Source organism: Parus major, chromosome 2, assembly GCF_001522545.3.
Source record: "Parus major isolate Abel chromosome 2, Parus_major1.1, whole genome shotgun sequence".
NCBI lineage: Eukaryota > Metazoa > Chordata > Aves > Passeriformes > Paridae > Parus > Parus major.
The window spans coordinates 41,476,885-41,765,242 of NC_031769.1; the positions used below are offsets into that span (position 1 = coordinate 41,476,885).

The 288,358-nt window shown below is 39.7% G+C and overlaps 3 protein-coding genes and 1 long non-coding RNA gene across 9 annotated transcripts; 1 reads left to right on the forward strand and 3 right to left on the reverse strand.

The window, feature by feature from the left end:
* Positions 1 to 33,257: 33,257 nt before the first annotated feature.
* On the reverse strand, positions 33,258 to 35,364 carry LOC117245442. Its single transcript, XR_004500141.1, has 2 exons — positions 35,253 to 35,364; positions 33,258 to 34,337 (listed from the first exon to the last, which is right to left on the reverse strand). It is a non-coding gene; the product is annotated as an uncharacterized LOC117245442 (long non-coding RNA).
* Positions 35,365 to 60,468: 25,104 nt separating this feature from the next.
* On the reverse strand, positions 60,469 to 88,743 carry ABHD5 (abhydrolase domain containing 5, lysophosphatidic acid acyltransferase). The gene is made up of 7 exons (XM_015619109.3): positions 88,596 to 88,743; positions 74,855 to 74,940; positions 74,212 to 74,584; positions 70,677 to 70,831; positions 66,392 to 66,503; positions 65,675 to 65,861; positions 60,469 to 63,685 (listed from the first exon to the last, which is right to left on the reverse strand). The coding sequence occupies exons 1-7, from the start codon at positions 88,724 to 88,726 to the stop codon at positions 63,596 to 63,598; spliced, it is 1,134 nt and encodes a 377-aa protein (XP_015474595.1). The 5' UTR covers positions 88,727 to 88,743; the 3' UTR covers positions 60,469 to 63,595.
* A 20,734-nt stretch (positions 88,744 to 109,477) lies between these two features.
* ANO10 (anoctamin 10) lies at positions 109,478 to 230,464 on the forward strand. Of its 5 annotated transcripts, none has more exons than XM_015618237.3 (15): positions 109,478 to 109,580; positions 112,662 to 112,835; positions 113,888 to 114,070; positions 115,486 to 115,620; positions 117,156 to 117,275; positions 119,208 to 119,777; positions 122,168 to 122,223; positions 123,724 to 123,798; positions 124,761 to 124,943; positions 128,260 to 128,451; positions 130,543 to 130,671; positions 185,013 to 185,073; positions 185,466 to 185,658; positions 186,495 to 186,618; positions 189,303 to 189,402. In XM_015618237.3, exons 2-14 carry the CDS (start codon positions 112,676 to 112,678, stop codon positions 186,541 to 186,543), a joined length of 2,106 nt encoding a protein of 701 aa, XP_015473723.1. In that variant the 5' UTR covers positions 109,478 to 109,580; positions 112,662 to 112,675; the 3' UTR covers positions 186,544 to 186,618; positions 189,303 to 189,402. The 5 variants fall into 5 exon arrangements, with proteins under 5 accessions (XP_015473723.1, XP_033367807.1, XP_015473725.1 ...); XM_015618238.3 differs by lacking the exon at positions 109,478 to 109,580 and adding an exon at positions 109,950 to 110,302; XM_033511916.1 differs by lacking the exons at positions 185,466 to 185,658; positions 186,495 to 186,618 and adding an exon at positions 229,602 to 230,464 and having other exon boundaries at positions 189,303 to 189,419.
* A 4,148-nt stretch (positions 230,465 to 234,612) lies between these two features.
* Positions 234,613 to 274,660, reverse strand: SNRK (SNF related kinase). Of its 2 annotated transcripts, none has more exons than XM_015618236.3 (7): positions 274,382 to 274,660; positions 264,000 to 264,097; positions 261,932 to 262,625; positions 247,238 to 247,379; positions 244,156 to 244,368; positions 242,983 to 243,117; positions 234,613 to 238,453 (listed from the first exon to the last, which is right to left on the reverse strand). In XM_015618236.3, exons 3-7 carry the CDS (start codon positions 262,518 to 262,520, stop codon positions 237,235 to 237,237), a joined length of 2,298 nt encoding a protein of 765 aa, XP_015473722.1. In that variant the 5' UTR covers positions 262,521 to 262,625; positions 264,000 to 264,097; positions 274,382 to 274,660; the 3' UTR covers positions 234,613 to 237,234. The 2 variants fall into 2 exon arrangements, with proteins under 2 accessions (XP_015473722.1, XP_018861224.1); XM_019005679.2 differs by lacking the exon at positions 274,382 to 274,660 and adding an exon at positions 274,202 to 274,216 and having other exon boundaries at positions 236,922 to 238,453.
* Between the last annotated feature and the right edge of the window lie 13,698 nt (positions 274,661 to 288,358).

A 288,358-nucleotide genomic window follows, 5' to 3' on the forward strand; every position in this document is an offset into this window, starting at 1 on the left:
TTGTCAGGCAGTGTGATGAAAAAAGGACCAGACAGACAGGTTGAATTGATACCAAAGATCTGTTATAGCCCTTCAGAAGAACTGGTAGGTCTGTGGATGAGGATGACTCTCTGGACACATTTTGTCTGGCTTCCCCAAAAGGTGATGACAGGTCTGTCACCCAGGTGTCTGCTTATCGTTTAGGCAAGCACACAGATGTGTCTCTGTAGTGGTGGTGTTGATGATATGCACTGAGTTTTGCTCTCACCCTTGTGCATGAGCTGAACTGAGTTCTGCAGGGCCTGAGGAAGAGGAGAGCCACCTGCCCCGTGGCTCATGCCTCACTTGGGCAAACCTCACTGTGTCCTGGAGCTCCTACTAGGGACGTGGAGTCAGTAAATATCATAATCCCCTTCATCACTGACAGAGTGCCTTAGCTTAACACAAACCCCATCGTGCTATGTGATATAAAGAGGCAATAATAATGAAAAAAAATGGGTTCTCACCCATAAATATTGTAGCTACAATATATACAGTAGATGCTTAGAAACAATATCCAAGACTGGATTTGATTCTTCTGTGAGGGATGGTTTCATGTCTCGGCTGTTCCAGAGCACACCACCAGGGCTAATGTTTGGGTCAAAAAGCCCTTTCAAGCCCACATCCTTCCCTGCAGCACTGCTGCCTGACCACCCTTTTGCTTGTACAGTCTATTATTCATATCTTTCTGTTCCTGTATTTATTGGATTGGGTCTGCTGCTGGAGAAAAGATCCTGGGTTATCCAAGTTGGTTTTGAATGCTAATCTCAGCCTGCAGCCTACTTGTAAACCTACTTAGTTTGGTCTTACCTGCAAGTGAAATAAATATCTAAGCTATTCAAAGAAATATAAGGAATTCCCATTTTTGAGCAGACAGCCTGGTTCTTGTGTCTTGATTGGGAACAGGACAATTCCTGTGTCTTGATTGGGATGTACTGGAAAGGAAACTTGGAATGGTTCTTCTTTTTTGGGATTTGTTTGGTCCTTTGTAGATGAAGGACCATTGCTTGAGGTTATAGAATCAGCTGATTATTTGTGGGGCTTAAAAGACTAAATCAAAATGCTGGATGTGCACTTGAAAATAAATTTCTGGTTTTCCTTTGAACAGTAGTGGTATATAATGTGATGATTAAAATGGAGAATGAGGAAATCTGTTGCTTTGAACAATTTAATCAGTCATTTCCAAAGGAGCATGTCAGGGAATCAAGGACACTTGGTTTACCTTCTTTGTTCTGCATAACTGAATATATTTAGGTCATTATATCTGAATAAACAAAATAACATCCTTAAAAACAACAGCAAAAAGAAGATTGTGATAGAAGCAGCAGGTTAAGCGTGGAAAATCAGATTTAACAATTTTCAGAGTCCTTTTTTCCCATTGATGAACTGGGGATTTACATGACTAATGTCTATTAAAACACTTAAATACCCTTTGCCTCAAGGGTCATGGGATCATGGGACCTGACAGTGGGAAAATAATTCCTGCCTGCAGCCCATTCCGTCACATGAATCTATGAGTGCTATGAGTGCTATGGTTCCTTGGTGGGGGATTGGCTGGGGTGGAAAGCACAGCCAATGTTCATAGAATAGGTTTTCATCTCTGAAGGCAAATGTCAACACAAATTTACCTCTGGGATAAGTGAGACCTCCTGAGGGATCTCAGCCATGTGTGGAGGGGTCTGAGCATGAATCCAGTGCCCACATTTTAGCAGATGTGAGATCAGGCTGGCAGCCAGGCAAAGAAAGGCTGAGGAATGTTGTGAGAGTGGGATATGGTCCAAATCAGGATATTTTTTGAAAGTGGAAGGAGGAGGACCAGTGATCAGAAATCAATTTTTCTGTCCTGAACACCAGGGGACAGTTGTAAATAAGTTTCAGCAGTGTTTTCTCTGTTAATAAAACAAAATGTGTAAACACATCCTAGACGGCCATCCATCAGAGACATTTTGCATCACATACGTTTTATGAATATTAGATAATGGAGGAATGTAACAAATAGCCATTTTTGTCTCCCTCTTGAATACCAAATAATGGTTATTAGTATCTGTCAAATAAATAATGTGAATAATTTAACAAGACATCACCATTGTGCAAGAAATGATATCCCATTCTATTAAGCTTTGGAGTCAGTTATTGTGCAAAGATGATAAATACATGCAGTAGCTACAGCAATTATGCCCTAGAAATCTACTTCAAGTGTTGCACTGCTTTAAGAAAAGGAAACCATTTGGGCTCTCTGCACACCACACAAATTACATGCCAAATCTTCTGCTTGTGACAACTGGCATGGCTCCAGCTGTTCCAGCTGTGCTCTGTATACAGTGCCCTTCTGTGACCATATATGCACACATCTTCCTAGCTCCTCAGTAAAAGTGCTTGTGTCAACTTATCATGTCAACTTGCCCTCTCTGCTTAGCTTTCAAACCCTTCCCAGCAAAATGTGCCAGAGGCTTTGCAGGTAGGTTCCACAAACCTGCATGAAAGCAGGGGAACAGGAAGGGAAGACAGATCATGTCAATGAAGCCAGTATGTGTCCATGCCAGGCATTCACAGGAAATCCACCCTAATGCTGTTGGTCAGAGAGCCACAGGCAAAAGGAAGGGTGTAACATGAAATATGAGATTAAAAGGATTTCAGTGATCACTTGGAGATGATGCTCCTGGAAGGCGTTGGCCTCCCCCTCCCAAACAGGGCCACACTCACCTGCTCACATCTCAGGATTGCATACCAAATGGCTTACAACTATTCCAATGATCTTTCTGGATTCCTGCTTGTTGCTCATTATTTAATCAATCAAAATAACTTAGAAAATATTATTATTTAAATAGCCTCTTTAGGACTGTAGAAGCTGTTCTACTTACAGAAGACATTGGAGCCATTACCTTTTGCTGCTGGTATTCTATGTGATAAAACATTTCTTTCTGTACACAGAAAAGTGTTTGCATTATTTTATTATTGCATATTTGCATATTGTTTTCTGTGCCGGATGTTTACTGCTCATTATTTTTTTCTCAGAAAGAAGCTGAGGAAAAACATTTCTCTCAGCTGAATTTGTCCAAGTAAAGATGAAAAAGTACAAGAATATGAAAAACCCCCTCCATTTTGGGATGCATCTGCTTATTAACAGCTTGTCCTGCTGACCACATGGATGTTATCTGATGCTAAATGATGGGATTAATTTTTTAATATCTTTCTCAGAAAAAGGATGCAGAAGACTGCATGAAAAAGTAAATGTCTTAAAGCTAAGAAAGGAAATGCCTCAAAAAATTGAAAGCTGCCAAAACTAAAACAGCCTGGACAACTGTCATTTGATTGTGCTATATCTACAGTGTCTTAGGGCCAAACTGAGTTCTCTAAAGGACAAGTGGGCTGTGCAGTGCAACAGATCAGCACTGTGTACACACCAAGGGTTTGCTTCTGGAATTGATCAGAGCTGCAAAACCTGCTGAGTGGTTCTCTGCATCTCATTTCTCACACCAGTATAACGTGGCTTGCACATGGCAATGCACAGAAAAAGGCCTGATCTACAGCACAGCTGAATCCTCACCTGGAATCTCAGCTCATCCTTATTTTCTGCCACAGAATCCCTTTGTGATGGTGGAAAGGCACACAAACCAAGCTATTCAGAGATGGCAATTTGCATGTTGTGGTACCCAGCTTGAAATCTCAGGATTGGTCTTGCAGGAATACTTGGCACGCACAGTTGCATCTGAAATCAATAGAAGCTGTTTTCTGAGCCTATAAAGTGCTGTAGAAAATATGATGTACAATGAAATGATAAGCCTTAGGCATTTCAAACCCTCCGTCCTGACTTAGTGGGTAGTTTGGAGTGTTTTCTCAGTGTGTCTTGGCTCTCTATGCATAACCATCTCCACTGATAATTCATCTCACCAGAAGCATGGTGAGAGTCAGTTAAATGTTTGTGAAATGCTGCTTTCAGAGCAGGGTGTGAAAAGTGTGCAATAAATAAGACGGCCATGCATTGATGATGAGGACAGGCAGGATTCTGAGGAGCAATTAGTGAGGGAGGGGTCAAGTGGGAAAAAACCTCAGTCGTATAGCGAAATAATTAAAGATGTTTTGTAACCCATGTGCCCATAGGAAGTGGTAACAATTGCTCAGACAACCATGCAAAATTAAACACTCATTTAGGAGATCTTGTGTAATACCATTCACCAGTTGCTTCGGTATTTGCAGAAGTGAGGTCTGAGCATATCCCCTTGGTCTAAGAAAATATGATACATCCATATTGATATTTTTTATATCAGATGAAAAACTGACCCTTGTGTTTCAAAGAGCATCAAGGCACAAATACCACCTCTGCTGGCAATGTTAGATGGCCTCCTGCAACTACTGTTTCTTATGAATTTTAATGATGTGGAAATGGTGGAAACCCGAAAACACACCATAAAAAAACTCTCACGAAAACTCCGTGGAAGGATGTTGCTGTGCTATCAAGATGCTGTCTGCCTACAGATGATTTCATTGTTCAGCTCCTTTTCTTCTCCTTGAACAACCTGGACTTTCATTAAATGTAAATTACAAAAAGGAAAAAAAAAATAGAAAAACTCAAGAGAAAAAGAATAAAAAGGAGCCCTGTATGGATCTCTTTACTGAAATACGGTGGGGCTGAGAAGCTTTCCTCCACAGCAAGAGTTTCTGGTGGATTTGCCCATTCTTTTGTGAACGTGGAAAAATAAGGCACATTTACAAGCCCCATCCAAATTAACATTTTCATCTCAGTTTTCAGGGGATTAAAGTGGTTGCTGGATAAAGTTCTGCTTACAGTAAGATATTTTTTCATCTAGTAAAGGAGGATACAAGCTTGGTAAGGCTGCTGAGACTGCTGATTTCCATTGTTGTATCAGCTCTTGCCCCAAGTAGTGGCACGTTGCAAAAATGTTATTTGAGAAAATTACAATAATGTTTTCTGATATCTGCTCCAAATACACAAAATGCAAATTGTTTTGAAAGAGATGAATAGTGTGTTGTGAAGCACCATGCAATTAAATAATTGGTTGTGAACATCTTTTCTCATTAAAATGAAGCAATTGTAAATAACAGAATGATATTTAAATGAAACGGTATGTAAGGCCAGTAAGAAAGATTTGCAAGAAACATTTTTAATTGCATTATCTCTAAGTAGAAAATTTATAAATTATAATGAATTATACAAATGTATCCTGACATAAAAGGGAAATGTTCGATCAAGAGGCTGAATATGTAAGGATTAAGTTATTTTTATTGAGGAAATTTCTCCTGCCTGTATACAATATTTATAAAATGTATTACAAGTTTATAAACGGAATAGATATTTGTTAAAATATAAATTTACCATAGAAGGTATATTTTAAATATTTAATGAAACAATTGTGCTGTATTAACACTATGTTCTTTATTTCTCGGATTAAAAATTCACAGGGATTTTTATCCCTCGCATCTTTATTTGTCATAGACTTTATGAGAATTATTCTCCATACATTTTCTGAATCAGCTGAGTACTAATAATCTTCACATACATTTTAGAATATCTGTGCTTTGTTCTTCAAGTGTATTATATGATATAAGAAAGTGGACCCCAAGACTGTCTCACTGCACATCTCCTTTGTGCCTTTGGGGCACTTAACTGAGCTTTGCGTTTCAAAGCGGGGGTGGGATGAGGATTCAGTCCCAAATATTTTCCCTGCCTGAACTTCCAGGTGCTGCCCAAGCTGAATCAGTGGTGAGGTGATCCTGAAGTTAAGTTTCTCACCATAGAAGCCACCCAGAAGCCACCAGGAAGCCACTGCACCCTTCTGTGGTACAGACACTGCTTGAAGCAAAGGACACTACCACCAGGTCTGCACCATCCTAACCAGCTAACTGGATTTAAGGTGAACCAGCAAGTGAAGAATAGCAATCCATGCTCAGGCACGGAGGTACAGTCATGGAATAGAAAAGGAATGGTCACAAACTGCTGGCTGTTTACAGCTTGGAGAATGAAATGCTGCTCTGGCTGCTGATCAGAGCTGAAACTCCTCTTCTACAAAGGTAGAGAGCTGCTGTTGTTCAGCCTGGAGAAGAGAAGGCTCCAGGGACACTTTAGAGCATCTTCCAGTACCTAAAGGGGCTACAGGAGAGCTGTAGAGGAATTTCTTACAAGGGCATGTAGCAATAGCACAAGGGGGAATAACTTCAAACTGAGACAGGGTGGAGTTAGATTATTAGGAAGAAATTTTTCTCTACAAGCTTGCTCAGAAAAGCTGTGGATGCCCCATCCCTGGAAGTGTTCAAGGCCATGTTGGATGGGGCTCTGAGCAACCTGGTCCGCTGGGAGATGTCCCTGACCGTGGCAAGGGAGCTGGAAGTAGATGGTCTTTAAGCTCCTTTCCAACCCAAATCATTCTATGATTTTATGACCTCTTTTAACTTGTGGAAAGTTAGGTTGGAAACCTAATGAAGGGCAAGGATTGATACTAACAGGCCTAACATCTTTGTGGCTTCTCCACCAATATCTCAGCTATGCTATCAGAGGAGTTAGAAACCCAGAAGTGCAGTGACATCTTCAAAGAAGCTTTTAGAGAAGGATTTAACACAACATCAGCCAGAACAAGCATTACTGGCAAACTTCATGTAGGATTTATCCGAAGGTGGTGAAAACATCCTGTGAAACCGAGACAGAACTCAGTGTTCCAAGGTCAAATTTACTGATAACTGCACTACATTTTGCTTTGCCCAAGATATCAGTGTAATACTTGCAAGGAAACTGTTTTGGAAAATGGCTCTCTGGAGTGCAACTATGCTGCTCTGTGCTCTGGAGTGTAACAAGGCAGAACTCACATCTCATTTCAGGCAGTGTTTTTCTCATAAGAGAACTGATCCCAGATTAGCTCTGAAGACAACAAAATGCTACCTGTAGCCATTTTATTTTTCTTTGCTGTGGAATAAAAAGAGGATAAAGCTAAGTGGTTTAATTGATGCAAGACCTGCTGCTCAAGCAGCAGGTTTTATTACATGATCAATTTAAATACAAAGAAAGAAAATCCTGCTGTAGCAGACCCTAACCTGGGTACTGATAGAGCACTGTCAGCATTTGCAGTAAAAGACTCTGCATCTGACAACTGAATTTATTAGAAAGAAGGATCTGAGCTCCAATGGATTCAGTCTTGATGAAAAATTCATGGATTTATAAGTCTCCTTTGAGCTTTTTGAAACATTAAAACCTATTTTTATTTGCATTACCTTGATTTTAATGGTTATACTCTTATTTGTGAACTGTGCATAAATACTGACCTTGTCAGATGTCTGCTCCTTCCACTGGTGGAAGGACCCTGGCAGCTCCCTGTGCTCTTCATCTTCTGCTGGACCCAGAAAGGGTGTCAGGCTGATGTGGCTGTATTTTTGCTCCATTCATACAATTAGTTTAAGAATATATTTATAGAATAATTTTCTGAACGTAGTGTAACTTGATGGAGGAGTGCTTTCTAAAATCAGATGAGTTGAGCAAGAAATGTCATTTGTGCTAATCTGTCTGAAACTGGGTAAGTGTGAAACATGCTGTAGGGAGGAATTATCTCTTCTGCAACATTATAGGCCAGGAAAAAAAAATCTGTTTATTACAGAAAATATAATGTATTTATAATAAAACCTTAACTTACTCTCACTCATTTCTAAGTTAATGCATTATTAATTGTGCATTTTTGGATATAATTTGAGGGGGGTAGGACAAACTATCTCTAGCACTGCAGCCACTTAACGGTAACAATCACATTTTCTTTGTAATGGAGCAAGTTAATTTTTGAAGTGATCTACAGAGGAACAGATGGAGGAATGAATTTTCTGTGGGTATCTCCTGCTACACCAACACTCGGAGCACAGAGTGGTGCCTAGTGCCAGGCACATCTACCTTACAGCTCTTCCTTCCCTTGTTCTCCTGTTACCTCATGTCAGATGACCAGAAATGAAAAAGCAGCCTCTGAAGGTAAAAATTCCTCTGGTGCTTGAGCAATCTGCTTCACAAATTCCTTGCGGGGTGGCAGCATCCAGCAGCAGGGTCCCCTCTTAGGGGTTTGTCTGCGTGTCTGTAAGCACAACAGGCCCCCAGCAGCAAGGGAGGAAAGTGGCTGCAAGAGGAAAGATGGGAGGGGAGTCCCTGGGCCAGTGATCACAGTGAAAAACACAAGAATAATTAACTGCTTCCTCATCTTCTATTTTGTCTCACTGCTGACATGTGGACTCCTGCTACACAGGAAGCAAAAACCCCTCTGGCTTCAGTTAAACTGGGATTTCGCTCCAGATTTCATTATGCTATTTTCTCATGAATTATTGCTCCACTAATTTATTTGTAGAAAAAGAGAGCAGCAGCACATCAGCCATAAAGCAGACTTGAACTGTGGGTTTTCCATGTCCTGTGATTTTGGAAGGAGGTCTTGGACCAGGGGGACTTGAAGGCTGGAGACTGTTCCAGTGGGTGACCTGAGCAGCTCCCCATGCTCCTGCAGTCTGCCCTGTCCTCTCTTTCCCATGCACACACCCTGATGCCACCAAAGGGGCTGAATAATAACATCTGGCAGCTCTAATACAAATTTTTGAACAGAAAGTGTGCCTCAGGTTACCAGCAAGAGCATGGTGTCAGTTCAGGTACCTGGTTCAGAGCACTGCAGGAGGAACGGCCATGGGTGTCTCAGGCCCTTCAGGGTGCCAGACCTGCACTAGACAAGAAAGAAGAATCCTACAACATGCAGTTAAAAAATCTTTAATAACAGTAATTACAGCAGAGCAAGTAGGAGACAAACTGATAAAACCCCTACCCTTCTTACTGACTTACATTTTTCTTTAAAATATAAGTCAATTCCCTATGTCTGCTACTAACCTCTGAACCTCAGAGAGCATGAAAAAGCTGAACATTGGTGTGTGAGAGAAATGCACCCTAGCCTATAGAGCATGATGGTGTGAAGCATTTTTAACCCTTCTATTAAAATTATTTACATAACAGCTAGATTTGATTTTGAGAGTTCTGTATGTAAGATACTGAGAGGGGAAAAAAAATCACCTTAGTAAAAGCTAGTTTTTTGAGATTTTAAAAATTTCGTTTTCAAAGAATGAAATTATTGTCTACTGTATTCCTTACTAATGACAATAATGTTGTGTTTATCTGACAAACTTAGTTCCAGGCCTTCAAAACAAGCAATGAGGTGCCCCAGAACTGTGCTGTACTAGCACTGCATCTGCCTGAGCTCGGAGAAGGGAAGGGAGTGCTGGGAGCTGGTGGGAAACAGCACACCCAAAGAAGGAGGTGTCTGCTGCCTGGAGCAATGCCTCCAGTGATACCTGGAGAGCAGGTGGACACACATCAGCCCTCTGCTACTGGACAGGGGTTTGCTACCTGTAGATGCCAGAGGAGAGATGGCAGGATGCTGTGAGGCATCAGTGACGTTTCTGGGAAGATGTCTCAGGAGACAAGAATTGGTGACAGCTGCTGATGGGCCTGGCCCCTGCCTTCGACAATGCCCAGTGACACAGGCACCATGCAGGGCATCTCCTGGCCAGGATGCCAGCCATGCTCCAGCTCCCTGGGCCTCCCACAGGAGCTTTGCCACAAGCAGCAGCATTTCTCCGCGTGGTCAGACCCATCCCAGGCTGCAGAGAGCCACTCCTGATGCTCTACAATGAGGTGTGCAAGCTAACAGGGCATATTTACACATCTGGTCTTTTAGGACTGAAATCTGGGGATGAGTTGAAGCCTCAGCTTTAAAATTAGATGCTCCAAAGGCACCTGTTTCTGTAGGGTTTGATTGAAATGTGCTTTTTTCCCCCTCTAGTGAAAAAAGTTCCATAATGTCTGTTTTGACTCTGAAACCACCAAGTCTAAGCAAAAATGAAACACCCTCTCTGGAAAAAATGCAGTTATCTGAGCATTTTAGAGTTATGGTAAGAATTTTAGACTCATACTGGGAGTCTTTCAATTCCAATTGAACCTACCCCTCCTGACTATCGCCCACCATCCTAAACAGACACCTATGCACTCATGCAAGTTTGATTTTGTAGAATCACAGAACATCCTGAGCAGGAGGGAACCCTCAGAGATCATCTTTTCAAACTTCCTGCCCTGCAAAGGATGCCCTCAGAATCACACCATGTGTCTGACAGTGTTGTCCAAACGCTTTTTGAACTCTGTCAGGTTTGGTGCTGTGACCACTTCCCTGGGGAGCCTGTTCCAGTGCCCAGCCACTCTCTGGGTGAAAAACCTTTTCCTAGTATCCAATCTAAACTTCCCCTGAGGCAGCTTTGGGCCATTTCCACAGGCTGAACAAAGCAAGAGACCTCAGCCACTGCCCATGTGGCTCGTATGGCTTCCCCAGCATGTTATTTCATGGCATGTTATCCATCCATGGCATGTTATGCATGGCCCAGAAATGGCTGGGTCAGACTTCCAAGTAATTGAGATGGGCTACCTCAAAAATTAGCATTCTATTTGAGGAGATGGAGATTTTAAAGCCCAGGTTTACTCCTGGCTGTTTCTGGGCTCCCTGGGCCTTCAGCAGAGCCGGTTTTCCTTCTGGCCAAGCTGAGGAGCACTCTTAAAGGGAAAAGACACTAAATGGCCTGTGTCTATGTGGGTTAGAAATTAATCACTCTGTCAGAAAAGGATCCTTTAAAACAGTTGCAAATTGCTTAGGTGGGCATTGCATTAGATTGTGCTTTATATGTGACCAATCAATATGCATGTGTATATAAGTATGTAAAGCTGCATCAGTTCCTAGCAAATGCAATATTCATGTGGGTATGGTGTCATGGGCATCTCTCCCATTTCACCACAGCCAGAGAAAAGTCTGCAGTAAGTGCAGGACTGACAATCTCATATCCTGGCTGCTCAGCAATGAGGATCCAAGAACAGAACAGGAAAAGACTGATACATTCAAATTCTGATGCCTTTGCATAAAAAGAGAAAAAGGCATCTATTCCAGCTACAACGGTGGTCTGACTCTTATATAAGAGCTTTCTCCAGGTTCACCTGCAGTGGCCTTTAGCAATGGCAAAAGGAGGCTTCTCAAGGAAGGGCTGAGCTCTCAGAATGAATCCTGGATAACTGTGGATAAATTTGGCTCAGTCATTCACTTTACCTCCCTTTTGACCCAAAACTATCGGTTCTTCTAGCAAGAGTTAAGGAATGTCAATTTACACACCAAGACTGATGTGCACAGAGGTAAATAGGAAATAATATACACCCCATCAGGATTTTTTCCTCCATAAATGCAATTTCTGTTTCAGTCATAAATCTCATGACGTGAAGGTCTAGTGTTTTTTTCACCATCTTGGACCACTCCCCCAATGTATCACAAAACCATTTTTAAAATGCAATTTTGTTGGCCTAGTTCCCAACAGAAAAAGAACCTATTTCCAGCTCCTACCAGTTGCATCTTACATATCCTTCAGGAACCAGCCAAGGGGCTTAAAGAGTCAACCCATGTTATGGGTGCCAAATCTCTTAGTTTATCATTAAGTCGATAATACACTTCAATCTCATTACTATTCTATCATTAGGATCTGAGTGGTTTGAGTGTTTGACTAAGTGGGGCTTTTTTTCTCCTCAGAGGTATATGAGATGCTGCCTCTCAGCAAGGTGTCCTGAAAACCTTTTCTTAATGAACAAGTGATTAAAAGGCTTAAGTGCGAGCAAGCATCCAAAACACAAGCTGCATTATCACAGAATGAGCCAGAAAGAGGCTTACCCTCAGTGCCACCGAGAGCTCTGAGGTCCTTCACTCAGATGCTCTCGACACCCTCTTGTTGTCTCTCAGTGGTAGCTGCTGGGCAGCATCCCATGGGCAGGCTGTGCTGTGGCCCAGGATCCATCGTGCATGTCTGGCTTTGCCTCTGCCTTGCACAGCAAAGCCAGCCCAGGGCAGAGCTGCCTTTTCCCTTGTTCCTGTGCAGGTCCCTGTTTCTGGTCCCAGGCAGCTCAGGAACATTCTGTGAGTGTCCTGCTCCTAACCAGGCTGCACCTCCTTGGAGCTGGCTGCCAGGACTAGCCCAGAGAGTGAGACAGAGCCCTCGGGAGTTTGTACTTCTGTGCTATCTTTCACAACATCAGATTTTGGTATTCTGTTTCTTTAGTGTTTCATGTGGAGGTAGAGTGAAATAGCACCCGGACTTCAGCATCCCTTCTCAAGGCGTGGAGACGGCTGTCAAAGAAACACATATGCAAGGAGTGCCAGCCAAGGAATGCAGCTTTCCCAGAGCAGAATCCTGGTCCTTCAGAAATCAGGGGAAGTTAGCCAATAGTTGCAGCAGAGATCAAATGTCACCTCATTTTCTTTGCTAGATGTGAGTGTTGTGCAGGCATACCAAGGGTGCTGCTTCTCTGAGGGATCCTTGGGTGCTGCCAAGGCAGCCTGTGCTTGGTATCTGCTTGCTCCCCAGTTAGGTATGAGAGGAAGAGGAAAGCAATGGTGGCTGTTTAACACACCTCCAGGACCTCAGCATAGAAGCAGACCAATGATGTGTACATGGACATGGTCCTTCTGGTGGCTTATTAATAAGGCTGCTTATTCTCTGAATGGGGAAAGGTGGGGAGATAAAAATATCTTCTCCCTGACCTTTGTTAGAAATTTATCTTCCATTTGTTTCTATTTCTGCCCTTTTCTCATTTTTTACCAGTAACTGAAACAGCAGCCTGAGCTGACACTATCTGTCATTACCCACATCATTTTCTGTGACACTGGTTCAATTAACTGCTCTCACAGATGTCTTCATGTTCCTGAGAAAAAAGGTTTCATTTCCCCTGAAGAACCTATCTGTAGGATCAACTTAGCTGCCTTAGCTGCCTTTGCTGCCCCATGGAGTTGTCTGGCTGATGTGTTCTGTGGTGGCTTCATTCATTTTCTATTTCTTGCTGACCCCAGAAAATGCGGGGTACCAGGTGTCTGCACCATCCCCATCATCATGTCTGAATTTCACCACCACTGAGCAAATTAAGCCTCTGACCTGGCCTTCCCAGCAGCCACTACCCTGTGGCTGTTTTACTCTCGTTAGCACTTGTGGTAAGCTCAGAAGTGGCTTTAAGGGGCTGCCTGAGCAGGGATCCTCACTGATGGCTGAGTCTGCCCAGGGCAGGCACAGTGGCTGAGACCTGAGGAAGAGCCATTCTTCTCTCTGTACCACAACCAGCTGCTCAGTTTGCCTGTTTCTCTGCTGGCCAGTCTGTTCTGGATCATCTTGCAATTCTTTTTAGCGACCTGAAAGTAACACCATTGGCTCTGATTAACTTGTGGTTTCTATATAGATAGCATCTAGGCACTTACTCCTCGTAGGTTGTCATTAAGGACTGTGTATTAATTTCCAGCACTGCCATTTTTCTTCCAGAGGAAGCTCTTCTCCTTCCAGATTTGAGATACTGGCAGAAAAGGAACATTTTGCATTTGCCGACACAGGGTTATAACCTTGCTTCAACTGAAGACTTTTGACAGAGGAGAAGTTAGTACAATCCAGGTTGTAATAGACTTATCTGGTTCCAGACCCTGGTTAACATCTCATTCCTCTTCTCCTGAAGAGAAGAGGCAGTACAACTGATCTAATACACCTCGCCCAGGGCTGGGAGCAGAGTGCTGATTCACTGGAGAGCAGGGAATCCAGGAGAAATTCTTTATTAACTTCTCGCCCTGCTGGTAGTCTAGGTGGAGGGGGGAGTGAAATGGAGGCTTAGAATTAAAAGTCTGATAATTTGCCAGGGAGATGATGACAAAAATCAAAAGGGAAAGCACATTTTATTTGCAAAGTTCAAGAAGGGTATTACAATCAAGAAGAGGAAAGTAAATTGAAGCATTAAAAATAAAGTGCTTGATAGGAGCTCTTTGAAAGGGTGGCTAAAAAGTATTTCACTCAAACTCTCTCATGACACCACCACATTCCCCTGTTCTCTCCCTTTCTCCCCCAAGTCACATCTATTAATTGGATTACAGCTGTTTGTGATGCCAGCCCAGCTGCAGCCATGGTGTGACTGAGCAGGGGCGGTTTCAGGCTGTGCAGGAAGGAGCTGCTCTGGGTAACTCTGAACTCCCCAAAACCAACTTTGCAGCCCCTGACTCTGTGCTGGGCTGGGTGTTGCAATAAGGTTTACATCACAAGACAGGATGATTAAGCCACTAGGGAAGTTCCATTGAATATTGATTTTTAATGCCCTGGTCTGTAAGGAGTTGAGAATTTTGTCTCCTTCCTTTCCTTACAGGATGGGCTGACCCAAAACAGCATCAGCAGGGGCAAGTCAGACCCTCTGCTTAGTCTGGCATGATGATGGATAGTTGGCAGAGAAAAGTACAACTTTAGCTAGAGCCTGGTTTTTGTGCTCACTGTTGTTCACTTGTCCATGCAGGGAGCCCAAGGATGTTCTGCCAGAGCCTGGGAGCAGAGCTGCTGCCAGTGGTGCCAGCATCATTGCCACAATTTCCTTTCTCCTCTTTCCCAGCCCAGGGTCTTCTCTGAACTGGTGACATTGCAGGGGTTGCTGCTTAAAACCTGAAAACTATTTATCAGCTTTAGAGAAGAGGGGGAATGTCCTGAGCGAAAGGTGGGCTCTCTCTACCATGAATGCTTTTATAATCATCCACTACCCTTTGAAGAAGATTGTGATACACACATTATACACATATAATATATAAAATATATTTATTTCCAATCCATCAGGCTGCTTCTTAGGTACCACTACTGTGTACAGCTGTCATGACAGTACCAACACACGACAGAAGTGAACTGCCTGGCACAGTTTTACTTAAATAGTACTCCAGCCTTATCTGTGCTTTAGATCTGAGGACACAGATGCCAGGCCAGGCCAGCCTCTGCTTAGCTTGGTCTTGGAGTGGAGAACAGGAGAAGCTGTAGGAAAGAGGTGGGAACAGGGTACATGCCACTGCTGCTCTCCCATGGCCACAAACCCACCTACACACTTCACCATCAGAGACTTTCCAGGGAGATTGCAATCTCCCTGAAACTTATCCTTTCCCACAGCAGGAAGTCAAAGAAAAGCCAGGACATTAAATAGCCAGAAAAAACCTCAGCCAGACCAGTTCTTAAGTGTAATCTGCTTTTCTTCAAAAGCATAGCATAAATATTTCAGCAATTCTGATATTAGAATTACCCAGATGGGCTGAGATAAAAAAACCATTGCATTGTATCGAATCGCCTCCGCTTGCAGGGTACGCACCAGAACTGCGGGAATGGCAGATTGGATTGCATGGGCGGGTCAAGTTCTTGTGTTATACTAAACATTCCCATTTCTTTCAAAGGCCTACTGTTTCAGTGATGCAAAGAAAGCTGTTGACTTAAGTCTGACCAGTAGTGTTGGGAATGCAAAAGCTGGGAGCAGGGCAGATGGAGATGGCACCGGCTGTGGCCGGAAGAGGAGGTCAGGACAGTGCTTCCCTTTGGGGTCTTCAGCCTCATGGGATGGGCAGTCTGGGACAGTCTGATAGGGGAACAGGGAAAGGGGAACCACACTTCTCTCAGCCTACCACCAAAACAAACACCTATAAAAAGAAGACATTCCTGAACTTCTTGCACAACAGAAGAAAATGTGTGAAGAAAGCAAAGCCCCTGTGCCCAGCAGACACTTATGTCCTTCCCACAATGTTTGTATGCCAGGCTTTGCTGGAGTGAAGGTAAATACAATGCATGGGATTTGGGAGAAACCTGACACAGGAAAATAACAGCAAAGCAAGGGGAAGGAACTGGTACAGTGTGAGATAAAACAAAGAATGGAAGGGCTGTGGGGTGGCAGCAGCCTTATCGTGTTTTTAAGCCTCAATCTAATTAAAAGAGATACATAATTAAAATGAAGTAATTAACCATTTTGTAATTAAATACAAAAATAATTAAGCTGAAATTGAGCACGATAACATCCAATTGTCAGGACAGGATTTATTAGTACTTTAATCTGATGAATTATTTTCATTGTTCTACTGATTGCGTTCCTGCGGAAAGAAATCGGTCGTTTCTGTAAGAAGGGACACAAGTTGTTATTCCATGTCCTCTGGGCTTCTTGAAACCTGAACAATGATACAATGAATATATATAAACCATGATTCCACATTTCCACAGAAAGGGCTCCATTTTTGTCAGTGCCCCTAGAATTTTGTATTTTAATCTACGTTTTCTATCATACTTGTTTGCAGCTATTTGGTCCGTGTAAAATATAAAGCACTTGGCCTAAAAACTGACATTATTGCTGCATAAATGGTGATGTTCTGTATCGAATTTCAGATCAGAAGAAATATGTACATTGACATAAAGTACATTACAGTGTAGCAAGTGAAGGAAAAAAATTACAACCACATTTTGAGAAGCAGACCCTGAGCTATCAATGTTTATCAACCTGCTTCTGTTTCTCTGTGCTCATGCATAAGGTGTTTATGTGCTTTGCTAGATAAGGGCAACAAAAACTGGGGTTACAAATGCCCAGAGTAAGTATAGGCCACTTATGCCTTTGAAGAGGTATGAATACATGGTTTTAGACTTCCCACCTTGATCAGAGGATCAAAAAAGCCTTTTCTTCTTCCTCTGTGCCAAGAGACAACTCAGTATCACTCATCTCAGAACAAGGGCATGTCTTGGTGCCTTGCTTGTCTTCTGTGGAGCTGCAGTGATTTATGAAGTAACTGAAGTCATCTGGGCAAAACACAATGAAGAACAGTTAGAAATAACTGTAAGGATGGAGATCCATCTTTCATTTCGACATTTTCAGCTGACAAATTTCTTGATGGTGTGGGGATTTAGGACATTGGTAGTGTCCTTCATTGCTCTTTACTTGAAGCATATTGCTATTTGTGTAGCTTTTGGTCTTCTGTGCTACAAGTCCTGTGCTTCCAACAGTGATGGAGTGAGCCTTGTCCTGTGTGAATATATATTAGAAGCTTGCTAGACTCTTCCAGACTAAGCATCTATTTCAAGCAGCTGCCTGTAATTGAGGAGAATGGTGACCTGTGGACCTTTTTGCAGTCTCAGTTCTGCACTTGGAAAAAAAAATAATAGAATTGTGTATTTATCTGTGAAAAGAGTCATCGCAGTTAAGATCACGGGAACTGCCAAATTTTTCAGCCTTCTTGGAGATGGGATTCTAGGCAAGCCTGACTTCAGATGCCTCAAAGAAAGGCATAATAAAACCAAGACGAGAAGATGTCTAATGATCTTCTGCTCATATAGTTCTCTACCATACAGACTGGTGTAATGCGAAAAAACCACAAGTAGGACCTATTCCAGAACTTGTTGTCCAATTTAAGGTGTGAAGTCAGGGTGGTGGGTAATAAATGGGAAATCTGTACTGCAAAGAGAAACCCAGCTGTGATAAGTGATATAAGAAGTATGGTACTGGTGAGTTCTATAGCCTAGAAAATACCTATCCTATAGTAAATGTCATCCAATTGTTCAAGAAAATGATGGTCCGCCCCCACAAGGCTGAAAATATGATGCTAAATTATCTTACAGATGCCTCAGTAATACTAGAAAGATGGCAGAGAGGGAAAAACTTTTTTTTTTTTATGAGAAAAACTCATAAATGAGAAACAGAGAGAACGTTGAACAAGCTGATTTATGGGGAAAGATTAAAGTAACTAAACGCACATCACTCAGATAAATGACATCTCAGGGGAACATAATTGCCGACTCCAAGGACTTGAAGGATTGGGCACCTAGGAATGAGAAGATTCCCCAGGGCCACGCAAGGCTGGGAACTATATAATGAGGAGAAATGGGTGAAACTGCACAAATGAAAATTCAGGTGTAGGCATGAGAAATGGTTCCTTGCGGAGGCATTTCATGATCTACGGAATCCTCTCCTAAGGGGACCAGTAAAATCTTGGGTTATTTAGCACTAGGCTAGAAAAGCACTCAAAAATGTACTAAAAGGCAAAAATCTGCATCTGCAGTGTGTTCACTGGGTAAGTTACAGCCCTTTTCCATCTCTCTGTGCTGTTTGTTTGTTTGTTTGTTTGTTTGTTTGTAACAAAGCTGGGATATTTGTACCCCTTGTATAGCACCTGTCTGCAACCCTTTGGTCCTCTGCACTCAGCATCTTTGGTGGCCCAAGCCCTGTTGAGCCCCATGTTCTGGCGCAGCAGATCCCCTGAGCTGAGTCATGCCTCGAGGGGAGCCGATGCCACACCGTGATGAGACGACTCCTCTGCTTTGCACCCTGCCAGAAGGCTTGTCACTTGCTAATTGTATAGCATCTCTTGACTTCCACGTAGTTCTGCTGGCTGCAGCAGCAGAGGTAGAGGTCTGTTGGCACGCGCCGGTGGAGCCAGCCCTGGGTGACAGCCAGTTACACATAGGCAGCAGCAGGAACAAAACTCCTGACCTTCACTTCCAAAGGCATGGACCTCTGTGGAAGGATTGCACCACCCAATTAGCTGGTCCACAGTACTCTGAGGAGTTAATGCATGCAATTCAGTAATGGATAGCAGAGTGAATAAGTAAGTTTTATTGCCTGTGACACCAGATTGCAGAGTCATTTTAGGTACATTGTAATACTCAGAATACAAATTGATCCAGGGCATAAAGTTTTCCAAGAGGCAATGGATTACAAATATTTCAAAATAAAAGCAGAACAAGGATATCAATACTGCCTTTTGCCCCAAAGAACAAATACAGGGGTCTAGACTTTACCCCATTATTATTATTTATTCATATTGCTTCTTTGATGGCAGCCAAGCAGAGCTCAGCTGGTCATCCTTCTCCCAGGCAAGTTGAGATGGCACAGAGACAGCTTCAAGGCTGATACCAGAGGAACAGCCAGTTCCCAAGCTCACCACACGTCCCACTAGCTGGGGGCAGGAGCTGGGGGAGGAGTTACTCTGACAAGTTAGACCGTGCTCACACTGAGATCCATCCCAGCTCTCCTGCTGGGGCTGCACTTTCTGGTACAGGTCAGGTCAGCCCCTACTTTGAGCTGGTCACAAGGCAAAGACAGCTCACTGCTGTAAGTGTGTTCTGTGGGAAGAAACTCTTCATTGCTTTTATCTGTGCTGAGCAATGAAAAACAGCTAGACAGAGATTTTTACCTCTTTGCCCTTTCTGCCTGGTTTTCCTGCTTCTAAATTTTTATATGAAAAGGAGGAGATGGGGCAGAATGAAAACAATGTCAGCATCAAAAAGATGATAGTCTCTGCATGGGTGTCAACATTTTTCATTCTTACAGGGTGATGCTTGCATCACTTGGCATTTGCAATGCCCAAGAGCTTCTGTTTCCAGCAGCCAGCATCCTCTTGACTGGCTGGGAAAAAAGCAGCAGCATAAACGTGTCAATAGAGCACCAGCAATTTGTCAAGCAGTTATAATGCACTAATCAGGGGGGTGGAGGAGAGAAAACTCTGCCAAGACAGCCAGCTCAAAGGGAGCTGCTTGTGCTTGTGCACAGTGCTGGGCCTCTTTCATTTGTGGGCAAGCCCAATAACTTCCCAGGAGCTGATCAGTCCTGGGACTGAGGAGGTAGCCTTGGCTGCCCTGGCTTCACTGGCTGGCTCACGTCTTCTCTGCCTCCCTGGTGCCCACACAGCTACCCTGTGCTGATGAGCAATGCCATGACCCCCGGGTGTCCCAGCGCTGAGCATCAGGACAGCTCTCTAAGCTGTCCTCCGCATGTCTGGGATCAGCTCAGAGACCCAACACTGTCACCTACTTGAAGGTTAAGTGTTTGGCCCACTTAGAGGCAAGTTATTTGTCATGAAGTACCACTTAACACCTGATTTACTGAGCTTGCCAGACATAAGAAAAAAACATTCCAGTCCTTATGTGGTACTCTCCTTGGGTTTTTTTTGTTAATGCAGCAGATTTCAATCGAAAAAGCATTTGAACAGCATTGATGGGCACAAATAAAAATATAACCATGCAGACAGGTAGCAAGGGAAGAAGTGCTGCAGTCTTGAGGAAAACTCGGGGACATTTCTTCAAACCAGCCCCCACAATCCTTAAAGATGCTTAACCCTCCCCTGGGATTACAAAGAAACCTTTGGAAAAAGAGATCCTCTGTGCATCCAGCATTGTCTAGGTTCCTCTCCTCCGTGGTCAGAGCAGATAGGCACAATATCGATTCATTACTCCAGGATTTTTGTGGGTGGAGAGGAGGCTGTACTGCGTATTCCCCGTGCTATCTTATCATTAATGCATTAAGGAGCTGAACAAGCAATAAGGGCAAATGGACTTCAAAACACAGGGAACTGTCTCCACAAGGCTCAGGCTGATTTACAGCAATTACATCTTGGCAGCATCGCCAGAGCCCATTAAGCCCCGCACCTGCCTGTAACTTGAACATCCCCCGGTTTTGAGGGGCCACTCGCCATTAGTCAGCCCGGCACTGCCACGGTCCCTCCTCATCCGTGATGGAAGGCAAGATGTAAAACAGTGTGGGGAGGATTAACAAAAAGTTAATAGGCTGCAGAGCGCACATCGATCTGAACTTTGGAGTCGGATACTGTTTCAGATACCGGGATGCTCTACTGGCCTCCTTCCAAGGTCTGAGGGGAAGGGATTGGAGACAGAGCCTGGAGCCATTGCATTTGACTCAGGTTTTCCTTGTCTCTCCACTTTGTGTTTCATTACCAGTGGCGGACTGGCTGCTCAACTATTAATTTTCTTTCCCTGTTTTTGAATTTTTACTGCTTTTGAAAGGGTGTCTTCGTGTGACACCTTTACTTTGCAGGGCAGCTGTGTACACATCACCAAGTGAAAGTGTAGCACTGCTAGAACCAAGGAGATGGCTTATGCAAACCCCACTGAGGGACGATGCTGCTGAGGTGCAGGAAAGCTGGGTTTGCCATGTGCCTGCTGTTTGCACTGTGGAGGGAAACCAATAGCAGGGAATATCACACCAAAAATACAAAAAGGGGAGATACTTCCGAGCATTGGTGCACTGAGGATGCATAAGAAGTCTCGTGGCAGATCTCAGTGCTCGAAGAGATGAGGATGGGTGAGGTTTGGGGGGAAAAGGCAGAGAAATATTTCATTCCAGATACCACCAGCACAAAAGACCTTCAGAGGAGTTAAAATTTACTCAGTGATCCAGAAGTGTTTATGGCCCACATAAAATTTACCAGAAAAATGTCAGATGTCAGTGGATTGTATTAAATGTAAATATTACACAACTCGCAGCCTCCGTTTCTTATTGCAGCTTGGCACGTAGCTCTCGTGGATCTCCTGTTTGAAGGGGAGTCTCTGGAGGTGCTGCTGCTTGCGGCAGGTCTGGAAAGGTTTCAGTGTGATCTGTGCTAGCCCACACCTCCCCTTGCCCCCGTGAGACACTGCCAGGCCGACTGAATGACAACTCGTACGGTGGCAAACCTGCCTGGTTCATCAGAGAAGCCCACCTTGATGTGTCTGTGACAGGCACTGCTGTGACACAGACGTCCATCACCACCAAAATGCTGTATAATCTGGCAGCACCCTGGCAGAGGGAGGTGAGGCCAGCAGAGGATGCTGTCCTGGGTACTCCGTTTCTGCCTGCAGTCCCAGGTGGGACTGAGGTGGGACTGAGGTGGACGCTGGCTGTGGGCAGTTCCTCCTACAGGTGACTCAGGAAGAGAAGAGAGAGCATATGGGCATTGCTCCTTGCTTGGAAGACCCTCAATGGTGGCAGTGGGATCATGCAATTGTGCTAAATGTGCTTGCATAAAGGGGAAGACACTTCATTAAAGCTGTCCTTGGACTTGGGCAAGTCCCACCAAAGCTGAGTGTGGGCACAATGCAGCTTGCTCCAACAAGCCTGAGAGACATCTGGCTTGCTTACAGTACTGCTGGACCTCCATTCTGTTTTACTGGCTATTTCATTAATTTAACAAATCACTTCTTCTTTGGCCTGGCCTCTGGATCTCAGATGCTGTGTTGTGTGCAGGAAGTGACTCAGGCCCAGTGTATCCTTTCTGTGTTGAGATGCCTTGAGGAGTTGTGATGCTAAGTCACATCAAGGTGTTCCTGCAGCCAGGTCAAGCTGAGGAAAATGAGTCAGTGTAGGGGATTGCAGCTCATAGCCACAGATGCTGGGAAAAGACTCCACACCCTGGAAATGCTGTTTTGTGTTGCCCTGTTGTTCACTGTGTATGTTACTGCCGTGGTACCAATTCTTGAAAAAAAGCCAAAAAACAAAAACCACACAGATTTTTTTTTTTCTTTCTCCTCAGAATGTGCAAAGGCAAAAAAAAAAACCTAAACATTTGTGTTACAACTTATGTCATGTAAAGCAGCAGTGGATTTCAGTGTACCTTCCCCCTAAAGGATTATCTTTGACAATATAGTTCCTGAAAATCCCTCTCCTGCAGTCTTTGGGAAGCTCACTGACACAGCACACACACAAAAAACACAGGAACCTGGCCCATTCCCGCTACAAGATAAAGGAGGTTCAGAGTCATACTTCAACTATTAAAAACATAAATACAAGAGGCTTTAGGAGGATCTCATGACAACTTAAAAGAAAAGTTTCTGAGATCTCTTTTACAAATAGAAAGATTTTTTACTCTGTGATTTAAGCAGTGAGTTGGCTATTTTTAAATCGGGAGAATGTACACTAGTATTATCTGGAAATAGTTTCTGGAAAGCAATTTCAGTTCCTGCAGGCATGTAAACAGGGATGATCCCCAAACACAATTTATATCATGTTTTTCTAACACAAGAGCCAAGACCTATTAGCAGTTCGTTCATGTGTTTTTCAGGAAGCTGAGGAATCCTGTTGATACTTGGAGGAGGGAGAAATTTCCTGAATGAGCAAAATCTTTCTCTCCAGTCATTACTGCAGAGCCACGTTGCAGATTTGGCTTTGAGAACAGATACTTCTTGTGCAGACCAAAGAAACAAACTCGCTAAAACCATAAAATGAGATAAGCACGTGCAATTCCTGCTGATATTCATAACGAGCCGAGTCGCCATGTGCTTATCGGAGACCTTGGCCTTCATGAGAACAGCAAAATGTTTAGTCATCCCCTCACTGTTAAGGAGCTGAAAGATGCCCCAGCAGCTCACTGCTCCTCCTGGCAGGCTCAGGCTCAAGCACATGCTACAGTTCTGCATTTTGACTTCCAGAAGACTATTTGGAAAAGAAAATGCAGATGTCTCCTGCTCAAGAATCCCAACGCTGGCAAAAGTCATTAAAATAATTTGAGGCATTATTCATGTATTTTGACCTGGCTGTATGTAAGTTTGGTTGTTTCTCCCCCAGTAAAAACATCTGGGCATGCACAGGAAAATTTCATACAGGGTTTAGGGCTTTCAGACTCAGAGGTATGAGAAATATGCTGGGAGCCCCCATGGACACTTCCACTTTCCTGGAAGAGAAAGAGCATGTTTTTTCCTGTCTTGTTTGACATACGCAATAAGAACACTTTGCTTTCAATCTGTTAAAGAAAGCAATTGCTGCAGTGGTGAGAAGATCTCCTTGGACGGACACGGTTGAAAGGTTAGCAGTGTTTATTGATTTAATAATTCTCATTCTTTCTCAACAGATTATCTTTCCAGAGACATTAGCAGAGGCAGAGCCCAGAAGTGCAGAAGAGCATCTCTGATATGTTAGGAAGGCAAAGGACAGAGGGGAAAGGTGATAAATTGCTCTGGTCCTGACCTATTAAGCCCCAGGCACAGATTGGAAGACAGAATAGGAAACCCATGCACCTGTTTTCTAAAGGGAACATTTATAAGGATGGTGTTTATGTTGACCTTTCACACCGAGGTTGTCCACCACTTCTTGTTACATGCTGGGTAGTCGATCATTGGTGCAGAGAGCAGGTAGGGAGAGATCTTGGCTCAGGATCCTTCCTTCCCCTGCAAGATGATGACCAGGTGAAGAATCTGAGCCATGGTAAAGTGCTTTCCTAGAGGCAGAAGTGTGGTATTGAAGCTCCAGAGTGTGTTGGTCCTGAGCAGTAGCAACAATCAGACGCCTGCCAAGCTACTGTGGACTTCACCAAACCAGGCTCATTCAGCCCACTGAAGGGATGCACAACCCAGCCCTAATACCCTGCTTTCCACTGCCACCTGGTTACCATTTTTTTCACATTTTCAGAGCATCAAAGGAAATTAATGACAGCCCTTTGTGTTCCCTTTGGCTCCTTCCAGCGAAAAAAGGGGAGGAAGGTTCACCTGGGAGCTGAACAACCTTGTTTGGAGCAGGCTGAATGCCGGCACAAGAAGTATATCCCACCTCCCAGGCAGACCTTGTGTTCTCACCACTGAGATCAGGCCAAATCAATGTGCTGATTTCTGTGACCTCACTGTGTGTACTGAAAACTCCTTTTCTGAGCATCCGACCCCATCTCTTGATGCAGGTTTGTTCTGCACAACAGACTGCAGCCTGTGGGTCTTCTGCATGATTTTTGGAGTCAAAGTGGGCCAGCTCCTGAGTTGCACTCTGTACCCCCACAGATATGGGTGTGCTGAGACCTTTAATGGGTTGCTAATTGCTCTGATTACAAGTCAAGACCGAAGAGGAATTGTTGTATGATGAGCTGCCTGGCAGAAAAGAAGATACCAGTGGAACATTTTTGATGAATAATTCAGCAAGCAGGAATGGAAATGAACAAGTCTTCTGTCTGCTAAAGGGAAGAAAAGAAGACCAAAGAAAAAAAGAAGAAAAGACATGTCCTGCCTGAGCAAGGCAGACCCCTCTGAGCCTGGGTTTCAGCTCACGAAGGGCAGCACAGCCTGGCTTTGTAGGCGGCAGCATAGCCTTTGCATGATTGCACCATATCCAGTTACAAAACACTTTGCATAGTGGAATCCAGCCCACCTCCCTGCAGTGATTGCTGCAACCAAGGGCAAGCTCACAGGGTCAGGTTCTCATGTGGTGTAAATCCCCCAAAGTCTATTCAGCTGAAGGAACATACACTAGTCACAAGCCATAACTCTAGGATAGAGTTTTTACTCTGGGGGAGGGAATAACAGGGATTTTGTAGGTGTTTTTAGCTTTGTGTTAGTAACATTGGAAGGTCTGAGCACAAATTTATTTCTCCAATATGGAGAGGAGCTTTCTTCAAGTATGGATCTTGTTTCCAGACCAGAGGACAATGTATACATACAAGCCTTAGTGCAGGACAGGAGCATTCACAGGGAGGGCTGCTTTTATTTCATTCATCTACTTCAGCATGGTAATAGCATGTGACATTAGCAGCGTGGAACTTTGTCCTCATTTGTGATGCTGGAGTTGTGATCTCTTTTTTTTCTCTCTTTATAGTTTCCAATTACTCCTCTCACTTGCATTCTGCAGATACAAACTAACTTAATCTCTTCACTATTGAAGATCTGCTTTCTTAATCCAATGGTGGCAACAGCAGTAAAGATTTCAATTAAAACTGTGTTCCACAAAATAGATGTATTCATTATATTGTCTCCCTTCCTTTGCAAGAGAAGAACTAATTGGGAATGCAGGTGAAGATGTGCATCCTGAAGTCTGCAAATAGAAATACACTGGTTACTCTTCCAGAAGGAGAGACAATGGCTTGAGCTATCAAATCAAACAGTCAGGGTGGAAAGCAAAGGAAAGGGAAACCAGTGTGCCAGGAGTGAAAATCTTCTACCCAGTTTTTTTCTACAATCCCTGGACTCATCCCAGATAATTTCTCCACCCTTCTGGGAGGTTACAGTGCTCCAGAATGTGGGAGAGATTATTTACTGGGTTGGTACAAAGCTATCTTTGGTAGGTGGATCTGTAAGGACCATCCTGGAACCTTTCTTTGGCACCCAAGCCTCAGGTAATTTCCCACTGTCTGCTTCTAGGGGAAGCCACAAGTGGGAGCAAGGGAGAAACTTGTGCATTAAGCTCCATTTTCTTTACCTGTTCATGTGCTTAACTTCAGCACTTTCTGCAGTTTGCTTCCTCCCTTGGAGTCAAATTCAGGTGCTGGTTCATTTGTACAAAACCAGTATGATCTCATTTGAGACCTGAGTTATTAAACCCAGTACACAGGATTTTGCATCCAACTATTATTTTTCTCTTGGGAAAGTAGCTCATGTGAGGGGATTATATTAGACTCCGTGCAGTTCTTCTCCCAAGCAAGTGCAAAAATAATTCCTCAGCTTCATCCACAGCTATATGTAGAGAAATCAAAAGCTTGCCAAGTGAAGACACCCCTCTCCCCAGCAAAGAAAGACTCATTTTATTTGGGAGCCTATTGAATCAGTGAATCAGACTATGAAATATTTTGTACTGCAAATCAGCTGTTTTTGCCATGGACTACTTTCTTACCAGAAAACAAATGAATGGCTGCCACAAGGTGTGTTGCAATCATTCTTCTCGAGCAGAGCAGGTGGCACAGATCCCCACCCAGATGCCTTGCAGCAGTGCAAAGCATGAACACAGGCATAGCTTGCAAAGTGCAGTCACGGGATTTTCTTTCTCTGCTCCCCATATCCGGAGGCAGATTGGCATCACAAACACCCTGAAAAGCTGTGGCTCAATCTACCCTCTCTATCCAGTTAGTTTTAAGCGGGCTTTTTTAAGATGGTGGTGGATTAGCTGGCAAATGTGTGCAGTTCTTGGTAGAGCTCACCTCTGATGATGTCTGGTGGGATCTAAGAAGCAAGAAGAAGGAATGGATTAAAGTTCAAAGGTTCAGTGTCCATCTACAGTAACCCAGAGTTATTAGGTGATGAAGGACTCTTACATCTGCCTTTCACCACACCAAGCACTTTCACTGTCACCCACTCTCCTTCTGGCACACTTCTTTCTCCCGTTCCTTGTCATTGAAGCTGCTGTGCTGTACTCAGAGGCACTCCTGTGACCAGTCCCCACTGCCTGACCCCTGCGTACTTAGCAATTTGTCCAGCGTGGAAGAACATGACACTTATGAGAGCAAACTTTGCAGCATGGAGCTGCAAAGCAGCTTGGATGCACATCCTTGGCCACTCCAGCATTATTCAGGAAGCTCATTCTGCTGATGCAACCCTAGGAAGAGGTGAAGGATGGAATCAGCAAAATGTTGCAGTGTGGACTTGAAATCTCCTTCCAGATTCTTCTTCATAGTCTTTATCTCCACAACGGTCTTCATCTCCACAATCACAGACTCCGTAACACTTTTCTTTTTGCCAAATCTAATTTTGTATCTTAAACAGGAAATAAAGTTGTTTTTTTCAGTGGAAACAATAGAGACCTCCCCCCTTTCAAATGAAGTGGGACTGAAGCTTCAGGTCCTAGTTTTGCTGAAGGTTTAAAGAAGTTTTGGATAAAAGTTCCCTTATTAATAGAGCCTGCAGGATATGGCTCTATGGCTATGGTAGTCATGATGGAAATGTGCTTGCAAACGCAACCCATCTGCTCCACTTCAATACTTTCCTGACAATTCAGTGTGTTATTTATTTTGTTAAATAATTTTCTGACCTTCCTCTTGCCCTCCTTCCCCAAGGAAATAACCCTGACCTTTTTTTCTTTGCTGGGAAATCCTTAAGAGCAGCCTCTAAATGAAAACACATTGGAATAAGAGCAAACACCAAACATGCCATAAATGAAAGCAATTCCCTGTCAAGAGGCGCCAAAGTCTTGCTTTGTATGATAAAGTATGAAAAAGTATGACAAGTATGAGCACTTCTGCTCCTTAAGGGGAAAGGGAGACTTTGTTCTTGCAGGTGATGCAAACAGTAGTAGGAAGGATCCAGTAACAGGCTGTGCTGGTTTTGGCTGGGGTAGAGCTAATTCTCCTCACAATAGATGCTATGTGGCTCTGTTTCAGACTTGTGCTGAACACAGGGTTGATAATTCAGGGATGTTTTTGTTATTGCTGAGCAGTGCTTGCACAGAGTCAAGGCCTTTTCTGTTTCTCACACCAGCGAGTGGGCTGGAAGTGCATAGGAAGTTGGGAGGGAACACAGCTGGGACAGCTGATCCCCACTGACCGAAAGGATATCCCATACGGAGTCGTGCTCAGCATATAAAGTGGGGGAAGAAGAAGGAAGGGGAGCATGTTTGGAGCGCTTGTCTCCCCAGATAACTGTGAGATGTGGTGGAAACCTGTTTTCCTGGAGGTGGCTGAACACCTGCCTGCCCACGGGAAGCAGTGAACTAGTTCTTTGTTTTGCTTTACTTGGGTGCATGGCTTTTTTTTACCTGTTAAACTGTCTTTGTCTCAACTCACAAGGTTTTCCCTTTCTTTCTAATTCTTTCCCCAACCCTGCTGGTAGGGAGTGAATGCCTGTGTACCTTAGCTGCTGGCTGGGGGTAAACCATCACGCAGTGGTAAATAACACGTGGTTTCAGGCAATTTCCCCCGAATCTCTGATGGGCTTTTTGTGCTAAATCAACCCAGCCACAGCAGAAATGATTCCTAAGGTGCACTGGGTAGTGAGGTATCTGCTATGTGTCCCGGTTTAGGCACATCCCATGGGCTCTTCCAGGCACCCCCATGGCTGGAAGCACCGGGTACTGCGAGCGGCAGGGCCACATGTGCCCTCTGAGCAAGGCAAGGGACAGCCGTGGCAATGCTTAGCTTCCACAGAGGAGGTGAGGGAAGACTTCACCACTCAAGCAGAAACATTTTCAGAATCAAGAGTATAAAAATAAAAGGGAAAAAAAACCACCCCAACCAAACTTTCAGAAGTCTCACAGCTGCTATTGCCGATCATGTGTGTGACTCAGAGGGTAGACTGCACGCTATAAATGGAAATGGGTTACTTATAATTTGACTGATAATGTCTTAGTTTTTGTAAGAAAAATGTCTTTTGAAGAAATACTATAGTGGGGTGGCAAGCTGTACCATATGTTCCTTGCTGCAGCTGACTTTATAATACATCTCAGCTACACTTTAAACTGTATAGCACTGATTGCATTGTAACTCCTATGTCCTCTGCAGATAAAGTTATGGAAATATAATGATTGCGCTTCAGATACATGCCAGTGCTGTCTATACTATTTCAAATCATCAGACAAGAGAAGAACACCTGCTTGCCTAGGCTTTCCCCGCTTGTTTACCGCCTTCTGTACCACAGTGAGGGAGGATTGCAGGTCCCCCAGGGAGAGTAAGCACCAAAAATAAAAATTCATGCTTGCTGCAGCCATGCTTTGACTATGTAGTACTTCATGGCAAAGCCATAGTACATGTGGATGCCTTGCGTCCTGACACAGGGCAAAATTAGTAACTACAAATGCCTGAGCCTTAGAGAGCTAACTGGGGAGTGGACAGCCAGGAGAAAACCTGGAGGTTTGCCTCCTTGAACCTGAAGGAAATGGGTCTAGAAATGATGGCCATTATATCCCAAATTCATCTCAAAATGTCTTGTCTGTTGGGAAATTCCTTGGACAACCTTCTGCTGTACCTCTGGGAAATGCTGATGCCATTTGCCAGAACTGTGGTCTGGCCAGCACCCTGTGATTATTGGCCTATTAAATTTTGCTACTGTGAGAAGGCTGAAGCCACCCAAGAGGCTGTGGTGTGGCCTCCTGGCACTGCCTGGCTGGATCAGACCTAGCAGAGCCCTGCCTTACTCTGCAAGATCTCTCTCTGCACTTGCAGCCTGGCTGTGTGTAGACATTTGCAGGGAAAACAATTTGTCACTGTAAAATGTCTGTGTGAGGGGAGCTGTAGAAAACAGTTGAAAAGTGACTTTCTCTGTGCTAATGAGTTTGATGCAATGTCTTTGGTTGTGATTTTACCAGCAGGCCTCCTTCACCACTGCTTTACTTAAGGTATTTTAATGAAGGGCTGGGCCAAATAGTTGTCACTACAGAAAATTTGTCTGCACCACACAGCTGGTCTCAGTCCTGAGCAGTTCAGTTGCTTCAAGGGCTTTACCATGCCTTATGTCAGGGAAACAGGATAAAGTCCTGGGGGGGAGCAGCAGGTATCACCCCATAAGAAGTCCCTATGTCCCTGTGCCTTACCCTTTGCACACTCTGGCTGCCCCCACTGATGTTGCTCTACCATGTTTTGGTGGTCCTGCCCATTGTGCCAGATGTTGGCAGCCCTTCCCCCAGCTGCCTCCACCCCATCTCCCTGCCTTCCTGAAACACTTTTTTTTTCCATAACACTGCAGCTTAGGGACGGGGCTAACCTACACCAGCCAGGAGTAACCAAAGTCCCAGGCAAGGCAAGTGCTCAGGCTATGTTTTTCCAGAAGTGGCCAAGGCAGGTTTTCCTAATTCCCCATGTGTGTCCAGCCAGGTACTACACTAATGTCCTGTGCACAGCTGGGTATAGCGGCCTTAGGCACACATTACTTCAGGAATTCAAAAAGGGACCATTATAAAGGCAGAGGACTTGATCTTTCAGCACCCTTCTCAGGAAAGTTGCCTTGAAAGGTTATCATTCAACCCACATGCCAACTGCAAATCCTTTCACATAAGGCCACTGGTGAAAAAAGCAGGAAAAAATGCAGCGAGAGATGGCAAGAGGTGATGGTTTATGCATTGCAACATTGCACCCCTCCTTCATATACATATATATATATATACATACATACATACATATATATATTTTTGCCTGAACGCACTGTATCTACTTAATGCTTTATGGGATAAGGAATGCACAGGCTAAAAGTTGAAAGGAAAACTTAATATCAGATTTAAATGGTGACTCAGTGACTTGTAGGGAAATTCTTGATATGCTGGATTGGTCAGCACCAGAGTGAGTATGACTCAGAGGTGTGGGGAAGGGTGGTGATGAGCAGGGAAGGGGCCAAAGCTGGAAGAGGAGGGCTTTGAGGGCAGCAGGGTGGGAGGAGCAAGCCCTTGCAAAGCTCTGTGGGCTGGAAGGATATTGTGGGAAGGAGCTAAAGGGTAGGTGAATGCCAGCAGCCATGGCAGTGGGTGATGAGCAGATACCTTCTGTTGTCAGCTGGTAGAAGCTCTCATGAGCTCCTAAAATCCAGGAGAATGGCTTCAGGAGCAAAACAAAAATTAAATGTGTGTGGGAAGAGCTGGCCTGTGGAAGGAGACTCGAAAAAAATTCCCCGACAAAAGGTATTGTAGCTTGGTTGCATCAACATAATGTATGGGTGGAAATGCCACACGGTGGGAGAAACAGGACAGGAACAGGAGCACCAGAGCCATGCCATGCCTGCAGCCTCACAGTGGCACATCTCTTGAGCAGAGAAATGACTTCACTGCAGCTCACTGCCTTGCCAGCAGTTTGCAGCATGTGTGATTTAGAGAGGGGAAGGTGATGCCTTTCCAGGATTGGACCTCTGTGAACCACAGTGTCCTCAGCGCTGTCTGGATGCTGTCATAAAATGTCACAACAGGAATAAGAAAAAAAGAAGGCAGGAGAGAGTCCAGATCTTGAAATGCCCTTATACATCCTGTGGGGTCAGTTCCTGAGCTCAAAATAAAAATTTCAGTAAAGTTGACCTAGAGATGGGAGTCTGTCAGCAGGCTAGAAGTAAGAGGCTGGTTGGTCCCAAATACTGTTAAAAGATGATCCTTTACCCATCTCAGCCACTCAAGGCTTCCCCAGGAGGCAGACAGGAGACAGATGGGACGTGACCCACATAGTGACCACCCTGAGGGGATATCTACACTGCTGTCAACCATGGGGAGACAGGGACTCGGGGGGGCCCAAAGAAGGAAAATGCCCCTATGCAAGAGAAAGAGATCTGGCAGGAAACTGGGCAACATCCCTCTAATGCTCACATGGTCCATGCATGGCATGGAAAGGAGCGAGTGGGTGGAAATGATGCTGAGGAGGAGCCTTCTGCTGCCAGGAGCATGGGAAACACGAGTGCCAAGGGAAGCCAGACCACTCAGCAGTGGCCAGGAGTGAGCTGTGAGGCTGCTTTTTGAGGACAGAGCTTCACTCTGCAGTGCAGATTGGTAAATATTTAACAATTGCTCTGCAAAAAAAGACAGGACATGGGATCTGAAGAAATGAGCAGCTGTTGGCTACTGAAGAGAAGACAAGTCAGGGATCTGTTTATTGGAGATGTCAGTCCTTTCTGTCTCCTGTGAGGTTATTGGCTCTGATCCACTCCTGACATATAGTAGGCACAATTTTATTGCCATTTGCAACCAATTAATGCCCATTGCTCACTGTTATAAGCAATTAGGTGAACACATTTGCTTTAATGTACCTCAGATGAAGTACGGTAGGGGAAAATAGTCCTTATGTCAGTATTCACCAAATTTCATCAGCTTACTTGTACTCCTATCCTAATTTCTTTGGTAGGCACAGAGGAAGCAGACTGGGAAAAGAAATCCCACATGACTATCAGGCCAGATACCAATGCATTTCCAGACTGCCATTATTACCCAAATACAATTTTTCTCTTTCAGCATTGGTGCCAGCATTGGTGTTGATGGAGCAGCCTATGGAAAGGACTGGTTCAGGTCAGCAGAGAGGTTTTGCAAACATGGTGGCAAAGGTGTTTTCCCTCCTCCTCCTCATGCACAAAACCACAGCTGAGTCTCTAATTGACTCTTTCTGTTGTGTGTATCATCTTAGAGGTACCCAAGAAACCTGGGTAGAAGCCCTGCACTGTTACCCCCGCCCATGAGCTGATCCCTTACAAGTCCTGGTGTCCTGTTCCAGCAGAGCAATAGGCAGAGGCATGTTTGTTCCCTTCTCTCCCATCATTGAGATATCATTTACTATTAAGACACAGAGGACCAGAGACCTCAAAGGCAGCAAGGGAAGATTTACAGCAGAGTGGCTGTCAGTTGCTTTGGTCTAATTAAATGGCTCCTGCCTCCTTGACTCGGTTCCAGTGCAGCGGAGCTTGACTTGTTAAGCGTTAGGGAAGTGTCCTGGCTGCTCAGAGTTACTTGTGCCTCAGCTCCCAAGCGTGACCATTTGGCTGAAATAAGCTGTAAAACCCTGTTGCTGCCTTCTCACCCCTCTTTGTGGGCAGCTGGATGTCCCTGCTGGTGGGGGCAGCAGCAACAGAGCACACGGAGTACGGGGCACCACACACGGGCAGCTGGACAAGGGGCCCACAGAACCACTGCTGCCCTTGAGCCCTCTCTGGAGGTGAAGGCACTTTTCATCTTCTCTGCTTGCTTTTCAGAGGGGCAGTGGGAAGCTGGCAGTAGAGAGCACTCCGGAGGCGAGGACCAGCCTCAGTGGGGTTCCATGAGGTCCTCCATCTGACCCCAAGACTCTCAGGCTCTTCCCCTCCTTGCCCAGAGTCACCCTGCCTCTCCTGGGGCACTTCCTAGCCTGCCCTGCCATTCTCCAAATTTCTAAATATCTGGAAACTGAGCCAGCTGAGTCCTTCACGAGTAACTCGACTGAGTCCTTCACAAGTAACTTGCCCAACACCCACAGCCCATTTTTTTCACAACGACGAAGTAAGGAACAGGTCACGGTTCAAGTAAGTGTGTCTATTCGCCTCAGTCACTTGAATTATTTTTGATTACGGATTATTATTTGTGTCTCGTTAGCAAATTGGCTGGTGTTAATCGTCAGAGCACATGCTACCCAATTGGCTCTTCACATCATACGTTGTTCCCTCCCTTCCCTGATTGGATGAATCAAATTTTATTAAACAGCAGCCTTCTTTCTCCCTTGCTTGCAGATGATGCATGAGCATTTGGAGCTACTTGGCAATTTTGTTGTGAGACAATAAAAGAGCTTTTCAAAATGCCAGGAGAGGAAATACAGTGTGAATACTCTTGCAAATATTTACTTGTGCTCTTATTTGCAATATTTTATTGTGTAATGGATTTAATGATGCTATTTATCAAATAATGATGATTGCTGTCTTTAATGAATTCAAATTTAGCTAAGCAATTTTCAGAAATATCTGAAATTAAGAGAAAATTCCAGTGCACTAAATGCAAGAGATAGGGGAAACCATTAGAAATAATTACAGCTGTATGGAGCTTAGATATTGCACAAATGTGTGTTTCACAGGCACCTTAGAGGGAAAACAAGTAGAGATTTACCCCAGATGCAATCCCAAATTAGCAAATGCTATATCTTCACACCCTTCAATTTGGCAGCACCCAGTCAGGACACAGTGGACTGGCCTTTTCACTGCAAGCAGGACTGAGCAAAGACAACCACATCCAAAGGTCTGTCACTTCAAGACCAAGCTCTGATAGAAGCTGTAGTTTAGAAACCTGGGATGTTTTCAGGCTTTGGGGTGGTTTCACAAGCAGGGCTGCCTCATTCCAGCAGCCTTCCCAGCTCTGCCCTGGCTCCAATGCCACCTCCTTCTGCCTCACAGGAAAAGAGGAAAGGGCTTCCAGCCATAACAGGAATGTCTAAGAGTCCCTCAGGCTTAATGCACTGGCCAGCTGACGGTCATGGAGCTGTGGCTGATGGTTATTCTGTCCAGAGCAAGGAATTAGATGTGGAGACATTATCCTTCCCTACTTCTTTTCTGCTGTGCATTATATCTCTGAAGCTTCCAGCACCCACACAGATAATTTCTTGCCATCTGACATAACTTTACTGGAAAACAAGAACAAGAGAAAATGTTAAATTTCAGAATTATTAAAGAAAACACAGAAGAATGTAGTGAAACCTTCCTGAAGTGGGCATCAGCTGTGCTTTTCATGCTTTTCTTTGAAGGATCTTCAAGGATGTGTTTCTAAAATAGTTCCTAAAATGTGTTCCTTGAAGACAAAGTCTGTCTTCAAGTCCAGTCCCTTTCCCTGGAAGCTGAGGGCTGGACATCTTCCTGTGGCAATGACTAAAAAAATTACTTCATTAAGCTGAAAGTAATGAGGTGCAAAAGCCTCTCAAAATCTATGGGAACTAGGTTAGGCATTTGAAAAAGAAGCAACAAGGACACATTCTTAGCCTAGTTTGAAGGAACTCCTAGTGAGTGCCAGAGAATGGGACTATCTCCAAAACACCCGAGTTTCACTGAAATCCAGCACGCTCTTTCCTCATCTGATTAAAATGGAGGCACTGCCTTTTTTCACATTGCTATTTTGACTTGTTTGAATATGCAACAGCAGCTTCTATTTCCAAGAAACGCAGTAAATATGGATTCTTAGAGAGCCAAGATCCTCTTTACTAGTTCTGAAGCACCCAAATCTTCAAAGCAAGAAATATTTCCTCCAGCTGTCCATGCACAAAGTTGATTTATGACTAGTTTTCTGTTCAAACCACTGTAATTTTGTGAAATGATAGCAGTATTGATTCCAGCAAGAGTTTCACTTTGCTGAAACTACCAGGCTAGAGGGACTAAATGGAGCCTTGGAGTGAATAATATAGCTTTCCACTTTATCAATTTCATCTGTTTTGCTCTCCACCTTCACTTAACAACCTACATCTCTTCTTTCCTTCCTTCTTTTCCCTTTAAGGCACTGGTCTTTTGCTCTGGTTCACAGCTATAAATGATTGAATGTATTTTCTTACCTGGGAACTCTGAGCAGCATCAAAATACAATCTGAGCAATGAATAGACTGCTTGACATCTCCAAGTGGTTCACGTTGCTGTGTGGGAAGCTGAATTCTGGCTCTGAAATACACTGAACTTTGGAAGTGAAAGAAGAAAATTATTTTTCAATATTTTTCAGTGGAAGAAAATATTTCTACTTTAGTTTTTGTTAAAATAGCAAGCAACAAAATATTTAGGAGAGAAATTAAATTCCTCAGTCTGGGCTAGATTCTGCTGTCAATTACACTGAGATGAGTGAAGATAAACTTTACTGAAGACAATGAAAATATTTTGGTGTAAAACTGGTCCGAAGACCTGTTCCACAGAAAAGACAAATCCTCACCCATGTAGGGTAGGAACAAAGGGGAGTTAGGTGATATTTCTGGACCTGTAACCTCAACAATGATCTAATTTAGAGAACAAGTAAGAATTGCAGATGAATTCCATATACATTCCATCCACACTCCCTGTGTGCAGGTGTGGCTGTGCTTCCATTTCTAATGTCAGAGTGAAAACCCCCAGAAAATACAAATGCTTCGGCGGCACTATTAATTCAGCCATAGGCACAGCGTATATGTCAGCATAAATCTTCAGTAGCCTCGCCAGCTACTGAAACTGCTGCTTCTGCATTTGCTTTCTCTGTACTCACTGACTTAAAGAAAGAAATTTCAGAAAACCAGAGGGCTTTAAAGGTGTTAGGAACAAACACCACTTAGAAAAATTAAGAAAGAAATAAACATTATATTTTTCTTGGCATGCATACAACATAGATTTATTTTTGCAAATGGACCATCCAAGGCTCTGTAGGCTTAAGATTTTGAGACAAGTATTCAGGAAAAAAAACCCAAGAAAATAATATAAACAGGTTCTAGCACAATCAAATAACACTTTGGATTCTATCACGGGAAACATGCTTTAAAGCAAAGCTGAGACATGCTGCATTTCTCCTCTACATCGTACGCAGTGGGGTGGCTCCAGCACGGGGATGTCACCAATCAGCACATGGGGTCAGGTTTGGAGGTGGGTGGCTGCCTCCATGTGGTGCTAAACAACCCCTCAGCAGTCATAAAAACCTACTGTCTGCATCCCATCCCCATGGCCCCAGGGAAGGGAAATGGCTCAGCAGCTCCTGATGTGGAGAAAAAAGTGTATGTCATGATGCAGAAGGGAGAATGCTCCCTTCTTCTGCTCAAGAACCAAGCCAAGCATGAAATTAATATCTCCTCCATAGTAAAAAAAAAAAAAAAAAAACACACAAAAAAAAAACCCCAAAAAACACTGTAACATAGGAAAAAAATGTAAACTTGAAAGCCTGAGGACAGGCTTTGAATCTCTTTGTGGGAAGGGGAATGCTTTCGCTGGTTCACTTCTCTCCCTGTTGAGCAACACAGTGCTGAAGAGATATAGGATGTGCCACAAAGTTAGACTGTGATACTCAACCTGCTGCCTGGTGAAACCCCTGTAGATCTTGTATTCTCAGCTCCCTTGGGAAAACTTCACCCATGAGGCCTAGGCAGGACCTGTGCAAGTCCTCAAACCCCCAGGAATGGATTAGGATGGGACCCTTGCTGGGCTACCATCTGCCAAAAACCACTGCAGAAGGGTGGTGGGGCTTCAGAGGGGCTTTCCCTTGGAGAAAATGGAACATAGTCTTGTGCAGAGCTGTGCATTGGTGGTTATTTTTGCTTCCATAGTGGGGTTTCATTAAATGCATTGCATTTCTTCATCTCTCCATTTCCTTTAAGGAACTGCTCCAAAAGGTCTCATATTTGGATCCACAGCACCGGGACTGACCAAAACTGGCGGCGTGAAAATGAAGCTTGGACAACCTGAGAGGTGTGGAATTTAATCAAAACTGCATCTTAATTTCCTCAGAAGAAAATTGCTCAGGATTTTTGTTTTTAATTTGTGGTTTTGCTCACCCTCCTTTTTTTTTTTTTTTTTTTTTGACAACCTCATCTCAGCACCGCCTTACCCTTCCCTCCTGTCTGGAGTTTCCTGCGGAGGAGCTCTGCATGCCCTGAGCCCAGCAGAGTGTGGCTGGTGCATTTCTCCTGGCTAGCTTGGCACAGAGCCCCAAAGCTTCCCTGGCACTCCCCAGGGCAGGCAAACTCTGAGTGTTGCTGTCACCACCAGGTGCTTGAAGCAAAGCAAATGAGCAGTGGGGACTGGCAAATACCCTGGCTGGCAAGAAGAAGCACAACCTCCCCCAGTGAGGAAGAGCCACATCCACATGGAATGGGCACATTTCGGAGGGCGCTGGGGTGGGTGGTAGGCAGGTGAACACCCAGTATGTCATGCACTTACAGCCTTTACCCCCTGAAAGGAGTGAGGTGAAGGAGGAGAGATGGCTGTTATGCACTGAAAACTAACAACTCAATATTGCCCATTTTGGGCACAACACACAACTGCCTAAAAGGAGGTTGTGGTGAGGTGGGTGTTAGTCTCCTCTTTCAGGTAACAAGGGATAGGACAAAAAGAAATGGCCTGAAGTTGTACCACAGGAGGTTTACATTGGATGTGAGGAAAAATTTCTTCATCCAAAGAGTTGTCAAGGCTTGGAACAGGCTGCCAGGGAAGCAGCTGAGTCACCGTCCCCAGAGGTATTTAAAAGCCATGTAGATGTGGCACTCAGGAACATGATTTAGTGATGGTCTTGGCAATGTCTGGTTAAGAGTTTGACTCAATGGTCTTAAATGCCTCTTCCAACCTAAAGAATTCTATGAAATAGAGCAAAATTATGGAAAAAGTAGCACACTTGGCAGCACAAAGCAAAAAGCAAAATAAATTCCTACGGCATTTCTGGTTTTGAAAAGCCTGTCTTTGGGAAATCTTCTTGAAACTAGGCTTTACCTACTCCATTCTCCTGCTGTGCTGCACTGCCATCGTTTCACAAGGTCTGACATGCAGCAATGCTGCTGCTCAGTGTGTTGTCTTTTCCCTGCCATACGTCCACATTTTTGGTTACTTCAATATACTGAAGGACAGCTCTGCTTTGGAAAACCACAGTCTTCGCTTAAGCCATCAGGCTGCTCCTCCTCTCAGCTAGAAACCCAATATGCCTTTTAGAAAAGGAAAATAATTCCTTTTTTGCCCCACACAACTGCTGTTTCAGAGACAGCCTGGCCAGTGCAGCAGCAGATGGACCCTGGTGGCTCTGCAGGATCTATTTTTCCAAAGGAAAAGGGTCTGATGGGAGGAAGCAGCTGAGGTAAGGAGGCACTTGGTGTGCTTGGGATCCCACCATGCTTTGGTCCTTTTCCCTGGCAGGCCACCACCTCCTCCTCCTGCCCTCGGTGCACCCACAGGCCCTTAAATTCCACGAAAGCTCTTTGGTTCTGAAGAAAACAACAATTAGAACTAAAAAGAGAAAAAGCAGAGCGGAAAAAAAAATAAATAAATAAAAGTCCTCCTTGATTGCTGAGGCGCTGATGGCAGGACCCCTCCTTCCCTGCCGAACCACTTAATCAGGCTGGCCCCGGCAGCAGCAGGTGCCCACCGAGGCGACCTCGGGAAATCTCCTCATCACCGGCAAATGGCCCTGATGATGGCTCAGCAGGGGCCCTGCGAGGCCGGCTCTCAGCGAGCTCAGAGGAGCTTCTCCGGCAGGGCTGGAGCTTTCTCCAGGAGCGCTGGAAGCGGGGAGCCGTCTCCACCCCTTCCCCGGGCAGCTCCCTGGGGCTCCGGCTGCTGCATGCTCGGTGTCACTGAGGCGCTGGCGGCGATAGCACAGCCCAGCTCTCTCGGTTTTGACAAACGCGGTGTCAGGGGGCCACCTGCGACACAAACTGGCTTGACTGACCATTTTCCTGGCGTTGCACCGTTTTGCTTACATGTCTGTGAGCCAGACAGGCACTCTCTGCTCATCCTCTGGGAAGTTGTGCCATCATGTGAGGAGCCTATATGGGGCCTTATTCCTGGTCTGATCCAACCTGTATTAAGAAAGAAAGCACAATTTTGGCATCATTTTAGTGCTTTTCCCTTGGCCTCTGTATCTACCACAAACACCAGTGTCTTCCTATGACCCACAGCTCTCTGCCCTGGGCATTAGCAGTGTTATGTGGCTGCCCTACCACCTTTACTTGAGGTGACGTGATTACAGCCCCTGTCTCCTCTGGATAAATGTCTTCAGTTGCTCAGCAACCTCCACACCAGGATTAAATTAACTTTGATTACAATTACAGACAGCACAAATCAGCCTGCACCATCAGAAGAAAGCAGAGCATGGGTTGGTTTTTTTTTTCTGGAGGATTTTCTCCTCAAATGCTGCTGTTGTGGGGGGAGGGTGGAATTGCATGTCACCTCTTTCCCTCCCTTGCTTTGTGTTGAGCATGGATGCATCCCAATCCTGATGCTTTAAATGCACAGTGGGATTGAGCACAAAAGAGTTAATTTACATGCCTGAAAATATTTGCCTGCCTGGGGAAGAGAAGCAGAGAGGAGGCCCAGGTGCTGAAGGCAGATTTGCTCTTATGTCAAGGCCCCAAAACTTCCTCTGGTGAAACTGATAGGCTTAAATACAGCTACTCATCACCTCCATAAGGCCTTTGCTGTCACCTCCTCCAGGTGCTCAAGTTAATAATAGCAATGTGCAGTTATTATATATGGCTTCAAGCTCCCTGGAAAAGACCTCCTTTCTGGGAGGTGCAGCTCCATAAAATCCCCAGGCGATAAGGATTGCAGGCAACCAGCCCAGCAGGGATCAGACCTATGGCACACAAAGTGGGAAGATTAATCACCTCTATCTGCTGCTTGTGGTCTCCTGTGTCTGCACCTGGAGGAGACTTACCAGGCTGGCAGGATGCTTTCACAGTGCCCAGCATCTTGCTGTGTGGGCTGCAGTGGGGTGACCTGGACTGGCAGGGAAGCCTTTGCCTGGGATCTAGAAAACTGAATGTTGCTTGAAGCACTGCCCATATACTCCTGGCCTTGGGAAGGTCAGACTGTTCTGCTCCCTGTTCTTGCACCTCTTCCTTTCACCACTTCCCTTTAGCCAAAACAGAGCCTCTCTTCCCATGGTTTCCCCCCTTTCCCAGCCTGCAGGTCTGGAGACCTGAGTGCTACTGGCCACCACCAGCCTGCAGGAGACTACTGAACTGTGTTTCTTTGTGGAAGAACCTTCCTCAGGTAGATGGAGAGGAAAATGGTGCAGAGTGGTGAATCAATGTCTGGCAGCACCACTGAGAGTCACAGCGAGCTTGGGTACAGATAAAATTAATGTTTGCCAATTAGATGCCTTAATAGAGGGGCAGTGTTTCTTTTCTCCCTGGGCAAAGAGGAAGAGGAGAAGGAGAAGGCAGGGCAAGGCAGCAGCTTTTGTTGCTCTCTGTGGTTCTCTGGCCAGGAGGCTTCTGCCAATGCAGTAGGTAAGTACATTGGCTGCTGCAGGAATTAGCCAGCAACAAATGACTGTTCCCAAGTGGGAGTGGGGAAGGAAGTGTGGAGGCTCATTACATTTAATGTAATTACTCTGGACTTAGAGCAGGGTATGTGACAAAGGAATTTGGCCTTCTCTTTTTTTCCTCCCTCCTGGCCTCAATATTCAAAGATATAAGAGCTTGGTCACTCCAGTTTGTAATCCAAAGAGGCTCTTTGCAGTTCTCCTTAAACAGGAACGCCCCTGGCCTTGCACAGGTAAAAAAGTAACATGGTAGAACTATTTCTAAATAGGCCTAGAATTTGGCCAAGGCTGCTGCTGTGCATAGGTCTGAAGCAGGTGTTCTTCCCTGGCATCCTTTACCTGCTGCCCTCCTTGCTCCACCAGAGAAAAGCTGAAGCTGCTCCTTGGCCTTCTGCCCATTTCCTGCATGGGAGACACTGGCCAACAGTGAGTTCCCTCTACCTGGTACCCACCACCACAGCTGCACCACCTGCAAATCAGATAGCTGGAGAAGCATTGGTCAGGATGGGTGGGATATGGGGCTTTGATCCACCCACTCCACCCTCCTCAGCTCTCATTTTGCCTTCCTTGTTTAATGTTGGGGGAGATGGAGATGGCCCAAAAGCCATGTGCTGGCAGTGCTGTCCTGCTCCCTCAGGAATGCACCTCTCCTCACCTCACTGGGATTGCACTCCTGTCCTGGCACGGATGCCCTGGGTCCCAGGGACTGACCTTCCCCCTGGGGCTCCCAAAGCTTGTCTATGCAAGCCAGGCTGGGGCCATCTCCTGCTGGATCCTTCATGAATTCCCCAGGCAGGTACCCAGGCTGTGGCAGAGGGTGGCTGGCTACCTGAACTCTGGGAAAGCACCTGATCATGGTCTGTCACTGCTCACTGCTGTCTTTCAGCGTCTGCTTTCTCTCTCTCACGAGTGTCCTGATGTTTCCTGACACTTTCACCTTCCTTTTCCTTGTGTGCAGTCAGGGGAAAGTGTCTTTGACTCACACTCCCGTTTCACCATGACGCATTTCAGCCCCTCTGCAGCCTGCTCTGACCACCTGCCAGAGCACAGCATGTCAGACATGCCAGAGGTTGCTGGGATTTGTCTTTCCAAACCGCATTTCTGATGAGGAACCTTTGCATTGACCAAGTCCACCTTTCACAGACTTGATCAAAAAGATCACTTTGGTCTTGAGATCATCTAGGAGTGGCAGGTCTATGCTCACCTTTTCCTAGTCAGGCTGGACTTTCAAATGACTTTAATGTGGCTCGTGTCTGCCCCTCGCTGTGAATGAGCTATTGCTTGCTATCTTCATCTCAAGGGCTCCTGTGATACCCTCAAGTAGTTGCTTCAGCAGTGGTGATGGAGGCATCCAAAATGAGATGCCCAGGGTGTTCTTACTGCCCCTACTGCTCTTCTCAACACCGTTCCTGGCCATGGAACCTGCACATGGAAACCTACAGCCTCTGGCAAAGGTGCTGCCTGTCCTCTGTTTCCCTTTCAGGAGCAAGTGTCCACAGCATCCATTTCTCCTATGCAGATAAACCCAAGTTTCAGAATATAAAGAATTTTAGGTCCATTTAAATACTTATTTACTAACACAAAAGCAAGCGCTCCCATAATTTAATATGCTTCTGGAAGTAATTGGATAGAAGTCCTTTGTTTCTTTTCCTCCTGTCATCTTGCATTTGTTTAATTTGGCTGTCGTGACATGAAGTGACAGATCCCATGCTCCATTTTTACAGATAGCAAAACTCAGGGATTCTTCTTTCTGCACTGTTAGAAATTTATTATTCTCCCCATTCACTCGTACATCACTATTGTGTCAGATTACTGACCCCCTTAAGAATAAATGCATTTTAATACAGCTGACCCAGAAACCTCCCAGAGGGGAGATAAAGCGTAGCTCTGAGAACCAGCTGAATTTGCTGTAACTTAGAGGGGATTCAGAGAAGGGTCCAAAGTGGGCAATGGCTCAGTGCGATGGTTATTTCCCATTAACATGTCCACATTTCCTGCTGCTCGCAGCATTCTGGTCCCAGGCTTGCATCCGTTCCTCCATCTGGGAAGGAGTTGCTCACACAGACTTTTCAGCAATGTTTTCCCAGAGATGCAGATTCAAGGGAAGATCAGGCTTTATTCCTGAATAAATTCCTATATATTGCACAGAAGGCAACAGGAGTGTCCCAGAGGTGGAACAGGGAACCTGATGCCAGGCACAGCAGGCACCAAGAGCAACATCAAAGGACAGGTATTACTCAGGCACAAGCCCTATAAGGGCAAGAAGACAGGGGACACAGCTGTCTGCAGGGGTTGGAGAGGAGCGTTACAAATAACGTCTTGCAGTACATTTGCCTGGCTGGCAATGTTCCTGGCACTTCTCTTTAGAAATATTTATCAGAAGAAAGGAGAAACAGCAGGAAATTACAGATTCAACCTTGTATGTAAATGCAAAGCTGCAGAGTGCAGGAGTGGAAAATATCATCTTTCTTTACCTAGAAGTTTTTAGACCTTTTTCTCAAATTCCATTCCATGAATCTTGCTCCCTGTCCATTTTAGCAAGTTATTTTAAATAATTTCTGTAAAGTGCATTTAAAGCCTGAAGGACGTGCTCAGTGTGGAAGAGTACAGGCCACTTCCACTCCTCTTGCTCTGAGGTTTCTGAACTGAGTGTTTGGGTCCCTATGGGGGTCTTCAGTTCAAAGGAAATGTCTTCAGATTATAGTCATGGCAAGTAGTTGGGCAGGAATCTTTGTCACCTTGGATGACTCCGGTTACTGATCATATTGTTCTAACAACTTCCCCAAGCACCACAGGCCTCAGGTACTTAATGTCTGTGCCAGTGGCCAAAAATACAAACCTTTATGGCAAAATTTCTTTTTATTTATGAGCTGCATGTTGCATGTTACCCTCAAGCAGCTTAATAAGGCCATGCTGTTATTAGCCCTCAAAGGTGGACTCTGCAGCAGCCCTGGCAAGGACATTGTCCCATGGGAACAGCAGATGTGGGTGGATGCTCCACACAGGAGCCTGCCCAAGCATTCAGTGTGCCACCACAGCCAGCCTGGGTCTGTGTCCATTAAAGAGATGGAACTTCCTGGTGCTGAAATTCCCACCCAGCGCTGCCAAGGCCACGGAGAAGGTACTTCAAGCCAGCAGTGTGTTTTGCACCCTCCCTCGAAAGGACCAAACCCTCCCATTTCCCATACACACAGAAGGAATGAGCCTTGCTGCTGTTTTATTACTGATATTCAGGAGCATAGGCATGAATCAGAAAGTGGCTAAGTTAATTTGCTTAATCAGTCTTTCAGGGTAGCAAAGATTGGGTAGACTCTTCTAATCCTTGTTTCCCTTCCCTGAGAGGGATATAAAAGCCAGGAGGAGAAAACAGCTGAGGTTTCATATCTCAGGTTGATTTTGCAGCACGGACAAAAAAAGAAAGCAAGCTACTCCTCTTGTTTGGAGCTGAAGAACATTTGCTCTGGAAGCCCTTGAAAGAAAATAAACACTGTGCAATATGGTGTTGTTTGTACAATCGGTTTTCTGTGAAAAACTTCAAATAGTTACAAAGATCTGGATAGTGGTGATCACGTATGTGAATTTAGGGACTATGCAGTAGCCAGGGTAATATTTCTACAAATGACTAATTAGAGAACAAAGCAGGTGACACAGAAAGATGGATTTCTGAGAGCTGCTCTCCTTCTCTGCAATACAGACTCACACACATGCATGCATTTACATATATATCTATATAATATATAAATATATATATATGTACTAGAGTTTATTTGGATCTAAGGCCCATTTAACAACTTGGCTTTAAGACTCATGATGAGATTAATTGGGTGTGGTAATTGTATGTGCTTGAAAACTACCTAGCAATTATACTTGAAGTTACCAAGAAATTCTGTGATGAATTACCTTGGATTTTAATTCTGAGAGAGGTGAGGACAAGGTTAACAGAGGTCTAGTTTGAAGAGAGTTGAGCACCATATAATTATCCTGCAGTGCTGTATATTTACAACGTGTACTGTTGCCATGAATCTTCAGACCTGTTGCAAAGTAATTATTTCTGTTTTCCATGATACGATATTAATTCTGTGCCATGGCTTGGGAGTCCCTTCTCAGATCCATGGGTATTTTTTGTCTGTGGTGCAGAGAGGGGATCTGTCTGTGCCTTAGGTCTCTGCAGGTGACTTATCCCATTCGCCTTTCCTTACACACCAAGACATGGATTAAGGTGCCAGGTATCAGGCGCCCATTTTGGAAGTTTTTCATGGAAAAGGATTAAAAAAGTTTGTTTTCAGAAACCAAAGCATTTCAATTTTTAAAAAATATTGTGTAAGGGGCTGTTGCCCTCCTGTGTCAGCTGAACTGACAGGATGACGGAGGATTGGCACACAGAAACACGCTTCTTTCATCTATAAACATCTACTCTGTGCATTAAAACCAAAGAAGACATAAATTTCCTTTACTCTCCTCAACCCCCTCAGGGTGTATGAGTCTGTGGTCCTGGTAGGAGCTGGATTGGGCAGGGGTCTCAGCCCTACAGGGAGCTGGGGATGGTTTCAGCAGCCAGGCTTGGCAGGCTGGGTCTGCAGTGGCTGGGTGGATATCCCCAGGCAGTGTCAGCCCCCTGGTGAGCAGGCAGGGCTGGCATCCTCCTCCCAGCAGATGACAAGCAGAGCTTGGCTAGTCCTCTGCAGCATCACTGGGTCTTCAGCCCAGCTGCCTGAGTTACACAGGCAAGGGGTTTCATCTCCAGAGCCCAGGCAGTGAGTGGAGGAGAGGTGAGGTTGAACGAAATCTCTGCAGCACTTAAGTTCACAAGTAAATATCTGATTAGAGAAATGTTTGACTTCAATAATAAATGAGCAGAATATCAAGAGAGATGAGTACTGGCAAAGCACATCTATGGCAAAGTCTTTACAATGGGGGCATTTTTTGGCCTGCCCCCCTAAAGTCCTCATGTAAGTGGAAAAACCATGTGTGCAGCAGCTAAGGGTAGGGCATGACTTTCCTTGCTCTTGCTCTAACAATTTGGAGGCACCCATCGGCAAACCCACCCTCATCAATTCTGCATCTTCCTGAAAATGTACTTTTAAGCACCTTAATTGCATTTCAGAGATAACCCTGCAGGCAAAGTGACAGGAAGAGAAACCATATGGAGCAGTTTGGCGGTCAGGCTCTTTGTTTTAAATCAATCAAACATCTGCGGCTAATGTAGCTTTGGGCTGCTCCTCAGGAAACATTAGCCCTATTAGTCTGGGCTGGCAGGAACACAAAATAATATATTTATGGACAAAGCACATGTGCATTACTGTTGGAGAGCGAGTGGAGGAGGAGGAGAAGATCTGTGGTCAGCACTTTGCCTTCTCAGGAGGTCAGCTCCAACAAGCAGAGAGGAAGCAGGGGGTCCTGTCTCCTTGCTCCAGCCCCATGCCATCCGCCTCCCTGCCTGGGAGCAGCCTCAAGACCTGCTGCTACAATCCCAGACAGGAAAGACCACCAAAAAAAAGCTGTGTGGCTTCTACATTAAAGGAATGTGAGGCAGGATGGTGGAGTGGGATGTGTTATCGTCTGCAGGGACAGTGATGGGAGTGAAGCACTGGATGGTGGGATGGCCATGGGGCTGTCTGGCTCCCCACAGCACCACATCCCCACAGAGCTGGTGGAAAACAGCAGGGACAGCATGGGTACCCCATCTCAGTCCCCACAAGTGGAGACAAGGACCTGGGAGCTGGGTGTTACAAGGCTGAAACCACCATTTCACACCAAGGGCTACAGCACACAGAGGTGGGTTGCTTCCCTGTCTAGCGTTCCCTCTTCAATCTAGACAGACAGTTCATCCCATTTTCATCTCAGGTGGTGCCTATGTGCGCTTAGGTAATGGAAGCAGTCCCTAGGACAAGGTGGGAGATGGAAAGGCTTTTTCATTTACATGGTCATGCAGACAAATACAGATGCATTTGCAGGTGCATCAATAAGTGAGAGGCTCTAGGACACACGCCCACCTGACAGCACCTCTCTAGTCTGTCCGTCCATACCTCAGTTGCCTGGGAAATGGTGAACCATGACTGAGAGCATGAAGAGTAAGAAGTTTGGGACTGCTTCCTAGCCAGTCATTTCCCCTGCAAGTGAAGGAATTTGCACTAGAGAAACTTTAAAAGGTGTGAAAATAAATCGACTCCCTAAACCCACTTTTAGGTTTCTTCTTTTTTCTATTTACTGCAGGGAAAATCAAAAGTCTGTGGCATTGACAGGGGTAAGCTAGAACAGCCATATTTAAGGAAAAGTGCATAACTGAGATATTTCGATTCAGCCAAAACAAAACATTGAATCAGTGAATCCTGAAAGAACAAATAATTGTTAAATTCAAGAGAAAACCCAAACTTATTCAGAATAAGGAGTTGTATATTTGTTTGGCTGAGACAAACCTTAATGACTGAGACCTGCCCCTTAGTGACACTGTGAAATAATTGCACAACTATGACAGTTGAATTAAGTTTTCATTCCAGCACTAGAAGAACCTGTCTTCTAAAATACAGTCTAACCAGTAATCTTCTATTTTTTCTGATGCTAACAACATTGGGCAGAGTCAGGGATTTGGGGCTGCCTCAACCATGACTTTCCAGATTTTTAGATGTTTTATTCCAGATTTGCACATCTATAGACTACAGTGGCAGTGGCTGTGGAGAGTAGGATAGCAGAATGTACAATTTGGATTTTTTTAAATCATGCAACCAGGTATGTGTTTATTGTTAGTGTGTATGTATCTGTTTGAGGAGCTTCCACTGGTACAGTGACTGTGAATTGCAAAGAGAGCACTTTTACATTCAGGAAATGTAATGACTTAAATCTGGAGAATACCAGCTCTATTTCCATATCTGGGTTTTCATGAGCATGCTCATTTGTAAGCTCTGGCTTTCCTGCAGGGATGCAGTGGAACAAAGCTGGTTTTGTGAAGCAGAGCTTACCCTGCAGACCTCCCTGCTGCCTCTGCAGCTCATGCTCCTCATATGCCCCTCACTGTCCATCTGTCCACATCCTCTCCACATATCCCACAGCCCTTGTGCTTTTCCAAAATGTGTCAGCTCCCAGTGTTTTCAGCTGCACCAAGACCATTCCTGCCCCAGCAAACATCCCCATTTGCAAGCAGATACCTACTTCCACCTTCCTCTTCTCTAAAGGGATGTATGAATTCTGCTAACTCATCAGCCCCATTCTCCCAGAAGGGAGCTCCATCTCCTATGAAATGGGACAACCCCTGGGACACCCACTATTGCCTTTTCCTTTCCCAAAGAGTGACAAAATTTCAGTGCCCAAAGGCAGGAGAAGGACTCACCTAACCTTTCTTTGCAAGCCCATGAAAGCAACACATGTGAAACACTTTGCCCCTGGGGGAAGGCTGGAGAAACACCGACACATTTCCTCTGTCGTCTGCATGAGAAGACACAAGTCTGAAGACTCTTGTTAAATTTGTCAAAGGTTGTATTTTCTAAAGTACTTCTAACTCAGGCAGATTTCCCAATTTATTTGCAAATTATTTGAAAATCCACCTCTACTCAAAAGAGTAAATGTTCTAAGTGCCAGGGACCCGCTGTATCCACACCAGTCACTTACCACCTTCTCCGAGTGCCAAAAAACATCATCATTTTCAGTAGCAGCCCCATCATGCATAACACACCAGGCTGGGTTGAATTTTCCCAGCATCACAAGCAAAATGTTTCCTTGAGTCATCCAGAGCTGAGGGGCTTCGGGAGGAAACCAAGGGATAGCTCAGAGAAACTGCTGCTGGTGGAGCTTCTCATTGTGACCAAGGTTCTTCTGGGAGGGTGGGAAGAATAAGTATAAAAATAAGGTGGGAAGAACAGCAGGTGTTTCTGGGAAGGAAAATGGTAGAGGGGAGTTTGCTTTGAAAATATTGTGTACTGCTGCCCGAAAGCAACATATCATGGCAGGGGAAATACAGGAGGTAGCTGAGGTCTTGCAGCAGACTTGTGAGCATCGGCTGCCCCATGCTCGCCTCGGTGGCTCAGCAGAGCAGGGACCTGTGCTTTGTGGGCCACAGAGCAGGATGGGGCCCCAGGCAGCACATGGAGTCCAAATGGACTGAATTTCCACAGCTTCCACAAAGGATATTACAATTAGGAGTCATCCTAGTCCACACAGTCCATGGCAATTGTTGTAATAATATATTTGTAATTATCAGCTGCAAGAGGAAGGTTTTCCTCTCTTGAGCCATACCTCATGGAAACTCCTTATCCAAGGAAAGGGTGTGCGAGTTTCTCATCAGAAATGACAGGAATTCAAACAAAGGGTGACAGTCCTTCCCGGTGCAACTGAAGGTCTCTTGTGACCCCAAAGAGGTGACACTGCAAAAAAGGATCCAAAGAGTCAGTGAAATTCCAAGTTTACTTTGTGCTGTCACCAGCTGATTGAAAGATTTCCATGCTGGACCAGTGTTGGAAGTGAAGGACATGGAAAGATAATGCTTGAGGGGAAAAGGAAGTTCTTTGGCATAAATGTTGCTGTGGGCTGATGGAGGCTGTGGCCACCCTTGTGGGGAGTGTTCCTCAAAATTAAGAGAGGGGAGAAACAATGTGGTGACCACATGTGGATTTGAAGATGGTCTGATAACACACTGATTTGTGTCCAGGAACAGCTACAAGGGTATGTGACCTTGTGGGAGTTGTCCCACTGCTTTCACATCCCTTCGGATGGGATCTATAGTATCCTCACACCCAAGGAAAAAGGATGTACAGGGCTCTAATAGAACCATAGCAATCATAGAATGGTTTGGGTTGGAAGGGACATTTAGATCATCTAGTCCAAGGTACCTGCAATGAGCCAAGACACCTTCAACTAGATCATGTTGCTCAGAGCCCCTTCCAGCCTGATCTTCAGTCTTTCCAGGGACAGGGCATCTACAACCTCTCTGGGTAGCCTGTTCCAGCATTTTACCACCTTCACTGTAAAAACTTCTTCCTTTTATCTTATGTCAATCAACTGTCTTCTAATTAAATCCCATTCCACCTTGTCCTGTCACTACAGACCCTTGTAAAAAGGTCCCTATCCAGCTCTCTTATAGGTAGTGGAAGGCTGGAAGGTCTCCCCAGAGCCTTCTCTTCTTCAGGCTGAGCAATCCCATCTCTCTCCATAGGAGAGGTGCTCCATACCATTGCCCTCATGGCCTCCTCTGGACTTACTCCTGCAGGTTCATGTCCTTCCTGAGCTGAGGACCCCAGAGTTAGATGCAGCACTCCAGGTGGGGTCTCACCAGAGTGGAGTAAAGGGACAGAATTACCTCCTCAACCTGCTGATCATGCTGCTTTTTGCCTTTTCCCCCATACTTTCCTTGTTCTTTGAGGAGGCTGTATTCAGGTGGGCTGCAGCAGCCTGGTACAAACAGGCAGTGAGGAGCCTTGCCCAGCCCATGCAGGGGGTTACCAGATAAGGTGGGCTGATAATGAATCTTTGCATCTTCACCCTGACCAGCACCGCCTCTGTGAGTTTTGCAAGACCCTTTGTCCAAGAACCATAACCTGTCCCTAATCTTCCCCCTAGGAACCACATTAATCAACATTTGTTTTCTTTTGCTTTCAGCAGATTCTCTAATTATTAACTGAGCAGAGGACTTGTGGTTTAGTGCGTGGGTTACTTCCTCTCACTGGGGGAAGGTGCTCTGCACAAGCTGAGGGCTTGTTTGCTCCTTGGTGCTCCTGAAAGATAAGAAAGACATTGAACAATGGGAGCCAAATCATCTTCCTTTTTCCCCCCATGACCATTAGTTTGATTCATGGTACTTTTTGTTTGTCACTGATGAGTAATGAGCTATTCCATCTTTACTCTAGATCTATGCAGAAATGATAGGTGCACATCAGGCAATGTAAAAGACATGAAGATTTAACCCCTCAGCCAACAATGTGCTGCTAACAACTTGTGCCTTGCAAACAGTGTTGTGGTAGCAGAGGGGGAAAGTATTTTTTTTTTTAATCTACCTTTGATTAGGGACATACATTTTTGGAGTGACAGCCTGCCAGAAATACAGTGTTACACAAGCTCTCATCATCTGAACCAGCATCCTGGACTTGCTCGTTTTTCTTTCTCAAGGTCATACTGTTATTATGCAATTGCACAAGCAAGGCAGGGACTAAAGGTGTAAATAGATAAAGAATGTTTTGACTCACTCCCACAAGCACATTGCCTTTAGGACTGCCCATTTAGGTACATATATCTGAAATATTTCCCATGTTTTCTCTCAATTTGGCCCTTTTTTTTCTGCAGCACCTGTGCAGAATGGGGCTGAGAACTGCCGCTCATCACTGTATGCTGGGTGTCTTGGGGTTCCATTCTCCCTGTGCCATGAGGGTGCTGTGCCAACATCCCAACCACCTTCCCATCCATCTGGAGCACGAGGCATATGCCCAGTCCCACCATGTGCAGCCATAGCCAGAAACCCCCATGTCAGGTCAGCCTGGTAGTCCCTGGAGACCAATCCCCTCCCTCCAGCAATGCCCAGTGCAGTAGAGCATGAGTGCCTTTGGGACCTCGATAGGGGCAGTGGCACCCCAGCTGTCAGGCAGCCCTTGCTCATGCCCCCCTGACTGACCCCAAGTGCCATCAGGAGAATCTGTGTGCAGGTTAATAGCGGTGCTGAAACGGCGATGGCTTTCCAGAGCCTGCCGGAGCTGACTCATATAGAGCAGAGCTTTGCCAGAGATGACAGGGGATAGAAATCAGGGCCCTGATGAGCTTCTCCCTCAATTATTTATTTATTTTGTGCAGCATCTCCTCCTTCTGCCTGTTGGCAATGAGAAGAATTCATAAATGATGGTAATAAATGTGGAATGACAGCTAATCTTAATTGACCAAAGCTTCCCTCAAAAGACTGGGTCATGCTGGATGTAATATGCTCTAAACGTAAAAAATATAAGCCAGCAAATTACACTGGTGGTTTTACATGCCTTTAATCGAATGGGTTTTATGCTGCCAAGCAACAAAATCAAGGTGGGATCCATCTGTGTGGGGGATTATTTTCCCCAAAAGAAGAACTCTGCAATTCAGTGGCCTTGCATTGCTGCTCCATCCTGCTGCCTCTGCTTCCCAAACCTGCTAATTTTGGCTCCAAAGTGGCACCACTCAGTAGGGCTTTATTTTCTTCTGCCTAATCTGTCTTCACCTTTTTGGGCATTCACCACATGCTCAGTGCAGCCACTGTGCTGAGGCACCACCGAGATGTGCCTGAGGGGACCCCCTGTATTCTACTGATGACATTTTACCTTGGCAGGTTACTTATTTTCTCTCCCAATATAATGCACTGTGGACTATTATTTTTTTCCAGAAAACATTTTTCCTCCCAGGAAATGGGTATTGATAGCAAGACGTCCCCTTGTGTTCCATCAACTCCAGCACATTTCTCTTGGAAACTAGTGTGGGAATGTCTGGGGGATCTTTAGGGCTAGGGGGATCTTTAGTGCTTCGGGGAAAGAGGAGGAGGCCAGGCACAGCTATTCCCTTCAGGGCAGGGGGCTCAGTGAAGCCCTAGCAGACCTCTCCTCCAGTCAGAGAGTATCCATTATTTCCCAGTGATCCAGGGAAGCAGGGTTGCGGTGGCCACTCCCGCTCCTGCCTTGGGCTTGCAGCACCATCTCACTCCCCAGATGACTTCTCCGCATGGAGGTGTCTGGAACACTGGGGCTGGGACACGTGAAGGATGAGGGCCAAAGGAGAGGGGAAGGTTAGGAAGGAAACCTGAAGACAGCAGCATTTTTGCGCTCCTGCCAGGATGCTCCTGCTTGGGGTTTCTTTCTGCGCTTCCCGTCTCGGGTAGGTCCCCTCCCCGCCCGTCATGCCAGCTCAGCTGGGCTCGTACTGCGGCACTTTCCTGAGAACATCCCAGAGACTTCAAAACCTCCTCCTCGTCCTGGCAGAATGACTTGCAGCTTTTCCGAAAACTGGCAAGCAGCCTCAGTGCTTTACCATGGGAAGAAGGTTAACTCCTTCCCTTCTTTTCTTCTTCTCTCCCCTTCCCCCCAGCCCAGCGCATCATCCTGCTGGTTTGCCTAGGAACTGGCTGTCAGGAACGACGGAGGAGGAAATAGTTTATTTTTAAGTGCATTTAGCCCTCACAGCTTCTTGGCTCGGGGTGTCGGGAAGGCAGCCTTGCACCGACAGCCAGAGGTTTCATCCATCTGAGGCCGTGAGATAAAATCATTTGCACGTGGTTTGTGAAAAGGGCAATTATTGAGGCTTTGAGGGTCTGTTGTTTGCAGGGTGCACAACATTTAGAAGTGAGGACAAAAGCTTTATCCTTCAGGCACTGCAGGGAGGAGCTGGCAGCGACTCAAAGGGTGCCCAGCCCCGAAGGAATATTTTAAAGTTTTCCTATTTCGTAGCTCTGCACAAGAGCAATCCGCAGCAATCGCGCAGCAGGACTCCTGCCTCCTCTTCCTAGCTTTGCCTTGGGCTTGCAGCGTCACCTTCTTCAAGAATACCTGTTTTCCTCGTTAATTTTCAAAACCATTACTTCTTCTCCCCCCCACCCCTCCCCACCCCACCCCTCCCAGGAAGCTCTGCAGGTACAAGAACCATTGGAGTTCAATGCAGAGCAGCTGCAAACCCAGGCAGGCACCTGGCTCCCTGCTTTGCACCCAGGTAAGGCATCACCCTGGGGTGCTGCCTCCATTCCCTTTTGTCTGTGGGCTCCCCTGTTCCCCACTCCCCAGGGCATCCCTGGTCCCAGACGCTGCTTGGGTGGGAATAACCACCCCTTGCCCCTGGCAGAGAATGGTCAGGATGCATGCTGTGGGAGAGGTGAGGGACGAGGAGAGAGACCAAAAGACTGCCACAGCAAAGGGGTTCAGCCCAGTGAGACAGACCTTAAACTTTTCCCCCTTTTTCAGACTTGATTCTCACTCCTGCAATGTCAAGATTTCAGATTATTGGGAGATAAATTTAGAATAGATCTGAAAAGTGATTTAGAAACCTAAAATTAGCCTGTGAGCCTGTCTATCCAGTGACTGTAAAACCAGAAGGGAGGAAGAAGGAGAAAAATTACTTGGGAGCTAGGGGCAAAAAGGAATAAACAATTATGAGAGTGGGCAGCCATGACGGAGATATCTCTCTTGCTTGTGTTCCTAAACACTGGGATCTGGAGCTGGACAGGAAGCTATCTTAACTTGTCTCTGCACACACTGAGAAAATGTAGCCAGCTATTTTGACATTAGGATCGAGAGATGCCATTTCATGTCACAGTGGGTAGCCCTGTGTGACTGCTCACTGCTTCACCATCTGCACCCTGCCCTGGCTGGGGCACCACCAGTGCCTGTAGCCCAGCAGGATGTGATACCTGATCTTTCTTTCCCTCCTATTGTTGTGGGAAACACCATTAGCCCTGAAAGATTAACCAGATGTGGTACTGGTGGGTATCAAACAACAAAGGGGAATTTTCTTCAGGAGTTTTGGGAAACTGCCTAAATACAGCTTGGCCAGAGATGGGGATTTGCCGTAGCAGGGTTGGACCTGGAGATCACTGACAGCCCCTGGCATGGTGAGCCAGGTCCTGGGTGCCACCAGGAAATCCAGCCAAGAGCAAAAGCAGATGAGGTTGAAGATGAGCAGAAATGTTTAAGCCAGGTGTCTGTGCTGAGGAGAAGCCACCCAGAGCACAGGACTACAGTCCATGCTGCGGGAAGGACCAGAGGCAGGCAACATAATGCAGGCAGGGCTGGCTGCCCCAGCCAGAGCTGGAACAGACTTCCTGGTCCCCCGTGAGAAAGCAGCCCACTGGGACCAGTGTACCCCACTGCCATCCCAGCACCAGAGCCCCCAGGGGGAGTGTGGCAGGCCAGGAGGGCATGAAGAGGGGGCAGTGAGGGCTGCAGATGTTTCCTGCTTGCTGAACGTGAGCTGCAGAGAGGATATAAATGTTGGTGCTGCAAGCTAAGCCTTGCCTCATATCACGCCTTGCTTTTATAACCTCTTCTTTTTAATATCCTGTTGAGACAAACAGCCTGTGCAAATGTGGTGGGGGGATCTGCCGAGCAGCTGAGCGTTTTAGAGGATTTCAGTCTGAAAGGTGCTCTCAGAAATTCAGCATTGCAGGAAGTGCTGGGCCACTAAATTGTTCCTGTCCCAACATTGAGTCCCTCAGGAGCAACCGAGAGATGTGACATAGCCACAGGGTCTGGGTCAGGCACCTGGGTTCAGTGGTAACCGACCATGGAGAGCTGATTGCATCAAGACAGGGAGATGATATGACAAGTGCTGAAATAGTTGGTCCAAGGAGTCATAAGGTGCCATGGACATCTCCCATGTGATCTCCTCGAATGCCACTGGGGCACTCTAACACTTTTGTCTCACATGGTGATGAATGTAGGCATGGGGTAGATCAAACACGGCTTCATGTATGGTGACACTGCTGGCCACCATGAGCCTGTGTCATAAGTGCACTCCTGGCTGCAGCAATGTCACCTCTCCTTCTGTATCTCCCACCAATTAAAGAGGTGACACTGCTGCAGGTATTCTTCCTTCTCTTCTCAGCACACAGCCCTGCTTCCAGAGTGTGTTTTTAGAAGTCCAAAAGCACATGGGGCTGAGGCCCACAAGGAACAAGAGCCTCTGTTTTACTTACAGCCATGTCCCCTGATGACTGATGCCTGGCACAGTTTCCCCCTTGAACTGTGAATCATGCCCTGTTTCTGTAGGAGGTGCTTTTGAGGCAGACACATGATCATCCCTCACACAGTCTGTCACCTTAATCCCACCTCCAGCTGGAAATAGGAATGCAGACAAGGGGGATGGCATGGGCTAAGGTGTCACCTCTTCTTGCACCGTCAGCACCCATACTGGGAAGGCAGGTGCCCAGTAGCACAATGCCCATATGGGCTTTGCCATAAATGCTCTAAACCATGGGGTGAACTTTCAGCCTCACAGGTTTTCCCCAGCACCCCTTGGCATCCCAGTCAGCCCCATGGTCTGGTTGCAGTAGGGCCAAATCCTGCTCCCTGCTATGGGCTGATCACCATTCTGAGTGGGGGAGCTGATGGGGGGAATCTCACCTTGCCCCAGCTCCTACAGTCACCAACCCTACCATCAAGGTCTGGTGAACCATCCCTTCCCCTCAGCAGGAGCTGGTCCAGCCTCAGCTGCCCTGGTGAGGAACTGGGCTGACTGGGAGCGAGCAGCAGGAAGGGCACTCCCTACTCCCGTCCCCAGTTATCCACACCAGGTTCTGCGCTGGTGCCTGTCTCAGAAAAAGCCCCACTCTTTGAATAAAACATTTAATTCTGACTCCTCATTCCTGTCACTTGGGCGACAACCTGTTTTTGCAGGGCACACTAAGCTTTTTGACTGCTTTCACCACGGGGCAGCAGGCCCTGGGTGCTGGATTCCCGCAGCCCATCTCCACAGGGTGGTGCAACCCGGGGGACAGCGGTGTCTGTCCCCACCAGAGCTGCACAGAGCTCAGTTTGGGTCGCTCTGTCCTAACAGTGACATGCAGTGGCGGCAGGCTGCAATGGAGGCTGGAGGTACCCTTGTGCTACAGCCCCTAACAGGCTTCTGTAGCCGTACCTTTATTGTTATTTACTAAAGGGTCAGTGCTTCATCTTGCTGGTGAATTCTACCCTTCTTTCCCACCGCACACACAGACCCACCACAGCCCTGTCTGTGAGAGCTGTCTGACTGAAGCTGCCGCCGCTTTTCCTCGGGCACGGCCAGCCAGGTGCTGCTGCATCTCCCGGAGCGAGAGGCGAGGCTGGCACACACGGGGTGGGGATTTCTGTGGGGTACATGCCCCGTGTCCCACTCAGCCCATTTCTGGGGGTATCAACACCTGCCTGTGATGGAATTCCTGGCAGGAAGGGAGCTTCTCCCCCGCCCTCAGTCCCTGTCCGCAGGCGGGCAGGGCGCAGCACGCACCCAACCCTGGCACATGCTTCTGCACTGCTTACCTGAGGCTGCTGGCAGATCAAGAAGCTCATGTCTAAGCAGTCCCATTTAAACCCACAATCAAATTACAGGAACAAAATTAGAAGCCAGACTGGAGCCACTTTAAAAGTTGCCCCTTATTGAATAATTCTGTCGCAGTTATTTTTTCCTCTTATCACCATTTATTCTCATTCTGGGGCTGATCTGTAATAATAGAGGAGGTTCATTTGTGCTCCCCCTCCTCTTTCAAACGTCTAGTCTTTCTATGTGGATTTAATTTCTGCCTTGTGAAAAGGCATTAGGATAAATAAAACGAAGATGCAGTACTACAGGGATCTACGTTAATGGGATGGCATCGCACTCACCCCTTTCACAACCTGCCCTTTCCTGTATTACAGGGGTGAATCAAACGGCTGGAATCCCTATTTCAGCCCTGCCCCATGCCTTTAGGTATCAGGCTGTCAAGTGTAGAAGAAATTGCAGAGTAGCTCTTTCTTTAAAAGCAACGCCGTGCAAAAGCAGGAGCCCGGAGGATGTGCTGGGGTGGTTTGGGAGCGCCGTGTCCCCTCTAGTGGGGTCTGTGGAGAATTGATGGAGCAAAGGAGAAGAGAGCCTCAGCTTCTCAGCCGATGGGGGAAAAGAGGGGACAGTCTCCCCCTTCCTCCCTGCTCCTGCCATCCCTGCTCCACGAGGCCAACAGTGCAGGCATAGATACGTGGGGTTGCAGGGATGCACAGCCCCAGCTGGGAGCTGGCTTGCACTGAAGCAGCCGGGGGAAATACTGTTGTAATAATTTGCCTATTAATTAAATATGTGACTTGATGAGAGGTTGGATCCATTCACCTGGCTGGATTTTCATCTGTTTCTAGATACTGCTGGGATAAAAATAAATGCATTCATTTTTCTTGCTAACCCTCCAGCATTGTAGCAAAAACTATTTTTAGAACCCTCATAAAATAAATCTATAGCCACTCTACAACAGGCAAACAATACTGTGTGCTTAGCAGCTGCTGTTCCCCAAACTGCTGCTGAAATCTGCCTGTATTCAAAAAACCTCCAAAACAGTTTATGCATCATTTTGGTGACACACCTGAATTCTTGTTTTCTGTGAACATAGCATGACCCCAGCTAATGTACTTAGGCAGACTTTGCTAGACTACTGTACTAGGTTAGACTTATCAGGAACTGTGGCAGGTGTCACACAGCCTAGAAGCTGCTTTGGGGTGGTGCACAAAGTCCCAGCGCAGCCCGATCCTGCATGTGCAGAAGAGTTGGCCATTGGCATGGGGCCGGGACACTGGAGCCCTCCATGAAGGTAATTCAAGTTGGATGCAGCTTTCAGGGTTGGAACTAGATAATCTTAAAAGTTTATTATGACCAAACCCACTCTGTGATTCTACAGTTTTTGGCCAGGAAGACACTTTCCCGACTGGGGAACCTCCTGCATGGCCAGCCCCCTTGCTGAGCAAAGGCAAGGGCTGACAGCTAGGAAGGAGTCAGTGCCAGGGGATGATCCAGATGGCTTCTCACTCTTCCCTGTGCCTTACCTGCACCCAGTATTGCTCTGCCAAGTTCCTTTGTGGAAACAGCCATAGTGGCTTCAGCTGTGAGCAGGCTCACTGCTGGTGGAACGCTTGGACAGAGGTGTTTAAGGTGGCCAAGAGGCTCAAAGGCTTCATCCTGCAGCTCAGGGAGCTGGACACAGGGAAATTGTGAGCTGGGGGTGTGTAGCAAACAAATCTGACAGCAGCATGGTGCTCAGGCCCTGCAAGCCAGGAAACAAACCAGGGTCAAGTGCTGGATGGGGCTCACCATCCCACCACTCTCAGGAATCATTATGTGCTGGTACTTCCCCCATGCATGACCTCACTACCAGAGTCTTCCTGCCACTGTGTTTGCAGGTTATTTTCCTTACCTTTGTACTTATCAAAGCTTCTGCTGGGGGTACTCATGAGGCAGAAGTGGCCATGGCACATGATTGAACACAGGGGCTCAGTGTCCAGCAGGACAAGCAATCTCACTCCTGGGCAGGCACCAAGAACCAAACCTTGGGTAGACATAAGTAATAATCTCCTTTCCAGAGGGGGTCTCGAGCTGGGGGATTTGCATGGACTGAGCTGTTTAGCCTCCATTTTAGGCTTGAGCTCCAAGTGAGTGTGAGATTCCTTAAATAAAGTCAAAGCAGAAAGGCAGGTGGATATCAGGCAAGCATTTAAATATCACAACGCTACAAAGGAAGTGATAGCCGCACCTTGCTCCATTCACAGCTCCAGTCATTTACACATCAAGTAGGTGAATTCGAGAGTGCAGAAATAGACCTGTAAATATATGGAGATCCTGCTTTTGCAGTAGTTCATTTTCAAAGCACATAAACTCCTTAGCATGCATCTGGGGTCACACTCCATTTTACAGCCCTGCCCCACTTCCCAAAACTAACAGTTTCAGTTTGCTAGCTTTCCTTGGCAAATGAAGCATAAAATGCAAGTAAACACCTAACTTGTAATGTTGTCACCACTTTCATCTTGCAGCTAATTACTAATGCAAATTATGTACATATCTAAAAATGTCTTCAGTACATTCCTGCTACTTGTGTTTCTTATTTTTAAAGTATATGTGGCAAATATTTCCATATTTATACTTCTACATTCCACTACCCACATCCAAACTTTAAGATAGGATATCCCTGTGATCAAAGGCAACGAGGCAAACTGGAGCAGAGCCACTCCTCTTGTGAAAGATGAATTTATGATCTTCAGTGACAAGCCTTGTTGTACATCTTGATTTTTCATCTTACCTCAGGCCAGCAACCCCCTATCACATGCTTTGCCATCAGCTCATTTCTGATTTGTGAAATAATTTCTCTTGATTTCTTGAGTGCTGCATGAGAGATAATTCTTTAAGGTTCCTGTCCAAGTACTAATCTGAGGGAATGGTGTCCAGCTTGGAAAAAAAGTACTTGCATTTCAAGGACAAGCTTTAGTCAAAGGAGGGATACCAAAACTTTAAAGTGCCCCATATTGTGTAGATCCAAGCTTTCCAACCAGACTTCCCTCTAGCTGGTTCTGCAGTTCTCCTTACCTTGGTAAGCTGTGTTACTTGCACACTAGACATTCCAACCCTTTCTCTCACCATTTCCCTTTTCCTCTAGAGCTGACCAGCTCTTGAATTTTCCCACCCCAAAGCTCTCGAGCTGAATTTTGCTGTTTTCTAGCTGTGTCATTCTTTTCTAGCTCTTACTGTTCCTTGTGCTGTAGGCTGTCATTCCAGCCATGTGCCCTTGCTCTCCACACTGGTCTGCCCATCATCTCCCTGGAAACCTGAAGGCTCCATCCATTTCCATCTGCTGCCACTAACACCAGAAGGCAGTTGCTACACACATCTATGTCCTGTTCTGATCTTACCAGTCCCACTAAATGTGTGTCTCTTCAGCTCCCGTAGCACCTCATCCTTTCACAAGTTTCATTTGTGTTTCCCACAAAACATAAATCCCTTGATGAAGGCTTCAAGGCAACATGGCTGTGCTGCTCAAAGATTGCAGGATGGGTTGATGGCCAACTGGCCGAAAGAACCCAACAAAATGACAGATATGCCGAGGAGACCCAAGAAATTACCCATTTAAAAGCAGTTGACCCTGAGCCTTAGGATTCTGCAGGCTCAAGTTTTAATGGATGCTAACAAAACAGGTGTTCCTGAAAATCTCTGCCCATACATTAATTCCAGATGCTTTTATTGCATTTAAACTTGTTTTCATCCCACTAAAAAGCTGCTGGGAGGGCTGGGAATTTGAGGAACCACAATGACCACAGGAAGCATTTCAGACAGACTGGCACATCAGTTCAGCACAAACAGTTGCAGCGACCTTAAAAAGGTAACTTTTAGAAAGAAAGGCCAGCATTGGTTTAATCCAAGTGAAACCAGATGATGACATTTCTCTTGTTTGGACCCATTTTTCCAAGATCAACACATATGAATTCACATTTTCCATTTCCATTTCACAATCAGATACAAACAGGGACTTCCTTGTGATTGTTGCAAATATTTTATTATAGAGTCTTATCAACAAATTCTCTGAAAATCAGTTTTTCAGAACTAAAATCTAATCTGGCAGGGTTCAGTAAGTAACAAGATGAACTCAGCCATGGCAAACAAAATATTACTAAGTTACTTTAAATAAATTTTATCACAACAACCTCAGGAAGAGTGTGTCCTGGAGATTTAGGCAGTTTATCTTGGATTTTTATTAATATTTTGGATTCTTTTTGTTATACTTTGGACTCTGGTACACAGCTGTCTTCATTTTTATGTTAGAGTGGGATAGATCTTTGTGTGCCTTTATGCCTGTGATTCTTGTCTTATTTTATAGTGCTGTAATAAAAATAGCATCATCAGCATTCAGTGCTCACCACAGTACATTTAAGCAACTGGTCATTGCACTGAAATAGAACTTCTGGAGAAATTGAGATTATTTCCAGGCAGTAATTGCTCACAAAAGGTCTAGCTCCCAAGTATTTTCAGCCATTCCTTTTCTGTTCATCACCTCCTATGACATTTATTAAAGTAATTTGATCAGCTTATGTTGCACACAGTAGGACATTCAGAATTCCATCTTGACCTTCACAGCAGCACCTAATACTGCCTGGAAGATAATACAAAACCCCTTCCCCTTGTACATACAATCAACATTCTCAGCTTGCAGCTACTTGTTGACAAACACCAGTTTCAGTTAAATACAAGGAAACCTAAGAACACCGAAACATTTGAAAATAAACATTACTGCATTTTTCATGTATTTTGGATTGTTTACCTCATCTTACTAATAACTCTTGATTTCCAGGGCTTAACTGAACATAATTTTTTTAAAAAACAATATAATGTCTTAACATTAATCAAATATAACATTTTAATTTTTTTTTATTGTGCAAAACATAAGCAGTAAGTCTTATTAGTACAGTAAGCAGAAAAAGCAAGAGATATTTAAAACAATATTCACATCCAGCGTGCAATTTTTATTCCTATTTCCAACTTTTGATGCGGAATCTACAATTCCCATCAGTAAGTGCTATCTGAAAGTACCAATAGTTTGTTTCACCTTTTATTATTTGGAGAAGCCTCAAAATTTATTTTGCATTAGGTTTTTATGCACAACTAAAATAGCTGTTTAAGTTGATAAATACAAAATAAGACACTGAAAAGGGTGAAAAATAACCAACATGCTGAAGGCATCCACCTAAATGGTGGCATGACTTATAATTTATAGCTTATATTAAAAAATGGAATTGATAATTCTGATTTTTCATTTTCAACTTACAATTTTAGCAAATAACCCAAAATTTTGTTTTACAGTTCTGGCATCTGCTAATTGAAAAAGTAATTTAATTCAATACTTATTTTTAATTAAAATATTTATCTTGCTAGATATGAAGTGCTACCCGTCAAGGCAGTCACAAAAACTGTCTGATGTTTACATAGCACCATATAGATAAATATCTCCTTCAGTAAGGGAGATTATGTTCTGCTGGGGAACATAATCACATTATCTCCTGAATATTTTAGGTATCTTTGCCTTCCACAAAATAAACATGTTCAATGATTCCTTAATTTGAGAAAAAAATGCACGTAATTCAAGCTTTAAGACGGTGTAGCCATTAATTCAAATTCTTTTTTTATAAAAGTATCAAGAACTCTTCAGTAGTCAATTGAATATTCAAAACCAGATCAATAGTTTTATGTAAACTTGTTAAAAAACAAACCACCCCATTATTTGGCTTTAAAGTGACAAAGTATTTTTCTTAATATCATTTACTAGGCATGTGAAGTACTAACATCAAACTATAATTCAAAAAGTAGCAGAGACTGGACTATCTCTGATATTGAAATACTCAATTAAAATATATTAAAAAAATCTCCAAAAACATGTAATCGTAATTCATTACAGTGGTATTGTTCATTCCAATAGTAATCCTTCCTATAAGGAGGCTGAATGTTAAATAAAATACATTAAGCTGTTGTAGTTCCCAATTAGAGAACATCAATATCCTGCCTCTGCCTCTCCTTCAGCTTGAATTCACTAAAATATGGACTAGGCTTTCTATTGAAAAAAATGGGAAATCTGCTCACTATCCAGGTGGATATCTCCTAGCCCTAATCAAAATCTTACTATCTTATCCACAATTGTTATATTTAGACTAGTAACAAATCTTGCAGTAAAGTGTTAAAAATAGGTGGAGTAACAAGCCATCTTCTGTATTTTAAATCACAGAAATCTACACATCAAAATATTTATGGAAGCATGAGTGCTGGTGACATCATTGACTCTTAGAAACTGAGTCTTCCGTAAAAGTTGCACAGATGGAAAAGGATGCCTTGAAATAAATGGAAATAAAATCTAACAGAAGATAAGATTTCCTAGTATTGAGCCCAAATTTCTTATAAAGTAACAAACATATTTCAGTGACACACACTGCTCATTATTTTGGTCCCATCCCTTTCCCAAAATCAGTTTCATAAACTGTTACCACTCCAATTAAAAAACAAACCTTCTTAAAATATTGTGTATGGAGTTCTGGGTTCCAAAAATAAAAATACATATGCAGTTTCATATTCTTGCTATGAAACATCAGCTAAAAAGTACGAACATCCATAAAGAAACCAAATTGCATTTTGTACATTGTATCTCTACTGATACAGTTCTCCAAGTTGTAAATTTCAGCTTTTTTAGAGAGTTCAACATGTGCAAAGTTCAATTAAATTTTGAAGAAAATTCCAGTTTCAAAAGTTACACGTAATTTTGTATCTGACAGGACAATTAAAAAAAAGCTGTACAAAGTTAGCTTCAAACCTCTTCATTCCCCTCAAAAATAGGCACTCAGTGGTTTAAGTGTGCAAATGGCTTCTTAGAAGAAACAGTGTGCAAACAGAGCCTGTTCCATTAGCTCTGCATTCTTTAGTGATTTCCTAGAGAGTATTGCCATTAAACGCTATCTATGACTTTGTAAAGAACAGAGGACATTCAGTCCACAGAGTCACAGATGTCTTTCACTTTCTCATTGAAGTCTTCAGGCTGATCAGCGTACACATAATGACCTGCACCAAGGATAGCCTGGAGGATAAAGGTGAAGAAGCACATCAGTATCACAAAAAGGTAACAAACAAATAAATACTGGGACAGGTGAAGAACCTGGCCTTTACACATTACCTAAGAGTTGGCATCATACAACCTAAAAAACACTCTATGCATAAGGAATACCAAAATATTCTTATCCTTGTAAACAAACTTTCTTGCACAGGAAAAGAAAGTAAAACTACTGCTTATTCAACTGCTCACCTTGCTGGAAAATACCCACCACTGAAGACTGCACAAGTCACTGCACAACAGATTTAGTAGACATATATACCTTGCATATCAAATTTCTGATGCATCCTGATTCCCTTCACTCCACTGAAATAGCCTACTTCTAGAATTTGCTATTCTCTGTAAAAATGCTACAAAGTAAACTATCACCACAGTGTATAGCAAAGGTATTTGACGTGTTTTCTTTCTATTTTAGTCAGTCCAAGACTGATCTTTATTTAAAACTATTTTCCCCTCCTTAAAGTCCCCTCCCGCCTCTCTTAAGTCTCTAACTGAATCTCCTACAAGTATAGCTATGTTATTGTGTTGAAAACTCCCAGAAACTCAAAAGTAAAAATTACTTAGGAAAAAATGCATGTAACTAAACCACTGAACCTCTGTGCGTTTTACCACGCATGGCACTGCCAGTCCACATCTCAGTCTCATTAGACCCCTTGCCCTCCTATGGGTTCTTGAATGTGCCTGCAATTTTACCACTCCAAATTACCTTTTAGAATCTGTATTTGGCTTGGCAAAATTCTAACCTGGAATACAATACAAATTTCCACAGTCCCTTCTAAAAGTCCCTGACCAGAGTGGAAAAAATCTCCCTGAGTGGTATAAGCTTACCCCAGCAGTATCCTGTATTGTCTTAAACAGTGACTTTGTGTTACAACTCCCTTTCTCTGGTTAAGCAGTTAAGTGACACTTTCACTCTGGATGTCAACATCTATGAAATGTATCTGTGCTCTTTAATGCACTTATAACAGTCAGATAACCATGTCTTTTCTCCGAGTTCCAGCTCTAAATACAGCTGTATCAAGTTATGAAATTTTATTTGGATGACTTGTTATAGTGTACTATCCACATTGCATATTGTACACTTCTGTCCAGATAGCTCCAGACATCAGTAACATCACAGCTGGTGTGTTCAAACATTTTATCACCTCACAGCATTTTAACATGTATGCATATTCAATTATCACAGCTGACTGATGTGAAAATGTGTGAAGAATACTTTTAAATTAGTCTGTTTTTATAGAAATCAACAACAAAAAAATGCAGTGTGCACGTTCACATCAAGTTGTGAGTACACACATTTTAAATAACAATATCATACATCTAAACAAAAATGTCTTGGGTAGTAAGACAACACTAAATATTTTTTTAATTACTTAAAGAAAGACGCTCACAAGAACCTAAGCACCAGGTACAAACTACTCTCTTATCAGAGGAACAAATGCATTATATAGACAGATGAAGAGAGTTTTTGAGAGCCTCCCCACCATAATATATATATATGGAGATAGTAGGACTGATCTGGTTTGAAACACGGTGGCCACAACACCTACTTCTACTAGCACACTGTGCAACAAAATAAAGAATCACCTTGCTCACATATCTACTTTGCCTTCTAGTGCTACAGTAGGTTTTCTTCTTAGACTCAACACTTTTGTCTAGGTTTTCTCTGATGTAACATTTGTTTTCTCTCTCTCTGTTACAGAAAACAGAACTTAGTACTCCAGGCTCTAAATCAAAAGTGACACTGTTTCCACAGCTGGTAGGAAAAAACAAAGTCATAGAATAGTTTGGGTTGGAAAGGACCTTAAAACTAATCTAGTTCCAACCCCCTTGCCGTGGGCAGGGACACCTCCCCATAGACCAGGTTGCTCAGGGCCCCATCCAACCTGGCCACCCAGATATGACTTAAACAAATCCACACAAAAAACAAACAACTGCTTTACAAGTCTCACTTACTATTGTCTTCACATAGGAATTTGGTCTCAGAGACTGGATAGTGCTGCCAGAATTACCATCTATACAGGAACGTGCTCCATACACCACCGTGATAGGAATGTCTCGATCCATTTGTGAAATCCGTTGCAGCATTGGTCTTTTTGCCCATCCATAAGGAATTGTCATGTTCTTGAAAGCTGTTTCACCGCTTCAAGACATTCAAAAGGGCAAAAACAATTTTAATTGCCATTGGATCTGCTTTTTCTTTAAAATGGAATTATCTGTGCCTTTTGGTAGCATAAAGTACATGAGGCTGTGAATTTTTATAATTAAGGAAAGTAAGTTTCCAAGGTTTACATATAATTTTCAACAGAAAGAGCCCATGACTGAATAGCACTTTAAAGAAGGAGCACTTAAAAGAATGAAATGCCTTATTTTTAAAGTTTTTAAATAAATCCTTTACACATTAAAATTCTCCAACAATTATTCAATTAAATGCAGTTTCCAAACTCTCACAGAATTAACTCAAATTGAGAATAAATATATAGAATTAGGATACTTTTTACATTCTGGAAGTCAGAAAAAGTGCAAAGGTACCTGTTTCTTCTAAATAATAAATGCCACAATTAAAAAAAAAATATAGCATGCACACTGCTGCCATGGCCATTGGAGGGAGTAGCAGGCACTCACTAAATGAACAAGTGACTTCAAACCATACACTGGGAAAGTCATGCTCACCTGGGTGACTGTACATTGCAATGATAGATATATTCAGCCACAGTGTTATCATCAAACATTGATGAATATTTTCGCTTGAAATCTGGTCTTAAACGTTGAACAAGGCTTAATCCTGTTAAAACAGAAAACACTATTAGAGGGGGAATGTGTATAAATTACTTTATCAGATTGCCTAATGCTTTTCATTAGAGCCCTCAGAACACATCCCCTTGAAACTTGTGGCTTCTAAACCTGTATTTGGTTTTACCACTTGCAAGTCTTAGGAAACACAATGGAATTACACTTAACAGGAATGAAATATACCGTAAAGAAATAAACTGTAAAGAATTTTATGCTGCTCCCCCCACTGAATACATATAGGGAATGTTTGACTAGGGTCACTACAGCAACAGAAGAAACCTACAATGGGGACCAGCAAAAGGGCTAAGGTGTCTTTTTGTCACCAGTTTAGTCTCACATGATACCAATACATTCTCCTTGCTCTGGCAGCACTGGGTAGGTTAAGTGCACAACACCTTTCAGAACCAGAAGGCACTGTTGAAAAAGCTGCGATGTTTTTCTTGCTTAAGACTGTCTTCTCCTCTTACAGAACAGTGTGCTTCTGAAGCTAGTTCATCTAACTAGTGTGTGGTTGAAAGAACAGAAGTCCATGATGAAAAACAGGTGTAGAAATCTTAACATAAGGCACAAGTACTGGTATAAATGAAGAGATTTAATGCTGAAAACTATTGTCCTCATGCTCTCCTAAGAAGCCAGTAGAGAAGTGGGTCTTGTCAGGGGCCAGTTCAGGCTTTCTAAACTTAAGCGTCTTTTCTGAATAATTTCTTTAAGGAAGAAGCCTCTTCTACATTGACCAGATGGATCTTTGGGACAAGACCCTTGCCACAAGGCTAATCTTAGTTTAAGAGTAATAGCAATCTCTAATATCTGATCTAAACTTTTGAGTTTGAAGCCATTAGCCCCTGTCCTATCAGTACAGACCATTGTAAAAAGTTGCTTTCCAGTTCTCCTGTAGGCCACCTTTAGGTACAGGAAGGCTCCCCCAAAGCCTTCTCTTCTAAATCCCAACTCTTCCATCTTGTCTTCACAGGACAGGTGCTCCAGCCCTCTGATCATCTTCATGTCCCTGCTCTCAACTAGCTCCAGTGGGAATGTCTCCAACATTCTTATACTGGGGCCCCAGAGCTGGAAGCAGTATTCCATGTGGGGTCTCATGAGAGCAGAGTAGAGGGGGAGAATCACCTCCCTCAATCTGCTGGCCAGGTTGCTTTTGATGCAGCCCAGGATGTGGTTGGCTTTCTGGGCTGCAAGTACACACTGCTGGATCATTTTGGGCTTCTCATCAACCAACATCCCAGGTCTTTCTCCTCAGGGCTGCTTTCAATCTATTCTCTGTTCAGAGGTGGTCAGGACTGCCCTGACCCAGGTTCAGGACCTTGCACACGGCCTTGCTTCATGAGGCTGGAATGGGTCCACCTCTCAAGCCTGTCCATGTCCCTCTGGCTGGCATCCCTCCCCTACAGCTTGTTGACCACACAGCTTGGTGCCATCAGCAGACTTGCTGAGGGCACACTTGATCCCACTGTCTGCTGCTGACAAAGACGCGCAACAGCCGAACCCAACACTGAGCCACGAGGAACGACACTCATCACTGGTCTCCACATGGACACCACGCTGACCAAGTGTGACTATTCATGGTTATGTTTCCCCTTTTCCAGACAGTTGGAACTTCATACTGTTGTTAATCTGTGCAATTATGATGATGTCACTTCTTCCCACCCAGTCCTGGGCAAAGACCTGCTATTATTTATGCAGACCTTGTCACAGTGATCTAAGCTTTCGTAACCTTGAGATTATTGCAACACACCCTTATGCATGCTTTAAACAGATTTAGAAAACTAATACAGTGCAAGAGAAAATAATTCCCTTATGAAACAGTGATTTAACTCCCAAAGCAATGAAGATTTTGGAAAAGTATGGCAATTGGCTCTGCTCTATTCTCCCTACATAGGGTACAATTGCTGGACTTCTTTTTCTGTGTGTTTGGAATTTTTGAATACAAGTGAACACAGCTGGCTTGAAATAACAGTACTTGGAAGAAAGAGACTAACTCTGTGTCTTGCCCTGCTGTCAGCACAGGGGCCATGGCATGAAGCACTACCAAATTTGAGCCTTCACTTTCTGTTTTGATAAGGAGTGTGTTGTCTGTGTGTCCAATTCCAAAACATTTTTCCCCTGGGAATTTACAGGGAGGATGAAACAAAGATTCAAGGCACCTTGGAACAAATTTTAGAATGAAATCAGAAAGAAATCTTTGTTGTAATATTTATTGAAGAAATTCTGAATTGTCTGACTGATGTTTTCCACAGTGTCTATGAAAATACTGTAAGGAGTTCTAACAGTGAAGACACCAAGCTCCACAAAAAGGGTGTGGTCACAGTGACATTTCTGTTATTGTGACAAATTTTCAGGCATTCAGCTGTAAGAATGGAATTCAGAAATCCAACCTAAGCACCAAACCCCCACCAAACTGTGAGACTCCTGGGTGACTGTTCTGGGTAAGTGAAGGAAAACATGGCAAACCAACTACCTGGAAACCCCTCAAAGAAAAAAAATCTCTGGATTCTGTCTCTCCCAGTTTTAAGTATTCACCTGTGGGTCTGATTAAATATCCATGTGATACTATTGTGATATGCCAATGAACCTGGCTCACATTTGAACTCATACCTTTGAACAAGAGCAATTTGCTTTACAGTGAGGTTCAAACCACTATGTCTGCCCATCAGCATAAGCACATTTGCATGTGGAACGAAACCTGGGTTCGGTTCAATGCCTTCATCAGGTTAGGTCTGATGCCAACTTGCTGCACAGTGTTTAGACCTACCCTTTTCCAAGAACTATGTTTCACCTGTCAAGAACTTCAGTTGGTGAAGGAAAACTTTTTTTACCAGGGCAGAGAAACAGATGAAAAAATTTTTAAAGGCATTGCCCTCCATGGCAACCTATAAGTGCGGCTAGGTTTGGGGACACCTTGCCAAGACAGAGTCTGCTTCTGCAGCATGGTTTGACAACACTTATTGCTAAGGAAGAAAATTTCAGCTTTGAATTTTCCCATGTGGATTGATTTATGTATGCTTTTGTTATGGGACAGAACACATTAAATCAGTGCATATCACTCAATATTTTCCAGGTTGTTTTGTTAACCAAATTAGCATTTTACTTAAAAAAAAACAAAACTGTTTGTATAAAACATGTTGCTTGTCTGAAAAACTAAATTTGTCACACTTTTGAAAAGAAACAAACAAATCAGCATATGTAGCATATTAAAATATATCTTCTATAGAAATAGATTCAGGAAACAGATGTGGTTTAAATGTAAACAAAGCCTAGAAATCTCACGAGTTTTTTTTCAGACTGAATACCAAAAACGATGAAGAGGTGAGTTAATTACAACTTGTGAGGAGCCTGAAGGATATCTGTTTCGAAGCCTCTCCAGAAGATACTTGTGTAGCACAGAGAGTAACAGATAGATAACCTCTTTCTCCTCTGGAAGGAATACGTAGAATGACTTTCAGATTTTATTACGCTCTTCTCCCCATTCCCATACACACTCTGTATTCCAGACTCCAACACAGCTGAACTAAAACCATAGTATTTTTGGTCAGGCCCACTTAGCCCTAGTATTAGGGTATAGAAAGTTTATTTACCATTCCATCAGTGCTGTTGAAGAAATGGAAACATGAACTGCCACCATAACACAGGACACCAGTGAGGCCCACAAGATTTGCTAGAGTAATAAGCAAATGGCTAATGGAAAAAATTCAGTTTCACCTTTTTTAAACTCAGACCAAAGATTTTTCCATTTATGAGAGACTGACTTATAATGTTAAGGGAATTTGGAAATCCCATTTGTTCATCAAACTGGAATTAGAAGGGAGGCTAAATGGACTGTGATCAGAGGCAATCAGAAAAAAAACTTTCACATTCATGCCTCTTTGTCAGGATTCCCCAACAGACATTTGCATAATCCAACTCAATAAAAGTGAAGCCTGTACAGATCACATAGTATAGCTTGCTGTAAACTATTGTACTAGTATTTTTAATAGCAAGAGTTTGCCTTCTTCCCTAAAGAGTTCAAACTTTCTTCAACCTCTCCCACTTTCCCCTCCAACTTTTTCCTCTGTGGGTGATCCAGACTTAGAAAAAGTTTATCATAATGTGCTGTCTGCTCCATGTTTATGTTTAACCAAAATAGAAACGGCATTCAAGAGTAGCTAAAACTCACCAAAGGGTCCTGCTATTCTTAGCCCAGCTAATGGATTAAATGGACTCAATATAGCTCCTAGTGCTTTGATCCAGATTGGAATTGGTCTTTCGTGTTCAGCATTGTCAGGCCTCTCTGGAAAACCCCATGGCTCCACTAAGATAAGATGCTTGACCCTGTTGGCAAAAAAGGTTCAGTGTTTTAAAGTACAGTAGCTTTTCTTCAACTGAGCATGATGAAAATGTGCTGTTTCACAGATACAAACATATAGCCTACTTTAGTCACTTCTATCACATAGTTTCTGATTCATAAACTGTTTTTATTTCAGTTACTAATTAGAGTGAATTGCACCTGATCATATGAATGAACCAGAAACACGGAAGCATGTGTCACAAAGAGAAACTCAGTATTTTACAGATACTCACCATCACAAACATTTGAAAGAAAGGATAGCCTTGTTTCTGTTTTTAAAAGTAGCCTGATCTAAATGCTCAGTCAACATTATTTGAACATTATTTGCAGGAACAGTTTAATTTGACAGAGGATAATTGCATCTGTTTCATTAAAGTGAAGTTTCTAGAAGTCTAAGATCTCTGTTCAAAGAAGAGACACAATTTAACTGAAAAATCATCTCATCAAAGTAAAATTTGAACTAAAAAAGGCAGAATAAGACTAGAAGTAGTCTTCTAAATTTATTGATTTTAGGTCATGAAAGAAAACATCAGAGAGCCAATTTGTAAAACTGTTACTCAAAGGAATATCAGTAAAGAGAGCATTATAGGAGTTTCCAGCACATGCAACTATTGATCACTTCATGCTGTGGGCCCCCCTCAAGCAAAATTCTAATTCATCCTGGTGGATAAGAATTGTCCCTTTCTCTTTAATTGTCCCTTTTCCGTTTAATCCCTTAATAACACCTACTATTAACTATCCTAGATAGTGGTGATTTCTGAAAGAAAGTGACTCCTAACTGTAGTTTTCCATTTAAAGATGATTTTCCATGTCAGCTTCCTCATTATCATTCTCTACAACTACCTGTCAGGAGGTTGTAGCAAGGTGGGTGTTAGTCTCATATCCCAAGTAGCAGGCAATAGGACATACAGCCTCAAGGAGGTTTAGATTGGATATTAGGAAAAATTTCTTCACTGAAAGGGCTGTCAAGCACTGGAACAGGCTGTCTTGTTCAATCTGGTCTAGTTGGAGGTGTCCCTATCGATGGCAGGGCGATTGGAACTAGATGATAAAAGATAAAGGTCCCTTCTGACCTATACCTGTATTTTATGATACTATGCCCAAGGAAGTGCTTAAGGACACAGGTTACTGGTGGACTCAGAACTGATGGGTTAACAATTGGACTAGATACTAAAAGCCTTATCTAACCTAAATCCACCTATGGTTTTATATTTTTATATTTACTTTTTATCTTTACTTTTTCCTTCATTAACTCCTTCACTGTTAAAGCCACAAGAATATATTAACACAGAGGAGTTAGCAGTACCTAAAATGATGAAGAAGTGATCCCAAAAGTTATTTCTGGATTATGATCAGCTGAGAAACCAAAACCCTGGGCTTGAAATGAAGGGTTGGAAAGGATTAACCTCACAAAGATGTTTCTTGGTTGTTGGCTCATCTATGAGTATACTCACACCCTGCAGCAAACAGCAACAGTAAGAGAGGACAGGGTAGAATCTAACTGTACAAACCAAGCAGGAGAGACCAGAGGCACAGCAGTGCAAGCAATGAGAAGCCATTCAGCCACACATTCTGAGCACAAACTGTGGCATTAAGTATAATACAGCAAACAAATGCATAAAAATAGAGCAAGCTTTTCTTGATGTTTCCTTTCTTAATACTTTCCTTCCTGTTTGGCATTTCTCCTTTTGGTAATCAAGCCTAAAACATAACCCCGGATAATGGGAAGTTGACCATGAGAATCACCCCAAAAGTAAATGTCCAGAAATTACAGTACTTGAAAATCATGGCCCACTTAAACTTGGCAGTATGCTAAATGGGAATCCTTTTTGGATTAGTAGCCTCAGATTTTCCATGAAGGACTCTGGTACAGTGTAGCAAATTAAAGGATCATCTATGCTTGGAGAAACAGATCTACTTTCCTAACAATATGTATCCAGAATCCCTTAAGCCTCTAATGCATTGTTAGATAACCTGGCTGAAAGCTGTGCTATATTTATCACTAGATTCAATGCTCTTTTAAGACTCTAACAGTAAATTTGCTATTTTGGTGGTCTTAGTTCAATTGCAGAGAAACATTAGTAATGGGAGAGCACAAACTGAACTATCTCCAAACTATTTCACCCCAACTTAAGCACAGTGAGGCATGAAAATAAAGCATCACTTTTGATGTAAGTTAGAAGTGGGCAAAACCAATATCCCATCTCATAGGACAGTGCCATTTACAGATATTTTGGGAAAAGAGGCAAGGAACTTAAAAGTGATCCCTACAAAAAGCTAACTAGAGTTAGCCAGAAGTTGGCTTATAACAAAAAGGATAATAGGTTTATACCCCTAAAGCAGAGGACTGCATTTCTTTATTGCAATTCTGGATTTAGAAGCACACCTATTTTCACACATAATTTCCAGCCACTTGTACTAACTGTTGTCCATTTAGAAAGGAAAAGGCAAAGTGTTTTAGGAGAAAATAATGCATGAAATTACTTCAAATATATCCAAGTGAGAAACAAAGGAACAGTAAAACTTGACACAAATAGAAAATAATATGTTTAATATAATACAGAATTTGCTATATGATAAGAGTTCAGCTTATATTCAGTTTTTCATATGAGACCACTATGTTATCCCAACAAAAGCACTGTCCTTTTTTGATACAGAATTGCCTCAGTTGGTGACATCCTAGCTCAGCAGGTGATATATAACCAGACTTAAAACCAGATATATAAAAGAAACAAATTATTACTTTAAGGAGAAAAAAAAACCTATTAACTGTTGGACACAACATGGTGCAGAAAATGCTGATGAAATACAATTAGAGAACTGCTGCAGATGGGTTGTCTTGCAAAGAAATATGAAGTGGCATACAGACAATTTAAATCAAAGAGTCATTAAAATAATTTTTACATTATTCTGCTGGCACCAGGCTGACTGCTAGTGTATAGGCATAAATTACCTAGGGGAATTATATTCATCAGTTTCAATGTTATCCATAAGACTGGGAAGTTTGTCAGGAACAGGCCTATTTTCCCTTCACCAGACAATCTTTGAGACAAAACATTCACCCATAAATATATTCACTGCTATTTCACCTTATAACACAGCAAGGGGATACTGAACTGAAGAGGTATGGAAAAGTACACAGAAAATCATGTTTACCATATCTACCTATTTCATTTACCTGAAAACAAACCATACAATTAATACTTTGGTCTTAAAATTCAGTATCATCTCTTTAAATCACAGTCATCTACATAAAGATTATCTATAAGAGCTTGATGAAAGAAAATCTGTATTAAAATCAATAGTCAAATACTATTTGGAATAGTAAATAAAGGAATCCTTTTATTCCTTTATTTTCACATACCTTGATGGATATTTTAAGGAGTAAGCAGCAGCCAGGAATCCACCTAGGTTGTGTCCAAGCAAAATCATCTTTTCTAGTCCCACCTCCTTTCTCCATTCTTCTATCGATTCCACAAACTGATTTTCAGCTTCCCGAGCATCAGTGTCAAAGTGTGGTCTACTACTACGTCCAAATCCCAAGAGGTCAAACGCATGAACGGTCCTGTTCCCACAGAGATCTTCAAAGTTGAGAGCCCACAGTCCAACACCTCCTCCAAACCCATGCAGGAGAACAAGGGGAGTTTTATTTGAAAGGTCTGGAGAGAACGTCAGAGTCCATATTTTATTTCCATTAGAGATATACACATATCGTTTATTGTATATGCTTGCAATACCTGGAGAAAAAATGGGGAAAAATTATGTTGCTAGACATGCCTGACAAAATATAAAGTACACTATACTGAAACCATTGTTTTAAATAGGAGCTCCTTTCAAAAGAGAGAGCTTCTAATAAAATATCTACTTAAGTGAAAAATGAAAATGTAATTTGAACCTGTTTATTTCAGTGTAAAAGACGTACTGAAAAACTTCTTTCATTATATTTAATGTAAATCTATAGAAAATCTGGTTTTATCTATGAAACTTATTAAAAACCAAAGACTTACATTTTAGCATTTTGTCCTCAGCCTCTTTAAGGTGTAGCAGTGATGTGGGACACCAGGCAGGAAGCCAGCTGAATAACCATCCAAACCTAAAACAGCAACACAGAATAAAAATGTCTTGAGCAGCATGGTAATTTTTGGCACTGAAGCTTTGAAGACATTTATTTTGCTGCTCTTCATAAGAGAGCCCACATTAAGCACATGGTGTGAAGAACATGATTTTGCAGTGTGAGGGAATTAATTTTTTCCTGACTTTTTATAAAGTGGCATCACAAACAGGGACATTCTTCAAAGGGTAAACAGTTTTTCCACCATGCCCTCCTATCACAGCATACTGATCTGGAGACATGAGCCCTCACATTGACCCAACAAGCTTGGCAGGATATGTAACAATCACTGGAGTTTCCAGCCTCCTCTCAAGTTCCTTTGGAAGTCTGCCTGCACAAGCATAACCTTGCATGAACCTATTATTTCCAAAAAAGCAGTAAGCTCTGTGCTCACCAACCTAACCTGAACTGATTTACTCCAAATTTAAAAGTGAAAAATAAGCAGGTTTTTCCAGCAAAGCAAAAACCTAGGACCTTAATTATGAACTTAGAAACAAACTCTCAGAGGAAAACAAACAAGCAATTCCCTCAACAGAAGCTGCTTTTCCAGCTGTCAGTTACTATCTTGGTACTGCCAGCTTGACCATGAGAGGAGGGGGAATGACTCAGCTGGCAGCATTGCCTCACCCAGTGCTGCAAAGGATACGGCAATTTGGTACAGCTCTTCCTGGGTGCTAATTTAGCCCTTGTTTTTAAGATGGAATCTTGTTTTTCTCTCACCTGGTTTAGAAATGGCTTAGACTACCAGTGCAAAGCTGCCACTGCACGACCATTCCTCACAGGGAAGAGGATGTCAGTCACCAAATCAACTTTCTCTAGCACTCCTTTTCTACACTGAACTGCTTTCCAGTTACAGAATTTTTATGACTGAACACTGACAGTATTAGTTACACAACAACCAATACTGAAAGACTATTAGGTTACTAATGTCCAGTTTTTCAGTGTGCACAACACATCAATAAGGTCCCATAGGTTCTTTATCCAAAGGATCTTCCCCACACATTCCAAGGGGCTGACCTACTACAGCTGCATGGCTCCCTAAGTTTATCATATGACATGGAAGGTTTTCTGGGAATGCACAATGCAACTGCAAGCAGCATTATTCAGATTCATAGAAACCTGTGAGGGGACATTAAGACAAAAAAGCCCCAAACCATATGTGACCAGAAAGGATTAATCACCCAATCAAACAGGCCCACTGCTATTTAGTATTATTTACTCCTCTACACTGATACCTGGCTGTTCTGTAAATAACCTTCCTGACCCACCAGATCACTGGAATTGTTATAAGGAGGGACCATGGGAACTGTTATCACCATTTTAATGGAGGGGCTGGGAACAGATGGTTGTCCATCCTTCCATGCCATGAGCTCATGAAAGCTACGAAATGAAGAAATTTAGCACCTTATAGGAAAATGGGCATCCAAGTATTCTGCTTCCATGTTAAATTATGCATTTATTTAAAAGACTTTTAAGAAGTTAAAGCTGGGACAAGCCAAAAGTATTTTTACCCACAAGTCATTGTGAAATCCGAGTTTAACAATAACACTAATTGTGTCCAGTGCTATGAATTACTCTGGTAAATTATTGAACAACAGCTAGGTCACCACTCTTCTGAGTCAAGCTTTCTGCTAGTAATATGCTCAACTAGGCACTTTCATTCTTAACTCTTAGGTCAGAAACAAAACCAGTCACTGTTTCCCCTGAGCTGAAACTCTGTGTACTGTTTCTTCTCAGAAAAACCACTGAATCAACAAATAAAATACTTTAAAGATTTTATTTATTTACAGAAATGTAAAGCTGCAACACATCAACAAGAAAACAGTGCAGGGATATGGCCACAATGAAATAGAAGTGACATCTACATATCACAGTCCCAGAATTGTATTTCCTAGTCCTAGGAAGGCACCTGGATACTTAGGAAAATTATTTAGGAAAAATCAGCAGAATGGGAAAGTTGCCCACTCCTTTGGTTAGTTGTAAGAATTGTTTAGAAATACTTAGATTTTAATTCAGAAGAGATATTGCATACATGTATAGTTTGACAAATACAGTTAGCAAGCTGAAGCTTTTAAAATTAAAGCTATGTTTGCAATTCTGTGCTATTGTACTTGCTGAACTAAAAGAGTAAACAGTGATGGCTATCAGGAAAAAAAAAGTAAGCATTTGCTAGAAATGTTATTTTAGAAAGAAAATATTTAGTTGTCTATATTCAAGACTTAATCCTTTGTTTGCCTCCTTCCAAAAATGATTTACCACATTGCTAGATGTTTTCCACACATGGAGAATAAACATCTATTTAATCTATTTGAATAATTTTTCTGAATAGCTTTGGAAAGCTATAGTTGTAACATTTCTTTTGTACATCTGTGCTAAATGTATCTTCTAAATGCATCCAGGAACATCCATTGCTTACATGGTCTATCATTTTTATTTCTGTTATATAAAGCTCTAAGTGCTACATAATGTCAAAAATGAAGCAATGGACCTTTCAAAACAGTGTGCATACCAGCAATGGAGATGAGTTATGAAAGAAAACAAAAGATTCCAGCAGTAGTTTCACAATGTGAGATACCCACTGCCAGGAGAGGCAGACCCCACACTGCTCGCACCACCCACCACCTCCCCTGCACTCTGTTCCCACCTGTCCTTTTACAGAAAGTCAAGAGCAGAATCTTGTATTTCAAGGAGTTAAAAGTTTCAGGTCCACTGGCCTCAGCTACTTGCTGTTCCAGAAAGTGTGAAATAAATCTGGCAACTGACAGCCCAAATTGTTATAATTTTTTACCAAATATATTTACAGGTGTTACACATCGAATTACCAAGGCACATAACCAGTGGAATTTAACCTGTGTATTTGTTTGTGGCCATGTAGTAACACAAACCAGTGCTCACATCCATGCTAAAATAATCAATAACCAGGAGTAGGGCAAAGCATCGCATAGGGTGATTCCTCGCATCTTCAATTTGGGGTATGTTATGTTTTTCACATCTATCTGAAAATGTCTGGAGTAACAGAGGCTGGAAAAATCAGAGGCTAGCAGGTGGGGTAGAGGGCTGCTGGCCTGCCAGGCATTCAGAGGAGTCACTCTCTTTGCCGACAGACCTCCACACAGACTTCCACACTTCTAACACATCTAGGGAATGAGACCAGAAGGTAAGGGAAAGCCCTGGAAACACCCACTGAACGACCTTAGTGAAAGTCAAAGTGATTAGTGTGAGACTAGAAGATTAGTGGGGACCATTAGTAGCCTATGCTGATGATCAAATACAGTAATAAATAATGCAAACAAAAGGAACACATGCAGAAACATCTGACAAAGCAGAGCTGCAAGCACCACGTGCAGGGGCCAAGCCACCAGGCAGGATCTAACACAGTGGCTGGTTGGAGCAAGTGTTCTGAGATCCTGGTTGCAAGCACAAGAAAGGATAAAAATATGTAATTATTACTATATTTTGACACTTGATGAGTGAATGAATATTGTTATAAGTTTAGCTCAGGACAATACTGCTTGTCCTTAGCTGCTTGAATGTTAATTTGAATCAAGAACTTGCAGTCACAGCACTGCTTGAATTCCCCGGGGGTAACTTTCAAAAGAACTAAGAATCAAGTAGAGGCAGAGGTACCGTGAGCCTGACACAACCATTCACCTCCACTATTCAGATCAAACCAAATGAAGAACGTGGCAAATTGGTTGTACCTTTCTGTCAGCTCCATTAACCCTGCTCAGCTTGGTGAGAATTGATTCCATGCAAGACAATTAATGGATCTGCAGCCAGTTACAAATACAAATTTAGCATATTCACAAAAAGTTTGTAAAAGTTTAGATACTGCTGGAGAGTTGAAAATGTATGTTTTACCAATGAGGCATGTATTGAAACAGCTGAACAGTCTATTTGACTTCTGGATTGTAACGTGGATTTAAAAATTGGAAGCTCTACCACATAAAAATATTCAGCAGAAGTTGCTTGTAACTCTGTCCAGGAGATATAAATGTACAGAAATGGAGTTCATTCTCTCATTTTTCAAGCTTACATTATAAGCTACATTACAGTTATACGAATGCATGGCTTACAAGATGTAAGAAGCTTGACATCATTCAATGGAGGCATCTCCCCAGCACTGCAGACCTAGTTGTCATGATCTGTGGAAAGTCTGTGTGGCAGAATAGCAAATAAAAAAACCCTGGGGTTTGCAAACAGGTTGCAAAAAGGTAAAAGGACTCCACCAAACCAGAGTAAATGAATAGAATACCATTTGCTACATGATCACCTGTCAAAATTTTCTGACCCACCAAGACAGGACATGCAAAAACCTTTCTAAAGTGTTGAATATAAAATCAGCTTTTCACTAAGAATTTTGAAGCTCGTATGGTAATCAAAACTCCCAATACAGACCAAATAACATGCAGCAGTGACAGGAGTGTGGAGAACAGATTTTCCTGTCACAAAGAATTATTTGGACTTAAAAATTACATCAGTAAGGAAGCCAGAGCTCAGGTTATACAACAAATACACAGTAACTTGCAAAGGAAGGATTATGGGAAAGTAACTGAATGCACAAGCAACAGAGCTGCAGATCTGTTTGTCTTGCTCTTAGGAAACAAATGTATTTAATATTTTTAATCAAACTTTTGCAGACAATATTGCAAACTACCAAGATCTTAGCTAGGGAGCAAGTTCAAAAACTTAAAAAGCTTTACCCTTTGCCCTTAAATCTCATTAGAATGAAGCTGAGCTCTCAAAAACCCTAAACCTCTCCTCTCCTGACTCTCAGAATTAATTTCAGCCATTTAGAAGTAAGTAAGGAAAGAAAAAACAAATTAATGCAGAGGATTTGTTAGTTTCTGCCCAGCACCAAGAGGAATGGCATTGGGATTTTCAGGGTCTTTCAGCAGACAATGCAGTTGTAAGCACCCAGAAATTCGAGCTAGCTCCAAACTAAGAGACTCTTGCACTGTAACAGAAAAAACAAAGGTAAGCTATGGGAAGGCAGCTCAGATTTTACCCTCTTGTTTATGCATAATGTATTTTTGCAGTACTGTGCTAGCAAAGGAATTCAAAATTGCCAATATTTTGAAATCTAAATATCAGCAACATAAGGTTCACTCTTCTAAGGTCTTACATAAACCTCGGTCTTACATAAACCTCAGCCCATAAAAACGCCATGATATGTCTTACAACTCATTCAGCCCTTTCAGTGGTTATAGAAATACTAAGAATGGGCAAAAAAATGGAGGAGTGAAAAGAAGCATCAGGTATTTGCAACTGGGGAAGAGGTCAGCATATCAAATTTATGGCCAAGCGTCAATTTAAAAAATAAAACCATTTTCTTATAACGCTTTATAAACACTTTACAGTTAACACAGGATGGATGCTTAACTGAAGTAATACAGATATCCTTTTACCATTTTATCTCCTTTTTACTGGATGCTTTCTGCATTTTCCTCAGCATCAGCAGTAGCTTACACAAAACTAAAGAGGTACATAGGTTGTTTTCTTCCACCACCAACACAACCAAGTTTTCAGACCAAATTCTATATTTGGTTACTAAAATTTCTAGTCTACAGGTAATAACCTGAAACAATGAAAAGCAAAAGAAACAGTCAAGGATGACACAATCAAACAGAACTTTCTGTGTCAAAATGTCAGAGAAAAGTAGCAGGTTTACATCTGGCTCATTTCTATCCATGACAGAACTGAGTTATAATAAACTTTTCCTTTCCCATTTTATTAATTTAATAGCCTGCAATATGAGAATACTGGGTGCTGTTTACATGACTGATTATGGCAAGAATTGATCCTTTTTTGTTAACAGTTACCAGCTACACCACCATGGCAAAACCCCCTAATATGTAAAGAAAAACATTTTAGTAATCACTATATCCAAGGTCTATCTTGGTCACTGTTCTCTGCCAAATTTGTGAAATTCAGGTTTAAAAGGCGCTAGATTTTAAACCAGATAGTTATGGTTTAACCCAGCTACAGAAAAGCCAGAAAGTTAACCAGCAGACCTATAAATTAACATAGTGGTAAGAAAGACTGTGAGTCAAGGTGGGGAACATTCAAGCTTTTAAGGCAGAGCTGCCACTGACAGACAGTAACATATAATCATGACATCAAGTCCACATTTAACTAGGCAGGGATGTTTCTGCAACAAGGCTCAGGATATGATTTCATGAGAATCTTGAGAGCATAAGCAATTTTAGAAGTCCTTGAAGTCCTTCATTCCTGTCCCTGAAGTGCAGCATGTTCTTTAATGTTTCTGTCTTCTGAGAACACTGAATATGCTCAGTCTCATTCAGGCATACACAGTAACTGTTGTTGTGAAGGCTGTATATCCAGGGACAAAGATTCTGCATGTACAAGAGAAGTCAGATGTAGCAACCACAACAATTTGAATGAGATGTTCCTAGGACAAAACACTCTGGCAGTTGCAGACAAAAATCAGGAGAAGAAAAACATTCTATGTTTCACTTTCATTGAACAGACTAAAAATCCTCAGGGAATGACCTTGAAGTGCATACTAAAGAGGCAAGACCCAGAAGCAAGTATTAGGAATACGGTGTGGGAACAAAAAAATCTCCTTGCTTTAAGAAATGTCTGTTTACTGTTTTCATGAGGAGACAATAAATGGACAAAATAATTGCCAACAGGTTAGAAAAGGATAACAACTTTTTTTTCCCAGATGACATTATAACCCTGCCCATAAAGTTCTGTTTAGATGAGTTTTGAGCCAAGATGTTCCATGCAATTAGATGTTGTGAAACTCTTGGATACTTCAGTAACATTAAAACAGAATGTTTTGAAAACCTCTGCATCATATTTCTAGGAAGTGTAACATACATCAGCCCCATTCCAACACAAAACCCATGATAGGTTATTGCAGAACACTGCTCTTCATTAGGGCAGAGGTGAAAACAATGCATTCCTCATGTATTTACTGCATCTTGAACTCTGTGTTCAGAACATTCAACATCAGAATTAATATAAAAATCCAGAAGCAAGTTTTATTGCTGTTTTTATCAAAATTAACTATCACTTATCAAAATTAACTTGAAAATGTACCTCATGGACATGAATCCAGAACCAATGAGATTTTCTGGAAATTTTACAGATATTAAAGTTTACTGTGCTTATTTTAAGTCATTTGAGCAACCTGAGCACTCATGAAGTGGAAAGGACCTACAATTCTGCTCTCTCCCATGCTGGACCTCAGACAGAGGTACATCTTGCAGTATAACTTGCATCATTGCAGCCCCCTCCCCCTTTCTTCTGCGTTTCCCAGCTCTGCCTTTTTTTTTTTTTAACCATATGCATCCTTTTTTCTATGCTTTTGTAATCTTCCACCCTCTTTCTAGCTATACCCAAAGGTCTCCCTTTCAGGGCAAGTGCTTTTTCAGTATGTACCACAAGAATGAAGTTTACCCATAGAGTGTTACCCAAGCCTGCAATGTGCAATGCTCATACTGCTTACAAAAAAGCTGTGATAGCACCCAACTCAGTTTCACATTCCTATTTAAAAGCTAAAAAAAATAAAAATTAGAAAGAATACATATATATTAGCAACTACATACCACGTATGGAATAACAAAGAATACAGAAATAAAGATGCAGAGAAGAAGCAAGGGGCAAGCTGCACAGCCCCACTAAAACTCCTCACCCTTGTGATAGAGACCATGGGTTAGGTACCACAGAGGCCCCATCCACAGTAAACTCTGTGTCTGATAGAACTTGGCAATGCCACACATTTCAAATGTTTTTACAAACAACACACTGCATCTTGCAGTAAGAATGTGCGAAGCGAAGCGTAATTAAAATTTCTTCTTGATGCCCCTCATATGTTATTCAACTTTCTACTGCTTTTGTTTTATTCATACATCAACTGATGTACTCCTGCTGCCCTTCAGATATTGCATGACTTAAACCTGGCTTAATCCTTGTCAACCTTCTCTTACTTACCATGCCAGCAGTCCACATTTCAGCCTGTTTCCAAATTCTATCAAGCTGGACGAGAGCAAAGCATACATGCAACAGGTACCTCTCACTAACCTGTACCATTGCCCACTCACACCCCACCCTGCTTCTCTTTTGGTAAAATTCCATTGTATATCATGCATGCACAATTAAGATTACAAGATTTGGAGGTGAATGCTTTCACTTTTTCATAAGGGCCCATATAAGAACACAGATATAAGACTATATAAAGCATATGATCACTTCCCTCAGACCCAAACATGCTATACACAAACCCCACTTGTACACAAGTATAAATACACACTGAGAGTTGTTTCACTGAAATTCATTGGAGCAGCTTCTATAATGTGTTCCTTTATCATAGTCACCTAAGTTGACAAAGAGTTACCTACGTCAAAATGCAAGAACTGGTAATCAACATTTTGGACTATCTATCCCCATTTCCATTTTCTGGAAAACCTAAGAGGTGTGCAACCCTTTTGACAACAGACTATTTTCTCTACATGCTTATACCACAAATGCTTCAGGTGTCAAGAAGTGCAAGTAGTCTTCAAAATAGTTAAGAAGTTAAATGGGTTTAAAAAGCTATCACATCAGAAGTTCCCAATTAAGAAGACTTTGGTGTCAGTATGACACCAAATTACTAAAGGTAGCCAATTCCACAATGGTCTGCTAGAGCACTAACCCACCCCATTTCTGTTTTGCCTTTTGCCACACCCTTCTCTCCCTCACTTCAATATATGAGCAGACTTTCTCAATGGCAACAGGTGCTCTTGCATCTTCTTTAGAGAATGTGTTTTTTTAATTCCCACATCTTCCCTTCCTTTCTGTAGTCTCCCATCATCTTGAGTTTTCTAGTACAACACACTCAGAGCACTTTCTTTCTCTGCCATTCCTCACCATACCACCATGTGTTCATGCTGCCACTTAAAATCCTCCTTTTACCCTCTTAACCTTATTCCAGATCGACCTCATTCCCTTACACAGCTTTACTGACTCACAAATCTCTCTTCTCTAGTGACCTCTCTCCTGCTGCTCAGCTTCTCATCTGGATCTTTCTGAGCCAATATAAATGCAGACACTCACCTTTCCTCCCATGCCCTCCTCTCCCTGGCTGTCAATGCAAATCATGCACCAAAAAACCCTCCCAAAAGAATGTCAGAATTGCAAGTAAATACTCTGAAGTTATGAAACACAAGAATCAAAATTTCCTCAGCAAAAAATCCTAATAAACCACTATATAAAAGAAAATACATTTTAGTAGTTTATTTAGTATTTATTTAGTAGTTGGAAGAGTTGTTCAGAGTCTCCCACAGAGGTTCAGAACAATCAGAGAACCCCTGGCACAGAGACACTGTCCAATTCAAAGAGGTAAGTCTAACTGGGCCTATAAGCCCCCAGCAGGCTCTAAAACAACTTTTAATACACCCAAATACATGCAATACTGGCTAAAATTTGTGTTCTCCAATGACCCATAGTCACCAGCACTACAGCAGCCCCACATCTAGTTGCACATCTGGATTTATAGCTTCACTGTCATTTCCACTGGGGCTAAGATCTCCCCTAAGTCTACTTCGGCAGCCTCTGAAGAAATGTCTTTGCTTGATACTTGGAAATGGGGTTATGAGCATCTTTCTTCTGCCACCAGAATGAAAAGAAAGCCCTGTTACATTTTGCCATCTTTCCCTCTCTCCCTTTAGTCTGCATTAGGAGAAGATGAGAGATCTTCATGAACACAGATCTTCCCTCCCCAAATTCATACAAGTACCAGAAACCATTAGAAATAATCCCATAAGTGCCTGAAAACCTGCTCATACAAATACTTTCTGATGAGCTCATGCATGTAACACAAAAGGCATTAAGTACTGAGGCTGTGACTGACACAACATTGCCAGCCAAGAAGACAAAATCAGAAAAGAGGAAGGAAATTACCTTTAACCTTCTCCCACATCTGCTTTTCACACTGCACTTACATCTCACTCAGTTTTTTAAAAATGCAAGTTGTAGCAACCGAGCCTGCATTCAGTCATCTTTACCATGGGAAAGAAGAAAAGTAAGCAGGACTCTGCTTTCAGCAGTCTACCCACTCAGTTTGCTTTAAAATCTAGATCGTGTAACCAGCAAAAAATTCTGGCAGAAATTCTGAGGTGAGAGTGTCCCATCACGCTGTAATACAGTGAACCATCCTACTAAGAAGACACAGGCTCTATCAAGGCTAATAAACTATTCCTCTTTTATTAATCAAACAGCTCACTTCAAAATTAAGTTCTGTAATACAAACAAGCTTGAAAGGTAACACAAAAATAATTGTGAACACTGGTGTTAGAGTCTATGTCTTTACCTTTACTCCAACTACTTTATCAGACCAAAGGCCACTTACAAGTAATTTGATGTGGGCTTGTAACTGCAGATGCCCTAAAGTTCTGTTTTAAAGAAAACTATCCCACTTATCTCAGAGGGGGGAAAAAAAACCCAGTATTGCAGTTTGGGGATCTTTTTTCTGTATGTATACACACATATAGCAGCTGTTCTTCCTAGTTATACTACAAGCCAGAAGCAGTCCTGCTGCATCCAGAGTGAATAAGTGAATTGAAAACTGGCAAAAGGCTCACACTAGGCTGTGTGCCTCACAGGCACAAGTCTCCGTCTAAAGCTTACAGAGAGGAGGTCCAAGGCTGTAAACAGGCTTGGAAATCAGTAGCAGGTGACATGTTAACCAAGAAATCACTGTCATTGTGACTACTAAAACATTTGTTTAGTTAATCTTCTAATTCAAAGTTAGGACAGGGCCATGAATATTTTTCATGAATATTTTTCAGCTGAGATCTTCCAGAAAGTAACTGAACTACTGTTATTCTGTTTCCACCATGCTTTGCACAGTTACCAAATTACAACAAAGCAAGCGTTGTTGCATAACAAATTGAGTCACACTACTGTTTTCAAAGCAGATAAACTTTGCATTTATTCGTGTGCACCTGTCACTAGCAATTTAATCTAGGGGTTTGATGGTATATTGTAACTTCCTACCACTGCCATGGCATTCTAAATGAAAAATTATTGAACATGTTTCTCTTGTTTATAAACTTCTCCTGGGTACTGAGCTTTACTTGACTTCAAAAGATGGACAAATGGCGATTTTAATTATTGCTAGAAACCAACCAATAAAAGCACTAACACTTCAACACAAATGTGCTTTCTGAATTCATGGAAAAAGATGATGAGATTTTATTCTTAGAAATCTTTAGTGCGTTGGGAGGCTTACACAGAAAAATATCACATCAACATCTAATCATTCAGAAGTTCTGAAAATCAACACCCCTTAAAAGCCATCCAGCTGTGTAAACCACATGAGAAACTTGCAATAATCCTCTTGAAAATTCAGCCTAACCCTACGTCCAGATCAACGAGTGTTACGATCCCACAATCCTGAAAGGCAACTCGAGTTGAGGGTGGCTGGCACTGTCTCAGCAGCACTCAGCACTCTGTGTGATCAATCCAGACAGCTAATGCAGTTCAGGCTAATGCGCTGAATGAACACACAAACAAAACAGGCTGAGGCAGAGCTATTTTAAGACTTGTACTTAGAAAACCTGTAAACCAGCAACAAGAAGCTTTACAAACTACTTGTATTTAAGACTGTGAAGAGGTCAGAAAGAACACAGAACCAAGAAGGGTTTCACTTGTAGTTTCAAGTGGGTAATGTTGCAGAAGGCAGAGGTTGTGTGAAGGAGAAGATTTTGGAAAGCTATTTTAAGTTTGAGGAAAGGAGGAGAGTGCAGAGTTATAGAGTAGACAAAATTGTTTAGGGCTTTGAAAGGGAAGGTTTTGGAGTTCACATTTGAAATAAGAATGCTGTGTACACACGGTGATAATGGCATAACAGGGAATTTGGAAAAGATGGATAGTCCGGATCTAGTCAGACTCAGCTGGCAGAGCAGGAAAACATGTAAGATGAAAAGCAAAATCACATGCTGCAAAAAGGACTAAACAGAGAACAAGATGGAGGATGCAGGTAGTTTTGACAGGTAACAGAACAGACACAAAACATGACAACATGCAAACAGCAATATCCTTAATTAAGATGTCATGAATGCATGGCATGGTTTTCATGCAAATAGCTGAAGAATTTTAAGTCTGATTTCTCAAAATAACACAGGACTTAGTTATACAAGAAGGGAGATGTAGAAGAGACAGCAAGAAATGAGTTTTTGAGGGCTAGGCAATCAGCAATGGGATACACCACCTGATATTTAAAGCGTACAGAAAGAGGGCAAATTCATGTAAACAATGCATGCAAAGCATACTTACACATCTGACAGAAGGAATAAAGCACATGTATGACTAAAGCAGAGCTAGATATATTCTGATAGAGCAATGTTTGGACTAGAACCATAAAATACGATGGAACAAACTTTGAGATAAGTGACCAGCAAATACATTAAGTATGTTTGGTAAACAAACTCAGAGATAGGATGACTGTATTATTCTACAGAGGCAGACAACATATTTGGGGGCAAGGGAAGGGTATAAAAATGGGTCTGCAATGGAAACTTAAATGTAACAAGACATAAAGCATACACTAAGAAGGCATACTTGAGTAAAGAACATGTGAATTGAAGAACAGCCCACTGATGAGTAATTTGTATACAACCATTTGAATGTACACACACAAGAGATATATGTGGAACTATGTAACTTCAGACAGAAGGATGATTACTAGCTGTAATAAAGTCATATCAGGGGTTTAAGTGGTTACAAACAAGTATTAGAGATATCTGTTAAGAACAGGGACAGGGTAACTTATGCCATATTATTTCAGTAGATGTGAATGCCCTGGGACAGTGCAAGGAAAGAAGTTAGCAGAGACAGCATAAAGCACTGGAAAAGTTACAGCAACAGCGTATGCTTGTAATTTATAGATGTGCTCTCATCTCCTATTTACATAAAGTACAGAATGACTACACAGAGAGGCTGACAAGTGTCCTGTCCGCTCTACATCAAAGTGAACGTACAGAATGGACGGAACGAGAAGACGGGGTATCTGTAGGCACAGATAGAGCCGCAGAGGCACACCGGAGCATGGGCCAGCACTGTATACAGCCCTGTGACGTCTGGGGAGCAAAGGGAAGGATGGCTGACAGTCGGAGTGCGTACCTACGCCAAAGCAAAGCGGCAGAAAACGCGCAGGGACGCGCCTGCAGGCAGGTGTGCAATGACAACAGCCGGCCAGCCACGGCGGGGCTCCAGCACAGAAGGCGAAGCAGCGGGGACACGGGGCTCGCAGGCAGCCGGTGGCAAACCCTGCCGGGAGCCTGCCCTTGCCAGAAGGCGGGAAGCCATGGCAGGAGGGCGGGCTGTGCGGCACGAAAACATGGCAGGCAGTGTGCCCGCACGCCGGGGAGCGCCCGAGCGGCGATGCCGGAGCGCGGCAGGGCCGGAGCGGAGCGCGGAGCCCATGCAGCCCCCGGCACAGGGGCCGGCCGCCGCCGCCCCGCAGCCCATAGGCGCCGCGGGCAGACGGGCCGGCGGCGGGAGGAGGCGGGCGAGCAGCGCCCGCGGCGGCACGGCACGGCACGGCCCGGGCGCCCCGAAAGGTTTCCTGCCGCCGTCCAGGACGGCCGCGGAGAGAACAGGGCTCACCCCGCGGCCGCTCCACTCACCCTTCGCTGGGAGCCTCCTCCTCGGCCATGGCGGCGGCGCGGTGTTCGGGAGCTGACAGCGGCGGAGGGGCGGCGGTGGCGGTGGCCGGCAGCGCAGCGAGGGACAGCGCGACGGCGGCGGCACCGGCCATCACGGGCTCCTCCCTCTCTTACTCCCTCCCTCCTGCCCGCCCGCCGCCTGCGTCAGCCCCGCGGGGCCACCCACAGCCCGGAGCGCCGCCGCGGGCGAGACGAGGGCTGCGTGTGGGCGTCGGGCCCCAGCCGGTCACGGTCCCACGCAAACGGGAGCGGGGCCCGGGCGCTGCCAGCCGCCCGCCAGCGGCATGGCTGGAGCAAGGCCCCCGTCGGTAGGCTCCTGATCCCGGGATGGCGGCACAGATGAGGCCCGTACGGAAGGGCCGCGGCTTCCCGGGCGGGCAGAGGGCCGTCTCTGCCCCGAGAGTGTGGGGCCCTCGGTGCGTGTGTGTGGCTGTGTGTCCTGTGCGCACCGCACACGGTGCGGACATACTGCGTACACACTGGGCATGCTGTGGGGCTGCTTTCCCCGCTGTTTTCCCACCGAGTGGCGCGCAGAGGGGACACAACACCGGGCAGGGGCATTGGAGAGGTGGCGAAGCCCCCTGTGCGAGCACACAGCTGACAAGTAAAGCGGGAGGGGGAGCAGAACCCAAAGTAAAGCGTCAGTTCACCCACAGACCTATCCTTGTCCAGCTCACTCAGCAAGGCCTGCAAAGTGGGCAGCAGGGCTAGCCAGCACTAGATGTTCCAGGTTGTAATGTTGGTTTTTACATATAAGAAGCAAATTAGGAGTTCTGGATGCAAATATTATTTGTCCCTAAGACGATTCCAAGTAGAATACCTATTGCAATTGTAGTTTTCAAGTGTTTTGAAAGACTTAAGTGCAGCCATGCCTATGAGGAGGAGAATGCTGGGATGTGCTTGTTTTAGACAGCATTTGGCCTCATAATATTGGTTGTGTTATTGTTCAGCTGCATAGGAACTACATTTGTATTGGGCAATCAACAAACCCTAATTGAAGCAAAGCAGCAAAGTGCAGCAAGTAGAAGGAGTGGCGAGATTTTAAGTCTTGCATTTCTTCTGAATTTTGTCACTAAGCTCTAAAGCTGTTTTTAGAAAATAAGATGGAATGATGATTATTGTTTCTTTTAGTTTCTGAAATCCTTTGATAAAAGGTATAAGATGAATTTGGTAATAGCTGAAATAATTCTCAGCTAAAACCATTCTGCAATTTAACAACAGCGATTGTTGAGATTACACAATCTCAGCTAAAGTTTGTTTGGCTGTGTTACAATGGTTTGGCAATCTGATATTTTTCTCAGGAGAGTGTATTTATTTTTATTATTGCCCTGAAAGATTTTATTTATGAGAAAAGTGACTATCAATGACTATAAAGTGAAGTATATGATTGCTGGCAAAGGTTTGAAAAGAATGGTCACTGGAGTTTGCAAACAGCCTGAAACAATAGCTCTGAATGCTATGATTTTATTTCTTTCTAATTTCAATTTCAATGGAATAGTAAGTTAAAAACCTCATAAATGAAATTTACATCCTACTCATGGAATGTGCAAGTGTTCAGACACAATTATCTCTGTGATTGTAATTCAGTGGTGCTCACCCGAACAGTAATTGGTTACACTTGTTTAAGAGTATAATTGTAGAAACAGCCCACTCCCACTTAGCAGTCCTTCTTTCTCTTACTGAGGAATGACTCTGTTTCTTCAGAGCTGATTTGATTATGTGGATAAATGAGCTGTATTTCTATGCATGAAGAAGTGACTGCAATAATGCTGATAGAAGAAAGAGAGTTGAGCATCAGTTGGCTAATATTGCAGTGGAGTGTCAATGAATGAAGGACAGCTGTATTAGAATGAGAGGCAAAAAGTTCACATTCATTTTTTCCATATTTGTATTTCAGAAAAAATTCTGGACACTGAAAATGTCTCAAAGGGAATGGTCCCTGCTACTGTTCAATCTCTCACTTTTCTGCATTGATGTTTAGTGGGGCTTGTATCTGGCCCTCATTATTGAATTAGTTCAGTACCATTCTGTTTAATAAGTGGTATATTACCCATGAGTAAGCTACTTCTCCAAACTGCATCAGTTGCAGTTTGCAGCTTGCTAAAATCAGTCTGAGCAACAAACTGCAGAGGGAGTTGGCTTGGCCAAGTACTACAGACTAAGACTCTTTAAGCATGTTTGTATGACAGTAAGGTCATTTATTATGCCTGCTCTTATTTTGATATTTTGTGGGGCCTCGGAATAGCAGGAAGAAAGCAGAATAAATCTGATTTGTTTCTGCAAGTGAACCTGTTTGTGATGACAAGAGGACATTGGAGCTGTTGTAAAATGCCCCTGGGATCTCCTGTCCGTGCATTGCTGTCACTGGAGGTCTGACTTCCTCTGCTGTGCTCCTTGAGGGGGGAAGGCTGTTTGTCAGCTGCCTCAGGGACTGGCGGTGCAGGAATTGGAGTTAGCTGTAGCTAAGCCTGAGCGGAAGCCCAAATAGCACTGCAAGACTGAAGATGTAAATGAGGAACTCTGCCCAGAGTCCTGTTGTCTGTGTTTCTCTGGGGAGGGCTCTTGGTGTTACTGAAGTGTTGGAGGAATCCTGACATCAACTGAGCTGCTTCTGCCTGGTTCTGGACCTCAGTACTATGGCAGCAGGATGTTTCAGCCTTGGCTAAGTCATTAAAGAAACAAAAAAGTCATAAGTGTGTCAGTTTTCAGTGGAGTCTGGACACCCATCCTGTTGGGCCCTCTCAGAGCCCAGTTGTCTACAGGGCACGGCAGATCTGGACAGCTTGTTCAACTTCTGATCTGTTGTAGTCTTTGTGGACTCTGTCTCAGTGCTCCCCTCCAAACTGGAGCGTCAGTTTGAGACCAATGGCAACATGCTTGTTGTGTTCCTAGTGCGCCTGCAACATGTTGTCCTGTTTCCTAGACATACCTGGGCATAGGCAAAAGTTTTAAGTGGCTATAGGTTGACTAAGAATTGTTCAAATAAATACTTGGAGATCCTCCTTCACATTCATTTTGCCAACATCTTCCAACTGACATATATGCCTATGGTGAGCATAAGGAGGCTATTTCTGCAGATTCCCAAACTCCTGGAAGCTGTGAGGGATGTTGGTGACATGGGAGGCCCCCCTTAAAGCAAGGCTGGTGCTTCACTATGCTCCTTGTGCCCAAGGCCTGCCCTGCATGGGAAAGCAGTCTGTCTCAGCCTCTTGTCATTTCACATCCTTGCTATGTAGGAGGGCAAGCTTTCTTGTGTTCCCCTTGCAGGACTCGTGTCTGATCCTGCTCTGGGAGCAGGCTGTCTGAAATCTGGGAAATTGATGACATGGTGGCCAGAAGTGAAAGGGTACAGTGCTAGAGTGAATGTTTGGGACAAACCAGAGTCTCTGTGAATTTTGGCACTTGAACAAAAGAGATGTAGTTGAAGAGAATTGTAAGAAAAGTTTTGCTGGTTACTTCACCATGATCATGTGATGGGAGTAAAGAACACAGCAGTCCTGACTGAGCTGCTGTTCACACTGTCTCAGAGTGGGTTTGCATCCATAGCCTCTATCTGTCCTACAGGCAATATTTTGAAAACGTGCCCGTGGAAGTTGCAGCAGAAAGTTGAGTAACTGTGTACAAGAGTCAGCAATGAGAAGGCCAGAAGTTTAAGTGTTCAAGGAGTGAGTGAACTGCAAAGAGGGGTGCCTAGATACACATTTATTAATATATCAGTATATTCAGCAGCTGAGGCTGTGACAAGCTGTGTTGCTACGCAAAACTTCCATTTTGTCATGCTTGGCTATTCCAGCGTTCATGACTCACATGTGACTAACATAAAATTCCCTCCTAGGCACAGGAGTGGCAGGGAAGAGACAAGGCCTCATGTTTTCAGGTGGGCGAAAGGGTGCTCGCACCAAGGGTGCTGTAACTGTGTCTGTCTGGGTCATACACGGTCCCTGTGAAGAGCTGTTAACGATGAGACGTTTGCTGCATGAGACAGGGTGTGTAATTTAAGCAGTGTCCCTATGCCACAGCCTTCTTGTTTCCTCTCCCTCACCTGTGAATGTGAATACCTACATGAACACAAGGCTGGAGACAATTGAGCCTTCCAGATTTTCTGGAGAAGTCTTCACAGAGCAATAAGGCTATTCTAGTTTTGATTACAGCCAGAAAGAAACAAGTAGCTGAAAAGATCAGGGTAAGCATTAGTTGAGACTTACATGACATGGCAGAGTGATGAGAGGTTAGTGATCTGCAGGACCAGAACAAAGAGTATGATCAACATGAAGCCCACAGGAGTCAGGAAGGCAGTTTTCAATGAACTTGGAGCTAAGAAACCAGCTTGGCTAAATCACTCAAACTGGAAAGACAAACCTACAGGAAAGTAGAAAGTAAGTTAGCTTTTATGTTGGTTGTTAGGGCTGAGAATAAAAGTACAACATGTGAGAATAAAATCAGAAAGACAAGTATGAGATGAAATTAAACTAGCAAGAGAAAAAAAACCCCCACATCACTCCAGAAGTCTTTTTATTGTGTGAAATAGAAAGTGTATTCTAACTGTAAAGTGAGAAGACCAAAAGGTGTCAGGATTCTAGATTTCACTGAGGTAGAAAACTAAGGAAATGAATGCACTAGTAAAATAAGGAAATGAATGCACAGTTAAGAAAAGAGTAGAATGTTTAAGCCATGTATTTTCAAATTGATGTGAATTCTCTCTTTAACTATGTCCTAGAGTATTTAAAGCTCTCGCAAACAGAATCCCAGTGTCAGTCATCAACATATTTCAGAAGTTAGGGATGCTAGGTAGGATAGAGGGGGGCTGTAAAGTGAAAAGCCTGGTGGAGAGAGGAAAGAGAAAAAAAAGGTATGACATTATTAAGCAAATTATTTTTTTTATAAAAATAGTGAAAAATATATTTGTACATCCCTACATAACATAGGGATGAGTAACTGGCAACAAGGACTCACATCTCAAAAATCTGATTGCCCTAAGAACCACATGACTTACCTTATGGATAGAGAAGAGCTCTAGATTCAGTATATCTTTTTATGGAACTTTTTATGTGCTTCCCATATGGAAATTAATAATGTGTGTTCCGTGTTGGTCTGCAGCTAGGTGTGTGCAACACTTGTTGGAAAACCAGAGCTACAGAGTGGTTTTCTATCAAAATAGAAATGTGTATCAAGTTGGATTGCACACATTCAGAATCTGATGACATGGATGCATGCTTATAAAAGGGAGAATGCTTATCAAATTCACATATGTATCAGGCTGGGAGGGAGTAGGTATGATAGAGGGCAGGGACGAAATAAAAAATTATCTTCACTTAGAAATATGAAAAAAATAGAAAGTTATTCAGCCAAAACAGATGCAGCCCTAGGCAAGAATAATCAGTTGGTAGGACAAACTGATTAGGTAGAAATTCTGTACAATAGTAACTCAGGTTTGAGTGGTCACAGACTGGGTGTGAGTCAGCCTTAGCTTGTTATTGCAAAAAATCAAAAGATAAGTGTTCTGCTAGGATGTGTTATGAGGATTAGAGTTTGCAAGACCTGGCAAGGAATTCTGCTTTGCCTAACAGTTGTAAAGCTAGTTTTGAATGCTGCACATGAAAAATTATGTGGACCACATACAGAGCAACCTAGAATGTCAAAGGACCTAGAGGAAATAGTGAATTATTTCAGGTTGGTTAATTAGGGAAGAGTAAGAGTAGGAGAATGATAACAGTCCACAAGTATACGAGAAATTAGAATGAAATGGGAATAACTTCTTTTCTATGCCCACCAAGAGCAGAAATTTCAACCAAGGTATTTTAGGCTAAACATTAGGAAAAAGGTTTTTGAAGGGTAGAGTACTGAAAAAACAGTTTCCAGTGGTACGATCATAGTCTGTTATTGTCAGTTAAGAGCAGGCTGTGTGCATCTCCATCAAAATCAGAAATTTTGTAGGTATAGTGAGGCTGTTAGTATGACTTTCTGAGGACACTTCAGCCCTCTGTTTTGATTGTTTTTAATGCCATAGAATCACAGAATCACAGAAGGGTCTGGGTTGGAAGGGAGCTTTAAAGGTTGTCTATTTCAATCCCACTGCAGTGAGCAGGGATACCTTCTACTAGACCAGGTTACTCTAAGCCCTATTAACCTGAACTTGAGCACCCCTAGAGATGGGGCATCATCAGTTTCTCTGGGAAACCTGTTCCAGTATCTCACTACTCTCATCATAAGAAAGTTCATGCTTATAGCAAATATAAATCTTCCATTTTAAAGTTTTAAAATGTTGCCCCTTTTCCTATCACTGCAGGCTTTGGTAAAAAGTGGATCCTGTCCACCAGTACACCCATTGTCCCATCTCATGGCCTGGAGCCTATGCCATTCCATTTGATACTATTGGAAGGTTTCAAACCTCCTAACAATCCTGCTCCTAGTTAAATTAATTTACCTATGAAACATAGTGCAACTTCTCTGGTGTAATCCTGATCTCATCTTTATCCTGTTGGTTGTAAATAAAAACTTGTGCAATGTTTTGGAGTTTTCTTTATATGTAAAACCACATCTCTTTTTTTTATCCCTAAAGCATATGTGGTAATATTCAACTGGTCAACAATCTCCAAACATCTGCCATGAGTAAATAGAGGAAGCCTCCTATGGGTATTGTACTTGGTGTCTGGTAAACCCTGAACCTGAGAATTTCCAGTCATTTCTCTTGTGAAATAAGTTCTTGTTGCAAGCTTTTTTGTTAAAAATATTTTGATACCTCTTTGCTTGAAATACAATAAGTGTTTTCAACCAGATTAACCAAAATAGCTCAGAGTTTTTCATCCCTGTTAGGTCCTAGTTATTTATGTATACAACATGAGTAAAGAATAATTATCTTTACTAGCAAAATCTGCTTTGTGTGTGTGAGGAGAACACTGAAAGCAATATTTAAAGTCAGTCAACATGTTTTGTTATAATTATTGTTTCTTCTCTTGAGAGAAAATGTCCCCTTTTCATTGTTCTCAATAATAAAGTATTAGGGCTCAAAAAAGGAAATAGTTGCTATTTGTACTCATTCTAGCATGTAGAAAATGGCAATAGTAAGTAGTAGAAGACTGGAAAATACTTTTCTCCTTGGAGTTTGGCCTTTTTAACATAAAGATCATTTTTGTAAGGCAATGTCGAGATGAGTAACTGCTCAAGCTCAGTTTAAAGTACTTTCCCCCCCCTACTTTGTAGCGTCTGCTGCTGGCCAGATTCAGCCTTATAAGTTTGTTTTTGGTTTTTTGTAAATTAGGGAATGCTGTGACAGAGAACCCAGTTATGTCTGTTGTGCACTGTTTCAGTTTACAAAAAAATGTTCACAAAGTCCTATTTCCCTGAAAAGAAAAAGAATCAAACTACACAAAGCATAATGTTTGTTTACAGTTTTGTTCTTTCTGCTTTCTCTTGAAGGCATGTGACTACTGCTTCTTTTCCTCTCCATGGCTTTGTTTCTGTTTGTTTACTGGGTGCTGATGATAGACAGATATGCACTGACCTTCCTAAGTATACTCAACCTTTGCATTCACATTCAAACCATGGTGCTACCCATTATACCACATATCATAGCTTCCCACCCCAGACTTGCCAGGTTTGTCTGGGTTTCAGCCAGTATTTTTGTTATGTCAGTTACTGATAAATAAAGGCAAATTTAGCATCATTAGATAATCCTGTTCTACCCACTATTTTCAGCAGTGCCCACAGAGCAAAGTCAATGGCTACTCCCAGAGACAGCAAAGCTACAGGCTGAATTTATATTAAACATGAAACATGTGTTTCTGTAATCATAATGTTCCAATTGCTGCATTTGTTTGTTGTTTTTTTAACCTCCTGAATGAAAATATGCTATCATTTCTGAGAGAAGTGTACTCTTTGTCCCACAGACCTCAGGGGAGAGCTGGCTTTGAAACTGCTGCTTCCCACAGCAGCAAGAATGGTGCTGAGCTATTGCTGTGGGAAGCAAGCACTCCCAGAGCACAGCTTCTGCTGAGTCTTGAGCTAAGTAGGAGGAAAGGACAAGTGGCTCTGCTGCTCATGAGTCAGCCCTTTCCTTTCCTGGATGCTGTGAGTTTCTGTGTTCTTCCTGAGGTCCTAATTTAGCTACTATCACAGCTGCATGATCTAGCTTTGTGTTGGGCAGGGTCTGCCCATGGAATTCAGACCTTATCCAAAGGTGAGAAAACCTGCCGTTTAACAGTGGAATAAAAGCTGTTGTGAGTGGCAAAGCTGGGGCATCTGAAGTGGCAGGAACTGCCCTATTACAAATAATGCCATCCATGAGTGTTCAAGGATTTAACAAGACAGTCTCTGAAATGGAGTAAAAATCCTTCAGGAAGGACAATTTTTTTTTTTTGTAACAAGATGTGGAACAGAGTGATTCTTTCAGTGTTACCACATCTGTGGCTCAAGACAGCCAGCTGTCACACCTCCATGTAAGCGCCTTGGTGAGCAAGTTCTTCAGCTAAACTGACTAGGCTCAGATGGGATGCCAACAGCAGCTGTGGTCACACCTCTTCATTAAGTCATGTGTGCGATTCTGTGTAATGAAGGAGAGCTCTGTCACCGACCTAATTACAATGAAAAGCAAATTGTAGTGGCTGCCTGCAAGACCCTGTGATTCCAGTAAAGTTTTACCACTGTACTTCTGTACCAGCTTAACATATCATGACTTTAGTCTGCTTGTGCAGAGATCCAATGAACTAGAGCTCTTATCAAGCTTCTGGGGTAAAACTGACCAAAAATAAAATACTGTACCAAAATCTGCTCTGAGTTATTTCATGTTTCGTACACATTTAACTCAGCTATTATGAATTTCTTTTCAGTTGTACAGTGGAAACCAAGTGCATATCTTTTGTCTCATGTGTCTCCCAGCTTTAGAAATCTCTTAATTTCTTTTGTTTTTCTTTATGTTATTTCACTAAAGCATCTTTATCTTTTCTGCTGAATATACATTTGATTACTAAATTTAGTGCTTCTCTTCACATGACCTATTTCTTTTGAGTCTTAGTGTTGTTGCTTGGATACGCTTTTCTACATGAGACACTTGGTTTCATCTTGCTTTTTTTTTGTGCTTTGGGCAATACAAATGGATTGTTATTGAATATTTTTCGGGTTTTTAAATGTAGTAGTTGATTTGCCTGGCACCTTGGTTTCAGCAGAACTTTAGTCTTTGTAGTTCTGTGGGTTTAGGTATAATATACCCTGTGTAACATTGAACAGCTTACTATTCCATTTCTTTACAGTCAGTTACAAATATGGTAGAATTATGCCAAGTAAAGGCCAATCACTGAGTAACTTATGAGAATACTAATATTTAGAGATAAACAGAGAGAGATTCAGTTTCACTTTTGTAGTGCTGTGGCTGCAAGTTATTTCCTGAAACGCCTTACATGAATTCTTCTGTTTTAGTCATGGGATAGGGAAAGAAAGTGTACAGAAGGAATAAATCAAGCATTTTAATTGGGACTGAAGTATTCTTACTCCTGTGTGGAGTTTTGCTTGTGAAAAAAGTGTAGTAGCCTAGGACAATAAGAAGTTGAAGGAAGGGTGGCAGAGGCTTTTAGAGTTAAAGAATAACTACCATGTTATTCTCTCATGTGTGGAGAAGTTAAATAGTTTAGAATTCTTGGCCTAGAAGAGTGATGATGGAAAGTAGTACAAGAAGAATCTTTAAAGCAATGGATGGTGTGGAAAGGTAAACAAGAAGCATTCATTCACAAAACCTCACAATACAAGAATTAGGAGCATCCTGTGAATCATGGTATAGATAAAAAAAAATCATCAGGAAATACTTTTTCATGTGACAGAAATAGTGGAATGTGGTGCTACTGAAGACTGAGACAGAACTGTAGATAAGGGAGTAGCCAATGGGAGGTGTCTCTTGATTGGCATTGAAGATAGTGGCCAGAGACAAATTGCATCTCAACCCTTTGGTCACTGATTGCTGGAAGCCTAAGAAAACAACAAGAAGGTTCAGAGCATGTTATTAGATTTTTGTATGTCTTGTATCCTGATTTACATAATGTATAAATGTATATAATGTCTGGCCTATGTTGCTGCATCTACACTGCTACTTGTAACTATGCTAATTGGATTAAACATAGTACACATTTACCTCCCTGCGCTACAGGCTTATCTTGATTTTGTTCTGTAGGGTTGTCATGTACAGCAATTCTGAGAAGAAAGGGGAAACTTTTAAAGTTTACTCTTGTCAAAACGTTCCATGTGCTTACTGTTGTGTGGCTAAGTAATCATACTGATGTGAGTGTTTATTTAATACTGCATATTTTCTTTGTGGGCACACCCAAAGTTTCATTATGGTTTTTACTGCTGGAGAAATAATAGAAAAATGTATGTATGAAGGTGTTAATGTAGGCTGTGTGAAAGAAAAAAATAATGCTTATGCTTGCTAATCAAAATGAGAAAAATGTATGCAGTCATGTCCTTGATGGGTAGCTTCTTGTGTAGACAGCTGTTGGCTTTTGAAGCTGATGCAAAACACTCATCTCTTTAGAAGACAGATAAAATGCCCACCTAGCTAGAGAAGCTAAAACTTAAATAAGCTGCTTAAACGTGCCTTTCTAGTACCATTTTCACTGCTGTGTATCTCTCCTGTACTCCCACTGTTGCTTCAGAATGGTGCAGGTCTGTCTTCAGTTCTGTGGTGTCTCTGCCAGCCCTCTGCAGATATCTTTGATACCCAAGGGTGTGTCAAGTGACACTAGATCATGCAGATAATCTCTGTGAGTGGCAGCTGAAAGGTCGCCTGGGGAGCTTCGGCTGACACTCCTTCAGGTAACAGGAGTGTGGAGGAACCTATCTGGGGAACCAATTCCTCACCTAGATGTGTCAGAGCACTGATGTGCAGCCCTGAAAATAATAAACATTTATATTTCTGTTACATGGGCTGAACTTGGTGGAGTCAAGACAAATAAATCACATTAAAAATTCAGGGATATGTGAGTTATGTAAGAATGGACTCCTCACTGAATAGTACAGTACTGGATACATTACTTGGATTCAATTTTTAAAGTACTTTCCCCCCCCTACTTTGTAGCGTCTGCTGCTGGCCAGATTCAGCCTTATAAATTTTGATATCTAGTATGGAACAAGTTTTAGTAAAGGTATTAAAGATTAAGGTATTGTTTCTTCTGGACTTTTAAGGAACTATCATTATTTTCAATTTTCTTTCTTATTCAAATATGTGCAAATGTTGTTGAATTTGTCCTATACCACGCATGGACATTTAAAATAATGAATAAATGTATATGGTTTTTGAAATTAAAACCCCCAAACTGGTGAAATACCTTTATTACCCACTGTATCACTCAGAAAATGAATGATGTCACAGTGACTAAAACAATAATTAAATGTAATCATCCCATGACAAACAATAAAAAAATTAACAAAACAACAATTGCAGATCTATATAACATAATCAAAGAAGATAGTAATATATAAAGTAAGCTGCAATATGTCAAAAAAAAAGTTATATTGTGCAAATAATATTACATCTTACTGTAAGAGCTCTATATTTTTAAAAGCAATGTTTACACTTTTGGAAAACTTAAATATATTGTTTTTCTTCATATTTATCATAAACCATTACTTTGGTCATACAACAAAGTCCCATGAGTATTCTGAGGTCTCCTGAAAGACCAATTAACTAAATGGGGCACAAATACTGTCCATTGAAGGCCAAACACCTTTCACCTTTGAATTTAAGGTCCTCCTTTAAAAAGTTGGAGAGGGATGTATATTTGTTTACTTTGCTAATGATCAATTTAAAAATCCAATGTATCTGCTAACACAGTATTGCTTATTAAGTGGTGCCTAAGCAAAAGATAAGGAAAATCCAAGTATATTTACAACATGTCTTTTTTCTGGCTAGATGATGCTGATATCTGTACTATTCCAGCATGCTAGGTCAGTGCTGCCAAGGGGATGATCACCTTCAGCATGGCATACTGTTACTGACACCATCTAATATTGCCAGTACCCACCTTAATTCTGCCATCTACCAATCTCCCTGCTTCTAAGAATGTTAAATGCCCAGAATGTTTTAGATCAGATGTTTTAGATATTTCAAACCTAGGTTAGTGTGAGTTTCCAGTTTCTCTGAATTGGTAAAGCTCTGCAGCTGCACACATTCTCAGCCATTTCAGAGTATACAACCTATTAAGCTGGAACTGGCCCAGAACAGCCTGTTCTACCAGTTGTTGCACAGATCCATATTTCCAGACATACAAAGATCCTCAATTCTGCAGGTCCTGCCTATCTGACATGTGGAAAACCATCTCTCTGAACATATTGTCAAATACCACTAAGGGCAGCTTTTCAACCCTTACCACCAGTCCTTTATAAATGCATGAGGGGGTGCCTGAGGGATTGCAGGTGTTACTTGTGCACTTACACTGGCATGGTGACTGCTTGCGGATGCCTGAAACCACCTCACTTAGTCTGGAGGTGGGATTTCAGTTCAGACAAGCTGGTTCAGCTTGGGGACAGAACCAGCCCTGCTTCTTACTCTTACTTCTGTTAGCAAGATGTCAGCTTCAGAGTGACAACATAAATGGGTGCTGACAGTCACTCAGTATTTCCCAGCATTTCCAGAGCATCCGGAAGAGCAGTCAAGTTCTCTCACAGTTAAGCGAGAAAGAATCATGCTATTGCAGGTGTGGGTTTCATAAAGCAGTCGATGAATCCTCCCACACCTCCACACTGGCCTTCACCAGGTCATTCCCTGCTGTAGCCCAGGGAACTGGTGCTATTAGTGCAGCACTGCAGCTTGTCTCAGAGCCACCAGTCCCAGGCACCTGGGAAGAAGCTGTGGCTGTCTCTAAGAGAGGTACATCTCTGCCTGCACTGCTCTTGTGTGTGCCTGCAGGGCACTGTGTTATTGCCAGACAGCTCAGGGTGTGCACCTGCAGTGCATGGCCCTTCACAGAAGAGAGAAGCCTTCATCTGCTGACCTTGTGCAGAGCCTCCATGCACCCCAGTACTGCAGTCACTTATAAAGCTTTATAAGTTCCCGTGAGTCCTAGGGCCTTACAGGCGGTACTAGTGAGGCTCGCTGTGACTCACGTACAGCTTTAAATACACCCACTCACACCTAGGCTGGACTGCCTGAGATTGTCTGTACCCAGACATCTGACACCCTCGTTAAATCTGAAGTGAACAGACTCCTGATTATATAATGTAATGCCAAAATAAAACATTCTTTTTCCTGAAAAGGGAAGAAACCCCAAATGCAACTTACATTCCGTTTTCTGTTTTTAGTACGTGACTTCAGATCCCCCAGGCAAAAGATTTTTAAGGGCAACATTAATTGTTAATCTTTTTTTGACTTGTATTTGACATTTGACATTATGAATGGAGAATAATTTAATGTTTTGCTTAGATTATTTCACTGTTGTACCAGCACAAGGGAGCACTCCCTTCTGAAACTTAAAACAGGGCAAATACTACACTCTTCTGCCATTCCCTCTTGACAAACACTAGACATCTGCTTCAGAAGGAACTGAGAACAGAAATAGAATTTCTGTTTTCTACCACATTGCATTTCTAATTGCTGATTGGAGATGATTTTTACTAAAATAAATTTTTCCTAAAATTAGGTTTGCTATATCTGAGAGTGCTTCAAATCAGATTATAGAATTAGATACTACAGAAATAAAAGAGAAATTCAAAGACCTTGATAAAATCAAGGTTTTTCTGTACAGAGTTGTAGTACTAGATTTTAAGTGAAACACTTGATACAAAGAAGGATAATATACTAGTCTCTAATAAATACAAATATAAATTTAAATATAAATAATATTATAATAATAAAAATATAAATAATAAAATAACTTTGCCATTACAAATATTTTGTATCTAGTGTTTTTGAATCTATGACTATAGCAGACAAGTCAGGTTAAACATTTTTTCAGATTCACTTTGAGTGCCTTTTGTTCCCCTGAACTGCCAGAAGATATCATATATCTTTATTACCCTGTGCTCTGAACATTTGATGACAGCACTGGGACCCACGTGAACGCAGATGTTGAAAAACTGTACCTGACTTTGCATTCAAGGAACTAGCTGGATACCAAAAGTACATGCTGAACTAGATCAGCACATGCAGTCTGTTAACAATAGCATATGCTCACCTCCTAGTTCTGTCAGTACTTTTCTCATCAGTACACTGTAGAAGAGACCACAGCAAAAGGCTTTCTCTTTTGACTCATACCATTTTTCTTTAATACCTAATCTTACTTCAGTGATTGCTAAAATGTTTCACTGAATATTTCAAATGGTGCTATTTTCATTAGTTTAAGACATTTTTCTTGGTGTTGGTTTCTAAGGGGACAAGGGCCATAATTTTCTTAAGTCAAATGATCACATTTATATTTTGATCAAAAAGTTAAGAGTGATTTATTCAAGGCCTGCAGTTTTTATTTCTGTTTTGAAGTCTTTGATCAGTGAACACCCGTATGCATGAAATTGGGGTCATCTGAAAATGAAGGTAAAGATATGAATCTGAGTATGTAGATGTGGTGTGTAAAACTAGACTGACATCAGTAATAATGATAAGTTTGGGCCCTTAGAAATAGCAATTAATAGCTGTAGGATATCTTTAGTTTTGTATTTTTATAGTTTTGTCATTTTCCAAGCAATGGTGAGAACGGTCAAATAAACAGGTGTACAATTCATACTAGGGGAGAGCATTTAAACAAAGAAATTATATGCAGACTTGGAAATGTATCTTACAGTGCAACATGTATACTGCATGAAATGAAAACAGATCTCAGTGTCTTTAGATTTTTAGATTTAGATTAGCTGTTGAATAGCTGTCAAATCTTTGATTGCCTTGCCAGCAGAATGCCAGTGCTACAGCCCTTGCCTAACTATGTAAGTGAACATATTTCCCTAGAGAAATCAGTTTATGACACTGTCAAGAATCAGCTAGAAGACCTACAGAACCCATCTTTTCGTAATCAAGAGCTCCATAAAAGACCAGTTCCCAAGTTATGCTTCAAGTTACTTAAAAATTAGAGTAAAACAGATTGTATAGAGGTGTGACATTTGCAATCAATATAGGTAACTTCATGAAGTTGTCTGTAAGACCACATTGAATAGTTCACAAAGCATGATAAAAACCACTGTGTACATATCTGATGTCATTTGGAATGGCTGATGGTGTTCCTTCTCTCTGATTTTGGTTTGCCTTAAAGCCTCTTGCTGTGGCTGTCCAACAGCTGAATTCAAGCACAAGAGGTGAAAGACAACTGGAATCATTAACTTCTTCAGCCCTCCTACAGCAATTCCCATTCAAAATTCAGAGCCCTCAGCATAGGACTGTAAGGGGTTTTATCATGTCGTTATCTTCAGTGAGTATTACTTTGAAGGTAGTGGCTGGAAGGACTTTTACTGAATAACAAATCCCTGAACTTGATGTGCCCAAACCTTGCTCAAGCTCTTTCAGCTTTTTAGAATAATCTTCATTCAGTTCCTAAATCCAGGCAGAGATATTATTAAAACAGGTATTTGAAAAGCACAAAAGGCTGCATCAGATAGTACAGTCAGGGACTGTCTCTGTGAGGCACAGCCCCAGGCATGGCATCATGGCTACTGATGAATCCAGACCGCACATTTTATTAGAATGTGTTAAATTATGCTATCCAGTAAATCACATTTATTAACCAATTAACTATGCAGTACTGCTTCTAGCCATGCACTAACAGATAAACCAAACACGTTCTGCCCAGGTGGAATGACACACACCATTCTCTACAACACAAAATATGCAAAGAAATTGAAATTTTAAAATTGAAATATACAAAAAGCATGGCTTTCCCCTTTTTTCCCCCCCCTGTTTTTGCAGAGCATGCTAAATGCAGCCTTTACAATTGATGAAGTCTCCAGATGAGAGAAAAAAAAGGTGTCGTATGCCAGCCACTGAATAGAGGACCAGTATTCATAGAATATAGGATGCTGTTCCATAGCAGGTGGATGGTGAAGGCTAGAAAACTAGGAATGAAGGGGTAGCTAATAGAAACAGAAGGCCATATAGATTCATTAGAAGCACTGTAACCTCAGTAACCTCATGGATCCATTTGTCTAAATGCAGAAAAATTCAGCCTTTTTTCTCATGACACTATCCCAATGATGTTAACTGGATCCCGGTGATTAATTGTGAAGTTTTTACATTAATTCATATATTATTTTCACAAATTCAGGGAGGGTCTGTTGGCCAAGATTCTAGCTTGCCATTTGGAGCATCCTAAATGTTGACACACATGCATCTCAAAAGAAAATCAGAAAGGATGGATTGTTTTCAAAGTTCTGTGATGAAATTTTGAAACACTTCTTCATGTACAGTAAAATTACTGACTTTATTCAATTTCCCAAAACATAAAGATTACTTGGCTTGCTGGATCTCCCTCATCATTGCCCAGCTGTCCAGGTTACTCTAATACTGAGGAAATAAACATAGAATCATTTAGGCTGGAAAGGACCTCTAAGATCATCGAGTCCAACTGTCCAATTTGTCCAGCAATGCAAAGTCCATCACTAAGCCATGTCCTCAAGTGCCACATCTATGGATTTTAAATACCACCAGGGATGGTGACACAACCACTTCCCTGGGCAGTCTGTTCCAAGCTTTGAAAACCCTTTCAATGAAGAAATTCTTCCTCATTTCCAATGTAAACCTTCCCTGGTGCAACTTGAGGCCATTTCCTCTTTTCCTACTGGTTCCCTGTGAGGAAAGGTCAACCCCTACCTTGCTACACACAACTTTCAGTGGTTGCAGAGAGTGATAAGGTCTCCTCTGAGTCTCCTTTTCTCCAGGCCAAACAATCCTTGATCCCTCAGCTGCTCCTTATAGGACTTGTGATCTCATCCTTGCACCAGCTTCATTGCCATTCTCTGGACTTGCTCCAGCATCTCAATGTCATCCTTGGGGTGAGTGGCTTAGAATTGGACATAAGACTTGAGGTGCAGCCTGCCCAGTGCAAGGTCCAGGGGGAGATCATTGCCCTGTTCCTGCTAGTCACAGTATTTCTGATACAGGCTAGGATGCTGGTTGCCTTGATAACTTTAAATTTATTTTTCTTCACATATAAATGATGAATCACATCTTATGCATGTTTTATCTTTTACTTGCTCCTCCTGGGTAATAACCGTTTCATTCACTTCTTCCTGGCTTAGGCAGGTTGATCCTCCTCTTTTTATGTTGTTTCCATTTTGTTTGACAGAACAGGGCTTTTTGTTCCCTGATGATCTTATTTGGAAGTAGATACCTAAGCTAAAACTAAATGTTTCTAATTAGATGGACACAATGTAAAGTGGAAGAGGTGTGTCTTCCTGCACCTTAAAAATTTCAATCAATCAGCTTTGTCGCTCAGTATTTATGAATCAAACCTTTCATACTTTGACACAAACAGTACATGTACTGCCTGAACACACTTATATGAAAATTCCTGTCAGAATGTAAAAACTGTGCCAAGTGTGACTCAAAAATAACTTACCCTCCATTTGCAGGAATACAATATAATAATGTTTATTTCGCTTTTGGAAAGATCCTGTATAATCTAACAAAATATGTCTATGAAAATTGGTAAAATGTCACTGTACTTTACTCTGAGAAACTCATTGATTGAAATTTAATTACTAAAATTTTAATGTAATTATTAATAATAATAAGGTAATTTAATGTCAGCCTTAAACTTTAGGTATCTCATCATCCATTTTTTACCCAATTAATATGTCATTAGCTTGTGAATTATAAAGATATTTTGCTGTTAGTTGCTCCTTACTTTTATGATAGTAAAGTGTTCCAGTATGGCTCAAAACCTAGGTAAAGGTAAATCTTATGAGAATGATTGCTACTATATATGACTTCAGATAAGAGTCAATATTAATCTCATTATGTGTCATTGTAAAGTATGATTGTCGTACTGTACATACATCTACTTGCATTTGACTTAGTGAGGATTGCTGTATGGAAAGGTGCTTTCCTTGTGCCAGCTCTTGAACCTTTGTCTCAGTTTATTTAAATCACTGAAAGAGAGCAAAGCAAAACAAACCAAAAGTGGGTGGGTGGTTTTCTATGGAGCTGGTAGACTGAATGGACTCAGAGATGGATCTGGTGAATGCCAGAGTTGGCTTAAGTGTGGGGCAGAGCCTCAGATCTGACCATGTTGGGTACAGGGAGAAGGAAATGATAATGGTGGACTGGGAGTGAGATCTCACCCTTTTAGTGGCAGTGAGATGCTGTATGGGCTCAGCTAGCCATTGAACTATACCCAAAATGTGGTTGAAGTTTCAACCTGGTGTAAAAGCCAGTTTCACTTCATGCTAAATTAATGGATTCTTAATTTATTTAAGTACTGTGGTAGTCATTAGTCCAGGGAGAAGAGAGTTAACCACAGAATCAAAAATAAATTGTCTGCTCTTGAAATTTTCATGGATTCTTCTTTTGTCTCTCTCTTTTTTCCCTTTTTCTTCTTGCCTTACCACAGCTCATCAATTCTACTATGTCTGCAGTCTGCATGGTGCCTGACAGAGACAGACCATGAAAATGCTATAATCAGCTAGCAGAATCACAAGGCTGGACTACAGTCACTAACAGACACAAGCTTGGGATTTATATTTAGCTGTAGTGCTAGTGCAGTTTGCAATTTAGGATGGGAATACCTGATTCATCTTTAAATTAGATAATCCTCTTAAGAGCAAATTTCTATCCTCTACAATACTGTGATTGGCACAAAGTAATTTACTTTATGCCATAGTGGTGAGACTGTTTCCACTGCGCCAGCAATGTATGTGTGTGTAGATTACTTTGTAGACACATCCACCATCTACTTACGAATCCTATTTTTCTTCTGTGAATACAGCATTATATGCTGTTATGCATGGCTAGCAAAATGTGAACTTTCTAGAGAGAAACTGTGTGTCACAGTAGAGAATTCATTGTGTAGCAAGAATGTGACACCTAGTGGATACACGACACTGAGGAAATGTGACAGTCTCATCAAGCAATATTGCCATAAAGATGACCCTGTCCAACAGAAAGATTAATTTGAAAGCAGAAAAGAGATTGATTTTGAATGATTATTTGCATGGGCCAAAGTAATTGGATAACATCCAGTCCCCACTGAAAACTCCAAACTGTAGGAGGTGTCAGAGATAGTTTTAAAAGAATTGTTTGTAAACTACTAGAAGACTGAAGATGTCAGGCCAAGAAGGCCAGAGGCCCAAAGCCCATGAAGACATTGTGGATATTTGTGAGGTGCATCATAACTGGAGACATCTAACATACAAAACACAAGAATAAGGTCTAAACCCCCCTTTTTGTCAAACCCACCTCTCTGTTACTGCAATGTTACTTCTTCAGGAAGTGAGTTGTCACAGTAGGTGATGCTCAGAGATGAATAACTATATGGTGAGGCCACTGGGAGCTGGACAAGACTGAAAGTCTAAGAATAGCTTAAGAAGCCTGACATTCTGCCCAAACTATCTGATATAGACAATGTCTGTCTTCTACACTCCATTGCAGTCTTTAGTATCTAAATTTCAAGTATTTGCATCTCCCCATTTTCTATGGTGCCCTAGACCTTCACCCCTTCACTGGCTATAAATACTTGAAAAATTCATCACCAAAAGCTATTATTTTATGCTCGCTACCAAGCACAAATCAAAATTTCATCACAAAATGTACATACAAATATCTCTATTTATTTCAAAATAAGCAGAAAAGTCTTCCCCAAGCCCTGGCAGGGGAGCGTGCTTTGCTGGCCACATCCTTTACCTGCCACCACTGCTTTACAGTCACATTTCTCACTTCCTAGCTACAAATGGATGCTTGGAACTATATTCTCTGCAAAAGTCTTGGTATCAGAATGTGAAAATGTTCTCTTTTCCTGTACAAAACAATGTCTGGAAAAGTAACTGACCCATCTGAAGTGCAGAATTTTCATAATTCAAGCTCCAGGAGGAGGTTTGGCCCACATCCAGAGAAGGACAGTGTGTCCAGGTGGTAAGGAAGGCCAATGGCATGCTGACATCTACCAGGAATAGTGTGGCCAGCAGGACTGGGGAACTGATTGTCCCCCTGTACCTAACACAGGTGAGGCCACACCTCGAGTGCTGTGTCCAGTTCTGGACCCCTCAATTCAGGAAGAACATTGAGGTGCTGGTGTGGGTCCAGAGAAGGGCAGAAAATGGAGCTGGTAAAGGACCAGGAACACGAACCCTATGTGGAGCGGCTGAGGGAGCTGGGGTTGTTTTGCCTGCATAAGGGGGGACCTTATCACTCTCTACAACCACCTCAAAGGAGCATGTAGCCAGGTAACGGCTGGTTTCTTGTACCAGGAAACCAGGGCAGGACAAGAGCAGGTAGTCTCAAGCTGCACCAGGGGAGGTTTAGGTTAGAAATCAGGAGGAATTTCTTAACAGACAGGATGAATAAATACTGGAATGGACTACCCTAGGAGGTGGTGGAGTCACCATCCCTGGAGGTGTTTAAGGAAAGACTCAATGTGGCACTCAGTGCCATGGTCTGGTTGACACAGCGCTGCTCAGTCACAGATTGGACTCGATGGTCTTAGCAATCTTTCCCAATCTAATTGATTCTGCAATTCTGTGACAGGAGGCAGCACAGGCAGCAAAAGGTGTAAATAAACAAGAGGATGAAGTGTGAGCTGGCGGTCCATACGAGCGTTGCTGAAACGCTGACACTGGGGAGTTTTTAATTCACTGACATGGGAGCATTTCGGAAGGCCGCAGAGGGGGCGGCCGGGCCCGGTTGGGCCGGGCAGGGCCAAGGCGAGGGGCGTGGCCGGCAGCAGCGGCGGGCGGTGTCACGCTGGGCCGGCCCGGCGCCCATCCTGGCAGCGCCCGGTGCCCGCGGCCCGCCCTGCCCTGCCCTGCCCTGCGGATGTGGAGCCGGCACCGCCGGTGAGTGGGGAGTGGGCGGCCGGGACTCAGCGGGAAGGGGCTCTCGCTGCCTGCGCCGCCGCCAGGGGAGGAGCCTCCGCCCTTCCCGCCCACCCCGCCGCGGCGAGGAGCCAGTGCCGAGCCTGGGCAGCCGTGACACCCCCGGCGCTTCCCCCGCCGCCCCGGCACTGCCCGGGGTGGTGCGAGCGGCGGGCTGCGCGGTGGGCTGCGGGGCGAGCGGCGCAGGGCGGCGGCCGGCGGCGAGCGCGGCCGGGCCGGGGGCAGGCAGTGAGTCACCGGCCGTGCTGGCGGCGGGGCCGGCCGGGCTGCTCTCCTCCCCGCTCTTTGGGTTCCTAAAAAAGGAGAGCCAGGCGCAGCCTGGCAGTGGGAAGGAGCCGCGATGGGCCGCCTTAGAGCGGGCACGGCCCGGACGTGGCCGGGGCCGCTGGGCCGTGAGCCGGGCTCTGACCCGCTTCGCACCGACACGCCCTGGAAAGGGGCTGCAGCTCCTTCTGCCCTGAGCTGACAAGGTGGTCCTTGGTCATGGGTTGGAGTCCGTGGTTCCAGAGGTCTTTTCCAACCTCATTAATTGCGACAGCCACGCAGCCACGCCGTGAGAGCCGAAGCTCGGGGGTTTGAGGGCCTTTCTGGGTTGTTGCCCGTGCTTCTGGGTCAGTCGCTAGTTACACAGTGTGTAGGATGAAAGAAGAGGCCAGATAACCTCCCAAATTACCTTCCACAGGGTATGTGCTGGGCGTTGGACAGCCTCTTAAGAAACTGCATTTGGAAATACACGATTTGGAAGAGTGCTTCAGCTCTGTGGTAGTTTTCAGTAGTAATAAGCCTGAAAATAACAGACTTACTGAAAGCCTGAAAATAAACTGAAAGACAGTAGGCTTAGATTAGATATTAGGAAGAAATTCTTTGCTGTGAGGGTGGTGAGGCACTGGAACAGGTTTCCCAGAGAAGCTGTGGATGCCCCATCCCTGGAGGTGTTCAAGGCCACGATGGATGCAGCTCTGAGCAACCTGGTCTAGTGGAAAGTGTTCCTATATATGGCAGGGGAGCTGGAACTAGATGATCTTTAAAGTATTTCCAAACCAAACCATTCGTTGATTCTGTGATTCTTACACAGTCACCATGCCAAGGACGATGATTCTGAATAAATGACAGGAGCCAAGTTCACTGAGTTCACTGTTTATTAAAAAGGCTGTTTTCAAGAGATAACTGTTCTGCAAAGTGATATTCGCAACCAGTCTGTAATATTTAATAATTATCTAGTGTTTTTCATACTTTGAATTCTTTAGAAATGGCAATATACACAATGTGTCAGGCGTAATTTTAGCAAACCACTGCAAACCCCTGATTATGGATAGTGATGCATTAAGGTGCAGTGACTTGTCAAGACAGTGTAGTTAGTCACTGACAAACTCAGTTACAGTGCCTCATCCCCGATTGTTTTTCTCTGTCTGATTCATTCTGTTTGTGCAGATACACATCTGAAATTTTAAAAAACACTTTATTATTCCAGTGCAATTTTTTAAAAGACATGAATACTTGGGTTCAGAGCTGTAAATCTCTGTTGCAGAATTGTGTGCATGTGAAAAGGCAAGTGAAATTAACCAAAAACCCCATTGAAATTTGGATTGAAAGATTTTCTGCAAGTTGAAATTGACAAGTTGAAAAGACTTATTTATTATGATATGCATATGTTTACAGTATCACTGTATTTTGTAGAATAATTTATAAGAAATACTGGAGACTGATTTGTCCTTGAATCAAGGAAGCATAATCGTCATAAAAGCTGAACTACATCCGTAGAGCAACTTCCTTAGAAATGAAGTATTTTAACAGGAGTGGGGAGACTGCTTAAAGGAAGTGGGTAAATTCCCTTCTTCAGGCAAGTTACCAGCAAAAAATTCGCCAAACCTTCCCCTCACTTTTAAACTTGGTAAATTAAATCTGTCATAGGTTTTTTGCTTGGGTTATTTTTACTTTTTTATTTTTTTAATGGAATAGGTTAGTTATACCAGATTCATTCTTTTTCATCGACATCTCTATGTTGCTTTATGAAGCATGATACAATGATCTCTGTAGAATAATTTGTATAAAATTTGTTAACAATTCAAAAGAGAAGTGCCTGGGGTTGTTCAGCCTGAAGAAAAGAAGGCTTAGAGGAGACCTTATCAGTCTCTACAGCTACCTGAAAAGAGGTTGTTGCAAGGTGGGAGTCTGCCAAGTAACAAGTGATAAGACAAGAGAAAATGGCTTCAAGTTGTGCCATTAAAATTCTGTGAAAAATTTCATCATGGGAAGGGTTTCCAGGCATTGAAGCAGGCTGTCCAGGGAAATGGTTGAGCCAGCATCCCTGAAGGTATTTAAAAGATCTGTAGATGTGACTCTTGGGGACATTGTTTAGTGGTGGACTTAGAAGTTCTGCATTAATGGTTTGGCTCAATCTTGAAGGCCTTTTCCATCCTAAATGGGTCTGCAAGTCTATAAAGGCCTTCTTAGATAATTTGGATTATTTGCACATAAGTTATGCTGCCAGTGCTTTACAGTTGGACTTTGTCACTTGGTTTATAGGTAACAAAAAGTCATTTAAGTGCTTTGAGTTTAATTTACCTGTCAGTTTGATAGGTGTCTTACTCACCTACCCAAGATGGTATAAGTTTCCTTGTTACAGTTAAAGCTTCACAAGATTAAACTGATCATACCAGGACAAGCTTATTGATTTTTAAATAACTGTTTGACTAAGTTTCTGTTAATGTTTTCATTTGCTGACAAATGCACTGTCAGAAGTTGCAGGCTGTTGTTTTTGAGTATAGTTTCACCTTATTAATTTGTTTTAATTTATTTGCTTTTCTCTCATTACTGCTTTGCTATACATAGCAACAACAGTTTTCCCACCTAGAGAGTAGGACTTAAGTGCCTAAAAAATCAGTAGCATCTTCACACCTGGTAGTAGTAAGTGTGTAAAAGTGCACACCTATGCCTTTGATAAGCACAGACTTGTGTAATTCACTACAGTAAAGTTTTGGTTTTTTAGATTTGTACCAGATATTTTTTAGCACTTACATTTTATTTTGGTTTTGTACTTAGCAAGCTCTCAAGAGATGGCAGAAAAAACGAAAGAGATGATGGAAAGCTGGTCTTTCTTGGATACTGTTGAGTCTAACTTCAGGCCCCTGGTAGTAATTGAACTTGCAAAGGGCACCAAGGAAGAAACCATAGAATGGTTCACTAATCGAATTGTGGACAAAAAGGCAAACGGAGGTGAGTACAGTATGATATTCTGTAGCAATGTGAAATTAAATTGGCTCTCACTATCATATTAAGACATACAGAAAATTAGTTTTCAGGGAATTTGTGGTGTAATGATTATTTGCCAGTCTCATTTAGTTTTGCATTTATTGAACCCACGTAACCCTGTTATTAATGAAAACATTGGCTTAAGGTCAAATTCCAGTTGAGCTCTAAAATTCTTCCATTTTTTGCATTTAAACCCTGACAACCTATGTTTCAATGTAGTTCTGATGTCAGTTTTTATAGCAGTTGTCTAGATATGTTTCTCCTGTTGCTTACAGAAACATGGTAAGCCTTGCCTAAATGAAGATGTTTCATATCCTGTCCATAAGCCTTCGTACCATGTTGTAGAACAAAATTAAATTAGCAGAAAGCAATTTAATCTTGGTAACTTCATGTTGGATTTTATTTATATTTTTGTTAGCATGTAGGGTCTTACAAAGACAGTATTTCATTATTCATTTTGGTATGCTTCTGGAAGTTGAAGTTTGTTCATTTCTGGGAATGTGAGGAATTTGTTATTCCTTGGACTTTTTTTTAAACTTTTTTTTAGAAAAGTCATTATTTGTGGCTGTTGTAGCTTATAGCTACATATGGTCAGTAATATTAATGTGGCTGATGGATTTGTGACTACAAACTTGCTTTCAAGGCGCTGTTAGATAAGTTAGGGATGTTTCTGCTTCAAAAATCTAATTTCCTTAAAACCAGTGGGACTGTTTGCAGAAGCACTTCTTGCTTTTATGGTGTGAGCCTTAAGGGAATAGATCCAAACACTCCCCATTGTTCCACTTCATTGTTGAGAGTACTTCAGCAGAAATAGGACTAAATCAGAGGGTGACCCTGCAAGATTCTGAACATCCTATGTCAAGGGCTGTTGAAACCTTAATTCTTTGTGCCCTTAAAAAGAGACATTTTCAGCACTCCTGTTAGCTAGAGACAATATGTTGGATGATAAATGCTAGGGCTTTTAGACATAATTTTAATGTATTTTCTTGCTTGTTTTACCTCTCTTTGCTTTAAAGGTGCACAACTACTGATTAAACCACTGGTTACGGAAAATGGAGTTGAAAATATTTATCTGGTTGGAGCTTCCCACTTAAGACTTTTGCTGGGAGCTGAAGCTGTAGGTTTGGTGAAGGAATGCAATGATAACTCAATGAGAACTTTTACATACAGCAGTAGAAAAACTTTCAAACATTTTGCAGGTAAGCAATTGTAGGAATCTTTGTTGTTGCAAAGTGGTGACTAAAGATTACGAGCAATTACGCTGCTAAATATTTTACAGTTTTTCTATTCCTTTCCATTTCTTGGAATGATAACTGTGAACAGCAAGCAGAAGACCAAGCCATGAAAAAAATACTTGTTTTTAATTACGGAAATTCAGGTCACATCATGAATTTTGGTTTTTTTCACGTCTTTAATTTTTTGTTTGTCTTTTCCTTCATGCTTTTCTATTCACCAGATAGTCTCTAACTTGTATGAAAAATTTTCTTGGAAAATAAGACAGGAAAAAGAGTTGATAAACATGATTTTATGATTAACAATCCATGTTATAAATTAATGTAGCAATTTAATTTCTGTGAGCCAATTTTGAGGCTTATTATCTTGAAATTATAAAAAATAGAAACATTTTTCTCTGTTAAATGTACACATCAAGCAAACAATAATTAACACAGACACATTCAATGGGATTTGGGCATGATTAGTGGAATTGTTTCTTTTCCTCTTTTATTTTGTGGGGATCTCAACATAGGAAATTTTCCTTTTACATGTGCTGCTTATAAGGTTCTTAACACCCCTACAGTGGCAGAACTCATTTTTTGCTCTGCAAGTAAATACTGGAGTTCCAACATAGTCTTGCTAATACTTTTCATGTGCCTGGTTAACTGATGCCTTTCACCACATTTTCAATATAAAGGTTCTTGGGTCTGTCTGAAACAGTTTTTAAGTTTTGTTGTTCAGTGGTAGTTTTGCTCAATACCACTGCTGTGCAATGACTGTTGCAGTGTCTTTACTTTTGTGACCTTGCTTTCCTGAAATTAGGAAGCCTTCAGACGAGCTGTCATTTGCAAAAGTGCCGCTTCAATTTCTTTGATGCCTTTACATTATTAATGCAAATCTGACACAAATTCCACTGCTAACAGAATCTCTAGGATTAGCTGTATTTCCAACTGCTGTAAATATATTTTTGGCTCTATCTCCTGGTATTTTTTCTTTTTAAAAACCCAAATTTAATTTTAGCTTTGTCCAGATGCAATCAGAGAAGTTGTCCCCTAGAAAAGAAAACCTGCAGTCTGTGTTGTCTTGATAGTATTTCTGGTTGCCCAGTTAAACTAATACTATACTGTTATTCTTTATATTAGAGTTTTGTTGATATTTTAGCTTCTTACCTAGTGTATTTAGGGCAATCTCTATAGTTTCTTATTCTGAAGGGGGTTAAAAATTGTTTTTATCCCAGGAAAATCTGACTCTTGTTTCCATGATGATAAATTGATGGGGTTGACATAGGTTTGTTGCTGTAACTTCTTTTTCCCCAATTCTGGTAATTTTTTGCAGTTGTTTGCTGCCAGGATTGTATTCCTGTGCTGCACAATTTCATATAACCTTCCTTTTTATTTAGATGACAATCACAATTTCCTTACAATGGCAGAATGTCAGTACATCATCAAACATGAACTTGAAAATTTGAGAGCCAAAGATGAAAAAATGATCCCTGGATATCCTCAGGCAAAGCTGTACCCAGGAAAATCAATTGGTAAGTAATGTAGTTTGTTGCCTCTAACTCACTGTGTTGATATAGGATAGTGTTCATGGTGAAAAAAAAATAATTTTCCTGTGATGAAGAGAAATCCTTCAGATGTTCAAGTCCTACTGTTTTTAGCCAACTTTTTCACTGCTTCAGTAATAGGACAAAAGGCAATGGATGCAAAATACAGTAAGAGAAATTCTGAACAAGTGTCAAGAAAGTATTTTTCTCAACAGGATAAACAAACATTTGATCAGGGTTTTAAAGAGATTGTTGGTAACTATCCTGGGAGTCTTCTAAATCCTTGCTAGACAAGGCCCTGAGCAGCCCAATTTAAGCCACACCTACCTTGAGCAGGAAGGTGGACCAGGTTCCTTGCAGAGGGCCTTCCATCCTGAATCATTCTGTGAGGCTGAGGCACTGGACTTCAGTTCTCTTCAGCTGGGTAGTTTTTACACATGTTGATTTTATCTGTTATTTTAATTAGTACTAAAAGTATTTATTTATTTAAATTACATGATTATATACTTGGATTCTCTCTGTATAAAAAGACTAAAATGAGTACCAGTGCTCCAGAGTTACAAATTTCATAATTTGTAGGAAGGAATTTTTATTTAATCTATTTGGTTTCACTGATCTTCCTCTTTGCTTCAAGAGATTTTCTTTTTCATGGGAGAAAGAAGAAATGAGAGCTGGTGCTATTTTTATGGTAGCTAGATGATAGAAATGCTACAGATTCTTAGGAAAATGTAACTTAATAATTGTATCTCCTTATAATAACAGTATCTTTATTCATTAGTGTTGGTCATCAGAGAAGGAGATCTGTGCATATTAGTGGTTCAAAAAATGTAAATAAATGTAGATGTCAGATGAGTTTAAATTGGTAATTTTTTTATATAGCCAAGGTATTTTTCTAGTTAAGTCAAACAGGTGATGATGGGAAATAGTAAAATATTGTCACACTTCCAGTGCCTTCCAATTTTGTAATTTATTTTCTTATTTCTATGGTTGTAACTTCAGAGCAGTTTCTTAATTGTTTATCCACACATGCAGTATTGCTTTCCATAACAAAATTAACTATAAATTGTGGAATATGTAGTTTGTTTGCAATGAAGATGTGATGTAATTTATGAATTCGTGTAAACTGATAATTCAAAGGTTTTTTTGTATCTTTCCCATAATTAGTACAAAAATGACTTTGTGGCTATCCCCACAAAGCTACATGTGGCATTTCAGTCCTGACCTGTAGCCCTTTTTGCTGTTGAGGCTGCATTTGGTTATGTTGCAAAGCTGTGGAGTAGTTACTATAGGTAAAAAGGTTTCTCTTTGTATTCCAATGGACAGTGCAGTATTTGCAGGAATAGGTATAACTGCTCTCTATAATTTTTGAATTAACATGAGACAATTCTTTTACGATTTGAGTGCTAGATCTATTTCAAAGGAACTTTAGGCTTGCTGAGTACACAAAATAACCTGTTTACTTATGTCAATTGCACTGTCCTTTGAAGGAGTGCTAGGTATCTGTTTCTCCTTTTCTCTTCTAGTGAGAAGATTATTGACCAGTGGTGTTCTTGTTCAGATTTTCCCTCTGCATGATAGAGAAGAGTTGAAAAAGCTTAGTCACAGCTGGTATGGCCGAGTGAAAGTTGGTTATCAACCTTTAGGTATGTGAACAGCCTTTGTGTTGTGGTCATGCAGTGGAGTTGTGAAATTAGACCATGTCCTTTTACCATTGGGACAAGTTTTTCCTCTTTTAGTCTTTCCTGGGTGACCTGCTAAAATGGTTCTAGACTTGCAAAATTGTTGGTTCCAGAGCCTGCAGATTCAGTGCCTGTGAGTTTCCATGAACCAGCAATCTGCACATCACAAATTCTCCCCACTCATCATGAAAGCAGGAACGGTCCAAGCCAAGACTGTATTTTCAAACTGACTCTTGACAAGCTCCCACGTGTCTGGAACTCTCAAAGCTCATTTGTGTTGTAGGTGTATCAAAAGTATATTTACAACCGTTTGTTTTAAATTCATTGTCTGAATGAAGACTGAATGTTGTTGCATGCCAGTGTCACTTGAGTACATTTTAGACACTGCATAATCTTAAAATGAATATAATTTTTAGTCTGGCAATGTGGACAGTTAAGTTCTAAACTCTAAACCTGTAAACTTTATTTGAAAATAAGAAAATAAGCATTTGTGAGCTTGCCTGATTATAAATCTCTGGGTCTTGCAGTTGTTTGAGGTTCTTTCCTGAGCTGCAGGAAGTTAAAGATCTGGCTTGATAATGCCTGCCTCCAGAGCATTGTGTTTGGAGCCTTATTATGTGCTGGTCTTTTGTTTATATGAGAAAGGAATTTTTTTTGGATTGACACTGAATCCATAAAAAATTTTGAAGTAAATCCCAGGAGCTTGTTAAGCATCTACTAATTTAGGGGTATCTTTCATGTTAGAGTGTGAAATTATGCTAATGACACTTGAATGTATTTGTTAATGAATTTTTGATTGACAGGGATGTTGCAGTGTTGAGCCTTATGTTTGTTTACCTTTCCTTCTTGCTTTCAGAGACTTTTATCTGGTTTGCAGTTGTAAACTTCTGTTCTAGTGTTTTGTAAACCATAATAATATTCTGGTATTGCATGTGAGGGTTTTTTGTGGTAGTGTATTTACAGTGTCAGTTCAGAGGTCATGCTTCTATGGTTGTTTCTTTAAGCTGGTAAATACAAAACAGTGGCAGACAAGCAATCTGATGGTCCAAACAGGTAAAGAAAAGTGATTTCATCATTTAAAACTGTTTAATAGGCATTTCTGTATCTAATTACTTCTAGATTATAAGAAAAATAATCCTGTAATTTTTTTTATTAGTAAGATAAGTGATATGTCTTCATGGAGGTAATACATCTGTCATGAAGTATACCCATTACTGGTGCACTTTATAAGTCTCTGTCGCACCTTAGCAGACAAACCTAGTGAGTACAGCAAGTAATGTATTTCATGTATCAGTTGTCTGCTGAAGACAGTATCTCAAACTGAGTACTCTATCTGATGTGTTTAAGAATTTATTTTTTGATACACCTGTCCACCTCTTCCTTCAGTTCCTTGAGGGTTAGCAAAGCACAACCTATCCCTTGTTGTCTCTGTGCAAGCCAAAACAAATTTGTTTGCCAGGAGTACATATGCCAGGGGGAATTTTCAGAAGCTGAGTGTCACTTGCTGTTAAAGTTTGGTTGTTATTACATCAGATGTCTTCCATGCCATTCATTAATCAATTTCTGTTTTCAAGAATGATAGTATTTTCTCTTTGGTTCGTTTTTTTCTTTTTTCCCATCCCCTTTCTTTGGATATCTGTTTGATTTCCTTGCCATCTGAATGGTATGTTTATGTGGGGGTACATATATGTAACTTTAAATAAGTAATTCAGAAAACCATCTGACTTTTTGTAATAAGGGTGAAGGAAGAAAAAAAAAAAAGCAATTATATTCATTGTGTTATTTAGAAGAAAAGAAATCTGGCCAATGGAAAGTTGTAAGTTCATGCAAGGTCAAGTTTGATATTGTATTGACATCTGTTGAGTGTAGTCTTTATTGATGAATTTCTTTCTGCAGATGACATACGCTGCTACTTTGGCGAAACCATTGCTCTCTACTTTGGCTTCTTAGAGTACTTCACATTTGCTTTGATTCCAATGGCTGTCATTGGGATTCCTTATTACATGTTTGCCTGGGAAGACTACGACAAATACGTGATGTTTGCCACATTCAATTTGCTGTGGTCCACTGTGATACTGGAGGTTTGGAAGCGCATCTGCGCCATCCTGACGTACCGCTGGGGCACGCTGCTGATGAAACGACAGTTTGAAGAACCAAGACCAGGCTTCCATGGTGTGCTGGGGATCAATCCTGTCACTGGGAGGGAGGAGCCAGTGTACTCAAGTATTAAGAGACAGTTACGGATTTACCTGGTGTCCTTACCATTTGTGTGCCTTTGCCTCTACTTCTCATTGTATGTGATGATGATTTACTTTGACTTGGAGCAGTGGGCTCTGGATTATCACAGAGAGAATGAGTCTAACTTCAGCAACTTGATGCTATTCGTGCCCAGTATCATCTATGCCATTGTGATTGAAATTATGAACCGCATCTATCGGTATGCTGCTGAATTCTTAACATCGTGGGGTAAGAAAGTTGTTCATTCTTCTTTCAAGTTAGAATCCCACATACTTAGAATTTGTTTCTTTGTAGAATACACTACTGTGATTTCTTGTTCAACAGAATGCTAAAGAGATTTCCCAAAGTAGGTTCTTGCTGTGGGTAAGAGATGGCCATTTTAAGTTCTTATGTTTTCAGTGTTCTGGGATTGCATTTTCATATTTGGTTTAATTTGGTCTGAGTCTGACATGCCATCAGAAGGGGTGATCCTGCCTTCCTCCTCAGCCTCTCTCTGCCTTTGGTGCAGAAATTCCCCCTGTCTGATTTAGCTCTTTGTCTGGCTATCTCAGCCATAGTGCTGGCAAAAGGGGTGGGGGGAGAGCTTGAGGTTAAGAGCTCAGAGGTGCATGGATGGCAGGAAGGATTGTCCTGGCAAGTTGCACCCACAGCCTAGGTTTGCTTACTATGCTTTAGTCTACTGTACATCAGTTCAGAGGGCAGAGGCACTGAGATAATGGAACCAAATCTAAGCCCACTCTAAATGTCACATAGGAGTGTTTATGTATGCTACATATATAATAAAGACTGGCATTCCACATCCCAATGTGGATGTGGAATTAAACACATCAAAATGTGTTTCTCTGAGCACTCTAAGAAGAGGAGGAATGTTATAATAGATGACCCCTTTTTTCCTCCCCTTGTGTGTGTGATTTATTTAACAGATTGGGCTTCGTGTTTTGTAACCTAACATAAGGATAGTGAAATACTGGTGTTTATTTTGAATTTTAGCACTTCTACAGACATGCAAAATCACTTTCAGACAAAGTTAATAGATTAAGCTAATGAGAATTAACTGCATTGTGTAGCTCCATATGGCATTGATTTGCAGGACAGAATCCAGATTACTAAAGCTGGAGACCCAGAAAATTAACAGAAGAAATATAAGGCAAAAGGGAGATTGATGCAGAAGACAGAATAAAAAGAGGTGTTGAAGTGGGGGTTGGTTATGCTTGCCAAAATTATTTGCTCAGCAAATGCAACCTGGCATCCATCATAGTAAAAGCCATTTCTTTGTTTATGACTGTTCAAGGCTTTTATTTAAATAATAATTTTTAAATTCATATCTAGGGCTCAGTTGGCTGTTTCATTGTTTTGACTATACTGCAAGAAAAGGCATTTCTGTGAAATACTTACGTTGATCTGATAGACTAAAATGTCTTTAACAGGCACCTCAAGGGGTTTTTTAATCCAGACTTTTTGGGTTTTAAACTGATGTTTCATGCTCAGCAGAGGCACTATTTATGTAACCTGCTACACTGGCAGCTTGTGTCTTTTCTGTGCTATCCAATGTGTTTCTGCTGCCATGCTCTGAATAGGCTCAAAAGCTCATCTGGATGTCCTATCTTCTCTCCCACCTGGCATATTTTCAAATAATACCTGACTTTACAGCTAAAGTGTCAAAGCATGGAAAACAATTTGGGGTATTTTAAGCACCCCTCTTTCACCCATTTATCATGAAAGCTGATAGTGTAGCAGAAGCTAAAAGTAAAAAATTACAGTCACTTGAGTGCATTTTCACATGTCAGGCCTAACTTGATGCTCCTGTCAGAATAGTGCTCTGATGTTTTGTCCTGAGCAAGGTCTGTAGGTGTTGGTGTCTCCTTTCATTCTTGTTGAAACAACAGCACATCTAGCATGCTGCCTTCTCAGTTACTGCTTACCCAGGGCTTTAAAGGTACAATCTAACAGAATAGCAGAAAGAAATTGAAAATCTCCCATCCACTTCCCTTTTCTCCCCTCTAGTAAATCAGCCTTCCTGAAACATCAGGTTTTGACTGTTCATCTTGAATGAACTGAAATTCTCAATTTAGAGTGAGTAATGCATCTGTTGAACTTCACGTACTCCCATCTTGCTTTAGAGTGTAGAGACTTACCTAAATTCCTTGTAAAGAGATGGGAATATTTTCGTGTTTACTGGCTTTGAATTAAATTTGGTATTGTTAATTTTCATTATATATTCCTATTAATCTTGCATTAGTTTACAGCCAAAGAACAATCGGTAGCTAGACACATTTTGTTAAGTCTTAAGAACAATGGATGTTTTTTAATTTTATAAAATAGTTCTTCAGAGTAAGAAATACATAAAAGAAGAAATTTTTGCAGTAGAAAAAATACTGGAGTTGTAGTCAAAAATATGTATGATAATACTGTGGATCAGATTACCTTCATAGATTAAGTGAGGTGTTGGTATAAATAGTATAAAATCTTTCTACCATGAAGTGTTTGAATAATATAAACTGTTAGATAAGTAATTTTCATGTGGAATAAAAGTGTCTGTTCAATCTTTGGATAGCAATGTGTAGTACATGGTAGGAGCTTTTGCTGCTTACTAATTAATAACTTTGTTGGTATTTTAGAAAATCACAGGCTGGAATCTTCATATCAGAATCATTTAATTCTGAAGGTTTTAGTGGTAAGTATGTCATAAAAGCAGCTTTTAAGATTTTTTAGAAAGACAGCTTGTGTGACTGTACCACAGTGACCTACAGTTTTACTCAAGGCCAAATAGTAGCACAAATATCAGAGTAAACAAGATTGCTGTTAGGGTTGCAGTAACTGCTAGACTATTTTAGATGCCTCTTTTATAGTGGAGTTAGCTTTTTATTTGTATTGAATTGTTCTTTCATTAGGATGCTGTATATATAAGTTTTTATTAATTGGTGGGATCCTGTCTTCAACTGAGAACTATTCTGTTCAATTTTTGCATGATCTGATGGTAAACCACATTTTGAAAAGTTAATATATGAACTTCCACCTATACTAACATTCAGAGTTAGTTATACCAACTATGTATATATATATATATATATATATATATGTATATATATATAACTGGTTAGTTATAATAACAATTCAGAGGGACCTGAAAATACCTGTCCATCAGTCTACTCCTGTGCAGTTCATAGGACATGTAGATCTGTTTAATTTATCTAATCTTGTTTCCTTTTTGAAAAGATCATTTCAGTTTCTTCCTTGTTTATTTCCTCAGTTTCCTTAGAGTTCCATCTTTATTTCCTTCACCGTGTTTTTGTATGTGTGTATGTTTATTTGGGGTTTGGTTTGTTTGTTTGTTTTGGGGTTCTTTTTTTTGTGTTAAATCTCTGTGTTACCCAACTGTTACTGGTACCCTCTAGAGCTGAAACTCTTTTAGATATCACTTATAGCTTTATCTCCTCCTGTAGCCGTTCTCATAAAACTTAGAACCATTTATGTTTCCCCATAGGGTATTTATACAAAATGATTGTAGAAATAAAGAAATGTCAAGTGTAAGTTTCCCCCAGTTTTCATTCTCAGTCTGTGAATGGCTCTCTGCACTCCCAATATTATCTGTATGGGCCAAGAGCTCCAAAAAAGGAGCTGCAGCACTGACAGCAAGTAGGAAACTTTGGAGTTTGATTAAATACTGTGATTATGTCTCATTTTAGAAGTAGGAAATATTTCACTTGGCCATAAAACCTTTTGAAGTGATTAAACATAAATTGCAACTAACATATATAAAGGAACATTTTTACAGATTGAGAGTAAATGTATTTTGACTAAGTATTTATTTAAAAAAAGGTCACTAAATAAAGATCATTATATCCCTTCTCTAATCTTATCTGGAGAAATTGCCAAAAAATGAAAATTAAGTAAAAGGTGATGTGTTTTTAATGCCTACATTTCATAATTCAGTTGTAGCTCTCTCTGTACACTTTGCTTTAGGCAATCTTTAAGCTTGTTAAGTGAAAAACTGAGTAAGACCAATATTTAAAATATGTTTTTTCTGACCTAAGGTTTAAAAATGGTAAATAAAATTTTGATGGGCTGTGTACATCTTCATGAAAGTCATTTAATCAAGGCAGCTGTTAAGTTAGATGATATTCTGCATCTGAACTTTTGCTCGAGTACTAAAACCAAATATTTTTATTTGCAGTTCAACTTCTTAAATTGTTTTGCATCCCTCTTCTACATTGCCTTTGTATTGTTTGATATGAAGCTTTTGAGGCAGGTGAGTTCCAAGAACATCTTAAGAATGTTGATGAATCTCAGAAGATAAAGTATTGATTTGAACAGACTTCAGTAGTTATTCTAAAACATAAACTTGGCGATTAATATATTTCACCTATATTTTAGAAATCCAGCTTCCATGTTTCAGTTCCCCTAACATTATTGCAGAATCATAATGGAGTAGAGTAATTATTTCTCTCTGTATAAATGAGGAACTGTTTTCAAATAAATTTGATTATTCTCTCACACAGATGAGACTGGGAAATTTTAATTTCCTCTTTATTTCCTTTTATGTTAGAAAATGTTCTTCTCTGTAGTATTCTTAATGAGAGACTCTTGAGAACAGGGTCGTGATTAAGTTCAACTACAGTGAGGATCTGAGAATAAATAAAAGCAAAAATAATTTATAGTTGGTATTTTAAATCAACTTTCACTCTCAAATGCATGAAAAATTGGTATAAGGAAAATATTTTTGCTCTAAACATAATGAGCAGTACAACAAGAACTTCAGCTCAAGACCTCTGTTACTCTGAAGTGATCTCTAGCAAAACACTTGACATATCTATCTATACCAGACATAACATTCGTGACACTTCCTCTATTTTCAGGTAAAATCAAGAAATAAAAAACATAGAAAAAATTTCAGTCTTTAGCTCTGTGATTGTCATTGGCATATATTAAATATGCATTATCCTTCACTGGACTTGGTGTACTGTTTTCAGGATATATCTAGATACACAAAATATTTAGACTACTAACTCCTAATTAGTCCTTTTCAGCACACAGCAAAGGATGGGAACTAGATAATTTACACTTTTCATATGCTATTGCTAGGTTTGTTAGGCTGGCCCATTTTTCATAATATAGTAACTTACAGTGTTACTTGAGCTCACAGAATTGCAAATGATCATAGATTCATCACAATTGTTTTATTTTTTATTTCTTTTTTTTTTTTTTCTTAAGAGTTTGGCCACTTTGCTGATAACTTCACAGATCCTCAACCAGTTTGCAGAATCCTTACTTCCTTACTGGCTCCAGAAGAGATACAACAGGAAGATGAGGAAACGCATGTGTTCCAAGAAAACTAATGCAGACCTGTCATTAGCTGAACAGGTCAACATGGAGAAAGAAATGGGAACCTATTTGGTACGTTGTAGTACTGTAAAAGAGTTAAAACCTTTCTGGGCTCTAGTTGACAGAGGCACCAGCCAAGGCAAACAAGATTATTTTTGGCTTTCTGGCGTGGCTTATTTCCAGCTTCATCAGCTTTGCTGGTAGCTGTTTATGCAGCTGTAGGTTATCCTGGATCAGGAAGTGGATACAGTGTAGTAACACCAGAATGAAGGGGAAGGAATGAACAGTTCTATCTGGAACTACCTAACCTTTATCACTGGAAAGAAGTATTTGTGTAATATGCCTTTAATCTCCAAGGGTAACCCAAACGCTACCAGGATGAGTAGGCTGGCACAGGGAAGAGGGAAATTATTTCTGTTTTGGTTGGATTTTGCAGTGGTACTAGTTTAAATGGTCAATTGAACTAGAGAGAGAACACATCTGGATGTGACCAGAAAAGGAGGACAGAAGAAACCAACTATTCAAAACAATATTCCAGCTGGATCCTCTTGCCTCTTGAAACCAAATAACAAAGCTTTGGTATTCACTGTCTTGGTTCTGTTCCTGTCCACCTTCTATGCAATATAATTTTTAATTATTTTTAGTGGATTTCATGCAATTCATTACTTAAAATTCTGAAGGAATTTACACAGTGGATGTCAGTGTGTATGTTAAGGCCTCACAGACTGGCTGACAACTTGATCAGATGCTGCAAGCACAGTCACAAGAGTCTTAATACTGTATGACTTTTGCTTTTATAAAATAAGAAGTAGGTGTAGATAGTGTATCTTTCATGTAAAGGGTAGACATTAGCAGTTTTAAATTTGATAATAACACCATATCAAATTCCTTTCTTCCTGCATGAAGTGCCATGAAATGGGAAAGAGAAAGAACTATCACCTTCACAATTTAAAAACTGTACAAATAGATTCCTGTGTGAAGGTTGGAGGGAGATAGAATTAGACAGCCTGTCTTGCAGTGCAGAACACAGCAGAAGCTCCCATGTTATTGTCTGAGCTGGTAAATGGGCACAGTCCAGCACTGCACCTGCACATCGGCCAGCACAGCTCCCAGAGTCGTGTGTCAGCATCAGGCCTGACCAAGTAAGCTTTGCCTCTTAGACCTGAGCTGACTCCTGATTCTCAGCTGTCACATACAAAGCCAGAGTGGTGTCTGAGTCACACTGCCCTGTGCTGCTTGTGCAGAGCTGGATCAAGTGAATCTGCACCTGTTGTACTGTTGTATCCTGAATAATTTTTCATGGGGGACCCAAGAGGTCAGTTGTAGAGTTAGGACTTTGCCTTGGATGTGTCCACTGATAGCCTCAGTTTCAGTTCTAAATGCTGTGTACTCAAAGCCTTAATTTTATATTCAGTCTAAAGATTATTGTTTTGCTGTGCTTGTGAATAAATGGTATTAGACCACTGATTTGTTTGCAAGCAGTGAGCCGTCAGCAGGCAAGAATATTTCTAAAATTAAAACTGTCACAAGGGGGAAGCATTTGACTGTTTAGTAACTGAGGAGTCTTGACAAAATTCTGTATTTCAGCCTCCTTTGTTTTGATCTCTTTTTTCGCATGCTCTTCAGCCTTTAATTCTCTATTCTTTTTTGTCCTCATTCTCATTTTTCAAATATCCAGCCCTGTTTAAGATGTAAAGATGTCATGCAGTAATTTCTTAATTTTTATTTTTCTATTTTTTGTTTCACTCCTCTTGTTAATTTTCTCCATAATTTATTCCTTGTTTTTGTTTCCTTGATGCTGTAGCTGATCATGTGGCTGCCGATGGCACAGTTACAAATTTCTTTAACATTGTCTTGGACTCCTGTTTTCTTACACAAAGTTTCATAAATTGAGTAGGAGAAAAACAAATACTTACTTACTTCATAGTCTGCTGTTCTAAAAGCCAGTAGGTATTGGGCAAGGAAATGAGAAGTGTGAAGAAGCAGTGGGAATACTGTGCAGTTACCAGAAGGAGGAGCACAAAGGAAAGCTCTCTCTTTGCCTGCAGTGATTGTCTGAGAAAATGATAGTAGCAGATGTGTGGCTGCCATTCCAGTGAATATTCCTGCAAATGTTCCTAAAGAAGACCTTAGTAAAATTTAAAATTTGTACAAAATGTTTCTGAGGAAAAAATCTTCATGGCTTTAAAAGTTAGGTGGCTGTTCATGGTCCGACCTGCAGGTGGGTTTGTGAGACCGAACTATACTGTGGAACTTCAAAGCAAGCTCAGGTGAGAAATGAAATTAATGAGTACCCTGTCTTGAGTTGTGAGCTTGCAGACTTCTACTGCCTCTCTTTGTTTCCTAGGAATAAAAACCACTAGGTATCAGAGATGGCAGTCAGTTTAACAGCTATAATGGACAAAAAAGAGTAGATAACCATGTGTCTGATGCATGGAACCAAAACCACTTTCATGTGGTTCTTGCAGTAATTTCAGTTACAGTCAAGTCTTCATGATTTCAGTTTTGGGAGAGAGGACAATACATGTGTCTGTGTAAATACAAGATACCTAGATCCCACTTTAACTTCTTTGTGGTATTTCACCATCCTTTGTTTATGAATGCTTTTTCTTTAAAAGTGGTTAGTTTGGTTCTTTCATAACAAAATTGCTGCAATCATAGCAAACTATCATTTATGCTACAAAACTAATATGCAAATAAATAAATGATCACCTGCATGTGAATACTTAATCAGCATTTAAGTACCCCCATTCTTGGTTTAAGGATCAGGTTATAGATCTATTGGGATTTGTTAAATAGGGTTTTTCCCTTCAGATGTCAGTGCTGCCTTTTAGATTTCAATCTTCTATCTTTCAGTCTTCAATCTTCTGTCCTACCCATTTTGAAATAAACAAGCAGAAATACCAGGAAAGAGTTGCCTATCTACCAGCCTACCATTCTGGTTAGGTCTTTCTTGGACAGACTGAAATGCTAGGACTTTTATTGCCACAGTGCTCTCAGGAGAATGTTCTGCCAGTTTAAATGCATAATGCTGTTTTTCTGTTCCTCATTGTTCTTTCTGTTACTGTTTAACTGAGATTTCAGGAACCGGCATAGGTTGAATGTGTTTTTGTACTTACTTCATGTAATAAGGATAGGAAGTGTAACTTGCAGAAAATGCATTAGGCAAAAGGAAAAATCTGGTCCTCCCCTTATAAGAAGTTTTTAGTGATTGAATAATTCCAAATTAATTAGATTTTTAAAAAAAAATCTTGTCTACTCTCAGTAGTCATTTCCAAACAACTGATTTGGGATGAGGAAACACATTTACAACTGTAGTATTAGTTCTGTGTTTCTTCATAGATTTGTTGTAGGTTAAAGTTGTTCTTATATTTCCTCTGTCTTTCAGGGTACTTTTGATGATTACCTGGAGTTGTTCCTGCAGTTTGGCTATGTGAGTCTTTTCTCATGTGTTTATCCACTGGCAGCTGTTTTTGCAGTGTTAAACAACATCACAGAGATATATTCTGATGCCTTAAAGATGTGCAGAGTTTACAAGCGTCCATTTGCAGAACCCACAGCAAATATTGGTGTTTGGCAGGTAATTTTTATGGTTTGTTTTTTTTTTTCCTATTAATTTGTTTAAAAGAAGTTTCATCAACAGTATGAAAGCTTTGTGTTTGTCCCATGAGCCACTTTAAACTTCAGTAGGTACTTTGTTCTTTTCAATGCCCTGAAATATCAGCTATCCAACTATATATCCCAGTAATATTTTTTGGTGGGACTTTTGACCATGACTTTTCAGCTGCCTTGGAAAATAAAGCAAATATTTTCTTTAGTTCTTGTGTTGTATGTATTGTACTTGTGTTGCAACTTCAACAAATCAAAGCTTCCAGATACTCCCCAGTATTCTTTATAGCCAGTGTATTTTAGAAATGGTAACTTCTGATGCAATCTGAGAAGTGTGGAGCTCAGCAGCAGTTTCAAAAGAAATGCAAGAATGGGTAAGTAGTTGGATTCCTAAGCCAGGCTTGTGGCCTATGCACCCATGGTTACTGGTATTCAAGCTTACTAATTTGAAAATAACCTGGAACTGTGAGCAGGAGCTGGAACTTTCTGCACAGCCTGAACACTGCAGTCTATCTAAACAATTTCATGATAATAGTACTGGGTTAAGCATTTTCTGTCCTCAGTTGTTTGTCCATGCAATCATGCTGTCACCAGCTATTTTGGGGCCTGTGGAGTGTGCTGCATCAGTGAACTGATCCAGACCAGAATTTTCTGGAGTGACTAAGTTGCACCCAGAAACTTTAACATTCCATAATAGCAGTGCTTTGTAAGGGAGTGTGATAAGGTTGGGAGACCTTTCTAATGCATGATCCCTATTCTAGTTTTATTTAACAGATTTTCTAGTGCTATGTAATGGAGATAAAGGTCACAATGAGCTAATGGATTATTCAGTTTGGAGGGGTTGTAAATATTACCACATGAAGCAAGTGAGAGGTGAGAAATGAAATCCTTGAACTTCAAGTAAAACACACAGTAAAAACATGCAAACCAAGAATTCTGAGCAATGTTCATTAGACACATACATAGATAATAGTGAAGTGGACTGAGAGGTGAAGTCTTTTAATAATAAGTCATTAAAATGTATGAATTATAATCTGATTTGATTTTAACATGGGATGCACTTTCTCTGTCCAGATCTATGCTGCCAACATCTTAATGGCATAGCTGCATTGACCACTTGTGTAACCACCAGAAAAATCAGGCTGTGGTCATAAATCACAAGTATAGCTGCAGGTGTATTAATAGGTTTTTTTTTGCTAGAATAGTTTGTTTCAATCAAGGCAGTAGGCTGAAAAATTATTACTACAGTACAGTAATTTTGTTTTATGGTGTCATTTTTTAACTAGTAGCAGAAATTAATTTGCTTTGTAAATTAAAAATTATAACTAAATTTTCAACACATCCATTTCACGTGGGAAATAAGAGTATTTACTGAAAGATTTCTGTTAAAGGAATACTGGAATTATTTTATCAGGTGAACTGAGTCACTAGCTTCTTGTCAAGGAGAAAGTTATTTCTGCTAATTCATTGTGACAGTCACTACAATTCTGTGTCAGGCTTTCTCATTCCACACAGGACCTTGGAATAAGTAACCATTCTATTGCAAATGTAATTGTTAAGCTGTATTAATATTTTCAGACATTTTGTGGAAGCTCTGTAGGCAAGAGCTTCATAGACTTGTTATTGCATGTGTTTAAATGTAAATCTTTCAACAAATCTCAAGTGGTTGTGATTTAAAAAAGGTGTTCTGAACCATTCTTATCTTTTCATCTCAACATTCAGACAGAACTTCCAAAACCAATATTAGGACTACTAGTTCCTATTGGGATTTTGCAATTTTTCCTTTATCCTGAAATAAATTTGTTTAGAGGTACAATTGTAGGTGAGTGCTTACTCTTTCATGCATGCAGGTTACAACCTTGTTGTGGTCTTGTCAAGATGGTGAGTTTGGACTGCTTGCCAAACAAGTCCTATGCCACAGAATTCAATAGATGACAAAAAATAAGTTAAAGTAATGGGTCTTCTGAGGCTTTAATGAAGATAGAGGAATGCAGAGCAATTTGGGGACTAGTAAGTTAGAGGTAATGGCCATAACTATAAATATATTTGTGTTTTATTTCAGTTGGCCTTTGAAACTATGAGTGTTATATCAGTTGTTACTAATTGTATACTGATTGGAATGTCTCCAGAAGTGGATGCCCTTTTCCCAGACTCAAAAATGGACCTTGTTCTGACTGTGGCATTCGTAGAGGTAAGTCTGACTTCAAACAATGCATGTTGTAGCAAACAACACAAGCACTTTACCTCACAGCTTATATTAGAAGGAAGTTAAGATTTTCCTATCAGAGAAGTATTTCAAAGTCTTTCTTTTTTGATTTATTTCTCTTCTGTGTTTACATTTACTGTGAATGCTGTTGCCATACTTTCCCAAGCATTCCCAAGATACCATGCATTTGTTGCTTCATGTACTTCAAGTATTTAGTAGCGCTATTTCAAGAAGCAAAATAATCACATTTTTGTGAACTGTTTATTTCTTTACTTGGGTTATGACCCCAGCATATCTTAAAAGACTTCCTACATAATCTTTATGGATATATCCTGTAGGGCTTATCTGAAACAACTATGTGTCATGACTGTAAATATTTGTGATTGTAACAGCATTTGGGTTTAATCTTCTCCTAATTCCATGTAGTAAGCACATCAGTGTCATTCCTTTTCACACATGGAGGGATAACTGGGTATTTTACAGAACTGATATTGAAGGACTTTGCCCTTATAAATCTTTCCTTCGGGGCTTTCTAGTATTGCATTGCCTTGACTTTTACCATTATTCTATTTTAGCTTTAGAAACTGGATTACTTTTCTTACGGCAAAAGGTCTGGATTGTGTATATGTAATTACTAAAGTGCATCACCTTACAGAGATACATCAGGAGCATATATTTTCTTGTTGTTCTTTTTACAGATATTAAGTCTTATGCAATGAATCATCAGCTTGCTTTGAATTTCATTTTCCAAGCCTTAAGGTTTGCAGATTTAGCTGTAAATATGAATCATGTCAACTGAAGTTTGAGTCTACAGGCAGCATGATGCATTCTTGTATGATACATGTATGGACATTTGCATTAACCTCAGTGAGGTGTTCTAATATTAAACTAACTTAGGGAATCAGATGTAACAATATAGCTCATTACTGGAACATACCTAGAGAGGTGATATTGTGAAAACTGGCTGAGTAAATGTAAGCAGTATGGATTCCTGACAGCTTAGAAATGGGGCTGTTTTTGCCTTTGCTTGCTGTGTGTTACCCTTTTATCTGTTTAAATGTGAAGCTGATCTCTAGGCAGACCTCCTTGGTGTAGACTAAAGGAGAATAACAGCACTTTACTTGAAATTTAAATTCTGCTAATATGCAACCCTTTAGGGAATGGGAATTGCAGCATAATAATGAGGTAGCTCTTGGAACTCCTTAATATTATATCTCAAATTATCTATAAATACTGTGGAAAAGGAGATTCAGAAAACAAAAGGAAGAAAGTTTGGTGGGAGAAGGTAAATTAGTACTGAGGGGAGGAGAAGGGAAAATGTGATCTTATATAGAGAAACAACTTTGGTGAAGACCACCAATCTGTAATTAACATAGTATGAAAGGACTATTGAGGGCTAATGTTGGGTGAGCCAGAGGAAATGAAAAGATAATTTGATTAAAGAAAACTCAAGTATTCTCTATTCTGTTTAATTTAAAAAATGCTAAACAACCAAACAATAAAACAATATACCATAATGCATTGGTCAGAAAAGGTCTATTTAAAAAAGTTTTAATCAAAAGTATCCAGTAGGCTTGATGTTTTTAAATATGTTAGTCTGATTTTTTATTTTTTATTTTTGTGATTGTTTTTGTGTTATTACCAGCTATATATTTTCTGAGGAAACAGATGCAAAACCAACATGTGAGTCTTACAGTATGTTTCTGGAGCATTACAAGCCATGTGAATTCTTTGAAATGTTGTTGGTTGGTTATAAACAGTTCCAAAACTACTCAGTGTGAAATATAAAACTTTCACAGTCTCCGTAAAGGCGCTCTTTCAGTAAATTTTAAAAAGTATTTGACAACTTCACAGTTGTAGGACTAGGGGTTTTTTTTGGTTTATTTGTTGTAGTTTTTTAAAGAGACGGAGAATAGCTCAGGTCATACAATATTGCAAAAAGCTTTGTAACACGAATTTTGAACTTTCTAGAGTCCAAGAGTTCTCCTAAGTGAAACACATTATACAGAAATTTAATTTAAAAAAAATATGAAAATGAACACAGCAAACATAAGTTTTATTTCTGTTCAAAATGGTTTCAGTTGTGTTGACCGTTAAATGTTCCTATGTTACATGTTACAGAAATTTTTTAATCAGAGGTTCTGTACATATTTCAGGTTAAAACATTGATTACAAAAGGTTCAAAGAGGAGGATTACAGGATGCTATGGAGCTATGAACAGCAGCAGTATAGATTTATGTCTTTTTCAGGAGATGGGGATGTTTTTGCTTTTGCTTCCTGTGTATTTACTCCCATCTTATCTGTTACACTGGGACTTTCTTTTTATCTGGTGCGTGATGAAACAGATCAGGGAAGTGATGTGGGAGAAGATGTCTGACCCAGTTCACTAGGGAGCAGGGCAGGAGCAGTGGTGTGTGGGAGACATGCAGTAGTGCTGTGGCAGGTTTGTGCTGGATTAAATTTGTAGGACTTCTGCACCACTGAGCCCTTCTACTTTTAGGTATCACTTAATCTACAAGAAAGATCTCTGAACTATGAAAGGAGCACAAATCTCATGTATTGGCAGTATTCCCATGCACCTTTACTCTATTTATTAATGAATAAGCTCTGCATTTCAGTTGTACAGAAATATTCAGGAACAGAATATATTACATGAAACTTCTAGGACAAACCTGATGCATCTAAAGTGCATCAATGCCAGGGTAGACAAAAATTCAGATGTGTCAGTGTTGATAGAAAAGTGTTTTAGATCACCTAGGAGAGATTCAAAAAAATATGATACAGTTGAGTTATTTTATTTTCTGATGTTTGCTGCAGGTAAAGATGAGAACTTTACTGTGTGTTTACGCTATTTTGACAGCATCTTGGCAGGCAGTTTGAAAATGTTAAGAGAGAAATTTCTTTGAGTTGGCTATGTGTATTTTCACATGTACTGTTGATGGGGTAACCTACTTAAATCGTAGCTGTCTTTAAGTATTTTAATCAGTTTTTAGTAACTGAGACTCCAGTTGAGTATTTGGATATCTGTTTGATGCAAAACCAAACAGAAAAGCACTGTTGCTGTCAAAGCCAAGCACAGGTATTAGTGATGTCCTGATTTTTATTTTTTTTTCTTCCAAAAAATGGTAGTGCTTTTTAATAATAATACTAATACTCTTCAAAGGGAAACAGTTTATATGGCAACATTTAACACCACCCACTACTGAAGTAACAAAGAACTGTATGTGATATTCTTGTAAGCATTCTGTACCCAGCCCCTACTGATTTATGCAAAATATTTTTTTTTCCATTAACAACTCTTAACTCTGATGTCTGCATTTTTGGTGGGAATATGTATTCTTTGAGCAAAGTAAATGTTAACTAGAATACTACAGAATAAAATATTACCAATTTCAAAATAATGGCAAGCATTAAAATAATAAAAGATAGTAATATTTTTTAAAGTATTAAACCAGTGATTTTTTTTTTTGAACAGTTGACCTATTTTCATCAATTCAACATCTGCTTCCATGGCAACATGATTTGAACCAGGAGCAGAATGATGAAACTCCCCTCTTTTACTTATGGATGGATGCTGACTGCAGCCAGTGCTGTTTTCAAACAAAAAGAAGTAGCTGAATGTCCTTAAAGCAGGAAACAGTAAATCTTTATTTTAAACAAATTTTAAAATAGTTGTATCACATTGTGTGTTTAGTTATTCAGTCTTCACCATAGACACATAATTCTGGTGTGAATTCAGGTGCAAAGTAGGACATTCCAAGCACACGTCTGTGCTTGTGTGAAACTGTTCCAAATCACTTCTGACTGCCTACACTGATTTAAACCACAAAAAAAGGAAATAACTCTGAAGTAACTTCTGCATAGTTAGGGAAGTAGGTTAAAACAAATGTAACCTTAATTCTGCAGTCCTTTTAAAAAATTTTCTTGGATAAATGGTTGACAAAGAGCTTTGTTCCTGATGACTGTTTCTTTTTTATGTGGACTTTGATAAATTTAAGGAACACTAATTAAATCAGTCTTGGGACTACTCTCAGAGTTGAGTTCAAGAAATCAGTTCTATGTACTACTCTTAAGCAGTGATTTTTGCTTTTAATAGTACATTAGTAGTGGTGTTTTGAAGCAGTAGCTGTGAAGTACAGCTCCTCATGAATGTGTTCTAGCCTCCAAAAGCAACTTGTGTATCCAGCCCTGAAGTGCAGTAAACTAATGGAAAGCTTTTTTGCAGAAGTGCACTTAGCCTGGATATTCTACGTCACATGAGGTATTTGGGAATTAGCTTGGGAATACTAAGCAGTAATGAAGGTCCTTCTTTATAATGGTAATATAAAATCTGACATTACAGTCTAGAAACATGATTTTTGAGAAGAATGTAGATTAGATAGATGAAGTAGAGGACCTTTGCACAGGGACATGGGTGGTGTATTTGTAGTAAACATGGCTTAAACAGTTGGTCTGTGTTGATTTAATTTCATGGTGTCCTCATAAGGACATAGAGCTCTTCATGAGCTTCATAGAAAAACCTGTATTGAAAAGTCAGTTCTGTAAGAAGTGTGGAGTGGAATAAAGGAAGTAGTTCTTTCTTAAGCTTTGGTTTCTCTGGGTGAGAAGGAGCTGATGAACCATTTATAAAAGGCTGGAAAACAGGAATCATAGTGTGTCAATAAAGCTGATCAAAAATCCAAGTGATTGAGAGTTGCCTGGTATACAGCTTTTCTTTAGAATTCCATTTTATTAAGTGTATTTTTCCATCAAAGGCCTCCTGGTGTAGAACTAGAAGCTCCTTGAGCTTCTACTGAGCAGTGTTGATGTAGTAGTCCTAACACTCAGTCAGCTCAACAGTAACCTTGACAGTTGTTTCTGAAATGATGTGCTAGAGAAACTGGGGAAAAAAACAACTACTAGAGCCAAGCAGTTTGAATTCCAGTAGATGACAAGGTATGTATCATTTAGTTCTAGGCATCAGCATTCTTTGCAGTCTTCACAAATTTGAAAATAAGTAAACATTGGATCCTGCATGCAGTTGAAGGTATTTTGAATCTGCTTTCTGGGCAGAAGCAATTCTAGGTGAATTGAGTCAAAATGTATTTTTTCCTTTACAATTTCCTTTAAAACTTCTCAAATATTTTGCAGCAGATTTCAGTGCAATCTATTTTCTCCAGTTAAAGCTGGGTAATTTTAGTTTTTACAAAGCAGTTCTAGTGGAATTATTTCCTGGCAGTAATGTACACAACTCCATTCTGGCCAGGTGGAAGTGGGGCATGGTCCTGCCTGGTACAGCATTCTGTATGTGTGGAGCAAATAGCTTTGTTCATGTAAAACTCATGGGTTTTACATGCTAAATATACATAAATGTAAGGGACAACTTTAGTAGGAAAGGAACTGGCAAAAAATTGTAGAAAAATAGGCTGCATCAGCATACACACAAATATAAATCATTTGACACTAATGGAGTTACAGAAGTGCAAAGGTTGAAGCACAACAGCTGTGCATAAAGTGGTATTTTTGCTAAATTATTTCTGTGTTATTGCCAGATACTAATGTAGCATATAGGAGCTGCAGAGTTTAAGATATAAAGAGCAGAGTAGGTGAAAGGGACTTCTGGAGATTATTTGCCCAAACCTTCTGCTGAATGCAGGACCCTGGATTAAGTTCTCAATGTCCTTATCTTGATAAAGTAAGACTTGAACATTATTGGTGAGGGAAAGTCAACCACTTCTCTGGGCAGCCTGGTCCACTGTTGAATTGTTCTCATGGCAAATAATAGGGTTTTTTCTTATGGGAAGAAAAAAATTTCTCTGGTGCAGCTTAGTAGCTCATGACCTCTTGTTCTTTCACTGTGCATCTTCATGAAGAGGGTAGCTCTGTGTTCTTGAAAACTACCTATTAAGCACTGGAAAAATGTGATTAGATCTTACTTGCCCTCCCAAACCTTCTCTTATCTAAGTGTAACAAACTGAGTTTCTTCAACCTGTGTTCGTATGTCAGGTTTTTCAACCCTTTACATGGCTCTCCAGTGGGCCCCCTCCAAGTTTTCTGTCTCTGCTTTCCAAGTTGTCAGTGCCACTTTAAAAAAAGTGCTTTTAATTCATGCTTATCCCCTTGTGTCTTTCTGCTAATTGCAATGTGTATTCTTTCTTTGTCTTCAACATATTTACTCTTTAATCAGAGAAAAAACTTCCTCAGAGTGTTAGGCGACTCTTAACTTTCTTACTGCTGAGAATTTTTTGGCAGCAGTCTTGAAGTATCTTTCCATGTGTTAATTCTTTTTTGTGGTAATGTGTTTTTTCCATACTGACATGCATGTGTATATACTACACTTATAACCTGACTAGATTGTCAGTTTTCAGATATAACTGTAAGGTAGAGGACTTAGTGGCAAATATTTGATGTGTGGTTTCAATTTCTTCCTAATAGTTAAATGTATAGGCAAAAATATTTCATTGTTTACTTATAATGAGCAAATATTAATGGGGGGGTTAAATATAAATCTGTTTTTCAAAAATGTTTTGTGGTAAGGTGCAAACCTTACTGACAGCTTTATGGTTCATTTTTTGGAAAACACTTGGTAATTTAATTAATCAAGTATTTTATTTCAGTGAAACAGATATCCTAGCTGAGACCTATCTATGCTTGCATGTGGTAAAAATGGGAAAACATAGGAAAATGGAAAAATGCACAAATTGTGTAATTATTTGGTTCATTGCTGTATACATGCATAAAATAATTCTGCAGCATTACTGATGCTGAATATTAAAAAAGGTTAATGCAAAGTACTAGTGATTTCAATTAGCATAATGTTCTGTTCTAGAATACCTCTACCTCAGCTGTGAACATTTACTTAATATATATACGCATAGGAAATCATATCTAAAAGCCCTCTTTTAAAAATCTAATATGTATGTTTTTAGTTTTAATACAATACAAAATAGTAATTTGAATTTTCTATTCTTTCCTAGACAGGTAAGCCACTGCAGTTTGGTTTATTCCTAGAACTGAAATTGTGAGACATAAAAATAGTTCAATATTTTAACTTCAAACTGAAAACTCTGGCAGAAATTTCCAGTAGTTGCTCAATAGCCTAAAGACTTATATAAAGACTATATCTAAAGACTTAACAAATTCTACTGGTTCTTTATTTTACTGCTTGGCAGCATTTTAAGAGTAAAAATGAACTCAAATGTCAGTGCATTTAATATTCATATTACTTTGCAAAAGATTCTTGAAATCGTAGGTTTAGTTTTAATGTAAAGTGAAGAAATATTTCAGATAAGTTATTCTTCTGAGTTACAGCAACAGATTGTTCTCAGGTTTTTTTTTACTCACTTTTCAGATGTGGGGAAAGATTCATGGATTTATCTGTATAAAATTTTATAAATGCTGGCTGCTTCAAGGAGTCTACTGGAACCATATCAATGAGGTTAAAAAAAGTCCCAGTTTTGCTGGTTGTACATTACTACAGATTATATTTATTTACAAAATCAAAATTTATCATAGATCTTTTTATTGCCATCTACTGGTTCTTTTGAGATATTCATTCTGATTTATTGTTCATTTTTTGATCACTGAATAATAAAGCTTAATGCCAAAAGTGTGTCAGAATGAAAACAAACACTAAGAAATTCAAAGATCTAAGTAAGTTGTTCCATAGCTTTCTGTTAGTATAGAAATTAAAATGCACGTTAACATGTCTGCTTAAATAGTCGAATGGATTCTTGAAAGTCTCAGAGGTTAAAACAGTATTTTCTCATTTTCCTATTGGTGAGTAATTTTCATTTGTTCTTCCTTATTTTCTGTTTTTTACTCAAACCCTTTCATTTTCAGGTCCTCAATTTGCTATATTAGAAATTGAAAAATAATCACACAGACGAATGACATGTGCTCTCTTCAAACTATGTAAAAACACTGAAATGTGTTAAATATATGGGCTTATATAGTAGTGTGTAGGACACCAAGAAACCAAAGTACTGCATCAGGGTTTTCAACCCTGATTGCTGGAATACATTGATGTATTTTACTGCTGTGTCTGCTCCAGCTGGAGCATTTAATGTTCATTCCTTGCTGACACAATTCAGAAAGTGATCTTTATCTTTAAAGAAGACAGCATGCAAAGGAGGCTGGGCTAGATCAGATCAGGGGTCTTTACAGGCCAGGATCCTTTCTGCAGCAGAGGCCAAGGGAAGAGTAAAGTAGTACAGCCAAATATGTAGTCATGCTCTTTCAAAATTAATTCCCAGAATCTGGTGATTTGCAGTATAACCTGTCTAATAACTGAAAATGATCTGGCTAGAGTTGCCTGAGAAAGTGTACAATGCTTTTATACAATGATGTGCCTACTTTTTCAAAGTAATTTGAATTATACTCTAGTAAAATGTGACTTAAGCAACTAACGTTGATATACTTTTGGCATCATAAGTAATTACCGTATGTATTGGTTCTACTCTGGATTTTCATAGGCTTTCTCTGTGCTTTTTTTTCAATTGTCTTTTCTGTCTGTGAAGCATTTTTAATTCTTAAGTTGGATCCTGCCAGTGTGTTTGTGACACTGTAGTGAGTGTTAAGAGCACAGGATGCCTTTTCATTGTGAAAAAACCTTGGAGGTGTCTTAGTAGAAACAATGATAGCAAAAAGGGAATAATCTCTTCTTGCTGTCAGCTGGGTAGTGGTAGGAACAGGGAGGCACAAATGTATCAGGTCCTAGTTAGCTAAAAGATCTGAACTTTCCAGAAGGGTTGTGTTCCTTCAGTAAGAATCAGAAATGGATGTGTCTGAGATGGTGCCATTCCTCCTGAATTACCTTTATCTGGTAGATACTGCCAGATTACTGTCTTATTAGGAAGGCTGGGTGGGGGAGATACTTTAGGAAGAGAGCACATTTCTTAACTATGCTAATAAGTGCTTCAGAAGTGTCAGCCTGGAAGAACAGCAGGAGAAGAGAGAGTAAGAATATTTTTTCCTGTTTCTTCTGGGATTGTGCAAGGATGCCAGAATGAAAAAACTTCAAAGGGAGGATGAATAGAGAACAGATCTTTGCAGACAATTACAAGACATTTAAAAAAACTGTATAAGAGTCAGACTTTCAGATCTCTTTAAAACCCACTTAGTTTAATATTTTCCACAAAGAAGTTTCCTTTAATGTGTAAATATTTCCAGCTCAAGCCTGAATGTGCTGAATACACTTCCTTGCTGGCATTTGGAACTTGAACGTCCAGACAAAAGCCAAGTTAATACCTATTAATATTAATTGTTTACTTTCCACTTGATTAGGATTAGTAATTGTTTAATGACAAGACAGAGTATGAACATTCAAAGCCTTCTTGCTTCATAACCATTTCAAGACTGGCTTAGCATTTCATGAAGCTGAATTGTTTTGTTTTGTAAATAATGTATTAGTTTATTCTTTTAAATTATTTAAATAATTCTCTGCAAATGTGCTACACGTAGCTGCCAGCACAAGACTGAAAAAAGGCTTTTCCTAGCAATCTGTGTATAGGTAGAGCTATAGGGGTCCAGTGTATATCCATTTATCTCTGATGCAGTTTGCAGCATCAACTTGGTATTGTTCTTACTAGGAGTGTTCCTTTTTTAGGGAATGCAATGTTTTTTCTGTCTCCAGGAGAAGTTTTTTACGATTTCTTTGTCTAATGTGGTATGTTTTGGTTGGCTTGGTTTTTTTTTTTGAACTGTATGCAGCATTGGACAAGAAATATACTTTGTCATTTGTATTCTCTGATTATTAAGAGTGAAGATGAGTGGCTCTGAGCAGGTAGGCAGAAAATGTGGGGTTTGCACCTGCATCTGGAAAAGACATGGAGAGTAGGACATCAGTAAAACTGACTATAAATAGCAGGAGAAAGACAGTCAAATGCATTGGAGCCTCTGTATTGTTGATTAGATATAAACACCTCTTTACAGAGTCTTAATAATGTAGTATTGTTGCTCACATGTTTCCTAGTTAGAAAATTGCAGAACAATTTACCTTTCTTTTGCTCAAATTCTTTGCAGTTACTTCCAACATTCTGGTTAAACCTTCTGGATCAACTTTGGTAATCACGTTGTTGACTTTTTTACATACCTACTCAGTGTTGTAAACATAATTAGTCATTTATTGGAAGCTTGCAGCATGATTTCTATGGTCTTTTATTTAAAATGACTGAAATTTGTTGCTATAGTTTTTACCCTCCTAACACTTTTTTTAAAAAGCTCTGAAGCATCATGTGCTCTGTGAAATCTGGATTGATGAAAAAACCCTGTTTTTTCCATTTGCTTTGTTTTGTTTTTTAAATGCCACCTGACATACTTAAATGAAAACTGATTTTGGAACTCAAATTATGGAAGAAAATGCAGTACTGGAAAGGCTGTAGCAGAGTTTGTTGGGGGTTTTTAATAGTTTTTCTGAAAACATTTTATTAAATGCAGGCTGAAGATGGTCATGAGTCATGCTGGAAAGTAAATGTCAAAAGAGCTTGGGCTTAATTACTTAATTTGTGCACTGAATTTTTATCTTACAGTGGAATAAAGTGTTAATCCAAATTTTCACTCTTCTGATCAGAAGAAATTAGTGGAATGATATGTAATTTTCAAAAGGATTTTTCATTTATTGTGGCAATGTGGAAGCTGTGAGGTGTGTCCTGCTTTTTTCATGCCTTGAACAGTACTTTTGAAGTCAAGGGAAATTCCTCATGCTTGCCTATAATCAGCTAAATCTCTACAATGAATTACACAAAGGAGATACAGATAGATGCTGCTGAGAATTCATAAACCATAATGTGTTTGATCAAGGTTAGTTTTAGTCAGAGGATTTGTTGTATAATGAAAAGTGTGAGTGTATGTGCCTGGTATAGGGATTATGGATAAACCAATGTCAAATATTAGGCTATCTTTTATTAAACTTGCAATATAGTTTGTGATACTGCAGTTAATCTGCATCTCAACATGTTTTGTATTTTTTCAGAAGTTCATAACCACTGAAAAATCTTGAGACAAACTTGTTTTAGAGTTCACTGAAATGAGAATAAACAGTTTATTGCAGGAAATGTTTAGATTTTTACTCTTATAGCTTAGCAAATAAAGTTATTGAACTGAAATACTTGTTTACTTCTAGCTTCAAAGAGGCTTTGTTTAAGAAAAAAGATGATGTATCAAGAGTGGTTTGTAACAGACAAATTATTAATGCATCTTGAATTATAGTATATTGAAAACACCTGGAAGTATTAGTCCCTGCTAGCATTGGTTCCATTTTGCAGTCCTGCTTCGCTTGCTGTGTAATTTGAAGAATTGCAGGACAAAGCAGAAGAAATGTGATGGGTGTTAGTGTGACATCTTCCCAGTGGTCTTGATGCCAGTTTAACAAAATAATTCTGTAGTAAGTGTATTACATTATTTTAAAAAACATAAAATGTATATATAGGCATGATTTGAGGGTGATCTCCTTACATGTGAATCAGGAGTCCCCAAAACAGATTAGACACTATTCCTGTCAGTCTTCCTGTTTCTGTTTCACTCCCTGTAGTTAGAGTAGACTGTAATGACTTCTAAATTCTGACTGCAGCCTGTCCTTTAAGAGTCAAAAGCACAGCTGGTAGTGAGAATGGCATGTAGCCATATTCCTCCCCAAGGAGACAGCAGGTGGAAAAGGGATACTGGTACCATTATGCTAATAGCTTCATGAACTGGTCTTCTGTAAACTTGGAAGGTCCTGTCACAGCCAAATAAAACTGACTCCGAGTATGTCAGCAGGAATGAGTGGATCTGCCTCTCTAGGATTTCTAGTTATTTTGGTGCTTATCTTGGGAGCTACATGTAGCACAAAACATACTGGTAATTTCCTCAGTAGTAGTGAGACTGCAATTCTTTGCCAGCTGGATGGATTGGTGTGGCTGGAATTGTAAGTTCTGAATTTGCTGAGTATGGGTAGAGCCTTGTGTCATTTTGTTGTTCTGTTTTTATGAGTCTTGCAAGCTGATCGGGCTTTCCAAGCACCCTCAGGTTCTGTGATGGTTACACTAAGACCTCAACTAGCCAGAGAAGTTAACAGTAATGCTGAAGAAGAAATATTAAGAGGGCATCTCCTCATATGGATGCTCTGTTACAGTATTTAAATAATTTTATTCTGGTATAAATCTTTAAAATGAGAAGTTCAAAATGCACTGAGTTTTCAGCCTGTTTTTCATCTCCCCTCCCTTCATAACTGTTCCTGAAGGTGGGGTGAACAACTTGCTCTTCCTACCCACCCTCCATTTACATTAAACTCTGAGGCTGATGGTATCTATAGTTACATAGTTTAAATACAAAATAATTTCTGCAGCAAGGGATCAAAAGCTGTGTGTTGTAAAATGTCTTCTGAAGCTAAAATGTAGGAGTATAAACAGCTGTATGATATATTTCTCAAATTTTAGCTAGGGAAGCTAAATGTAAGAATCACCTTTCTATCAGAAATTGAACAAAAAGGAGGAGGGAATCCAGTTTCCTTTGCAATGTCCCATTGCATTAATAATGGCACCTTCATCTTGCTTTGCTCTGCTTCCCTCTGAAGACGTCTGAGCTGCAGAGATCTAGCGAGTGATAGGATATAGTATCGGAGGCCATAGAAAGAGACAGATGCTTCTTTTTGTCCCACAGAGTAATTGTGGCTGATATGTTAAAAAGCAAAAAAAGCTGTATTGTGGATTCCTTTAAAAGTTTGGGGGAAGATTTAAAACTTCATTGACTCTGTTTCAAACAAAAGATGCCTCCAATCTTGTCACTTTCTCTTAGTGCATGGCCTCAAGACACTGCCCTGGTACAATTATACTGATGGATTCTGCTGGTACGAAAGTGTCCTTATGCATGAGTATGATGCATTGTATAACACAATGTTAGCATAAAATTTTGGCAAAAAGTCAAGATTTACAGATAAATTCATGTTAGAGTCCTTAGGTTGATTGCCATCTGTAGCTATAAAGTGCACTTTTGCCATTGGTATCTTTCTAATGTGCTTTGTATTACAGAATTTAGCTACATTTGGAAAACCAGTGTCAAAACCATTCAGGGCCCGATAGGGTTACCTAGTGTTTCAGTGAGTAACTCAGAAAAAGCTTCACTTTGTCAGGAAAGGGCTCAGGTGTGCATCATTCTTCCTCTGCTCCTGTTTACCCCATTTGTCATCAGGAGAAATCAGTCTGGCTGATTGGGGAATGAAGATTCAAAGTGTTTTGTAGACCTTGCCTTAAGTTCAGTTTATCTAACTTTTCTTCGCCTGCTCTGAACCACAATCATGCAATTTTGACCAGACCCTCAAAATGTGAGATTGCTGACATGAGGGCTTTGAGTCTTGCAAAGTAACCTATTTCTGAGCTTTCTCTTCTTGTGATTCAAGAATTTTTAACCAAAATCTCCCAAGTACAAGTTAAACTGGTTAATACTTTTAGTGTAAAAAAGTATTTAGTCACTGTTCCTTTCATGATCACTTTCCAACTGCTGTTTTCTGAATCACATGAATTTATGTCTTTAAACTTTTTCTCACAGGTCAGTTATTTCAAAATACTTCATTTTGTTCTCACCAGGGTTGTCTCTACTTTTAAAATGATGATACGTGAAACAAGCTATAAGTGCACATTTCTGGGTATAAAAAAGGTTCAGGTACATCCCATGTTGTATGTGATGCTCTTTCTAGCATGTCAAATGTTTTTTTGTCTTTTCTGCAGTAGCCTTGTACTGAATATTTCTTTTTTTTTTCTGAATTAGTACTACACTTCTTTTATTAGGACTGTTTCTTCAGTTTTTCTCTTCAGTAGGACTCTCAGTTTTTCAGGATTGCTGAATTCTATTCATGCTCATCAGAACACTTGGATTTCTCCTTGCTTGATATCATATATGCAGTTCTTAAGCAAATTTTTCTGTTCAATCACTAAATCCGTCAGTGAAACTCTTGAAGTGGAATCTGATTCATTGCAGAGCTTTGTAGGCCCCCACAGAACAGACTTTCCAGCCTGATAATTGCCAGCAGTTACTGTTGGAGGGCATTTTTCTTCCAGTCATTTGTGTGCTTTCCTATTCAGTTGATTTAGAGTGCTTTGAAAGTGATACAACTACTATCAATGTTGTCAGAGTAGTCACATTCACTTTTATTGTTGCTTCTGAACCTGCATTTCAAGTTTATGCATTTTTGCTCTATAGTTTCATTTGTGAATGGTTTTTCAAGGAATTTCAGAAATATATATTAATACTGAGTTTCTAGCTGTCAAATTGCAACAGAACATGTGATTCATCCTCTGACAGTGTTCTCTGAATTATAACCATTTATTGTTATATCAGGGCATGATAGGCAGAAATCACACAAGAAAGGTTTATGGATGTCAAAAAATTAATTTTTTGTTGTGTTGATAGAGTTTTGTTGGCACTTGCATTTCCAAAGAAGTCTTCCATATGAATTCTACCTGGTAGGCTGCAGGCTTGTCAAGTGAGAAAAGATAGGGGTCTGTTCTGTGAACTCATGATGTGCCATGGTTCCCTGAGCTCACCTCTACTCAGAGCAGAAAGGGGGTCTGAGGTGTTCTTAAGCAGGCAGTGGTTTGTGGAAGGTGATCAGTCACCTCTCCTGGCAGAGTCTCCTTCATTATCCCTGCAGTGAGGTTGCAAACACACCATGATACTGTCACTGAGCTCTTGAGTTATTAAAAACATAGTGCAAGCTCTGATTTGGCCAAACACATAATTCTGTTTCATTAGTTCTGCTGCATATGTGGAAATATGTGCCAGTACAGAATCACTCTCCCTTTAGACCCCTTTTCATGTAACAACAATTTGTTTTATTGCTGTGTTAGAGGAGAAGTATATCGATGGGAGGTTTATGCCCATGCTTGCTAATATAACTGTTTTATTTTAAAACTAGATAGCATGTTAGTCTTCTGTTATGAAATGTTAGCATAATATTTAGGAATTTTTGACAGTTGTAAGTCTGGCAGTGTGTGAAGTTGAGTTGCTTCAGATAAATTATCTGATGCCTTGGCAATGCTTGGCTAGTTATAATGCAAATCACTGCCACAAACATGGTCAGTGTTGGTGGTGGTTTCTGTTATCAGGTCACTGACTAGTATTTAGAACTAGAATAAATATTCTTGGGGAAGGGTAAGGAAATACAGTAGCTTAGAATGAAAAGAACACAAGCATTCATTCATGATTTTGGGAATCAAAGGGCTTAATTAAGTGCTAGTGTGTGGTGGAGTTCATTATCTCTGTATTGGCATACTTCTAAATCATAAAATCCGTAGAGTTCTATGACATTATGCTAAATTTGTTCTGTACCTTTGACAGTTCTATTCTGTGATGATAATTATGTTTTTATCTCTGGATTCAATAACAAAGCCTCCACTCCTCCCCAAGATGAAGTTTGTCATCTTCAATGAATAGCTTTCAAAAGAGGTTGTAGATGGACTATTAGTGGCTCACCTTTAGTTAGGAGGGATTATGAGTGTAATATTTGTATCCTAGAGAAAGGGTGTGCAGAAACTCTGAGTATGGTGGATCTCACAGTTATTTTACCACTAGAGGGCTTATTTGTATAGCAGTGAAGATTGTTCTGGAGAAGGGTGCCTTGAGACAACTTTCTGATGCTTCATACGGTCCAAGAAAAACAGATGGAAGTGTGACGTCCAGGGGATGGATATCAGACTACAAAGTCAAGAATATAATGAACTAGCTAGTTCTTCTAAACTCAGAAAATGAAATAAGAGATGGTATCTCAATCTAAAAGTAAACATAGAGGCTGATTAGAAGGAAGAATAAACTGGAGAAAATAAATTCAAATATCCTGTCAAATTGTGTGTTGCTCATTTGACTTCAGCTTAAAGCACCTCTTTGACAGAGCTATGCATTTTTTTGACATCAGTTGCATTGTCTTTGTTTCTACTTTTCTTTTTGATTTTCATCCCAGCTGAACATTTGTTCAGTTTTGCAGTCCACGCTAGCGTGCGTATTTCCTTGGGAATCTGCTTAGTACGGAATGTGCCTGATTCACAGTGCCAATGAGAATCCCAGTACAAGTGTCCTCTCTTTCCTTTTCATAAAGCATGAGTTGTAATAGCAGAATATAACATCTCTTTTGGCACTTTCCAAGAGTCTCTCTTTTGTTTTGAAACATTGCTTGGCAGTTGCTTGGCTTGTCAGTACAGAATCTGTGGAGACAGCTTTCCCAAAAACTGCCACTAGCTTTGGATTTTTGCCTGCATATGCACTTAAATTAATTTTTGCAAAACTGGAGTTCTTGGTCTGAGTCTCTCTTCTTTTGTTTAGATACTGCACATTCTATTTAATGATTCTTGAAATGTGCAGTTGTCATTCTGACTTTTATGTCTGTCATTAGATAGTATGGAATCCCTAATAAAGACAGTGCAGCTTCATATTTTCTCAGTAATTGCTAGATAAACTGTGGAGGTTTTTTTAAAATGTTTTAATTTTAAAATTTTTTTAAAAAATAAAACGTACATACAATTTGTCAACAAAACAGTTTATCATCTATTGGAGCTCTTGCTGGTGCTGGTAGGAGTTACCCAATGGAGAGTTCAAAGGAAAATTTAACAGATTAAATTAAATTTTACTTAAAAAAATAATTAAGGCAGAATTTTGTATTTTGAAACACGTACACAAAAAAGAGTAGATGTCTAGTTTTTATGTCCATCTTGTTCACTGATGTTTCCTTTCCTGAAAAAAATCTCTTTGGAAGTCTGATGTTCAACATCACTACAAAACTGTATTTCTGTGCAGATAATGCTTTTCTATTGGTGTAGTGGTTTGGTATTACAATGCTGTGACAGAACAAGTGGTGGCATGTATCGCGTTTCCGCTCCAGCTTGGCTCGGAATAGTTGTAAATAGATTTGTTGTTTTTTTTTTATTTTTCCTCTTCCTGTTCCCCAACTGTTTTCAAAATCTGTAGACAACAGTGACTTCTCTCATAAGTATCCCTGACAGCTGTAAGACCCAGATGCCAAGTTCTGGCTCACAAGCCTTGACCTGCTTTTGGGCTTCTTTTCTGATCTTTTGGCTGGCTCCTCTGCTTGTTGCTGGGGCAGCTGCAGAATCGTCTCTGGAGCTGATCAATGCAAGACTGGCTCATTCAGAATGTGATTCACTGTTGTTGATGCCACTTCTCTTAGACTTAGCTCAGGGAGAATTGTGTTTATGTTTTTGATATATTCCAAGAGCAAGAGTTCTTAAAATTCTGAAATTACTGTGATTCCAAATACTGATTTTTAAATTTTCTGGCTGTACATAGAAAATTTAGTTCTGCTTTTCTTAGAAGGAAAAGGAGTCTGAATATTAGTGCAAGGCATAGAGAACAGTAATCCTCCATCTCTCCGTGATTTTGTTGGCACTACCTTTCTGCATAAAAAGAGTGACAGTATTTTAATTGTATGAAATATTTCAGTGTCTTTGTAAAGAGCAAGTTTGTCTGAGACGTGTTTAAAATGTCTTAAAAGGAATTTGCTTATAATTTGAAGGCCAGAATATATTGAATGTGTGTTACCTATTCATGGATTCAGTATCAGTAGCTATGCATAAAGCGTGGTTTTTATGCATAATCTGGTTTAGAAGAGGCTCAGTAGATTATTAGAGGGAAGAGGAGAAGCAAATGTGTCAATACAGGATGCAGGGCCAGGTGGTATGTCTAAACCTTGTTTTAGACAACTGAAATTTATGAAAAGGAAACAATTGAATTTGGGGTTTTTTAATATCAGCAAAAAGTGAAGTTTTAGTGCCTAACAGAACTATTGAAATTTAGTATCATTGAAGTTGATCTTAGAATAAGAAAATACAAGTAAATGACCCTTGACATTGGAGGTGAAGCACTATCTGTGTCCTTAGAAAAACTAAAAAGCAGGACCAAAATCAACCCTTCAATGAGGATTACATGGTTGCATATTGGCAGTGTGTGCAGGGTTTTAAGAAAAGCTGCTGTAACTAGATAAACATATGGAGAAGTTATCTCAATGCCTGAGGTTGTATTTCAGAACATGAGACAAATACAAATGGAGGTTACAAAAAAAAGATATTAACTTGCTAAATATTTCCAGAAATATACACTATAATTTACACAACTAAATTAATTCCATGCTGTAGGTAGTTTTTAATTTTTTACTGCATATAGTGTAAACATTAGGAACAAAAAAATTGAATAAACTCAGTATTGTAAATGCAAATGCCAAGGTTTTATTCTAAGTGTAATTCAGAGCTGATTTAGTGCTAGTGATTTGTGTCTCTTAATGAGTATATGGTTTTGCAAGACCTTGAGTGTTAAAATATAGCACACTGACAGTTTTCTTTCTATTAGCCAATTGTAAGTATATGTTCCCAAATTAAAATTCTGTCCAGACCTACCTCCAGTTCTGAGATGTTCCCTTGATAGCCTAAGCCTTCATCCTCTGCCTTCTGGAAATCTACGGAAACCTGAAATGTGGTTTCAGGTTTTGAATCTCTGTGTTGGTGCATATTTGAATCTAGGTTTCAGCTCTGTCTATGAAGACATGTAGCAGAACACTGCCTTTGTTTTGCACAGGAGGAGTCTTTTTACCATTGGATGCTGTGAATGCTGGGCATTCTTTGAAAACTTTGCTGGTGTCTGAGATACGAGGAGAATGTTCCTTTGTTTAAAGGGTTTGTTGTTTTTTTTTTTGTATTTGTGCTTTTTCATCCCAGTGTTATTGCCTCCTGCTGCATACCAAAGAGCATTGGCAGCCATTTCCAAATACGTGCTTTCCTAACTTTATATAAACTTTTCTATCACTCTATGTGCATGTGTGCTTTTTGGAGTTTTTTTTTTTGATCAATGCACATTCAAGCCCCCTGTGAGCTAGAAGCCATCCAGGCTTTGTGCAGATCTATTTTTACCTGATAATTGGTTTTCCTGCTTGAAGGATTCACACACTGTAAATGAAGGTACTGATTTGCCTGGTCCCTGCATGATGTTTTTATTTCCTGGTGAATTACCCTGTTGCTCAATGAAACTGGTTTATTTTAGAATATTAGCTGCAAATACCTCAAATCTACTAGAGTATGTCTAAAAGAGAAAAAAATTAAGCACTTTCTGAATAGGATAATCACAAAGTTTGATAATTACTTACAAAATGCTTCCTTATGTTCCAGCACAGCGGAATGTTCACTGTAAGGGCATCTGTTTTTTATACAGAAATAATCAATTGATACATGATAATGTATTCTTAAAATTGGTTTAAGCCAAAATTAAATTTCAGTATTTGCAAGTTAGGAAACAGAAGTTGAGGGATGGGTTTTTTTTTTACCAGAGCTAAGCAAAAGTCCATGTATCGGTATAAGGAAAATGAAGAATTTAAATTCCTTATTTATGTAATTTAGAGAATGGAACAATTCTAAGTGTCTTATTTGGGATGTGGTCAGTTTTCTTCAGCTAAAAGCTGTCTTCTTCCCTAGAACAGAATACTGCCCACTGTGACCAACATTACTGACTTGTAGCTCTGGCTCACTTTCTCCAGCAATAATTTCTGGTTTTCTGGATCTTGTTGCATCTTTCCTCTCACGTTTTTCCACTTCTTTGTCAGAGGCAACATCCCTGCTGATCTGTTGTGAGAGTACTCCTATATCCATATCAGTCAAAAGGAGTCATTGTAAGTCATGTATACTTACATATTTAATTTGAAATGGATCAGATGTTGGTGACCTTCAAATTCTGTAAAGGTTGTCTCGGATTAACTAGCTGAAAAATATTTTCATATGTTCTTAGAGAGTTGCTGTAAGAAAAAGTTGGAGAAGGCTAGAATGTTTAAATACATAGAAAATGTATAGTTACCATCAAGTGAGGCATATGCAGTGCATGGTCCAGGTAATTTCCATGATGTTAATGACTGGGAGTAGCCAGGCATAAGCAGGACAGAGAATTTGATGTGTCTTCTAGATTAATCCTCAGAGTTGAAGTTTGCTGTTGCATGAAAATAATTTATTACAATGCCTTTTCATATGCACTGTTATTTTGTAACTTTGCATCAGATCTTCATATGCAGCACTTTGACAATGTATTTATTAAAGATGCAGTTTGATCATAGCTTTGAATTGAAACTTCGGTGTGTTCAATGCAAATACTTGAAATATTGGGTCAAGCGAATACACAGTCACTAAAGCCTTCTGCAGTTCCACTTTCAGTATCAGGATGATACTGATTGGTAGAAATCTGTTCATGAAAGGCTCTGTGTAGATAGGTCATGTTTGTGTTGAACAAAAAGAGAGAAAAAAGTTTGTACAGTCTGTATAAGAATGGTTTTTCAACCTGTTTTCCCAAACTGATAATCTTTAATTTCCCATTTAAAATTGTGAGCATTATGTTGAAACTCTTAATTTGGTTGCATAACTATATTATTACAAAGTAGCATACTAATGTTAGTTTAAATAAGCTGCAAAAAAAATCTGTAAGACAAATGTATGTATTTCCAAGCTGATGGTTAATTAGCCAGGTTAATAAAAAGAAGTAGTATGTTTACAGTCTGTTAGCAAAGTGAAAATATACCAAGTGGAATTAAAGAACCACTTTATGGGACAGAGCTAATTATGAAAATGGAGTTTATAATGGGAAAGATAATTTTACAGTCCATGTGTGAGTTATCTCCCTAAAATATAAACTGGAAGGATTCTTTTAAAACTGTATCTTTCATTTTTTTTTCATTTTATGAATGTTTACTCAGTAGATTTTTTTTGTGTTTAAAATTTTCTAAGTGAACAATGCACATCCATTACTGCACTTGTTCTGAGTGGTGTTTGCCTCCACAAATACAGAACATCTTCGCAACAATAGTGTTGGAAGAAAAAGTTAATGCATTGTCATAGAAGTATGCTCTTTTTGAGGGTACTAAAGAAGAGAATTCAAAAGAAGTTAACAAGCTTTTGAAGCATTTGTCTGTTATTTCATATGCTATTTTCTAATGTGTTCTAATATGAAATAAAAAGAGTCTTGTTTTATTTAATATATTTTCATGTATGTTAATTTGTTGTAGCAGTTGTTCTTTAACTATTTCTCTTGCAGGAGTATCTCTGACTCCTTTCTGGAATACCTTTTGGATATTCCTAATTAACTGTATATAACTTACAACTGTGGTCCACATCACATAGCTAGAATATGTACCAACAATATAGTGACTTTGGTTTATGTTACATAGTTTGTGCATCCAGGACTGCAACATAATTATCTTTGCTCATGGTATTACACTGCACAGGATTGTTCGTAATCTTCGGTCAGTAGAGGATTATTAGTTCTTGCAGACAGAGTTACTTCATAGCTCTTTCTCCAAAATAACTTGGAAATAGTTAAGTGAAAGCAGCTTGTAGGATTAAATTTGTTACAGTGCTTCTTTTTAAATGGCTTGAATAAATCAAAATATTACATGTATTTTTACCTCCCAAAAGAATATTGAAATGAGGGAGAGAGAAAATTTTACTGGAGAACTGCCACTACCTCCAAACTTGAGACAGATGTTTCATTTTTATTTTGGATGACCTGTTCAGGGTTTTTTGTCGTTGTTTTGTAAGGGAGTTTCTTTTTGCTTGAGATTTGGGGGTTTTTGTGTGTGTTGTTGGGGTTTTTTTAGTTGTTTGTTTTTGTTTTGGTGTGATTTTTTGTTGTGTTTGAATTTCAGCCTAAAGGAAGTTAAAATGGTACATTATTTGGTTCATTAATTATACCATTATGCTACATGAACTAAAATTCTAGCAGGCCTTCAAAGCAACCTGATCTGTACTTGTACTAGAAATAAAAATATTGGCTAGGAATTGTACTGAAGTAACCCTAGTAATATGAATGTACATATCAAATCATATTGGTGTCACTTCTGGATTAGGCAAGCTCTAAACATTTATGATATTCATTCCGTTGTTTTGGAAGTTGCCCTTTCTCCCTGCTGATTTACCATGATACTCAGAACTCAAAACAGTTTCTGCTTGTTTATCATAGAGCTTTAAATTCTGCCTGTGTTAGCATTTTGAAAGTATTCAGGAACTTGATGGGCTTTAGAAGTTCCTTAGTATTGTTTGAGAGATGGGGATTTTAGTCCAGATCAGCATTCAGTTGTTAAATGTATTTGAATTCTGATAACTTTTGGAGGATTTTATGTAACACGCTAAAAGGAGAAACAATGGCATGAAACAACAACCCCAAACTGTTTCAGTCTAGCAGAGCTGTGAAATCAGTTTTCAGAAATATTTATTTGTAGAAATCTTGAAAAACAAAGGCAGATTATTAATTAATTTTTTTTTGTCCCTCCTTGGATATAATTGATAATTTGCATTCTTGCCCACAGATGTTTCCCCAATGACAGGATGTTTGGGCTGCGGGAAATAAACTCAATGAAAGTTGACTTTAAAATAGCTTTAACAGGTAGCTCTTTATGATCAGTGATAACTTATGGTTATGATGCCAGAATAAGCAAAATAATGATTTTTCTCGATGGAGAAGAATGAATCTGTAATGACTTGAAATAAGAGTCATCTGAGAACTTAAACAGTTTTTCACTCAATACTCACAACTTCTTAAATACTCCACACAGAAAAATACCTGTTTCACTGTTACATAGGCACACTGGCTTGCAGTACAGTAAAACTAAGCTGCTGATCCTTTGAACCAATAATACATTTTAAATGAAGAAAAATGTTTTAAACTTGGGTTGGAGTATGTAGTGATCCTGCACACATTGTGGTATTATCTCAGCAGTTGGGGAAATTGCCTAAGCCCAAATAAATGGTCTGACAAAGGCCAGTGTTCTGCTTCATTTTCCGTTTGCAGGCAGGTTTTCTCCTTTTGAGTTAAAGTATGTGGGAAAATGTGTAATGATGGATTTAGAATTTGGAACAGGGCAAATAATTTATTTCTTCTAATTATCTTGTGGTAAATAATAAAGTTCTTGTGAACTTATAATACTCTGCTTTTATAATGCAGCTAAAGATACTATTTTAAATCCCAACTGTGGGAAGCAAACTTTGGGAAAAAAAATTACATAAGCAGACAGGATGTCATTTGCTCTCCTTTTCCTCTGCTTGACACTGAACTGGCTCTGCAAGTCTCCTGTGTATACTCAGGAGTACTTTGAGCCAAATGTTTCAATATTTATATCACATGCAAGCAAACAAAAACAAAACTGGCAAAACAAGAGATGGGAACCCCAGTGGGGTTAATTTAGCTTCCTCTGCAGTTGAGATTCAATGTATTTATTTATTAAAGCACAGTTTGCTCTTCTTATCTTAACATTTAGAAGACACTTTCAGAACAAAATCATGGTTGTGCAAGTCCATCTATTTTTAAAGGTACCTAATGATGAAACAAGAGTTGCTAGGTTTAGGCAGTGCTATCGAAGTTCTTTTGAAATAGCTGCTAATAGTTGTTACTATCTTTAAGGTTTTTAAGATGCTGTTAGAATGAGTAAGACAGTCAGGGATGCATTTTATGTAAAGAACAATTTTAGGGTTAAAAAAACATTTTTATGTAAACAGTTTATTTGGTCAGTTTCCTTCTAGCAAGGATACTTAGTGATGAGGTTACAAGGAATAATTGATGTGTTTTCAGTTACGTTTTTCGAAATGTTACATTAATGTAAAGACTAAGCCTAAGATACAGATACAAACTCTGGTATGAGTGGTCCTGAAGAAGCAGTTTGCTTAGAGGTATGCCATGGGAAATTATTATTATCCACGTCTTTTCTTCAGCACCTCCTTCCAAGGACAGGATGTTGGCTGTTTCTACACTCTGTTCTCAGTAACACAATAGAATTTATTTTCATAACCTTCTAAAAGCAGCCTTCATATATTTCCATTCTGAAACCACTATCAAAGGGGCAGAGCAAGGGAAGAAGGGGTAGTCTGAGGTGACCCAGAAGGTGAGGGCAAAGATACAGCTTCTCCGCAAGTTTTCTGGATGAGCTGCAGTCTGACGCTGCTGTCAGCACTAACTGCTTCAGTGTGTATTGTCCTAGGCAGGGCCAGGTGGGGTTTTTTCATGGAGAGTTGTGCAGGCAGAATGAAAAAATTGCACCTGTTTCAGTGAGCAGAAAGAGTCAAAAGAGTAACAAACTTGGAGTGAAGAACAAGAAGCCAGGAGGGTCACCACTGTGCTTCTGCAGGAGCAGCTGCCTTTCCCCAGACAGCTGCATTGAGCAGAAACTGAGCACTGTGGGTTTGAGAAAGCCTAAGCACTGGTGCAGACTGCCTGGTGATGAGGGAAGAAGCATAATGTGCACAGTGAGATGCATCTGAGGACAGAAGAGAATTTAGGCTCTCTGGGGAAAGCTGGGGTTGCTTGGAGATGGTAGGATCTGAGTAGGATGCTGTGCAGAAGCATTGGGTAGGAAATCTTTTTGAAAAGTTCTGGAGTTTGCATTTTCTTTCATTTAGTTCTTACTTCCTCCAAATATGCAAGGCTTCTCCCGAGATCTCCTAAAACACACTTTCAAGCCATTTTCTCAGTCTCTGGTGTCTTCTTCTTGACCTTTGAACTTTCTTGGCATGGATCTGTTACGATTTCTTGTCAATGACAAACTTGGCAGTTGTGGTCCAGAGTGTTCATGAAGTCTAAGGGGCTGATTGAAGAATAGGTTGTCACAAAAGCCACACAAAGTGCTTAGAGCAGTTGCTCAAAAAGTGTTTGCATCATTATGTGGATAGGACTATGCATTGACTGCTTCTTTTAGTATGTTTATCTGCATAAGGGAATGGATGCTGAAAAGTTTTAGCGAATGATGCAAATAGTGATTTAAACAGTTACAAATTGCTGTTTGGAAAACCTGTGGTGGTCTCTCCCACTTGTCTATCTGAAGGAATATTAAGCAATAGAAAAAAGTATTCGTGGTTACATGTGATAACTTAATTCCCTTGTACATCTTGAAGTTTTTATTCAGGAAGAGGTGACATGTAAATGTTTGAAAGCATTAAATTGCACTAAATACTGTCAGAAGTCTACCTAACAGTATATATTTCTCCTGTAGTTTGACAATGATCTTAGGGAAGGAGAAACTTCCAGAAATGGTATATAGTGATTAAGAAAACCTGATCCAAACAGAGTGGACAGATGCTTACTGTGGCCATGTTTGGTAGCTTATGTCTGAAAGGACATGAAAGGAGATGATAAATATTACAATACAGTTACTCCTCTTCAGGTATTACTCTGTAATAAATGATGTTCCTGTGATTTTCTCTTGCTACTTGTAAAAACATAAATACATGAGTTAATGAAGAGCCTTGGTTTGGTTTAGAAAGGAAAAATCCACATGTAAATAGTGTTAGAAACAGTGAACTGCCTTTTAGAATGCTTGGTCATTTCTCCTGTAGTCCTGCAGTCTCTGTAGTGTGTAGTGCAGAGTAATGTTGGAAAATACACATGGCTTTCTTGGCCATGCAGTGGGGAGAGAGGTATGTTACTAAGCTTTTGCCTGGGCTGAAGAGAGTGCTATAAAATATTCTTTAGCCAGAAACAGGATGATGTTCTGCAAAGCCTGGAAAGTCAACCGATACTGCTAAAACTTGCACTCTTATAAATACACAGGCATTAATTCCAAAAAGAAATCTTTAACCTCATATTCAGCTGTCTGAAATACATTTTATTTTGGGATAAGTAAAAAATGTTATATAGAAATTTATGGTGCTTTCATATATAAACTGAGAATTTCTACTGAAAGATTGCTGCCTACCTTACAGACAGCCTAAAATTAATTTAATGCTTCTTTTCTTACCAAAACTCTATTTACAATAATTACTCCCTCTAATGTTGTTTCATGATTTTTGTTGGAGTTCTGTGTTTCTGTTCTTCCTTTCATGGTGCAGTTGTACTTTAAACTCTGCTTTACTTCCCTTCCTCCCTAATTGTCCAAGTGACTGTTGCCTTTGTTTTTGTGGCTGTTTCTCTATACAGTGCTTATATGTCTTAGTTCTCAGACCTTATCTGAATTTATTCAAAGAGACAAAACTCTCTCCTTCATATTAAACAGTTTTCACAGGCTGTTGGAATAAATGCTTCATGCCTTTCTGTTCCTTCTGAGTGTCTAGAAAGGCCCCTTGTCTTCATTAAATCCATAGAGACAGATTTTATATACTGCTTTCCTAGCATTTGATTCTTCTGGCTACACTTGCTCTACTCTGCATAGGAGTACTAAAACGAGGGACCTGGTAGTTCTCTAGCAGAGTGTCTAGTGAAAAATAAAGGAGAATGAGCTTTTGGAGTGGTAGCTTATACTGTCCCTGGTGAATAGTGAAAAGTGACAAGGCCTTGTAACAAGTAACAGTGTGGCATCACCTACTGCTTAAGAATGCTTTTTTTTTGGTTTTGGCAAATATACTATTGTGCAGACTTCCCACCTGGTATATTTACAAGTGTGACATAATTCAGACTACTTGTATGTACTTCTTAAAAGCTCAAATTTGTACATGCATGACTTTTTCAGATGATTTTTGTTCCAGAACGTTATTGGATGATTTTTTAAATTTTTTTGCTTTAGAACTGTACTGCCCTTTTCCTTTAGATGCTAAACATTAAGATCTGAGTGATGTATTCATGACATTTGTTGCTGAAGTAAACATGGGCAGGATGTCAGGCAAGACTCTTGCGTGATATTTGGAGGGACAGAGAACAAAATGAATTGTTTGGAGTCTATTTTGTGAACAATGGAGGGCCAGTCTCTTAAAATCACTCACTGTGCAGGTTACCTGTCAAATAGTAGTAGTTTTCAGAAATGTAAAAATGCAAATTTGTCAGTTCATTGTTTCTTTCCTTTCTAAATAGAACAATAACATTTTAATTTCCATATTTGGGGTTTTGTTTTGAAAAAGGAACTAGCCAGAGAGGAAGTTGAACGATAATAAAAATATTTGATTATTTTAAGTTGTGGAAGTGTTTATATGCTTCTTACGTAACACAGCCTGCCCTGTCAGCCTGGAACTTTTCTACTTTTACTATATATTTGGTAGATTTTAACTACTAGGAAACCACTGAACTGACAGATGAGAATTTTTTAGTTTACCAGTTTTTTTACCAAAGCAGCAGTAAAACTTGAGTCTCAGTAATGACAAACACAGTTTAAACTTTGTTTTGTGTGGTGGAATGATGCTTTGCTGGGCTTCACCTGTGTTTTGTCTTCACTGTTTGCTTTAACTGCGTATGCATTAATTCAAGAAAAAAAATATTTTGAGATGTGTATCTATAGCTTTAGGTCAAATGATTCAATTTTCTTATCTAAATATGCTACAGTACTTACTAAAATACAAAATAATTTGTCATAGGAGCTAACTTAGACCTTATTAACAGCTGCATGGTTATTTTATAGTTAAGTATGATTCCTTCATCCTGTTTAAGAAGATTATCTTCTTTTTGTTTTTAAAACTCTATCACCTCTCCTGGCTAAAGATAGAAGGAGGACAATTTAGATTTCTGATGATACTGTAAGGCTGCATGAGAGCTGAGTAGAAATTTAGATGATTTTAATAAAAAGTCAATAGATTCAAGTGCATTTACCCAGTTTAATGTTACTCCTTTACTAAACTGATAATTTACAAATGGGTCTTATTTTGGTAAGAAAAAGTGACTAATGGATGTGACAAGAGCTTAATGGATTTTTTTAAATGGATCGTGCTCTGCTTTCAAAAGTAGATCAGCCTTGAGCCTGTCAGTCTTTGCAAAGATCCAAGTATCTCTGTCCCATGCACACACAAATACAGTTTTAAAATCTGAATTATTATCCTTAGCAGTTCCAAATGTATCAACTTCTGGGGATGAAAATGAGTGCACTGAGTGAACATGCATGGATATCCCTGTTCATGTGTTGCTGTATGCAAGCCTTGTGGCTGAGAGGTGGTAGTCATTGTATCACCCAGCACTGCAGTAAGAATTATATATACTCACCATTTCTGCATGGTGATGCTTATAGTAAGTTCATACCTATTTCAATCTAAAAAAAAACTTGTGCTATAGTTGAACAGGATGTTTAAAGATAGATAATAGGTAAGTTTGGAAAAGGAAAATACGTAAATCAAGGTTATATGTGGAATCATCTACGTCAGGCATCTGTGTTACTATTTATTTATTGTTGCCTATGAATTTAAGGAAGTTATACATAGGAAGGTTCAGCTAAGGTTTTGTGGGAAGCTTTAACAAAGGAATAAGGGGTGTGGACAAATGTATGGATTACCCTACATGAAAACAGGGTTCTTCAACATAAAAGAAAGGCCTAGTTTGATTTCACAAATACAGTTTAGACTGTTGAGATGTATGCATTTTAATTTCTTTACAACTCTGCAGTGCTCAGTGGCATTTAAAGTATAGCTGAACAGCCAAATTAAGTACCCTTGCATGTATTCTCCTTTCTCCTAGACTTTGGTAACTAGTAGAATATAGCAGGTTATGTTTCTTGTAGGGGATGCTGAAAGGCAAGAATTCTTCTTTTTTTTTTTCTCCTAAGACTTGCTTAAGTCAAATCTTAGGAAACCCATACATAAGTTCATGGCTGAAAAGAGAGGATAAATGGTTAATAGAAAGCCCAGGTTACAGACCAAGATTTATGGCCCACAGATGCACTACAGTATAGACAGTAGTTGAATTAGCTAAGAGAAAATAATTAATAAAAAGTTTATCTGAACAAGAGCAGTTCCACATCAGTAGATTGCTTGTTTCTTGAGAGGAAGTTCAACAGAAAATACCAGAGGGTCTTACATTCTGTGACTTCAGTGTATCTTTATGATCCAGGTAGTCCTGTGTAAACTGTTTGGGATCTGCAATGAGTAATTTAGGCATGCATTAGATTAATTTTCTGCATTGCTAGTAGTTACATTTTATGAAATGGTAATAATACAACCTAAAATTGTTCAAGGATAATGAATAAATGGAAAATAGTTGCAAGCAAAAAATTACAGTGTTTACAACTTTTTATGGCTGTATAAGAAAATGAAGACTGAGTTCTAATCCATATGGAGAGGGAATGCTGCTAGTCTATGTACGCAGTGCCTAATGATTACATGGGCCAGCCTCTGTAATTGTGCAATAAAAATATCTCCTGGGATTGAACAGTTCCAGATGTTAAATCATCTAGTGTGTGTCTCCTTTTACAATATTATTACTATGACTGATTTATTCCACAAAGCTGTTCTTGAGTTCTGAGTGAAGTATGGATGAGGACTAGCACAGAATGCCATTAGCCTGAAGGTGCAGTGGTCTGTGGTGCCCAGGGTGAGATACTTACCTCTGTGGCTTAATTCTCTGGGCAATTATCTTTACTTACCTCATGGGGATACTGTGACACTTCATGTATCAAATACTTTTATAATGTATGAATTATTCTTCTTCCACTAAACCAAGAAGAATGGAAGAGGAAGGCTAAAACTGTTATTGTGTTAATTATTTACTCCCATGTAGGTTGTTGCTAGTTACTTTCTTGTTTTCAAAGTAGATATTGCAATCCTTTTTTCAATATATACCTGAATGAGTTATTCAAAGTTATCCCCCACTTCTGAAAGGAAAAGATAGTTCAATTTCTCATAGGCGTTTTAATACGGCTTCATGCAAATTCCAAGTCTTCCATAAAAAATTTCTGTCTACTAAATAAGTTGTTCATGGAAGCAGCAGATTACCATTTTCATTCACATATGCTTTATTTCTTGCTTTTGATTGCTGTCAGAATCAAGTCTGACAGAATCCAATCAGAATCTTCATCTATGAAATCTAAGAGGCAGGTTACTAGAGTTAAAAATAAAATATCTTCAGAAATTATAGCTGCTTGGAATACCACCTGAATTATTGTAGGCAGTTCCTTTTCACCTTTGTTTTTTTCCAGATTTTTCCAAATTCTGATTGCATATCGAAACACATTTCTGTGTGTCTCATGAGTTGTTCTCATTCCAAAGTAGGGAAGTAGTTAAATTTCTATTATATTTCTTCTCACGTCTCCTAGGCAGCTAGCTTGATCTGCTTTCCAGTTAATCCTAGAATAGGAGTATAAAATATCTCATAATTTAGGAACTGACAAAAGAAAGGATGTTGTGTTAATCTCATGCCTTTTAGAGCATCAAAAGTGCATATCCACATTAGAGGTGCTTATCCATTCATATTTTCCACCTCCCTGAAAAGTTCCCTTATTCCATATTTTACTAACTGAAGTTCAGAAGACTGTTAAGAAATGTTGAATCCCTTGGCTTGTTAAAATTACTTCAGGGTACAACTAAATATTTATTATACAGCAGCCTATTAACAGCGTAAAGCTATATGATAAATTAATTAGTTTCTTGTCTTAACCCTCTTAAATCCCATATAAGCAATCCTTTATTTATTTATTCTTTAAAATGAATATTAATGTTATATGAACTAGTAGAATTTTAATTTAGGCCATTTTCTAAGCCCCTCCAAGGTAACTGCATTTTAAAAGGGCTAAATGATATCTGCTGGAGATTGACATCATCTTGAACGGTTTGATAAATTTGTCTTCCTTTGTTGCTTTGTCTTTGTATTGAGCCCTTGAAGTGAAGGTGGGCTACCTGTACTCGAGTTCACAGATCATTATAGGAAGTGTTTTATCTTCTGTGTGAGGGTTTGCTGCAGATTTGATGTCCTTACTTTGAAGTTCTCCTTTTCAAATACATTGAAGAACTTGGTTTCTTTTAGAAGGTGATAAGCAGAAGCAAAAAGGGACAACAAAAAAATCCCGCTACTTTCATTACTCAGGAGCTAGCTGTTTCAAAATAAATCTCTTTGGCCCTGTAAAATTCTGGAGATCTGACTGAAAATGCTCTTCTTGTGAAGAACTGACTTTTTGCAAATTGATACAGCACAGGGTCAGCTTTTTTCCTTCTCTAAACAGAAATAAAATTCTGCATCATCAGGCTACTTTTGTGGTAATAAGATTTCTAGGTCCTGTATCTTACTGAAAAATTGATACAAATCATTAGTGAAATGCTAAACTTATTTTGGAGTATTTTTTGAGGAGAGTCTTTGAATTCTTGGCCTGATTGTTCATTCTGCTCTTATCCCAGTGGTTCATTTCTGCTGCCATTATTTTCAGTCTCTTCTCACTGCTCATGTCAGAGAAAAGACAATTTATTTCAGTGTTAATTAGGTGATTTATGTCTTTAGAAACATAAGGAGTCTGATTTCTAAGACTTTATTATGTTATTATTCTTATATCTTGCCTTTTTTTTTTTTTTTTTACTCTTCACTTTGAAGTAAAGAGAACACAGACTTTATACATTTGGTAATTCTTTAGTTAGTACCAATGTGCTGATCTGTTGAGGCACTTTCAGCTCATCAAATGAAAGAATGTTCCTTTGCTATTACAGTAAAACTACAAAGATTGTGAAATGACATTTGCACTTGTGAAAGTACGACATGTAAGTTTTGAAAATGGATATTTTGCATAGAACACTTTATGCACAGAAAAAAATATTGTTCAGGTAGTAGTACTTTATCTGTATAGAACTTTTCTAAACATGCCAGATTTTAAAGCCAGAAAACCCTTGAAGTTTTCTTAACACAGACAAGAATTCCATTATCTTTTCAGTTCTTGTCTCTTAAAAGTTTGAGCTGGTAGTATAGTCTCTTTAAAAAAAAAGCCCCAAACCCCAAAAACAACTGATGAAAATTATTCTTTTATATTCATAAGTTGCAAAAATGGTGACCCTTAGTACCTTCTGTCAATCATAAATCATGCCATTTGAGAAAAGAAAAATCACCTGTTTTGCATTTCACCATCTTCAGTTTCTCGTCATTCATTGCCTTCCTAAATATAGGGCCCTTCTGTTCCCTCTGAGGTCTCACTTGTATACTTTAATCAAATTACTCTTTGATTTTCTTTCTGGTAAATAAAGGTTTCTTTACTATCACTGTGATTCTTCAGACAAAAAAACCCCAATATGTTGGGTTTTTTTCTGTGAGCATTTCCCATTTTTACAGCCTTGCTCTTGAGGTGGGGAATCCTACATTTACTTTGCTTTTCCAGTTCTAATCTCATCAGTATCAGAACTAAAGTAATTTTGCTTTCTGTCTTCTCCAGATTCCTTTGTTTATCACATTTAAGACAATACTTCCATGCTGTCCAAGGAATAATATCCAAATTATTATTAGTCAGTATCCAGATCTCTTATTTTGAGTTACTGCTTCTGAGGACAGTGGTTCCCCCATTCTGTCACCTCACCTTTGTAACCATTTGTAGGTACAGCCTTTCACTTGGCTGTTCTGAAAGTTTGTCTTGCTTGTATGTGGTCAGTGAAGAGATGTGTTACCTCTGCATCAGCACCTTGGTTTCTTCAGAATTTGTTGTTGCTTAGGTATCACAGGGTTTTTTCCCGAAATTATTTTATTTTTTTTTTTTTAAATCATCAAGATCTGAGTATTCTGATCAACAAGCACTATGTTTTGAGATAGTTCATGTGCTGCTGCAGAAGAGGTACAACATACTAAGACAGTATCCTTGAGCTCTATCATATGTCTCATTTTTAAGCCTTTTTAATTTATATGATGACGTTTAATCAAAACTTTCTGTAAATTCAAGTCACATGTTTTCAGATGCTCTAAGTATTCTACATCAAAATTGTTTATCAATCAAGTTTTATAGTGTTCTCAAAAATCAATTTTATGCTGTTGCAAGTTGATTGGCATTAATTGTTGGTTGCTAGTGGTGACAAGAACTTTTGACTGAGGCAGAAACCAGGTGGTGATGGTGTAAACCTTCTGTATTGTACTCTTTGTATATAAAATTCTTCTTGGGGTACTTCTGTTTGTACATGCATTCTTTCTTATCTTTCCTAGTTAGCGCAGTGTGTCATGAAAACAATCACACTACTCAGGAATGAAGACATTCAGGAAACTTAGTTGTGGTTATAAATACATGAAAAAAAAAAAGGTTTTGTTGCAGTAACAAGACCTGGTTTAATAATAGAGAACACCATAATAGAAACAGTCTTCTTATTGTTCCTTTTGGCATTCATGAGCTTGTAGGCAAGGAGTGCTGAGACTGGGTGGAATTCTTTGTTATCTGTAGGTACTTATTCTTGTGATGGCCATACCAAGTTTACTATTCTAAATATAATATAACTGTGCTCTCCAATGGATGTAGGACACTTAAAAACTTCTGATGTCATTATTGAATGTGGTATACTGTTGACAAGTCCTTGATTTCATTTCAAATAGTTGAGCCTCCTCTAATATGCCATTGTATAAGCTATAGCATTTTTAGTTTTGTAATGTGCTTTTTATCAACTTGGAAAGATGCTAAAAAGAAAGCTACATTGCTATTGAAGTGGATTATTAGAAAGTCCATAGAAATATAACAAAACCTGAAATAGCTGGAAATTGGAAGCTTAAATTTATCCATCATTGGGATCCTCTTATTTTCTTAAGAGCAGTTGAAACAATTTTGCTGGGATGTGTGGCAGGGAGAACTTACCCTGAAGCTTCAGAAAGGAATCAAAAACACCAAACCATTCTAGTTTTTATCACTGTCTAGCTGCCAGAACAGTGCATTGATGCTGTGAACATACTTTTGATACTGTATTTCTGTTTCAGTTACATGTTAAATTTTTTTCAGTTTAGTTCAATGTCAACACAATAGAAGAATATATTCTTTATGGATATGAAACTATATCCTTTGGGTATGAATTAAATAAGTGAGTTGGTAATGCACAGATTTAACTGGAGGTTGGCTTTGAATTGTGTTTAAAAGGAAGGAAAAAACTGATTTTTTTTTTCCTCTCTCTTAGGTAGCTTAAACTCTTTTCCTTTGTTGCATGACAGGGTAGCAGCTATATGTGTCAACATAACCGAACTCCAAATGCCTGTTACATTTCAGCATTGTTCAGAAGGTCTTATATAGTATTTTAGAACTAATGTGCAACTTACCAAGAAAGTTTCTCTTTATATACTGTATGGTAGTTACATGTTCTCTTTCACTACATTTTTTCACTAGGATTTCTTGTTAAAAAGATAACAGATGTGACACTCAATAGTTCAATTTATTCTGTGCACACAAAGCAGGACTGTCTGGAGGTGACTATTCAGCATCCCAGTAGGCTCAGGAACCTTGGACTAGTCTCTTATGACAGTGAGATCAATGCTGCTGCTGAAGCTGTTGAGTGTGCTCAGGCTGTAATAGTGTCTGCACCATTATTTACCAGTGGAGTTCCAGAAGCACATTGTATGAGCTATTTGCTGAGGCTCTGTGTTTGGTGGGTTGCTGGATTTAAGGAAAGGGAAAGGGAGAAGCACTTACTAAATGAAATGTCTAGACTCTTCTGTCTGTGGGAATCAGTTGTCTCTCACCTATTTGTATATTCATAACACATATCTCTAGCATCATCATTTTTCTCAGCTGTCACTTCACAGCAACAAAGCAGCAGCAGCGGTGCCTGAGAAGTGGCATTTATAACTACTGGAGCAGCAAAACAAAAACAGGCAGTCATTCCCAATTGTACCAAGCTTCTTTTGTCTTTGTGAAGGTAGAGAGGGATATTCAGCGTCCTAAATGTTTTTCCAAGATTAAAGTATGTAGGTGTTTCTGTTCTCCTTCAGCTGTGATTTTGAACACACCTCCCTTGCTTTGTTGTTTTCAAACCTGCAGCACTGCATTATCTTCTGAATACAAAGGCTGTCCACACTGTTTGGTTATGCAACTGCTTTCATGACCTGTACAGCTGCTAGTCAGACTTGATTGACAATATTTCCTCTTAGACATGCTAGACAGAGATGCTCAGGAGGCACTCTTAAAATTTAAAGTACTTTCTGACGCCAGCCTAAAGCACTTTGAAAAGATAAAAAAAGTCCCCATAGCATTAGTACTGTTCATGGGAGGGGAAGTAAAATTGATACAGTGTTTTGAAAATTAACTTCTAAAATAGTTCCAGGTAACTGACGCCTGTATGCCCAAATAAATTCCAAAAGAACTTATTAGATTATATCCCATATTTGCATGTCTGTAGTGGTTTGTTCTGCCCTCTTTAATGTTGGAAGGCTTATGTCATAAAGCATCTGTAACTCTTAGTATATAGCTTCATCTTAAAATTAATAAAGACTATTTTCTGTTAATAGCATGTCAAAGATTTATTTTCAGAAAGTCCTATTATGTGTATTTACCTCTCCACCACAGCAAAATGAATAAAAATGGGACTGTAGATGCTAATTCGTGTGAGGAGTATTTTGGTTTTCTGGTAAGCACATGATGATGATGATTCTAATGTAATTCTCCAGTGGAATAAAAGTTCCTTTTGCTGAGTCTTCTCTGAACAAAGCCCAGCCCCTCTTTTCACCCAATGCTATTCCAGCAGATTGTGTCATTCATTAGCTTTTGAACTGGTTTAAAATAATAATATATTTTATAAAGAGAGTATAATACTTTTATGGCCTAAATAATCCATTTGTATGGTTTCACTTTCATGAAAATCTATGAATTTGATTTCATAGAAGACCAAGGTTTTCATTCTGCTACTAAAAATATCAGGGGACTGCTGTGTACATACAGATGTTACTAATTTCAAAGATTAAGTGTGACACAAAGCCTTCAGATGTAGTTTGGGATTAGATCTCAAACACAATACAATGGAAGGATGAGTATAAGTTATTTTTGTAGTTAGGAAAGATATCTTGGAAGGACTGTTTCTTTGGGGTTTTTTAACCTTTCTTCCTATCTTTGAAATACAGAACTTCTTAGTTAATGAACTGTAATGTGGATGTGTCCTGCAGGGCAATATTTTACCTGAAAAGGCTGATGAGCAGTCAGTGGTGTTTAGACTATGAACTAAGCATTTCCCATCTGGTGTATCCTTAACCAGAATATCTGGTCTCCTGAGTGTTGGCCATGAGTCCCTGGTCCCTGACTTCAGATTCATCAGTGCTTCCCTTCTTTAAGGATTTTAAAAAACCCAAAACATAAAATGTAAGTATCGTTAAATAAAAAATAAAAAAAAAAACAATAAAAACCCCCTCATTTCCCCCATTGATGGGATATTAATTTTTGTTTGGCTTTGCTAACCTGTGATTTTTGTGATATAGAACAAATAAATGATAATAATAAGTATCATGTCTAGTAGAGATTATACTTTCAGTTTCTGCTGAAGCGAAATACTGACAGTTTAAATAGCCTGAGAAGACAGTGACTTCTTGAGAGGAAAAGGAGTCAAAGTTGGTAAGGCATATTGCCTAACACAAGGAAGGAAGAAGTGCTACCATTGCTTCAGAAGAGGCCCTGTCCTAGGTTTTAATTAATCCTGTAATAGAGGCGGAAGCAATGAGAGAGGAAATTAATTACAAAAAATAGCATGCAAAGTAATTAGGGGTGTTTGGTCTTCATATTTATCCATATTGAATTGCCATATTAGGCAACTTTTGGAGTCCAGGATTCCCATCTTCCTTGCAGATTATCCATTCCCTGGAAAATGTCACTGGTATGAATTTGCTCTCTGCCTCAGTTCCTTGAACTGAAAGGCACAGATAATGGTTGCAAACCAGCTGAATCAGTACCTGTGGAAGGGAGGTACCCTATTGGTACAATTGTGAGCTTGTGCTGTAATAACTTCTCACTAACTCCTGAAAAGGTTTAAAGATGAATCTCCAGTCTTCACTTAATTCAGATGAGCCCGTTTTTTTTATCCTAAATGATCAAAAGCTATTTTATTTTCCATATGATGTTACCTTGGATTGAGTTGCTTGAGCACAGAGGGGTTTTTATTTGGTTTTTTCTTTCTCCAGTGAACACAAGGTCAAAGTGATTGAAGTAGCTTCCAGCTATTTTATGTAGTTCTATCTTGTGTAATATTCTTTAAAAGAGCTTGCCTTTGTGGCTTTTTTTTTTGATGATAAATCACATCATAAACACCTGCAATTTTTAAAACAAGTAGGAAGAAAAATGCTTCTGTTCTTAGGTCCTCCAGAGTAGAATAAAGAGTCTTCAGAATTCCCTACAGATAGGCAGAATTTAAATAGGGTAAGTCCTTTAACCAAAAAGCATTTGTTTCACTGGTGGAATAACTCAACATTAAAATGAGCAATAGACAAAATTATTCATTCTGTAATACTCAGTCAAATAACCTGAGTAATATACACACTTCTACCCCCCTGACATATTTTTCTTTTTTCAAGGAAGGGAAAAAATATTTAGACTTTATAAGTGTGCTGGTAACCATGTTACAGTGACTTGTATAGCTGGCTTAAGAGGTTTCTTCACTACCCTAAGGTTGTTTTTTTTTTAATTAAGAGTTGTCACTACTGTGGGAACATGTTTATCACTAAAGGGATATACCACATAACAAAATCTTCTAGCTTCTTGTTTGCTATCAAACTGAAAAAAAATCTCAACAGTTTGGATATAATTAAGACTTACAGCTGAATTCAAATGTCAAGTTAATGCTTCAAAAATTTTGTGAGATCTTAAAAGAGTTTATCAAAGAACTAAAATTCTAGAGCCCAGTTGTGTATACTGGACATGTTTGATTTATTATTTTTTTTTAACGCTTTGCTGTACTGCTGCAGTAGGAGGGAGTTGGTTTCTATAAAATTTTACAGTAACATCAATCTGTCAAAACTGTCAAATTTTTTTCTTTTGGATGGTGATATTGATCTTGGTGCATTATTACTAAAATGTGATAAATTTTATTGCAAACACACATTTCCTATGCTCATTAACATTGTCTTAGAAGTTTAATAAGTAAGGGACCTTTTAGTGCAAGCAGTTCAGTACTGAAATCTTGTGTGCATCATTAAATGTAAAACTTTTGTCTTGATTTTTTTAAGCTTCATGAAGCCACAATATTTAAATACTTCATAAGCAGCACAGTGAATAAGACAGAATGTTTCACATTACTGTAATTGTGGTAAACCAGAAGGAATGGTTCAAATCTGCCCAGTTTCAGTCTCCACCTGTGTGTACCCAGGTAATTTATTTACTTTTTTTTTAGCCTTCAGTAGTGTTCAAAATTAGGTATATGTGGTGGATAAAATCGAAATTCTTTTTCAAGATAGAGGTTATGTGTTAGAAACTTGGTATTTAAGCAGTTGTGAGTTTAGACTGGAAAAAAAGCTTTTGTTTACAAAATGGGAACATTCTGGCTTGACCCTATAGAAAAGCTCATGTTAGTAATTTGTTTTCCATCATCTGTTTGTTTTTTTTTTTCTGTCAAAACAATCACATTTATCTTTTCAGAGTTAGGTGTTATATACTGAATGAAGAGGAGAGCCTAGAATTACTGATTGGTGTTTATTGTAGAGATTAGGAGAGACAGAAAGGTGTTTACTCATTAGAAGAGTGTGATGGTTCACTGAGCTCCTTCTGTCTCATAGGAATTCTGTCACACTTGGATAAAGCCATGGTTTGCTTTCATGTATAGTCACTGTAAACAGCAGTACAGCTCTAGATTTCATCATCACCTGATGGTGTGTGCATGTTCCTCTGAGAGACAAACTGAATATGCAGCCACAGTAAAGTGCAAGATCTTAAAGTGACTTTGTACTTTTTCAGAAGCAATGCCTTCTGGATTGTACTGTTCTTGGAGCTTGTGCTGGAGTCTTGGTAAAGTTGTTTGTATGTGTCTGTGACATGAGTGAGGTTACATCTGGTTTTCATATGGTAGGGCATGTAGATCTTAAATAATGTATCTGTTTGGGACAGTGCATGCATGAGAAAATTAGAGGTTTACTTCACTAAGCTTTTCTTTTCTTTTTCTGTGCCTATAATTAAAAATAAAATATTTTCATTAGCTCTTTTCTTTTTTTCCCCGTCACACCAAAAATGCATATTGAAGGCTTAAAGTAACTTCACTAGAATTTATTTCTTTATTCCTTAAAAACTGCAAAGCTTTTTTTCCTCTAACAATTTAGTGTAGAATTGCAGATTTTTTCCTTGAACTCTTCTGAACAATGAAATCTTTAGAATTTTTCCCTCTTGTTTGCAAATTTTCTTCACCATGAATCTTACATTGTAAATGATAAATAATTTTGTCATATCGTACAAACTAGCTTAAGAGCTCTTGTTATGGAAGCCAAGTATGTGTAATATTTCCAGATCTTGTGGAAATGGATAAGCGTGCCTGAGCCCAGACTTGCTCCTTTGTAAGCTGCTTCTTTTCCTCTTTTATCATAGTGTCTGCAACCAGAGCACCTGCCAGAAACTACTCAGAAGGAATTTCCTCTCTGCATTGTACTTGAATGTAGGACACATTTTCACCTGTTACTTTCATTCTGTTCTATATTTCTTTCCATATTTTTAGATATTTTGTTTGAGCTCAAATATAACACTTTTTTGCAGGAAGGGTTTTACTGTCGCTTTCTAATCCAGCATTCATGACCTCAGTTGTCATTATCAGAAACTGAGCTCTGATGGGAGAGAAATTTGGCCTAAACATACAGTCAAAATACTTGCATAAGAAAATAATTAAATGAGAAAATAAAATACTCCTATTTACTCTTTGTATAATGAGCTTTCTGTTTTTAATTTTTCCATGAAAATGAATTTATTTCTAAATTCTAATTATTCCATTCTGCAAACAATAAGATGGCAATGTGGGTAGGAGTTTTATTTTCAATCTGAATCTTTGTTCAGAGTTTTATTTGCATAAAGTCTCCTAGAACACAATGAAATTTTTTTTAATGGGATCTGTGGTGTTAGGTAAGACAAAGAGGATGAAAGGAATAACTTAGTATTTCTGAAGTTATTGGTAAAACCTCATGAGAAATCCTGGCCTCATTTACAGGAGTGCAGTAGTATTGGCTTATTGACCTAAAGCACTTGAAATAACTGTCTTAAACATCTCATGCAGAGGCTGGATTCTCCAGCTGAACTATCTGGGCATGAAGTAATAAAGTTATAGCTAATAATATACAAATGTTAAAAAAGAAAAAAGTCATTTACAGCCTCAAGAACTAGAATAGTCCTAGAATTTTTAGGACGTGAGACTGATGTGCTGGAGTAGCTGTGCATCCAAGTTGTTGAAAAGATAATATAGAATTGTCATGAAATGGGCAACTATAGATTTCAGCATTTTAATGTACCCTGCTCTTCCAATTCACTGCACAGCACTGGGGAAGCGGATTAACCTCAATCTTTTCTTCAACGGGGAGAACAGTTCACTCTTTTATAACAGATGGTATGAATAGTTCCGTTTATGATGCAAGTTCTAAGTGATTTTATAATACTGTAATCCCTCTTCCAGCTTAAGAGATAGAGTAGAATGCAACATCCCAGTAGGTAATCAAGACACTGGCATTTGGGATTGCTGAAGAGTAATGAAGCTTAAAATGTTTGCATTTGACTTGTTGATGGGAAATACTAAAATGGAAATTCTAATGGCCAGAGGGCTTTACCAGTAAATTGACCTAAGTTTTCTAAAAAGGTGTGAGACTCCTAATTTAATGTGTCACTTAAAAGCACATTTGACTGCACTAACCTGCATTGGGAATTAATAGAGTAGGAGAATAGCTGAATGTGTGTGGGTATACTACAGGTTAACTATTTTGATCTGGAATTCCTGGACTACATCTGACAAAAAAACCCCAAAATATCTCTGAACGCCTACTTAGGAATTTCAGAATGCTGCTTTTATCCCAATTGCCTTTGTTTCTTCAATGGTTTTTAATTAGAATTAATTTCTTGTTATCTGGGTCTTGTTCCCAAAAGGTGGGCTTTTCTTTTTGTGTTTGTTTGTCTGTAATTTGAGTGAGTTTTCTTCAGCCATGTAAATGAGGGGCTGCTGGACCAGTAAAACCAAAGTTGCATGTTTTCTGATGGGAGGCACACTGGTGTGATGAAAGTTCAGCAAGAAAAGAAACTGTTGGGAGTGTGTTCAACAGCAGCTGAACATTAACCAGCGGTGTGCCCAGGGTGGCTGGGAAGGACAATGGCATCTTGGCCTGTATCAGCAAAAGTGTGGCCAGCAGGACCAGGGCAGTGTTTGTTCCTCTGTACTTGGCACTGGTGAGGCCAGACCTCAAATCCCAAATCAGTTTTGGGACAGAGAGAGCATTGATGTGCTGGAGTGAGTTCAGGGAGGGGCAGCAAAGCTGGTGAAGGGTCTGGAGTGCGAGTTGAGTGAGGACTGAATGAGGAGTGGCTATGGAGCTGGGATAGTTTAGCCTGGAGAAAAGGAGGCTCAGAGGGAATCTTCTTACTCTATACAACTGATTGAAAGGAGGTTGTAGCAAGGTGGGAGGCAGTGTCTTCTTCCCAATAACAAGCAGTAGAACAAGAGGAAATGGCCTCAAGTTACTTCAGGGGACATTTAGATTGGATATGAGGAAAAATTTCTTCACTGAAAGAGTTGTTTACCATAGGGAAGTGGTTGAATCACCATCTTTGGAGGCATTCAAAAGACCTGTAGGTGTGACATTAAGGGGCACAATTTAGTGATGAACTTTGCTGTGCTAACAGTTGGACTTTAGGATCTTAGAGGTCTTCTTCAACCTTAACAGTTCTATGTGTATTTCTTCAGCTCTAGAGAAATCTGCACAGCTGGATGATGATGATGAGAGAGGCCCAGAAAGCTGAAGCTATCTTTATGTTTTGAGAAAGGAAATGAATTCAGTAATTTTATTATACATGAAGTGTATTATAATCTCATTCTAGAAGCTTGAAAACCATGCATCGTTACTGATTTTCTTCTGATGTGCATGTATGAATGTTTGGGATGTCCCAGATGATGAGTTTGTGAAGATGTAGCATTGTGTGTTTGGGGTTTTTTTTCCAGTAGAAGTCAGAAATTATGAAAAATGTTTATCTCCTGATAATCCAGTGTAAGCATAATACAGTAATTTTAAAATAGTTGAGACTGAACACATCAAAGCATATATGAGACATTTTCTAAAATATTCTCCAGTATTGTAGCCTCAGCACCCTTTGCAAAACCTATGCAAAAATAGTTCTCAAAATTTTCTCTAATATTCTATATTTCATATACAGGTTAAAGGTTTTCTGAAGTATTTCTTATTAAAATACTGAACTTATTACCATTAACACTGTATAGAAGCCCTGGAGAGATCAACATTGTTAAATGTGAGACCTCTGCCTGCACCCATTCATGTAAATGACCCTATTAAGTACACATGTCACAGCCTAAGCAAGATAACTATTTTGGTAGTTAGCTTCAGTAATCACAACAGATTAGGAACTATAATATCTCATATTTCATAAGTTATAGTTTTTAATGTTTCAAAGTGACTTTCCTGCATAAAAAGGTTTTGGAGTGTTTCTTCTACTCAAGCACTGTTGTGCTTATTTCCCTCTGAGTTCAACTGGTAAGGTTTTTATGGCATTTACTCTTAAATTTATACAAATTGGAAAGTCTCCCCTAACCTTTAACAATGTGAAAGGTAGTATCTGTGTGAAGCCAGTTGCCTAGACTACTGTCTGGGCAAGGGGGATGTATAGATACCTGCAGAGAGTCATTCCTGTCTTCATTTGGAATCGAACAATGTGCCATCTGGGAATGTGGAACCTGCTAGCTTTGGCTACGCTTGATTTATTAGATAATTAACTTAGATGAAAGAAAATCTCATACATGATTTTAATTTACTCTTGCTCCACAAAAACATCTTGATTCAACTTTAAGTCTTTAATTTCAGGGTAATTATTATCAGTGCTTGTCTGTTTCAGAGACTCAAGTACTCGGACAAACCATAAATATTGTATAGTAAGACAGAACTTATAAAATACAGGTGTCTGATTTCAAGCATCTGCATGTAGGTACAAAAGTAGCATTGACCTGATTTTCAGAACTAGAGCACTGCTGGTTGCACCAACAAAAATAGAGCATGCTGACACTTTCTCAGAAACTGGTTTTCAGCATATGATCTCCAAACTCGTGCTCTGAGGTATGTGGTGATAGGGGATTGCTTTTAATTTTTTATTTCCAGAGCTATTGTCTGGCTTAATAATATTTGTTACTCTAATCTATGGCGGAAGACGTGTTCATTCCACTTTTATTCTTTCTCTGCCTCTCTGCTATGAGGCATACAGGGCTTTTTGTCATGTGAGCTTCATAGCTAAATGAGCCTTGCAGGAAAAAGGAAAAATTGTAATTAGTGTTAAAATTTTAAGAAGGAGCCAGTAAGATGAGCTTGTGCTTCATCATTCAGCACTAATCTTTAATTTGTAATCATAAATCTGTGCCTTCTTTCTTGTTTTGTCATTGATCAAAACTGTGGTGTTCAGAGCAGGATCTCAGACTGACTCATCAGTGTACATGGAGTGTGTGGGACTGAGGAATACACAGGTATCTAGCTGGACTGGATTAAAATGGACTTGCCCAGAACCTGATTAGGAATTTTATGTCAGTCATGCTGCTTTTATGCTCCCTCCCATCTTCATGCAGCGCACAGCCCACCCCTGCCTGCTGTGTGTGCTTAGGGAGAAGGCTGCTGCTCCCAGCTGGCTTTCCTCTGCACTGAGGGAATGCTTTGCTGATGGACTACAAACAGCAAAGGCTATTTGCACTATTTAAGCTTAAGCAGAGAGTAAGTGAGCAAGGGAAAGCAAGTCTACTCCCTCATGATTGGAAGCTTTGTTGATTCAACATAAAAACAAAGCTAGTATACTTGAAAATGCTTTCAGCCAATTTAAAAACCTTGTTTTCATGATGGAGTGTTGCTCAGTTGTAAGCACTTTCAGATACAAGGATTTACTTTGCAGGTGAATATATAAAAGCAAAATTCATAAAGCGACTTTACTTTGTGTAAAGTAGATCTGTTATTCAGAAGATTATAACAGAAGTTCATACAGGTAATTGAAGAATAGATTGTCCACTGGGAAGCATCTAAGTGCATACAAGGAAGAAATATGATGCACTACAGAGGAGAGTGCAAGTCTGTTCTGTCATTTCTCCTAGACCTATTATTGACTGAGAGTTAGAGCATGTGCATTTTAGATAGCAGACCTGGTTGGCATTTTTCACATGTTAGTTGTGAGCTATTGAACATAAGTCTCATGGCAAGGGAAAAGAAAGAATATTAAAACAAGCCCAAAGCTTTGATTAGCATTGTGCTTTTTAATCATTTCAGTATTCAGTTGGAAGTTTTTATTGGCAAAATTGGATTTTGCAACTCCTTTTTGCCTTATGGAAAAATGCAAGAGAATCCTGATCTTGTTACCAGTTTTTTTTCCCAGTGACACAGTCTAACCAGACTTACTTTCATAAACTGTATATAAATGTTTTATGTCAAGAAAATAAGTATTATATTTGAAGCAAATAATGTCTGTCTCTATTGCTTCTCTGCATTTAAGAGAGACAAGTATACATTCTGAAAAACAGCTCTATGTGTAATGTTACAAGCAGCATTATATATTCAGAAAACTGTATGGTTCTAAATGAATCCTTTTTTAAAATGTGGTTGCTATACAAATATCTGGAAAGAGAATACACAAGACTTGAAAACAACATGTGAGCCATCACCCTAGGTTTTCTATTTATAGCAGTTCCTTAATGATTGAATCTCTACCATTCTTGAAGTAAACCTAAATATGAAATTGTTACCATACCCTGTTTGGAATGGGCCAGGGTTGCTGTGTTGGATGCAAACCATGGATCTTGTGCATCAGTCTTTTGGATTACACATGAGTGGTGTGTTAATTGTGTGGATGGCTATATCCTCATTGTTAATACCAGAGGCAGAACTGAGGGGTCCTGAGACATAGCACCTCAGGAGCTTTGGGCCTCGAGAAGAGTTACTAGAGTGCATTTCTAAAGGGAATATGTTGAGAATTAGCAGTGTGAATTACAGATTGATCAGAGAAGCCCAATTGAATTAATCCTATTAAACATAGCCTGCTGCTGATGGGGCAAAAAGAGACTACTTCTACTGTGCAGCAGCAAGTTCTCTTGAAGAGAACAAGTTTGACAACATTCTAAAAGAATGAAGGAGAATTTAAATTAAAATAAAGGTCAGATGTATGTATTTAAGCTTTAAAAAAATAAAGGACAAAAGAACTGAATTGGCCATGTGAAGATAAGATTACTGGCATGGTGGGGAATAAAAAGAAGGGAAAGAAATGGAGAGGTGAACTTTTAACCCAACCAAAATAAATTAAATCTGTGTCCCTCAAAAGCAGAGCATTGTCAGAAAAATTACCCTTACTAACAACCAAGCATGTCCCTTATGAGATCAAGGACTTAACCTCTGACAGAACAGGGTAACAAAGCACCCCTTCCTCAATCAATACAACTGTTTCTTGTCTCTCTCAGTGTTGCAGGATAATTAAGTAAACCTTCTCTGCAATGGCTTTCTTTCTTTAGAAATGATATTTTATAATTCTAAAGCATGTTTTATATTCACTTCAGGCAACACAATTTGACAAAAACATTCTTGCTGTTTACCTGGTTTCAAAGTCTAAATATTCATCCTGGAAGAGTAATGACTCTGAGGAATGGCTTATATCTTCAGAAGCATCCTGGACATTCATGATCCTCAAATGTTTTTGTTTTGAATTGTATTTCCTAATGCTTTTTGTCTGTGGGAGAGAAGTTAAGCAAAAATTAGTTTAATTAGAAGTTAAGCAAAAATGCAGCGTGGAAAGATGCAACATTATTTAAAAGAATCCCCTTCCTGCCAAACAACAATAGAAAACTCAAATATCTAAAAATCTGGGTCAGGATGAAAGAGGGTGTTACACATTGTGTGTTCAGTCATACAGTGTTTGAAACACAATAACTGATTGTAAAAGATCAGATATGCGGTAAAAAAAATAATAAAATCATTGCTTTCATGATCATGTAAAACAAAAGCAGAAGCAGTATAGTGTTTGGAACTCTTCTAGGTTACATCTGACATCCCTGCAAATTCTGAAAACAATCTAGATACTTTTAGGATTGGAGAGTTAATATGCTTGTTCCCACTGAAAGTGAACAGTGTCTAGTGAACTAGTCTGCTGACTTGTAACGATAATATTTCTGGCTTGAGAGAGTGTCGTATTTGGTATCTGTGGTGCTAAAATACTTCATCATAAAAACAGATTTAAAATTTCTATATATAGGAAAGTCATTTTATCCAACCCAAAACAATTCAATATTATCAAAGAGTAGTCACATTCCTCCGGTTTGTAGGAAAAATATACTCAATTTTATTCTCATAATGATTTTTGTCATGCTGGAAGGTCTTACTTTTGAATACTGCTTGACTAAGAATTTTTTTTCCTGTGTTTGAGACATATGTATGTTTCTTCTCTGAGTAAAAATGCTGGATGAGACATTGGGAAAAAAATCTAAATAGCAAAACTGATTTGTGAGCCTGTTTGTTATCTGACATAACTTTAACCTTTTGATCTGTGTAACAATTTACTAAGTTAGAAGATAATTCCTTAATGCTATTCCACAAAATCCCAGATATCGAGTACTGCCAGATCTCTCAAGCAGTCCTGGACAAGTGCTCCCATTGTATTTTTTTAACCTTTTTGAGAATATGGGAAAAACTTCTTTTGTACACAAAGATGTGTGTGTTGAGATTAACAAACAACACTTGGTCAAGGATATAAAAAAATGAAAAAAAAAAGATAAAATCTAGGCCAGGAGGTTTTAGAGATTTCTACTTTCAAGTAACAGCTCTTAAAGAACTTCTAAGGGAAAAAGGCAGGGTCTCTACAAAGTGAAAATTTTGTTCATATTTTGCCTGTTCACAGTGATGTTGTTTTGTTTGTAGTTCAGATTCATGTCACTTTTGAGGGAGTCTGTTTATAAAAAGATTTGAAATGTTGTGATCTTTCAGTGTTTTCACTTTCATAAACATGTTTCTTTTAAAGACAGTAATTGCATTAATTTACTAGGACTGCCTGTTTTTAGAGGTGAGCACCTGTCTCTGTGCCCCAGGAGTCATCTTGTCCCTTTTGGAGCCAGCAGGGTGTGGAGATGGTAGACTGGCTTACATTGCTGTTTGGGGACAGTGAAGCTGGCAGAGTTCTGGGGCATCACAGTCTACATCACATTCTAAGGCATGCTCTGTTTGCAGCAAGTCTTGCCCTTATGCACGAGCTTTGCTCAGTCCTGTACATTCACATCCTTTTGCCTTTCTCTGTATGCTTCTCCCATGAAGATCTTTCCATACCCACACTTAGCACATAAAAGGAGCAGTAACTTGGTTCATCTACAAGCAGAAGGAAAGACACTGTAGAATACTTTTATTTCCAGTGTTTTCTTAACTCATAGAGGAAAGAGAATTGCTTTTCAATCTCTGGTCATAAGGCAAATCAGTAAGTACAAATGGTCCCCAGATTTAGGGAGTAAATATCTTCTTTTCATCAGTCTCTGTGCACAGACCCAGGACTGGTTCAAAACTCAGTCTGTGCCATACATACTTCTGTAACACCATTGTCCTGGGTCACAGCAAGCCCCAGTCACTGCTGCTAGAAGTTAACTCCTGTGGTGAGGTAATGCCTCTTCACAGGTTTCTCTCATTCCCAGAATGAGTTTTGAAGCTGAGATACTTTTCTTTTTCAATTATTAGTAGCAGGCCTTCTAAAGTCACAGGTAGAGATGATTTCTTCCTTCAGTCTCTGAACTATTCAGAATCTCAAGACAGCATGGATCAGTTCTCTTGAGATTCATGTGTGAAGTGTCTCACCTGTCTCTGCTTGCATGCCTGTTATAAATGCACAAAGACCTGTTCAGATTTAGTTACTAAGGTCCAGGATCTTTTCTGACATCTCAGTGTTAACCAATTTGAGATTCTTGAGGTATGTTTCAGAGCCATGTTCAAAATTCCTACTTAATTAATTTTAAATTGAAAATATCCTTCTCAGCTGAGATAATTTTTGCTATGGAACAAGTCAGCTGCAGGTTTTTATGGCTGATTATTCCTATGTGATAACGTTTCATAGCAACAAAGGGATGCTGAACCCTTGCTGCTAGTTGGTCTTGCTCCAAATGGTCTTAAAATTCTAATTGAATCTGTAAATAGAGCTCTTTTTCTTGCCTTTTTTTTTTATTATTTTTTTAAATTTTTTTTTTGCTTTCAGCCTTGCTATTTGTAGGGAGATGAGAAGTTGTGGTCACTACATGTTGTTGTCAAAGCTCCTACACACTGAGATAAACTGTTGGCTTTCTCTTCTGATTGTAGTTCCAAAGGCCAAACTACCAAGTCTCAGGGAAAAAAAACCATCTTAAATAACTAAGTAAGTAAAGGTATTTGTTGATGTGTTATTGTATTTGCTGATATTCCTTTCTCCTTTTATATTTTAGAATTCAATTAACAACCACTTCTGTTTCAAATGTAGATTTTTTGAGATGTCACAGACACCCACTGAATTTGTCAAGCCATAAGCATTGGGTTATGTTGACATTTTTGGAGACCAGTACTGCACTGGTGGTACTATGTGTATCCCAGTGTATAGGAATTACTACTTTGTAGTCTTCATGTTGGGGTTCTCATTCCAACTCACTTTCTCAGCTGCCAGAAGAACTTAATAGAATCACTGAGTGCCACTGTGTAGAGCATGGCTTGTTCTTTGTCACTTGTGCAGAATACACCTTTCCAATGGCTCTACACTCCTAAAAAACATAAGCAGTTCTGGAAGTGTTTCTTAGGCTGCTTTTACCTGAGTGCGTAAAGCTGGGAGGTGTGTTATTGCTTCAAAACTCCATTACTTGTGTATGACACAAAGAATTCAGCATTAACTGCAGGATTTTGTCTCAAAAGCGAATTTGACTCACAGTTAAAGATTCTCTTTTTGTCAGCTTGAACAGACCAATTATGTTCCCACAAAGCTGAAGCAGGTCAGCAGCTAAGGCTAAACTCTGGGCTGTGTGCTCTGTTGCAGGGATCTGCCATGGCCATAAAAGCTGATGTGAGAATTGCATGGCTAGCTTCCAGCAGCTTTGATGAAGAACTCCTTTTATAGCTAGGGCAGGTAATGGAGTTCCAAAACAGAGAAAATGGCATATAATTTTGTGAATACCTGTCCAGAGAAAAGACAGATAAAGAGGGCTTGAGAAGGATGTATAGGTCTTCATTTTTTTTAAGATACAGTTTTAATGAAAGCTTTTTAGAAGTTGGCAGCATATCCAAACACCTGCTGCAATGTTTAATTAAAATACCCCAGCTGAATGGAAAGCTCTCCTCCTGACCTTTTTAGAAAAGCAAAGGATTATTTGACTTCACATAGTTCTGACAAAAAAAACCCTTAGTTTTTACAGGAAGAAATGCAGATGATGAGTTCCCAATATGAAAAATAATCAGTTCTGATTTTCCCCTACACAGTTGTTTCAGATTAGCTGGTTTTATTGGACCCTTTTCAATTAATTTGTTTTGATTAAAGTTGCACTGGAATAGAGACGACAATTAATCTGCAGATTAGAGTATGATATATTGCAATACCCTTTGTTTATTCTCTGGTGAGTCATGCCTGTGACACTTTGTTTATTATTTAACGTTGCATGATTCACCTTTTGGTCCAGATTAAAGAATGTACCGTGTCCTACAGAATTTACTTACAACTTCAAACAGAAGTAGAGCAAAGCTAGGGTGAATGCAATACAGTAGGAAGAAAGCTTTGCATTACACAAGAATCTTGACTCATTCAAAGAAGATGCATTGGCAGTGTGGTGAAACACTATGTTTTGTTTAAAACATGTTTATTCAGTTATGGTTCTTCATTTATCTTATTGTTGTGAAGAGATTTTTCACTAGGATGAGTGCTGTTGTGAATCAGCTTTGAAAACATCCTAAGAATGTTGCATGTAAAGCAGGGGAGTTGTGAGAGAAATAAGCAAATAGCTGTAAATACAATGCAATATATCTAGTTGGAGAACCTGTTATTCACAGTTAAAGTTAAAAGATGAAGTATGCATCATCTTGAGGAATGACTGGCTGAGACTTCGCTCTTAAAACTAAACACCAGTTACCTTTCTGGTTTCTTGCTGTCAGAGTGATGAAACATCAATTTCAATGTTTAAAATACTTTAAGCTCTAATGGAGATGCAACATGACCTCTTCCATCATCGGTTCATAAACTGGAAAAAAAAAAGTCAGATGAGTCTAATTGTCTTTCAGTCTCCAGAACCACCCCACAGTTTTGGGAAAATCATCTGTAAGGCTTGTTGGATTGCTTCAATTCAGCAATCTTCAAGTACAGATTTGCTTTCATATGTATACATTTTGATATCTGCTGAACCTGTCCACAGCTCAGTTGGAAGTTTTATATCCATTCATTTTGGCTTGGAGTAGGACACATGAGGTTTGGTTGAGGCAGGAACAAAGAGTTCCTAAAATCTGTGATGTTTGCAGTAGGTGACAAATTCTGTTTATCACTGAACTAACAGTAGGTTTAAAACCCTAGCAGAATCATTGCTTCATATCTTCTTGTTAATCACAGGTCATGTAGTCAGATAACCAAGGAGGAATTTCTGAGTTGTGGTGAACAGAATTCCTTATAATGCATAAGGACAGTGACTCATGCCATAATTTCCTTGTATCTATTTGTCACAGAGAAAAAGGTATGACTTAAATATGGAAAGAAGTGTAAGTATTGCAGGTTAATAGAAAATGGCAATTCCCCACCCCCCCTTCCTTAATGTGGAACATTAGGGCATTTTGACAATAAACTGTACCTGTCAGTGTGGAAGCCAATATGTAACATTAGCAATCAGCTAAGAGGCACCTTCATATGGCTTGTATTAATCATACTGTCAATTTTCATTCCATGGGCATCCTTCTTTCCACTTTTCACTTAGAATTTATTTCAGAGCATGATCAAAGCTCTGCTGTTCATTACATTCAGCATTAGCTAATTTGGCTTTTGGCAACTCTCATCCTAGTTCCTATTAAACACTGGCCATAAATTGAAATAAGCGTTGTGCCAAAACATTTCAGGATTACCTAATGGTAACACAGAGATTGAGTGTATTATCATGCTAGTTTGAAGACTGTTGGGTTACTGCAGAATTAACCATTAGCAGATACTTAAAACCTCCAAGACAAATTTACACCTACAGTGATTTTTTTTTTTCATGTCTTCTGAATTGACTACAGGATTAAACAAATGTGAGAAAAATCTTGTTCCTGTAACATGTCTGAAATGCTTGTTTGTGTATGTTGGAGTTTTATAAAGGCCTTTATACAGTTTTGCAAGTGTGCTGTATCATAAAATATTTTGAGTCACAGAATATGCTGTGTTTATACAACAAGATTATTAGGGCAACTGTTTTTTACCAAGCTGCAGTCAATTAGGAGTCTGTGTAGAAGACTGATACCAGAAGATCTTCTACTTAGAATATTTTCTTTCAGCAGGTATTCCTAGGACATGTTGAATCCTTAATTTGTAGTGATAGATAAAATTTCCCTGTAGAGAGGGGGAAATGCTGCTTGGGTATGCAAGTGAAACACCCTCTCTACCAGCACTTGGCTCTTTTTTTTTCATACTTCAGTCTTGAAGAAGTAATCTGAAGGTAGACTTAAAATTCCAGTGTAAAAAAATCTATAAAAAGCCTTGAACAGATATGTAAAAGGCGAGAAATAATGAAATAGTGGCTTTTTTTCTGTGCCAGGTAAGTTGGTGACAAAATTTCTATAGATTTTTGGGCTGCCTTACATCTTAATTGTTATTGGAGAAAATTACAGAGAACAGTTGGGCTTCTAAATCTTTTCAAAAAGTCTAATAAAACCAGATGATGTTTCGGTTCATTACTGGCTGAATAAGATATGTAGCAGCTGTGGTTTAAACAGTAGTAAAAATATGTTATAAATAATTAGAAAATTTGGCTTTTAAAAAAAATATTGAATTGAATGGTGCCATAAAACAGAAAAATAGTCACAGTTATGTAACTGACCAGATTATTGTGCTTTTGAGTTTAGTAGTTTATCTTTTGATAGAATACTCGTTTATTTGACTTCCTCCGATTTAATAAATATTTGTTTATTTAATTGACTTATGTTTAAAATTGTATCTGGTTGAAATACTTTCTAGGGTTTTCCAAGAGCAGGACTAAGTGTCAGAAATAGGACTAGCTTGCTATGCTTGCTTTTCAACCAGTCTTGTAGAATCTTTTTGAAATCAGAAGAAGAGTACAAAAATATATAAGGGCAGAAGAGTCCAGCGTCCTCACTAGGAGATGATGTTTGCAGTATTTCATTTCTTGCTTTGCTTAGCTCATTGCTTCTGCAGTTGCTTCCTGGAAGCATGAACACGGAATCTGTTTCCTTAGAGATTATCTTAACTTTTTCTTTTTTTTTTTAACTTGAAAAAAAAGCCTTTCTTACGTGTTAGTCTCTTTCTCAGTAGTGCTGGTCTGGAAATGTATTCTTTTTTTTTCTTTATTTTTTTTTCTTTTCTCCATTTTGATAGTATATGAAGCAATTGTAGTATTCAGAATAAATTTACTCCTTCAGAGAGAAACCAATTCAGTAGTCTTAAGGCACATGACAGACTTGAAAAAAGGTGTGTTTCTGTGCTTCTAGAGGCAACAGCTTCTAAAATGAGCCTAGATTCTCATGATACAGCTTAATACTTACAGTCTAAATATACCTCGGAACTGCATATTAAAGGCTGGTATCTTTTTTCAGCATAGATTTCTACTTGTGGTGTTTTACAGTTGATATAATAAAATAAAAATACAAATAAAAATACAGATCAGGATTTCTGCACTACCTGTGACAGTTTCTGAAGTGTAAATGCAAGGATATACTGTGCAAGCTGGTGTTCTGCCTTTCAAACTCATGAATTTAGTACATGTCGCATTCAGCCACCTCTAGGAAAAAAAAAAAAAAAGCATTGTGATTCAGCCATTCAGCTTTAAGATCCAGATTCAGCAAATGACTTGGACACTTTCAGGCTTAAATGTTTTTCTGCACCTAAATACATTCATAGATGTGCTTAAAACTAAACATAAGCTTAAGTAGTACTCTCTTGAGTACTACTAGGTTTCAAATGTGCTGGTGCAGTCAAGAGAAGATGGGTGGTCTGTCCTGCCCTTCTGACAGTCTGTGAAACATTGTGGCAGAAATGGAGCTGCCAGGTTTCCTTGGGCAGCCTCTGTGTGTGTGTGTACTCAGGATCTGAGAGGAGGAAACGGATGTTCTGTTACAGATGATAAATGGACCGGATAATGCCGTCTGCTCACGCTCCCCGACACGTTTTGTAATAAGCTTCTGCTCACTTGCATCTACCTCAGCCACATTTTAATGGGACAGGCTGAAACTCTCCCTGCTGGATAGGTTCTTTTAAGTTTGGAGTTTTGAGGTTTTGTATTTAAAATAAATGCCTTCCACTTTTTGTGCAAGTTAAAGATCCATAGGTAAAGTAATAAATATAGGCTATTTATAAATATATAAAAATTAGATTATTGTCATGTTGAGGCTTTGTATCTGTGCTCTGAGATAGCAGTGTGCAGGTTGACAGAAGTTTCACTCTGATCTAAAGAATGTGCTTTAGGATGCTCCTATTAGGAAACTGTCCCAGCTTGGTAAAAATACAGGCTTCTGAAGCATCTCTGGTGTATGTGCTTTGTAGTGTCTTAAAGAAGCGCATGAGGTGTAAGTGCATGAACTTTTCACCTGTACTCCAGTTGAGAACTGAGACACATTTCACTGTGCTGGAGTGGCAAGAGGCATTAGATCTGAGGCAGGAAGGCTGCACTTTAGTCCTAGTGTTTCCCTGGAGTTTCAGCAGGGAGGAGGCTGAAATGAGGGGGAAATGGGCTATGCTGCTTTGGGAATAAATAAATAGGGTAGGTGGAGTTTTCAAATTATGGGATGTGTTAGGATTGTGAGTGTGTGGAAGTTTGTGGAAGAGAAGATTAACAGGAGAGGTGAAGAAGCCATGAAATAGACCCAACATGTAATAACTTTTTTGTCATTTCCCCTTCCTCCCCCAGGATTTTGGACATGTTTGTGGATAAAACGAAATTTTGAAAGAAAAATTCAATCATAATATATAGGATATGTGATTTTAAAAGCAGCATTTATTGGAATAGCAGAAGAAAGGCCCTTTTTAAAGTCCCTCAGCTGTGATAATTCTGTCCCATTAGCAAGATTCTCTATTGAAGGCAGTGCAGTGTACAGGAGGGAAGGAAGATTTACTTTCTTCTTATGTATATTGCATAATTGTTTGTTCATAAAGTTATTGATGTCTATTAAAGACCGTTTAATATAATTGAACTTTCTGAGCTTCATGAAAATTTTTCTTTGCCTGTATTTCTCCCTTGACAGAATTCTTTTTCACTTTCCTCCTGCCTTTTTTCTTCCTCTCAGAAAGATGCGAGACCCACAAAACTAAAAATGGTTGCCACTAAAAGACAGAATTTGGTTTGGTGGTTTTTATTTCATCCATTCTTAGGGTTTGAACTTAGCTTATTTTAGTGTCAGAATACTGTGATCTGGAGTCCTAGCAAGGAAGCTAATGATCTCCCTGCCTTCTGCTCTGACAGCAACACGTTTCTGCAGTGATGCTTTCCTTTGGCAAAGGCCAACAGAGGACAGAGGTTCCAGGTGAGGTGCCATTCTCAAGTGTTGGCTTTTGTGAGGGTTCCTCACTTGTGCAGAGTTACTAACCACAGACCACCTTGCTTCAGAGTATGGACTGGTTCTGGGCTGGACTAGGTCCAGATTTCTGATTTTAATTGAAAGTTTCTATAAATAGTAGATTATAAAGTAGGCTTTTGATGCAAAATTTTATTAATGTTTTCCCAAGCTGATATTTGGCATGCACTTTCATCAGCTAACCAGCAACACAGCTACTGCTTGTGCTCCTTTTTCACTTCCTTTTTTTTTTCAGTTGGGTAGATTTCTGTCAGGAATTGCTGTGGTAAAACCACTATAGAAATTAAATTAGCTGTTCATAATTTCAGGAATTTAACCCTAATTTGCAATTTCTGTTTTAGAAGAGGAGAGGTTGGGGACCCACTGCTGCAAATCACAGCTGCTGCTTCTGCTCTTGTTGGTGGCTTTGCAGAACAGAATAGTTCTTCTGGCTCGCCAAGCACCTGGCACAGGACCACAAGAGTTTGATGGCACTGCATTTATCAGGGGGAAGAAATTCAGTGCTGTTTGTGTGCTCACTTGGCACACTGTAAAGTAAGAGGGGACTTTGCTGTTGGCATTGGAGAGCTTACAGCCTGTGGGAATGTTACCCTGGGTTTTGCTCTCAGTGGAATAGTCCTCTTGTAATCATGAAGGGCATGTTCTTGGAAACAACACTGCTTTTTAATGTTTGCAGCTAGAAATAATGGTTGGATTTGTAACTTGATTTCAACCAAAGAAACAACCCTCCCCCCCAAAAAAAGACAACCAAGAAACCCCAAACCAAAAACGAGCTCTAGGGAGACATTTTTAATATTGAACAAATACATTTACACTAATGTAGCAAAATTAGATAAACTTTAGTGTTTTGTTTTTATAACATATTCATGCTAGTGTTAATGTAGGGAAAGCAAATATTGTCTTCTGATGATTTATACTATACTCCTAAGACATTTCTTTTTTGAAAGCAGATGTCTGCATTTTGTGGATCTGCCTTGCAGGAGTTATACTAAACAAGATTAAGAAATCAGTATGGGAATGTGACTGATATAATGAACTTAACTACTCAACTCTACTTTTTCCTTCAATTTCTCTTGAATAACTACTTACATTTCCTGTGCCAAGTTAGAATTTCAAAATGAAATATAAACTGTTAATAAAACAGATCCATTTATTTTCAAGAGGTTTCATGGATCACATGACCCAAATTCATAATTTCTGCCTTGACAGTTCTATTAATACTGTACCAAATTTGCAAATAAGAACAGCTGGAAAAGTTATCCAAGGGAGGCTGTTTGTTTGCTGTCTTTTTTCAGGTTCATGGGAGTTATGAGGTGGGCATGAACTCAATTTGCAGTCTGTTAAACCCAATGTGTTTTCTGAATTCACAGGTCCTGCACACAAGGACATCCCCCACAGCCTGGGCACTTAATGACTTAAAGTTTTGTTTTCATGGGAGAGAAAAGAACATTAAAGAGCCATTCAGAGGAGTAAACGAAATGTCTACCTAACCCTGTAATTTTTAATTTTTTTAATTTTTTTTTTAAACAATGGCCCTTAGTGGATGCCTAGGAAAGACATGACAGTGGGACAGGCAAAAGTAGTGACTTCCCACATCTGTACTCCCAAGTTTTGATTCTTCTCTGACTTGAAGACTGAGTCAGAGGTTCTGACCTTCATGTTTAAGACTGTGTCCTTGTGTTTGTTGGCTAGGTTGTGCTAGGATGAGAACTAACTTCTGACAAGTAGTTAGTTTATGCTGCAGTAAAACGTGTCACATAGTGGAGCAATTAGAACACATTGCCCTTCTAAATTTATTTGAAAAGATACAATGTTTTATAGGATTAATTGCAGTATTTTTGTTGGGTTTTGTTCCGGTTTCCCTAGATGTCTCTTCTATTTCTTCCTCACCTGTATCAAAAATGGGAAAAACAGTCAGTGTTCCTTGAAATTATTTGTTATATTTTCTTAAAAGCTGTTTGAATTTGGAACTAGTTTGAAGTCAGTGTAAAGTTACTTGTGTGGCTTATGTTTTTAAAACTCCTCAAGAGGCAGTACTTGAATAATTACAGTTGCAAACTTTGATTTTCACTCTTTAATATGATTTAAAAAATACTATTTTATTCTTTTTTTTTTTTGAGAAATGTGAGATGAATCCAGTGCAAAGGACTTTAGGCATCTAGAAGTGACATTGTGTGATGCTGAGTTTCTTTGTAACTGTCCACTGTAACTGTTCAAATAAATATCCTTCTCCAAATGCCTCAATTTTTTGTTAATTGTCTTAAGCATAATATTGAGCCCAATTCTGTTATTTAGTTTTAAGTAATTCCCAATTTGATCTCTTTATTTTTACTTTTACATACCAACATTCTATCTGTGGATTAGTTACTCCCCTTCAACCTGTGATTACTTACAACTGTAGTCTGCATAGGAGTATTGTTTGTCTTGTTCAATTATGGTCTTTGACATTTTACCTTTTTCCATTTAAGAGATTCCTCCAAAGCTGACTCTGATACATGTTTTATTGCTGCGTGTTTCTAGCATGAACAAACATTATTTGCTATCTTTTTTTCTTTTTTTGGAAGAAAAGTTTCTTAGTAGCAGACATTATTAACTTGGGGGGGGAAAAGAAAATCTAAATGAGTGAGAGAATTTTGTGCTGTTGACTTTCTTTTTAAATTACGTGGTATTAACCATTGCATTATACAGCAACCAATGCCAATTGGTTCATTAACTTTTTAGTCTTTGTGTTCTCATTGTATCAATTTTCAGCCTTCCTTTCACCTCTTTAAAGAAAGTATTATTCTTTGTAATGTTTGTTTCCTAAGTCTACTATTTTTCTGCAATACATTTTAAGAAATATATTAACACATGGCTCTTCGTCATTGTTCTCTTGTTACTATAATCTTTTTACTTTAACTCGTATATAGTAGCTTGTTTAGAGTTTCACTGCAGCTCCTGTGAAGTCTGTAGTGTTTTCATTAGCTTCTTGCTTGTGTAATACCAGAATCTGAGGGATTTGGGATCTGAGGGTCTGTTACATTGTTATTCAGATGCCCAAGTTCATCAAGACCATACAGTTCAGCAAAATGGTATTTCAGAGAGGAACACTGCTCTGCTTCATTTTATATGAAAAAATTGGGAATTTGGGAAGTAGCTTGGATGTGCTATCTAAATTTAAGCACCTCTAGGAGTATCATCTTGGCAGTGTAAGCATGTGCTTGAAGTTAAGCACATACATTTGAGTGTTGCCTTATTTTTGTTAGGGTTTTCTCAGCTAGTAGCAAGTTCCTGCTTACAAATGTGCAGCATACTGTCAGCTCAAGCCTTGATAGAAGAAGATTTATTATTTAGATTGCAGTTGACACATATGAAGAAACAAAACTACTGATTTGACAGTCTGGCATTTGTTTTTTGTGAGATAGTACATATTTAAGTGATATTTAAAGACTTCTCAGTGGCTAGGTTCAACTAAACTCCATGACTATTTTCTCTTAAATAAGATTATAAAGTTTTGCAATAAATTATGACTAATTTGATATCTTACACATGGAATGTTTCTCCATTTCCTGAAAAGTTTCTCCTCATGAGTGTGCCACTTCTTTAAGGATTATATTTTACTTAGTTTTGTTCTCTTCTGATGGTCTCAGGAATGTTTTTGATTTTAGTAACTTCTCTAATGCAGAAATTCTGTGTTGTTCATATCTTTTACAAGCTTGTTTAATTTGTATTGTAACATACATATATGTGTACATTCATATATGTATGTTGATATAATTTAATCTGATATGTATTTATATATATATTTATAGACATGTAAAAAATTCACTCTGAAACTGTGTTTACTGAGTGCACTATATAATATATTCAACTCCTATTCACCAATATTACGTTTTAAAAGCTATTATTTTATCAGGCATCACAAATACAAAATTCAGTTAGAATGTTATAGTATACAGTGACAACAAGATTACTATGAAAATAAGGCAGACTATCTGTGTTTGGATTCAAATTATGAATGACTCCTAACAGAAAAAATATGGAGTAGTTGAGGCCTAATGTGGTTATAGTAAGCTGCGTTGTACGTATCACAAGAAATCATTGTTTAAACTTCTATTATTAAAATTTAGAAATATGCTGTTCTCTCCATGCTTCCAACTCTATAAAACAAATTTTTCCTTTTCCCTTTTTTTTCACAGCACTTGCTACTAGCAATAAAGTTTATTATGGCTTTCGTAATTCCTGATAAACCAAGAGATATCCAGATGAAACTTGCCAAATTGGAATTTGAATCTTTAGAGGCTCTCAAACAACAGGTAAGAGCATTTCAGATGCAGCTTCATTTTCTCTTAATCTGTCATTGCTTAAGAAGTGGAGCACAGAGTTTTAACCTATTTATCTGTTCTTGCAACCCACCAATGTATGCAAATCCACACCAGGAAAACGATCTGCCCTTTCAGACAGCTTGAAATTCCTGGTGTGGCTGGTTATGTAGCACCTTATAATGTCTGTTGTCCTTGTGTGTGCAAACATACTTTGTTTTTATATTGTCATTTTTAAAGGATATTGGGCTCCATAAAACCTCATTTCATCCCCTGGAGGTGTCTGTTGTTACAACACCAGAATTTCTTTCATTTCTGAAATACCATCACTAGTAAACAGTTAACTTGGCTCTAGTATTAATCAGAAATTGTAAACAGTCTGAACATGTTTGAAATAATTGTGTTGAGAAGTATATACATGTGAGCAAATAGTAATGTTGCCTTATTTTCCTGTCCATACAGTATTCTCATTTTATTGTGTGAAAGGTATATTCTACAATATATTTAACAAGCATTCCAATGCAATTTAGGAAAGTAAGGAGCTAGATTTTTTTGCTGAAAATTTCTGTGTTAACAAATGATTTTTAAAGCCACTGGTGGAGATCACAAGAGGTAAGGAGTTGCATGGAATTAGTTTCGGTAGGATACAGAGATTCTACAGAGCTGGTTTTGCAGTGGTGGCATTCTTTAGGAGTTTCTGACTTTACAATGCTAGATGGGATTTCTAAGCTATCTTACATATCAGAAAACAAACTAAGAATAAGAACTCCAGCATTGAGCCACAGACACTGGTTTCCCTGTTCATTGTTATTTCAGATATTTTCACACTCCAGAGAATGGTTTTACATGAACATGTTCTTTGTGTGCTCAACATGCACATGTGTAAACTCCTCTATCCTATTTATTATGTGTGTAAAATGGAAGGTTACTTTTGAAACTATCTACTGCAGCTGCATGTGACAAAATGATCTCTTGATTCTGAACAAACTGAGTGTGTAAACAATACACTGCCTTTTGTAGTTAAAATCCCACAGTTTTGTGTGATACTAGAACATCGATATTGAGGTCAGTGCTGTCTTTCTTAATCAGCCATAACAAACAAAATCCAAACTACAGTTGTATCTAATGCCTGATAGTTTGGTTTTGCTTTTCTCTAGTAGGTCAATGTGAAGTTACCAGGAGCTGGTCAGGGATCTCATGGGGGTTTTAGATAATATTAAAAGGAACAGGACTACATTTCTATTTCAGCTGTTCTTTCTCTGTTTTCATTTTGTAGACAGGCAAAACTAGGTCACCCACTGGAACGTTAAGGTCAAGTGAATATAGTCACCTTTAGTCACAATGTTCCAGTCTCTTTCAATATGAGTGTGCATGTCAGCAGTAGGGTCTTCATCTCCTATCCCAGCATCTGTGGATTCCTACAACCATATAGGCCTGACTCCCAGTTTTTCAGGGTTGCTTCATTAATTCAGTAGCAAAAAGTTAGTCTGAATTTCAGCAAAAACCAGAAGCCTGGCCTAGTTCTCACCTATACTTTCAGACTTCCTAAAGGATCTAGGAAGAGTATTGGCTGAGCTTCAAGTGCCTTGATAAGTAGTTTAAACGCAAGTGTATGCCATTGATTTTTTAGATTTCCTCTGATTGATACTGTGCTGTGTATGCCACAGACATGTAGATATTTGGGCTTTTTTCCTTGTTCTTTAGTGGTTTTTTTTGTGTGAAAAATATCTGCATTTAAAAGTAGTACTTTGGCGCTGCAAAAAGGTACCAAAACTTTTGTTTCAGAATCACATTTTCTATTTCTTCCTCTTGTTACTGAGAGTCAACATGGTAGTTTATGCTGTATGCCTTACTTACAAGCAAAAAATAAGAAAAAAATTTCCCAAAACATGTATTTAAAACAACAGGCATAAACATCTGGTGTAGATATGTTGTGGGATCAAATGTTATGGAGAAACTGGTTTGTATACTTCGGTGCAAGTATGCATCACATTGCTTTCACGATGCTATCCAGACAAGCATTCCATTGTGTTTTACCATGTAATCTTTGAGAGTACTGCTGTCTTGAGATATAGCTGCTAGAAGGGTATTAGCAATGCCACACTTAAACCTCTGAGATGCCAAAACAGATTATTAGGCTTTGTATACAGTGCGTGAAGAGAAGCTCTCCTAATACAGCTGCTTTGAACAATTGTATTGATTATGCTTGGCATCCTTAACTTTAGGCAGTGGGAGCACTTTTACATTTTCATTAATGCTAAGCTAATTGGTTTTTAACGTGGTGCAGTGGGACTGTAACTATTCTGTGTTCAAATCCATTTGAAGACTTGAGTGTCTATTTGAAAGGGATTTTAGAAAATAGAGTGTCTTACTGCTCTAACAGAGATGAATGATCATCATTAGAGCTTATTAAAAAAAACCTTCTATATGGTGAAAAACACCATTAAAAAAAAAAGTAATTTTATATTGGAATGTTAGTCTTGTTTTGAAGTTCTCAAACTTCAGGGAACATTTTTAGGAACTCCTGAAATGTTTCTTTGAAAAATTCTTCTTTACATAGTGTGTGTTAAGACTGTTGAATGGGTTGAATAATGTGATTTATTTTTTAAAATATTTTGTTATGATACAGTCCTAGTATCATGACAAAGTTAGTTAATGTTACTCAAAGTATGTTAATCTTTCTGAATCCAGATTGGGGGATATGCTACAGCTGTAGATTTTGCTTCAAATTTCCCTGGTATCCTTCAATGTACAGAATGATAGAGGAGGCTGGTTAGACTCTATTTTTGGGGGGAGCTGGCCCAGAAAATAAATTAATGTGAACTTTATCTTAGAGGAGTAAAGAGATTATGGATCAAAAGTCTTGGAAGAGGAGCAGGGGCAACTCCTTTCACATATCCTGAAGTGTTGTCAGGTTCTTTGTTGCCCAGAAGGAAGTCTGGATAATGGGGTACTAGAAATGGGTAGTGTCTGCTGCCAGAGTGATGAGCCCTTTTCTGGTGAGCATCAGAAAGGAAGGGAAGGAACCACTTGGTAAAGTGGAATGAGGTGCCCGAGACTCTCCTTGCATCTTTGCAGTACTCTGTTGTTGCATGTACTTGCTGCAAGTGCAGAAGCATGCCATGCTCTTTGGTCTAGTTCTTATTTTAGGGAAGACTAAGTATAGATGTGCCTGGAGGCAGCTTGGGAACAGTCAGTTAATTCTCCAGTGGTTCAGGAATTACCACTGCATACATTGTACATGGAAATAATGATATAAAACTTGTGTGTGAGGTCACTATCTTGCGTTTTCAGGGCAGTGACAGTAACAGCTTCTCTGATAAATACTTCAGCTTCTGGATAGATCAAAGCTTAATGAACAGACAAAAAGCCCTCATGGTTGGAGTTGGGTGAGCCATATATCCTTATAAAAGGATAAAAAAATGTGCAGAAACACAAGACAACCACAGATGAATAATTTTAATTTTATGGACTAGATTACAGTCATGTTTTCAGGTATTAGGAGATTTCCCCAGTATTACCTTCTTCCAGCTGAGGCAAACATCAAATAAATACCTTTTTGCTGCACTGAAACTAGACCCAGGCAAAAGACAGTCCAATTGGGAAAAAATAATTATTCATGCAATTATTTTTGGATCATGAAATACAGATAGTAACAATGATGTATAACTAGTAGATATTTTTCAAGGAAGGATAGACTGTTAAATGATGGGGAACAGGCTATCTTTTCACAAAGTGCAACTACTTACACAGCATCAATACAAGCTCTGAGAACACAAGCTCTTTGATACAAAAATGCTCATTTTTTGTGCTACTTTTGCATTAAAATGTCTGAATTATATAAATCGGGTAAAGATGTTTTTCCTTAGAGCCTCTCCTGCATCATTTTCTGAGCAAAGTAAGAACAGCCCTGATGGCAACAATAGAGAAACACATTTTCATGCAAGAATTGGCTTTTTCAGAGTAACTGTAGAGGAGAAAAACTATCCTTAAGCTGGAGCAGAAATGCAGATATAGAGGATTTTTTGCTTTTTGCATCCCTTTCCAATTTCATCCCCATCCCTTACCTCCAAGGGGACCAATCTATAAACATCCTATCATGCCTGTGCTCTTGCTTCCTTCCTTAGTGTTCTAGCCATCAGTGGGCGGTATCTTTTAGCAGGAAAGCCTTTTCTTTCTGATATGTGAAGCCTTTCAGTGCTTCCTCTGAAGAAGTGTGTCCATCTGTTAGGTATCTGGTGTCCATCTGTAAATATTCCACCAGAAAGTGACTCCAGACACACAACAGGCTCGTGAGTAAAGGGCCCAGTCATCTGATTGACAGCTGTCACCTTCCTCAACTGGCAGTAATGAAAAGGGTCAGGCTTAGTGAAAACTAACAGCCATGAAAAGAAGCGTCCTTTATCATAACTCCCTGGTGTATTTCTGTTCAGAGAGTGATAAAGCAATGCAGTTAAGACCTTTTGCTCTTTCATACAGTATCTCCCTTGGCAGTTGTACCATTCATATGCCTTTGCTTAATGGCAGTGGTATAGTCTGGACATCCATAAACAATTGCTTCAGTTGCTTCGGAGTGATGTCCAGGTGTTTGTAAGTCAGCACTGTTCCTTCCTAATGATTTCCAGCAGAATCACAGGGTTTTTTTAAGCAACAGTAGTAGAACAGTAGTTGTACATGTACAACAAATGTAGTAGTACAACAGCAGTAGAACAACATTCACTAGGATTTCTCCAGCAATGTCAACCGTTTCCTGAAAATGGGTCTTGTGTCTCAGTTCCCTCTCAAGGAAATGCAGGAATGCTGTGACTGGTCTCTGCGTCGTCATCACTGACCAGAGGCTTCTTCAAAACATCACAGTGTGTTAACAAGCCTCATTTTGAAAAGAGCAATGAGACAATGACAGAAAGAGACAGGTGTCTGTTCACCTAGGTGCAGTCATAGGGAAAGTTTAAACCCTTCCTCCCTCCTTCTGCAGGTATTTTGGCATGTAAATGTTCCTGTTCTCTCAGTGAAAGCCTTCTGATTCAAGTAATTTCAGTGCCTTATCATTACAATTCACCACACTGCAGCAGCTTTAATAATGGCAAAGCTTTCTGGTTTCTGACTGCAGTTGCTGAAGCTTGCCATTTCCCCTGGGAACAGTACCACTAACACTAATCACATCCTTTCCAGAAGGGATACATTGTGCTGTCCTGTTAGAGTGTGTAGCCTCTCTGAGAACAGCTTTCTTCAGCTCAGATCAAAACAGAAGTATTGGTAACTTAAGGTCTTCTGTACTGTGTGACATTTGTGCATTCTCCTTGCACCTCTTCAAGCTGTTTTTGTTACATTTTCTATGTACTAGCATATCATGTGTCTCAAAATATGACTATGGATGTGATGGGCCAAGAGCTGCTTGACTTATCAGTGACCCTCAGAAATGACCCTTCTCTTTTCGTGGGGGAAGGAAGAGAACAGAATCTTTCTTTTTTAGCTGTCTGACACTGGAAGAGCATAAGTCATTAGTTCTTAACATCCTCTTTATTTATCATGCAAAATGGGAACTGAAGACAGTTTTTTGTGAATTGGAAGCAAACTCAGTGGATTTCTGCCTTATTTGATGCTATAATTACTAGAATTTATAGGGACCTGTGGTTTCAGGACTGCCCTCAAAACACCCCTGAAGCTTATTCCATGCTTGCTGACAATGCTGAATAAACACAAGGCTGCAGTCAGACAGGAGGAAGAGCAAGTAGCTGACATGAAAAGATTTCAATCAAGTAATCTAAGATTTGTAAAACAGCCTGTAAGAAAGGCTGATGAAACTTGAGCTCAAACATTGAATTTAGGTTAAAACAGAATGCAAGCAAATAAACCACTTGCTTTATGTTTTGACACCACCCTCCCCCAAAAAAATCCTTAAAAATAGCATAGTTTCTAAAGAATAAAAAACATTATTTTTAACCAAGTCTCATTTTTTTTTCTGAAGAAATATGTGGCTGCACTTTCCTTCATAGGTTCCACAGGTTTGTGTAATCAGATGTAACTCACAGCTGATGATAAAATAGAACAAATGCTAATCATTGTTGGTTGCTGTAGGTTTTTTTAAAAGGCCAAACCTGTTACTTCACAAATGCAGTTTTTATCCTGGTGAATAGGCAGAACACTTTCAGACATGTCAATTTAACATTTACATATGTTTGGTAGCAGCAGGTAAGATTTATTATATTTTCATAACAGTTTTTTTAAGCACAGAAAGACTTGCACCCAGTCATATAACAGACTGTGCTCAAACATAGTTTTGACAGGGTATTTTAGACATGAATTCCTTTAATCCTGTAGATTGCTTGAGAGTATGTTAATGAAAATTTCTTTCAACAGAAAAGGGTTAGCAAAACAAAAATAAAATGTGGTTCTTTAAGAAAAGAAAAGTAAAATGAAGTTTGGGAAGGAGATTATTGTCATTTGCTACTTTTCAGCTGAAGGTGAGATGACAGCAAGTCTGTCTGGTTGGGAATAAATTAAACATTTAACTATGTGGCCCTTGAGAACTAACAGTATAAATATAAACTTTTAAATAGGTATAATAAGATGGTAGATCATACTTTAGTGTGCTCTTAATGGGAACAGAAACAAATAATGTGCCAGCTTTCTAGCAGGTGTAACTTACTTTTTCAACAACCCATTTGTTCTCTGTGGCTGTTGCTAGGGGTAAAATTGTGCATTGTGTTGTGTTTCCGTAACAGCTGAATCTCTCTGGAAAGATAATTCATTTTACCTTTTTTCAAATCCTGACCTAGAGCCTGGTGGTGGAATGAACATCAGTCAGTTCAGTACTCTCTTTTTGCCTGATGTCCCAGGTCACTGACAAGATGTGATCTTAACAAGAAAAGCTGGAGTAAGGGGACAGGATTAAAACTAGGTTAAAATTGTTCCTACTGTAAGACTGCTGCAGCTATATGAGCCTTTCATGGTTTCAGAACCTAGAGGGGATCCCAATTATGTGTTTGAATGCAAGGCAAGAGGCTATTCCACTTCCCATACAAATGAGGTAAAGTGCACAGCGAGATTTGATTTCAAGAGCTCTGGTAACAGCTTTTTACAGGGGATTCATGTGTCTGTAGTTATAGACTTCTAAATGTGGTTGTAACTGTTATGGAGAAGGTGAAGGACTAGAGTGAGAAGTAAAAATTCAATCTCTTCTTATGTTAAAATTCTTTGAAAATAAATGAATCCCATGGGGTTACACTTACCATGCTTTGATAATAGTATTATATTTATAGAACTGAATAGAATTTGATGATAAAAAATGCAGTAGTTGCAAGCAGCTATGGACTGGTACACACCTATTGCATTTTAAGTATCCTTTTCCCTATGACACCTCAAAAAAAAAAAATTCCAGTGAGAACAATGGACTTTAAGAGGAAATGCTAGTTTACTTGAAATAATTAAACTTGACTCTGGAAAGCTTTCTCTGTGAGCAGGAAGACAATAAGCAGGATACATCTCAACTTTTTGGAGATGATGATTTCAGATAAATTTTGGATGTTTAACTATTACTGATTATAGCACTACCACCCTTCCTCCCAAGAAGATCTCTCTCATCCTGTCTAAAAGAGGAGCTCTTTCTGAGATGTAACTGGAGACCAAAGAGTAGGAACCCACAGAATTCCTGAAAAAGAGGAAAAAATTTAAAAGTGGTTCATGTTTGCATGTTGCTAGTGATAACACTTGTACTATGTCTTTGCACATGCTGCACACCCTGATAATGGTGATTCCTACCCAGCCACTGGGCTTTTGTTCATTTTTGATTTTGAAAAAATCTCTGTGCCTCCTGGTACTGCCTTGAATACTTACACTTTCTGTGGTATGAGAAATAATACTCTGACCTACATCTGCCATTTCAGTAAAACTTGTGGCAAATAGTCAAGTTCTTGCCATATTGATTCATTTTTATTCCAAAATGAGATGTTAATTGCTTGTCTGGATAACATAAAAAGAAAAATAAGTAGTTAATGTGTGTGCATTTTATTTAAATTCAATAGTGTGTATTAATACTTAATTGTGTTATACATAAACACATGCTTTTTGTATGTTAGAGTAGTCCTTGTGCAAATGTTCTTCACTTCCATCACAGAGAACTTCATAAAGGAAGTTTCATGGGCTGCTGCTTCTGGCACTTTCAAATACCTAATTCTTTACCTTCTCCCAGCATCTAAAGAGCTGGTGTAGTTGAAAACATATTGAGAGGGTGATTTAAAAAAGGTAAGAAATTGGTACTTGCCTCCATTGTGCATTGTTTTCTGTGTTTTTCCAATCTATGGTGTTGACCTGAACCTGCAAGTTAGAGGCATTATTTTAATGGGCAGGCCACAGGTTACTTTATAATCACAGGTAGGTACAAGCAAATCAGGTATAAACAGTGTCACCAGTGTATATAAATACAGAACATTTTCACTTGATTCACAATAGACAGCAGAATCCCTTAGTATAGTCAAGGACTGTGCTGCAAAGTAAGAGAGGAGATGCTACTGACACTTTGATCTGTACCTTACTGAATCCATCTTTCCTTACACTTTCTGCTACAGCTATGGCTTGAGCTTTAATCTCATCAGGGATCTCTTACTGCAGAGACCCCTCCGCTTTGACTGTCACAGAGTGAACCCTGTCCTGCTTGGATTGGATTCCTGTCACACAAGCAGTGACAATTTGTGCAGTAGCTCTCCCAAGTACTGCTCTGTACCAGTAATATCTGCTAAGATATTGGGGTTTTTTCCTACAAACCTGTCTTAAAGCATTACCTTTCCTCTCCCTCACCCTCTCATCTAGTTGGAGTTCAGGATGGATGGAATGGTTTCTCTTCCTTCTCCAAAACTAGCAAAGACTGCATTGCATGAGGTTTCAGTCTTTGAATGCCTCTGTCTCTTGAGGTGTCTGTGTGTGGATACCTGCCTGGCAGGTAGTGCAAGTGATGGACTCATAATCAAACTACCGTTCTCTAGGAGTCACTGAGTTCCCACAGGCTGGACAACATATGGCAACATTTGAATTTTGGCTTGGGGTTTTTCTGCCACTCATCATTTTTTAGAACAAATTACCAATTCATATTTCATTTATACTCTTGTAATTTATGCATATTATTTGGCAACCTGATTTTGTCTACTTGTCCTTTTTGCTGCTTCTCAAAATTTGTGATAATTCAAAAATTTGAATGTAGTCAAATTTGTGCTGAGGAAAACCTTCCAAGTGAACAGACGGATATGAAGTGGCTTGGTCCAACAAAGGTGGTTTTATTTATTTTAACTCCCTTGTATTAGAATGCTTCTTCAAACTCTACATATGCTCATCCATATCAGCTAAAAAGTGATTGTCTGATGTAGGTATCTCTGTTGTATCAGAATAGACACCACCCACTTGTTCATAGATAATTAGCAAGTATGTGTTCTGTGTCAGTACCTGTTTTCTAAGACTTGCTGTATCCATGATATAAGGAATTTTGCTATAATGTTGTAGATAATTTTGCCCTTTGCCAGTATCCAGACTGACACCTAGACTATATTAAAACACATTCTTTAAGAGTTTGTGATTTCATAGAATTGTAGATTGGTGTCGTTTTAAAGGGACAGCTAGAAATCATCAAGCCCACATCCCCATGTTGAGCTAGTTGGTATAACTGAAGCTCCTTGTGGACTAGGAAAGGTCATATTTTTAAAATAAACACCTCCTGCAGAGTGACATTTTGTCAGAGAGGTTTTTGGAGTTTTCTCCTATTTGCTTTGGATGATTAAAATAAAATCCATCTTTTTTTTTTTTTCTGGAACACTTTGAACTGTATGAGAGATTTATTTTGTGAAAATGTGCTATGCATGTATCAAAAGAAGTCCAACCTCTGTCACTAGTAGAAATTTAAGCACTCTAACTCCAAATTGAATATGTATATGTGGCAGGACAGCACCAGCAAAATTTAGTGTATGTGTTTCACAGATACGGTGAGGAAACTAGTATTTTCATTAATGATTGTGCAGTTGTGATGGAGATACACTGTTCAGTGGTAGACACAGCTTGATTGAAATAAAACTGGTAAGTGATGAGGAACTGCAGAAAACTTGATCCCTTGACAGGGCGTGACAGGATGTCCAGTGTCTGAGGAAGATGCAGAGATTCTGTGCATGAAGGGGAAGGGAGATTGACAGTCCCTTTTTCTCCCTGTGCCAGCTCAGGCAGCAAAACCAGGACCTGTGTTAAGTCACTTCCCTAGAAGCAGGCATGAGGTATCAACCAGAAAGAAGTTCTAATTTGCTTTTTTCTTCATTTCCAGCTAGCAAGAGCTAGCTTCCTTGTGAGGAGACTGGTAGCACTTGTATTATCAAGGGAATCAGAAAGGAGCTCTGATGGCATACAAGAATCCAGGAGATGATGATAAGAAAGTCTGCAGAGATAAAGCTCAGATACTTTTTCCAACTAATGCACATTTAAGATGCGTGTGTGAGAAGTCTCTATCTACCACAGGGACATTTATAAGCCTTTTGTTCCAGTATCATCAGTTCTTTTTAATACATGTACAAGTGATTCTCATAAATTAAGTGACAGCCTGAACCAGCAGTTTGTAACCTTTGCTGCCATAATACAGGGGAGGTTATTTAGGGACAATTTATTTAGCTTGTCGAGAAAAGGGTGAGAGATGTCGTTATGTAAGTTATGTAGGTATGTATTTTCTAGTGTGTGGAAGTGTAGTGGGAGACCTTCTTGATAAAAACATCATGTGGCCCAGTGTCTGAAATCAGACATTACATAAAGCAGGCGTGATTTTGTATCTGTGGAAATAGGTAAATGTTGGTCCAGACTAGAAAACAAGCATGTGAGGGACAAAAAGAACTTTTATCAGATAGTGTGCCATCTCTACCAGCATCCACAAACGTCTAGAAAAGAGCAGGGAAGTGTGGCAACTAGGTGGTGTGCTTCCTCCTAAAACTCTCACAATTTCCAGTCATTTCTAGCTCTTGATTTCTCTAAGACAGATGCAGTATCTTAGAGTTTAGTAATCTTAAGTTATTCTCTCTTCCATGGTAGTGTTCTGCTCCCTTTTGAACCATTTTAGGCTTTAGAGTCCACAGTATCCTTTAGCAGAAATGCCACAACTCATAATTCTTGGTGCCAAGGATATAGGTTGATGGTTTGCAGATGTTTTATATGTTTTCATTTGGTTTTGTGGGAAAAAGTCTTTAGCTTTTATATATGAGATGAGGTATTTGGCTAAATTGTCATGGAGGTCCTTTTGGCTTCTGTAACACATGAATTTGAGTTTCTGTAACTTTTTTTTATGAGCTTTGTGGAAAATATGATGGCCTGATATAGCTTGTTAATGACGCTTGAAAATTTGCTTTAAGACAATTAGTATAATCAAATCACATGCTTCAGGGCTTTAGCTGACTCCTTTTTTCTTCTGTTTGTGTATATATGGTCAAATAATGTGCATTGGTGCAAATAGTCCTCTTTCTTGGAGGCCAGGTTAACATTTTGCTAACACAAGGAATGCCATACCAATAAGCAAATTTGGGAAAATTCAAGTTGGCAAGATTCCTGTAGTTTCTTTTCTTCCACCCCATTACAGTACCTGAATTGATTTACCTAATCTGTTTCTTGCCACTATAGTGGGGATATTGGGTACTAAGGGTACTTTCCTCTTCTTTTTTCATGGAAAATTGGTTACTCTGATAAAACATGAAAAGTCTTGAACACTGCCAGTTTGGTAGTTGTCATTAGACAAGGTAGCATGACTTGGTGGTGGTTGATCTCATGGCCTGTTATGTTTTTGAAATATGCTGGGCAGTTACACCGCAATGTAATAGTGCCATGATATTGTTTATTTTCTTAAAATAGCTAATTTCTATCACTTTGGACTGGGACTAAAGTTAATTTTTATTAAAAAATTAAAGTTTCTTTTTATTAAAAAATCCACTCTTTCAAACTTGGTTAACTTTATAGAAGAAGAAAATATCGCACTGATGAGGAATAGATACATATTCATTAATATATTGGGTTATTTACATGTGTGACTCCTATATGAAGTTGTAGTGTGCATCTGGATTTTTTATTTAATTATAAATTTAACATTCTATTAGTAATTAGCTTTCTTATGAGAGGCACTTATGTGCAGAAGGGTTTAGAATTTGTTTCATGCACGGAGTACTTAAAAATGCAAAGAGTTTGTATCTTTCTGCTGTTTGGTATGTCCTGTAGTTCTAGGGGGACATTTTCCTTAGGGAATTCTGGCCAGCACCTCCATAATGTGTAGCCAAATTCCAGCAGCCTTTGCTTTCTGCCTACTTGAGTTACATCTTTTCTTTGTAAGTACTGATTTACTTTATTTATTTTCTTAAAGGCATCTTTATAGTCACAATAAGCAGGTTTTGAAAAGTTCAGCTGACTATAGGCAGCTGCTTTCCCTGGAGGATATGCATTTAAAAGTTACTGTCTTTCTACTTAGGTATTGTGTGTGCATAATGTTTTCCAGCAAACATTAATCATACCGGGTAGCTTTGAGGGCAAAACTGTTGCGCTAAGATAAACATTTGAGAGTCTGCTTTAATGCCCAAAGCCTCTTAGCTTTTTTAGGTCAAATTATCTTGTATCCTCTGACTGTGTTTCTAAGCATGCTACTGCTAAATGCGACTTTTTAAACTCAGATTCCGTGTTCCATTTTTGTTGACAAGGTTAAAGAAAGGGTATCTCACAATGAAGGTCACAGCTTCAATGGCAAGAAAACCTGAGTGATTCTGCTTCCTTAGAGCTGGCACTTAAGAAGAATGCTGGTTGTTTCATACTTAAAATAGCATCTCTGCTTTTTGTATTCTGCCAGTGTCATTTTAATACTGGTGCAAAATGAGGCTGTTAGGCTACAAAAATGTGCTATGAGTTAAACTTTTTGTTGATCAAAAATATATGAGTTCATTATTTATGCCTAGATTTTCTGGAAAGACTTTATTTTGCAAATAATGTTTTTTGCAAGCTATAAATTATTATAAACAAACATGTAAAAAAAACATTATGTATTGTGCAAATATCCTAGAAAAGGCAAATAGAGGTAATTTTCTTAACGTGCTTTGTTTTTTGCATTGATATCAGCAATGATCTCAGATATCAGCTGGTAAGGACTGTTTTTTCACAGGATATGTTCAAAAGTTGTAGCTTTGTGAAATACTTGACAACTGCACAACAATTTTCTTTCCTTTCCTCCTCGGTGAATGCCCTTGGTTAATATTTGCCATCCACTCAGCTAGAGATTAAATTACTGGGGACAAAGAAGAAAAAGCACTTGTGAAAACAGAGGTTTCTCTTGCTGTGAAACCATGGCTGTAGTGTGTGCAAAATGTGATTTTTCTAAAGTTAGGTTTACTGGCAGGGGATGTATGTGAAAATGTTCAAAAAGCAGAGACCTCATCTGTTCCTGCTGGTAGCGAGCATTATGCCATTACTGTCTGTAATATGGGGAGTTTGGTGGGCAGGGGATGTGAGAGAGGATTGTTAGGAGTTTTTAAAATTTTTTGTCCTTGAGAGCCGGATAGTGAGAGAGTTGGAGAGGGAGAGCTGTCAGATAGTCAAATATCTGGAAGATGGTTTGGCTGTCACAGTATATGAAAGTTATGTAAGGTGTATAAGCATATTACATAAGAGCTCCCCCATGCTCCAGGTCACTGGCTGCTCTTCCAAAACTCACTGCCACCCGCCTGAAACCAGCCTGGAAACACATGCAGCACTCTTGGAAAATGAGTATCTCTGTTACTTCTGCAGCAGCGGCAGCATGATTGCATGAGACACACATATTAAAATATTCATAGGTAATACAATAATTTGTAAGAGCTACAGAACTGACTGTCCATGAGAAATAAATTTATTTATTTTTTATCTGAGTATCTGTAGAAAAGAGCAAATCACATACAGTGACTTCTAATGCAGAGGAATATGTTTCAATACTATGAAATGGTGGGGAGTTTTTAGGCCCAGCAGGGCAGGCCTGCTGTTTATATGCAGTCTGAATAAGCATTTCTTTTTATTTGGAAAACAGAATTGCAGCTCAGCAATTTATTTGCTAGTTATTTTGTTATTGCTATTAAAATCTTCTACAGATTCATCTTCAGTTCTCCTGCAAATAAAAGCATAGATATATCTTGGAGGGGAATATCTGCTGAGGCTTCTTTAATCCATCACAGTTTAAGATCAAGATTGAAAGGTGCTTGATGATGAACCTTTTCCACCCTCTGCAGCATGTTTTAATGGTAGCAGTAAGAGCTCGATTCTTCATGCTTTGGTCAGATAGCTACAGCTCCTTCCTGACAGTGTGCCAGATTAAATTTATATTACAGGTTAAATGGTTGAAATCTGTAGTAACTGTAACAGATAACATACCACTCCTCTGTAAGACATTGTCTTCTTAAGTTATTGGGAAATTGAATTAAGCTTTGCAAAGGAGTATTCTTTTTCATCCCTCAGTCTCTGAAAAACTAGCTCGGAGGTGGGAAAGGCAGCACAATGCCTTCATGCAGATGGCATAGAATGTTTGCAAGGAGCTTTTTCTCATCCAGATACTGTGGAACACAGATCACATGTCCAGAGGCCAAATGCTGACAGAGTGCTATAATGGTCACTGTTCAAACAAAATGAGAGCAGTCTTAGTTTCACTCTGTCCAGAAACAGTTTGCTTTGGTCGTGGGGTAGTCACCATGAAGCTGCAGCCTCTGTACCTGACCAACATTGAACTAAACTGAGCACACTTTTTATTAGAGACTGCTAGAATGTGAGTCCAGCCTGTAGCCCAGTTACCTCTTCTGCTTGATGGTGCTTCTCAGAACTGCAGTTGGGATCTGTGTTCATATCCAGCATTGCTGCATCTGGTGTTGTTTTTACAGTGCCATTGATGCAATTCACTGCCAGAGTGAGGGGCAATTCGGCTGTGTCAGACCTTCCCCTCCAACCTCCTGCAGAAAGCTTTCTGCTATTTCAGTCTCTTGGCTGGTCCTACATTAATCTCAGCTTTCTGGGAACTCTACAAAAGACATTTGGCAGAAGATACTGCAGCCTGTTTTCCTTCTTCAGTGCCATGAAACACATTTTGTCACCTCACAGTTGCTGGGATCTCGATGTGTAGTTTGTGAACAAATGCTTTTTGCTTTGTTAGTGCAAACTGAGATTCATGTCTTTTACTTGAGGAAGATCTCTGTCCTTATTTCCCAAGTCTAGGAAGATTGCCCTATGAAGCCATCCTACAGTTCCTGTTCTGTTTAAGTAGAATATTTCACACAAACATCTTGTCCATGTGTAACTCACTAGTCACTGGGAGATGTCTCTGTAGGCAGTTTTTATGTAATACAATTATTTGCATGTGGAGGTATAATGCATATGCAGTATGTATAGCCTGTGTTTATCATGCTGCACTGTAGTTTTTTGCCTCAGCATGAGTTTGTATCTTATTGGTTCCTTATCTATAAAGAAATGGGGAGCTGGTTGTTTCTTCTCCAGTTGGGATTTCAGGACCAGCAGTCCACAACAATCTTTGGTGTCAAGTGTATCACCAGAAAATCCATACAATATAACTTAAAGAACCAGTTAAAGTAAAATAGTGTTTCTTTTAGCATTGAATCTTTAGGTAAACAAGGGATAAACAAGTTAGCTCATTACCCTTACAATGAGTTACTTCTGTACATCAGTCTGTGCCCAGATGGTTGCCCTTATCTGACAATGTCCCTGAGTATGAAATAAATGTGGTTTACAGAATTGTTTGGTATAAAAATAGTCACACCACCCCCCCTTCCTCTCTCAAATGTCTTCTCTCAAATTTTGTACCTGCTTTTTTATTCCGTTCATTGTATTTTGTTCTGAAAGGGTTTTTGTCTTTATTCATTTTGGTGTGTAGACTCTTCTAATCTTCCCAGTTTCACATTTCTCTGTTTTACTTAATTTAATATTTCTTATCTCCGTGGGAGAGATGTTGTTAGGTTGTCATGCAGTGAGTTTCCTGAACCTGATTTCATAACTATACTCCTTGCCTCGTTGCAGTTTGCCCTGGACACTAATCAGCTGTTAGGCATTTTAAAGTCCCTGTACAGTGAGTATTTTGTAAACATCATTTATCTGCCACTAAGAGTGTTGCTCTACACAAAGTGACAATGGAATTAATCCAGGAAAAGAAACGAGCTGAAAAAAGTAATTTAAGTACCCATGGCAGCCTTGCTCTGCTAGGCAGTTTGTTTACATTGATTTTATAAGGACACAAACAAAGAACTATGGAAGAAAAGAATCTATTCTGAATTGTTCAGTTCACTCATCACAATATTCAGTATTTGAACAATATCTCCCAGCCTCTCAAACAGATTAAATTGCATTTAATTTACCCTCATTATGCACACATTTTTGTTACACACTCAAAATACTCAGTTCTTGAAGGCTTTCATTTCAGTGATAGCAGAATGTGATGGTTTCCAAAGAAAGCCTGGTGCAAAAAAACCTGAGCACTGAAACCTGAAAGTTGAGGAACGTGGAGGAGTGACAGAAAAGGTAGTTGCACATGGCACATTTAGAAGATCATGTTCCTTCATTTGCTTTTTAGCTTTGCATTGATACCAAAATCAAGCAATTTTGTTGTCTTCACAGTAGAAAAAATGAGCAATTCCTGCCTTCATTATCATGTTGAAATGTATGTTGAGTTCTCTTATTCTATTTGAAGTACATTTTTATTTTCCTAATACACTAACTCCTGTCCACATATACACATTTATACACCTACATGTGCCTCTGGGTCTGTACATAGCCATATACCCTTACAGTTGTTTTTTGGTAATACTGAATCAACTTGTCCATGATAATTTTTAAATGTTGAATCATTCAGTGGCTACTTCATTTAAATTCTATTTACTATTTCAGGGGTTTTAAAGGTTGGGGTTTTTTCCCCCCCGCTTTGGGTATATCTGCTGCCTGTGGCCCCTATACTGCATATGCTTATGTGGAAATAATTTTTTTTTCTGTATGAACTGCTCCTTCTCTAGTGAAATAATTTCCATTTTTATCAGTCTTGAGATAGGGGTTTTGCAGTTTGATTAGAAAGACAAGGCTAGTCATGAAAAATGTTTAGATATATTAAATCCTGGAACACTGAAGAAGAGTCTGGTTGAATTTCACAAGCAGGAATGGAGAATGCAGATTTAAGATGGGCAAATGATTCTTTTACAATTGAGTGTAAACAATAGTTTCTGCAAAATGGATTGATGAATGAATGCTCTGGGGATGTGTTTTGTAACTTCCTGACAGTGGGAGGTAATAGAAGTTACGGAGCCCTGTGCATGTGAGAAAGAAAAAATATTTTTAGCAGCATAAAATTCCTATAGCTGATTGGAGGTATTTATGTGGTACTGGCATTTTGCTATCATAGCTAGGACTATTCAATTACCTGCACTGAATATTATATAGGTATACTGGGAAACCTTGCTTTAAATATACCAGTCTCAGAAATCTCCCTCTGAATTACAAGAAATCTATGAAGGAACTTACTCCTCTCTGTTAACTGTACATGGAGCATCTTGGGACAAGTCTCCTTCAGGCTGAAGTGTCAGTATTTTCATGGGTAGAAACCAGCTAATAATGTGGCCCATAATTTAAATCCTGTTTGAAAATGGAAGTGTTTATATGTTGATCAAGTAAGGGACAAAGTTAGATATGTCATTATTTTCTTGAGGGTGAGTAATAGGGCCCATTAATACAAGACTGAATTTGAGCTTTGGAAAATATGAGTGTCATCTCCTATCAAAGGTCCTGCTTGGTAGTGTCTCTTCCTATCCTTTTTTGTGCTTTATTTAAGTGAAGTGGCTTCACTGAAATGATGAATGGAATGTCTTTTTAAATGTTAGTCCTCATTTTCACAAATACTTTGTCTAAACATAGATACATAGAAAAAAAGAATGTATCCATACAAGTAGAGCATTGGGTGGTTTTTTGCTTGTTATCCTGTTTATTTTTTTATAAATATCCTAGATCAGTTTAAAGAACACAAGGACCAAATTATACATTGTTTGTTTATGCCTGAAGGTTTTTGCATTTTCACTTTTAGGTTTGTTTCCTCCATTATCATAATCACCCTCTTATGCAGGGGGACAGTATACAATTGAGTTTCCTGGAGAGTGTTATGTAAGAGCATCATCATTTCTCAAGGGCAGTGCCAAATAAATAAATAAATATACACTGTTGTCAGGGAACAGCATTGCAAACCATTTCTGTTCTCATCTTTAAAACTTTTGCACCTGCACTGTCTATAAAATTAGCAATTGGAAATTTGACTTCAAATTGACTGAATCCCTTGAAATGAACACACTAGAGCAGTCTTTGTTTCCAAGGCAACAATCAGCCCTGTTCCTAAGGACTCAAAAGGTGTTCAAATGACAAGGTTGCCTTCAGAACACATCTTACTAAATTTAACTTTTACATTCATTCAGAATATCTGAAACTATAAAACTTTCCTAATGTGAAGTATGGCTCTCATTATGTCTTTACTCAGTCATGAAAAGAACTCACTCCTACAAAATATATTCCCTTCCCGATACTATACTCTAAATATGTTACAGGTCATTCTGCATTTCCATTTTCTCACTGTAACTATTAATGGAGACAAGTAGTGATATCTATAGCTAAGATTAGATAATACTTTCTATTTTATTAACGTACAATATTAGAACTATAGCAAAAATAGGTTCTGGAGAACATGATAAAAAAAACTCAATCAGGTATTTTGGCAGATTTAATCAGATCTAATGAAGAGCTCTTAGCCCCCCCCCCCCCCCCCGAAAACATGTTCATAATAAATGACTAATAAATACCTGACCTTATATAGGGTTTTATGGACCGTTTTTATACATTAAAAGTGATTTTTCAGGATACTTCTGAATCCTCATGGAGAGCTTTTCCATACCTGTGTGGCCTCATGAACAATGACTTTGAGGGAAAAGCATGCTTGCAAGGAATTACTTTTTGGCAAAGCCATGAGAAGAGTTAAGTTTTCTGTGTCACAATGGAGCAAGTGGATGCAGAATAGATCACAAAACTTCCAGAAGCTGGAAGAATTTAGTTTCATGTGAAGGAGCAGTAGGCTGAAGAGAATGGTGAAAATTTAAAGGCACAGGAAGGTAGGATTCAATTTAAAGGATCAGAAAGATAATTTTAACTGTGACATTTGTGGTTGGGGTTTTTTTATGAAAGAAAAGGAAGGAAGATTGGAGGCATAAAGCCTCAGATTCAGCTGACATAGAGACAGAGGAATTTGGTGCTGGGATAGGTTTCATATCTGTGAATGATTCTTTGCTCTCTGGTTGCATATTTTCTTCCATGAATTGCAGATCCAAATTCTTACCACGTTTTGTAGATTTGACTAGCTTGTTTGTGAAGAGGAGCTTTGGAAAATAATGATCTTGAGGATCAATAGAATCAATAGGTCAATAGAATATTTTGGAGAAGTAAATTACTCGATCATGTAAGTACTTCTGCAAATCCTTTGAGACAATTTTCAATTTGAAATTGTAACACATTTAATTCTATTTATACAGGAAAGATTTATTTTGGAGGTTTGTTAATCAACAGATATACTTCTGGGAGAGGTATCACTATACTGGTTTGCAAAACCTCAACTAAAGTGCAGGTATTAAAACCTGTGTAGAATTCCTTTCCACAGAAAACCTGTGTAGAGTTTAAATGGTGAAATGTACAAATCTGTTTCACTTCATTGTTTTTTTAAAGAGTCATGAAACATGAAAGTCTTTGTCTGGAATAATCAGTCCAACTCCATTAGTTTGAGAGCCTCTCACACTTAAGTCCAGAGGGATGGTTTTTTTTGGATTTTGGATGCTTGAAACACCTAATGTTTTTAAAGACCTTCTAAAACTTATAACAGCATTAATTATCAGTACCAAAGTGAGGACTGAAGGTTTGTCAGTGATATAATAGTTATAAAATAGGACTGAAGTGAGAAGTAGTAAGTTGAAGGAAACTTGGCAAACCACAGCTTTACTCCTTGTGCTCTGGATTTTTATTCCACCCAATATTCTTAGCTCCATCTAAGTTACAGGATGTTCAGTCAGTGAGGTTGTTTCACCTAAATTTATTTTTATTTTCACCGTTTAATGGCAAGGTAAATACTTGTTTTTCCTCTGCTTAGAACCTAACTGCTGTTGCTTGATTTACATGGTGTTCATTATTCAGGATACTCAGTTCCTCCACACACAGTACAGAGTACAATCTGTACTCACGCGGTGTAGGTTCAGAATTGTCTCATTTGCAAATAAATGGTAGCTCTACGTAAGTCTTGGATCTTCAAAATTGTAATTACACTCACTACTTTTTTGTTTTTCTTGTTGCCTGCCTAATGCATTCCTACTTGTAAAGAAGATAGGGATTTTTCAGAAATAATGTATGATAATGTAATCAAAGCCAAAGTGAGATTTTCAGAGAAGCTGATGGATTAAGTGTCTAATTTCCACTGTCTATCACTACAAATTATGTGTGGCCTTTAGAAATTTTTTGAAAAGTTCACCTTTCATTCATTGCACTTGCCAGATACAAAACTGAATCAAAGCTATTTGTAATCTTCAACCTCAAGTCGCTCTCATCAGACTGGCTAAGACTACTTCTTGGGTGTGCATCCTCCAGAACAGTTTGTGCAATCCAGGTGTTAGTCATAACTGCAAATGACTGGAAAGCTCTTCATTTAAACCAGCAGGTGAAATACTTCATCTTGAGCATTGCTGGGCTGCAGAGAAGAGTTTTCAGTAGCCTCAGAAGAGATGTGTTTCCTCTTTCCTAAGAGTAACTGACTGGCTCTTCTGTCCTGCAATCATTTCTAAGTGTGCTCACACTCTAGATCTTGTTCTACTCCAGGTTTCTTCTGCTTTTTATGTTGTACAGTATGATTGGATGCAATATGAGAAAATCAGTAAAGAAAATACCAGATCACCTTCTTCCTGGGAGGCAAGATTTAATAGTAATATAATAATAATAATAATAACAACAACGATAATAATAATGTCATCACTTGAATTTACTGTAAATTCAAAATAGCATGAAACACGACGAAGACAATAATGCTTGTTTACGTGACAGTATTTCTGCTGTCTGTTTACATACTATACTGTAAATTCTGTAGTATCTTTTTATGCTTTTACATGTTTCAGAAATTTCAAAGTTATATAGTAAAAAGGCTTTACAGTACTTCTAAATATAAATAAGCTTCAAAATAAATCCTGCAAAACTGAAATGATCCATTTAATAAAATGCCCATTTTTATAAATGCCCTGAAATGAGTGGGTGAAAAATAGTGTGACACATCATGTGGGCTTAATCTGTTTCGTATAAATTTGCTGTGAAAGCTCTAGTTCAATATAGATAATGTGCAATCTGTTCTAAACATCCAGTTGTACAATAAGGGTAATTTGTGGGAGACAGTTATGGATCTCAAGAGCCCTTTCATCATGCAGAGTATTGAATTAATCTCCTCCTAAATGCTCATTCAGAAAGTGCCAGAAGACTGCTCTGTTTGGTTGCCATGGCAGATATTATTCTCCTGGCTCCTTTGAGAGCTACATTTCTATAAACTATGAGTGTTTTCAAGTTTATCAAAGCAGTAAGTTGTAGTTATTCTGATTTTGTTGTGGTTGACAGTTTCCTTCTGTCATATGCTTGCATTAGTTTTATTATTTAAAAATGTTATAACATTTCTTTTACCTGCTTGCCCTCTCAAATAGAACAATAACTTTCATTTAGAGACAAAAAAGGGCAAAAAGGTATTTTGGACATAGAGTCTTAAAGTCTTTTTTAGATAAAAGTAAAAAGAAATTAAAAAATTTGGTACCTGTATGCTGAGAGACTAGTGAAAATGGCAGAATTCTGATAAATGCAGGTTGTAAACAGGGAAGGGAATGAAAATCAAGATTGTATTATATCAAGACTGTATAGTGACATACTGTGAAGGAGATTGGACTGATTTCTTACACAATAAACTTTTCCATTTGTGTGTTCTCCTATTGCAATCTGCTTATAGGCAACAGAACTAATGAAGCCTGATTTCCTCAGGATTTATGTCCTGTCTTTCCTGAGCCTATAGGCAGCTGTGCACATGTCCTCATTAAACCAGTGACAGCTACTCTGAGCTACAATTCTGTTTTCAGTGATAGGCTGCAGGTTTGGATTTCCCTTCATACACAGCTACTGATTTTCCAAAGGTGAAGAGACACTTGGCATCGTTGAAACCTCTGCAAAGTTATGACTTCTGTTGAAATTGGCTAGTGGCTGGAAAGTTACTCTGTGGTCCCTTACTCCATGGCCATGGCCCTTTAGAGATTTGATTGAGGTGATTTGTGAATCTGTGAAAACTAGACTTTAGGAGACAGTTGTTGGCCACCACTGAGATTCAGAGTCTTGCTTGAATTTTAGACTTATTATTTAATAATTATTCTCTAGAAATGCATGCTGTCAGTTCAAGGTATGTGATTGTTACTTGCTTGTCCAGATGCCAGTTACAATTTGGATGATCATGTGCTTGGAACACTTCAGCTTCAGAATTTACTTTTTTTATTTAACTCTGGTGTTTTGGTTACTTAAGATAATTACAGTCAATATAAGCCTATCACTAAGGAGACTAACAGGGTAACAAGTCATCAGAGTTTACCATGAGGTACATTGCCTTCTACACCTGTCAGTGTTTGAATTAGTGCTGAGCTGATGGGAAGTTCTGTGGTCCTGACATCTGGACAGTAACCCCCTTGTTTGCTACCCTGTTACCAAACTCTGCCCTTTTCTAGAGACATCCAGAAGCAAAGCTGTTCTTGGCGGTCCTGTGTCAGCTGTGCAGCTGAAAGGCTCTCAAATCTAACTCCTAATCAACTGTGAATATGTGGGAGGATACTGCTTTGAATCAGAGACAGTGTGAATGATCATGTGGACAGGCATTGAAGGGAGGAGGGGTAGCTAGCCATTAATAACTGGAGTTGTCAGAAGTGTTTTGTTGATATGCAAATCTACCATTTACCTACTTCCAAGTCTTTTAGTTTAGCATAAGGGGATGCAGCATACATAAACTCTACAGGTACTGGATAAGCAATAAAGTATTCATTCTTTGTTATGAATGTGCACCCACAGTAGGAAACTGTGTATGGATGGCATGTGTTAGTCTTTCTGGGAGAGGAGATTTAGTGTGTGCACAAAACCTCAGGGGAAGGCAGATATTTAGAGAACTGAGAAACTCTGAGTAGAATTATACATCATAAAGCACTGGAAATTGATTCATTACCATTGCATTTTCTCCTTAAATCAAATTTGTTTCTCTCACAAGCTTGTGGAAAATGCCAGTCTGGCCAGAACCTACAGGTAGTTCAGTTCCCAGCAAATCTGTTAGAGACCATCCTGTTGAAACAACAGCTAAACTATGAAATGGTTGAATTGTAAAATGATTAAACAGAGAAAAAATGATATAAAAAAGTTAGTCACACTAACATGAGAGGGTTTTCAGTATGCAAGCAAAATAGGGAGTGGAGCAAATAAGGCCTGGTGTGCTTATGAAGGATGTAGGGGGTTTTTAACCTGAATGTCTGCAACAGCCAACATACAAACATTGCCTGTTCTTTCATTGTTCTGAAGAGCATCATAAAGACAGGATTTCTGCTGCATTTGAAGGCTCAATACACTTGTGTGGAAAAGTAGCAAGGCTTGACATTTGAGAAATCTGAGAGGTTTTGTGTTCAAAGAAAGCTGGTTGGGGTCAAAGAGCATGTCAGTCTTTAATTAGTATTCAGCCTTCTTTTAAGTTAGCATGGTGAATATTTTAGATTCTAATTACCTGGTGTGTAATTAATTCATTACACACTATGCTGTAAAAACTGAAGTATTTTTTTCAACAAACTGAAAATAACATTTTTTATTATTCATAAAGAGAGTAGGATATTGAATGTTGTATGTAACAGTTTATAAAGTACTAAAATGTATTCTGGGGTAATTTAGCAAGCAGACCACAGTGGAGTTCCTTCAGCCTTCTCTTCCTGAAATAAGTATTAAACTGAGGTGAGTGGCATTGTACATTTTTGTCAGCTCAGTATAACATTCTGTTAAGAACTTTCTGAAGTCATGGGGCACATACTGCAGCTTTCTATAGACAGGCATTTATACATCATTGCATGTGTATCAGTCTCAGTGTTGCTCTCTTATGAAGTAATATTATGTTGCTGCTCTGTGTTTATTTAATAAGAGACTGAAATCTCCAATATTCCAGGAGAATTTTCATAAAAGCCAAATTCATTTATGTACATGCAAAGCAACACACTATTATATAAACAGCTGTGTGCTTAACCAAAAGAGTAAGTTTTCCTGTATGTGCTCTCAGGATTGGTTCTCTTTGATGTGCAGCTCTATGAATAACAAGAAACAGGGCATGGGGTGACAGGTAGCTCATGTGCAAAAGAGAACACTGTTTAGAGCAGGTCTTTTGGGGAGATAATGTCTTTTTTGCTTCTGAGAAGCAGGCTGTCAGGAGGTTTCAATGGTACTGTTAGGCTCTGCATACTAAAGCATGCTTTTTAAGATGCCAGCTCATATAAAACGGATTAGAGAAGCCAGGAGGAAAATATCTGCCAAAAGAACGAAATTCAGACAGATACTTTTTAAAGCTTTATTGTATTTTAAAGTTTCAGTAAAATAAATGAAAATTAAATGGAAAAGCAGGATTGAATCAAATAGAACATTTTATAAGTTAAGGTACTGTAATACTCTTTTTCTTTTTTTCCCCTTCTTTTCTATTGACAACAAGTAAAACTTCAGCTATCATTTCAGAGCAATTGTGTCTCTGTTGTTTGCTAGGTTATTCACCCAGTAATGGGAGCAATGTGCACTACTTATGGCTATATATCCTCTGAAATAGATTGAAAACAGGAAAATTTGCTTTTCTGAGAAGCATTTGGAGAACCTGAAGTTTATTAGTTTATTTGCCCTGTTTGGTTTTGGATTGGTTGGTTGGTTTTTCTTCCTAATTTACAGGCACTGCTGACTTTTTTTTTCTTTTTTTCTTTTTTTTTCTTTTTTTCTTTTTTTTCTTTTGGGTGCTTTAGTTCTTCAGTCTTTGTTAAGGCTGTGTAGCCAATCTATGATTTTTTTTATCTTGTTTCCTCTTATGATAATGGTATTCTTCATATTCCAAGGGTATATTTTTCTCTACTGTCTAAATTTTTGTTTCATGTGGAATAAATTACAAAACTTCCAAAAGTCAAAAGAATGTGGAATGTGTATAAAGAAATGAGCCATAGCCTGGTCTATCTGTCTTGTTATCTCAGAGCAAAGCTGTGCCAGAGCAACATATATTGCAATAGTGCACTTCTCAACTCAAGAGTCTGCTGCCTTTCTGTGACCTCTCCTTGGTCCCTCAGAGCAGAGGAGGCAACATTTAAATCATGTCTTGTTGGGCCAGAAATTGTTATCTTGTCAGACACTGAATGTTTGGTAGGGTGTTGGCTTGTTATGAAAGAAAAATACAAGCCAGAAGGGACTATCTCCCAGATAAAACTCTGGAATCAATTAATGGGGCAGTTGAGCAGAAAGGATAGAGAGGTGAGGTGAGTAACTAAGTATCTCTTTTCAGGAGAAAAAAAAAAGGGGGGGGGGGAGGAAAAAAGCCAACAAAAACCTCAGGAAAAAGCAACAAAGATGTTCAATGTGATAAAGCAATGACTTTTCAAAGATGAAAACCAGTTTTTTATACCAGAGCAAGTGCTGTTTTAATCCTAGAGAAAAGAAGGCTCTAGATGACCTAGTTGTGGCCTTCCAATACCTGAAGGAAGCCTATGAAAAATGGAGAGAGGGTGTTTACATGGGCATGTAGTGATAGGACAAGAGGTGATTGTTTCAAACTGAGAGTAGGTTTAAATTATATATTAGGAGGAAATTCTGTACAGTGAGGATGGTGAGGCACTGGAACAGGTTGGCTAGAGAAACTGGATGCTCCATCCCTGGAAGTAAAAGGCAGGTTGGAGAGGGCCCTGAGCAACCTGGTCCAATGAAAGGTGTCCCTGCCCACGGCAGGGGGATTGGAACGAGGTGATCTTTAAGGCTTCTTCCATTTAAAGCAATATTGTTCTAGTGTTGTCCAGATTGGTTGATCAAACTTTCAGGGATGTGGCCAACTAGAGTTCCTTTGAAGACATGTTATAAGTTTAAATTTCAATGCAGAGAAAATATTTTGTAGGTTTAGCAGACATGTGCAGGAATGGTGACTCCATAGCTTTTGATGGGAAAGTAATAGGAAGAAGTGGAAGGATTTTAAATGTTTTTGTAATTAGTTTGGTAATCTTCATGTAGGATGTGATACATCTGCCAGAACAGATCACCAAACCAGTTGGTTTTTAACCAGAATAACTAGGTTTTTAATATTCAGGTCAGACTCTGAGACAAAAGAAGGGTATGTTAGGTAACTATTTATTCTGCAGTGTTTATTTAGTTGTAGCACTTAGAGGGCTTAAACACTTCAAGATTTTTGTTGCCTTAGCTCTCTATAAAAATGCCCAAGTGTTAAGTTCCTGCCCTAGAGGTCTTTTCAGATGTCTGTGCTGCAGGTACAGGTCACCGTCTGCTTGCCCATGCAAGTTTCAAAAGCTTTGTACAGTTCTGCCTTGTGCATTGCTTTTGGTTACCTAGGAAGTAAAAGAAAGACTTGAAAAGGTTTAGGCAGCAACACAGCCTTAGATGTTTAAGGACAATTTTACATGCTGTTGGAAGAGCAGGACTGCCATAACACAGCAGGGATTGCTGGATATTTGTTGAAGAGAAGTTCTGTGTTTGAATAGTTTGAAATAAATTGAATAACTAAGGAGGTCTGTTCCTGTGAAAGGAGGTGGGGGTTGTTATCAGCATCTTCTTGAGCTAGTGGATTTTTTCAGAAGGTAACATTACTTTTATATATAAAAGAGGAGTAAGTCTGCTAAATAGATAAGGTTTTTGTGACTCTTGGTCCTTCCTGTTTCTGACTTGAGAAATGCTATCAAATGAATCAGTCTGTCATTTTCCTCTTTGGGGAGATGGAAAGGTCTGTTCTTAACACATTCTAGCTAACATTTGGTAACCAGGAGTGAGGTAAATTCTTAATGAAATGAAAGACAGATGGGTTTGGGTTGGTGAAAGTACTGTTGAGTAAACCCAGAATTTAACTGGGCTGCCAGGTTGAGAAACTCGTGTCTAAATTAGACTTGCATGTGGCAAGAGGACACCTTTCTTCTGCAGGTGGGACACACCCAGAGCTTCCCTTACTTGTTTTTAACACAGTGATGTTGAAATTACCAGATCAAACCATTAATTAGTTTATCCAATAGCTTCTTCTCTGAGAGTGGTCTGTCCTGTTGTTTCCATGAGAAGTATATGAAAGTGTAGTGAACAATTAAAACTTTGGAGCAACAATTAATGGGAGCAGTTGCTTACTCGCTGTATCAATTAGTTTTAAGCTTATCTCATCAATAGGGAGTATTTTAATTTCTGCTTCACAAATGAGATTATTTTTAATGCCACTGTGAATCTTCCAGTTTGTTGCATAAGCATCTAATACAAGAGCATTTATAAGGATCTTAGTGATTCTGAGCTGCATTTTCTTTTATATTTTTTCACTGATCAGCAGAAATTATGAAAGGAGATTCAGCCATTCACTAACAAAGGACAAAACTCTATTTTCTGCTTTTTAGTCAAACCCCTGCAGATTTCAGAAGTGAGAAAACTTCTTTAAGGTGTTATTTATATATTTTTTTTCCTGATAGTATTGGTGATTATTCCCATGTCACAGAAAGATGAAACAAAGGCAAGAAGCAAGTTCAGCAGATGGCAATTTCAATGGGATATGTTTCTTTGATCAAAAGTTAATAGGAAGGCAAAATTCTAATATAATTACTCGAAGGTTATGTATATGAGATTCATACTGAGTAATATAGAGTAACATATATAATACATATTTTAAATTAGTGCTCAATGCTAATTAGTCTTTAGTATATACTGGCTGCTGAAAAAATCCTTTGCTGGACTGAAGTGTGAATTTTCTATAACATTATGGTAGCAATATAGTGTCCAGTTCCAAAATTTCAGGGTTACAAATGAGGAAGGCATTGGGAGGAGAATTTTCAGGGTAGCAAAAACCAACACATGGAAATCAAAACCCAAGAGCCTCCCATTAATATTGTGAAAATGCCCCTTAAAATACAAACACTGTTATTCTTCTTTATGAATGCATTTTCTTTATTTTTTGGATAGATAAATAGATGCCATATACAGGTACAGAGAGAGAATGAGTCTGGGAATGTGGATTCTATTCAGGTCCTTGGTAAAAGCATTCTTACACTGGCTTACTGTAAGCCACAGCCTTTGCTGTATTTCCTTACACCACTAATAATTGTTGTAATTTCCTATTAGTAGGGGAAATTATGTGCTGTCATTTTAATACGTAAGAGATATTTGCTTTAGTTTATTGAAGAAATCTTTTGCTGTGGTTGTGAAACGTTACTGTTTTAGAAAAGGACGTAACTAATGACCATGGTTCTTGCAGTTCTGTTGGTCCTATAATGGTGTGTCTTTACTTTCTGATTGTTTCCAATGCCAAGAAGGAAGCAGGAGCATGTGAGCACTGACATATTATCAAGCGCAAAGTGCAGAAAATGGATTTCTGCAGCTTGTTAATATTTTGCAATTATTTGTCCTGCCCTAGCTTGCGTATTTGATTTGCCCTGAAGGATCTGTGGAAATGTGTATTCACCTTCCATCTTATACCATCACATAAATTTGCTGTGAATTAGCTAGGTGACTCACTGGATAATATTGACTCACTTTACTGATGCAAAATCATATGATGTTTTCAGCATTTATTTAGAGTCTTTTCACAGCACTTACTGGCGTGTTTGTTAAAATATGGTTGGTTTGACAGATGTAACAACTTATTTTATAAAGGTTTTACTATAAAATTTATGAGACAACATATTTTTCTCACAAATGATAATGTTGTACAGTGTTTCTATAGCAATCGGACAGTTTTGATGTGCTACAGCTAATATGTTGGAGAGAAATTACTTTAGATATTTGTGTTGCATGTTAGATAATATATTTGTTGTGATAGATTAAAGTTGAGGAATAGGAGTGATATTGCTGGTAACCCAGGGTATCCAGTAAAAGCATTTTGCAATGTATAAAAAACATTCCAAAGCCAAGCCTTGAGGTCTGCTAGAACTAAATTAGTGTGGCAATTTAACATGAATCACAATAGTTAATCCCCCAGTGCATGCTGAAGCTGGCACCATTAGCTCCAATTTCCACTGAAGCAAAAGAAGGTCAGTCTAGAACAGCAGCTGGACTGGAGCTGCATATATCTGTTCCACACATTTATTTCTAGGCTTCAATTTATTGTCCAGCTTTATGCAGCCCCTCAGAGCGGAGCCCCAAAGCAGGGCTGTGCTAGCTGGACTTTGTTCTTCCTTTGGTTCCCATTGCTCCTGAAATCAGAGCAGGATAATGGGAGTGGGAGGAGGAGTGTGGCTCTCTTCCCACCGGGAAGCTGCCAGCCTCCAGGGCCAGGCTTCTCAGCAGTTTTTCTGCCAACAAATCTGATGCTTACCCACCTGTGAATTTAAAGGCAGAAGGGAAAGATTTCTCATTTTGAAAGAATTGAAAGTGAAAATAAAAGGGAGAGGGTATAGCTGGGACAGTAAAACAACAAGGAATCCACAAGGAATAAATATGGAGACGGAGTAAAATGCTTTATTAAAGCAAAAATACTTTAAGGAAATTAAAAAGCAGAAAAAATAAGGAGGAGTGTTACCAAGGCATATGAAAATTGACTTATTCTGTGCATGGAAAGCCTGCATAGACACAGGGTTCATGCTGACAAAGTAAAAGAATAATTGCCATATGCATAACCATTTTTTTAATCATTCAAGTTTTCTTTAGACGATAACAATTTTAACACAAAGTTCTAAACTTAAAAACCACAATATTATTAAAATAATTTTTTACAAATGTAGATGTATTTTATGTAATACATGTACTCTGCATTTATGTATTGTGTTGCAGAAAATTTAAATTAACAGAAAGAAACTGGGATTATAGAGTTGGCAAGGCATGAAAATAATAAAATGAAATAATCAGAAATCATTCATCCATTTTTTTCAATTTAAACCTCATCCCAAACTTTTTTTTTCTGTAGTTTCTCAGTTACATAGCATAGGATGTTCAAAGGCACTAAAGCAGATCTCAGAAAGAGAGTAAATGCTAATACTCAACATATCTACAGGTCCTTGTTTGTCTTTATATTACAGAGCTGTCTAAAATATCATCTCTCTTCAGACTGAAAATAGTTGTTCTTATACAGTGTTAATTTTCTCCTTATTGCAAAAGAATTTCATAAAGCTTTGCAAAGAAATTGCTGATGAAGCTGATGGTATTAGAGGCATAAAGGCACAGAATTTTGTGAGGGTCTCTGGTACAGTGCAGGCAGCTCTGAACAGGGGATCTGTGGAGGAAGAGAACTACATCACTTCAAAACAAAGGTGGTGAGCAGCCTACAGCAAAGAGGTTTTCTTCCCACTAATGTGCTGGAAAAAGGGAAAAAGCATTTTGTTCACTTGCAACACAGGAAGCATAAAAAGAGAAAGTGAGAGAAGTCTGATTTCACTGAAGTAAAAGAGAACTTTGCCATTGCCTTCATGTAAACTAGACCTTTACCCTTTGCTAGGTTGTTCAAAATTGCAACAGGCTTAGCAGGACAATTTATAAAGGTTATAAATTTATAAATATTGTCATACCTATAATTTAGGTCAGCTGTTACAACTTTACTCACTTGGAAGAAATGGAGTTGTAAACTACCAAACCAACCTGTTACTCTCCTACCTGCTTATTAGACGGTCTTTTGTAGTCCAGTGAGAGTAATGCTCTGTGTCCAGTCATGTTTCTTCAATGAAAATGGCACATTTAGTAAGCTGTGTCATTTGTGTATGTGTATATTTGCATACTGGTACCAAAGTGGCAATAGTGCCACTCTGAAGTGGCAATATGCAGATGTCTAGGATGGAGTGAAAAGCAGAAATAACATATATCTCCCCAGCCTCTGCCTATGCTTAGTTCAAGAATTTCCTGAGCCCAGATCAAGCCACAAATCCACCATAACTAATTTGAGTAACTGACTTCATCTGATCAGACACATACCGACTTAAATATAGATTTAAGAGCAAATCAGTAGCCTGTAATCAGTTGATACTTATGTTTGGCCCAGTGTTTAAGAGAATATGATTTCTTTCTTTCAATGGGTGCATAGACTCACCAAGGAGCTGGGAATGTGGTGGGAGGGAATTTGCCTTTTCACTGGTATGTTTGATGAAGGAAGAAATTCTATCAGTGGTGCCACTGCCATTCTCTAAGTATTTAAAGACCTACTTGACACACTTTAGCATTCATAGAGTTGAATGCTTTGAAGGATTTATAAAATTACTGTAACTAGAAATTGTTTACCAGCTCTGTGTTGATTATTTTTCACTGGACTGTATTTGGGCAATCACAGAGCCCTCACATGAAGTATAAGACAACTTGTCTTTGAAGAGAAAAGCGAGAATGAAAATATTACTCAAAAATATATTGTAGTAACATGTGCTTGGGTCAGGAGAGCCTCTGCAGGGGAGGTAAACAAAATTGCCTGGCAGGTCCTTTTGTTGCTGGCCTTGGACTTCTTGCCTAATAAGCTCTTTAGTAGAATTGAGAATAGTTCACCAAATAATCTAAGCATTGACTAGGGTTTCCTACTTCACTGCATTAAAATATTTTTTTTAATACTGTGGTAACAGTGACTTTGGAATTAAACTAACTTTTCATGCTGACAGAACAGATGAACAAAGAGGCAAAGTCCCTCTTAGAAAGAATTCCCTTTGCAACCGTGGTTACTTTTCCTATGTGCCTGCCCAGCATTGAAGTCTGATTTCTCAACATGTAGCTTTTACTTCAGATATACTATAAAATTTTCTACTTATGTTTTTCAGAAATTTTATTTCTCTGGCATTTTCTGATGTATTTGTGAGGCTGAAGTTTCTTGCCTGCCACAAAGAAATGGGAATTTTGTCCTTGCAGCATTGTGGCTGCTGAGTGGTAACAGGACAGAGGACAGCCATTCCTCCTGCAAATTTTTCTGCATATTTATGCCAGATTTATGTCACAGATGGTAATTTTCAGAAATAGTGCCTGAAGTTGGGTTCTTAGTTTCATATCTGGAGGCTGATCTAGATTGCCCAGTGAATTTCCTGCATAGAGGAGTAAACTTACCTTACTGTTTTATTTGAAACCAAGTTGGGCTCTATATGTTGGAGTCTTTATGACTCCACAAATGAGCACATTTGGAGAGAAATGTGAGCCCAGGGTAAAACTGAGACCAGCTGGGCTTGGGCTGGGGTTAGCCATGCCTTTGTGTCTGCTGGCAGAGCAGAGGGTGGGTAGAACTTAGTAGTGCTTAGGTGTTGGGGTTTATGGGCCTGGGTTCCATTTGAGGGCCAAATTTGAGTCCAGAAAGTAATGGAATATATTTTTTCATCTTCCGAGGATTGAGCAAAATTAATTTCTTTATTTTTCACAGTTTGTTCCCTGTTGTTGCATGGATTACAATGAGACATGTTCATGCTCTTTGAGTGTTTCCTCTGTTCATTTTGTGGCATTAAATAATTTAAACTGGTCTCTTGCCTTTCGTGCAATAGATTTGCTAAAGGATGTTGGCAAGAGCTGTGGGTTTTGGCCTGTGCAGTACAGGAATCGATGCTGTGTGGTCTCCCCTGACTAAACCTCTGTGACGTAGCTTTGTGCACTTGAGGGAGGCTTGTGTCTGTAACCCAGCAGGTTCCTCCCAGCTTTATGCTGGAAAAAATGGAGGCACAGAGTTAGTATGAAATATATCTTCTGCACAAGCTGTAGTGAGCTATGTATTTTTTCCATCACCCAAGCACTTGGTCACTCAAGCAGTGTGAGGAGGAAGGACTCTCACTGTCCCCCTGCAGTGCCACCAGGTGCCTTCAAGCCCTTCACCCTCACTGCTGGTGTTGCTTCAGAGGCAGTTTAGCTGCTTTCAGCTGTGCCTCGATCATGAGGCAGAGTGAGTGCAAGGCCATGGGAGCTTACGTGGTAAATTAGTGCATATTGAGCAGCCTGGTTGTTAGCCAGGCTTTTACTGCTGTCACAGAACCACAGAATGGGTCAGTTGGAAGAAACCTCTGGAGATCAGCTAGTCCAACCTCCCTGCTCAAGCAGGGACCCTCAGAGCATGCTGCTTAGGACTCTGTCCAGATGGTTTTTGAGTGTCTCCGGGAGAGAAGATTACAGTTGGTATAGAGCTAACACAGCTATGTCTGCACTTAAGCTTCAGTGTCAGCCATATCCATATATTAGGAATTTGTGTCCAGAAGGCTCGTTAAACTCTCCAAGTGCTGGGTATTTCTCTTCCAAAGGGTATGTGCCTGCTCAGGGACATCCTGCTTAGTGAATAAGCTTGTTAAACTTCAGAGAGGCAGAATAGTTTGGTTTACTCATTTTCTCTTGATGGTAGCTGGTAATTGCAAGCAGGTAATTAACATCCTCCAAAACCCCTGAGAAAATAAATTGTATCATTGCTCATCCTGAAACTATTAAAGCATCATTGATGTACCGTTAACCTAGAGGCCAACTACACCCTTAAACTGTAGTGATGTCTGTAAGACCCAGGGCACAAAATTAAAGAAATGTGTGCAGGACTGCAGTCCACCCCTCCCCTTTTTAGATGGCACCAAGGTCATGTCACATTGCACATTTTTGCATCATTGCTTTCATAGCCAGTCGATAGTTTGTGACTCCAAAATCTATTGACCAGCTGCTGACTGGGTGAGAGGTAATTGCATAAGCTAAAGGGGCGAGCATCCCTTGGGCTGGGCTGGCATCCTGTGAGAGTGGTTTCGGCATATGCTCCTCATCAGGCATTCAGACATGTTGTTTAATGTTGTGTATTTATCTGTCACTTGACAACTACATGGCCAGTTATGGTGGAAAAAAGTTATGAAATATGAGCTACACAAGGACAAAAATAATATAAATATTTTGAGGGACAGAAGGCATAAGCTGTATTTTGAAGAAAATACAATTAGTCTGTCTTGTGTTACTTCCACTATTCATTTTTGTACTGTCTACTGAACTAAAATAAGGTTGAGCAAAGGGTGACTAATACTGTAAGAATATTGTAATGAGTATTAATTAATACTTTGCAATTTAAATCAGAGACAATCTGAAGTAGATCAGAAAAAAAATCTTGGGAAAAGAATGTACTACAAATGGGGTTGCTTTGTCTGCTATTCCTCACAGCACTATTAATCAGGCATTATACTCCAAGGCACAAATGATGTGATTCTGCAAGTTTTCCTGACTCTGCACTTACTAATTTTGCAAACCTATTGTTTCATTAACACTGGCTTTGTACTTGGTATTCTATCTTGAATTAGGTAACAAGAAAGGAAAGAAGAGAAATTTTTTTTTGGTCTTTCTATTTCGTGTAGCAGATCCCCACTCTGGGTCTGCGGAGTCCAGGCTAACTTCTGTCACAATTCTTGTAGAAACGACGATAAAAATCTCTCAAACTGGGAAAGACCTCAGAAGGTCAGTAGTCCTACTTCCTGCTCAGGATAGGATTGGCACCAAATTTAGATCCCAGGGCTGTGTGTGGGGTGGGGTTTCCTGTCAGGTGCTTTGAGGACAGAGACTCCAAAACCTCCCTGGGCCCCTGCTGCTGTGCTTAGTTGTCCTTGTAGTGAAATGTTTTCTGTTGGGGCTTTCTTGGCTTATTTTTTAATGACCACTTAATTTCTTGTTCCTTGGCTCTGCACCCTGGCCAAGACCCTGATTCCAACTTCTTGCTGACCTCCTTGTAGATACTGGCAGGTGTCTCAGGGCATGCTATCACCTCCCTGCCCATCTTGCATTCCATAGTTAGGCTTGGCAGAGTTCTTCTTATACTGGAAGGCCCAAAACTAGATATAATCTTCCAGGTGCCAACTAGAAGTAAGGAGATTAGTAAATATTCCTCAAAAATTTAAATTACTGTAATTGCTTACAATCCTTGTGAGAGTGACAATTCAGGATTTGTTTCTTTGTTCTCTTCAGTTTAAAATCCTTCTCTCTTCCTTACGAAAAATCTGCATTTGACTGTTTAATGCTCATGTGTGGCTTTCCTTTATAGAGGCTTGTTACCACTGGGTTGCAACATCACAGGGCCATTGGCCTTGGCTCTGGGAAATGAGGAAGTTGTGAAATTGTTCCTATGAGTCTTTTATCATACTACTGAAGCAGGAGAGAAACTGTGTTCTGGAAATCAATAGCTTTCAAGAAGAATGAGGGGTTGTGCAGGATGACTTAACTGAAAATAAGCATTCAGTGTTACATTGTGGCTGTGTGGTCCTGGGATTTATAAACCTCAGTGTACTAGTATAGGGACTTGTTATTACTGCTGTCAAGAAGCATCAGTTACCATCTCCAGCTAAGGAAACAAACAGGTTCCTGGAAAAATGATCAGAGTCAGAAATGCAGCTTAAAAGTAACCCAAACCTGGAGTCCTTAAGCACCATTCCCTGCAGAGTGTTCAGTGCCATAGACAAAATCCTTGAGGGAAGATTTGTGATTCTAGGTATGAAGTTACCATAACCTTACACTATTATAATCAGTGAGAACAAATTTCCATTAAATAAGCTTTTAAACCTTTACACAGAATAAAATACTACATGTGGAAGAGGCTTACTGGGTTTTGAAGTGGGTGTTAATTTGCCTCTTCTGTAACTGGTTGGTACTTACAGATTAAGCTGATACAGTTCCTGAGGCAGCTCAAGAGCCAAGAAACTACTATTGTTGTGATTGGACACCATTACAAAAGAAGAATTTAATATATATCTGTCATGTTTTCATATTATAATTGAGGCTAGAAAGTGGGAAAGATACTGCGTACCACTGCTCTTTCTAACTGCTTATGAGCTATTCCACATGGTGTTTACAGGAAAACCAGAAGATGGGGTTGCTGATAAAAAACATCTGCCTTAATGTATTCTTGTATTTAGTATAAACTATTTACATGTCTGTTCTTCCTATGTCCAAACTTATGTGTACATTATACATATACACAGTATACTTGTGGAAAAACATCAAACCAGTGAGTCAATAGGTCCTGGTTTCTTTGGTTTTCATTTTTATATGCTTTCTATTTTTCAAATTGTTTTCCTCAAGTTGTGGTTGAATTGTCAGTTGGCATTAGCACACACAGTGGTAAAATTAAGTGTAGTTAGAGGCTGGCTTACCAGGGCTGAGCATAACTGGAAAATAACAGTGTTGTAAGTGTTTGACCCAGAGCTCAGCAAAGGCAGTAAATCAACATTAAACCAGCAAAGGCTGTTAGCGCCTGTTAAATGTTGACTGTCCCACAGAAACCATAAAGGAAAGGTGAGAATGTTTGATTAGGTTATGAGTGTGTGCAAAACCAGGATTGGGACAGCAGGAATGCTGGGTTCCCTCTGCCGTCCTCTGGTGCAGAAAGAAGGTCACAGATGGATTGGCAAGGTGGGGGTGTGAGAGGCAGCTCCCACCTCTCAGCTCAGGGGCAGGAGGAAGTCTCGTGCTGGGACACACAGAGTCCTGGCCCAAAGCAGCCCTGCTGTGCAGAGCGAGGGGCAGAGCATCTCCTCAGCCCTGGGCACAAGATGGGAAGACAAGGTGGGTCACAGTTTCCATCCAGAAACATCCTGCGTTTCCAGCGTGGCTGTGGCTCGAGCCAAGCCCTGGCACTGCTGCTGGTAAATCCCTTGGCAGCTCCTCGCCTTTTGCTGTAGTTGAGGTCTCTGGTGCTGCTGTGTATTCCTGTTATTTCATGTTCAAAGCTATTTAATTTAGTATTTTGGTATTGTTGGCAGCACTAAATCTCATGCTTAGGCTTCCATAGCCCCTCTGACTGCAGAACTGCCACAGCCATACCCGGTTCACTAAAATTGATGTTTCTGGTTGTGAGTGAGCCCACAAAGGAAGTAGCCTGATTTCCGTGCTTGGTATGCAGCTCTGTTTGTGGTGTGAAACTATCTGTTCCATTTTAATAAAGTCCTTCGAGAAAAATTAATGTTGAAATGTAGGCAAATCTAAGTAACTGTCTGTAAACCATATTGAAGGGGTTTTGCTATTTCTCCTGGACATACTGTCTAATTATATTACATGTGCTTTACAAGGAAATTCAAACTTAATTAAATGGAAATAGCAAATCTATTGAATTACAGCAGATAAATATTTTAGAGAATTTCCTAATAGTAGAATTTTAGAATAAACAACACTGTAGCCCCACTAAAATTAATACTAGTTTAAACATGTTTCACTCATGTATTGCATACATAGGCTGCTGTAGCTAAGGGTGCTGCATAAACCAGAGCATTAAGTATAAACCTTTCATTAGTAACTCTCAGCTGATAATAAATGAAGAATGGTTTCTTGAGCCAACTCTTTTCTGAGCTGTGCCTCTGATTAGTTCACAGAGGCTCTTAATGCCCCTGAAATGAGCAGGTTTTGTCATTATGTATCTAGAAGGTTTAAGTAGATCAGAACATTTTTAATACCTCTTTTCCATATTTTTAAAATACTTCTTAGTGCTTGCAAAGAAATGTCTTTTTGAGGGAGGAGTAGTTAACTCAGCCCCACAGGTTTCCCAGTGAACATGTTGGGGCTGTCAGGGGGAAAGTGATCTTAAAAGGTACCTCATCAGTTCCCTTTCTCAGCAGTAAAAATTTAAAAAATACACTTCCTTTCCCCTATGTTGTGTTTGGGAAATATTTTCCCATTGAACTGGAACATTTACTTTCACAGTAAATAAAGAAAGAAAATTTAAAAATTCTTCAGTCTGAACTTGGCAAAGAACTTCTCCGTTTAAAGGTGCCACCACATGTTGCTTGCCCAACAGATAGCTCTTGGGGGAGCCTGCTGCTGCCAGGTACTGCCAAATACATTTTGGTATTAGAAACTATAAAGAAGAAATTAAATACGCAGCTCTTGTTGTTCTCACGTGGCTGATGATTCATTTCCTGAAATATGTGTATGACTGCATTTGGACTGATTTTGCCCAGGCCTTATGTGCCATGGCAGCATGTGAAGCTATTTTAAGAGGTTTTTCTACTCACTGGCCTGCTCAAGAAGCTGGGATATTTGTTTGTTCATATCATGTATTTTAAATATGCTAGCATAAGATTGCCAGCACAAGACAATCCTAGTTTAAGATTAGCTCAGTTAAAATTAGAAGGGCCTTCAAAAATAAATGTGAGTGGTCCAGCTTGTACAGAGTTTTTGGACAGATTACATTTAGTCATCATTAGCACTCACGTGCTTGGTTTTTTTCCAGACTCTGGCAAGCCCTGCAGAGATCAGAGAATAAAAATACCTATCCAGTCTTCTGCATTCCTCATCAATCCTCTTAAAATTACACCAGCATTCAGAATTTAAGAAAACCATTCCAAAATAAAAATTAGGTTTGTATTTGATGAATCAGGAACTGAATGAAGGTGCTGTCTTCTGTGTCTGTTTTTGCAATAGGAGAAAAAGTCACTTTAATTAAAGATGCTGCAGTTTTATTCAGACATTTATTTAAATAAGTGAATCAGGATGTAGAAGAGGAATCTATCTGTATTCCAGCCTTTAGCTGTGGCTTTTTTCACTGCACGGTTGCTATGGAGAAGCATATAAATATTTGTATCACAAACTAATTTTATTTCACTTGTAGATGGCATGGAAATACAGATAAAAATGGTAAAGAAAAGTTGTTGTAGGTGTGTTTTAGCATGCAGAGTAGTGTTTTGGAATAGGTTCAGGCTCAGACTAGCAGCAAAGAAAAGGTAGAAGGTGCTGTGTTGAAGCATCTGACATCTTTGTATCCCATGTTGAGTAATGATAGTGTACACTTTATTTGCACTTTTGTCTTTTCCAATTTTGTTGCAACATTATTAGATGCTTCTCTTTCTAGTAGCTCATATGTCATGGGCCATTTCTATGAGATCAAATACAAACGTGAAAGAAGCAACTTCAGCTCAGTAGCACATGTCTGTGCTCCACTGGGGGAATGATATAGAACCCACACAGCAAGTTGAAAGCTGCATAAATTGTTTCTTCATATGATCATTCTTATTTCTTCATGTCCAGCCCTTTCATTTCCTTGTCTGCCAAATTGCCTCCAAGGAGGCAGTGATGCTGGGCATGAGTGAATTCCAGCAGTGCTGTGCATCTCCTTGTCTCTGCTCCTCAGCCTGTCCTTTGGGCTGGTCCCACTTGTCTCCTTCCTGTGACTGTTGTCTCTGTCCTTCTTCTTCGGGGACTTCAGTCACTCTGATCATTTTTTGGTACATCATGGTGGTTCCAGCCTTCCAGACATTGCCGGGCCTCTGGCTGACAGCTGCCAGGTGATGTGTGAGAGATGCCTTCGGCACAGTTTAAACTCTTTCTTGTTGCCTCTGTAAATTCTGTCTTATGAAACATTCTCTTTAACAAGGAGCTTCACAGAGTGGCTCTGTTTTTTTAACTCAGCAGATATTTTCGTCATCTGGGATTGTTATCCTGGTTTCACGTGGAGATCTCTCTGGACATCCTAGGATAATGACAACAAAACTGGTTATCAACAGCATTGGAAATAACACCTATTACCATAGCAGCCTGCTGCCTCCTTATATCACAGGATGTTTTTATTCAATTCAACAACAACAACAAAATGAAATACTGAATAACAGTTAACAGATTGTTGCAATGGGAAGTGGGGGTAGCAGTTTGTCAGTTCATTGACCTTTTGAGATCAGCTTAAAAGCCTAAATATTTAAGGCTAAATGACTTCAAGGCATTTTTCATCACAAAAATAATTAACTTACAAATTGCATTCCCATTTGATGAGTGTTTGGGTGGGAAAAAGTAATGCTTCTATTAAAATTGTGTATTTTGTAAAAATCAGGCACGACAGACTGGTGTTTTTTGTTTTTAAATGCTCAAGCTCTTTTTTTGGTGTGGTTTTATTACTCAGTTGGATTCTGAAGTGTCCTGCACTGGGCTCTAGCTGGTTTGTGCTATTCCTCCTGCTGCCGCTGTACTCAGAGTCTCTCTCGGTTCTTCTCTCCCTGGCAGCAAATGAAGCTGGCAGCAGAGTCCCTGAAGGAGTAAACACGGAGGAATGAGGATGACTAAGGCGGTCACATGTGAGGCGGAACCAGGGTTTGTGGTCGTGTGTGGCGCTCAGAGTGCACCCTCCACCATCTACTGAGTAGGTGGCACCTGCTTATATGAAACTTGGTAAATAATCTTCGCCTGACACTGTAAAAAAATGTATTTTCTCCTGCTCTCTTCGTTTCTCATATGCAATTGCTTGTGAAGGTAACACCAAATAAAGCACTCCAGCTTATGCCAGGTCTGGATAAAATCTGCCAGACTCCCTGTGCTTTGAGTGATTGAAAACAGATCCTGTGAGGAAGCATCCAGAAGCTAACTAGAATTTTCAGCTGCAGCTTTCTAAAGAGGAAAAGAAAAAGCAGACTGTTCTTTAATTTACTCTCCCTTATGGTTATTGCCCCTTTTGTTTTTCCATTACAACAGCTAATCAGTCCTCTATTATTTCAAAGATTTGCTTATTAGCTGCTGCTTGTCCACAGCAAATTAATTTAAGTATGTTATACATTTCATAGGGAGCAATAATGGATTTCATTATTTGATCTGAGAAATAGTTGAACATAAATATTTATAGAATATGTATTATATACTCCTGTTTGCTAGTTCTTTAAACAGGTCCTAGCTAAAATCTTTTAAAAAGCTAGGCAAAAAAAATTAGTAGGAAACAGATTGCTGATCAGTGACTTATGAAGCATATTTATTTTCTAATTTACATTGGATGTTGGTATCACTCTCCTGGATTCTGAACTGTAGTATTGTATGAATGGATCTTCTGGTTAGATGAACAGTAACAGATCAATTAAACTTGATACTTGATACACCAGTACTTGTGTTTGTAGTGAATATCTGATTAGGTTTTCCTTGCATTTCACAAAAAGGTAGCTGTCCTAAAGTTCCATTGTTTTCTGACAGTAATAGGACTGAAATCTAGAGTGTTTGCTCCTGTGACCTTGAGACAGTTTATTTTTGGCTGCTGTGATGTTCAGTTTTGGTAGATGTAACTGTGTGTGGTACTTGCTGAAATTTTGTTCACAAAAATCTGCTGCTGCCATAATTAAGGTGTTTGCTTACTTTGCACATTTCAGATTTCTGCCACAGGGCCCCCACAGCAGAGTAATATAACTAAGCCAAAATAATATATTTTGTCTGGAACTAAAAGTTAGGATTTCTCAGGCTCTGCAGGTGTGACCCAGTAAGAAATGACTGTTCCCCTGGGAAGAGGAGCAAACCTGTGCTATGGCTACTCTGTTCTTGCCTCTCCCACTGTTAGTCCCCCACGCTGCTGCTATTTCAGGGGTATCTCATGGGCTGCTGCTTTCACAGCCTGTTCCTGGGCTGTGGCTGCACAAGCTCTGCCCTGAGGATCTCTGGGGGAAGCATGTCACCCTTCCTGTAGTGCTGCAGAGATCCCAAAACCAAAGGTTTTTTTAGGAGGGGACCTAAATGTTCTCCATGAAAACTCCCCTTCTTTGTAGTCTCCTGCCCACTTTGAGCTGAAGTAGCTCATGGTTCTTCAACTTTTAACTGCCTGGTCAGTGTTTGTGAGTGAGCAGTTCCAGAGAAGAAACATCCATGGGATGGCTTCATGTTGAGTATGTTCTTGTGGCCTTGTAGCCATTTTGGAGGGATTCTGCTGGTCTGCTAACTGATGGTTGTCTGGGAGCATGAAGGTGGTGTGTTTTGCTGATGGCAGCTGTATCAGGTGTCTGGAATGACTTTCTAAAATGGGTTAGAAAAGGAATCAAGTCGTGTGTCAACTGTGATCTTGTGAAACAAGTAAGTCACCTGCAAAACTGATTTAATGGTTTTAATTCAAGGGGCCCATTTCTTTTGTTTTCTGTGGATTAACAGGAAAATCTCTAGTGAGGTGTAAGTACCCAGTGACTTCAGTCATGTTGGCTGTTGCCTTTGCCTTGGGCAAATCCCTTCACTTCTGCTTAGTTTCCTTATCTCTAAACAGGGATAATACTGCTCTTAGTGATATACTGATCCACCTGAAGTGAGGAGGAATTCTGACCTTCCATGGTATGAGTGAGAAGTATGGGACTGCTTTGTTTTACAGGGATTAACATTTGTTCTACATACTGGGAGAACTCTTGTTTTAGCATCACACATGCTACATGGTCACGACAGAGACTGTTTCTGTCCTGAAACACACACTTTAACCTGCTGGGAAGTGTTCCCTCAGAGTGCCAAGTAGTATTTTGTCACTGAACTGAAATTTAGCTCCTATTCCTTTGTCCTGTCACTGGGGAAGGGTTCTTGTGTTTCATACTGTTTGGTACTGGGTTTTGTCTTTTGGGGTTTTTATACATTCATGGTGGCATCTATTTTCATTTTTAATTTGAGAGAAAAAACTGTTTCTGTCTGTGCTCCTGAATGTATTGTTTGCTTTCTGCTGTAGTGCACCCGTAAAAATTGTGGGATGTCAGGGATGAAACTCACTGACAAAATCAGGTGCCAGGTGAAAGTGTCAGAAGGAATAACATATTTATCGGTAGCTACCATTCACAAGGTATGGAATCTGAATGTCTATTCCCAGGTCCATGGCAGGGTCCCTTACCAGGTGACAGAGTCTCACACCTCTAGACAGCCGTGGCTCTGGGCCCTTCAGGAGTGCAGACAGACAGACAGACAGGGGTGTGTGGCAGTTCTGCCAGTGCCTGAGTTAAGCAATAAAATAAGTTCATCTCTGGCCTCAAGCTTCAGGGAAAAACCAAGGATGAGGCTGGAGCATCCTGTTTGGGAAGATGACTATGTGGGAATAGCCTGTATCTGTCTGTCAAGACTTGGATTTTACAAATCTCCTTAGCAGCAACAATAACAATCCAAGAAAGCTGTTTTTAAGAAGAGCACTCATAAATCACTTGCTGGTGATACAAAAGTTCTCTCATCAGGTACGCTGTGAGTACAGGTCTGATTGTGTGGCCCAGAGGGATGTGCTGACTCAAGATACCTACTGAGGAGAACAGGAGAGGAAAACACACATTACATGGGAAGGTTCCTCTGTAAGCAGGCAAGCAGTTATAGGTATTTTAGCCTACCCAGACCTGAGGGAATCAATCTTGAATCTCATTCAGAGAAATTTGAGTTTACTTCTTTTTTCATGTAAGCAAAGCCCCTGGGAACAATGCCTACTGTTGTGATGTGCCTTCTTCAGGAAAGTTCTGCCATTCCTCACCCAGGAGCCGGAGGGGCGAGTGCCAGGCCAGGGCTGACAGCAGGGCCTGGTGCCTCAGTGCCAAGTGTTGGACACTGGTGCTCAGAGGGGCAGCTCTCTCTGCACCCCAGGGCTTGATACAAAGCACTGTGGGCATGGCCTCTGGCATCCTGAGGGCAACACTGGGCCTGCTCTAAGAGCTCCTCAGCCCTGGCTCCCAGAGCTGTCCCAGTGCCTACAGGAGCCTGTCCCAGGCTGAGGGCATGTGGCACACAACTGCCCAGAGAGAAAACCAGATCCTGCCTCCCCTGCTCTGTATTTCTCAAGTAAGAGCAGTGAGAGGGAGGAAATAGGAAGATGTTACACAAGGGCTTGCTGAAATGAATTCCTGAGATCTGACATGACTTGTGAGAGCCTGAAGTCTGTGTTACCTCTCTGTGCTTCTCAGGCCCTATACCTGCATTTTTCTTACAACATAATTCTTCTATCACATGGGAGAATAGAGCTAATCTCTTTCTTTATCCCTATGTAATAAGACTTTACTCTGTCTCTAACACAGGGTTCTTGACTTCCAGAAATTGATGTCATCTGTAATACAAGATAGTAAGATGGTCCAAATTGACTCATCTTACAATTACAATTTAAAACTAAAAAAATAAATAGCCAGAGCCTGTGGAGGGAGCAGGCTAACTGCAGGGACACTGCTGTGGAAAAGGGCAATTCAGCAGTCCCTCTAAACACTGTATGGATGTGACTTCAGTGGGGGACTCTGGCTGGCTGCATGCTGTCAGCAACTCAACAAGTGAGTCATTGCTACACCTTCCCGAGTACAGTCACGTCAAGGTACTGCTCAAACAATTTTTACTGAAAGCAAGTCATCATTTGGAATTAACGACAAATTGGTTCCGATTCATTCACACAAACTTAACCATAGAAAAGGCTAATGGGGTAGCTGGGTTCTCTCTGATGTTGGGGAAACTTTCCAGCTTGCCCCTATTCCCTGTTTATTGCCAGCCAGCTGCATTGGGATTTCCCTTTATTTGCTAATGAAAAAAATCCTTAAAAAAAATCTGACATGAAAAATATCTGACCTGCACCTACCTACCAGCTACTGAGATGTTACTGCTTGGCCTTGCACTACAAGATGTGTTAACCCCTTTCCTGTTTGGGCCACAGCCTCAGCCCTATAAATTCCTTGGCCACTCTTTTCCTGCTATCACCTCCACCCCATTTTGCAGTGCCCCAGCCTAAAGCAGTGGTCACTTAAAAGGCTTGTATCCACACAACCTGTTCCATGCCCTTCATCCCTGTGTCCATACCTGCCCCGGCTGGTTACAGTTTGTGCTCCGGGAGCAGTTAAATCACTGCAGCAGTGCAGGTTGTGCTGCTGAGCTGCTCCAACCACAGGCCAGCAACAGACACCTCTGGAGTGCCTGAAGATGCCAAAGCCAGCCCGCTCCCTGGCAGCCCCGGGCACCTCACTGCAGCAGTGCTGGTGGGGCTCAGTGGGCTGCCACTGTGCTCTCCCCTGTCTTTACTATTACCCACTTCACATTAGAATGAACAATGGTCTGAGGTTCTGCCTGAGGAACAGCTCCCTCAGCCTTGAGACAGACTCAGCATATAACTGTGAGGACTGTTAAGCCCAAACAAAGGCAGCTGATCACTGCAAGAGAATAACTGAATGTCCATGCACACACAAGGCAAGGCCCCTCGCTCTCCCCAGGTGCTGCAGCGCAGGGACTGGCCTGGAGCCTGTGCCACCCTCTCTCAGCAAACACCAGGAGACACAAACCCCATCCATGCAAGTCATTGGCTATGCATCAATCAGGATATCACTTTTATTAACTGGATTTTCCATTTCTGTCGCACACCATGAATGTTTGTACAATGAAAAAGCCAAACATTGCCAGAAGCAATAAGATCAGTTGATATTTCTGTACCCTCTTAACACACATGGATTCTTTCTTGGTGAGAAATTTTTTATACTTCTGTTCATTAATTCTGCTTATTTAGACTGCTACTCTTAAAATTCTGTGTCAAGATTGTCACATCTTAAATACAGATTAAGTTGCTAGAGGTACATTATTTTTTATATATTTTTATATACACACATACAGAAAAATACAAGACTAACTGTTTTTGCACAATATTTACTTTATACACTACTGTAACTATATGCAACTCTTAAAGACACGTTAAGGGGTACAAGAAACTGTTTACTTGCTCTAAATAGTTTGGTCCAATATTATCTTAATGTAGTGGTTATTCTCGCCCTTCCTTTTACGTGACGACATAACACGACGTACACCACATGCACAGTCATTCACCTATCAACAGAGGGAGAGAGGACAGCACTCAGACTAACACATCTGTACACATCTGTACACCCAGAGGTCCAACCAGCCACACACAACTATAAGGCTATAATACAACTATGCAGCATAAATGGTCAACACTGCTGTTCTAAAGTGAGCACCATATATACAGTCGTATATAAAAACATTGGAAACAAAATACACCTGGGGTTAGTTAAAAGGTGCCATTCCAAGGCTGTACATATCAGGAAAGAGTATTTACAATACTTGGAAAAAAGCTGCAACAAATAAAGTTTATTGCCAATGCCCTTTATAAACTTGTCTCCTACGTGGATGTTACGCTCACTGTCTGTGAACCACACATCTCGTTTCTGGCCCTTGGTAAGATCCCTGCTCAAAAATTTCAAGCAATTATGTTCTATGGCTTCACCCACACATCTATGCTTGTAGCTTTTAATTAAACTGCAACTAGAGATTAAAACTTAAAGAAGCGGAACACTTCTCCTTTGCCTTGTTCCGGAAGCAGAACCCCCGGCTGAGCTCGCCAGGAAGGACACCCCATGCACTTCAGACTCTCTGAAGCCTTGCAGGAATCACAAGAGCTGTCATGAGCTGTGGCCATCCTGGCCCAGCCGCTCTTTGGTGCTCTGCCCCCTCCACAGCAGACACAAAGCGCTGTATTCACCACTCTCAAAGTGTTACAAGATGCTCAACAGTGTCAGACTCCTCCGGGACACCCAGGGTCTGCCCAGGGCGCTGCTACATAGTACCCCCAGTTTCACTAGCATTGCTTAGAAGACCCAGTGCACAGCATGAAAAAATACAACATTCTTGCCCTTCCCAAAACTAGGAATCTGCAATATATTTTATTCTAGATAATAAAATTCCACAAAGTTAATTCATCTGGTCAAAAGTATCCTTTTGTACAGAAATACTCTAAATCAAGACCTTGCCATGGCAACAGGAAACCTGACAGGAAGGCGCAGAGCTGTGAAAGCAACACTTTCCTACAGGCTATTTTAAATGGACTTTATGAACAAGTGTATTACTGAGGGAAAATAAGTGGTGTACATGTGGGGAACAGCAGTATTTTAAGTCCTAAAAAGAGTAACAATAACAAAACTGTAAATGACAATAATTTCAATGTGAATCCAATTACCTAAAGATTTTCCATCCCTTATTGCCTTCTGGAATCTCAGGGAGGGGAGGGGAGGGGAGAACAGCAGAGAGGGTTTACAAGGTAAAAACCTAAAATACTAGGTGTCATGATATACTACTAACAAAAGTAATTCATACAAATACTTTATTTTCAGTTAGCATGTAAAAACTCAGAAGTAGACTTAATAATTTACCTTTGTTATATTAAAAAAGATTGTCTGCTTGTAATATTAACATAATTCTATGGGAGAAAGCTGCCTTACAAATCTACTTGCTTTTTTTTCTTTTTTTTTTTTAAAGAAAACTGCCTCTAGCAAAAACAAGATCTTTTCAGTTTGATTTTTGAGCCACAACTTCATCCATATCATAGCTTAAGACAAATAGGTGTGGGTTTAAAATCATATTTCAAGATCACTAATTTTCAGTGCATCTTTGCTTTGTACAAGCCTTGGAACATCTGAAAGCTCCCTGAAGAGTTTTCAGCATCAAAACATTATTGCTTTGGTTCTGTTTCAGACACATAGAAGTATGCCACATATCACATATTTTAGTTTTCACAGAAGGTCAGAACAAGAATTAACATTTCATAAGCAAACAAAAGCTTCTCTCTCTAGTTTAAGTGCAGAACATGAAACTTCTAAGTGCTTCATTTACATTAGGATCCAGATCTTTATTTTAATTTAATCCAGATCTTCCATAGTAAAATTATAAATGTAAAAATTACACAATAAAATATTCTGTTGTGTTTAAAAAGAAAAACATATCTGCTAGCAGCATGCAAAGACCATGCATTGTCATACCATCAAGCAAACACAAAATTAAAGTATAATAAATAACTGCTTGAAGCCCACTTAAAAATCTTAAGACAACAAAAGGGGGTCCGTGACAAGGTGTTCACAGCTCTGACCAGGAAGAATGACGCTGTCAAGCAGATCGAGCTGTTCGAGTCAGGTCACTGTCAAATGACGTGACAACAACTGGTTTGACTGGAGGTACACAGCAGCCCCTCCTTTGGGTTCCGCTGAATATTCACAGATATCTTTTCACAGAGAGGTAGTTGTAGCACATTGTTTTTCAAGTTCCTGTTCTTTAGCCGTTCCAATTCATTTGTTGTGTCTGACATTTGGTCAGAAAAAAATTTTAGGCTGCCCAGTGATGAAGCCTGGTTTGCACTTCCGCTGGAGCTTATACACATTTTCCACGTTGATTTCTCCTGTACTTTCACACTGGAAAAGGAGAGATTGTTTTGAGGGTCAATAATGTATTTCGTGCTGCCATGAATCTGTGAACCTAGGCAAAGGCTCATGAGCTTCAGGCTTTCAACCAGTTCCCCTGCACTTCTGGATGACAGCTGCATCGAGTTTCCAGATCCAGCGCATCTCCGAGTGGAACCCGAGGTGGTGTTGGTGTTCCCACCGGAGCTACCAGAGGGACTCCCCCCACCTTTGCTGTTATCACCTGGGCTCGTTTTGTCCACCCCTCCGTTTCCATTGCTTGGTTTGCTTTGTCCACCACCATCTCCCTGGCTGCCAGGTGGTCCTTCGCTACTATCCCTTCTGTGCCAGGAGTAAGTAAACCCGCTGTCCTTGTCCAGACGCCTCCTACTTTCCGAGTCGTCATCGCTGGTTTCGGAGCTGCTGCAGCTGGAGCCCCGTCCCTGGCTTTTCCTCCGGTGGTAGCGTTTGTGCACGGTGCTGGGCGAGGCGATGTTCATCTTTAACCTGCTGAGCTTTGGGGGCAAGTTCTCGTCCATGTCAAACTCATCATCTGACTCGCCCTCCTCAAAGATCTGGTTGAGGACCGGTGCACTCTTTCTCGAAGTAAGACGATTTGTAACCGAAGGCTTACGACGCAGAACAACTTGAGTAGAAAGAGAAATAGGTTTTTTATCTTCCTCATCCTCCTCTTCATCTTCTTCTACTCTGAACAAGCACTTCCGGCCACTTGTAGTGGGTTTTAAGCTCACCGATGGAACTGTGGAAAGTGCTGGCCCAGCCAGTTCAGGGATCTCTTCCTTCTTTGCCGAATCCCCCAGGGCTTTGCTGCGGTGCCCGTTGAGAACGTTCTCAGCCGTGCGAGCCGGTGAGGACTGAGGAACAGTGGCGTGGGACAGAGGGGTTGCTGTAAGGTCATCCTCCAGATCCTGGGGGACATCAATTTTTGTCGGCCACGACTGCCTGCATAAAAAATTAAAGATAAACAGGAAGTTACATCATTTCAAGGAAGCATTTCAGAACTTAGAAGGAAGTGTAAGCTCTGCACTAGAGAAGAACAAGTACTGACACACAAATTGGGCTCCTGAGTGGCATGTCTGTAAACAACACTACTGAGTGACTGAGCACAAGGAAGAGTTCTCAGAGAACATGCATTCCTTTAGAAATGCTGCTATTTGAAAGGAGCACCACATATACAAGAACACAGTTTAGAAATGATGTTGGTTACTGCCAAATCAAAATTTAGGATTTTACTGCTCTCAGAAAATGAATGAAGCAATAAAAAAACTTGAAATAATTGTGTCTCAAAAAAATAATCTGAGATTGGTACAGAACCACCTAGAGGAAGGTACAAACCTATTCAAGCACAACTTAAGTAAGACAGTATTGCAAACAACTTTTAATCTGAAGCTTCTGGGGTTTTCCCCCCAATATTCTTCATATAAAAATTAGGTTAGAATTAACATAAGTGAGACTGAAAAGGTGAGTCAGACAAAACAGTCTCTTATTCTCACCAAGCTCTATTCTACAAAATTCCCTATAATTTTAAACTCACACAAATTGATATCATACGTTTATTTGTCCTTAGCCGAGAATCTGGAATAATACAACTGCATGAATTGAGAACTCAAGCTGTTTAAGAATATGACACTTGAATAAACTCCAAATCCAAGCTGAAAAGGTATGACACTGTAATAGCATTAGCTCAAATCAAAATGAAAGTAACATGAGTGTGCACCAGATTTACAAATAGGCAGCTGATGTCTTATCTCTAGTATCTTAAGCTACTCCAATGATTTACATTTAGATCTTAACATATATTGTAATTTTCCAATAATGCACACAGAATAAATTAAGAACAAAGATTGTTACCCTTTATTTTAAAAGCCTAATCCAAAAAACCAACATCTACAGACCAACACGTTAACATTGAACAATTCTTCGACTTCACTCAAGCATAAGCCCCACATTTTTTGTCTTTCATTTTAAAAAGTTAGCTAATCTCTTAACTTGGCAAAACAAAAATACTCTGGCTACTGCATGAAAAGCTGTGGTAGAGACCTCTGTTCATATATGGACAGCACATTACAAGACATTCCTAACCTATTTTGTGTGTACCAAAAGAAAGGCCTGCATGGCTTCCTAGCCTTCCTTAGAAGCAAGAGGAGGAGGACAGCAGAGAACATTTCACACCAAGTGTGACCCCAGGTATCTGCCTGACAGGCTGCAAACAAAAACACAAGAATCACATCAGTTTCCTGCTCTCTGCCATGTCAGGAGGTCAAGCTGAAGGAAGAAGGAAGGCTCAGATACCTCTTTGCTGCAGTAGGACTGGACTTGCTGAAGGCTGCACAGAAAAGGACCCCAAAGTGTGAGAAGATACTGCTCTACACCAGGTTGTCTCCTGACAGCTCTCTCCCCAGTTGTACAAACTTTGAGGAGGAGGCTGTACTAAAGCCAGCCTTGCTGCAGACTTTGCTGTGAAGCACCTGCATCGGTTTTGCTCAACCGACAGTGCCAGAAACCTCTGCCCTCTATCCCAGGACCCTCTAACAGTAGGGTCCGGCTGCCCACACACCACCCAAGCCTGTGTGGTGCATTCCCTGCATGGAAGCTCCTGCCTGTCTCTCTGGGAGCTGCTGGTGGTCTCCACCAGCCTTTCTCCAGTGGGAAGCTCTACCTGGAGGGAGGCAACACAAGCAGCAGCTCCAAGCCAAGCTGCACAGACAAGAAGTGAAGCCCGGGCTGTGGTCTGCCTTGGTTTGACACTGGCACCCTCTCTTAGCCCCAGCTGTCTCCAGAAGTGCTGGGAAACACTGACCCAGTTTGCTGATGACTTGTGCTCAGCTGTGTATTTTAAACACAAACAATTGCTTGTAATTAACAAATGGGACTTAAATACACTAGAAACAAAACTACAAACATGACAGAAAATGAAGATCTAAATATTTCAGAAACTTGCCATGCTAAAAGAACAGACTGGTTTGTCAGCAAAAATAGGAAGAGTTCTGTAGTTGTCACAATAAAGAGCAAATATAGTATCTTACAGTACTGTAGTTGCCAGGCAATAAACCTCCTCACTACAATATGTTTATCTCTCATAGCAGCCCATGTTTGCCTCCCTTCCCTTCTGCCTCTCCCTTTATTCCCCATTTAGTGGGCCTGGGGGGAGAGAGGGACAGAAAAGAAGCTCCAGGTTGCAAATAAGTAGTTTTTTCGGAGTTGGTTTTCTTTTGCTGTTGTTGTTAATATTTTGAGGTCTCAAAAGTCAAAGTAATGCACTACTGTGTGTCTTTTCCTTAAAGTCATTCTATAGAAACACTTGGAATTTAGAACCATCATGGAGGCAAAGAGCAGCTACTGGGACCATTAGAGCAAGGGTTCCCAAGTCTGAACAGATGTGCTTGTTATGAACCTTCATACTCATAGTGCAGGCTACAGCTACTCCAACTTTACAAATTCATATAAAAATTTAGATTAATTGAACTTTTTGTTCCAGTTTCTTGTATAACTAGAGCTGCTATTTAGTGAAAGAGTGACACTGAGGAAAAAAAAAACTCCAAACAATTCAAAAGCCAACTTTACAGTTTCAGAATTTCTATTTGAAAGTGAACTCCAGATCTTCCTCTAGAGTAATTTGTTTTATAAGTAATACTTAGTATTAGGCACTTTAATGGGATTTCTTTTTTCAAAGAAGCTGGCATAAAAATGAGGGGATGGTCCAGCATGAGAGAACTGCCGAGTCAAACAGTATCACCCTTGAAGAGAGGTGAGCTCTCTAACACCAAACTCCAGGCCATTTAGTTTCTGTAGGCCACCCTTAGATGTCTGCAACAGGAACTCTTCTGAACTACTTGCAACCACCTAAGATAAAATCTCCAACATCAGTGACCACTGAGTGATCATTAGGTGTACAAAGTGCAGGGTGCAGTCTCAACTGGGGATGACCAAGATACTGAAAACACTGTAACATTCATGGAGCATCAACTCATAATTCAGGGAGACAGAATGGTATTCAGAAGTGATGTCTGTAAAATCTCAAGCCTAAATCCAAGGTGACAGCCAATGGAGACTTTAACCCATTTTCCCAAGTGTGTGTCCTTAATTTGTAACAAGTCTCCATTTTTTAAAAAAAAAAATTTAACTTGAGGTAGCAGTACCTTACTTTTATCCATTAGGCCAAGGAAACTAGACTGTGCACCAGAAGGACATCCCAGCATTTATTCCTATTAAATGATTTCACATATGAAATCCCACAAAAGTTGCACGAAGAAACTCTTGGAATTAACAAGTTATTTTGTCTTTTTCTCTAAATCACACAGATGAACAACACTGAAGGTGTTGCTGGAGTTAGTTTAGCAATGCTAAACATCAGCACAAATATTTAGAATTCTTTTCTCATTCATAAATTATCTACTAATAATTGTCATTATTGCTAGTAACAGTTGCCAATATTTTACCTAAATAGGCAACTTTAGGAAAGACTGGAGGTTACAGGATGAAAGTTAATGGAAATGCTTCAGTACCTCCTCCATCTTCACTGGAACAATTGTCAAGATGGGCCATATTCTATTCAATATCAGCAGATCTTTAGTGATAGTTTAACACTTAACTCAGGAAAGAAAAAACACAATGTTTAAGAAAAATAATTGCTCAAAACTTGAATCCTCCAATATCAATGTGCAAGTGGAAATTATATACTTTTTGCCTTTTGGGTTGGGTGCTTTGGTTGGTTGGTTTGTTTTTGGTTGGGTGGGTGTTTTAAAGCATATTCTGCTGTAACAACATGTGGGATGCTCTGGTAACTGCCTGCAGAGCAAATGAACTGGCTGAACATACCCCAGTACCAACTACATGCCAGAAGCCAAATTTCCCCCTTTTAGTTTTACAGTGTCCCAAGCTGAAGCTTGGAAAATCTCAGGGAACTTTACTTATAAAGATTTTTAAATTCATGTTTTTGTTTCACAAAAACGATCTACTGCAGTATCTTTAAGTGACTGATTGAAATGGTAAATTCAACAATTTTTCTTAGACAACAAACACAGCCAACTGACATGAAAAAGAACATAACCTACAGATCACATTTAGAGTTACTTCTCATTTATAACTAATTCCATATCAGCAGGTTTATGGATTATGCAACTAATTTTTCTCCAGGGATATTACATAACACAATTTGTATGAGGAGCTGAAGGTCAATGAACAAGCCCTTTTCTAGGAGGTGTGAAAACTTGCCTCTTCAAAGGTACACACTTCAAATTGCCTTGTCATTTCCTGAGAGGGGAAGGAATTGAAAATATGTGCAACTGATTTCTGAAAAGTTTGAGGTGTCTGCAGCACTTTGAAGACCTTGAAAATTTGCAATGAGTATTTTACTGCTTTCAAGAAAGCAGTACTTGAGAAATTTAATATTCTCATTAAGACAATATAAAAAACAAACAAACAAAAAAAATCCAAACCCCTCCAAGCCATTTAGATTCCTCAATTCTCACCTGAACTGAGCTTTGATGTTGCTGGGGCTTGCAGATCTGGTCTGAATTTCCTTCTCTTGTTTTTCTCGCAGGATCCTTTCAGCTAGTAAGAAGTAAGTAGCAGTGATGTGATTGTATTTGTTAGTCTCCAATGCCCTGAGGAAAGTACAAAACATGAAATAACCCATCCATCAGTGGTTTCTAAGAATTGGACATGCATCTTGTAGCTTGCTGTGCTTCCCATAGCAGGAAGAGTGCCTGAAAACAGCACTTTCCATTTCTGATCTTTTGATGAGCATACCTTAATTTTATTAAAAATAAAGAGCCAACAAGTCAAGCAATTTCACCTATAGTTGCAGACATCCTTAGAATATCATCCAACAAAAGTAAGAAATTATTTTTTATTTTACATTCTTTAAATGTGAACTGTTTTTTATTAATGTTCAGCACCAATGACGGGTTCTCCCACTGGCACATGCAACCACAAAGTACCAATATTTGGTTATGCAACAAGTGGAAGAAAACTTCCATTATTTTAGGGCTGTCACATTGAGTTTATAGCAAAAGTAAGTTCATAAGCCAGTAAGTGTCACTCAGACACTGTATCAGAAAGGCTGCCCCTGTTACACAGCTAAAAGCTGAACAAGTAAGACTGCTGCTTTCCCTTCCCCATCAACAGTTTGTTACAGCTGAACACATAAAAAAAGGAAAAAATGTTTAAGACCGCTTTCAGTTTGGGGAATATTTTTGAAATTTGGGAGTTTTAATCTATTAGAAGAATCTATGTAGCTTTCTAGCAAGCTCCCTCAGTGACAGTGATTATTATGCATTACATAAAGGGAAAAATATTTGAAATTAACAAAGATTCAGGTACACTGGAAATTTGCTAAGGGAAAAATGCTACAATTTATCACTTTCAAATATGCATGAGAGATGAAGAACAAGCATGGATTCCAAAGCATTTAAGTTTACTCAGGATGGCTACTGCAGGAATCAAAACACTGTTCCAACACATTTTCTTCAAGTTTTTCCCAAATTTGGGTACACTTAAGTATTTCTGATCCTACAATATCCTATGACAGTGCAAGACAGTTTGCCTGATATTTAAACACCGAAGTACACAGGTTCTTGTGATGTTGAATCAAAAACGAGGGATGCACAAAACAAACTGCATTTAGAAGGCTGCTGACTTACTCCACTATGGTATCTCTGTCTGCGATGTCCCCAAGAACCATGCGCTGTATGATACTGTTGTGCTCCTCCTCAGACAGATTTTTGTACGATACAAGAGGAATATTGTACTTGGTTGCAGGAGATGGATCAACTCCTTGGAGCCATGCATGGTTTTCAATCTCTTCCAAAGATGCCCTTCGCTTCGGGTCTCTCTGCAACATCCGTGTAATTAGACTGTGAATAAAAAATAAATCTAAACAAAAATGCACACGTGTTTAAAAAAACAGCTGCTGTAAAAAGCAACATTAGGCAGACATTTTGTGCTGTCAGGTCACAGAGATCTTCAGAAGTCTCACAGTAAACAATGTGATGGGAAACTGTTTAGTCTCAAAGACATTACAAATACTGCTAAACTGAAACAATTTATTAAAACTATAAATATAAACACTGCAGTTTTCCTTTACTTAGATAATTCATCTGATTTTTCTCATTTCTTCAATTTTAGTAGGTTTTATAGGGCAACTGTAGGTCACAGGTGGCCTATCAGCTAGTCTGTAAAGCAAGATAAATGTGATTTTTTATTATTGCTGCTGTCAACAAGTATGTGGAAAGGCAAGATAAAAAAATATTTTATTCTGAAGTAACTAGCAGACATTTGAGTCTTCAATGTCCTTGAAAATACTTTGGTTTGTTCTACCCACATAGAAAAAAAACTAAACAGACCAATACACTCTCTGGGACGATGCAGTTACAGATCTACTAAAGAGCTGATCCTGAGATTTTACAAATGCTGGAAAGAAAGTGCATGAAGAATTCCCCAAGTAAACACAGAAAGAAGACTTCATTAGCAGAGCATATCTCTGTTCACTTACTGTATGTGGAAAATTCTTGGGGAAAGTATTTTTGCCTTTGTTCAACAAATATGGATCTATGGTCTTGTTGCCAAGGTTACAAAGAAACTGTATTTCTCCATGTTCTCCAGTTCTCATATACTGCTTTTTCTTCCACTAAATATACTATACCATGCAACTTCTGACTGCAAGGCCACAAACAAAGCACAAAGGTAATCACAACTTTTTATGGTTTTTTTTTGTTGTTTGGGTTTTTTGTTTGTTTTTTTTTCTGTGTGAGATGATGTATTGATTTTAAAGTGGAGTTTAATCCAACCTTCTTAAAAAATTCTACTGTAAAAAAAAAAGTCACATTTATTTTTATTAGCTGTGGTCTCTGCCCTTACCAAGAGGAAAAGTGGGGTGAGACATGGGAGCCTTGAGTTTCTTTGCTTTTGTTAATATTATGACAGAAAGAGAACAAACTCCATTATTTAATTTGACTTTTCCTTAAACTACACCTGTAGTCAAATGGCACAAATGCAGCACATGTGCCTCCTGCTTGAAGCTTGTTTATGCATCTCAAACCACAAATGCTTTCACTCCAAGAAGGAAGTTTAAACATTCCCAGAGCCTTTTCCCTAAGAAAACCTAACCTATAGAGAACCTTGGTAACCAGCTGTACATTTTTCATGTTTTGTATAGAGAAAACAGATCTGGACATGTAAGCAAAGCAATGTTAGCAAGTATATTAAGCAAAAGGCTGCAGAAGAGAAGTTTCCTGGCCTCACACAGCATGCAGCATCTCAAGAGATTGATTTGATACAATTCACTAATAAGAGGTCCCTCTTAAACATCTACCTGTATTGTACTTTAAGCCTCTTCCTGTATGTGAAGCTCTTCAAGCTCAGAGCAGTTTTTCCATGTTACTGGAGTGTGTTAAACACTAATGACAAGACAAGAACACCAGCTATGGCACAGAACGGTAGAATCATTAAAACTGGAAAAGACTACTGAGAGCATCAGGTCCAACCACTAAAACAGCACCACCATGCTCACCACTGTACTACTTCTCTAAGTGCCACATCTACACTGGCTTTGAATCATCACCTCCAGGCATAGTGATTCTACCACTTCCCTGGGCAGCCTGTCCTGAGGCTTGACAAGAAATTTTTCCTAATATCCAATCTTAACCTTGAGGTCACTTCCTCATCCTATTGCTTGTTACCTAGGAGAAGAGACCCACTCCACCTGGCTACAACCTATTTTCAGGTGGTTGTAGAGAACAGTAAGGTGTCCCCTGAACCTCCTCTTCTCCAGGCTAAACAACCCCAGCTGCTCCCCAGCTTCACTGCCCTTCTCTGGACACAATCCATCACTTCCATGTCTTTCTTGAGAGCCCAAAAACTGAACACAGAGCTCAGGATGTGCCTACACCAGTGCTGAGCACAGGGGATCACTGTCCTGGTTCTGCTGGCCACACTGCTGCTGATGCAGGCTAGGATGCTGCCCACCATATTATGGATTAGACTCCTTGACTGCACAGATGACAGGAAAAGAAAGGAATGGTCATCATGACCACAGCTGTAACAAACTTTATTCTTTGGCAAATAACAGAATTCTAGATGCTGCTCTAGTTTTCTTTACTGAACCAAATGCATTTATAAAAGCATATGGTTCTCTGTATTGAAAATTAAAAGATATTCCACTGCAAATCCAAGAACCCAGAAAAATATTTTAAAATTGTCTAAGTGATGCAACTGGGATATGTTTTTATAGGCCCGAAGGTCATTAGCCAATAGGGAAACATGGGAAATACTGGAACAGATCAATAAAAAAGCTCCAATGAACACTGCAGAAAAACACATCAAAAGGAATTGTGACTCCTAAGTGGATATGGTATTTCCAGACAAAGTATTTTTCTCCTTTGGTAACCTAAGATGTTAATTTGGATTTGCAGTTTCAGTAGGAGATGAGCAAAACTTGCTGTGTGACAGGTTTTGGTAATTCGTTGTTTGGACAGAAATTGATAAGCAATTGTGACAGAATAATCACAACACCACCTGGTAATTTGTCCAGCAAAAGAGTTGGCCAAAGGCAATTAGTACTGAGTAACTTCTTCAGTTCTTTATAAAATGCATGACAACTGACAGACATAAAAGGAAGGCTATCAAGGAACGTTCTACACATTGATAATATAGTATGTGAAACTCCCAAAAGTAATGAAAATTCACTTCTGTGAATGCTTCCAAGTTGCTTAGTACCCTACTTACTCTTTACATTCTTTGGACACATGAGGTGGCACTGTGTATTTGCAGTCCATTATCATAGTCAGAGTTTCACTGTCATTTGCTTCTTGGAATGGTGGTTGTCCACAGACCAACATGAAGAGGATGACTCCCAAACTCCATATATCTGTAAATATAAAGTACACATTTAGAAAAACCAAACTGTTTAGGATACAGATGTAATTACCATCCAACCCATGAAATATACTTAAAATGCATACTGGGATGATTATTGCACTCTTCATTATGAGCATTATTTATGGAAATTGCAATTCCACTGAAGTACAAAATACAGTAGTTCCACTGCTTGACAGCTTTTACAGTTTTTGAAGGGGAAAAAACCCAGAATTCATTACTTCAAGGATGCATAACGTTTGAGATGCATTAACACTTTTGACAGCAGTGTTAGGTAAAGCTGAAAATAATCTGGTCACTTAGAAGGCATGAATTCTTTACCCTTTGACAACAGGTAGGCACAGGTTATTCGAGAGATTTGAATTCAAAGCACATTCCTTTCTGAAGGGCTTGCATAAATAAACTGTTCTATTGTTTACATGTTACTCTGAATCACAGAATCGCATGGTTAGAAGAGACCTTTAAGATCACTGAGTCCAACCCATGCCCTAACACCTCAACTGAACCATGGCACCAAGTGCCATATCAAATCTTTTTTTAAACACATCCATGGTGACTCCACCACTCCCCTGGGCAGACAATTCCAGTACTTTATCACTCCATAAAAACCTTTTTTCCTAACATCCAACCTAAATTTCCCTTGGCACAGCTTAGGACTCTGTCCTTTAGTTCTGTCAGCTGCTGCCTGGATAAAGAGACCAACCCCCACCTACTCCATAATGCAAGAAATTACAAAGAAAGTCCCTTTTTATAGTAAGACTGATTTTGCTATGTTTTTCCTTCAGCGGTGTTATGTTGCTTTAAAATTTGGCACTTCCAACAGTAACTAAATTAGTTTATGTAAAACCAGCTTCTTATACCAATGATACTATGAAGTGTGGACAAGTGGGTTTTGGGTGCTGGTTGGTTGTTTTTTTTTAATATACAAACATAACAATTAACAGTGATTTCCACTACACTCTGGGAGTCTTCTTGTTTCCTTCTAATTCCTGCTTGTGTAAAATAAACATTTAACAACTCTCTTGTTCCCCAGTGGAATGGCATACCAAAAGATGAAAAAGAAGCACTTTGGGGCTTCTGTAGTTGGTTTCTACTTAGTGTAATAGTATTTAGTTCAAATTGTTATTAAGAGCCTGCCTAAAAGAAAGTATTTCATGAGTGTCACTGCATTTAATAAAGGAAGCATAAATATTAAGAAATGCATCATATTACAGAAAAAGAAGTAACTCACTCCAATACATGCTTAATAAAATTTCCATGATCTTAAACTTGGAGCTACAACTCCATGCTCTGGGAATTTCAGCAGCAATCTTAAACCCTTAACATGTTACAGATCTGTACCCATTAAAACCAAACAGCTGAGAAATGATTGGGCAGGCACCTCCCAAGGAAAGAGGGTAGAGCAGCCAGCAGTGATCTGGGACACAGAGCATGCCAGCTTTTTCCTGGAAGGACTTGCAAGAGGGGAACATAAGCTACCTACTCAACTGCATCTTGCTTTCTGTGGCCCATTTGAAATACTCAAGGTGCATTTCATGCAGAAGGATAGCTACAGTTTTATTTAATAAAGTAAATCAGACGGATTCATCCCTAGAACAATTACTCCTTTTGCTAGTTAGGACCTATTCTTCTTATGGTTTTGCTGACAGGGGAATAGAAACACTACATGGTAATTTTCTTTAGAGCTCTAATTTGTAGTAAGTGTATGCTATTAAACTCAGACAATTACTGGATTTCTGCTATGCTCACTAGGGCCTCAATCCTGTAGGTACTCAGCATTTTGAGGCTGGTACACCACATCATGTATAACCTGCAAGTTCAGCATGACCATCACCATGTTTACAGACTCAGTAAGTGCTTTAGGACTTCGACAGCTTAATGCCGGAAAGGCAATGTTTAGGAATGCAGGACTTTAAAAGCCCTCACAACACAGGGAGGCAGTTTCACCTAAAAGGTTCACCTTTAATTTTGCAACATTACTTGCTGTCTTTCTGCTTTCTTGATTAGTTTCAAAGCAGCCAAAAGGTTTTGGTGTATTATCTATCTCCCACCACGCAACAGATTATGTGAAATTTTTGCAAGCACAAAAGACAGGTGAATTTATGCATTTCTATGACCAGTCATCTTCTGGCTATCAATATCCTTCCTAGATTTTTAACTTTGCCTAACATCTGTGTTCTGATTTGATCTATCCTAGTATTCTGTTCAATACTTCTCCACATGAGAATGTTTCATGTGTCCTTTTAGCGTGAAGTATTTTACAATAATCCACACAGTATTCATTATTACAGACAAATTACATTTGCTATAATAAAGCAATACATACTGGCCAAATTTAAGCCAAGAGAAAAATACTGGGGAGGGGAACAATCTAATTAAATTGTTATTTAAAAATAAGCACATAAGAAATTTATACAGAAGGAAAAAGACAGTAAGAAATCAAGCTTAAAAATAGTAAGACAGTCCTGAGAAAAGGACAGCAGTCAAAGAAAGACATGAATTGAAGTTCCATTAAATCACCATAGACAGGAAACTTTACCAGACCTTGAAGTTTCAATTGCACTGAGCAGATACTGAACATGTTTTTAAGTACTTTCCATTACGAGGTAGCCTCCTAATTTTTTTTTTCCATTTTACACACACGGCTTCTTCTCTAGGCTATACATACACTTTGCTGTATTTCAAGTTGGAAGAACATATGTAATAATAGGTACTGTTTTAGTTTTCTGAAATTTATTTAGATAAACATGTATGCACATTTACTTCATAAAAATAAAAAACATTTTTAGAAGCAAAATCCTGCTGATCCTCTAAATGCAAAGTAAACCTCCAAACCACTATTGTTTGCAACTATGCAATGTCCATTAGACATCAACCTTTATGTCTTTACAAATAAAGCAGTCATTACTGATTAGCCAGCACATAACAGAGAATTTTGTGTATTTTTTCTTTCACTAGTTACTGTATTTTGCAGTTTTTACCCATGGGTCTTTCCAGATAAGAAGAGCTGCAAATAGCAAAATGAAATAGCTTTAACACAGTTATATGAAAATAGAACAAAAACTGGTTAATAATGAAATATAAATCATGCACTGAATTGCTACTGTATTTCATTATATCACGAATTCTATTTAATGCACATAAGATACACTAAAAGGGGATAATGTGTATGCAGAAAAAGTTCTTTTAGAAACTAAAAATAGTGCTTAAGACCATTTAACCTTGACATATTATGTAGATATTCTTAGCCTTTCAGTGAAGCGCACTGGAACAGCAACAACTACACTTTACCTCGCTCTTATATACTACAGGCAAAGCTTCCTATTATACTTTTCTGACAAATGTGTATTTTGTTACCCTGCAGCACAGCAGATGTTTATTCTGATGTGACCAAGAAATAGCAGTGGACAGAAACAATTACCTGGCTTTTATTATCAGCCTATTTTTATAGCTGTGGCTGTAAAAAGATCATCTTCACTGCGCCTACAGTCAAGGTGGCTAAAATGACTCAGCTTGCAGTATCATGGACAAAGGTGAGCAGCCTCAGCAAAACCTAAAAGTCTACTAATAACCAGGAAGCAAGAAGATAGTGTGCCTGAGAAAGTCTAATCCACATGTAAGACTGAAAAATCACTGGGAGGCTTAGTGCAGACCTTATTATGTCACAAGTCAGATGTCATCTTAGCAACATCTTCACAAGCCCTGCAATATCATATTATAGCAAGCCTCTCATTTCAGGAAGCAGAGCCAAGCATTTGTGTGTCTGCAGGTGTACTAAGAGAACACATTCAAGAGTTCTGTCCTGCCCCTTCATATGCAAACTCTCCATATGCAAACTGTCCAAACAAAGGGTTGATTCCTTGTCCCTTTTCCATGCCACACTTTAACCAGACCACATCAGTTGTTTGCAACTCCTCATGCAACTAAAGCCAACCAACCAGATGACTGATGCAACACCACCTTTAACGAGGCTCTTGTTAACACAGCTGCATATTTTTCAGTCAAATTCAGAAAACATACTGCAAAAACACTTAAATATACTGCTTTCTTCTCTAAATATACAATTTTTGTTCACCCATTTCATATAATAATTACAGTTCATTTTGAAGAATTATTCTATTCCAGAATAGTGTAATCTGGCTGAAAGATGCAGGATCTTTCAGAAGGGTTGTCTTAGAGAAATTAGTAAAGGATAATCAGAGTTTACTTTATTATAATGTATATTTACCAAATTTTATTATTTCCCCAAGCAATACACAAAGCCACACAAGACAGTGTTCATTGGCAGAGCTTTGTTCTGTCATAATGAGTGTCAGTGCCAGTTCTAGATGAGAGTCTTAATTGAAGGAACACAAGGAAGAGGAAGGTTACAGAGACCACCTTTAAAAAGCAGATTCAAACAATAATTTATTTTTCACAATTTTAAGTTCTTTTCCTACTCTTAGTAACTAGCAATTAGCAGATGAAGGCTTTATGGAAACTGCTTGTTTCTGTCCTTTAAGGGTCATCTAATTTGCTCTCTTTAGAAAACTGCTGGAAAAGCAGAAATTAGGCCCAACATGCTGGATGCATTTAGTATTCTTAATCACCTGCAAAGTTGTTATAGTAAAGGAAGGCACACTTATATTCTGCAGTAGCCAAAATCAAGGTCTCTTTCAAAAGTCCTGTGAAGATCTCAAGATACAGTTTAGCCTTTAAATTGGGTAACTTGAAACTGTCATTTCTATGACAAGAATAAAATAAGAATAAAAGCAGTAGTAACTAGCTGCAGTAGGGAATTTCTTTTTGTTTTCTGAGCCATTAAATAATCAGGAAGGGACCATGAACCATGACAACCAGGGCTGTGTATATGCAACTTCCTTACATAATGTGAAGTCACTGCCTTAGAAACCAAATTACAACATTAGCTGTCTGTGCTACACTTGTCTTAAACACAGGGTGGTCAAACATCTGTCATGTTCAAGTTTGCAAACTCCACAAAATCCAAATTCATCTGCTTCACCATTTCATTAGTCACTTACTACTTCCTGAAGTTTGTGATTTACTCCTAAAATAAGTACTTAGGATTTCAGTAAGTTACAACTTAAGTGGCACAGGATGCTTATAGCTTCATATTCCCTCAAATTTCTACTGTTCACCACAAGTCAGACATTTGTCACACTTTATATGTGCTACATAAACTTGTGATTTTAAGCAATTAAAAATCCATAGTCATTTTGGAATACACACATTTGCATATACATACATAATGTAAACTGAGTCTACTTACTGAAGTTGTTTATTTCACACCTGGATGGGAAAAGGGTTGAATTTTTTTCCTCCTAACTTAAATTTAGAACTTCTCAACAGTGTTACAGTGTATATTGCTCAGCTGATAAGATGTACGTTTCTACGTAAGTGACAGAAGTCATAAGTGAACTTAGAGATTACAAGACACAAAAATGACTTGTAATACTGAGTAAATTTAGCCAGGTTTTACAAATTTCTCTTCACATTATTTACTGTAACAGCTGAACATTATAGTTCTTTTCTACTAGGAACCACTTAAGCTAAAAGGAAACAAACCAACTTTTATGGAAATGACGGAAGTGTTTACATGTTTATTTTGCCACTAGAAGAGGTATCAACAGACAGACTGTGGATAAATCAAGGGTGGAAATGGACCCCTATTTCCAGGATTATGGGCAGTTACTCTAACTACTGTGTTAAGACTCTGAAGAATGTTACCCCTGCTGCTGCTACCCTCTTCAGAGCAGATTTCATGAAGAAAGCCCAATCCATACAAACTTGCTGAACACAAGCCTTGGAAGAGATTCAACACACCAGCACTTCAATACCTAGTTCTTGTATGCAGAGCTAAATAGGAAAAAAAAATCTAGGTAAAATCATCAGTATCTCTTCACTTTGGGCATGTTCAGGGCTAGGGAGCACTGGAGACCTGCAGACTGCTCTTTTGAACTCAAGACACAAAAACCCCACCGTGAACTCCTTCATTTGGATTGAAGGGTGGAACCACAATGCATTCAGGAGCAGGACAGGCTGCTAACTCATCACGTTAAGTAGCAAGCGTGCTTGTTACAAGTTAGAATTTAAGAACCTGTTCACAGAATAGGTTGAAGGAAACCGAATGAATACTCAAATGTATAGCACAGCTTCACATAATTGCCTGAAGAACCAAAACACAATTTAAGAGTAAAAATTCACACAACAGGTAAAACACTGCAGAAGAGACTTCTACTAAAAATAGTACTAAAATATTATATACAACAGTACAAAAGATAAAAGCTGGTATCATACACTGAATCATTTGAATAGTGCCTGTTAATATACTTGTGTTTCAAAAAGAGTAAGAGAAGCATTTCCACTCCTTTGTAGCCTAAAAATCTTCAAAAGTTGCATCCCTTGCATAAAAAGTCAGTAGCGAGAAGGTAGAGAATAATTGTGTTAAAAGATTTCAGCATTTCTACATATCACAAGTATTTTTACCTTATCATGTGCCAAGACTACTGACAAATCTAGAATATGCTCAAACTGGACCAGTAAAATTTCAAGTGTAAGAGTAAAGCACAAGGATTACCTTTTCATAGATATTAAATTTTTAGCTGATTTAACTACTCTTTCATTCTTTGATTTTTAATGAAGAAGCTTTTCAATGAACTTATATACTGACCTCTCTAGTTCTCAGAGATGCTGCAATCTGTTAACTCAACTTTTTTTGTCTTTGTAAAATGGGATTTATCTTTCCCTTGCTAAAGGCTGAGGAGAAAAATACACAATCAAGGCTAAGATTTTTTAAATTAACATGCAGAATAGGGATTTTTCTTTGTTTTAAAGCACTAAACATCCCATCAGTATTACTATTAGTACACAAAGCAGTTGAGAATTAACAGAAATCTTTTCCTTTCCCCATCCCTCCAAAAAAGAGCATAAATGGCAATTAGCATTTTATTATTATTAAGCTAATTAAGGAAATAATTTGCTATCTGTCTGGTGAAACAGTCTGTTCCAAGTTATTTCCCTTGACTAAGACATGATCATCAGTAACTAAGTCTTCTCTTCCAAAGTTATTCCTATTTTCATTCAGCCTGGCCACTAGTGCTCGTACTCTGGAAGCCCCAACACAAGGAGGACATGACCTGCTACAGTGAGTCCAGAGAACACCATGAAGATTATCAGAGAGCTGAAGCATATCCCCTGTGGAGACGGGCTGAGAGAGCTGGGGTAGTTTAGCCTGGGAAAGAGAAGGTTCTGGGGAAACAAGAGAGCTGCAGAGGGACTTTTCACATGGGCACAGTGACAGGACAAAGGCTGATGGCTTTAAACTGAGTGAGGGCAAGTTTACATTGGATATTAGGACGAAATTCTTCACTGTCAAGGTGGTGAGGCACAGGCTGTCCAGAGAAGTTATGGATGCCCCATTTGCTGTCAGTGTTCAAGGCCAGTTTGGAGGGGGCTCTGAGCAACAGGGTCTAGTGGGAGGTTCCCTGCCCACAGCAGAGGGTTGGGAATGCATGCATGGTCTTTAAGGTCCCTTCCAACTCAATGCATTCTATGATTTCATTATTTTTCCCTGAAGTCAATAGCATGGGTTTTGCTGTTTGAATAAAACCACTAAAATACAAACAGTTGTTTGTTGCATTTTTTTAGTAACTAATGCATCTCAAATTTTAGTAAGGGTATTTTAATAGAAAACACCTCCATTGAAAGGTCTTACTGAACACGTGCCACTGCCTTTATTCCAAAATGGTCTGTTTTATTCCAAATAAAAGACCATTTGTCTTTTTTAAATGCAGACCATCAGTTCTGCATTTAAAAATACACTCTATCTCCTTTGATATCTGTTTTTAACCACAAAAAGTTACTGAATCTGTATTAAAAACCAAACTCAACCAACATTTTCTGCATGAATTCCAATACTAATACTCCAGAAAATAATCAGTCAGGATAAAACCCAACATTAATTAGTTGAACATAAAAAGAAGTTTTCTTCTTTATAAAATATGTTCTGAAAATCACTGGCCATATCAAAGTCTATACAGCACATACAGCTATTGTACGTGTTTCACTGCAGTGACTTTGTTCTTTTTTTGGTATATAAAGATAATTTGCTCCTGGTATCTTAAAAAATCTTCATGTTTTTGGATGGACTATCTTTTCCAATGCATTGTAGCTGTCATAATTTGTACTTAATTTACAAAAAATTAACATCTGAATATAGCTTTACACATGAATGCAAATCATGGCATCTGGTTTACAACTAGTTGGTACATCACTGATTTCAGTCCCTCCAGATCTGTGTTGCCAAATTAGTCAGCCATGGGCTGGAAATAATTAATCTGAGTACTTGTTTGACAGACACATGGCTGTGGAGATGTATTCATCATAATGAAACCTTGCTCCCCAACAGTAGCTTGAAAACAGTTCTCCCATGAACACAGCAACATGACTATATCCCTATACTTAAATTACAGTTTAGCTGATATGGCAGTAACTGAAGCCTATCTTGACAGCTTCTCCATAGTTTCACTTGGATAAATTATTTTTTGCTTCACCCAGCAGTTTACTGGTGAATGCATGAAAACTTCTGCATAAAGTAATCCAGAACAGAACATAAATTATACTTCATAAATATTAGCTTGCTCAGATTTACCGAGAAGTTATCAGGATCACAGATCTCCACCATCCACTGCAGCCCCGTCACATCAAAGCTTTGCTTCCAAGTACAAGGCTCCAGTACTTCCAACATAACTTCCTCAATTTTAAGCACCAAAAGTAGTTTCTTGTCAGTACAGTAATTAGATTGAGAGAGAAAAAAAACCAAAAACCAAAGGATAACATACTGCATGAAATCTGAACTCCCATTTCATTAAAAATAAACTTTATTATTTGCATATAATTTGCCACAGAACATAAATCCTTTGTTGTCCTCAAGACTCACTTCCTAGAAGTGTTTTACAACCAATTCCTTCTATTTCCCCCTTCTAAAAAGTATAAAAAGTTAATTCATGATTTGACTAAGTTTTTTCAGTAGCATGAGATACACAGCACAGCAAGGTGAAGGCAGAAAAGCATGGCCCCTAACACCAGTACACTAGAGAACACAGCAGGACAGAAATGCACCTGGTACTCACATCAATTCCTTCTGTTTTGCTTCAAAAAAACCCATTTGAAATCGAGAACTAAAGTGTACAATTCTCCTAAAAATACACTGGCAATGATGATGAATTTCAGTCAAAGGAATTTCTCTTATACAGAAGGTGAAGGTAAGTGAACCAGGCAAAGCTGATATTACCTAAACTTGCTAACTCAAGGACAGGTCCTACCACTCTCCTCCAGAATTCTACTCCAAGCTCCGTATTCCCTTCATTTCCTGTGCACCACCTCTTCTGCTTCATCCTAAGGAGAACAGGGGAATAAACAGCTCTGCTAACCTGGCAGAAGTTAAGCCTGCAGAGAGGTATTCTGTGAGTTTTTGCCTTTTTAACACTTTGCTGCCAAGTTAGCTGATAAAAGTCAGTTTATCAAATGGCCAGCCATGCACTGAGGCAACCAAAACAGAAGGGGAGGCACACCTTATCCTGGAAGCAGCTAGGTTTCACACTTAGAGCTTTCTGCACCCTTCCAGCCTCAACCTCATTCCATAATGTATCTAAGTGTTGCAATACAACAATAAAAACGAAGATTTTCAAAACAAAACAAGCAGAGAAATGCTTCTGATTTCTCAGAACTTGGCTATAATCTAATTTTGAGCATACTGAAACTCCAAAATGCTGCCAGGTATGCTCAATTATTCAATATTGTTTATGATCTGCAAGTATCTTACAACCTTGTTTTTTTAATATCAGTCAGTCAAATCTTCAGTGTTTTTTTAGTGCAAAAGATTACTGTATATAGCCATTGGGCACAGGTTTACATTAGCCATTCAGTTTGAGAATGAAGTGTTGCACACACCCAGGAACATCCAAACTAGCTCCACACAGGCCAGACATGGTCATCAGGGCTAGCTGGCTATGCTCAAGCAATAGTGAACGTGGCTGAAGCTTTGAAATACTAAGCACACTCCAGCAACATTATATTCAAGTAAAAAGCCCTTGGGAATGCTTGATGCAAAAGAACAAAAGAATTTGGGTTCATTCCAACAGACACAAAATGGATCTAAAGGCATTGTATCATCTCAGGAAAGCAGAGTGTATGTATAACATACATTGTTATACATGTAACTGTTTATTATACATTATCTGTTATACATATATCTGTTTTCTTCTGTAATCAAAAACACATGACTAGGTATTGGATAGGCAGTTTTACCATGTTGACAGAAGATGTCCAGGTCTGAGTTCTGCAAGCCCATATCTAACTCCTAAAGCAGCAGAAGTTATCTGCAACTTCCAGGGCAGCAGCACGTTGGATTTGGACTACAAAGTGCCAGCTGGGTAGCACTGAGCTACAGTAACCACAATACTCTTGTTAGTCATGCCTTTTATGAGGAACATTTTGCCACCATTCTCTTTGTGTTGCAGTGATGACAGACTGCAATGCTAAGTAACTGTGACACTAACTACAATGTTACGTGTGTATTACAGTACTTTTCTAAAGGCCAGACCTCAACTGTGCTAAATATACAAAATCCCAATGCAACAATCTGAATTTGCCCGGTTTTCATCCCCAGAAGAACAAATTTACTCTGCAAATGTTTCCATGCATTTGCAAAATACCCAGCTACAATAATATGAACCTATCACAAGTGTCTGTCTTCCAGCGTTACTGTAGCCTACACAGCACTTCACACTTCGTAGAGATGCCAAGCAGTTAAAATAGAACCTGCCTTCCTCTGAAAGAATCAACTAATCTGAAAAACTCCAACTAAATTTTATCACTTAGGAAAGAGGCAATTTCTATTAAATTAATGATCCAATTTCTGTTGATGCTGGTAGAGCAAAAGGAAGAGTACTACCAGAAGTACACTGTTTTTTCTCATCTGTAGTTATCAACTTTTAAATACTGATGGAGCTCACAGTATCACACCACTCCTCCAGACAGAACTCTGATTAAAGTAGCACATCCATTTGATTTAGGAAATGAACTTTATGTCCAACAACAGTGCTCTCACTTTCCTCTGATTGGAACAAACTTTAATTAAGTATGAAAAAAACATGGGAAATGAAAAGCAACAGAACTTCTCATTATCTAACTCACTCAGCTTTTTGAAAAGCCCTGGGAACATATGATCATTGCCCAATATTCCTCTTGCATCATTATAACTACAGCTTTAAACACAAAAGGAAATGAGAGACCTAAATTAAGTAGGCTCTTTTCAAGTGTGCAAACTTTCAAGTGACATCACAAAGGGCAGATTAATCCCTCAACTAGCTGAAACAGTTGTTTTCATAAAGCAAGCTTTTCTATTACCTTTATTAAGGATATAACTTAATAAAGACTTGCCCTAAATATTTCAGTTGTTTGTTGAAAGAAACTGTAAATTATCTTCCTTTATATACTCATTCTAATAATATTCATGAGAGATCCAAAAAGCCATGTTTGTGGCAAAGTCTTTGGCCAAAAAACCCCATCATATACCCTGATCAATTTTTCTTCCAATAGTTTTTGCAACAATTTTGCATAAATAAAAACAGGTGCAGGGCTTTAAAAACACAATGAATGCACTTTAATGTGCACAGAGTGTAAGCAGGGGAATCCATTTCAATTTGTCATTTTAGTAAACTGAGTGGGATTTCAAGTGGTCAGATGCTCACAAGGAGGCATGACCATGTCATTGCACTGGGGAAGAAAGCATGACCTCCTTTTTACTAAGGAACAAGATTTTAGATTGGTTCAGCTGTAATGTAATTTCATCCTCAGTGATGGAAGAATCTTTGTCATTGTCAGTCACTATTATTGCAATATTAATAGTCCCATTCAGCCAACAGCTGAATGAGCTCACAACACTCCACCACCATTTCAAGCTATAGATACACACCTTGCACATTATTCACGTCACAATGCAACTGATGAAATTTCTTTCTTGATAATTCCTACTTCTGAATTTATACATACTGCTAGTCTACAAGTACAATCTCATCCTAGCATGAAAGTTTATCTTTCAAGTTTAAGAAAGGTTTGCAGAACTGATTTTTCAGTTACATAATTACATTTTTAGTGTTAGATTTCCTAAACTTACATTTAAGCTTTCTTCTGAGGGGGAAGGGGGCTTTAAAGAAGGCCCTATTTTTTATGCTGTCCGTCCCCCCCCCGCCCACCCCACCCCCCCCATTTTTGTATTTAAAATATATAAATCATGGATAACTTGCATAGTGTATCTTATCTTCTTACCCATAGTTAGAAAAAGAAAATCTAGACCCTTCAAGGTCATCATCTTATTGGAATCTTATAGTAAATTTTGATATTTTTACTCTGGTAACCTACAGTACTTCAGAGAGATTTTGTAGTGCATTACAAAGTGATGAAAAATATGCCATTAAAATGTTAGGATACAAGCACTGCAATTGCTCAACTAGGACAGAAGTTTTAAGTAGCTGAGACAGCATACTGGGGAATAAGTAAGCAAAAACTAACCACTGAGGTATATTTAAATATCCTCAGAAATTGAAGATAACTGGCATTCTTAGACACTAGCTAAAGAATTTCATTTTTTTCCTAATTTTTCTACCCTTCACCTCAATCCATTCCATATTAACCAGACCTCCCCCTCTATGAATCCATTAAAAAACTTTCTTTTAGTACTATCCTGAAGTTTAACTCCCTAATTGTTTACAAAGCACTCTAACAAACATTATGACAATTATCATTAAGAGATCCAATGCTTTGTTAATTATATAATTAAATTTGGACCATCTGGTCATAATGCTCCTAATTCCCCCTCCCCTGTTAATCTTCACACTCCTCCTTTTTCCCCAAGCATCTTCAATTGGGCAGCAATATCAAAACCTAATTTTTTGCTCATCCTCCAAAATCTGACTGCTATTCCATTTTTCAAGAAATAATTCACATAAGGCATTGTACAGAATATTTAACAAATGCACTTTTCCATCTAGTTTTGAAGGCCACTGCTATCAGTTACACTCATGCTTCAGGAAATTCTCAAAATAAAGCAGCATAGCAGAACACAGCAGAACTCAGGATCTCTAGTTTGCCACTAATAAAACCAGCTCATCTAAAACATCTGACTCTAAATAGAAATCATTTTGTGAAGTATTGCCGTAGCATCAACATGGATTTGGCAAGCCAGAAATAACAGAGATCCAAAATTCCTAATTATAGCACACTTGGGAAAGTACTTTTAAGTCCGGAAGGCCCAGACTACAATACCTATTCAAAGGTAGAAGCCCTGAAGTGCTATTCAAATGTTTAGGCAAAGAACATAATACCTAATAGCTAAAAATATTTCTATTCAAAAATAATGCAAGAGATGTAGCTCAACAGTGTGCCTGTCAGCACACAAAATTAGCTGTTTACCTCAGGTAAATTAGGAAAAACCTGGACAATTCTGTCTTAATTTAAACCACTACTACAGTCACTACTATAAAACATAACAAAGCACACACAGCCATGTACAGAGTTCTAATGGGTGCTATTAACACCCGTGAAAGTATCAGATACACAGCAAGAGGCATGTCGACTATCAGAAGCTATTTTTGAAGTGCTATTTGCAATTATATGTACCTACACCTGTTGAGGAAGTGAGCCGTACCTCATCTAACAGATTTAAGCCATCTGTATGTCTACAGGACAATATTGAGTGACCTCCATCAATTGTTACACCTATTCTAAAAAGACTCTAAATTACTTCTACTACAATAAGCAGTAGACCTAAGAGAGAGAGTAAGAGAATTACATGTAGCAGTCCACCCTGCACACTCCACTTTGCAGCTAGAAACACGAAGATTCATTTACAGATGACTATTTCTTTTACCTTTTACACAACTAGGAACTCATCTGCTGCTTTCGGTTCTCAGACAATAAAAGGGCAGAGATGGGATAGAGGGAGTTGAAGCTTTCTTAACTCCCTGTCTCCTCCTTTGATAGAGTTAGTAGTTGGTACACATGGCTTCCCACCACCTTGCAGCAGAACATGTAAGCATCCTGGGCCCACAATGCTATTCTTACATGGCTAAATTGAGCAAAGAAAATCACTCGTGGTTGGGTGCAAGGGAGTGCGGGATCATGTTAAAAATAAATCTGAAACAGGCAAGTTTTCCAAAGAGAAGATGAGTTCTCTCTAACAGAGTATTTACAAATATATCCATTGCATCCAATTATTAATAAAAAAAAAAATAATTACAATGTATACAATTGCATAATTTCATACAAAAAGAACTTTTAAGCATTTTTGAGAATGTTTTGAGTATCTCCTTCAAACAGAGCTGCTCCAGCATTATGTCATCCAGAGCTCATCTAGGTTATATTATTTCTTGCCAATTAGCTGCTTTCCACATATGGCATTATCTTGAAACAGAAAACAGATGTACAAGATCATGGTATTTATGTTTATAGATTACTGCTTGAATTCAGAGTAGACATACATACCCACTGCTGGTGCATCATATTCATCCCCAAGTAAAATTTCAGGAGCAGAATAGGCAAGAGATCCACAGCTTGTGGTGAGCTTCTTTCCAGGCTGGAACTTGTTGCTGAAGCCAAAATCAGTCAATTTCACAAGTCCTTGCTTTTCAAAGAAAACTACATTCTCTGGTTTCAAGTCTCTGTGAACTACATGCAGTTTATGGCAGTAGGATATAGCATGAACGATTTGAGCAAAGTATTTTTTTGCCAGATCTTCATTGAGACCTTCTTCATGTTTCATGATGTAATCAAACATATCTCCGCCATCCCCTAGCTCTAAGATGAGATACAGTTTTGTCTGGGTGTCAATCACTTCGTACAGCCGCACTATGTTGGGATGTTGCACTAATTTCATGCACCTGACTTCTTGAAAGAGATGTCCAGTGGCAAGAGTGTCCAGTTTGGTCTTATCAATGACTTTTACTGCTACTTTTTCCCCTGTAAAGACATGCCGAGCAAGTTTGACCACAGCAAAATGGCCTCTGCCCAAAGTTTTATCCAAGTCATACAATCCTGCAATTTTTCCATCGTATCCTCGTTTGAAGCCTGCCATTCTGTTTCAGAAGATGAAATAATATTTAAGCTCTTTGGAAATGTGATATTTTCATATAAGAGTATCTGATGCAAATAAATAGTCCATAATCACTGCCAAGCATACCTAAAAACAAAGAGACAAGATTATATACTTGTATAAAAGTAAGCAAAATTATTATCCTGTAATTACCCCAAGTTACATTAGCACATTACTACAGATTCTTAATGAAATAATCTTCAGAAATTTTTGCAAAGGATTTAATAAGGCAGGCTGTGCTAACTTGCAGATTTCTGACATCATATTATCAGTATGCTTGAAGAAAGTGAGTTTCAACACTGCAATAATGAAAATTTGTCTCAAATTCAGTGGCCTTCATTGTCTTGAGTCAGAAACCTTTCAAGCAGCACTTGACAAAATCAGTGTTATAAGGACTGTTAAAACTGGCAAAGCTGAAATCTTTTCCAGATTCACTATGATAAACAGCTGGACCACACAGAATATCATCAAGAGGAACATACTCAATACGTCTCTTTTTTGGCACATCCCTTCGTATTGCCCATATGAAGCAATGGGCAGCTTTGTCCCATTGCAAACAGATGTAATACAAAGTTCTGATGGCCTGACTTGGAACTTTCATCTCCTCCTTTTGAATAGTTTTCTGTTTAGCAAAGCTCAGAGTGACATACAATACTTAATTTTGTTACTCCAATTATGTTGAATGTTATCAATCAATACTGTAATTACAGCAAATGAACAAAGTTTTAAAGGCTGAAATGAAACATTTCGGTTGTACTTAGTGCTAAAAAAATGTCTTGTTAAATATTTTGACTGAAGTTACACACATGGGTGATAAAAAGTTTGAAGGTAGGCTGCATATGTTCATCAGTCCTGGGAATGAGTGAGGAGAAAGGGAAGAAGAGTAGGAAAAAAGCAGAAAAGACTCAAGAGTTCAGCTTTCGTGTACTGAATTCCTGCTTACCAGGTATTTGGCATTTGAGCAAACAAGACCCAACTTATAAAATATTCATATTCAAAACTGGCTTTGAAGGTCTTACATTCCATTGTCTTTTTTTTCCACAAACAAAAGCTCCCAGAACCTTTTCCTGCACTGTTAACTTAGATTGAAGTTTAAATATTGTAAAAAACTGTAGCTATCAAAAAGCTAACGACTTCTCCAACTTTGAGTGCAAAGTAGTTAGAAAAATGAAAATTAGATGGCTCATCGCCAACTCAAAAATACAGAAAATACAACTCTTTAGAATATATTTTCAGTTTCAAAACTGAACTTCAAAAAGAAAAACTCTGAGGAGGAAGCTGGCAAACAAACAGCCCCTTACTTTAGTTATTCTCCAGTTGAAATGTAAGCATTAGATTAAAAACACTCCCTGCTAAACAAGTTATTTCACAGACAGTGAAACTAATGGACCTGGTATCATATGAATTCAATTACAAGGTTGGGGGGTCCTATGAGGATTCTGTGATGTTTAACAAGCTCACCTTACTGCTTCTCTCAGCTGGAGCCATGGTATAACCTCTTTGCTATCCAGCTGTCTGCTTCCACAAAACCCATAGAAATCAGTTTGAGACCTCCACACCTGTAAAATTTGAATGAAATCTATTAACTTCCAAAACTTCATAGCCTAGACAAAGAACAGGGTTAAGTACAACAAGCATTAATACAATAACAAACAATATAAACATTGAGGTTTGGGGTTTTGTGTTTCTTTAAAGATAGTCATCAAGCTTCAACAAACTTCACTGGGTTTTGTGTTGCTGTATGCACCCTTTCATTCTGCTACTAAGCACTATGCTTCACATGCTCTTTCAAAAACCACTCCACTAGAAGATTGTTGGCATATCTGTTTCCCAACACTTCCTATACTGTTCATCTTACAGAGTTTCCCCTACCATTCCCATGTAACATCATCCCATCCTTATTCAAAAAAGCACAAAACATAATTAAAGCATGCTACATTAAACTAAATGCCCACGCCAAACACTCTCCTACATGGTAGAAACTATTACAAAATGCATAGGGAACAACATAATACAATGGAAAATACAACAATAAACAATAAAACTCTCCTTATCTTTCAGAGATTCAAAAATTTCTTTACATCTGAGAGCAGTGGGTTTGTGTTTAATAGCACTTGATGGATTCCACCCCACCCCTCTCTGTGAAACTGGGCAGGTACTTGATTAAAGCACGTGAACTTTTAGCATCAAGAACATTCTGCAGCAGAGCTGGATAGTTTAACTATGTGCTGTGAGAAGAACCACTTCCTCTTGTTTGTTTTTAATCTTCTGATAATTTGTGCATTTTCTCATTCACCGGTCTGTTCCCAAACAAGAACAATCATACTCCATTTACCTTGCCTCAAGCAACTCACAGAATTAGTTTCCTCCCTTCCTCGCTTCAGCTCAATTTTGTTCTAATCCTAGTCTATTAATCCTTTTGCACAGGTTATTCCACAGGCTTTAGCATTTCTCTCACCCCTCTCTACTCATTTTCTGGTTTGTTCTATTCTACTTTCTTCGGACAAATTGAGGGTTTTTTCACTACTACTGTGCACTGACAATGTTTTCAAGCATTACTTTACAGTCGTATAATTCCATCATACTGACCTAACCCCAAAATGAAGACTAATGAAAAATGGTCCACGTACACACATAAACCACCTACTCTTACCCTATATGAAGCAAGAGGGGATATATTAATCCGCTGTGCCCCATATGCTTGTGTGACTCCAGAGTCTCACTCCTAAATGGATTGCCAGTGTTTAAGAAAACCCCAACAACAACAACAACAAAAACCCACACAAACATGCTTTACAGTACTGCTGTCTCCACAGCATCCTAATCTGACTCCTAACTGCTTCTAGATTAAAGAAATTAGAGGAAAACTGGAGCACACAAATTAAAGACAACTTGACTGAATTTAACTGCAACACTCAGCAGTAAGGAAAAATTTATGTTCATTACTTTCTTCACTTGGCACATTCTCAGCCATCATTGTACAAGCTCAACAAGTGATTTAACTCTAAATCACGGAATACATATAAACATCAAAGTGTCAACAGAATTCCAGCAAAAACCAGTTATACTTAAGCAATGGAGAAATATATCAGAGAGTAATCAACAGGATAAGAGCTTATAGAAATGGAAGCTAAACTACATTTACCGATGTTGCAGTCCCATTAGCTTTAAGAAAATTAATGCAGATTCATTAACAGTTTAACTTAGTCTCAATAACAGTTATTGTCCACGATAGCAGACCAACTAACCCTTAACTCTCTGGTTAAGATGAAGCTCCCACAGCTAAATACAAGGATCTCACATGCAACATATGGTTTGAAAATGTCAAAATTTAGAATTGTTCAGTAGCAGGAAGTGGATGCAAACATGTCATAGTGTATATAGATACAAGCCTTGGTTACAATTAAAATATGCTATCTAAAGGAGCGCAGTTACCATACCAATACATTTCAGAACAGTTTCCTTTTCTCAGTTTCTCTCAAGAGTAAGAAAGTAGAATTTTGACAGCACTTATGGATCCACTAAGAGCACTTAAAGTTCATAACTTTCAAGCTGGAACCTCTTTGAGACCCTTTGTTGCTGTCTCCTTAGTTACAACAGTAAAACTTCTGGGGCTGACTACAGATGAAACCATTCAAAGCTCTAGTTTTGCCATGACCCTACAAAATAGGATTACTTTTAATGATGGATCATTTTGGTGATGCAGTTTACAATGTGACCTCTTGAACATTTTTACCAAATGAAGGAACTAGAGGCTGAAGCAGGACAACAAGCAAAATTTCCACCACCCACATATTAGCAGCAATCCAAATGCCAGCCTGAGAAAAAGCATTTAAGAGACAGTTATATCACAGAAAATATTTACCTGTCTTTTCATTCACATTATGTTAAATCCCTGCTAAGTTCATTTTTCAGCATTAGAATTTGGTTTATCTAGTTGGCGAATTAAGTAACCATTAGCAGCATTTAATCCATGTGCCTAATTATGGGTCTAAAAATGCATTTTCCCCTAATTATACCAGAACTCAGCTACGCCCCCAATACTCATTTTATGCAATGTAGACATTTACCAGTAAATAAACTCAGAACAGATCCTTCTTTCCACAGAAGCTCATATACCTATCCCACAAAACACTGGAAACGGACCCCAATGGAGATCTGCAGGAGCTGTTTTGTAATATCACATGCAACCTATTAAGAAGCTTAACAACAGTACTGTGAGTCAACCATCTTTAAAAGATGGATGAATAGATCTGTTTAGAAAAAGGAGCATGCTTCAGAGACACTAGTTTTTTCTTTAAGCAATTCACCCTATTCAAAAAGTTTCATTAGATTACACACTGCATGTAAGACCAGCCTAGTTCATCTTACCCTAATGCATGTATTAGCTTACTTTAGAAAATGAAGCTTCAAGGTCTCATTTAAACAAAATCCTGAAAAACTATCAATGCAAAGACTTCCCTGCATTATCAGTCTAACTGACAAAAGCTGAAGTAATCTTCCCGGGGACTCGTCCATCCACAAACAGCTAACCATTCCCGTCTCCCTTCACGATAAATGGAGATTCAGTCAACACAGATAAGAGTCTGTGATAAAACAAATTGTGCCCTAAAGCAGATAGCCAAATAGATCAAATGAATCATTTCTTAAAAGCACACGCTTTTATTTTCTGTAACAGGAGTTTAGAATGAGTAGTTCAGTGGATGCACACATTATACACATCCACCAGATAGATTAAAAAAGTTTTACCCTGCTTCTCCTTTTGCTCTCTTTTGTCTCAGTTAAGTAACAGCATCTATACCAATTATTTATTTACTACATAATTGTATGTTCAAAGTAAGACTTATGTTGCTAGTGTTCCTAGAAACACTAAATCCAAAATTTGACACAAACAGAATGTGGAGATTCAGAAGCAATTTTTTTTCACTCTGAAAAGAATTTGTACAAATCATCAGAATCCAAGAGCAAACTGAAGGACATACTAAACAAACGGCAACTACAAATTTTTGTATTTTTTCCAGTATTTCCCCCCAATTTTTATCAGCCATCCTAATATAAATTATCTTTACAAGCTAATCCATGAAGCTTTAGACGCAGTCTATCTTGTTACTATATGAGCAACTACTTGCACTGTTACTGTTATTGACACTTCGCTAATGTGTCAATCTGCTTTCCTCCAGAGGGCTCTTTATCTCCTTTCTTTTGGTATAAGGGAGCACCAACACACCAGAAATGGGTAAAAGGCACTGCAAGAGTGTCATGAAGAACACATATGCTCAATGCATATCACATGCCCTGAAAACTTATAATTATTCAACTCCTCCAAGCATATTTCAAACTTCTTAAGCTCCTAGTACCCAGTATTTCTTGAATACTCAAGACTCAATATGGGAGTCAGGATCCCAGGAAGGTGCATTCTCCTGTTTGCATACACAGGTATCATGATCCAGCAGAGGCCTTCCTCCTCCACCTTCCTATGGCCTAAGTCTTCACAACTACCATTCAAAGATACTCAAAGAAATCATGGTAGTCTACACCTGACCTACATCCAAACATGTTGTACATGCAGTATTTTTGGGGAGCAGAGGACGACACAATTCACAGAGGCAGCTGTGTTACAACTCAGCCCTTTTATATGCAATGCCCTCTAAAGCTTTATTTTCAACTTTACGTGGCTGCACCACAGCATCCACACATATCTTCCCTTTCACTGATGACAAACCCTATAAACAATCCTGTTCCCAGTGAGTTCCACAATAAAACACTACAGGAGATATTTTTCAAGTTGTACATGTGCTTCTTTCATTTTCCTATTAGGCCTCAATGTCCTTATCCAGCCCATACTGTGTTACTGAAATGTCAAGACATATCAGCAAACCTCTCTACTATTCAGCACTGGCTACCCCTAAAATGATGAAGATCATTATGAAGAGTTATCAAGTAATGCTGTGTTACAAACATAAAAAGAAGAATTAATCTGCAAAATTCAACCGTACTCATTAGTTTTAAACAGTCTACAGAATTTTGCTTAGAAAAGATATGAGGTGCCAATTGCTGATGAAGTTTTGCCATTCTAAACAGTTTAGAACAAATCTCAGTGTTTCATTATTTTAGAATGTATGGCAGGCATTAGAGTTGGTGATGTCTATCCTTAACTCTTCTTAGAACTGAAGTAAAAGCAAAATGCCAACAAGAACTCTTCAATTCTAAGGCCCATTATTCAGTGAACAGCCAGCAGCAGAAATATTTGGCAGGTCAATAAACTTGGTAAAACATTGCTCCTGGACCAACAAAATGCTGGAGGATGGGAAGGGTAGTGCTATTATAGATTTGAGAAGATATGATTACTAACAGCATTTTGTAACAGAAAATTATGAGAGCCTGCATGACCTGACTTCTAAGAGCAATACACTTTGAGGCAGATCCAATGCATGAGAAAAAGAAAATGTAAAAGATACAATGCATGATTGAGGATATCATCAATTAAAGAACACATTTATTTCTTGCATAAGAAATTCCCAAACTTTCAGATCTACAGATTGCTGTCTATCATCTATTTTCTCGAAGATTACTGCAGTCACATCAAGCATAGACAACTTAAGCTTTCCTCTTTCACACAGCTAAGCTGTGGTGAGTGGTCTGCAGAACACTAGCAAAGACCAAACAAAAATTTGAGAACTGTGTTGTAGAAACTCCACCTGATAGTTGTTATCTTTGTGAGAATCACCCCCAATACAGACAACTTAAAGAAGCCATTGGATCTGAACTGGTCCTTCAAGGCCTCTGCTTTGAAAATCAAGAATGAGTATTTCCTTTTTCTTTCCAAGCAGGTGAATGAGAAAAAATACAGACTGTGCTGATGTACAGATTGGAAAGAGATAATAAAACAGTAGCAGTAACAGCAAGATTATGATTACAGACTAGACACCAAAGCTATTAAGAGGACAGATGCACTAAGACTGATGGAACTATGATCCACTGACAGACCCATCACCAGTAGTTACTGGCACTGGTTCCAATTGTGAAACATGTTAAAAGCCCAAAGTACTTTCACAACCTTGCTGATAATTCGCTGCAGTTCACAAGGTACTTTCCATTTCTAAGAGGAGATATTACACAAGACAAATACAAGCTGCCCTGTGGATTTAAGAACTCAGCAATAGCTTTACACCGTTTAAAGTCCTCATACCAGCCACAGCTCCAAAAGCAATTAATCTCATGTTGTATCTGTTTTCCTCTTATGCCTTCCCTCAAAGACCAGCATGTAGCCTTTAATTTTTAAAGAAAAAAAAAAGCAAGAGAGACAATACCCTGTTCACATAACAAAGGCTTCAGCAATACAGCACTTAAGCTCCAAAGCTGCTCCTGAAGTATTATAGTATAGAAAAATACTAGATCTTCCTCAATAGCCACATCTCATAAATTATCTGCTGCATAGTAGTATGTGATAACATATTCTAAAGGGACTTGCTCCAAGTTTTGTGATATCTGCTAGTACTTTTTTTTTATCTGTACATCAGTTATAAAACTTTGTTCAGACCCTGTGATGTCATAATATACAGAAAAATTAATTTAATTTTTGAATTTAATGAACTGAAATTCTCATGTTTTGCAGTTCCCACTCACAAAAAAAAATTTCCTTAACTACAGAAAATTAGCATGGATATCTTGGTTACAGACATTCATACCTTTAACCAATCAAGATCTGGTATTTCAGTCAGCAACTGTATAAGCAAGAGAGATAATGCATGGTAGTTTGACTCCCTAGCCCAAAATTACACTTGACTTTTAATATTCTAAATCCCATCCTATTTTCCTTTTGTCCTTCTTTTTTCTTCCCCCAGAATAACTAGGAATATGAAACTGATGCAAAAATATTTTGCATATTAGGTGATTCACAATGGTATCGCCATCTTTTAGACAGGACATTAAATCTTTTTATCTAGCAAAGTTGCTGCAGGAACTTTGCAGAAAGCAGGTAACTCAGATTTCTCCATCAAACTTAACTCTAATAGAGACACTGCTTCATCTACTCCATGTTCATGATGAACTCTCAGAATTGCTTCACCTTTTTCAAAAATCCATTTATTAACATTACCACATATTTTGTCATGCCAGGCATGCCAGCCAAAACCATTAACAGGAGCTCTAAACATTCTGTCATTAATCAATGGACACTTCAGTGTGGCATAACATTTCAATGTTAGTGCTACTTTAACACCTACATCCTTGTTGTGTAAATTCACAACCACAAGCGTGTTTTTCTTTATCAAGGGGGGTGAAAGCATCACATGCCATCTCAAACTCAAGTATTCAGATGCAAATATATGTGCATACTCTTAGTACCTATTACAAGGAATAGTAATTTCTATTAAATTTCTTAGTATCTTCAATGTCAAATGTCAGATAGTTTCCTTTGTTTAGCAATACAAGTGGTAACATAAAATTCAAGTACTGAGTTAAGTTGCCCCTATGAGACTGATGTTTTCCACCTAGGATACAAACTGCTTCAATCTTGACAAATAGATTGACTCCAACCTACAGTTACTCAGTTTCAATACTTGATTCTCCTTTACAGCATCCTAAATTCGTCAGGAACAGCCAGACATCTGAAATTTGCCATGCTTTAACATGAACTAAGATTATAAAAGTCTAGGCTATCATCTCTCAAGTAAAGTCCAACCAGTAACTAGACAGGAGACTGCTGCAGAAAAACACACAATGATACATCAAGAAAACAGGCTGTCAAATACAGTGGAACAACTGTGTCCCAGCACTGTTGTAGAAGATCACTATAAATGGAAGGAGATTCAGCCTTTCAGAAAGTGAACATGCTGTGTTTTATATTTTGCAAGTATAATTATTTCTCATTAAGTTCTTAACATTGGTGACTCAATCAACTTATGTGTACTAGAACTCTGCCAGGGTGAGTTATCTTGGAATTGTAAGGGAATATACGTTTTTTTCAAATCCTCTTAAGCTCTTACATAATACTGTTATGTGTATAAAAACAACAGGTACTTTACATTATTATAGCAGCTGTAGCATTTCAGTTAAGCGCTTAAAAATAACGTGACACAGAAGACGGGCAGAACCTCACAGGCTACTAAAATTAAGAGCTTGTGCAATTTAATATTACTATATTCATCATAAACTGCAGCTCAGCCCTATACCTCTGATCTGAACCATGTTTCATTGGTTTCTTATTTCAAGACAATCAGAAAACACTACTAAGTAGGAACGGACTGAAGTTCACCAATAAGTTTTACATCTTTACCATTTCAATGCAATTTTGAAAATCCAAAAAAGGAAGTGTATTATTTCACAAGAGACACACTGAGAGGAAAAAAACCTGGCTGCACTAGGATACTGTGCCCTTGAAAGCAAGGCAGGCCAAGCAAGACAAAGGTGCTACTTTGGTATTACAGTTGCCAGTGGGATAAAAGGGGCAATGATACACTGAAGGTGCAGACTGCAAAAGAATTATTCAAGCATGATTGGAAGGCAGTTAGAAGAGACCAGGCTGGTCAGAACAACACATAAGATGACTACTGCAAGTAAAATAAGATCTGCAGTAGCACATTAGCATGCACACCCTTAACATGCTATTTCTTTAAAATAATCAGAAAGCAGACTATTTATTACAGTGCAACCACCCACACCACACGGCAGTATCAGTTTTCATAGCAGGATGATTCAAGGAACAGCAGTAACTGTAGAGTGTCCAGCACTCAAACTGTACTTTCTTGCTTGTCAATTGTGTAAAATGAAAACAAAAACCATTACACAGTAAGTACACTTAAGATGCAATTCTCCCTCTTCCCTGCGTTTCATGAAAGCTTCTGATGTGGATCATAAAGATTCTCTGAAAAGAGCCAGATGAATGTGCTGTCTTAGATGCTACCTTGCCCACCAGGCAAAGCCCCAGCAGTCAGGTTAGCTTCTCTTTCCAATCACTTGAAAGAACTATGTCATCATTCTACCACTTTTCTGGTCATTTAGGATATTCAGGAGAAATAAGAGACAGGATTTCTCCTCCTTAGCTTTTATGATTAAGTCTTCTAATCTGGACGTTGTATGCACTAGAAGTAAAAGGGGCAGATGTTAGTATAAGGAAACATTTTGACATATTTAACAAGGTAAAATTTGACTGCACTGTTTGGCAATGATTGTTAGTTCTTGTTTCAGATTCTTTCTAAGGATCAGCAATAGTACAAAAACAACCATAAGCCAATTTCCCACTTTCTGTGATATATCTGCCAAAAAAATCCCACCAATTCTTAAGCCAGTTCTTAATGGTGCATGCCTTGAAAGAAATGCTGAATTCTAATTCAAAAAACATTTGCTAGTAAACACTTCTATACAGATTTCACTTTGCAGAGATTAGTCAAACTGGTCCTTCCCCAGAGCCTGAAGATCTAAATATATCCATAATAAACAACTCCAAAAAAGCAGCAGATATGACTAAGTAGTGACTGCACTACAGAGGGCAGGCGTAAGCATATTTGCATGCACTTCATTCATGCTAGATGGCTGAAAACCATACAATACAGTTCAGCTGCTCCAGTAACTGTAATGGTAGCACCAAAGAAACCACTGCTTTGCCCTCATCTACTCATAACAAGCTCCTGGAAGTGAGATGATCAATAAGAAAGCATCTATGAATAAGCAAAAACACAAAGCATGTATCCCACATAAAGGTTTCTCCTTCACAGGTATATTAGCATCTCTTACCAATAAAAATATCCAACCTGAAAATAGGTTACTTTTATCACTAACCATCCTCTAGCCAATATAGGGGGTTTTGCCCTAGTGGATGTTCTCCAACACTTTACTCAGTCTACTTAAAAAAAAAAAAAACAAAACAAAAAAACCCCAACAAAACAACCAAACAAAACAAAACCAACCATACGTATCTATCCTTCAACTATTACCAAGACTGCACATCAACTGTCTTTAGAAGTCATTTTCCATTAATTTAAGCATGAATGCCGAAAGTAACCTGACAATAAGCACAAAGACCTCTGTGCAGGACCTTGCTAGTTATTCTACCAATTTCTATACTAATCCCTAGCCAGTGAATTCAACGTAGTAAGTGTACTGACAGCAGCAAGGCACGTACTGACAAAGAACGAGGAATACTTCCAGCCTCTGTCAGGAGGGGCACGCTCCAGCCCTGGGCACAAGGAGACGAAGGCAAACCTGTTGGCTACGCACCGGATTCCGAGGGGCGAGATGCACCGTCATTCCCCTAAAACGCACCCGCGACTGGACCGCGGGGCTCTCCCCTCGCTTGTTTATTTTTTTTCCCCTTCCCGGCAACAGAACATAGGCGGCGGAGCCGGCGCGGGCAGCAGCAGCGGGGGAGTGGCGGAGGCACCGGTGTCACTCCGGTCACACGCGCGGGGCCGGCTGTCACCGCGGTCACACGGGGCCGCACCGCACGGACACTCCGTGGCGCCGGGGGCACGGCAGGCTCCCCGCAAGAACACCCGCATCCCCGAGAGCCCGCTGTCCCCGCAGGAACAGCCGCGTCCGGGGAACCCATCGTCCCCGCAGGAGCACCCGCATTCCGGGAGTCCGCCGTGCCCGCAGGAACAACCGCTTCTCCCCTCCCTTCCCCAAGCCCTCCCCTCCAGCCCCGCCGGCACCGACACACCGACCTTCGGCGGCGGCCGGGAAACGTCCCCTCACCGCCTCCTCCTCCCTCTGGGCCGAGGCCGCCATTGGGCTCGGCCGGCTCCGGGAGGAACGGGAAGGCGCAGGGAGGGGGAGGAAGGAACCCACCACACCCCACCGGCCCAGCCCGAGCCGAACGCGGCCCAACCCCGCCGGCAACTTACTGCCCGCAGCGGCGGCAGCGGCGGCGTCTCCTCGGGGCGCCGCGCCCCGCGCCGCCCCCTGCATGGGCAGCGCCCGCTGCGACTGCCCTCGGGAGCGGCAGCGGGGACGGGGAGCTCGGCGGGGAGGGAAGGAGGGACACAGAAGGAGACGGAGAGGGTCCAAGAGCCCAGCGGGGAAGGCCGGCGGGGCTGCGGCGGGTCGCGCCCCTCGCCCGCGCTGCGCTCGGACGGGACCCGGCGCTACGGCCGTTCCTGCTGCGCCTCCGAGCCGCGACTGACAACAACGGCCGCGGCTCGCGCGGGGCCGCGAGGGGCGGGGCGGGACCAACGCACGCCCGCGCGCAGCCGCGCCTGCGCCGCGCGGCGGGGAGGGGAGGCCGCGCGCCAAGCGCAGTCACGGCGGGGGCCAATGGCGGCAGGGGGGGCGGGCAGGGGACGGGGCGCCTGAGGGGAGCGGAGCGGATGGGCGGCGGGACCTCCCGGTTCGGTGCGCCCTGGGCTTGGGTTTCATGGAGGTCCTGAGTAACTCGCCTTAGAGTTGGGAAAAATAAGAGCAGAGGGTGAAGCGCTGAAGGTCTGAGGAGAGGGTGAAGAAGCCCGCGCGTCCGCCACCTGCTTGGCGGCGAGTTGGCCCTGTCCCCCTGGAGGGGATGCTGGGCTGGGGGGCTGCGTAAAGTTGTGAAAGGGCCGCGCCTGTGATTCCTGGGTAGAAATAATAGCGTAAAGATGAGAGTATAGCGAGCACAGGATCAATTAGATTGAAAAAGACTTTCGAGATCATCGAGTCCAACCCGCGACCAACGCCGCCGTGTTAACGAGACCATGGCACTGAGTGGTCCGTCCAGTCTTTCCTTAAACACCTCCAGGGACGGTGACTCCGCCACCTCCCCGAGCTGGCATTGGTGCCCCTTGTGCCTGGGCAGCTGGCCTGGGTAGCGATGGTGTGAGGGCAGCGAGGCACGCTGCTCTTGGATTCCCCTGTGGTGGGAAGGCTGGGAGCACATGGATGGTGGAGGTCGTCTGGGAGCAGGGAGAGTGAAAGTAAAGGATGACACCGAAGCTAGTAGGAGAAAACAGGCCGAGGAACGAGCCCGGCAGGGGTTTCGGAGTGTCCCCGTACACGTACACCTGGCAGAGCACAGTTTGTCCCTACACTCGTACCCGGGTAGTGAAGGCGAGGGAAGCGCCTCGAGTGGTTGCGCTACAGAAGCGTTCTCTCTGAGCGGGTGCTAAGAAGAGATGTGCGAAGCGGTTGCTCGGAGCATCAGAGATAATGCAAGAATTTCCTCTGAAGACCAAGGAAGGAAAATCTTTGAATAGCCAAGGAATTAAAAGACTTGAAAGTGGCACTTTGAAAAGTGCCCTTTTTTTTCCCAGTAGAAATGGCCAGTCAAGATATATGGAGAATACAAAAGCCCATTATACAGCCAAGCCAAATTTTAAGAAAATGTTTGAGAAATGCTTTTCATTTTTTCCCATGCTTTGACAAAATTTAGATATCATTCTTTAGTTAATAACTTATGTACAGCAGAGGCTATTGAATTAACCTGGAATTTCTTAGCTTGAAACCAATCTTTGTGAACACACTAAGCCAGAAAATACAGTGCAGGGAATGACTAAACTGAAAGAGTGTGATCACATTTAATACAAAGGACATAATGGTTTTGTATTTTAAAAGGGAAAATAAATGGGAAATAAAAAATTCACGAAGATTTCAGGATATGTTTAGTCTGATCGCTGCCTCCCACAAGAATGATAATTTCATGATTTGGCGATAATTTAGACCACTCCATGGTCTGAATTCTCCACTCTCCAATCAGGCTTGATTCTCCACTCTTACACCATTCAGGCACCAGTAAAACACAACTGATTGCTGAATTTACAAGATGGATTTGATGTAGGAGATTGCAATAACCAGCCCATCACCTGTGTCTGCCTGATTATCACTGATTTCTTAAGCCTGACTTTGCAGAAAGGTGTGATATGCACCACTTGGATTTCTGAGCCTGCTGATGCTGACCAGGTGATGCCTGATGCTTATTGTGCTGTAAAACTTAAATGTAGATTCCGTCTCTCTAGTTACTAATAATTACTTATTTCCAGTTAATAGTAATTATGTATTTCCAGTTGCTTTTCTTTGGCATGTTGAAAAAGGCACATCTCGCGAAGACCAAATGATTCAGTTCAGTGCCACTGAGTCTTCCTTTGCAAAATATTTTGGCATAAAGGACTTTCTTATATCAGCTAGAAATCACATTATCATCTATTGCACTGTGACACAGAATATTGCACTGAGGTGCACTAAACTTTTCCACATGTTTGCTTATGTGGGAGAACAGTTGGGTGGAAAAGGATACATTTTCAGGAAGAAAAAGAAAATCTGCAGCATAACATTTTGAGATACTGAGGGTCGCTTGTGCAATACAACAGCTCTTTTACTCAATGGGATGAGTCTCTGTAGATGAGTATGTGTGAGACCAAGAAGATGGTCAAGAATACAAGCTGCACTTAAGTGGAGACAACAGGGACTGGAAGGAGTCTGACAGTCTGTAGTGGAATGGAATTGCATATTTTCAGGCAGCTTTATCGCTGTTTACACTAGATCACATACTTCTGGGGTGAGACCAATACCATTCCCCTGACAAGGTAATGTAAATCTCCTGTCACCTATACAGTCACTTACACTGGGCTTTGTCTTCAGTGGCACAGGGCCTTGTTTTGATTTTTTAAAGGTTTTTTTTTTACAGTGAAAACATAATGAATGTGATAGCTACGTGCCTATAAAATCACGCAAGCTGCAGCGAGCTTGCTAGGGGAGGTCAGCCCTGTGCTGCTGCTTTTGGTTGGCCTCGCCTGGTTTACTCTGCAATAAAAGTGTCATGCCTCAGTCCCCACATCAGTTATAAAACAGGACAGCTAATACAGGATAGCTGTGTCACAGCAGAACACACCTCACCTGTCAGTCATTAGCCTGAATGTATTTGTCTAGAGAAGGTGACAGCAACAGCCTCATGCATCTATTTGAGGGATTGCTCATGGCATACATGCATCCACATCAGACCAGACAACATTCCTCCTTGCTAAATCCAAGCATAATCTACTACAGGAAGAAAATGGTAGATAATATTGGTTTTTACAGAATACCTACTGGCTGACATTAGAAATAACCTTGTTTTAGATAAGATACAAAAAGTGTAAGCCATCTGTCAAAAGTATGGAGTGTATAAACAAGTGTGAAATTGTTAGTCTAGAGAAAGGATATGTTCTTTAAAAGATGAATCATTGTGGTTCACCTGTTTCAAAAATTAGGCTAATACTTAACGTAAATAATTTTGCACCCTTCCAATAAGACGTGTTTGAAATGCAAAGTAGTGCAAGAAAATGTTTGGATGCTTCAAAATGCTTGAGGCTTAAACAATGACTTTAGACCAGCCTTTGTGAGTATGTCCATTCTTCCTAGTAATTCCCAAACCCACTGGTCAAATCTGAATTAAAGGGGTAGATATTTCCAGAATTACATGTTTTCATAAGTGCCATGAAACTAGGCCTATGCAGCGAACAGTAACCTTACCTGTACTCCCTGTACAGCAAAAGCTGCAGTGTGAGCTCACCCTTCATTAGTCACAGGAGAATCCACATGGATGAGAGTGGCTTTTTCCCCTCAGGGTGGAAAAAGCTTCAGTCAAAATTCACACTTCATTAGACACTGGATAATCGGAGCATGAGGCTCAAATCCATAGGCCTCATTAGTTCCCTTTCATTATTAAATTATTAACAGTTTCCCTGACAAAGCAGAACAAAGCAGCTGCCTTTGGACAGATATAGAAGAGTACAATTTATGCTGCAGCTTATGGAGGACATTCAGATCCGTACATTTCCATGAGCAGGGGAGGTAACTCAGGTTTCTGGGCTGATGAAGGAGCTGCTGGAACTATCCAAAGAAATCAAATATTTTCTGAGGTCAAAGCTGTATTTAAGATTTGCAAATGATCCCAAGGGCAACAAGAAGGGCTTCTGCCACAATTTCAAGAGACTGAAAACAGGAAACATGGTCTTATTCCTGAATGGGACAAATAATCTGGCAACGGAAACAGATGAGGTTGTGGCACTCAGAGCCACTGTTGCCTCAGGCATATCATCAAGGTATCACACATCTCTGTGCTTAGAATTCATGGAGGAGAACTACCAGCAACAAGTGGATCAAGTCATGGATTACATGGGAGAATTTGACCCATAAACATTCATGGGCTCAACAGAGCTGTATCCAAGCTGTTGAGGGATCTGTCTGGTTTCACTGCATTTTTGTCTTTGAAAGATAGTGGAGACTGGAGTCTCCACAACATTGGAGTGTTCTCCAGTGACTCTTGAAAAGAAAAGCCCAAAGAGAAACTGTTAGCTGATTGGCTTCTCTGCAGTCCATGTGGAAATCCATGCTCTCTTGGAACACTTTTCTGAGCACAGGAAGGGGGCAGTGATCAGGAACAGCCAGTGTGCCTCACCAACCTGATTGCTTTCTATAGTAAAATGACTGGATTTGTAGATGAGAAAGAACAGAGGATATTATTTACCTTGACTTTTGCAAAGCTTTTGACACCATCTACTGTCTTGTATCCAACTTAACACATTGTGGGCTAGATAGATGGACAGCCACATGGGTAAAAAAGTGGATGATAGGACTCAGAGGCCAGCAGTTAAAGGAATGTACTCTCAGGAACCCAGTAAGAAGTGGAGTACTGTAGGGATCTATCCTGGGACCTGACCTGTTTAATGTCTGTAGGAATGCCTAGAGGAGGTGACAGAGTGCCCTTTCATCAGGTTTGTGGATGACAGCAAATTAGTGGGAGAGCCAGTATGGCCAAGGGTAGAGCTGCCACTCAGAGGGACTCAGGCTGAAGGAATGGTATGACAAGAACCTCATGAAATTCAGCCAGGACAAAAAGTATCTGGGACAGACTCACTCCGTGCAGGATGCAGCTCTGCAGAGAAGGTCCTGGGGGACAGCTGGGGTAAGCCTGAGCCAGTGATGAAGTCTAACAGCACCCTGTCAGCAGGAGCATGGCCAGGAGAGGGGGGAACAAATTACCATCCTCTATTTGGCACTCAGACCACATCTGGAATACTGTGCTTTTCCACCACCACATAGCTGCTCTACAGTGCTGCTGCAGGCCTTTTCAAAAGGTCTCTCTCTCCCTCTCCCTGGAAGGAAGGGAGGCACAAACACCCACCTACAGCCTGTACTACAGAGCAGGAAACACAAAGCAAGCCCACAGGTGCTCTAGTGCTGCAGTGGAAGAAGATGTGTGCTTCCTGTGATGGGTGCAGAGTAGTGTTTCCAGCTGGTGCCAAGGACAATTAGAGTTGCTGCCTGCTGTAAAGGAAACACATTTTGTGTCCCCTAACTCCTCATTTGCTTTTTAGTCAATGCAATTAATCCCACCTGGTGACACAAATATAGGGGACCCTTGGACTGACAGGAAAACTGGGATGTGGCCTAAGCTGACTTAGCCAGGCAAAGAGAACAAAAATATCAGACTAAGATCCAGCATGCAGCCTCTCTGGGTCTTGACTAGCACAGAAGCAGTGCAGAAACTTTGCCCTTCCTATGATACCTTTGTCCCACATCTCATTCTGGTGAGCTGATGACACAGTTCAAAAGCTCCTGTTTCACTCAGAAAGGAACAGGACATTAAAAGAACATCAGGCGTAGAAATGATGAATGAAGTAAGGTATGACATGGACTCATAATATCTTAGTCTGAAAGGATAAAAATGTGTCAATATGGAAGGAAATGTAGAGGCACAATGTCTGTGGGCATGCCATTAGTGTTTTAAGTGATAAACTAATTAAACATAGTAAAGTTAGGAGTGGTTCTAAGGCTGGTGCCTTGCATTCTTTTTCACTTATGATTTTGGGCTTGGCCCAGGTTACTTAGGGATTCCTAGTAACTCTTCTAGAGGAGCCAGGATAGGAAAAAGTGAGTCAGTCATAGAAAAAAAAATCCCTTAGTGCCAACATGTTTCTTTATAGTAGTCAGGAGACTAACTCAGGAGTACTCCCTGTTCTTCTCTGTTCTGGGAAAGGTTGGGAGGTCTTTGTGTGGGACAAAGTGCCAGGTTTCCTTGTGCAGGTGTCACACTGGCTGGGGAAGACTTTGTCTGAACTGGATTCCCAAAACCCCCAATCACCTTGCCAGGGTAGAATAATAAAGAAAGTAGCATTGACCTGGGAGGAAGAAGGAGAGGTATGAATGGCAGAAAGAATTCTTTCAAATTCTCTATGAAGTATGCATCTTGAATACCCTAAATGTGGTAGAAAGTGTAGAAAAACAGCCATATGTGCACTGCTACAGGGAAAAAGCACACAATTATTGCATTATAATCAAAATTAGAATTCTGATCATGTGACAGATTACTTAACCCCAGTTGTTTGCTACTGAAGCGTAAGTGCTAATGGCTAGGATATGACCTATATTCCACCTTGCCTTTTTAATGGATGGAACAGGACCATCATGTCCTAAAAAGCAAATATTTAAAAGATTTTGGCAGTTATTATAATTGTTGCTTACTTTCAGCTATGTTCAAACACACATTACCTATGGAAAGGTCCTTAATAGTACATACCCCTGATTTAAACTTAATTGCATCCAGTGCACTGTAGGAAATAACAAGTTAAAATAACGTGATGTGGAGGCTTGTACCTGAAGACCTGTGCAACCATATAATGCCATGGATTTAAAAATAAGCAATTTACTGGAAGGAAAGCTTGAGAATTACACTTTTGAGGGCAGTTGTAGTCATGGAACTGTGGTAATCATGTTTTACACAGCAAAATGTGTTTCTTTGGAATAATTGATGTTCATCTAAAAGAATAGTGTTGCCATTTTCACAAGTACAACATTTTTGTTCTGAAATTAAACATTTCAAAAATTCACATCAACAAACGGTTTGGTGTCAGGGGGTTTTGTTTGATTTTTTTATTTCTTTTAATTCTGATGAATGCTCTACTAAATACACATCTGCTTTCAGCACACAACAAATGTAATCAAAATTACCTCTGCCAGTGCAGTAAAGCACAATGGTTAAAGCTGTGTGGTTAAACTCACACCCTGGAATGAAGACTGAAGGGCAGAGCAGCTTTCCAGGTTTAGCAGATAGAAGCTCTATATTCCCAGGAATTCACAGTTCCAGCCTTGGCCTGGGCTTTGCTACCAGTGCTGCAAAGATTGTGTCCACCTACACCTCAACTTCACTTTGGCCTATGCCTTAGAGTTCTAATTTTGCTCAGTCTTCTTTTCTCTTCTTAGTCTTCCTTTTCTCTAGGTGGTCTGAGAAGAATGCTGTGTGTTTAGTTTATCAGATTTCTGATTTACAAAGTTTCTGGCAAATGTTTAGATATTCAGTTCAGGCTGGAAATGAAAAAACCAAAAAAAAAGTTGTCTTATAATGACTTTACTTCTGACACTGAATAGTCTGCAGAAATTGAGGTCTCTGGGAGAGATAAGTAAAGAGCCATTTTCACTGAAAAAAAGAGAAGAAAGGAATAGAAATGAAACTTCAGAAACTTCTGGTTTGTAAGAGCAGTCATGTAATGTCATATGTGGTTAGAACCACAACACAAAATAACCATGCTCATACAATTCATGATTATTTGAAAAACTAGGAGATTTACTGTATTTTAGACAATTTTCATGCTGTTAAAGGCAGCTTGTGTATGTTCATTGACATTCTCTCCATTTTACAAAGAGAAACAATATTGGAGCCACATATTTTTAAAATCTCCAGGTTTAGCTCCAAACAAAAAGCAATCCCAAACATAATTAAATGCAGAACTTTAAATTCCATTTCCATGTTTAAACAATGACATTCTCTTGCTCAATCGATGCTAAATAACATTTGTTGTCCATTTACAACAATGGACAGGATATTAAAAAAAGAAATTGGATGTCATGATTCCTAATTAGAACATTCATGTGGAAGCGTTGCCAGTCTTCAAAATAAGTGCATGTATTTCTCTGGGTTCCCACAGTAACTGTTTTATAGCTGAGTTGGATTTGTCTCTGACATCTCTGAAACTGTGTCAATGTTTTCTTGAAGTCCTACCCAACCCTTTCCTGCCAACATCAGACTGAGAATTTAAGGGACCAGATTCTTTGAGGACTGAGATTGGGGAAGTTATGTCATGATGCCACTGTTTTTGTTCTCTGTTCCAGAGGAAGACCAGGATGAGTTCTTCTTTAGACCCACAACAGGAAAATGTATGCTGTTTCAACTCCCTCCACTAGTCTAAGGACTGGAAACCTAAGGAGAGAAAAAAACCCAGGGTTAATATTTTTTCTGTCTGTTTGATCACTGCCTGTGAAGCAGAATTTGTCCCATGGCATTATAACCACATTCATTTTAGGACTATTTTAGAAAATGATCAAGACTATTTATTTAATACTCCTTTAATATATAAATGAGTCTGTATTACTCATAGTGAACATATGCTTTGCTGTATTTTATTCTCATGTCAATGCAACCCCATTATTATAAATCAAACAGAGGATTTGACAGACTATTTCATTCATGTCTTGCTCACTGCTCCCACTGTTCCCTGAAACACACACAATAGGCCATTTGTAAAAGGAACAAACTCCAACAGCTGATTTTACTTTGTTTAACAGCTGAGTGCATCTTGGTGTAACCCCAAAGATGTTTTAGCTTATTTGTTTTGACTAACAAACTTGTTAGCTAGCTCATGTAATACTTGTGAAATTATAGTGGGTTGTTAGAAATGTATTTAGAACAGTTATAAGTCACTGATATTCAAGCTTTTCAAAAGGCACTGTGCAGTATTATCATAAGAAGTAAATATTCTACTTGAGAAACAAGAGGCACATTCCTTATCTGTTGTTTGAACGAAGAAAAGGGTGGGGACATTTCTCAAGCAATCACCCATTCAAAATGCTTCCAGATCGAATCACACCTTTCACACTGAAGAGTATAAATGACTGCAGTGAAGTATATTTCACAATGGAACATAACAAAACATATTTCATAATGGAACAAAAAGCTACCTAAACGTAAGTTTTTGTGACCAGCAATACATTTTGTTCACATTGATAAAATATTGGGGCAGAGCTTGGAGAAGATTTCTTAAAGACACAGTTTTCTTAACATTTGTTCTAAATTACTCATTGCATTTTTTAGGTTTTTTGACTGCTCGTTCTAAAATTACTGATCTGTTTGTTTTATCATGTCTCAAGGAAACACAAGCATGTACATGTAATAAAACTGTTATGATACTTGTTTGTGCACTTTGCATGCTAGCTGACTAGGCAAGCAATTATGCTAATCTAGCTGCTAAATGTATTTATTACTTGTGCTGGAGTTACAGCCACACCTGTCTGCTCTATCTCACACCAGGACAGGGGATTTCAGGAACAGCAGTGCTTCTTCAATCCATGGAAATCTTTGCAAAGATGTTCATGTGGGGCTGAACTTTTCTGCTACAAACATCCCAATCCTCAAATATTTGATATTAAGGATATTGGATCCACAGATCATTGGGAAGGACTCCATGATTTTGAAATCTCTGTGACTGCTTTCCTGGTTTTGGCAGATACAGGGGCTTGTTCTAAGGGAATCAGAAAAATGCAACTCGAAAGAAATTCTGTCATGTCATGTCTTCCATACTAGTATGAGAAATTCAACTGTTCTGCCCTTGTAAAAGGGTCTTCTAGTAGTAAGAGATGAAGGATCTGCAAAGCATTAGGAATCATCTGGCCAAGGAGGGAAAAAATTTTTTGCTTTTTCTCTTCTCTTCACATTCCCTCTGTGGGTCACCCGTATATATGGCCTTAACTCTCTTCTGGGCAAACCCAATGAGGGGTTGGAAGTGCTGGGATGCAGAAAGAGAGCAAAGCTTAGGAGAGGAGCAAATTGTATTTCCCAAGAGATGCTAAATTGATATTTTGTCTAGAAGTTGGAAGAGGCAAGGTCAAGCACTGGGTCTGCAGACATCTTCTCTCATAAGCACCTTGGAGGTACATCGAATCCCAATGCCCAGATTTGCCAGGACTAGATTCCACATAAATCTGAGTACTTAGTGTTGAGCACTGGAGGCTCTGGGCTCTAAGCCTTACTCACATCTCTGGAATAATTACTCTGAAGTCTTTGGGGTTCCAGCCAACAAAAAACAGTAGGCACAAGGATTTAGGTGGAATTTAGGCCAGCAGAGTCTGGGACTAAGATCAATATTTAGATTAATTGAAGGTGTTATTCACCCTTCTCTCCCCCTCATTTTGGATAGCTAGCAATCAGACTTTTCTTTCTTTTAGAGATCTGAACATTTATGCAACCAGGAATAAATCAATCCCAACCTCCTCTAGGCTTTCCACAATTAGTCCTTCCAACTGTACTCCGGAGCTGAATCACATAGCTTCTATCAGTGATGTTCAGAACAAGAACACGTCTGGGTGACTGTCAGCTGGCCAAACTTGCACATTCTTTGTAGTGCATCTCTGGTCTCCTAGGGAACCTTGCCTGTGTCCTCCTGTGGTGTTCAGAGGCACCCAGGAGACATTTCATTACTGCCACTGTTCATGGTTTTGTACATCCCTAAGTCATCAACACATGAAAGGTGCATTTGCATTTTTTATTCTTAAATTGCTAAAGCAGTAAGATGAATTGCTGACCATAGAAAGCTGTTGTACTTCTAGCTGTAAAACTTAAGAGCCTTGCCTAGAAGTTTGAAGTTGAAGCTCTGCCTTATTCATCTCACCTACACTGCCATTATAGGCTAATGACTGGCTCTGACTGGCAGGCCACTGTTCATCCAAGCATCCAAGCATCTTACCCGTGGCTTTGTTCTGACTTATTTATCTCCTATTGTTCAGAACCAGTTATTCTTCAAAAATCCAAATCTGTCTCACAGCCCATATATCTAGTGTCATCCTGCAACCATTAACAGCTTACCTCTTACCTTGCACAGTAGGTGAGCAGGCTGAACTTTCTCCAGGGAGTCTTTAAAGTAAACAAACTATCTCTGCTCAAGAGTAGGCTATTTATTTCTTAAAAGAAGACTCTCTGTGTCTATGTGTGTGTGTGTGTGACTGTAAGCAGTAGATATTGAGGATATTGGCCAAAATCTGTCCTGTGAGCTTTTCTTTCAAAACAGACAATTCTCCATAGAGACCAAATACTTCTGGGGAAAGCAAAGGTTTAATTAGAAGATTTTCAGTCAGTCTTCATGTGTGCTCATTCATCTGTCTCTAGAGTCTCTGAGACCCCTGTCACAGATGTAAGGCTTGATATACATCTTCTGTTCTTTACACATACTGGTCACAGATGTCTGAATGCTACATTTTCCATGGCAGGCGGAGGATTTAATGCTTTCCCCTAGAGGAGAGATAAGAGCCAGAACATGTGTAGGCAGCATTACATTTTCATTTGTAATCAGTGATGTGTAAAGTTTGTAAAAGTTTGTTGACACTCGTAGGGTATATTCTATCTCCATTAGAGGGTAGTGGACAGAGTTACAAGGTCAGGTACCATTGTGTTTGAAAAGAGCTTCTCTCCTTTTACCAGTCCAGAAACATTCTTCATCACTTCTGTCTCGTGTAAAGAAATACACAGCCTGATTGTTTTCCAGTCTTATTACTCTTTCTTATCATTCATATTTAATGTATTTCTACCTTCTGTGTTGTAGCCATTTACATTTTATTGATTCTTGGATGCAGTTTACAAGTCAGTGATTTATTATCTTTCACTTCTCTTTGTGCTGACAGGGAACATTGCTATTTTGCTAATTCTGGTGTAGTGTGACGTAAATAGATTTGTGTCCAAACCCTGTGAAAATGTACAGTACACGTTTAAGCTGTGCTAATTGTAATTACACAGATTTTTAGAAGAGGAGAGAAGAAAATTCATAGCTAAGGGTGAAATCCCATTTTCTGTTTATGAAACTTGGTATTGAAGCATATGCAATTCGTTCATTATCTGTCACTCTTCAGGGGGCTATGCAATGACTGGCACAAGACAGGACACAAAACATTCAGGCCAGAGCTTTTAAACTGAGATGCCAGAAGGTGAGTATCCAAGATTTTTGAGTTAAGGGTGGATTTTAGAGCCTCTAAATTATAAAATGAAATGCAATGCTATGTGTGCACAAAAATAAATGTTTTAACAAGAACTGGTGAAAAGCGTGCCAAAATATCTCGTGCACAGGATAAGATCTGGGGCAGCACTATGGTGTGTATCACTTTCCAAGAGCAGCAGCATGAATAGAACCAGGGGATACACACAACATGGGACAGGGACCAGCCACAGCTGCAGGGCATGCTCAGTCCCCTGATGATGGTGGCAGCTGGGATGTCTGGCCTGAGAGATTTGTCACTCCTTCCACACCAGGCATTTCCAGAGCAAGGATCAGATCCCCTGTTTGCAGTGTTATTTGTCCTGCCCTTTGCTCCTCTCTGCTTTGTAAATTATTTTTTGTGAGGGACAGAATAGGGAACATAAGGGCTGTGCTAGTTCATCTGTGTTGGCAATAAACAGTCCTTTCTCTCTGGCTTACCTGACAACAAAGCTGGTGAGGTGTTCAAAACATCTCTCAGATGTAACAGATTATTGCTGGAGGACCGAGTTCATGATGAAATGGCTTGGCAAAAATTACACCTGGCAAAAGTGAGTTATTTGCTTAGGAAAAATGATGATTTCCACTCCTCATGGAACATGTGTGCCTGCCATTTCTTGGTTTGCACAGGGAGGTTCTAGCTGGGTTCCTCTTGCACATCACAAATCAGCATTTTCTAGGAAGTGTCTCATTTTTGTCTGGCTGGGATGTTGCTACAGTGTGTTTTTTACCCGTACTAGACCTTACCTATTGCAAGTCAGTTACTTGTTGCTTTACAGCTAAATTGCTGCAACTCTCTCATCTCTGGGCTACATCTGCAGTCAATCCAGGAGCTGTATGCAGCTGTTCTCTTACTAAACAAGGTATTTTACCAGGAGCAGTAATTTTACAAGATCATCTGCTGTTTTTGATGTGAACAGCTTGCACAGGATTTACTGCATCCCCTTTCTGCTGTCAAAGAAGAGGATAGAGCACAGATTGCAGTTCAGGGTAATGGAAGGACGCTTTCTGTGAGGAGCTCTCCGTTTTGGCATTTGCTTGAGGCTATTTGGGGGCTGTGGGGAGGGGGGTGTTAATGATCAGGACAGGCTGTGAGTCTCCTCTGTTTTTCAAGGATTTCAGAAAGGATGGGGCTAGACCTGACAGCATTCCCCAAATCTGTTGTGTTTGTAATGATTTTTAAAATTACGACTGAAATACAATCCTGCTATCTCCAGCTGCTTGCCATAAACCTACCTTGCCATAAAACTAGCATGGCTCTCACCAGGGGTTTACACCTTGGCCCCACTACACTGAGCTTACAGGAGCTTCCTCAGGTGCTCTGCACAGAAGCACATCACAGCACTTAACTGTTCCTCAGTCTCTCTCACACACTGCTTGACCATAGGCTCTTTCTGTCTTTCCAGTAAAAGAATTGGGACTTTGTGTAGACATCATGCCACCAGGGAGAGAGGAAACAGGCAGGTTTTCTGACTATTCCTAAATAAAATGAGCAGGCTTGCCTGGATGGGGTTCTCTACTGCAATGATCAGGGAGAGAATATGAGTCTGGGCAAGAAATTTATTGCATTCTTAGGTCTTATATCTGACAAAGGAAATACACTGCTCTAGGAAAAAACCCAGACCCTGCATAATGCCAATAAACAACTCTATATATTTCCTTGTTTAAATTTTGTCACTGCTTTATAGTGTTCTTTGGGGTTAAGTCTAAGGTTCCCTGAGTACACAAGATCCTCCTCTCTCACTCCTCCCCTCAGAGTTCTTCTCATCCCTTTCTCAGCTGGCTCAGCAGCTAAACCCAATCACTCTACTCTTCCTCTTTCTCGTCAAGTTCCCCTGTGCCTGTAAATCTCCCTAAGCCTCT

Bases quoted from the DNA above. Each gene is read 5' to 3' on its own strand.
- ABHD5 (XM_015619109.3), bottom strand. From the start codon at position 88,726: ATGGCCGGTGCCGCCGCCGTCGCGCTGTCCCTCGCTGCGCTGCCGGCC. The intron at 74,941-88,595 runs GTGAGTGGAGCG...TTGCTGTTTTAG, and splicing joins GAGGAGGCTCCCAGCGAAGG to GTTTGGATGGTTATTCAGCT. The intron at 74,585-74,854 runs GTAAGTCTTTGG...TTTTTTCTCCAG, and splicing joins TGAGGACAAAATGCTAAAAT to GTATTGCAAGCATATACAAT.
- ANO10 (XM_015618237.3), top strand. From the start codon at position 112,676: ATGGCAGAAAAAACGAAAGAGATGATGGAAAGCTGGTCTTTCTTGGAT. The intron at 115,621-117,155 runs GTAAGTAATGTA...TTTCTCTTCTAG, and splicing joins GTACCCAGGAAAATCAATTG to TGAGAAGATTATTGACCAGT. The intron at 128,452-130,542 runs GTAATTTTTATG...GTTTTATTTCAG, and splicing joins CAAATATTGGTGTTTGGCAG to TTGGCCTTTGAAACTATGAG.
- SNRK (XM_015618236.3), bottom strand. From the start codon at position 262,520: ATGGCAGGCTTCAAACGAGGATACGATGGAAAAATTGCAGGATTGTAT. The intron at 244,369-247,237 runs GTAAGTAGGGTA...TTTTATTCACAG, and splicing joins GTGTCCAAAGAATGTAAAGA to TCTAATTACACGGATGTTGC. The intron at 238,454-242,982 runs GTGAGAATTGAG...TTTTTTATGCAG, and splicing joins AACATCAAAGCTCAGTTCAG to GCAGTCGTGGCCGACAAAAA.